The 263,256-nt window shown below is 49.0% G+C and overlaps 6 protein-coding genes, 1 long non-coding RNA gene and 1 pseudogene across 14 annotated transcripts in view; 5 read left to right on the forward strand and 3 right to left on the reverse strand.

The window, feature by feature from the left end:
* The first annotated feature begins 42,100 nt into the window (after positions 1–42,100).
* On the forward strand, positions 42,101–59,855 carry LOC118596899. The gene is made up of 3 exons (XR_004946768.1): positions 42,101–42,412; positions 45,756–45,837; positions 56,353–59,855. It is a non-coding gene; the product is annotated as an uncharacterized LOC118596899 (long non-coding RNA).
* Positions 59,856–98,965: 39,110 nt separating this feature from the next.
* Ppara (peroxisome proliferator activated receptor alpha) lies at positions 98,966–168,113 on the forward strand. Of its 2 annotated transcripts, none has more exons than XM_036207510.1 (8): positions 98,966–99,091; positions 100,258–100,344; positions 145,832–146,078; positions 152,250–152,410; positions 154,273–154,411; positions 155,600–155,802; positions 164,227–164,674; positions 167,377–168,113. In XM_036207510.1, the coding sequence occupies exons 3-8, from the start codon at positions 145,871–145,873 to the stop codon at positions 167,622–167,624; spliced, it is 1,407 nt and encodes a 468-aa protein (XP_036063403.1). In that variant the 5' UTR covers positions 98,966–99,091; positions 100,258–100,344; positions 145,832–145,870; the 3' UTR covers positions 167,625–168,113. The 2 variants fall into 2 exon arrangements, with proteins under 2 accessions (XP_036063403.1, XP_036063402.1); XM_036207509.1 differs by lacking the exon at positions 98,966–99,091 and adding an exon at positions 99,180–99,610.
* Positions 168,114–173,693: 5,580 nt separating this feature from the next.
* On the reverse strand, positions 173,694–202,392 carry Cdpf1 (cysteine rich DPF motif domain containing 1). 7 transcript variants are annotated; one of them, XM_036207962.1, is made up of 5 exons: positions 202,342–202,392; positions 199,790–199,916; positions 176,356–176,468; positions 174,976–175,087; positions 173,694–174,264 (listed from the first exon to the last, which is right to left on the reverse strand). In XM_036207962.1, the coding sequence occupies exons 3-5, from the start codon at positions 176,466–176,468 to the stop codon at positions 174,130–174,132; spliced, it is 360 nt and encodes a 119-aa protein (XP_036063855.1). In that variant the 5' UTR covers positions 199,790–199,916; positions 202,342–202,392; the 3' UTR covers positions 173,694–174,129. The 7 variants fall into 7 exon arrangements, with proteins under 7 accessions (XP_036063855.1, XP_036063854.1, XP_036063850.1 ...); XM_036207961.1 differs by lacking the exon at positions 202,342–202,392 and adding an exon at positions 201,621–201,709; XM_036207957.1 differs by lacking the exons at positions 199,790–199,916; positions 202,342–202,392 and adding an exon at positions 179,278–179,324.
* LOC118596725 (predicted GPI-anchored protein 58) lies at positions 178,711–179,430 on the forward strand. The gene is made up of 2 exons (XM_036207606.1): positions 178,711–178,857; positions 178,948–179,430. Exons 1-2 carry the CDS (start codon positions 178,711–178,713, stop codon positions 179,428–179,430), a joined length of 630 nt encoding a protein of 209 aa, XP_036063499.1.
* Pkdrej (polycystin family receptor for egg jelly) lies at positions 182,364–189,771 on the reverse strand. Its single transcript, XM_036207955.1, has one exon. The coding sequence runs from the start codon at positions 189,578–189,580 to the stop codon at positions 183,170–183,172; it is 6,411 nt and encodes a 2,136-aa protein (XP_036063848.1). The 5' UTR covers positions 189,581–189,771; the 3' UTR covers positions 182,364–183,169.
* Positions 202,393–202,903: 511 nt separating the features above from the next.
* On the reverse strand, positions 202,904–233,787 carry LOC118597498 (tetratricopeptide repeat protein 38). Its single transcript, XM_036209113.1, has 14 exons — positions 233,672–233,787; positions 232,878–232,955; positions 232,289–232,370; positions 230,486–230,657; positions 227,660–227,833; positions 226,329–226,404; positions 215,725–215,844; positions 214,333–214,392; positions 212,962–213,000; positions 209,412–209,493; positions 207,771–207,936; positions 207,003–207,162; positions 206,724–206,797; positions 202,904–204,613 (listed from the first exon to the last, which is right to left on the reverse strand). The coding sequence occupies exons 1-14, from the start codon at positions 233,690–233,692 to the stop codon at positions 204,523–204,525; spliced, it is 1,395 nt and encodes a 464-aa protein (XP_036065006.1). The 5' UTR covers positions 233,693–233,787; the 3' UTR covers positions 202,904–204,522.
* Positions 233,788–238,956: 5,169 nt separating this feature from the next.
* LOC118596726 lies at positions 238,957–240,189 on the forward strand (annotated as a pseudogene).
* An 11,255-nt stretch (positions 240,190–251,444) lies between these two features.
* The window catches only part of LOC118596727 (tetratricopeptide repeat protein 38-like), a 23,184-nt gene continuing 11,372 nt past the window's right edge, over positions 251,445–263,256 (forward strand). The window contains exons 1-8 of the mRNA XM_036207608.1: positions 251,445–251,455; positions 251,911–251,995; positions 252,712–252,789; positions 253,945–254,026; positions 255,456–255,627; positions 257,884–258,057; positions 259,823–259,898; positions 262,578–262,697. Coding sequence (XP_036063501.1) covers positions 251,445–251,455; positions 251,911–251,995; positions 252,712–252,789; positions 253,945–254,026; positions 255,456–255,627; positions 257,884–258,057; positions 259,823–259,898; positions 262,578–262,697 — 798 coding nt within the window. The remainder of the gene's footprint in view (positions 251,456–251,910; positions 251,996–252,711; positions 252,790–253,944; positions 254,027–255,455; positions 255,628–257,883; positions 258,058–259,822; positions 259,899–262,577; positions 262,698–263,256) is intronic.

The following is a 263,256-nucleotide window of genomic DNA, read 5'->3' on the forward strand; positions in this document are numbered from 1 at the left end:
TCTCTATGCCGTGTACACAACCTTGAAAAATCTCCCGAGGTGCTTGGCGTGGGGAGCTCAGAGTGGTTTCCCCTTTTCGTTACCAATGTTTACATACTCCAACTAACTGGTGGTTTGGTCTGGTTTCAGGGAGGAAGGGTAGGAAAGCTTTCAGAAGAAAAATCTAACTTAAATGAAAATCTGAGTCAAGTGAAATCCAGCCCTACAGTCAACAGTGCACAGCGCCACAGTGCACAGCGCCATGCGGGACCAGCCAGGATCCGGTCTTCTGCACGTGAGGAAGGAGCTGGGCCTGGACACGAAGCAAACTCATTCAGGATGCGCCCCGAGGCCCCGCCTCCCGCCCCGCCCCGCCCCGCCCCGCCCCGCCCGCACTCTGATACCCTGTACGCTCCACCAGGTCCCGCCCACACGCCTAGGCCCCGCCCCGTCCACGCAGACCTCGCCCCCGAGCCGCTGTTTTGCCCAGCCCGTGCTTTGCATTTAGAGGAGACCGATCCAGGGCCCGCCCGCTCTATGTCTCATTCCGCTCGCAACGCCCGCGACCCCGGAAATCGGAGACTGTGGCCCAATGGCTCCACCTCCAGCTGTGCAAAGGCCCCGCCTCCAGACAGGGCCCCGCCCCTCAGTTGAGAGCCGCAGCTGCCGGGCCTGCCGCACCCGGGACTTCATTTCCGGCGCAGGCCTCTTAGAAGTCACACCCCAAGGCTCCAGAGGCCCCGCCCTACGCCTCTCGCGAGTCTGCTTCCGGGGTGGGGCGAGAGGCTAACACGTTATGCCTAAGGGCTGTCCCCACTGTAGACGATCTTCATCCTTTTCCGTTCCCTCTGTGCCGTCCCGCCCCCCGTCCCCCCCCCCCCAGGTGTGAGCGTGTTGCCTTCTAGGCCCCTAGAGCAGGCAAGCCAGAACACTGTGATGCCACGGAGTTGTGCCACCCGGAGCCCGAGGCCCCTCCTAGTTTGCGCTGTAGCCTCCTTTTACAAGGAGCGTGGTGGTCCTGCTGGGCTCTGAGCCCAAGTCCGAGAAATGCAGAGCAGAGGCTAGCCCCGCAGTGTGGCCACCCCTTTCGGAGGTCTGCAGGCCCAGGGATGAGAGCAGCAGTTGGTTGACAGCCACTGGCCAGGCAGGCCCGCACGTACCCATGATGTGCTGTAACGGTGCTCCTCCAAGCAAAAGTGGCCCCCACACAGTCCCTCCACAGAGAGCTGGAGCCCTGCTTGGGTGTGAACCACACCCTGGTTTTGAATCTCTGCTTTAACCCGTTTTGTGCCACTGGAGCCTGTAAACGTAATTCCCTTCCTTGGTCACCGCTGGTCGTCAGCTCTGCCCTGTTCATCGCTATTTCATGGGTAGTCGGAAGACCTTCCTCAAGCACCCTGGAGGTGCCTGATGTCCCCACCCACCTATTCACCAAGATCATCAAATATAGATGCTCCTTAACGATGACTCATACCGACAACCCATTGCGGCTTGAAGAGACATCATCGGGTGCTCCTAATCTACTAAAGGTCCTGGCTTATCAACGCAGCACACTGGAGCATGTGGTTTCCCCTGGTGATGGCTGGCGTTGAGAAAGGGTGTTTCTATCGCGTTATCAACAGCAAGAGAAAGATCAAATTCAAAATCCCAAGTCCTGCTTCTGCTAACTCCTGTCCCTTCTGCACCACTGCAAGATCAACCCTGAAATGAACCATTGCTGGTCGTGCATCGTCTGCACACTGTCTCTCTTTGTACAGGATGGGAGTGGGTGGGTTGGGGAAGATGGTCTCTATGAAGCCTTTGAAGAAAGGACATGGAAAAGTAGGTGATTTCCAAACATCCAGTCTGTCGGATCAAGCTTGCCAAGGCCCTCTCACCGACAAAATGTGTATGAGAGATCACTCCTGTGTTCTCATTAGTGTTGAAGAAACCAGCCTTAGTGCATTGAGGATGTTTCTCTCATCTGTACTGCTCTCCCTGGGATATCCTGAGGCATCTTAGGGTCCCATGGTGTCTTTCCAGCTCTATGTACTGAATGTTGGCAGCAGTAGGTACCCAGGATGCCTGGCCATGTCTTGAGGTTTAGTATTTAAAAAAAAAAAAAAAAGGTTGGGAACTAGCCGGGCGGTAGTGGCGCATGTCTTTGATCCCAGCACTCGGGAGGCAGAGCCAGATGGATCTCTGTGAGTTGGAGGCCAGCCTGGTCTACAGAGCAAGATCCAGGACAGGCACCAAAACTACACAGAGAAACCCTGTCTCGAAAAAAAACAAAATGATAAAGGGGGTCTGGAGAGATGGCTTAGCGATTAAGAACACTTAACTGTTTTTCCAGAGGATTTGAATTCAGTTCCCAGCACCCAAATCCAGCTGCTTACCACTGCCTATAACTCCAGCTCCAGGGAATCTAACACCCTCTTCTGACCTTCACAGGTACCTGAATGCACATACACACATACAGTCCCATACACATATACATAATAATATAGCAAATTATTAAAAATAAAGATACAGAGAAGCTCTCTCAGACCTGCATCTAAGCTAATTAATTCTAATTTGGGAGAAAAACCCAAACTTGGTTCCAGTTTTAATTGTGAGTGCTTTATAATGCTGTCCAGGAATTTGCAGAGGAACCCAGGAGCCTCTAGAGTCTAGACACACCTGGACTTCTAGTGACCTCTTTGTCCCTGTCCTTGGCTGGGCTCTGCTAGCCCCACATTAGCTGTGATCATCTCTTTAGATAGAAACAGCCACCTCAGTGACTCATCATCCCTCAGGAAATTCCCAGAAGCCTCATCGATGGATTTTGGGGAGCCACTGAACATTTCTGGGCTGGGTCTACTGAATGGTTTTGCAGCAGCCAAGTCCAGGTCTCCTGTTCCGTGCCAGCCTGTGCTTAAACCGAAAAAGCCAAGCTTCCTCCTGGCTCCTGACTCTAAGGACTGACAGTATGGCCTAGGAGTCTAAACTGGTCACCAGTGATGTTGGTTAGGGTGAGTGCCTGATCGTTCACCCAAAATGCCAAGCTCGGTGGAGGAATCAAGCTGAGGCAGCCCGGTTAACACGAGGCTGCCTTTGTGGCCTGCACAGCTTGATGTTCATAGGATTTTGTCCTTGGAGGTAAAATTTTGGAGCATTTCTGAGCATCTGAGAGGAGGCATCTGTCTGTCCTACTGATGGTTGGATTGTGAGATTCTGAAGCTGGTTTCCTCCCAGTCCATCTTGACTCACTCCAAGGCTCTGGTTCAGCCATGCATCTCTCCAAACCTCAGTTTCCCCATCTCTGATACTCCAGGGAGGAAAGACACAGGCTGATCCCATACTTGTGGGTGACACAGCTCACTTATAAGCTTAAAATTATTCACAAAGTTCTGTTCACAGCAGCTCAAACAAACAAACAAACAAACAAATCGTTAGAAACAACCCAGTGGTTGTCAGTTGACAGATAAGCTTTGGTCAGCATTCCATGGAATATTATAGACTATAGCAGGAATCTTAAAAGTTCTTATTAATAAAAATCAAGCCCGAGGCTAGTTATTGGGGTGAATGCTGGAAGATCAGAGAAGCAGAACAAGCCACAGCTACCTCACATCTCCAGTTCCTCAGCTGATCCTGTTTCCTCAGACTGGAAGCATCTCAGGCCTCATCTAGAATGGATCTCGGCTGAACTGCTGCTCCAGAGCCTAACCAGCCAAATGCTTCTAGTTTCTGGTCCTCACACCTTATATATTTTTCTGTTTTCTACCATCACTTCCTGGGATTAAAGGCTTGGCTGTATCCTTGAACAGATGGATCTCTGCCTCTGGAATGCTAGGATTAAAGGTGTGAGTGCCACCATTTTCTAGCCTCTGTATCTAGTGGCTGTTCTGTTCTCTGACCCCAGATAAGTTTATTAGGGTGCACAATATTTTTCGAAACACAATACCACCATAACAGACTCATGAAAAGCAACAAGCTGTGGTAGACTGAGCAACAGAGGTAAGTGCAAGAGTTCCAGGCAACAGTTTGTACTCTGGTTCCTTTATATTAAGTTGGGGGAAAGTAAAAACACTACACAGTGACAGACTTCAGAGATGTGACTGTGGGGCCTGGGAGCTGTCACCTCCCTACGAGAGGCTCCAGGGAACATTAAGTATGTAAATACAGATATTTTCTTGGTGCAGTGGTGGTGATACAACACTACACCAGAACTCACAACCATGCAAAGCTGACTGTATTTGCTTTGTTATTTATTGAGACAGAGTCTCGTGTATTCCATACTGGCCTCCAACTTACTTTGTAGCTGATGATAACTTTGAACTCTGAATCCTCATGCCTGCATCTTCAAGGTGCTAGGAAAGCAGATTTGTGTTGCCACTGCTCCTGCTGTGTGTGGTACTGGGTGTTGAACCCAGGGCCTTGTGCGTGTTTAGCAAGCATTCCACTAACTTAGCCACACCCCCAGCCTAATAATGCTGATTTTAGAAGTTACTTACCTTTTATTTTTCACATACTATAGAGAATAACATTCAGTGTCGTAAATTTCTACATCATACTGAACAAGAGTTTAAAATAATCTATACTGTGATCTAACTACACGTAGACATATGTAACTTACCATGTAATCTAGTTTCATGCACACACACATATCTATGCTTACATGCACACACATGTACTGTTTGAAATATTCCAGGACTTTGAACAAAATGTACCCAGTTTTCTTTTTTATGCTTTTCTGTATTTCCAGATGTTCCTTAATGAGCACTTTTATATTTATAAACAAATTAAATGAAACCAGGCATATCTCCTATCTCTTTTTCCCCAACTACAGCAGGTCAGGGGACTGGAACGAGACTCGGAGAGCACCCAGTTCCAACAAAGGGCACTGCCCGGTGAGGTGGCTTGCAGGGATGGCTCTGGTCTGGAACACCCAACCATCTGCCCTTGGCTCTGTTTCTGTGCTGGTCACTCTGAAGACCTGTGTGCCTGCTTAGCTCTGCCAAGCTCTGTGGGCAAGGGGAGCCAGGAGAACCCTGTCCCTTGCAGACTTTTCTGATTGGAGGGCTGGCCTGGGGCTATTTGCATCTCTGTGGGTACAGCTGCCTTCTGCCCAGCATAGGGTCTGGGGTTCGGATCCCTGTGCACCCTTGTTGGTCACCCTGCTTCCTCAAGACCTAGTGGAAGTAGCACTAACATAGGTGGGCAGAGCCTGGGTCAGTCACTGAATGTAAACTCATCCACTTGTAACCCTGAAATCTTAGGGCTGTTGTTTGGGGGCAACCCAAGCTTTAAATGACAAGTAACTTGCCCAGAGAACCTTGGCCAGTAGTTAGTTGAGCTTAACCTCTTGCCTGGGCTTCCAGTTCTTATAATTTCAGTTCCCATGAGTCTCTGGACCCAGTAGCTGATGAAGGTGGTGTGGATTTAGGGCCTGGATTCTTTCTAGTTCTGTGGTTAGGCTTTGAAGTTGACTGTGATCATCTCTGGGAACAGGATTCTGCTTTCATCAGAAGCTGCTGGGGCCCAGTGTTCACTACCCTTCTCTCCTGCCTGCTGGTCTCACAAGGGTGTTAAGGGAGACACTCTGGTTCCTTTTCTCTCCCTGATTGATGGAGCAGATTCTGCAGCAGCCTGTGGGTATAAATAAGAGCCCGAGACTGTTAAAAATAATGTTTTAACCAAATCTCAAATGGGAACGCGGAGGCACAGAAGGTTAAGGACTCAGTGTGATGCAGAGCTTGTCAGCAGCAGCAAATGTCAGTGTCTAGTCCTGGAGAACAGCCCGCCACAGAGGCCAGGTTTATGGCTGGTGTGAAGGCAGCCCACAGTGTGGTCAGCTGGGTGTCCCTGCAAGGAGCAGGGAGGACATCGACACTGCTCAGAGTCTTCAGTGAGGTATCACCATGCTTGTGTGCTCTGTGTGTGTGTGTGCTGTGTGTGTGCGTGTGTGTGTGTGTGTGTGTGTGTGTGTGTGTGTGTGTGTGTCTGTCTGTCTGTCTGTCTCTGTCTCTCTCTGTGTCTCTCTGTCTCTCTCACTCCTTCCCTACTCTCCCCTACTCTATGTGTACTAGCTGGCCCACAAACTTCCCAGGATTCTCTGCTTCCTGTCTCCCCACAGGAGCAATGGGATTCCAAACACTTTTATCCTGACAGGTTTTTATGTTGGTTCTGGGGATTTGAATTCAGGTCCTCATACTCATATGGCAAACAAACCCACTGAGTTAGACTCTCATTGGTGTGTGTTTAAGTTAATTAATCCACTCATTAATCCTAAGTCTGTGTATGTGTATAGACACATTCATGTCACACCATTTGTGTGGAGGGCAGACAACAATCTACTGTCAAACCTGCTGGTTCCTAAGAATACCTGCAGGCCGGGAAGCTCTCCCCCTCCCTCGCCTCCACCCCCACCCCCGGTCTGAAGGAAGCAAAGCATCCACATAGGAAAGCCAGAAATGAGCCGGATGGCTTCGGACCCTACAGCCTCATCAAAGTCACAGTTTCTCCCTCTCTGATACACACATAATACATTGCCACTGAAATTTTGGTTTCTTTCCTCACCTATCCAGGATTTGAAATTATTTCTGTAGGCTGAATTCAGTAATAGAATCACCAATGATAAGACACTTATTTTTAATAAGGCATTGTTAACCTATGGCCACAGTCAGGTTTGGCTACTCAGTTCTCAGGGCCCAGAACAAGATGAAAACACAGCTCTGGGATCAAAAATGACTCAGATGCTCAGGCAGGTAACGGCTGACAAGCATGGGGTCCTTGTGTGCGCATGGCCCTGTGGGACCGAGCATGCCACACATCTACGAAGCCAGTCCTGGGTAAATACTGTGAGTTTTACTTTCATCTCTGTGGTCTCTCCCTGACACTACTTTTTTTTTTTTAAATAGGATTATCGGTGTGGACCGCCACTCTGGTCAGTGCTGGGATCGAACCCAGGGCTCCATGAATGCTGAAAAACACTTTACTGAGTACATTCACAGCCCTCTTCATTATTTCTTCTTTCCCCCCATTTCTATGTACCTCCCTTGTTTGTTTTTTAAAGAAGTTTATTTTAATTTTTTTTTTTTTGTGTGTGTGTATATATAGGTGTTTTGCCTGTGTGTATGTCTGTACCGTGTGTGTACAGTACCCATGGAGGCCAGAAGAGGGTGTTGGATCCCCTGGAGCTGGAGTTACAGATGTTTGTGAGTCCCTATGTGTGTGCTGGGAATCAAACCCAGGTCCTCTGCAAAAGCAGCAGCCCAGTGCTCTTAACTGCTAAGCCATCACTCCAGCCTCAACATCTTTATCTTTTTAAAAGACAGTTGTCTTGGCTGGCCTGGAATGTGATATGTAGACCAGGCTGGCCTCAAACTTAGAGATGCACCTGTTTCTGTCTCCTGCGTGCTGGATTAAATGGGACATCATGTCCAACTCTAAAGATTTATTTTTAAGTGTGTGTGTGTGTGTGTGTGTGTGTGTGTGTGTGTGTGTGCAGGTGCGTGATGAGGCCAGAAAAGAATGTCAGGTTCCCTGGAGCTGGAGTTAGAGGCAGTTGTGAGCAGCCTGATGTGATTGCTGGGAACCAAACATGGGTCCTCTCAAAGCGGTACATGCTTTTGACCCATTTATTTCTCCAGTCCCCTTTGATTTTGACGCAGTTTCTCACTATGCAGCCCAGACTGCCTCAAATTCACAATTTCTCTACTTTTGATTCTGAGTGCTGGAATTACAGGTGTGAACCCCACACCCAGCCCGTTGGGACAAACTGAAGCTCTGAAGACAAGGGATGCAGATGCAAAGGAGGCCATGCTCCAGGAAGACAACGTTTTGGATGCAATGAGAATACAAAGTGGGCTTTGCAGACACCGCTGTCCCTGTTGCGCTTGCTGAAGCCGTGGTCAGTCCCACGTGGCCCCTGATGGTGAGCCTTGGGCTGGTCTCCTTCAAGCTATTTGCTGACAAAATTCCAAAGGGAGCAGAAAACTTTGATGATCCGAGCACTGGAGAGACAGGATTTGAATATGAGTTTCCCCTTCCGTAGAATTATTCCAGGATTCAGGTGGCAGGGTAGCTACTTCATACTCTATAACATCCCATAATGGCACTGGCAGCCGGTCCATCTACAGGGAGAAATTTGAGGATGAGAACTTCATCCTGGAGCATTCAGGTCCTGGCATCTTGTCCAAGGCAAACAGAAATAGTTCCCAGTTCTTCATCTGCCCTGCCAGGACTGAGTGGCTGGATGGCAAACGTGGGCTCTGGAAAGGTGAAGGATATCATGGAAGCCATGGAGTGTTTTGGACCCAGGAACAGCCAAGACCAGCGCGAAGATCACCATTGCTTACTATGCACGGCTGTAATTTCTTCTGACATGCTGGCATCTTCCCCACCAGACCATTCCTTCAGTAGCTTAGGAGAGCGACTCTACCCCATCTGCCAGAAAATACTGGGTTCCACATTTTCCTCATTCCCCTCCAAGTCTAGCTGGATTGAATAAAAACTAAATTTAAAAAAAAAGGAAAGAAAACACCAAGCGGAGTTCCTGGTAAGGTCCACAGTGGAGAAAGCAGGCAGGCTCCTCCCCACCCCCCCACCCCCCCTAGAAAATGAGTGTGTGTTTTAGACTGAATTCTTTTGAAGGGACCACCTGCCTTGATGGAATTCCCACCTCTCTGCAGTGGAGTGGTTGAGATGACTGTCACAAGGGCTTGTGGATTTGCTGGTTACTTTGAAAACGCAGTGGGAAGTATATCATCCCACACTCTTAAGGTGGGGTCTCCAGTTCCCCTGGTAGGCAAATCCGCCCCCCTCCCCACCACCAGGAAGCCCGTGGGGGATGCTGGGAACATCCTTGGCAACCTGTGGAGGCCCAGAGTCTGTGGCTCTCAGAATGGGTGCCATGGCCTTCTTAGCTTCTGGCTCCACCCGTCTGTGTCCCTAGCCATGTCATAGAAGTTTCCAGGAAGGTGGACAGTGTCATCATGTGCTCCAACGGCTGAGCTCTTCTCGAGCCCCGTGTGGACGGATTCTAGACAGGACTGAAATGAAGATACTCACTCAGCAGAGAGGTGCCGATCTGTCGCCACCACCCACTTTTGTGGAAGAAAAGAACATATCCTTCCTATCCCATCCTCACCTACTTACTTCCAGACTGGAGTCTGGGCTCTCCTTGTTTCCCTCCTAGGAAAAAGACAAAACAAGTTCTAGGGCTTTCTAAGCTGCCCCTCTCCTTGTTACAGTCTGGGTTTTTTTGTTTTGTTTTGTTTTGTCCTCTCCTGTCTCCCGGGCCGGCCTGCTTTCTGTCTTTGTTGCCAAGCTCAGACGTCGCTCCTGAAACCCAGCCCAGCCTCCGCGAAGTCCGGAAACTTTGAGTTCAGCGGCTGTGCGCGAAGTTGGAGTGGCGAGGCCAGAGAGATGGGCATTAGCACCCGGAGCTGCCTGAGGACGTGACCCGGGCTACGGCAGAGCCTGCTCCTTAGGGACCTCGGACAGTCCCGGCGGTGGCCGTGAACTTGACTCCACGCTTCTCCCCGGCCCCCACCCCGCACCGCCCAGGGCTCGGATTGATCTGGTAAGTGCTCCGCCCTCTGCTCGGTCCAGGCCGGGTCTGAGGTGGTGGTAGCTGCTGAAGCTGGAGGGAATGTCAGGGGCACGCGTGGGGGTCGGCCGCCCTGGGGTGCAGTCTGAGCCCCAGCCGAGAGCCCAGCCTCGCACAAAGGAAGGCTGCAGAGTTAGGCCGGGAATGCTCCGGCTGAAACTGTTTCCTTCCTCAGCCAGAGCTGCAGCAGGGGGCTCTTAAAGGGGGGGGGGGGAAGAGTGTTTCTTGTTGCACATGGCCGGCCCCTTTTGGGGATGAAGGACGAGAAGGATGTGTTAGCCTTCCTAGATTGGGCTGCCCACAGGCAGCACACTCAACCAGGGCTTCACCCTGCTGCAGGAGTGGGGGTGGACAATGTTGCCTGAGGCCAGCCAGGCTGTAAGTGGGCATGGTCAGTGCCAGAGACACAAGGCAGCTGTGGACAGAGGGTCTGGGAGAGAGACAGAGTGGGACCCTGGAAGCCCTGGTTTCTGGGTTCAGATCCTAAGACCATTTGTGTACGCCACTTCTCAGCACCATCTCCCTTTACCTGAAATGAGTACTGGCCTAGAGAATAGCCTGAGTGTGTGTAATCCCCAAGAGGATGAACTCCCCTTCCCACAGGCAGTGGAAACCTCCAAGAGTTCTGCCCTGAGTCAACAAGAGTATAACCAGCCATTACAGGGACCACTGGCTAGCTCCTGCTGCCAATGTTGGTCAGGTCTCCAGCTGTCCTAGCGACCAGCCCTAACCTACATCTCTGTCCCTTGGGACCCCAGAAGTTGTAGGGACTTTGGAGGAGAAACCCAGGTATGAGCTAAAGGTCTGAGTCCTTGGGTCCCAACAGGCTACCTACCCTCAATACCCCAAACCCCCAGCAGGTTCTCAAACAAAGGTCTGGAGAGAAGAATGCCAGACTTCCATAAAATTGAAAGTATTATGGGACAAGGAAACAGGCCCCAGGCTCTTGAAAACTCCCAAGGTTGTGAGCCTCTTGTACACATCAAGTGAATGGGTTTATGTTAAAAGGCAGGCTTCCTAGTGCCTTGGGGACTCAGCCAGAGCCTTGGGGAGGTAGCCACCTGGATTGGAAGACAGATTTCTGTTTTCACTATACCTCATAGAGAAGGTGAGTGGCCCTTTAAAGGCGTATTTGACTGTATGAGATGATACTAAAGTTAAAAATCTCCCCCAAATCAAGATTCCCAGCACTGGAGGGATGGGTCAACAGTTTAGAATGCTTGCTGGCTGGGCATGGTGGCACACAGGGTTCAGGAGGCAGAGGCAAGTGAATCTCTGTGAGTTCAAGGCCAGCCTGATCTATAGTGAGTTCCAGGACAGCCAGGGCTATGTAGAGAGACCCTGCCTCAAAACACCAAAACAGTCCGGCAGTGGTGGCACATGCCTTGTGAGTTCGAGGCCAGCCTGGTCTACAGAATGAGATCCAGGACAGGCACCAAAACTACACAGAGAAACCCTGTCTCGAAAAGCAAAAAACAAACACCAAAATAAACAAACAAAAAGAGGGCTTGTTGCTCTTCCAGAGGAAGAGTGCCAGCTTTTGGTCCTTAGCATCCACTTCTGGTGGCTCGTAACCACCTATAATTCCAGCATGACCTCTTCTGGCCTCCACAGGCACATACCCACTTAAACACACACATGATTGTGCACACACACACACACGTGCGCATGCACACACACACACAAATACCCATAATTTAAAATTTAAAGTAACTATTTTTTCTAGTAAAGATTCCAGATCTGCCTTGGCCCCAGAGCTCTGCGTGGTCAGTTCCCGTGGCGGCCAAATGCCGCAAGGACGACAGGATGCAGGAAGCAGGTCTGTCTGAACTTGAACTCTGGTCATGTCCCAGGTAGTCAGAGGCAGGATGCTGAATGCTGGGACATTTGTGTCCTACTGAGGCAGGGTCAGCTCTGGGCACACAGCGTCTGCCTCTGCATCCTGACCTGCCTGCATCCTGACACGACCCCATCCTAGTGGAATGATGTCCCTTGCTTGAACCTTCGTGTCCTCACTGGTTACAGAGCATAACAAGAGTTCTGACTCAGGCGTCTCTCTGGGCGGGTCAAGAAGATATTTGCAGCATCTCATCAGCTCCTCAATAAGTCCCCTGCTAGCTCACAGTTGGTGGTCCAGAAGCCAGGCTCCTGCTTCTTCTCTCGGGTCATTTGTCTGAAGCAGCTTAGAAAGCCCTTTCCGACATCAAATGCCTTTCCCCTCACTTTTGGTGTTTCTTTTCACTGAGCCCCTCCCCGTGGCGACCTAGAGACAGGAAGAAGCTGCCCTGGGCAATGCCAGTGTCAAGATTAGGTTCTCTAAACCCACATCCCAACCAGAGGCTCTGTTTCCTGCACAGTGCCCAGGCCACGTGTAATCTGTTGAATCCCTGTAGAGAAGGCAGCTGTCTGCTTCTCTGTGGGTGCTGTTGCAGTTGCTGAAGCCTCTGGGCACCCTTCACAATTACTTGAGGGGCACCAAAGGGCAAGTAACAACTCTGTGCCTGGGGCATCTGGTTTTATTAGGGAGAGCACTCCTAAGAAGGTCCTGAGAACATAGACTCCTTTCCATCTCTAGAAAAAAAAAAACAGGGAATGCTTTTTGTTGTAATTATTTACAAACCTGAGCCCAATTTTTGTTTTTGTTTGTTTGTTTTTTTGTTTGTTTTTGTTTTTTGTTTTTGCCAGCATTCTATTTACTAATGCCAGGTCTGTGTTGGTGACCCTTACCTACTTCCTAACAAATATGTCTCTTCCCCGGGGATAGCATTTATATACTTCAGTTTTCTGGGGTTAGAATCCCAATTTTGGAAAATCTGGATGAAACGCGAGAAGGAGTCATTGAGCGGCAGAGCAGCAGATCTGGTAGCTGTATGTAGAGGCGGGACGTTGAGGTCCAGCCCTGTGGGGCCTTCGCGCTCTCCATCTCTGTAGGCCGTGCTGGCCTTGGGATGACGTGTGGCCGTCCTAGTTTAAGAGTGAATTACGAGTTTCACGATGGTGACAGCGGAGGATTGAACAGAATGTAGGGCCCTTCTGAACTCAGGTGCTTGCTGAACACTGGGCCTGTGTGGCCACAGGAGTCCTAAGCCGCTGAGCCAGGGCTGTACCTTGTTCCTGTTCATGCTGAGGCTTGGGAAGGCCATAGGCAGCCACACTGAAGGCTCACCATTCCTCTTCTTCAGTGCGTGCGTGCGTGCGTGCGTGTGTGTGTGTATGTGTGCGTGCGTGCGTGCGTGCGTATGTGTGTGTGTGTGTGTGTGTGTGTGTGTGTGTGTTGTGGGTATTCTGTAGTAAGCTTAGCTCTTCTGGATCCTCCCAAAAGAAGAAAACTATCTTTTAATTACCTTTGAATCCACACTGAGTGCACCCACTGGGAACAGCTCACCCACCTTCCACGACAACAAAACACATTCATGTCTTTGGGTCATGTCACACAGTAGTACCTCATGTATATCTCACTAAGAAACTGATCACAGCTCTTGGCCTATGTCAAATGACATAGGGCTACAAAGTGGTTGTCACGGCTAGCTAAGGGGAGATCCTTGGGTGGACTTCCTCAACCAGTCCCTCATCACTGGATTCTTCCCAAACTCCTTTGCTGTTAACCATAGCACAGAGTGCACACATGTGCATGTCCTGCTTCCCAAGGCTGTGAGCCCATTCAAGAGCCCTGGTCAGTCTGCTAAGGGAGCTCTTTTGCTTTGGGGAGCTTCTTAAGGCTATCTGAAATTTCACCTGGCCCAAGTGTCTCAGCCACCAGACTTTTGTGGGTGACATACTGATGCCATAGCCCTGGCATCTACAGTGGTCTTTTTATCCAAGTTGTCATGGGAATCCCATGCTGACCACAGACTGTTGCTCTTATGGTGGACAGACACGGGAATAATTACAGAGCTGACAGTGGCCCCCGTATCACTAAACTGTGGCGGGAACATGGGAGACCAATGTCGCAAAGTAGACTGCCTGGCCCCCTGGGCTTGTTGGATAGAGGTACAATGAAACAGCATGATGGCCGCTCATAGACAATGCTCGGTAAATGGCCAAGAGGAAGAGGAGGGGTGAAGGAAGAGGGAAGAAGGAGGAATTGAGTAGGTAGAAGAGGAAGGGAGGGAGGAAGTGGGGTGCAACAATCTCATCTCTGGCCGATGAGGGCCACCAGGGAGAGAAGGCTTTGCCAGGCATCCACCCACCTAACCAAAGGCTCCTAAGAACCTGAGCTACACCGACTGTGGGCATCACCAAGCCCAGCCCCACAGCACCGCTGCAGATGAGCTCCGACTGTGGAACGGCCACCCTGTCTGTCTGGGTCTTTGCAATCATGTTCTTCAGCCCCGGGGCCACTGACACTGTAGCCAGAACAAGGCAGATCCATTTTCTTTCTGGACAGAAGGTGAAAAAGCCAGTGGAGATCTCACTGGGCCAAAAGCAGGGTATCAGGGGTGGTTGTTCTGCAAGGGAGAGACAGGGGTTGGAGGGACATTTTTGGAGTGACTACTGTGTGTCACTCCTGCATGGCCCCAACCCCTGAGGGATGGAAAGAGTGGCCCCCTCAGTGAAGCCAGGGCTCTCCCTGTTTTTTGTTTGTTTGTTTTAACTTCTGATGGCTGCCTGCATTTTTTTTTTTCTCCTTGTCCTTCCTCTGACTTCAATGGCGGCGACTCTCTCTGCCTAAAAGGCTGGTGGGTAGTCCAGGCTAGCTTTCTGTTCCAGGTTCTTAACGTCATTGTACCTTCAGTCTACATTGTCTTGAAAGGTGACGACATATCTATAGTCTCTACGGACTGGGATCCAAGCATCTCAGGGCCATTATCCTGCCCAGCAAGGGTGGTTTTCTGGAGCACTAAGGGATGTCCCTCTCCTCCTCTTCCTCTTCTACCCCTCCTCTCCCTCCCTCTGGTCCTTCCCTTTTTCCCTGCTTTGAGTGTGCACTTATATATGATCAGGGAAGCCAGGGACATGGAACATGTCCCTAGTGTAGACACCCTCCCTCCCCACTCTTGATGGCCCACCTGCAGGAACACCAGCTCCAAGGCTTTTTTCCCCTGCACCTTCAGGAGGGATCTGGGGCAGGGGATGTGTATGAAGTTGCTAATGTGAATCAGGTTCCCCTTCATCCCTCCAGCCCCTGTGGGAGTTGAAGATAACCCCCTCAACACCCAGACGAGGAATACAGCCTCTCGGAAAGCAGCAGCTTGTCCACAGAGCAGCCTCATCTCCTGTAGAGGACCCCGATGTGGCTGGGACTGTCCCATGAGCAGGAGGATGAGGGCCACTGAATCCCAGCTGAGCCTGTCTTCTCTTGGATAGCTAAAAAGAAGCCAGAGTCACCTCTCATGGTAACACCCGAGAAACAGGCTCAGAGAGGTGGATTGTTTTCCCCAAAGACACAATCTCCTAGATTGCTCTTCCGCCCAGACCTTCATCTTCCCTTCCCTCCCTGCAGACCCCCGGTCCATGTGCAATCTCTAGCTGTAGGCTCTGGGGGATACATAGTCTAATAGGGGCTGGGTGGTCCCTCTTTGAGGATGCTTTGCTGCCAGTCTTTGAAGGATGCTTCTCTAACATGAATACCTTCTGGACAGGTGCCAGCCCATTGTACGGATTGGGGATTACAAACCAGGGTGTGGGATGGGGCTGCACTGAGTTCAAATCTAGTGTCCTTATTTTGAGGTGATTGATCTATACTTAGTTATACTTCTATACTTAATTAACCTGTCTGCAAATCAGGGATGGTAATAATGCCATAGACCCCAAAAGGACCCCCAGGAGGCCCTTGCTCAAGGACGATCTGTACACACTTAAGGGCAGTGGAATCCCATGGTCACAGGATTCAGGTTGACTTCTCAGCAAACTGACTGCTATGTTGGGCCCACCAGACTTGTTCCTGCTGGAGGCTTCTCTGGCTCCATCATTACTCATCACAAAAACAAATGACCCAAGACCTCAAGCAGGCTCCCTGCTCAGCCAGGAGCTGTACTATCATGTCTCAACCCCACAGGGGCAGATATGGGTGATAGAACCCTTCCCCTTTTACAGATGGGCAGACTGAGTTCAAGGAAGGCCAGATAACTTATTGCTGGCAAGGTCAGAGCTGACTCTTAATGATGGCTGGGTCCCAAAGCCAGGGCTGTGGGCTTCAGGAATACATAGTCCTTCCCTCTCTCACTTAGCCAACTAGACTTTTCCAGAAGGGCCACAGGCCTCCTGTCCCATTGACAGAACAGGCTGCCCGCTCTCATGGCCAGGCTATGGAGCAGCTTCTGGATTCAGGAGGGACTTGTGTGTGTTGGGGGGTTATGGACCTCAGAGCACCATTGTAGCTTGCATGTGAAGGTGGAGATATGTATGAAGAAGGCTTTCTCAGCCTGAAGTGTCCCACTGGGTGCTTTGGGCACAGCACATTTTTGTGTGAGCCATATTGGAACATAAAAGAACCTTTCTGGGCAGCATCTGGAGTCAGGTGGCCCTGGACAGGAAGGTGGCCAGTGTGAGCACTATCAGGGTCTCTTCAAACCATCTACAGCAGTGCCCACCCCCCGTGGGCCTGGCATGGGAGGAGTTAAGCCGCAGTGGGCACCTTGGCACGTAGTACTGGCCAGAATGTCCGGCTCCCCACCCCCACCGCTTTTCTTCCTTTTTGCCTTTTTCCTTCTTAATTAATCATACGCTGCTGCCCAATTTAAATATGGAAATACCCAGGCTGAGGCTTTGCAATTATTCATGAAGCCAGGCCCTGCTGTCCAGGCTCTTGGGCTGCGGGGAGCATCGTGGCTTCGCCTCCTTTCTGTGAAATTATGTGCACAAAGGCGGCTTCTTATCTGGGTGTGTGAACTAAATAAATAAATAAGGGCTTTTGTTTGTTTGCGGGCTCCTGCACATGACTGTTTTGACTAAACCACTCGTGTTGTCTGAGCCTTTATGGGACTCAGGAGACAGGGGGTGGGATGGGGGGGTGGCCAGGGCTGGAGGGGGGTGGTGGCCGCCGGGCACCTGGGGCTCACTCCCTCCCCTGGCACCAGCTTCACTCCAGCAACCCCCTACACACACTCCGCTGGAAAGTTCGCCCTGCCCGGGCTGGGCTCCCAGGCAGCCTGGCACAGTGCCAGGCTCGCCGCAGAGCGCGGGCAGCAGGGTGGGGCGAGCGGCAGAGGCGCGGAGGACGTGGCTGGGCGCCCTGGGCACGAGCAGGACCCGAGGCCGGGGGGCCAGGGGCCCAGAAGGTGAGGGCACTCCGAGTGGGAGCAGGGTGAGCCTTGGGGGTGGGCAGGCAGTGCAGCCTGGCCCGGAGCAGGCCTCGTGGGAAGAGGCTGGATGGCGGAAGAACCAGGCACAAAGCATGGCAGTACCAGGCCGCTAGCATGCACCGTTCGCCCAAGCCCGGGGCTGCAGCCTGGGATCCGGGGTCGGGTGGGGGCCGGGGGGGTGGGATGCGTGTGCATGAGGCCTCCTTAGGAGCAGCAGCCAAGGAGCTGAGCCTCCCGCAGCAGGGCCAGCCCAGGCAGCCCAGCGGAGGAAGGCCAAGCTAGGCAGGCGGGGCCTAGGGCTGTCAAGGAGAAAAACATCCCAAGCCCTGCAAATTGCTGCTCTCAGCTTTTCCCCCCTCCTCCTGCTGGGGGTGAAAAAAAAAAAGCAGTGCTTCCTCTGGAGGCGGATGCAAACGGATGCAGAATTTTAACCATCTCCTGCATCAACCGGGCCTTCCCCTGCAAAGTTTGCCCGGGCTAGGAAGGAGCACCATAGGAAAGGGGATGTTGGAGAGCCCACTTGCCTTTCCTGTGAGATACTAGCAAGCCAAGGCTTCCTCAGCACCCCTTCCAGAACCAGGGCCTGAAGCAGCTGCTGAGGGTGCCAGCTTGGGGCCATAGTGCCTGGTTCTTGCACAGTCCTGGTGCATCATGGGTGGTGGCAGGGTGCCAGTTATTGGTCCTGTTATTGCTGTGCCTGGTCTTTGCTCTTGGGGTTGAAGGTGTTGACCAGGCACTTTTGGCAACCCAGTGGAAACTTCATTGGAATCGGGGGTCTCAGTTCCTACTGACATGAACCCTCAGTGGGATCCTGAGTTTTTCTCCTAGCTGGTTTTTGTGTTTTAAAAATTTTCTAGAATGCTTTCTGGTGACTGGTAGGGGCCTCTTCCACTGTCTGGCTAGGGAGAAAGGGAATAAATTCTAGAGGACAGTGGTTAGAGCAAAGTGGTAGGTATAGTCCCAGAAGGGGAGTCTATGCCTGGCTGGCAACCTGTAAGGACTCCAACTGTAGGTATGGGAGCTTCCAGAATGGCTTGGTTCCCTGTGACAGAGAGCTGCCCCACCAAAGGCCCACAACATATTTTAATTTCGACTCCTTCTATAATTAGAAGAAATAATGAGTATGAAATAATGAACCTGTAATATTGAACCCAGCCAGTGTTATGTCCATCTCTGGTATGTCCATAACATAGAATTCTCAATATTTATGGAGGAGAGGCCTGGACAGGCAACAGTGATTGGATCAGGAAAAACTGAGGTGTCCTGGGCTGGTCTTGTTTTTCCCAGGTCTGAGGGTCTGATGTCTGGCTCTGGGGGTGCCATGGGAGCCATCTGGGCTTCTGTGAATCTGGCTTCTCTGATGGTTGGCAGGACAGGGTGACTCTGTCATGGAGAAGAGCCATGGCCTATTGGCTGTGTGTGCATGCATGTGCGTGTGCGTGTGCGTGTGCGTGTGCGTGTGTGTGTGTGTGTGTGTGTGTGCAGACACATTCCTGTTTACCCATGTGTGTTCCACAAAGGGTTCCCCAACCCCTGAAGGTAATAATCACAATCCTTAATACAGGAAAATACCAAGCTGAAGCAAGGGCCAGTGTGGCCATCTGTGCCTGGTTTTCTTGGATCCTAAGTGAGAAGTCGTTCTGAGCTGGAGAGCCCTTGTTTGTCTTCCTAAGAGAAAGTAGTCTTCAAGGCCTCCTTCTGGACCCCAGGCCCTCTTCTGGCCCAGTCCTATCTAGTAGAAACATAGTGTGAGCCCCAGTCACAGGCCTATCATCAATCCTCACGGGTCCTCACAGCCACAGTTTGAAAAGGCAAAAACAGAAGCAAGAGAAGCCACTCTGACGGTAAAAATCCATTTGCTCTAACATAGATCCCCAATAGTAATCTCAACAATGCAGACAGAATTAATAATGAGAGACGCCTTATGTTCCCGCCACCAAGTCCTCACACTCTAAACATATTTTATGCAAGGGTTCAAACTTGGATTCTTCTATCTCAAGGGCTTGGAGGCCAAGAGCATCGGCAGCCAGCCTGCTGTGCTGGGCAAGGCATGTTGAACTGGTTTCTGTGTCCAGCCTCAGAGCTGTGAGCTTTCTCTTGCCGGTGTCCCTTCCTGGCTAGGGGAGGGGACTCCTCTACTGGATTGTCAGGCCCCCAGCAACCCTGAGAATGGATAACGGGAGACTCGGGCTGCAGGTTTCCAGGGCAAAGGCGAACTGCTGGAAAGGTCTCTTCCACTCTGCTCCCAGACACCAGGGGACCACACAAAAGGCTGGCTTCAAGCTTACAATGGTGGGGCGGTTAGTCACTGTGCCAGGGCAGCAGGCAGGCAGACAGAGCCCCCTGTGTCTGTGCCTGTCAGGCTGGGCCCTACAGCTCCTGATCCCCTGCCTGTGTTCCACCCTATCCCTGTCTGCAGGCTTTGTTTGTACCCCACCCTGCTCCCCAAGTTAACCCTCTGCTACCCACTGCCTACCTGGCAGCCTCTGATAGCACATCCTTGCCAGGCTGTGGCTGCCACTGGCTACCTTGGCCAAATAACACTCCTTCTAGAAGCCGGGATCAGACCTGTAAGATTTCATTGGCCTCTCTGGGGAATGTCACTGTGCATACACTGTCACTGGATTTTCACATTAGAGGATGGCATGTGCAGGGCTCCTGATTCAAAAGATCCCAGCCGAGTTGGAAAGTAGGTATGGTCCAAGCATAAGGAAGGAGGGACGCCAGGGCTGTGGAAGACAAGGGAGTCACCCTGGAGTGGGTGTGTGTTTCAAAGTGAGTAGACTGATGTGAGTATTTTAATCCCGTGTGTAGATAAATGGATAAGATAAAATAAGTTCATTTTGACCTCGCCCTGTCTGGAGACTCCCTAAAGCACTTTTGTTGTTAGCCTCAGCATTGGCCAGTTGGCAGTTACAAGAGAAATCTCCCCTAGGCCTTGGTCCCAAAGCCTCGGATGGAATTGGCATTTTTCTGTGATTTGATAGTTAAATTGCATAAGGTGATCCTCCCCAAAAGGTATAAAGCACACTAATAGCCCCTTCCTGCCTTTTAATTTAAAAATCTTCCCGGCAGAGATTTTTGAATCCTGGCTTTTGTTTGCTAAATTAAAATGGCATGTGTTTTTGTTTTAGAAAGCAGGGTGTTTTTATGCTCAGTGTGAGGAGAGGAAGTAAAATAAGTCTTTTGAAAGTGTGCCCATCCATTCATAGCTTAAAAATTCCAAGTACCAGCTACCCTCCCACCACCACGTGGAGGAACTAGATGTGTGTGATTTGTGCAACTCACCTGTTGATTGTATTTTTGTAGTTATTTATCTTATAATCTAATCGCAACCGAGCACCAAGACTGTCTTGGGCATATAGCAAGGCCAGGGCTACGTGGTCTGTGAGAGGTTGGTGCCCCATAGGTCCTGGCCTGGGTCTGGGTCATCGGCTCCTGGGTCAGCACACATCCATGTGCTGCAGCTCAAACTGCCTTCAGACAGCCAGTGATAGAAGACATATGCTCTGCACACAGCATTTTGTTCTGATTTATTTTAGGCCAGTTAAGATGCTTTTAGCACGAAGAGTGGCGGATCTCACTCACATTCTGAGAACCATTGGATTTTTCAAGCTCAAGTACTTTTTTTTTTTTCAATCCAAATTTAGGAATTGCCTTTTAGAGTAGCAAACAGCACACGGCCACGCCTTTTAACCCACTTTTAAAGAAAGATATTTCAACTATCCTCATTGGATCTGGAGACCCATCCCTTCAGCTGGAGTCTAGAAACAGCCCACTGTTAATAACAAGTAAAAAACAAAGTAGATCACACAGAGGCTAGGGGTCCCAGGGTGGGAGCATCCTCAGACATGTGCTGAGCCCTGGTCCTGTGCACAGTTCTTCCTGCTAAAGCTGTAATGTTATCACGTGGGAGAATCCCCACCCAGCCTAGACACTGTTACGCTCCACAGGGCCACTAGCCAGCGTGACCCACAAGCTGGAGCATGCCCCTCAAGTGATGAAGGGACCCGTGCAAATACCATTACATTAAGGCGAACCTAGACGGTCTTTGTTCATTGTGGTTCTGCCTTAGCTTCGGGCACTCCTTCTGACAATGGGAAAACAGCAGACAGACAAACAGACGGGACCGGGAACACTAGGAAATACATTGGATCTCCAAGGAAAATGGCCTGGAAGCTGCTACAGGGATGCGGGAGAGGAAAGACTTCCTGAAGCCTTGGGGCTCTTCACATAAGGTGTAAGCTGGAGCCTGCTTACCGCTGCAGGACAGTAACACCACCAGCAGTAGCCCGCGTTGGCAGATCCTTACTTTCAGTTTCTATTTGAGAAGGTTTCTTTACGGGGTCCAACACTGGAGATATGTGAATCCCTCTCTGAAAACAAACATTTTTTGGGCAATGTGTGTTAATCGATGTTCATATTAAACTCTTACATAGGAGCAACCACACATTTCATTCTTCATATGAATTGTACTTTTTGATATAACATAGATGACAGACCCCCTGTGATCCTGAATGCATCATAGTCACATTGTAGATAATTTAGAAGACAGAGAAATGGAGGTTGCGGGGGAGATGGTTTGTGCTTTCCATGAGGAGACACGCTCTGCTCACATCTCCCCGGCCTTCCTTCTTGTTGACTCTTGCGGTATCTGTTTTCAGATAGTACCACGCTCCCTTTCTGCTCTGTTTTCCTGGTTTCTTTGCCCTTCTGTTCCAGAGGCAGTTTTTTTTTTTTTTTTTTCTCCTAGGTGAACCGAGCTGTCTCCTCCAACTGGCCAACTCAGGCCCTAGGTGTTCAGGGACAAGGCCGTGGGCTCCCTGGCACCAGCTTTCTCCCCTGTGGTTTTGGGAGCCCAGCTCTGGCAGCTGGACCACAGTCAGTACAGTTACATACAGCCGCACCACAAAGCCAAGGATTTAGGCTAGCTCTGGGTGCATGTGTGCCGAGGGGCCCAGAACCCTGCCACGAAGGTGGGGAAGAGCCGGTGAGGCTTTCCCTGGGGTGGCTGTCAACGGAGGGACCTGCAGTGTAGTGATATGGCAGACAGCGGTATTGGGGTTTGGATCCTGGGCAAAAGAAGACACTTGGGCCAAATGAAACAGGCCTCCTGTTAGATAGGCAGTGTTCATCAGAGCTGTCGAGTTGGTGTTTCCAAGATGTCCACTTTATGGCCTTGACCTAAGTTCACCAAGTGCTGGATGGCTAAGGGTGTCAAGGTGCTCACGAAATAGGAACATACCAGCACCGTTAGTGTAAGGATACAACCTCCAAATGCCACGTCACAACCTGGCAGGCACCTCAGCTGGTCCTACAAATAAGAAAGCAGTCCCACTGAACCAGGCCTCTAGAAGGGGAACCAACCAGACTGGATACACTGGGATTCAAAAGAAATTTCAGAATTGCTAATTTCCAAGTTCCTTGGCGAGGACTAGAGATTGCTTGCTTTCTTTTTTAATTTTAAAAAATATTTATTTTTTTATGTATATGAATGTGCACACCTGTATTCCTAGTGTTCTTGGGGGGTCAGAAGAAGGCATCAGATCTAGAACTGAAGTGAAGATGACTGTGAGCCCCCAGGTGGGTGCTGGGACTCAAACCTGAGTCCTCTGCACGGGCAGCTCATGCTCTGAACCACCGGACCACCACCTCTCTAGCCCTATAGAGATTTCCTAGTAGCTCACACTGCCCACAAACTTTACAGTAAGGGTCATGGGTTGCAGTATGAATTACAGGGGGAAAACAGCAGAAAGATAAAATTTGCAGTATAAAGGACACAGCAGTAAATGATCGCAGGACAAAATAGTGACATAGTGTATCACACTTAAAATGGTGTCAACAGAGTTTGTGGTAGCTTGGGGAAGTACAACATGTGATAGTTCCCTAACAGTAAGCACATATGTAAATCTTGTAATTGTGTGCATGTGCTCACTGAACGCTAGTGGAGGAGGAAGTACCCGGAATATTAGGACCTATACCCGGATTTTCTTTTTCTCTACATATTGTATTTAACTCTGCACATATTTTTTTTTTTTTAACTTTCTACTTAAATTGCCTATGTCTTAACATGTTTATATTTTATTCTGGTTGTTTAGACTTTAAACTTTTCCCTGCATTCCTTAAACACGTGGTATTTTCATAATCAGGTTGATTATTTTTAAAGGCTTAGGAATAGAAATACAGACAATTGACATGTTTTCCTTTAGTTGTTGGGAATAGATGGCAAGCAGCAGAAATATTCGTTAGGCCAACATATACCCTACGGTGAGTAAATATTATTTGTTCTTCTATAAAAGATGCTTACATTGATAAGTTATCAATCAAATACTTCATGGGGTCCCTAGTCAAACACAACTGCTTACATAACCAGAGTGTAAAAAAATCTAAATTAAAATTTTATGTGGACTTAAAGAGAAGTGATTAGGGTCCCCTAAAGTTTAGCATGTAGAAGAAAGGGACGTTTCTTCTTGAGCTCTTGGGATAGCGCTTCGCTGTGGCTCTGTTCTGTGTTTAAAGTCAATTTAAAGGTGCAGAAATTTCAGGGCAGTGGAGAAGTAAATAAATCTTGGCTTCATGATGTCAAATGATAAACGGTGGTCTTTGGGTAGTTTATAATCATCATCGTCGCCTTTAAAAACATATTTTAAGATTATGTTTACAAGAACTTATATATCTCAAAATTTTTCTTTCGCATGTAAGCCCGCTTCGATTCACATCTGGAGCACACGGCTGGTTTCAAGACAAGAGGCCTAAATTGGTTTGGTTTGGTTTGCCAGTAATGTTGCAGAGCTGATTTTTGTGATATGGAGGAAATTTGCCCATGTTTCTCACTAAGAAATTTCTTAGCCTTTAGGCAGGGTCTTCCTTTAAAAAGGGAAAAAAAAAAAAAAAAGCCAAGGTCGTGCAAGATGGAAAAACGGCAGAATTCTGTCATATGCCAAGCCAAGGAAGTATCAGTGTTCCTTGTGCGTTAAAGGCTTGGTGAGGCTCCCTGGCTCCCTGGAGTGACCCCTGAGCAGGAGGGGACACCAGGACTGCGGGCTCGCGACTCTGAGCTCAGAGGGTGCAGCCCCAGCCTCAGTTTACCCGGCTGCGCACAGCAAGCGAGCTGCAGCCAAGAAAAGGCCGGTGCCCCTGGGAGGTCCGGGCCGCGGGTCTGCGCCACCGCCAGGGCGCGACCCTCTAATCCGCTTTAGTCAATATAGAGTGCGCTCTGCTCGGCCGAGCAAACACGGGAACAAAGCAGCGGCCGGCGGCCCGCGACTCCTGACCCCGGGGTCGCGCCCTTTGTTCACCCTCAATGGGGCCGCCCGCCGCCTGGCCCGCGGCTAATTGGGGCGCGTGCGGCCTTCGCTGCCCATGCCCGTACTAGGCTGGCCTGGACCTGAACACCGACGGAGACCCCAACCTGGACATCCACCCTAGGCACAGACAGGCACCCAGCTCCGAGCACCCACGCAGACCCTGGAGCCCGTGCAAAGCGAAGATCAGACCAGGACCGTGGACACTGGACCCTGGGCTCAGACGGGGATCCAGCTCTGGACACTCCTGGACACTGACGCGGACCCCGACCTGGGCCCTGGACCGTATCCAGTGCAAAGATCAGATTTTGGACATTGACACAGACCGAGCCGGGACTGCGGACTCCATCCCCAACACCCACACAAACACTGGATTCAGACCCAGACCCAGACCAGAGCCACAGACTTGGACCTGGTTTCTGTGGGACAGACGCATGCCAGTCCGCTCCCCTGATACGTAGTCCCAGCATCCAAGCAGTCTCCAGCCTGACCGTAGGTTGCACACGGTGCTACCTCGGGATTCAATGCCACAGCTTGAGCCCAGGATCTAGGACCTGGTGCCTTGAGGGCTGGGCTCATGGCTCTGCGAGCCCCGGGGCTGCCTGCAGGAGGCGCGCCGGGCCAAATCCTCTCCACCCAAATGGGTGGGTGCTCCCGCATTCATTCAGCTTAAGGGTCCCAAGCAGTCCTGTGATCCGGTAGGACGTTGGTCCTTTTAAGTTTGTCACTTGCCTAGGTCATTAAGGATCTCAGATGGTTGGGTGCAGAGTCGCTTGTTATTTCTTCTCTGCTGCTTGGGAGTCTGTTCATGTTGTAGGACTCCGTCCAGAAGGGTGGACTCCTCAGACCCTTCTCCGCACAGCCTTTCTTTCCCCTCCAAATGACATCTCCAGGGGAGAGTAATGCCAGGTACACAGCGCTGGATGCCACGCACACAGCAGGCACTGAACTCGGCCCGATCACTCCATACTCTGTCGCCTTTGTTCTTGCCCCCATATTGGACAAGGCTATAATTTTTATCCCAAGAAGCTTTTAAAACTTAACTCCTCCTGTATTGAAAATGGGCTTTATCTATTTTTATAAAAGGCACTTTCTTGTAATTAGGTGCAGAAAGGAAACGAGCAAAGGACTCTTAGAAGCCTTTGCCTTTGAAGATGGCAGAGAGGCCCTTCAGCCCCTGGCCCTTCTGGGCAAGGTTCTCAGCTATTTCATTTTGTTCCTAGCTTTAAATATTGCCAGGCTTTGCCAGGAAGACTTTCAAGGTGTGGGGTTTGTTTCTGAACAACGTGTTGCTTGCAGGGTAGAAACTGCCTCCAGGAAGGCCTGGCACTTCGTAAGGATGGCTTTGGGACAGGGTCCTGCCATGACCAGGAGTGGAGGAGGTAGCGGCGTGGTAACTGTGTGCAATGCACTGCGGCTCGGAAGCACCGTCGTGTGGAGATGGCTCTTGCACCTGGCTCTCCATCAGTTGACTTGGCAAATTATTCTCTTTCTTTAGGTCTTCCCTCGGGCTTTAATTCCCCCGTGACCACAACATCAACCTAGTCCTTCTCTTTTCTGAGACGGTTAGCAATCTGCAGTAGATGGTTGCTGGGCGGGATGCTGAGGATCCTGAATGGCTTCCCAGGAAGGAGGGAACCTTAGGAACGAGTAATCTGTGACCTTGTTGGTCTGAGGAGACCTTCAGATTTTCCCAGGCATTTTCATCAGCTGCTCCACTTTTGATACTGAGACCACGGGGCAAGTGGCTGCTGGAGTCCCAGAGTGACTGTCAGCAGGCATGAGCTTGGGAACCACTCTGGCTAAGAAGGCTACAGTTTCAGTGTGCTGGCCCTCAGAAAATGAGGGCAGAGCCCTGGAGATGTGAACCTTCAGTTCAGGCTAGGTGGCTTTCTTATGAGGATCTGCACAGGTACAGTGGGGAGCATGTGTCTGTGACTTCATACCTCCAGTCTAGTTTTGAAGTGGTGCTCAGGACACACCTTTCAGGGGACAGTGCAAACCTCAGATGACCAAAACTGGTTTCAGGGATCAGAACGAGGAGGTTGCCCAAGCTGAACCAGCTTAAGGAAGTTCTGTCCTGAGATTTACAAGGAGCTCGGTTTACAAGGAGCTCGGTTTTTGTTTGTTTTGTTTTGTTTTGTTTTCGTTTTTCCTGGAGATTGCTTTTACCCGTGAAGTAAGCCTCTCTGGGAAGAAATGAATGGTGATGTTTTCCTTTTTTAAAAAGGGGGAGGGTTGGGGATTTAGCTCAGTGGTAGAGTGCTTGCCTAGCAAGCTCAAGGCCCTGGGTTCGATCCTCAGCTCCACAAAAAAAAAGGGGGTGGGGAGTGCCTGTGTGTGTACAGGGGTTGAAGGCCTGGGTCTGTGTGATATCCAGCCAAGTCACTATTCTCTGCCTGCTGGGAGAGGTGTGATCATTTGCATTGTCCCTCTCAGATTGGGAGGGTCACATGAGATGAGGTGGAAGCATGCTGTGTAAGTTGCAAGGCGTTTGCTGTATACATGTGGGGTTTCTCACATCTGCCCTCCCAAACCCCTCTACAATGAGGCAATCATTTATGATTAAAATGCTTAAGCAGCTCCTATAGTGCCTAAGGGGTATCAGTGCTGTCATGGACTTGAACCATAGCAAACCCCTCTGCGCTGGCCCTAATAAAGATGTGCACTGAACCTGGGACAGATCAAATCTCCACCTCTTCCTTTAAACATGATAACAAGATGGCCCCAATTTGGGAGACTGGAGTTGGTGGGCCTCTGGGTACCAGCTAGCCTATTTGTTTGTCTGGTCTGGCAGAGGGTGTTGTCTTCAACCTGAGCCTCAGCCTGAGCCCTTTGGCTCTACCAACATGGCCTTGGGGCGCTTAAAGCTGTCGGAGTGGCTGGGCCGGAAGCCCTTCTCCCATTCACAAAGCACGGCTTTTATTTCGAGGATAGCTCTACTACATCAGAGATCTGTCTGTTATCTAGGTCGCATTTTTCTGGCTTTTTGGGTGTTGGCACAGGTGTAATGAGAAAGAGTATATAGCTCAGGAGGCTTCAGATAGGGCCTACCCTGCACCTTGCTGAGGGCCCTCCTGATGGACTTCAGATTGGCCCTGTGGGCCACAGAGGGAACAGAACTGTTATTGCTATACACGCACATGCATATGTACTTGTGCACACTCCCCTACACACACACATACACACACACACACACACACACTCACACATACACCCAAGACGTTACCTTCATAAATCTAACACTTCATGTTCTCAGTATTAAAGTTTGAGGCACCAACAGGCTGTTCTCTCTTAGCCTGTCTGCCTTGGAGCAGTTTTATTTATACTTCTTCTTGTCACATCAAAGAACTCTGTGTTTCTTGTAGACTGTTTCTTGGGGCTGCGTGTTTTGGTTTTTGACTGCAGCCGGTTAATTTTTCTGAATCTGTGGCCCCAGGTGTACACCGACAGGCTTTTCCCAGCTCACGACGTTTCCCTGTGAACCTTGGGGTCCTGCCATAAATTCAGTGCTCAACAGAGGGCAATTTCCAAGTTGGAAACGTTGAGAGGGAGAGAAGGAGCCGGCAGTACCTGTGTCCACTGCCTCCCCGAGACAGAAAATATTCTGGGCAGAGTGCACTGGGGAGGCTGAACCTTGTTGCCGAATTTAGAATACCGAGTTGAAAAACTGGTTCATGGGTGAGGCATTCACAAAGGTGAAAATTCTTTTAATGCGAACTTCAGTCCTTGTCTGTACACGAGTGTAGCCGTGAAATGCTTGCTCGTGTTTCTGGTTATTTCAAAATACATTTCCAAAATCTGCATTTGCCATTAAAAATTATATATATATATATATATGTATATATATATATATATATATCACACACACACACACACACACACACAAAATCACACACACTTCTTGTCCAGTGGCCTACATGACCACTTTTGGTTAAAGAAAGCAAACTTCATATTCTTTTGAAAACAGGAATCTCGTCAAAAGTTGCTCTGTGAATAGGAAGGAGCAAAATGAAAGTACTGTTTTCGTTTATTTTTTCCTCCTTTGGAATCTTTCTTTTGCAAGAGTTTAATATTCTCATCCCTGGAGGCAGGAGACTTAGTTAAGGTATTTTCTCACTTCTTGAATGAAGGACATGTGTGAAGAATTGGATTTTTAACTCTGAAGTTAACATTGGATATAATGAGGAAAATGAAGCTGTAGAGTAAACCTCACTCTGTGAAATCATATTTGACTTTTAAAGTCATAACTGTGTTTCAATAAATAAAGCCAGTGGTCAAAAAATCCAAGCACCTTGTAATTAATTCCCTCCCCCCAAATTTCCACGATCAGTAGATAGCTAAGACCTGTCCTACCCTTAAAAAAAAAAAAAAAAAAACCCAAACCCTGTGAAGTCTTGAGTTTTAAAACAGTTCCTGCAATCACTTGCAATTTAACAATGAGCTGTTTGAGTTCTACATCAGCTTCAACCCCCTTTTACTTTAAAATCTTTACCCTGGAGGGCTTCTAGCCTGCCTCAACTGTATAACACAGAAGTGTTACTGAGGTCCTTTCAGCTGTGAGGAAGACCAATTTCCAACTGACTTTATTATCGTGTCAGCATTATTTTAAAATCTGGAGCACAGACATAAACGCTCAGTAGTTTCTGGAGCTGAGCCTCACACAGCTGAATTCTGCTTACATGTGCTGCAGAGAGAACGTGTGGTCAGCAGAGCAGTGGCGTTTGAGGACCTCTGTAAAGGATGACCAAGGTGCAAAGTGCTCCCCAGAAACCGAGCCGCCTCGGTGAAGAAGGAAGGCAGCCCTTTGGCCTTTGGTGGGAGGGAAATACTTTCCAAACTTTTGAATGCATTTTCGTGTTCTTGGAAGTTTGTACCACCTACCAGAATCTGTCAAATGACCAGTTCTAATACATCGTAAATCGCTGATAAAATGCTATGAGGAGCACAGTAAATCCTTTAGAAGGATGTTAGCCTCCTAGTTTATGATGGCTCCATTTTAGAAATTGTAGAATTGAGCAACTAAAATTAACTCAGCACCCACTTCCCCTTGAAAGGTAATTTTTATTTAAAATAATTTTTTTTTTAACTTGAGCTATGCCTTTTCTTATTCCACATATAAAAGCCAAGAACCTAGCCATGGCGTTAATCATCAGGGATAGTGCCTCTTTATCCTACTTCATAATTTTTAATTTTTGTTGCCACTACTTTGGGTTGAAAAAAATATCAATTAGAATTCATCATCTGAACCAAAGCAAAAATCTTCATGCGAGGATGCATATATTACATATAAAAACACATATATTTATGATCAAACACATTTACCACAGATTCCCAGTTGTTATCCTCCCCTTCTATTTGAGAGAGAATAAACACTTAAGGATGTTTTTGGGGTGGCTACACTCTTTGATGACAGTGCACGGTAACTGGAAAAGAGGATGGGTGAGCTTCCAAAGTGCATGAAAGATACTACGTCTTAGCTCCGAGAGGCTCTCTAAGCACAGCCGATTGTATGGATAGAGAGTTAAGCACCCACCAGCTATGGGAGCAGAGGGCTTCCTCACTGTCAGCTGCAGGCTCACTTAAGTGTGGCCTTTATATTAAAAAGAAAGAGGACTGGAAAGGGGATCAGCACGCTGCCCCGGTGGAGGTGGTGGTGGTGCTTGCCCTGCAGTGTACTGCATCTGCTTTTGTCCTCAAACAGGCTTATGCTGCAGCCAGCATTTCATTACTGTTGGTGAGAAACGAATGCCAAGTTTGACATAAAACGGAGGGAAGGGAAGCGACAGATTCTGAAAGTGGCTTCATTATGTCTGGAAGGAGAGAATCCTTTCTCTGGTTGTGAATCAGTGAGCTTCTTTCTCAGTCTCCTTCATAATCAATACATACGCATATCAATATATAAATATACACTCAAGGGACACAGGTGCTGATAGGTTTCGTGCATAAATAACCGAGTAAGAAGCCTTCCCAAGATAGAAGCCTAAGTTCGTATGATACAGGCGTAGTAAAATGGGCTCTCAAACCTGCACTCTACTTCAAGACAAAGACGAAAGAAAAAAAGAGAAAGGAATCCTAAGCCTGGTTTGCCTTTTCACAGAATACTCAAAGCTGGCTCGCAGCTCCTCTGAAGGGCACATTGTCAGCAATGATTGAAGTGCCATCTTACCCAGGAGCGGCTGCAAACACACACTGCCAGGGCTCCCGGGCCAGCTTTCCTAAACACCATTATTCTCGGACATGCGAGTTGTACGATCAGGACCTGAGTGAAAATCTGATTTCCCCCTCACACTCATCTTGTTTTAACTAGATTAAGTGCATCTGTTTACGAAGTCCTCATAATGCCCTGGGTACTGAAATTTTAACACCATGAAACGCGTCTTTGTGGAGAGAAGGGGACTGAAAGTGGAGCCCCACGGCTTTCTGAGACTGGACTGTGGGCCAGGGGCTGAGCAGAGAAAGCCAGGGCTTCAGAAAGGGCATGGCAGGAAGTTGCTGGCTGAATTCCCATCAAGCAGATCTTGGGAGAAATCAGGAAAAAATAACTATATAAGGCCAATATTATAAACATCCTGGTCCGGGGACAGGCTTCCTAAGACTTATTTTCAAACAGCTGACCCCAGGCATGGCCGTGGCCCAGAGGGATAGCCAAGGCTTTCTTACCACAAACTTGTCTAGCAAACGCTCATCAACAATTTAAAATTTTCAGATTCCCTTTTTGATCATTTGAGCATAGTTTACTTTTTTTTTTTTTACTTTGAATAATATAATTTGATAGCCAGTAGACAAAAAAATAAAAACAAAATACACACTCAACAAAACAACAACAACAAAAACCCAAAGCTAGCCAAACTGAATAATGCCCAATAGAATTACCTAAAGGCCATTATTTCCCCTAAATTAGGCAGAATTTGATTTCTGAATATGCAACCAAATTACACATAAATCCTTGCCAAGTACAGGGAGAATTTTTAAAAAAGTATGTGTTCTTGGATATTGCTCTGACTCACCCAATTTCTTGTGTTACCAAATAAAAATTGGGAAGGGGGAGAAGACATTAAATTAATTTATTACTATGTGAGGGTAGGGAAAAAAAGTCAGCTAATAAAAAGAAGGTTAGCAACTTGGAGTGATTACACAATGATTTCAGGTGAAAATTACAAAGGTAATATCCTGGCATTTAGTTGCCGTGCTCCATAATGATACACTTGTCAACTTTGTATTTGTTCCAGTGGGACAAAAACGTGGAAGTGGCATAATGGAAGATAATCTCTTTTTCTCTGTGGCTTTTTAAAAATTCAATGTTCTAATCCACCCATTTAATCACAAAACATATATCACATTACTTATAATATTTATAGTGTTTAGGAGTGTGATTAGAAATAGATTATAGTGTTGTGGTTGGATGCAGGGTTTTTTTTTTTTTTTTTTTTTTTCTCTCCCATGAGCATATCTCAAAGGTATGCAGCCATTTTAGAATTTGCACTTGAGAGCAGTTTTATGTGAATACCAGTTTGGTCGTTCCTGAGCTTGCTCATTATTTTGGAAAAACCAGATTCGGCATTTAGAAGGGCCTGGTGTTTAGGACACCAGGGTCTCTGTGGCCAGCCCAGTCCTAGAGTGCCTGTCCTTCTGGAGCCTCGAAACTTGCTAGACCACAAAATGTCTTCAGTGTTTTCTGAACCATACAGCAAGAAAAGACGAGGTGGTTCTCCTTGTCCAACCGCGGCTGCAGTCAGAGGCCCTCCTAGGGATCTATGTGGTGTGTTAGCGGCTGCTCAGCACAGGATCACCCTGCCCCACACTTCCTGATCAAGGCAGGGAACTTTGATAGGAAGGAGAATTATAAAGGACCGTACAGTGCCAGAAAAGAGAGGTTTCACCTGCCCCGTGGCTGGGACCCGGTATAGCCACACGGGTATAAAGCAGTAGGCCCCTGCCATTCTGGCCCTGGGAACCTATCCCTGGGAAGCTGGGGCCACAGTGCCCCTTCCCCAGGAAGAGTGAGACTCACTGTTTGTGGCTGTCTATCTTCAGTTACTGGCAGTTGTACAAAATGAAAGTTGATGAGGACAGGCCGTGTCCTGGATTTCTTTTCCTTTTCCCTAAACTATATGTTATGGGTTTGCCTGCACGGATGTGTTGTGGCCTTAGCAGTAGCCTAGGCCAGGGTCACGGTGGTCTACAGAACTTATAAAGCCAGTCACTGGTAGTTAAAGGCCCTGGCAGAACTGGCCAACTCAGGCTAGCTTTACCCAGTGTGTCCAGGACCTCCCTCGTGGCAGTCCAGTACAACGTGGAATGAAGTTCCCTGGGAAGCGGGACACACAGGGAACTTTTGAATTTACCAATGGCATTAAAAAATTATATTTTTTATTACAACGGCCAAGTTTCAATTGGTTGACAGAAATGGCGAGATATGACGTCAAAGGACACTGGTTAGAATGCCAAGGCCAATGGGAAGGGGGAGGAGGGAGACAGGCACAGAGACTGTGGGATGGGCCCTGGAGACCTTGTTCTCCCTGGCCCTGGTCGTCAACGGGCTATCATGCACCTCCAGAACCAGCCAGGTCCAAGTGGCTGTGATCCAGAGCATGTCTGGACAGGAGGAGGGAATCCAATCTAGGGACCCTGTGTTCACATGTGTCTCTGAGAGCCTGAGGCCCAGGCCGGCCTCTGTTTGGAAAACGCTTGGGCGCGCCAGTGAAGCGATCTGGAAGACGCTGCGGCCTCCTTGGCATTCTCACCAGTAACCAGGCCCTGCAGCCCAGCCGTCCCATTCCCCCTTTTAGGGGCCCGGTGTGGCCTAGAGCCAGCAGTGTGGCAGTCGGGCTGAGAGCAAAGCCATGGCCTTGAACTACCCCCGCAGCTCCTGTGCCCTAGTCCTGGTAGCAGGAAGTTGTTTCCAGCGGGAAAGGGGCGAGCCCAGAGCTGGGCACCGGCTCTGGGCACCATGCCTGCGCGAATCCCATGCCTCCCCAGGCATCTTGCGCGCCCCCTTTGCATGCTCAGTTCTGTGCATTACGCCCCATACCCACTCGCCAGGTTCAGTGTGCCCTCCCTGCCTCTCCCCGCTGGGCACCGCGCCCCTTGCTCCGTTGGACTGACGGGGTCGGCCATGCGCGCGCCCCTTCTTTCGGGAAGCCACTGCCACTGTCCGGCCCACCACGCTGTCTCAGTACCCAGTCTAGATCTCGGCGACCCTGGCGGCTGTCCTTAGCGTGCACTGGACTGCGGGCGGGCAGAGGGGACTGCTGTCCGCCGAGGGTCCCAGTCGGCTCCGAGAGCGCGCGCGCGCGCGCGCGTCCCGATGCTGCCCGCAATCATGGCAGCCGGCGCCTTGGAGCGCAGCCGCGGAGCGCGCCCCGGCAGCCTCCTTCGTGCCAAGGCGGAGCGGGCAGGGGACGCGCTCCTGTTCAGCCCTCCCCGCTGCGTTGGCCTCGGGGCTCTACGGGTGGGTCTCCGCCGAACGATGCCCACTGGGGTGGGTGTGCGAGGGCGACGGGCGGGGCCGCGGGGCGGGCGCGCGCAGGCGGGGAGCGCCCGGGGCGGCGTGCCCGCGGGGACGCGCACGCGGAGCTGCGGGGCCAGCAGCAGGGCCGGGGCGGCGAATCCGCAGCTCCCGCCGCCCGCCCAGCCCGAGCGCGCCCATCCGGGTGGGGGCTGTCCGGGAGGGGCGGCGCCCAGACGCACCGGCCCGCAGCGGGCACGGCGGCCTCGTTGGTATTCCAGGCGCGTTCGCAGCCCTGACCTCCGCGCGGAGCAGGGGTGCCCGGGTGCTCGGGCACGGCCGCCGCCGCCGCCCCCGGGCGGTCTCCCCAGGACGCGGGGCGCGCGGGCGCCTCGCTTCCCCCCGTCCCCTCCTCCCCGGTCCCCCGTGCCCCCTCCCCCGCCCCGATCCGGCGGCGAAGGGGTGGGCAGGGAAACGCGCTCTCTGGGACAGGTGCCAACTCCGAGACAAAAGACATAAAATAGGCGGCAACGGGGGAAGCGCGGCCAGCGCGCTCGGGCGGGGACCGCGGCGCGGCGGGGGCCGCATCCACGGTGCGGGCCGGGGAAAGTTTGGGAAGTCGGTGCTGCCGCTCTGCAGCGGCGGGGGACGCGCGGCCCAGGCCGCCCTCCGTGCCGCGCTCGTCCTCTCCGCGCCGCTGCTGAATAATTCATAGCGCGCCCGCCGGCCATTAGCATGCACCGGGCGCGCGGTGCGTCTGTGCCAAGCCGCCGCTGCATTCGGAGCCGGGGCAGCGCCAGACCAGTGGCCCGCACTGTCCCGATGCCCTCCGGCCTGCCCCCGTGGCCCGCACAGTGGCCTCGCGCGCACCCTGGCCCGCTGGGTCCCGAGCCCGCCCGACGGCCAGGCTCTCTCTGAGCGTCCGGGCCCGCTGCGCCCGCCTGGCCGCTCCGGGATGCACGTGAACTTGGAGAAAGTCACGGGGCACGCCGGCTGGGTCCTCCGCGGCAGGGCGTGGGCGCACGCGGGCCGGCACGCTTTCGCTTGCGTCCCGGACAAAGGTCTCCAGTGGCGCCAGCCGTGGACGTATGACTCGGTCCCGCTGGCCACTGTTTTGCGTGGTGGGTCGTTGGATGCAGGACTGCAGAAGCCGGGGGAGCAGGAGCGGTGGGTCCGGGGCACGGGGCCTCGCCGTGCGCTCGCCGGCGGCCGTTCCACCCTGCGAAGAGTTGCGGGAGCTGCTCCGCGCTGCCTTCGGCTGTTCCTGAGCGACCAGGAGCCCGACGCAAGTCACCACGGACTCCAGCCAGCGGCCGCGGGCACGCCAGCGCAGCGCTAGCCACGGCCAAGAGGTGGTCTGGCAGGGCGGCGGACCTGTGTGCCACGGACATGATCAAGGTTGGAGAGGTAAGAGCCTTTTTCACTTTAGCTTCTTGGCATTTAAATATTTAATGGACAGATTTCTAAGAGGGGTCCTTCTGCAGGGACTTCCTTTCACAGCCAGGGACGTATCCGAGGTAGGTTGCTCTTGAACCCGAAGCCAGCCAGCTTGCAAAGAACGCCAAGCTGTCCCCTATCCAGAAGTTGGGATTTGTGAAACACAGCTCCTGATCTCAGGTGTTGGGGGTCGCTAGCCATGTAGAAATTTTGTCGAGCATCTAAAATATTGTAGCAGGCGTCTTAAACAATAGAAAAGAGAAAATATCTTTTGGGGGGTGTTTGGAAATGTTATTTGGAAGCTAAAGTCCGTTATTGAAAATTCGTACTGTTTTATTACTAAGCCTTTACTGCTTTAAAAAAATATTATTTAATGCTGGATGGACATTTTCAGAGAGCTGGTTTAAGTGTAGCAGCCAAGATCTAGGGTGCAGTGGAAGGTCCTAGTGTGAATTTCTTGCTTATGGGGCAGCTAAATAAAGCAAAACAAAACAAACAAACAAACAAAAAACCCAGTTCATAACCTCTTGTAATAACTGGATCTATAGGTGCCTTAACACAGCCGAGCTAGCAGGCCTGAGGAGGTTTTTGGGAATCAAAAATAAGGGAGGAGGGGGGTGAAAGAATTTGCCTTTGACATAATTACAGGGTTTTTAGGTAACATTGAAATTACTTTCTTCAGAGTTGGATTTCAAAAGCCTAGGTGGTCTCTCCAAGGCCAGGCCAGCAGGACCTTCATTTTATTTGAGCACGTAGGTTCTGGCTCTCTGGGAAATAAAACTGTGTCTCTGTATGCATGTACCTAGCCTGGGTTAACACTAAACTACTATAGTTGTGCCGCAGGTGTGAATACACTGATCCTCTCTCCACATTTTAGATGTGGTTTGGATGGCCTTGTTGGGGCCATTCACCTCAAATCACACACAGTGGGGGCCATCTATCTCCATAACACCCCAGAGCTGTGAGCTGGCGCTTGAGGCCCTGTTTCCAGGAATGTGGATGAGGCCAGAGGAGTCCAGGCCTGCTTTATGCCTACCTCCCTGGGCTACTTGCTGTGGTTGATCCAGGGTAAGAGCCTCTAAGAGTAGGGAGTCTCTTTTAGCAGAGTCTGAACCAAACACGAACCTTGACCATCTTTCATTTATTTGTTTTTTTGTTTTGTTTTGTTTTGTTTTGTTTTGTTTTGTTTTTTTACTAGTCTGCTTTACGCTGCTCACCAACCCTGTTTTGAGTTTTTGTTTATTACTTAATCAGAAGCATTTAAGCAAACAGAAAACCCTGGGTGAGACATTTGGGAGCCATCTCAGCAGTAGAAGTGTGTCTGTGGAAGGTATGCTGCCCAGAGCTGCTTGGCTTAGCGTTGGCCATGATGAGATCCTTAGCAGAAGCTCACTCTCCTTGTTGGAAAAAAAAATGCTGGCAGTGTTTTTCCTTGTCCACAGAAGATCTATGGCACAGAGTTGGAAGGGTGGAGATGGTGTGGTGGTTACTTGAGGGTCTTCGTCATGCTTGGGACTACAGCAGACCCCCAAACAAGTGTATATCCTACTATTCCCCAGGCCATCGTGTGGAACCCAAGGCGAGCAAGAAAGACCAGAGCATCAGAGGAGGTGGTTCCGGGAACGTGAACCAAGGGCACTTATTTTGACAAGCATCAGGGTCCTATGTATTACCAGAGCATACCCTGGTCCCTGGGAAATAACAGGATTAAGCGTGTTTGTTTCCAGGGAGGCTATCCAGGACATCTTCTCATGCTCAAAAGGCTTGTTTTGGCAACGTTTATTTTTGGGGGGTGGTGGGATACATATACACAAAGGAGGAAACACATACTTGCCTATTTTGCTCCCTGTTGGATTTAATATAAGGAGCAGGTAAGTGAGCTCTGGTGAATGGATGGCTGTGTGGACTCTCTGGGGGCATGAGGCTCTGTTTCTGCTATTAAATGAAGGCTGAGCCCAGGATGGCCACACTAGAGCCTCACCATTCCTCAAAATGTCCTAGGCACAAGTGTGTGGTAACAAGGCAGCATGGTCCAGGCATTGTAGCAGTATGGCTAGCATCTGGCTGGTGGCCTCTGTGTAAACCTGTCTTTCTGCCTCTGTCTAGTCCCCAGCAGGACACATAACCTGCCCCGGCTCATCATAGACAAGGTCCTACTGGAAGGCAGGAGGAGAGGGCTGTGGAGGGCTTTGCCCATCCATGATGGGCACCCTGCCGGGTGGATACTCCTTTCTGTCCAGGAGGACCTCTATGGACCTTGAAAGAGGAACATTGCTCAGGGAAAGGCCAGGCCTTCTGGGCCAGGCGAGCGACATCTACAGCTTCCGTGCTTCGTTTTCATGTGCTTCGGTTGGATTTTCAGGGTTGTCTTCGCATGTGTGGAGTGAAGGGAGAATACTGACACGGAACTCAGGAGGCTGCAATGCCCAAGCTCGCATTAGGGTGTGGAGTTGGAGCATTCCAGGTTCTAATTTGTCCTTGTCTGCTGCTCACTATGTGTCCCAGGCAAGTCCTGTTGCCTCCCCAGGCCTGTACCCTGAGCGTTCCAAAGAGGAATAGAGATGCCCGTCTCGGAGGATGAGGACAACATTGTTATTATTATTATTTTCATAAGACATTATTGCTGGCATGTTGTCAGGGAGCATCCAGTGGCTGTTCTATAGTCATTATTGTAAATGAAATCACTATAGTTATTTATATATTTGTCATTTAATACCTTGTGCACTGAATGCTATGTTATATTCAGGTAGCAGACCCCACTTCTGGTTTATTCAGAAAGGTCACCAAGATGTTGACTCCCCAGCACCGTTGGGTTGGCTGGCGGGAACTTGCAAAGCCAGAACTTTCCATGTCCCAGGGGATTTTGTGTGAATGTAACTACTATATGCATTGTGGATTTTGTATTAGGTATGGGAGATGAGACAGAGGTTCCCTTGGGGACTCGAAATGTGCTACCCCTTCTCAAGGCGAAATGAGGTCTTCCTGGAAAATGACTTCAGGGTGCTGGTCCGGCTCTGAACTTTGTTCCCGATGGTGGTCCAGAATGGCCATGGCAACTTCCAGCATCCTTGCTAGAGATGCGAATTGGGACTTGATAGGAGAGTTTTGCCACTCTGACAAGTGACGGGGACATTTACCAAATAGCTGGTTTTGGAGAAATTTTCTCCTGGCTCTTTGTTCTGAAAGACGCAGCAAGATTTCTCTCTCTCTCTCTCTCTCTCTCTCTCTCTCTCTCTCTCTCAAAGCACCTTGTTGGAACAAAAAGAAACCTTAAGGGCACTAGCCAGACTTTCTGATGTTACAGGGATGATACCTGAGAAAAAGCAACAATTGTCTCCAAACAAAGACAATGGATCTTTTATAGGGGCTATTTATTTGAGGGCTGACCAATGTTCCACTGACTGGGACAGTCATTAGAGTTCAAGCATTTGAGTATTGTGGGCCAGGGCCCCATATTCAAGGGCAGAGGTTTACAGGGGGAAAATGAAAGTCCCCTGAGCTATGGTTCTGGGGAAGTTTCAACGCGTGTGCCCATCTTTCTTTGTGGGGTGCAGTTTAAACTTTGACTCATTTAGTTTTCTCCTTTTGTGATTTATTTTCAAAGGCCACAGGGGGTTCATCTGCAGTCTTTGGAAAGGTGACCAGGTTTTGGATTATGGGCCTGCTGAGGTTTCCCTTAGGCCAAGTCTGGTCAGCCTAGCAGGGTTTCAGAATGGAAGTGAATAAAATGGACTCGAAGAGGCAGAATCACTTCCCTGGGGCTTCATCAGACACTGTGGGCCCATATTTGTAGGTTTCCAATGTCACCTCCTCCTCCTCCTCCTCCTCACATCCTGTTCTCAGATGAACTTGGGAGTGGTCTGTAGGTTGGTGGGAGTCTTAACTGGAGTGGAGAAACCCACACTGGCCCTTCTTTATAATCTAGACTATCGAAAGTATTTTGTGACTCGTGATAAACAAACCCAGTGTGTGGAACCATGAAGATTGTCTTCTAAATTGTAGCCCCGAGGCCTCTACACCAAGGAGAGTATTCCCAGCCTACCCTCCAAGGACTGATCTGGCCCAAGCTATGCCTGGTGGTGGGCCACCTTCCTTAAAAGCAAGGCCAGTAGCTGAGGCTCACTTTGGGGATTCAGAGTAGCCTTGCTGTGGGATTATATAGAGTGCTAGAGAGGGCCAGCATTATGCAATTTTGGGAATCCCAAGGGGGGACCCTTAGTCACAGGACACCTGTTACTTCAAGTGACCCTTAGTCAACACACTTCTGCCAGGGCCAGTGCAGGAAGACAGACAAGGGACAGGCCCTGTCAGGGAACACCTACTCATTACTCAAAAGATTTTTTTTTAAACAATAATATTTGTCTTCTGAGTAAGGTTTTATTTTCAAAAATTGCTTTTGTTGGTTTTGTTTATTTTGAATGCTGGAAGTTCATAGCACCCCACTTTTTATAACAGTCTGTTCCTCCACATGCCAAGCCAAGAAACTTTTAGGGATGTCCAGACGTCCTTTAAGGCTGAAATGATGGGGAAGAATGAAATCTTGTGTCCTGAGCAGAAAACAAAACAAAACCCCTCTAAAAACACGGGTTCTATTCACTTGCTGGAGGAAAGCGGGCACAAAATGTAGTGTAGTCTTGGCATTGGATTTTGGCATCTTCTGGTTGGGAGTCTGGAAATCTTCTTATGATGCAGATGTGTGTGCACAGGTATCTGGAATTGACTGTCCAGGCAGTGGTGGGGAGGGTGTGAGCTGTGACGTCCATCAGGCTTGGGGAGAGTTGAGGGTTAGGACTTGCCATTGTGGTGGTAAAATGTACACACGAGGCATATAGCCTCATGGGATATATTTTGAGGCTGGGTAAGTTTCCCCTTCAGATTAAAGAGGAATGCTGTCTAGGTGCTCTGGCTGTCTGATACCAGGCTGGCTTTTTCTGTGAACCGCTATTCTTTACTATTGGGATTTCTGGCCAGAGTAGCACTCAGCAGAAATATCTTAAATTTAGAATTTCCTTTGATATATTAAAGAAAGGTATTTACATCCAAATCAGGCTTTTATAATTACATCTTAAATTATTATAAACCATACCAGCCCTGCAACCTCCTTTCCCCATACCTTTGGGCAATAAGAAAAACCGTGGCCAATCCTACCCTGGATTACACAGTGTTCGGACCTAACAGGACTGGTTCCGACCTGGTGGGACTCATGAGCATGCCACAGTCCATGCATGCCAACTGCTGAGCCTTCCCACCTAGAGAAATACTTGTTGGTGGGGCCTATGGCATGCGGTTACATCCGGTAAGGACCCACTGACCTCCATGGTGCTCTACTATCTCAAAGCCTCAATGGCCTGCTGTAGCTGTGGTGAGGCTTCTGTCTCCTGGATGGTGAGCTGAGCACAGCAGTAGTCATTTCTGATTGTGGTGACACTGGGTGTCTGGGGAGGGGGGTACCGCCTCTTATGGCCATGTGATCCAGGTTCTGCCTCTTTCCCCCCAAATAGCTACTGGTTGGGGCTTCAGTGGCTTCTCTGCGTTGTAGACTGGCAGAACAGGTCCCCTTTCACACGGCATAGGGACCCTTCTCCTCCCAGGGCCAGGCTCTTGGCAGCCATGCCAAGCCATTGCTGGCATGGATTCCCAGCATTCTTGGTCGAGCGCATGGCATCGGAATGCTACCTGCTTTGTCTCTGGCGTCAGCTGGCAAGCAGTCACGTGGCCGTATGCGTGAGGCCAGAGCTAGAGACCAGAGACTCCTTCCTGGCAGCTTCCTCCTAGCTCACTCTGCCTATCCTCTTCTTGGCCTTCAGCATGACTGTCTGAGCAGCCAGAAAGCAATATAAAACAAGCAGGCAGCCCAGGGGAGGCCAGATCTACATGGTCTGCCTGACCACCCGTTACCTGAATCATCATGGACAGAAAGGCCCTTAACATGTCCCACATGGTGAGGAGTTTGGCCCATGGGCAGTGGTCCCTCTACCATCCTCAGTGGCCGAGCTGGCTCTGGGGTACCTAGTTGTCTGAGGAGGGGTGGCAGATCCCGCTCGTGAGCCCCTTCCCACCTCCAGACTTACTGCGTTTCTATATGAGTACCTCTGATGTCATATAAAGGACCCAAAGTGACATGGGGCTGAGAGAATGGCCAAGCAGATCTAGCTGGGGCAGACACCTGTAGTATAGGGTTGCGGAGTCTGATAAATTTCAGCAAAGTCTGCCCCTATCAGGCAGGCCCTTAGCCCTTCGGGCTGTTTCAGAGGATTGTTTCATAGGATTGTGTCCCCAAGGACACAAGTGACAAGGAGTGGCTTTAGTTCCACTGAGGGATCTGAGAGGACACCCTGGCACACCACCCTGGCACTCCTTCTCCTCGATCTTGGCTGCTTGGTCCCTCTGGGATCCTCCTGGCTCTCCCAGGCATTGGGTACTGAGCACAGTGCTCAGTACCAGGTATGCTTTATGCATCCCCTTAGCTAGGAGACATAACCCTCCCTTGTTAACATAGGTGAGAAAACGGAGACTGGGAACAGTTTTGTGGATGCTTATCTAAATTCAAACCCACAGCCCAGACTCCTGGCTGAGGCAGCTCTAGCCTCCATGATTAGGATGGGTCACTCTAAGAACCCTGGTCAGGGGACAGCTGGAATTGGGAGCCCTGGCTCTCCCAAAGGAGAACAGCCGAGTGCCAGCCACCTCCTGCTACTCTGTAGAACCCCGCATAGGAACAATGCGGCCTCTATCTGGAGCAGTTTGGGCAGCCTGGACTCCAGGCCCCTCCGAACGGCTTGGCTTGCCAGGCAGTCGCAACATGGCGCCAGGGCCACCCTGCCCATCTACAGGGCTGGCTGTCGCCTGGGCAGGGGCTGGGCCGGTGTTGCAGGCGTCCTCAGGCTAGCTGCTGAGTGGCCAGGCACTGTGGTATCCTCCCTCCTCTCCCTGTCGTCCAGCCCCCGCCTTTTTTTTTTTTTTTTTTTTTTTTTTTTTGGTGGTGGGTTTGGGGGCCCGGCCCACCCGCCTCTGCCACGTCTGCCATCCTCCAGGCACCCACGAGCATCTTTCGAAAATTCCCGGTGGGCGGGGCCGAGCTGTAGCGGCCGCCTCTGCCCCCCCCTCCCTAGGAGCCAGTGCCAGATGAGAGAGCAGGAGACAAAAGTAACATTTTCCACGTCCTCCTAGGCTGGCAGCGGGGCCTTCCCCCAGCGCCACTTGCCCCTGGCAGTCCTAACCCTGGGTGCCAGAGTAGCCAAGGCCCAGGCCAGGACCTACAGACTGATGGATGCCAGAGCCCAGGAGGCCCAAGGGCCTGTCCGGCAGAGACTGGCACCTGGGGACAGCCTTTTGGCTGGCGGGAGCCCTCTTACCCAGCCAGGGCAGGGGACATCGTTCTCACTTCCTGGCTTTTGAGAAAGTGACCCTGTCCTTCAGTTCCTTGGTAAGTGACCTTCTCCCCTTCTCCTGCTGGGGGACGAGCAGAGGGCCCTGCCATCTTGTGCTCCGTGCCCATTACGTCTCCTTCCCTCTAATTGGCTTAACCCAAACCCCAAATTCTATTTCAGAGGAGCCCCCCCCCCCCCTTAAGTCTTGAGTGAAGCAGGCACTGCCAAAAAGCTGCAGGGAAGAGACAGAAACCAAGCCGTTTATTTTTAAGATCCAAAGCTATGGCTTTCAAAATGAGAATGAAAACACACGTTCGGTAATTCACAGTGGCTGCGTGTTCGGTTAGGAGCGGATTGAGGGCTGGAGGAGGCATCAGTCGGCAAGCCATCCTTCCTTTCCTGTGTGGCTTTGTTGTTGGAGGGGGTCTTATTATTTCATTACCATTTTTTTTTTTTTTTTAAACTTTGGCAGTACCAGGAATAGCAGAGAGGGGAAAAATCCAGAACCGTCGTAGGGTCCTCCAGCAAAGGCGAAGGCAGGGCCGGCAGCACGCAGGAGGGAGGGCTTTCGTGTTCAGAAACAGAGGTTCCTTTATTCTGTCCCGCATCCCTGATACCACCATTTCCACAGTTTAGGGATTTAGTTCTCTCTGCCTTTCGTTTCATTTTATTTATTTATTTATTTATTTTTAAAAAATAAGAAAGCTTTTCTTGGCTGTCAGCTCAGTGTGGGGAAAATCTGCGGTTTTACACTCTGCTTTTTAAGCACTTGTTTTTAAGGGCTTTTTTTTTTTTTTTTGTTTTTTTGTTTTAATTTTGAGGAGATAATCTGCATCACCGTAATGTGCCCAGCTTGTAACCACCTTGCCAGGGTGGGCGAGAAGTGCCTATGGGCACCAGTCACCAGGCAGACCTTTGAAGAGAACGCCAAGTGGTTCCCAGGCCTGTCTAGACCCTGTCCCATACTGGTTCCTCACCAGCATAGTTGTGCCAGGCCACACAGAGCCTAAACTTTGGCCGATGGGAGCCCCTGAAGACCTTTGTGTAACCCACCATGCCAATGCTGCCCGAGAGCTGAGTTAGTGGCTGTCTGAGTTTAGTCCCAGGCCCCGTCCTTTATAAAAAAAAAAAAAAAAAGGGTGACATTTGCAGAGCTCAGCTGCCTGCTCACTTCCACCCCTCTGGCATGCTGACAAGAGCGCCCCCGACCACAGCCCAGTTCTCTATGTCTGAGGGTAGCTGGGGTCTTGATTTATGGGAACTGGAAAATCCTACACAGAAAGTTCCACTGCACAGGAAGAGGAAAATTCCCAAGTACAGACATCTTTGTCTCCCTAGTGCAGAGGCACATGGACTCTATGTGTCCAGGGACACGGCTACAGCAGCCGCCTGGTGCACACTCCACCAAATCTGAAAACGGAGCCCAGCCCGGCTGCTTTTGTTCTTAGGCTAGGCAGCAGTCGATACTGAAGGGTTTGGGGCTGCGGAGACAGGCATGTATAGCTGAGATAATTAAAACATTTTCACGATTATGACAGCCACATTCTGCTGCTGCAAGCTGGAGGAGTCATTCCACCCAAATATTTAGCAAGCATCGGATAAAACACCAGTGGCAAAATAAAAGTAATAGGGGGAAAAAAAAAACCAGTGTAATATATTTCAAAGGCAAAAGCATGGCAAAGAGGGGATTAGGCAAGGGAGAAAAGGGAAATGAGCAGCTTGAAAGAGTCTGCATTTTAATAGCTGCCCACTCCTCACCTGTTATCTTTAATAGTCAATGTAGGTGAATATAGCTCCGATTTTAAGTTCTGGATGTATGTGTAGTAGCATTTCTTAAGCATTGATTCACCTTTTTGGACAAGATGAGGGAAAGTAGCAGAAAAAAAACTCATATAAATATCTTCGCTGTTAAATTAGTACCTTCCACTCTGAGTAAATTTACCCGTTGCTTTTAGTGTATGTCTGTCATGCTGTCCTTATGAGCCTGGGAAAAAGATGAGTATCCACTTGCCACCTGAAGTTTCAAATTCCACTAGAATCAGACTTCCTGTTCCCCAAATGTAAAAATGTCATACTCTGTTTAAAAAAAAAAATGGGCAAAAAAAAAAAAAAAATCTCAGCTCTTTCCATGGCACCCATTGCTTTTTGACAGTATTTAAAAAAAAAAAAAAAGAAAGAAAGAAAGTACCACGCAAAGCACTTTCCACATCATTGCTTCTATATAAATTCCACTATAGACAGAAATTATACATTCTCGAGGCACAGATGGGCTGGTCTGTCATTACCACTGCCTGGTACTTGTTGGAACACACGGCATATTTTAATTGTGGAGTCAACAATTTCGAAGAACTGAGGTCAAAATAAACAAGCTGCGTTTGTGTCGAGAAGCAAACTTGTTCCATGATCTTCTGGAAGGGCTGATGGAGTACCACCGCTTAAATTTTTGCTCTCTGTATACACATGTATGTGTGCCGTGTGTGTGTGTGTGTGTGTGTGTGTGTGTGTGTGTGTGTGTAGGTGTGTAGGCATGTGCATACCATGGCGCATGTGGAGGTCAGAACACAACTTGCAGATGTCCATCGCGGCTTCCAAGAATTGAATTCAGATTGTCAGGCTTGGCCAGCAGTACCATTATCTCCAGAGCCAGCTCTTCGTTTCTGTCCGCATCTTTTGAGATTCCAAATGCCCTGTGCCAAAGGTCCTTCCGTGTTTTAATTAATTACCAATTTTTATCTCATTTTGCTACGTGAACACTGTAGCACCTACCCTTAAATTCCAACTTGTGGAGCATGGAATTATTAATATATCTTATTAACTATAAGGAGATTCAGCCTTTGGCTATTCTGGGTCACTGTGCATGTAATTATTTTGATACCTGCATTAAAAAAAAACCCAAATAATAAATATTTCAGTGGTTGAAAAGTACATTTAAGTCCAAACTTGAAAAAAATTCAGTGGGTCAATTGCATAAAGTATGTATAAATTACAAAAAATAAAAAGTCTCAGCAAGATAAGGAAATGCAGAATTTATTGGGCTGTATCACCACACTAGAGGCCAGAGCACCTTTATAGCCACAATAATTTGCAGACGATGATAACTGCTTATTTTGGGAATTGTGTACATGTGATGATGTAATCAGCTCCAAGCTGCACTTCGCTCCTTCCCCATGTGTTAAGCACGGACTTCTGTACTTCTGGAGTTGGATGCGGTGTTTCCTGCCTGTAAAGAGCATCTGAGGCTCCTGCACTGGGAGAGAGGAAGGGAAGGGCCTAGCTACACGCACACGTGTACACACACACACACACACACACACACACACATATCCCCATCCCCGGGAGCTCCAGCCCCTGCATCCATTTGTTAACAGAAGTACTTTGTTGTGGCTTGTTTATTTGAAGGCTTGTACCTGTTGGTGGAGATGTCAGAGAAGAACAGTGGCAATGGAACACTGGTGAAATCCTCCCCAGCTGGCTAGGAGTGGTGAGTCCTGAGTGTCTAACCTCTTCATGCTTTTCCCGTGGGTCTGTCCATCTGTCAGCTGCTGCCTCGGAGTCAGGGGAACGTGTGTCCCTGGACTCAGCACTGTGAGGGCGAGGAAAGCGAGAGGGTGGCAACAGTGTTGGGTCAAACACGGGCATGGCCTCAGTACTGTCTGGGTACAGTGGCTCTTCACTCTGGGAAGAGCACATACTCAGGGAGGGAGACAAGTTGGCCTGGCTTTGTATCCTGACTATAAGTCATTTTACTTTCTGAGCCTCTATTTCCTTGTCTATATAACAGGAACAGGAAGCAGAGGCCTAGCCAGCACCAGAAATCTTAGTTAATGGAGCATGCCCTGAACCAGTACTTTGGAGCCTCAAAACATTGCCAAAGCAGGGACTCCCCTCTCCTTTCCACCCAGAGAGGGGGGGAAATCAGAGAGATTCAGCCAGCTGAGCAGTTAGTCAAGAATCAGGCCCCACTGGGCCCAAAGTCCCTACCGGTCAGCTATTGTTTTTCACTGGTGTGTGCCCCGTACATGTTCAAGTCAGAACATGGATGTGCAATGAGGTCTTTGCAGAGAAAGAAACGTGCACACCTTGTGTGTGTGACAGGCACACACATTACATGGGTGTCTGTATTTTCCCAGTGGCTAGCATTCAGACCTGGCCCAGGTACTCGTAATAGATGGACATTTTCCACCAAGGTGGGCAGTGTCTTTTAGATACTGTCTCCTCTTCTTCAAGTCGACCCTGGAGCCCTTTGTACACAATAACAGCAGGAGACAGCCCGGCACTGTCCCTAGGGACCTGAGAGGAGACCCCGTCCCTAGGCTGGGGGAAGTTGAGGTAGAGAGGAGTGGGGTACAGTCAGTCCCAGGGCAGAGGTAGTCAGAGGTAGTCATCAGGCCCAGGCAAGACCCAGGCTGCCTTCTCCTATGTGGATGGACAGTTCCAGGCGCCGGCCATTTGCAGACCTGGAGGAATGAGAGTGAGCCTCTGGGCCCAGCAGAGGAAATGGCGGCCCAGAGCGGAGAATCTAGGAAGGCGGGCCTGAGGGCGAGGGCGGGGAGCTGCCCGGAAGTCCTGCTACTCCTGCTGGTCAGCTGCTAGGGGCCTTCTTCCAAGGAGCCACCCACAGGGCTGGGCCTTCCCAGGCAGGTCTGTGTATGCCTACATGCGTGCTGGGCTCAGGAGAGGCTTGCCCACCAGGCACACTGTACAACTGCAGGGTTGGATGAGATGGGACAGAAGCCCGGTGCACCTTCTACAGGCCTTGGAGCTTGATTTTTAAAAAGAGGGTTACAGCACCAATCTCAGACCCCGGAGGAAGCTCGTGTGAATTCTTTGCTGGGAAGCGCATGAGTTGTTGTCTTTATTAACCTCACTGTGTCCTCCTAAGAAGATCCAGGAAGCCTGAATTTTTAAGTGAGGTACTTATTCACGTCAGCCTCAAGGTCCCCCTCTCTAAACAAGAGGACATCGACAACACGGGTTCTTGTAAAATTAAATCTCTGTGACATGATGGGGCACTGGGCCAGATGCGGGGTTGTTGATGGGTAGCAATTGTGGGTGGACCATGGAAAAGAGTCCTTGGCACTGGGCTTTTTGAGTCTAGGCTTCTGAACTCTGAGTTTGGGTAGGGGATGCAGGCTGGAGCTGGGGTGCTCAGGAGGTAGCCTGGCCACACTAGTTATGTGTGGGAACCTCTGGCCCAGTTTCCTGGGCGCCCAGCCCTGCCTGGGATTCCTGGGGTGGGTGTGCCTAGGCTTCTGGCTCAGGCGAGGGTGAAGGGATCTTGGGATCCTGCCTACTCTCGCCTTGCCAGGGCTCATGGATGAACCTTACCTGGCCCTAGACTTTCAAAGTCCCTGTTAGTAGCCTGTCCCATCTGCCAGGAGCTAGCACATATGACCTTCTAATAGACCCCTTCAGAGTCCAACATGGCTGCTACCAGAGGTCTTAGTGTCAGGGAGACCCACTCCATCCAGCCCGGGCCTTTTCTGTAAACATAGAGGGAGTCTCCCAATGCTAGTACACTGGGAGACTTGGCACCTGAGGGCTGGGGCATGGGGCTCTCAGGCGTGCATCCAGAGTCCTCTAGCACCCTGGGTAAGCTCTGCCCCTGAGATGTGATCACTCTTGAACAGATGACCCTCTGGGCCATCCAGCTGAGGGGCCAATGCCAGGCACCTGAAAGTGGGCAGTCCCAAGGCCAAGCATGCAACTAAGACCCCAGCTAGGTGCCAGGGTAGCAAAGGCATGTTTACGATAGTCAGTGTCCAGCTGCCAAGGGAGGGGATAAGACCAGGTGGGCAGACCCAGGCAGAGACCTCCACAGCTGAAAGCCCCTGCCTTGGCCCAGGTGAGAGTGTGGCTACAGTTGGCTCTGCCCAGAGAGCACCAGTGCCGGGTAGATGTCACAAACATGTCTTACTCTGTGAAACTAGGAGAACTGATTGTGCAGAGCACCTACCAAGTGCTAGGCCCAGGCTGGGACTTCTCATGCATTAAAAAAAAAAAAAAAAAAAAAAAAAAACAAACCCCAAAAACCATGTCCATTTTAAAAACAAAACAAAACAAACAAACAAACAAAAAACCAAAACAGTGTCTGTTTTAAACTTGTATCTATCCAATTCGATTTCATGTCAGCATCTGACCAGAGCCCATGCTGAACTAGTTAGAATGCAGAATAAACAGAACACGGTTCCTGCCTCAGTGGAACAAGTCCTAGTCTAAGGAGAGGTGGATGTCAGCTTTTCTATACAAGAAAATATAGGTGCAGAGAGGCTGGGGAACTTTCCCACAGTCACACAGCTTGGGTACCAGAACCCTAACCGAGATCTTCCCCATGGCTGAGCTGAACAACCTGGCATTGGACCCCTGTTTATTTTCTGCCTGTTGGAGGCTGACCTTGGCTGGTTCTCCTCAGACACCCGACACCAGTAAGGATCTTTCCTTTGGCCTGGTGTACTGCTGCAGAAAGAAGTTGTCCTGGCCATGTAGGTTTGAGGGTGCTGCAGACCTCTCCCTGACAGAACTATCTTTACCCCTACACTGGAGTCTGCAAGTCTGAAAGGGTCTACGACATTGTAGTAGTAACCATAGTTCATGGTCTCCATACCTTCATGGTCTGAGCTGCTGTTGTTCCTCATGGCCCTAAGGCAGGGAGCTGCTTGGGACTGTGGGCCTAGATGCTGTGTCCCAGGTCATGGTGGGCTCGTAAAAGGCCAGTTCTTTATGGTGACTAGGGACTGTGTCCACATAGGGAGCAAGGAAAGCCTTCTAAGAATCCCAGCCAGCCATCAGTTGGTATGACCCATGCTGGGGATTTGAGTCCCCAATCCCACAGAATCTCTTGCATATCAGACTAGTACTGAGCTCCCTCAGTGGTCCCTTCAGGGCCACATTGCACAGGTTTTAGGCCCTGTAGCACACCAGGCCAAGTGTGCCTGTGGGAGGAGACCCACCAGCACCATCTAGAGTACAATAGAGGGGACAGTGTGGTCTCTAGGGGTCTTGCCCTCTCCCTCCCCACCCCCCACCCCCGTTCTACAATTACCAGCAGGCCTGAGGCTCACAGAGCACCAACATGGTTGGCATGGCAAATGCAGATATCATCAGGAGGGCCACGATCTCACTAAGATGCCATGGGCCCAGTCCCTTCTGAGGAGGCTCAGGTTATGGGCTTGGAGCACCCGAGGAATCCAGGAGACTTCCTGGAGGTGGTGGACCCACAAGCCCCAGTCTTTTCCCTAAAGCTGACCGTCAGGGCTATGGCTGCAGGGCCCCGCGCCCAGCCTTACTCCTGCCACGTCCCAGGGCTCCCTGCCAGGCGCCACCCCACCCCCCCCCAGCCCTGTACAGGCCACATCTGCTGCAGCAGCCACGCCAGAGCTCCACCTCCTATCCTGTCCCCATGGAAACCAAGGGGGGGGGGGTTAGCCACTGACTGGTTTCCATTAGAGCAGCCTGCTTTTCTGGAGCCCTGCCCCTGAGCTTCAAGGCCTCCCCAGAGACTTCTTCCTGCATTTGTTGAGCACCACTCAGTCTGTGCCAGGGAGCCCAAGGGTCCCAGCCTTGCCCACGCTGGCCGGCTTACATCGGGGGAGTATCAGGTGGGTCCAGGGCCCTGCCGGACGCTGGGGATGCTTTGGGTCTTGGCAAGTTACAGTATCCATACTTGGTCCTTCCTCACTGAAGACTGTCACTACAGAGATTTTATGGCCCAGAGAACCTGTGTGCCTGAGTCAGTCTTGCCCGGATTCCAGAACTCCCACCCAGCCACAGAACCTACGGGATCTCGGACCCTTTTCCTGTCTCCGGGCCTTGGTTTACCCATCCGCAACATGAGAGAGAGGGTCAACAGCTTTACCTGAGGCCCTTGTAGATGTACTTAAAAAGCAAGGAAAGGGGAGAGGGAGGGGAGAGAAAGAAAAGAGAAAGAAAAGGGATCCACGCCGGCGCTGGCTCCTCTAGGTTCTCAGGCCCGGGTTTTGTTTGCTTTCAGAAAGGGTTTTTAAGGCAGCTTGGTCACGGAATGTCACAGGGACGGTGGCTGGAGAGGCCACAATCCAGCTGGAACCCTCAGCATCTGTTTGGCACCCAGTGACCTGGCTATGAATGCAGCGAAAGGAGGCTTCGGTCCTGCCAGAGGGTTCTGCAAACGACCGGAGAGGTTTCCAGAGATCAGAAACGTAGGCTGAAAATGAGATCCAGCTTTTAAAAACTCAGTGGGTTCATCCCTAGGAAGGTGGGGAGGCCTGCGAAAGGCTTAGCTTTGTAAAGCTCACCCAAGGGCCGTCCGTGTGTGTGTCTGTGGTAGCTCAGCCTGGCCGGCTTTTATCCTGGTGGCATGGTAGCATGCCACCCTCCTTCATGGCATTGGGAAACTGCATTAGAGAGTGTGGGTGTCGTTATTGGCAGGGGCCCTGGGGGGCTGTGGGGGCAGCCTCCACATGGGAAGATTGGCTCCTGGCTGCTTGTGAGGGACCGTCTCAGGTGCTGGTACTACAGAGGCTACTGAGTCGTACCCGCGTTGGTCCAACACTAGGACCAGAGCTGCTGCCGTCAATCAAGGCCATCTAAGCCATCCACGCCACTGGCATTTCCTTCTGTGCCTCAGTGTCTTCATCTACAAAACGGACAATGACTCAGACTCAGTGTGAGAGCTAGATGGGAGGAGGGGTCAGGGCTGGATTAATGGCTGCAGGCAGCATCTAAATGGTATCAGTGCAGGGTCCTTAAGATGAACGAAAGGAACCACATGTTCCAGTTGCTACTGCCCATGTGCTCAGGCACCCTCTCTTGATACTGTCTCTGTTTCATTCCCCATTCAGGTGCCAGCCCAGCCTCACACCCCTAGGCCACCTGGGGTTACCGGCCCATCCCTGTGTCAGGGAAAGTAGCCCATGAGGATGCTGTCTCTCTGCCTCCAAGGGTGGGTGTGATGGCATTTTCAGTCTTCCTGGGCAGGGAGGAAACTTTGATGGGAACGGTGGCCTCTGGTGGCGACCGTCCAGCCTGCAAACATAACAACCTGATAGCTGTGGGTCTAAAGAGCTGGAGCAAGCAGCATGTTGGGCCTGGCCTGGACTGATTTAGACATCCAGGAGACTAGGAAAGCGTAGGAAATGAAGGAAATTTCCCCAGGGAAGGGAGAGACAAGATAGAAGAGCTTAAGTGCCCAGATAATTACGAAGCATGACCCAATGATTTACCGCCAGGCGGGCTGGCTCCTCTGACGGCCTCCACTGCCCGTCCTTCTGGGCCCCCCATGCCCTAGAGACCAGCCATGGGGAAGGCAGCGAGGCAATGGGCACTGCCCCACGCCCAGCCTCCACATTTTCTCCTGGAGTTGCACTCCACATAGGCTTTTGCAGGAGGCACCGTGAAGGGGACCAAGCTTCACTCTGTGCGGGCTCAGACATCTGGTATCCGGGTGGCCTCAGAGAACTCCGACCTGACCCAGCCCCTTTCTATAGACCGAGGAAAAGGGCTGTAAGATCAGGCCCTCACAGACAATACCCTAGCCTGTACCTCTGTTCACAGTTGCAGGGACCTTAGTGGACAGCTAAAAAGCAAGACCACTGCCAGTCCCTCCCACCTGAAAGAGGGCTCCCATCTGTTCTGACTTGAAGGCTAGACTCCTTAGTGGAACGTTTATTGTTGTGGTTTGTTTTGAGACAGGGTCTCGAACTTGCTGTGTAGACCAGATGGGCCTTGCACTCACAGAGATCCACCTGCTTCTGCTCCTGGAGTCCTGGGATTAAAGGCGTGCACCACCATGCTTGGGATCTCTTGACAAGCCTTGTGTCTCCACAACCCTTTTTCATTTTATTAGATGCCGCCTCGCCCTCTGCTCACCATCTATACTGTGGACTTGCAGACCTCGTGGTTCTTTACCCCCGTGTCTACACTGGCAGCTCCTTGGGCAGGATGGCACTAACCACTCATGGCCTTATAGCCTGGCTCGGGTGCAAAGGAACTGAAAGGAAGGTCCCCATGCCTCCACATGCAGCACCTGATTGGGGCTTCTCCCAGGGACTCTCTCCAGTATCATGAAACACAGTGCCCTCTAGGGTTGATCCATGCCTACGGAACTACAGCTCCGTAAAGGTGGTGTTCTAATACTCAGACCGGACTGAGTGTTCCTGCAGAAAGGATGGTCCCACTGCAGCTACCTTGTTCCTCATCTTCCCATTTGTCGTTTACCTCCTGGGGTCTGTGATCAACATGCACAGTATGTCTTTGTCCAGTGAAGTGAGCGTGCTGTAGCCTGGTTATAGCCATATACCAAGTATGCACACAAGCTCATTGTGGGCGAGTGGGCGAGAGCTGTGTATCCAGGGGCCCATTCCTCATCAGCCTTGGGCCACATTTGCCTCACTTTAGCTCTGATACTGGCGGGTAACTGGAAGGTTCTAGTGTCCAGATTTGAGGCAGCTGCCTTGAAAGCATTCCTGGGTTTCAGCCTGGGACCCTGCTTCTGAAGTCTCCCTAGAGATCAGGAGGACTGACCCACAAAGCTGCAGGTGTCTGTTGTGTAGATAAGACACTAGGAGCAACCACCCACTTCCCCAGGCCAGATGCTATGTATTGTCACCAGGTGGGCACTCATGCAGTACCCAGCACAGCACAGCACAGCACAGCCCAGCCCAGCCCACCAGATTCCTGGCACATGGGAACCACTATGGGGGCAGGTGGACACACACACACATACACACACACACACACACACACACACACACACACACACCAGAAGCTGAGTTGTATGCCAGGCTGGACATGGCCTGTGCTTTCTTTTCCCTTTAGGTCCTAGATTCTGGTTCATGAATGCTGTTCCTTTTGCACTGGAAAAAAATATATTGATGTGACAGAATTAACCATCTGTCCAGAGAGAAACTGACCCTGCCTAAGTTACCACTGCATGTACCAAAATGTGTGTGATGTGAAGGCAGTTAGCACCATCCGCCAGCATGCACGAGGCTCTTAACAGAAGCAGACACCATAGGGGCTGTAGAGGCCAGTATCCCCCTTGTCCAGAGAGCTAATGACCACAGCAATGGTACCACTTTAGGGCAGGACCCTTGTGTGCTAGAATGTTCTGAGTCTCTCATCTGAAGACATCTGAAAAGAAGCCAGGACTGGTTTCCCCTGGAACCGAGGCCTGTTAGGTTGGCGTCACAAGCTCTGGCATCATTTGGGAAACTTACCTAAGTATTTCAGGTGGGAGTGCAGATGGCCTTGTGTCTGGCAGTGGCTTGATTTTTAGAATCCACTGGACATGAGTGGGAGCTGGCAGTTGCTAGTGGGAGACTTCACTGAGAGTGCCTGGTAGATGGATAGGAAGCTCACACCTTGCTTGCTCGCTCACCTACGAAATCTGTGTATATAGTAGGTATAAGTAGCTGCTCTCAGATACGAAAGTGTAGCTCAGAAAACAGGTTCCTGGAGGCCATGCAGCCTGGGAGATTCTGCTTGGCTTCTTGGCTTTGGATAGAGCTGAACCTCTCCCAGAGACAACCGTTCTGCCAACCTAGATGGCTATTATGGCCCCACTGGACCCTGCAGATACACCTGATTGAATGTTGTGAATCCAGATAGAAATGAGGCTGGGATAGGGCTGGGCCGGGCCTCCAGAACCTTCTGCCTCGTGTTTGGTCTGACAAATTCACCACTACCTTGATGGGCCATGAACCATGAAAATGGTCTAAGGTGGCCCTGTCACACCAGTAACTATACCACAGAGCATAAGCTGTAAGGGGCAGAGGGCCAGCTTTGGGAGGCTCACCAGCCTGAGAGGGAGCAGTGGTCCCTCTGTGGTTTATTCAGAGGCTCTTTTGGCAGATAATGCAATATGTCACCCTTTGATCCCAGTGGGGTCCCCCTCTCCGGGTCCCTGGAGATAGATCACTCGGCTTTGCTATTTCATTGTTTCCATGGGCAGAGTGGGTAAAAAAAAAAAAAAAAAACAACAGGGCCAATGTCCGAAGTTAAAGGGAACTCAGCAAAGCCCTCCACAGCTGGGCAGCCCCTGGAGCAGAGCCTGCCAGCTACATGCAGCCAGGCGCAGTCCCGTGTTACTAAGGGTGGAACTGGGGCCACTCTTGGGCTGTAGGCAGGAGCTCTGTACAGTCAGCATGGGAATTGTATGACTCCCTGTGTCCAGAGTGGGCCCGAGGTGACTTGTGTAGCCTCGGCCACCGACCCCATAGGGCCATCTATGTTCAGCCCCACCAAGGGTCTACTGAGATGTTTCCCATGGCTGAACTTCTTCATCCTGTGTCAGCTGGCCTTGTACCTGTGACCTTTTTTAGTTAGAGACATGAAGTTGTGCTGTTTAGAAAGCAGGAGGGCTCTTCTGACTCTGTGGGCACCCTGCCATCTTGCTTGTGGAACTCCCCCTCTTTGAGCCCGAGCAAGTGCAAGTATTCCTGGTTTCAATGCCACTAAGGTTCTTTTCCTAGGGAGGCCTTGGAGCCCAAGAGTTGGGTCCTGCCCATGTCCTCCTGGTGAGGTTAACATACAGGATTGCCTATCCAAGCTGCAGTATCAGTGAGCAACGGACAGCTGTTCTGAGATAATGAAATTGTAATCTGTACACCATGGGCTGAGAAGTAGAGGGGTTTTACTTTCGGTCCAGGCTAAAAGAAGAGACGGTAGCGGTCAAGCTGTCAGGGAAGGATTGGAATAGCCACAGGACATTCCCTTCTCAAGAGGTAGGGTCAGAGGCTTGGACTTAGCAGCCCTGTCCCCTGACTCTCCTCTGCCGTCTTGCCCACTAGCTTCTCTGGGACCTTCATAGCCCTGTGTGGATGAAGACCAGCATGAAGTTCTTGTGGGCTCTCAGTTCCACCTGCAGATACTAGCGGCCTCTGGAGATGGAGGGGGACAAGCAGTTCCCAGTGGGCCTCAGGGTCTTGCACATCAGTAAGGAGCTCCCAGCAAGTCCCTCTAGTCTCCAGGTCCTCGAGAGTTCATTGAGAAACCACTCTCTGCAGATAGTGCTGTAAGCAGGGTGATGTGACAATCCTCACTGCTTTTGGCTGGTCCATGGGAGAGTAGCCTCTGGTCCCACGGTGACAAATTCTGGAGAAGGCCACAATCTGAAGAGGATACCTCGAGCCTTCTTACAACCCAGAGCTCATGGAAGTATGAATGCCTGAACCCATGGTGGGCTCAGGAGGGCCGGAAAGAAGCAGGCAATTCTGCCCCAAACACCCAAGAGACATAGGAGGAGGGGAGATTTCAGGAATCATTCGGACCAGGTCTGACCCCTGGTCTTGGTGTCCATTTATCAGTCCTGGCCTGTCCCCCTTCCTGGCTCTTAAAGACTACTGAAGTTACTTCTTGGTAATGCCCCCAAGTCCTGTTTTGTACCTCATAAACCCCAGATACCAAGTGTCATTCCCAGAGTAAGGCAAAAGATGGGACACTTGTGGACTCCAGGCCCAGGGATATATGCTAGTCCACATCATCCTTGTCTCAAAGATCTCAAGTCTACAGGGGAAGTACAGGCAGTGAAGCAGAGGGACTCTCGGGGCCTGGTGCTGTATGATAGTGTCGGCAGGGGTGGTCTATGATGGTAGGAGAACATTCTGGCCATGGGGAATTGTAGCTGCCACATCGGGGCTGGGGCGAAGGGGAGATCTTAGCCAGGCACTGGCAGCTGAGCCCCATGAGCCCTTCCTCTGTAGTCACTCTAGGGTAGGATTAGGTCTTCTCTGTGATTTGGCTGCCTGGGAGCCATGGCAGGGAGTTGGTTTGGAATGTGGTTCCTGGCCGGCTGGAACTGGTTAAAGCCAAGCATGACTTTCTGTGTCGTTCTCTGTCTCTTGTGACCTGAAACTCCAGGCCAAGGCCACAGTGAATGGTGTGTGGGTCTTCTTATCTGGAGATGGCTGTGGGAGGGACCAAGGAAGAGAAGGCCACACTACCTCTGACCCTTCTCTTTGTCTAAGACCCATGGCCTGCCAAGCTGACACCTATGTTTTGATTTCCTTATGTCTTGCAGAACGTGGCTGCTCCAGAAAGCCTCCTAGGAAAGTGAAAGCCTGTCATGTGTATCAGAAGACCCAGTGGGACCTCAAACACAGGTAGCCATCTGCCCCACTTGGGCAGAGTTCTCACTCCATTAGAAACAGTCCTGGATATGATAGTGGACTGGCCGACAAGAATCCACATTTGCTTTTTCAGAGAAGACGGGACTAGTCCTCTCCTCAGAGGCTTTACCTGGTGCCAGGCCTGCCCTGCCCCCAGCCCATCAGGGGCTCAGCCTGGCCTCCAACCAGTGAGAAAGATCCTTGCCCAGGACAGGACAGGGGACAGTGCCAAGGATTCCAGGCCCCTGCCTCAGCCCTGCCTTCTGCCCTGCAGGCCACGATGACCTGACTTGTCCTCTTGAAGCAGATGGAATCCGGCAGGGACAGATTGCCTGTGGTGGAGGGCAGAATTAGCTCCGAGACAGCCTCTTGGAGCCCAGTGACACAGTAGGCACACCCGGCCCTATCCTCCAACCCCCTTGCTGCATGTTGTCATCCAGACGGGCTCCATCAGTGTTTAAGCCTCAGTGTACTGGTCCACAAAATGGGCAGGGATACCCGCTGGTGGAGATCCAGGGCTGTAAGTGACCCCCTGAATACCTGTAGCTCAGAGGAAAGACCCGGGGAGCTATACAGTCTTTGGAAACTGCAGGTTCCCTGAGGTGGCAGACTGTGTTAATTTGCTGGATCCAGAGTGTGGCCCCCTGTCCCAGTTCTCTCTAGCCTCCCCTAAGCCAGCCCCAGCAGGCTCAACATCTGCTCTCTGTTACTCAGAGCCATCCAGTTGGAGTCTGTGCATGCTGGTGGTACTCAGGAGGGTAGGTTGAGAAATTGTGTCTGTCAGTGTCCAGTGGGTGAAGCTGTGATGGCTTCTCTCATGACAGGGTGTGCAAGAGGCCTTGTCACTTGGGATGACCTAGCCACTTGGAGACCTGGACCTGCTATACATCACTTAGGTAGGGCACAGCACCCACTCTACCCTTGGCAGGCTCTGTATGCCACCCACCAGAGGTTCAGTGGCAGCAGTTTGGCCAGAACTCTGAGGTTCTCTGGAATGTCATCAACTCCAGGCACGGCTTCTGTGTGTGGCTCATCCTTGCAGCCTCTGGGTCCTTGGTGACTAGGTCCTTGTAGGAGGGGCAGGTTCAGGACTTTATGAGATTTGAGCCCCAACATTTGGCCATGAGGCCACATGGATAAAATAATCTCCTGGCCTTGAGCTACCCTGAGTTCCAGATGGCTCCTAAGCTGTGCCAAGGCCTTTTGGGGGGCCCTTTCGGGTTGGTGTTCGTAGGAAACTATATAAATGCAAAAAGGGTACTCATGGATGTACCCCAACACCCAACTAGTATCTCTTTGCTTCTAGGCTTCAGCCTCTTCTTGACGGTTTCCCCAGGTGACTCTTGAAGCTCAAGGACCATGTCCAACCCAGGTCAGTGCAGTGTTTTGGTTGTTTATGGAACTCAGGGTCACCTACCCCAACTCTCATGGATGATACTGCTGTGGGTCCATGCAGCCATGCAGACCTGGAGGTCTGCATATGCTGCGTCTTGGCTGGGCAGTCTCAACTCCTGCCTGCCTCTTTCTGGGACTCTAGGATGTCTGGATATATCCAGGGGTACCCAGGACACTAGACTGGGCCATCTTTCTGCCCAACTATCAAGAGGGAGATAGGAGAACAATGAGATGACCCCAGGACATGTGAACTACCTACAGCATCACTCAGGGCTCAGTGGTAAAGGTCCTTGCTTCCTCTGCCACCAATACCTTGCAGTTAGTTATAACTGGGAACCTGTGCACTTTGGGTCTCTTGTGCTCAGAGGTGGCAGCCAGCCTGGAAGCTGTGCTCACACTTGACCCCGCCAGCAAGGAGCCAGATACCAAGTACAGCTTTGGACCCACCTAGATGAATCTAGATCCAAGGCATTGGTGTGGCCATGGTCAGAGGCAGTTTCATCTCTCAGGGTGCCCCACGCCATCTTGTATAAGCCCAAACAACCTGTATTTGGGACCCCTCTGCTGTCTGTGCATTGGTGTGTATGGGCTGACACACACACTACCATGGTCTCTGTGTCTGCACCTGGGGTCGGGGATGCTGGCCAATGCCTGGGAGTAGGGCAAATAGACCTCCAGGCCTCTGTAGATGGGACAGGGCAGAGCGGGAAAGCACAGGCAGAGAAGGAAGAGTGAGCAGAACACCTGGATATACCTCAGGAGAGCAGCTGGCCCAGGAACCCCGGGAGACCTAGGAGCTCTTGGCCAAGGGGCTCTGATTCACAGATCCTGGGCTTTCCTAGGTACCCACCCTCAGCCAGACCTGCCTGTGATACCCCATCTCGCTACAGGCAGCCTCCAGTACACACAATCCCCCAGTGTCTCACGGACATAGATGGGGTGCACCTTTTACAAGGGCTCAGTCCCGGAATGTGCCCCCAAGTCTTTGAGTCCCGAGTGCTAATGTATGTGGGAGACTGTGGGTTTAAAGATTGGAGTCTCAGAGAGGTCCTAGGCCAAGACATATGAGGAAGAGTCCAGAAGAGAAAAGGCTGGGCTGGGCTGGGGAGATTGGCCAGTCCTGGTCCATGACCCAGCCCCGACTTAGCACCAGGCACACAAGATGCACTGGATGTATGCAGTAGGTGCTTACTCAGTGCGAGTGTTAGTGAGGGTTAATTTCAGAGACCCGCCCCCCCCCCATACACAATATGGGGCTTACTATCCCATCCTCCTTTCCAGGGGTCTCTACGGGTAGAGAGAGCTGGCCTCACCTCACCCGTGGCCTGGGGACACTGGGCCATGAGGTCTTTGAGACACCTGCTTAGACTAGGGGGCTATGGCAAGTCTGGGGCTCTAGGGTTCAGTTGGCAAGGTTGGAATCGAACCAGGCTGGATCTGGGCCTGGGAGGTCTGAGCACAGGCAAGCCCCTGGCCTTGTGCTCTCTCCATACTTGTTTAGCCAGCCATGATCCCCACCGTGCTTATAGTGTTAGCCCTGGCAAGTAGCCAAGCACAGCCAACCGCCGGCCTAGCAAGTGGTGGCCACATGGCCTTGTTCAGTCTCTGAGGAAACTGAGGCTTGGGGGCAGTGGGCTGGACAGCCAAGGTAGACTCTAGCACACTAGAAGTCATAGATGGGGCTTCCAGATTCCCAAGGTCTGGCACTCCCAGCCTAGAGACCAGCTGCCCCCAGGGTCCTCTGGAGGGTGAGAAAGGACACAGATTCATGTACTAGCCGGATACTGTTGTGGTTTTTTTAAAAAAATAAGGTCTCTAGCCTAGACTTGAACTCTCGACCCTCTGCCTTCGCCTCTGGAGTGCTTGGATTATAGGTGTGAGTCGCTACTGCCCGTTTGTATAGTGCTGGGGCGTTAAACCTAGGATTTGAGGCTTGCTGGGCAGGCACTCCACTGTCTGAGCTCCAGGTCTAGATCTCGTAAAAAATTTAAAAGGATTTTTTTAGCCAGGGAAAGGTAGCACACGCTTTTAATCCCAGCACTCGAAAGACAGAACACGTGGATCTCTGTAAGTTCGAGGTCGCCCTGGTCTACAAAGTGAGATCCAGGACAGCCGAGGCTACACAGAGAAACCCTGTCTCGGAAAAAAAAAAAAAAAAGGATTTTTAAAAAATCAGTGTGTATCAGCGTTTTGCCTCCATAAGTGTCTGTGTGCCTGGTGCCCGTGGAGCCTAGAGGAGGGCACTGGGTCTCCTGGAGCTGGAGTTCCAGATGGTTGGGAACCACCACGTGATGCTAGGAATCGAACCGGAGACCTCTGGAAGAGCAAAGAGTGTGTTTAACTGCCCAGCCATTGCTCCAGCGCCAGGATACTCTTTATGCAGTCTTACAAATACCATGCATTTGCTCCTTGGCCCCAGCGCAGTCGCTGACCCACACGGACCCAGCCTTGGTCTAGCACCAGCTCTGTCTCCATGTGGCGCTCCAGCCTCCAGCTCCCAAGGACCCCCCCGCCAGCCAGGCTGAGTGAGAATGATTCCGGAGAAATGTTCCTGGGAAGCTAAAGGCCCCGGGGAAGGCACCATTGGCCGCCTGTGATGTGGAGCTTGCTGGAGCTCTCTCGGAGCAGCTCTGGTCCCTCGGAACAACTCTGTGACCCCCTCACATCATCACTGAATTTTGTATTCCCTCGTTCCTAAAACATGGGAGGATGAAAACTCCCGTGCTGCTCTGTGACTGGGGATGGGGGTGAGGATGGAGAGCAAAATCCCAACGTTTCTGGGCTCCACCCTCCAGCCAAGGACCACGCTGTCACAGGGACAAAGTGAACCCTCATTGTGAGCGACTTGCCAGTGCCTGGCACATTGAAGGTACAAAATGCTCACACTTGCTGGGCCTTGAGGCAAAGGCCTGTGATCCTAGTTACTTGGGAAGATGTTGAGGCCAGCCTGAGCTATAGAGAGGGGGTCCAAGGCCAGCCTGGGAAAACCTAGCAAAGCCCTCAAAATAAGATTTTTGAAGGGTTAGAGATGTCACGTAGTGGGAGAGGCCTGGGTCCAGTCCCCAGTACCACCAACCCCCACCCCCCTCAAATTGTGTTCATACCTACGGGTCCTTAGTGTGTACCCAGCACTGACTCATGAGTTTACAGCCCTCTTGAGTGGATGGGGGCTTGAAGCCAGAGCCCTGTGGCTTCCCACTGAGGAGAGGCCCTTAGTGCTTAAAAAAAAAAAAAAAAAAGCCGCTGTGCTATTAATGCTACAGAGTTCTCAGGATTGCTATGGTTGTAAAAGTGATGAGTGGTGGTACTGCCCTCGCCATGTCCCCCTGGCGGTTTTCACCCTGCAAAGATGATGCGGACTCCTCTCAGTTCCACGCCTGTTCTGGTTTGTTTTTGTCTTGTCACAGGCCCCGCCCTGGATTCATGTCCACTGAGCCCCTGGCTGTGTGAATTGTATCTCTTATGACCCACCAGCCTGCAAGGTGGCTTCTATGACTAGTGTCCCTGCCCCCTGGGCCTCAGACTAGCTACCCATCAAGTGGGATTGTACGCCACACAGATTTTTTTTGCTCTGCGTAGGTCAGAAGGAGACAGCCTGAGTGGGACCAGTACCCCCTCGAGCCGTCCTCTCCGCCTCTGGTTTATAACTGGGTTCTGAATAAAACAGAGATGAGGATGGTGAGGGCACGCAAAGGAGCCCCCACAACACCTGGATCCACTCCTCTGTGGGGCTCTGTGGCTGGTCACTGAGTGCCTACTGCCCTCTGCCTAGAGAGGCTTGGAGACCAGCCGTGGTGGCGGGGGCAGTGGGACCCCTGGCCACAGGCCAGAAAGGGGGATGTGAGTAGATGTGGGTCGCTTGTTTAAGAAGCAGCTGGAACAAGACGAGAAAGCAAGGGCTGTCCCTAGCTGGATCCATAGAAAGTGGGGATTAGGGCGTGGCCATATGCTCCTGAAGGAAGTCCCCCTGGCATTCTGTGGATGGCCACTTGGGCAACTGACCCCTTGACCTGTTGGACCCAGATAGGAAGGAGTTATCTAGTTCTTGGAGCACAGGATGGCACTTGAGCCCCCTGGCTTGGGGCCTCCCCAACCTGGGCGGATAGGGACATGTCCTGCAGAGACCCTAGGGCAGAGAATTGTAACCCAGAAGAGCTCAGGCCCGGGAAGCCTCTCAGCTCGTGGGACCAACTGTCACCATAAAGTGGGAGAACCTCAGTGCTCTTTGATGGGCACACCATGGGTCACCTGGAGCCCCTTGAAGGGAAGTACGGAAGTCTCTGGAAGCCCTGAGTATGCTTGGAGCTTGGGTGGGAGGAAGGCTCTGGAAGGAGCATTGTTTCATGAGGTGATTGTTCCTCCTCCCTGCCAGGCATCCACTGGTCCCACCCTCTGGCTTTCACGGCCTTTGTCTTCCAAGGGTGCCGCAAAATGGCCGACACAGCCCTCCGCCATTTTGTAGCTGAAACAAGCAGTAGCCTTGGAGAGGAGGAGACCCCTGCTTCCTGCCTGCCCTGAGTGGCCTGGACGGAGCCCAGGACCAGCCCCCACCCTGCTTGGCTTTGGCCATGGCCGCCCCGGGCTTGGCACAGCCAGCCAGCTGCTTGGCAAGGCAGCCTGGGAGTCCTGGCCTCTTACCCAGCTCCACTGATTCCTTGCTACCCACCAGGCAAACAGAGAAAGAGACTGCACATCAGAATCCGGAAAACCCGCCACTAACACTGTACTTTTAGAGGGAGTCCTTGGCAGGGGTGGGGCCAGCGTGGGTGGTTCTAGAAATGATGTCTGCACCGTGGTACCGGGTTCCTGAGTGGAGCCATCAACAAGCATAGGTTTGAGTTAGGTCCCCCAGAGAGGAAAGCCCCCTGCCTCCAAATGCCCTTCATATCCCTGACCTGCCCAGGAACCTTGGGACTCCCTGGCTGAGCATGGTATAGAATGCCAGGGTTTCACAATGGCCAGACCATCTCCTGGCCTGGGTCGCCTATGATGTTAAGTAATCCAGGTGCTTGCTAGAGGAGGCTGCTTTGCTCCAAGACCAAGGCCACCCACCAGACCGCCGAGGCTCTGAGGTACATGAAGCTTTTCCCCCGATCAACACTGTTCCTGTGTCTTCCCAGAGATCAGAAGCAGCACATCCCAGAGTAATTCAGGCCCACGGCACCCCCAGCAGCCCTGGGTCATCATTATGCTGACAGTACATTCCAGCTTTCCAAGGTAGAACAAACAGGGCAAGCTCTGGGAGCTGAGAGTGTCCAGACAGCCCCGCCACCTCTGTGATGGGGGTCCATAAAAGAAGCTAGAAGGTAGTTTCCCAAGAAGTAGGGAAAAGGGTGTGGGATAAAAATGCCTTTGGATCTTCCTGGGCAACGTGGGGGTTGCTCCATGGCCCTGTCTGGCCCTGTGCTCTCTGCCAGGATAGCAAGAAGCTGTGTGTAGACAGCAGACCTTGCTGTCTCATCTAGGAAGCTAACTGGATGCGGGTCGGCCCCAGACTTCTTTCCCACAGTTCCCAGGAAGAACATTCTGTCACTCTGATGTGAGGCTTGCTCAGGCCATCCCCTTGTTCAAGGGAGATCTGGCAGAATGTCCAAAGCTCACCTGCCCAGACCAGTGCCTTCCCATGTGCCAGGCCACAATAGAATCTCCTGGGGTCCTGGGGTGTAGGCTTCCTAGAACAGGAAAGATTTCCCAAGGGAGGCCAGGCTCAGAGGGAGTTGGTAGAGGGGTGCCATCAGAGAGCAGGCAGAGTACATGCTCCACGATGTGGTACCTGTCATCAGTTCCCACAAATCTTCCTATGACCCGGACAGTGCTTGAGCGGAGAATGCCTGCTGGTCAAAACTGGTGACCTGTAGCCAAAATGTCCAGCCCCAGGCTGAGTCCAGGGAGCAGGAGGCCCCACACGATATCCTTTCCCCCAGTGTACAGCAGGCCATCTGTGCTTTGCCTTAGGCATAAGCCAGTCCTTATGACTCTGGCTACTGTCCATACCAGAGAGCTGTCTCACTGGTTCTCCAGAAAAGGTACAGAGCCAGCTGACCTTTGCCTCGGACCCTGTTTCTAGACGGAGAGAGCTAGGCTCAGATCTGGGCCTCCCCAGCCAGCTCTAAACCCTGAGTCTCCTCTTGTCTCTCGTCAGTTTTCCTGTGAATCACAGTGTTCATCACCTCTGTTCTAGGGGTGGGTGTGCCACCAGGGTACCACAGGTCTCAAGTCTACCCAAAGCCCAATGCAGGTCCAGCTCCATCTTGGGATCAGCATGAGGTGTGTAGGGCTGGAGAGAGTCAGGCCCAAGGCATTTAGATGCTTGGAAGTCCAGGTTTGAACTTGTATCCCTGCGGTACACTTTTGGAAGAGGGTATTCAAGCCTGTGGGGTGCTTCCCCATACACCCGCCAGAGCAGTCCAAACCTGGGTCGTCTTCGCTCAAATATGACCTTGTAATGTCCCAGGGGCATTTGCATTAGTTGTTTCTCTAAACTTCACACAAAAGCGTTACTTGTCTTGGTGACTGAGATTTTGGTCACCCCCAACGTGCCTGTCTTAGCCAGACCCAAGATGGTCCTCAGTGGGCATGGCCTGCCTCTGGGCACACTGACCCAGGCCTAGTCAGTGAGCATTCATCTTGTTAACTTTATGGGCCGTGTTCACAAGGAGACCCGCCCTCTGCCCAGCCGGATGCCACCCTCCCATCGTTCCCAGACTCACTGTTGGCACGGCCTGTTGAGCAGAGACACTGGTCGCTTTATGGGAGAAACCTAATCAGAGAGGCCAGGATGGGGGGCAGGGGCTGCCATGAAGGGGGGGGGGTCTGGCTCTTGGTGGCCCTAAGCCAAGCCTGAGGTGACTTCAGGGTGACACCGTCTGTCTGCCTTTCTCTCTCCAGACATCCGCCTGCCCTGAAAGGGCCACCTGCCTGCCTAGGTCTTCAGCGCACCTGTCCTGGCCAGCCTGGCCCCTCCTCCAGGCACCCTGCCCGTGGGCAGACACTGCCGGACCGGGGCAAAGCTGAGAGCTGGCAGCTGGCAGATGGCAGGGTGTCTGCTGACTGCTCACTCCCTGGTGACCTGTTCAGGATCGCCATTCATGTGCACTGCCCGCCCTGTCACTGGCCCTCCCCCAGCCTCGCCCCACTGGGTCCCTCTGGTTTGTTTCAGGACACTTTCCCTGTTACCCCTTGAGAAAGGAGGCATTTATGTGGGTCCCAACCCCCCAGGGCTGAGGCCAGGGGTCAAGGCCTAGCTGTTGTACAGGTAAGCCTGGCACATCTAAACACTCCACAAGTATAGAACTGGACCTTTTCCTCACTCACTCACAAATGGCTCTGGAGTCCAGACCAAGAAAGGGCGACCCTTCCTGAAGTCTTGTGGAAGCAGTGTAAGCCCCCTGTGTAGGGCAGAGCTGCCTAAGAACTGAGGAGACCATGGTAACCATGCCTGCCATCAGAGTATGGAAAGACACCTGGGAGAAATGGATCCAAGACAGGCACCTGTGGGTCAGCCTCACTAGACTGGAGCCCTGGGCAGAGTGAGGCCCCCTGGAGAGCAGGGGCCTTGTGGAAAGAAACAGGAAGAACAGGTCAGTGGTTCCTGGCAGAGGGACAGACCAGGGCAAAAGGCAGGAGGTGGGGAGGGCCTGGGAGATGGCCAAGGAGGGCAGAGGAGGCTTGCCCAGGGCATTTTGCTGCTTTGTGGGTTGGGGGCGGGGCTGATGGACCCAGTGGAAAGGATCAGAGAAAGACTGCCTGTGTGATGGATAGCTTGGCTGTCTTGGGGGTGCAGGCAAGGCTGGTTAGTCAGGGAGAGGGCTTTCCCCCCCTTGTGTCCTCACCAGACCCTCAGTAGCCAATGGCCTCATCTTCCTTTCCTTGAGCTGTGTGGGAATAACAAGGCTTGTAACAAACCACCCTGGCTTGATGGACAGAACCGGGCAGATCCCAAGCAAGGCTTGTCTCTCTATTCCGCACCCTAGGCTCTGCTCCAGAGCCCTGCGGCCGGCCAAGCTGCTTCTCACTGCCACCATGTCCCTGCTTGGCCCTCCATCTTCCTGCTGGCTCTGCCATGATGCCTTGGCCAGAGTGGGTCCAAAGGAGGTAAGATAGTGACTTGATCCATGGAGCAAGCCTGTGTGGTCCAGTGAGCCCTTCACTGGGTCTCTGCTCTCGGGGGAGAGAGGCATTGCTTGCCCTATGTCCTAGGGAAGCCGCATCTCAATTACAACCTCGGAAAGGTTACCTCTCCTTCCCAGGGTCCAGTTAACTACCACAGTGTCCATGAGGGTGAGTATGAGCCTGTCCCCTCATGGTGCTTTCTCCCTCCCTCCCAGGAAGGCCACTGGCCACCCACATAGACATACTCGGCCACCACGGATGAAGTTTGAGTCATAGTCTCTGACTAGCATGTCCAGTGCACAGGGCTGGTTTTAGAAGCCTTTCCATCCAAGGCTTTGCATGCAGAGTGTCACCAGGCAGCAGACAGGACTGGATGAAAATGTCATTGTGCTGTGGGCTATCAGGGTGCAGCCAGGGCGGGCATCCGGGGGCCAGGCTTTCCCCCTTCAGAGGCTGATGATCATTGCTTTTGTTTCTAAACCCAGGCAGGTCAGGAAGTGGTACCAAGCAGGAGCTTCTGCGTGCAGCTGACTCCCCTGTGGTGAGTGGGACCCCACTGTCCTTCCTTGGAAAGCGGGGGGGGGCACAGGAGGCCCCAGAGTGAGAAAGGATAGGGTCAGAACCACATCGCTGCCACTACTACAGCACCTCAGCTTAGATGCCTTTGTTTGGAGGCCTGTACTCCCCCCACCCCCAGCCCCCAGGACTGTGCCTCCCACCAGCAGACTGCCCTAAGGTGATTCATCTCATCTACCCATAATGCACTGTGATATGATGCCCTTTGACCCCCTATCAGCCTACCCAGGCTGGACATGGTTTAACAGAACTGCAGTCTCCATTCATTACTGGCTCTGAGGGGAAGAAGAGCAGCCTCCCTTACCCTGAAGATACACTGTCTGCAGGCCCACACCCCTCAGGTCACCCAGCCTTGAGAGCGTTCTGGGGACTTCAAAGGCAGATCTTTTCTCTCTGTCCCCCACCACCGCCATCACGCAGTCTTCTAGTGTGATGCTAATACCCCCCCCCCCATGCCACCCAGCATTGGTGAGGAGTAAGAAGAAAGGCCAGACGAGGGGAACAGAATCACTTCTGTTCTCAGGTTGGGCTGAGGCACAGGGTGGGGTGGGGGTGGTCATGGTCACGAAGGGATCGGGATGCTTGTCCCCCCATTATTTCTCTCCCACAGCTTGGGCTCTGCACGGCTTGGGTTACAGTGAAAGCCCAAAAGCTCGGGGAGGGTAGGCAGGGACAGGTGCAGGACAGGCCCTTTGGGGGCTGTCACAATGGCACACCAGCCGCCTGCTGATTGCCAACTTGACTGGCCAAGGAGCTGCTGAGAATCCCCAAGGGCCAGCTAAAGGGACCCCACGGATATGCAAGGTGTGCGTAGGATCCCCCAGTGAAGAGACGGCCAAGACCTTCCAGGGAGTCCTGCTCACCATCCTGTGTCCTGCCGGCTAGGGGCAGAACCTCAAGTGTTGAGAGGCCCCTGTCAAGGTGTGCCTTCTTCAAGGTGCTTCTGAGGGGCTCAGATGGGGATGGCCAAAGTGGCCTTTAGTCATTCTCCCACATCCAGGTGCCACCTGGGAACTGACGGCTAACTGAGGCCAGGCAGTGACACTCCTCCACCTTCCCACCCGGTCCATTCAGCATAGATGGGAACATGAGGCGGGTGCCTGAACCACACTCTCTTCCCATAGGCCTCCCTTGCCTTGCTGGCTTTGCTTGGCCCATCCTTGGGGATATTCGACCTGTCTGTTAGTGAAAGGGTCCAGGCTCGCGGCAGGAGATGGCACACCCGTGGCTCACATGGATGCCTTTCTGGGGCTGGACAGTGCCTGCCCGCCGAGGGCCGGGCCACACTAACACTCTGGGGCCTTGTCCCCAAGACACTCTGTCTCCTAGACTCCAGATCTGGGTACACAGTGTGGACTTGAACCTCATGGCTCCATTTTGAGCCAGGGTCCTCGGACGTGCTCCTGTGACCCTTGCCAGGGAGGGAGGGACGTGTGGCATCAAGCAAAGAGCAAAAGCTGCCAGGCTTCCTGGAACCAGGAACCAAGCACAGAGCTTCCCTCTGCATTGCCGGGCAAACCCGTCTGAGGCCCGTAAGCAGAGCCACCTGGGACTAGAAACTGGGCCTTCAGAGCCTCAGTTTCTTCAGTGCCCCCACCTCACAGCTGGAGGATTAGATGACTCTGCCCAGCCTAGTTCCTGCCTAGGTAAACTGTGGAAGGAGGCCTGTAGTGGAGTCTCCAAGTCTGTGTTGTTACCGGAGAGCAGAGAGCTCCAGAACCATCTTACAAGGTGGGAAGAATGTTCCAGGACACTGTTACTGCTCAGCTGGGGAGGCTGGAAGCCTTGGTTATAAGATGGCCTTAAACACACAGGCTCAAGGTTCCCCCAGCAAGCTCGTGGCTGTGAGCAGTGTGTACAGGCTGATTGTTGCCCCAGAGTGGATCTTGCCTGTCCCACTGCACAGTTGAGCAGTACGATCCACACCAGGCTGCCTGGCCTTACCAGGGCATCTTCCCTGCTGGGCTCTGTCCAAGGCTCTGGGAGCCCCAAACTCAGAGCCAAGCACGGAGCCCCTGCTGGCTTCAGGAAGTGCTAGTCGCCAAGGACAGACTGGCCATCAGTGTCCAGCCAGGGTCTGCACTTCCGCCCAGCTGGCCGCCACAGGGAGCTAGGCTGCCTCCCACAAGGGAAAAAAAATGGTTTTGAGCGTTCTGCAGCAAGGTCACTTGAGGCCACCCTGAGCGGGGAGGCAGGGACAGACCCAGAGCCCTCCAGGAGGGGCTCTTCCTGTGTAAGAGGAGGAGAGGGTACATGCCCAAGGCCTCTTCCTAGCTGGAGTTCTGGTGCCTTCCAACTCTGTACTACAGCTGAGTGTACAGAGGCTGGGTCTCAGCCAGGTGGACACTGGAAGCCCCCTGGACCTGGCTGGCCTTTGACAAGTGACCCCTCTTCTCCTGCTGTGGCCATTCCTACCTAGTAACTGGTCAACTTTTCCTCTCTCCTTCCCTACCCCGCCTCCTCACTTCCTTCATTCTCTCTGCTTGGTGATTTTGTGTAAGTGTCCTGGCTTACTTTGTGGGGAAAATCCCAGTCTGCCGCTGGCTGATACCCTTAGCAACAAGCTGGCCATGTTGGGCCCCTCACCATATTCCCAGCTCTCCTTCTTCCTCCAGGAGGCATCTCAAGAAGCCGTAACATCCAGCTCTACACCAAGACTGACTGACGGCCTTTGGGGTGAGGTAGTAGGTTGTATGGTTTTGGGCTCTGCCCCGCTCTGCGGTAACTATACAATCTACTGTCTTTCCTGAAGTGGCCGCAATATCTGCAGTGGACACGCCAGCCCTGGCTTGGGAGACTGAGGGAGGTACAGGGGTGGTAGCTGCCATGCACAAAGAAAGTCCAACAGGGACCTTGGACAATCCCTTGACCTCTGGTCTGTTACTCATCTGCAAGGGTTGGGGCGTGGGGGTGAAAGCAGGCATGTAGCACCTCCTCTCCCTTGACCACACCGAAGGGCTTTCCTTCCCCTGACCTCATCATATTAGGCCTGGGCTCACAGCCCTCCCTGAGGAAAGGGTCTGGGCTGGACCTTCACCTCTGTTCCAGAGTTGCTACACACTCCACACTTGGCATATGCCCAGTCTTTCCAGCTCAGGGTCAGGTCTCCGAGACATAGAGACAGGGCATCTTTTCCATGAAGGAAATGAGAGGGGGGTTCTTAGCATGGCTGGGTACCCTGTGAGCACAATGATGTAACTGGACTGGATAGGCCCCTGCCCCTGGAGTGATGGGTTCAGACACTGGAGGCCTCCCTCATCTGTCTGGTGGGTACAGGTCTTTCTGAGCCACTGTCTTCACCACCACCCCCCGCCCTGTGCCAGCTGTGCCCTACAGCTCTGGTGGCCTGTGGCCAGGGTGGGTGGGGAGGAGCTGGGCCTCCTCCAGAACATGGACCCCACAGGGTGAGGTAGTAGGTTGTGTGGTTTCAGGGCAGTGATGTTGCCCCTTAGAAGATAACTATACAACCTACTGCCTTCCCTGAGGAGCCCAGGGACACATCCGCATGGAGGCCCCTGCTCAGCAAGACACATGGAGAGCCTGTGCCACCGATTGGGTGGGGGCTGGGTAAAAATAAAGGCTGTTGTGACATGAATTTACACCTGGTCCTTGGTCATTGTGGACATACGGCGACTGGGGGCAGAGGGCATGAAATATGGCGACCACAGCGTTGGGACAAAGCACTGCCAGAGCCGCTCAGGGGAGCGACTGTTCCCTATCTCTCACATTGCATTTGCCCCTCTGGGACCCGAGCCCTGGAGAGGGCATTTGGCCTCTCTCTACACCAGTGGAGCGACAGATCCTGTGACTCCACGTCAGTGTTCACAGCACACCCCAGGCTGGCTCCCAGGGTCCCTCAGCCCATGGTCCCGACCAGATCCAAGAAATTCCTGTCCTGTCCTGCCTCCCTCCCTTGGGACAGTATTGGGGTGACCCTGAATGTAACTTTCCATCCTTAGGCCAAATGTCATTTACCTTCTACCAGGGACCCTAAGCCTTCATTCAGGCAGCTGTTGGGGGAGGGGACAGCCCTCAGCTAGGGTTAGCTTAGGAATGTGGAGTCCTGTTCTTTTCTTACCTGACCAGATGCCAAGGGCCCTTTCGCTTGTGGGTGTTGGCATGGCTGGGTCGATTCCTTGGCCCTGGTGTCCTGGCCTTCTCCCCATATTGAATGCTCTTAGTCTCAGTTCCCATCCTGGGTCCCAACCCGCCTCAGCTCTGAGCACCCACACACCTGCCTGGGCATGCCTAGGCAGACCAGCAACCTTAGTGCCCATCCACATCCATCCTCGGCTACCAGGCCTCTCAAACACAGCCTACCACTCCTGAAGATCTAACGCTGTGCTAGGCCCCGGGCTGAGAGTACCCAGAGGAGTCTACGCAACAGGGAGGACTTCCCAAATTAGGGGCTATCTGAGCTGGGGTTTGATGGCTATGTGGGAGTTGGCAGCTAGACACTCAGGTATTCAGTGGAGTGTCCTGTCTCTTCCTTGCCATCTTTTTGGCCATGGTGGATGATAAACTGTCACCTTTTTGCCTTTCTTCATCCTGTGGTTGGTTAGTCAGTCACATCTGTCAGCTCTTGTCCTCTGGAATGTCATTTCTGTCCATCCACCATTGCCAGGCCTCAGGACCTAGAGGGGAGTCCTTCCTGCCCTTCCCTGAGCACAGCCATGTCCAATATCTTCACCATCCCTTGACCACCCCCCATATTCCTGCTCAGCTCGGCACTCCACCCCTTTATCCTCACACAGACCCAACCTCTGGTTACCACAGCCAGCTGTGTCTGTGAGCAGACTGACATGTGGGCAAGTCACGTCCACCTCCTGACTCCTACACTGCAGTGGGAGATGGCCTGTGCCCTGCAGAGCTCAAGACCTCGGCACGGATGAGGACACACAGCGGCCACCTGTGGAAGCAGCCGGGGGGGAGGGGGGAAGGTTGGGGGAGCACATCTGAGAGCCCCCCCCCCAGGAGCTCTGCAGTCAGGGTAGTTTCCTGGGAGATGACATCTGCCCTGTCCCATGTCCCCTCTACATTCTATTGGTTCTTCTCTGTCAACTGGCTGTCACTAGAGATAGGGGTGTATGTGGGGGTCCGGGTGGCTACCCAGCACTCTGTAGAGTGGAAGATCTAGGGGCTTCGACCCAGGGAGACCCTGTACTCCCCCACATCCACATCCTATTGAGGGAGCAAAACAGTCCCACTTGAGAGGGTGGAATTGGTATTCCAGAACACCCCAGATGACAGGGTCTCAGGGAGAGTGCACAGGAAGGGTCTTGGTCCCTGGCTGGACACCTGATGCCACCTGCCGGCCAATCTAAGAAGTGGATCCTGGGGTGGCTCTTGTACCAGGGTATGATGAAGGGAGGAGAGGGGGGCTGCTGTTCAAGGTCCGAGAGGATTGAGCAGTCTGGAAGTCCTAGGATACACCCATCCAGGCAAGCTGGCACTATAATCAGAACGTACATAAGAGACCTTGACGACAAGCTGGTTCAAGACCAGGAAGGAGAGCAGATTGGAACTCTGGTGGCCTCAATGCAAGGAAGCCAGGCAGCATGGAGAAGTGTAGCTGAGTCACGCGAGAACAAGACCTTCACATCCTTGCTCCTCTTGGGATGACTCACCAGAGATGGGGAGGGAGGTAGGGGTCACCTGGGTGTGACAGGTGTAGCAGTGACAGAGGAGCCATCAGTCCTGGGGGGCTCAGGAGTCCCAGAGCCACAGGCTAGGGCCTTGTGAGACCCACAAGGCTGTTAGTGCTCCCCAAAAAGTTCTTAAAAAATGAACAAGAAATATCGGATATAGAATAAATAATGTTGCCTATAGTATCGTGATTCAGGAGATACTACATAGCAGAATGAATATAAGCCTCCATTCACCATTTTACAAAAGAAAGACCCAGCATGGGGCCATCTGGGGTTATACATCTGTCTACACCACTCCTGACAGGCATGTATGGGGGGACTCTTTGTGTGTGTGTGCGCGCGCGCGCTATAGGAAGGTCAGGTGCTTAGGCCCCGGGGGATAGTTGTGGGGTCTGTTCTGGAAAGGGAGTCCTGTTCGGGTCTCTGCCATCCACCCTTTCTGAGCAGCCAGAGAGAGGCGCTGATCCACCTCCTCCGCTGGGTGGTGTGCTTCCCAGCAGCGACACCGTGTGGCCGTGGGAGACTATGGCAGCTGTGAACTGAGATCAAGCTCCGCCCACCCTCAGCTCCATTGAGGTGGTGATATGGGGGCGGGAATGGCGGTGGGGATGCTGTTCTGGGCTGTGCTGACACTGGCTGGGTTCAAAGATAATTCAGGGAAGGTCTGCATGGAGATGGAGCAGTTCCTGATGTCCCCGAGCATGCTTTACCTGGTACCTTGTTCCACCTGTCTCGACTCAGCTCTCAGCTCCTTGTATGATACAGCTATGTTTTGGGCTGCCCGGGAGTCCTTCTGAGTCACAGGGGAGAGCAGTGAGCCCAGGGCACAGCTTGGCAGCACCCTGGTCAGGTCTGGTTTGCTCCCTATGAGTCAGTAGCACTATTCAAACACGCTTCCAGTGGGCATCACAGATCCTCCCTAAAAGGGAAGGGGGCCATCCTAAGACTAGGGTGATGTCGGGGAGGAGATGCCTGAGTCTTTTGAGACCTGAAGATGGGGTGGCCTAGGCAAGGGAGGAGGCTGAGGGGAGGCCCCAGCTTGGGAGGTAGCTCTTATGGCTGGGCCTTGGGTGTTGGCACATGCACGTGTGCTCATGACCCTCTGGCAGATGCATACCTGTCCTGTGACCTTCGGTGGGCATGTGTCTCTGGTGTCACCTGCTGAGATGCACTGTGGCACTGGAGAAGTCCCTATGCCAGCTGGTGAATGCAGTGGAGGAGTGGAAACAGCTAAACTGTACAAACTGCCGGAGAACTGGGATAGGCCAGGAAGCAGAGTGTCTTTGGGTCTGGCTTGCTCATGGGCCCAAACCTCAGTACAAAGGCAGGTGGGACTGCCAGTCACCCCATGCTCCCCCTCACTTGTTGCATCCGGATGCCCAAGTTCATTATGCACACCCTTGCTAGCACCAGCCTCTTCCTGCCCAACCAGGATCCGGCCTAGAACCCCAACTGTCTGTGGTCCAAAGCGGGAAGCCAGGTTGCTCTATTCTGTAGGGGTGGCTCCCTGGGGGTGGGGGTGGGAGGCACAGGGTACTGGTGTAAACACAGGGGTGCTGGTGGCACACCTCAGGATGTCTCGTTCCAGTCTCTAACACAAGCCCTAGAGGCTGTCTTCCCGAGCCAGCTTCATAGACACGGAGACCGAGGAACAGAGAGATGGAGCGACTTTCTCAAGACTGCACAGGCGGCTAAGTAGAGTGGTTGTAGGAGACCATGACTATCCACCCGTGACTTTAGCTGTCCTGCCTTCCCAGCCCCTGGGGGCTGTGAAAGGGGCGGGCAGGGGGAGGGACTAAGGATTCTGCACAGAGTCCTTTCTGTTCTGCCCACAGCTGCCCTCGTTGGCAAGAGGACCGTGGCCAGTGCTCACCAGTCTGGCTTCCCAAGAAAGAAGCAACTGCCCTGGGTTTGAACTGGGATGAGGAGGTGGCCTGTCTTGGAGGCTCTGGCACCCCAGCCCTCTGACCCTCCGCATCAGACAAGCCTCTAGCATGACCACGTTGGTGGTGTGCCATAACCTGTCAGCGTGAGGGGAGGCACTGCCTTCTTGTGGTCTCTGGAAGTTGAAGGGAAGTATACCCTGCCTTCCCCTTGTTCTCTCCTCTCCCTCCCCTCCTCTCCCTCCCCTCCTCTCCCTCCCCGTCCTCTCCTCTCCTCCTCTCTCCCCTCTCCTCTCCTCTTCTCCTCTGCCCTCTCCTCCCATCCTCCCATCCTCCCCTCCTTCCCTCTCCTTCCTTCCCTTCCTACCAACCCCTCTCCTTCCCTCCTCCCCCCTCCTCTCCTCCCCTCCACATTTCTACCCTCACCCTGGGCATCCTGTCTCTTGGTTCTGTCTTCTGCTCATTCCCTGGGGCAGCTCGGCCCGAGTTCAGTGTCACAGCAAGAACTGGGCCTTCTAAGGAGACACTGCTTTCTTCTGTGTGTGATAAACCACAGCTGAGCAGGACTGTGGGGTATGAAGATGTTGGAGGTTGGGGAGGGGGAGACTGGGGAATGTGTGAGGCCCTGAAACCTGGGAAGGGCCCTCACAGGAGGAAGGAATGAGGTCATGTGGGTTTGAAGACAGGAACAGCCCCAGAGGCCCCAGGAAGAGGACATTGGAGAGTACTGGGTGGAGGCCAGGCTGGTGTGGGGAGGAGACCCCAAGGGAGGCGCCCAGCGAATGTGGAGGAACCTTTGAGGAATCAGATGAAGTTGACAGAGCCCCTGTCCCATGGACTGGATATACTCTGAGCCTATGGTATTGGCAAAGTCCTCTAACTTAGGAACCCAAACGGTCCCGTGGGAGTATCAGAAAAGCAGGTATGGAAGGAGTCTGAAGAAGGAGGGTTCTGCTCAGAGCAGCCCCTTGGGAGGTGGGCTACAAGGGGTCCGCTGCCTAGGGTGAGGCCAGAGATGTGATGGTAAAGCAGTCGTGGTCATCCTGCTAGCAGCTCAGGAGTGGGGGAGCATTCCAAGGCATGGACATTGTTCATGATGCCATCTGTGTTCATGCCGAACTTGTGGGTATTATCTTGTCCTGTCTCATTGAGGTCTCAGGAAAGCCTTGCCTGAGACTGCTAGGGTTTTAGGTGGACACACAGGCTAGCCTATTGTCCAGCCACACCCAGCTGCCTTGACACCTCCTCTTTCTCAGTCCTCCTATGCCCACTGTACCCCTGGTATGTGCTCCCCTCCAATAGTCCCCTAGAGCTCCAGGGTCTCTCACACCTGTCCCACTGCTTGGCATTCAGAGTGTATTATTAAGTAAATGAGTGACCATTTTTGTCAACTTGATACAAAATAGTCACCTGGGAAGAAGGAACCTCAACTGAGAAAATGCCTGTGGGCAAACATGTGGGGGCATTTCCTTGGTTAGTGATGATAGGAGAAGACCCAGCCTGCGGAGGGTAGTGCCACCCGTTGGACAGTTGGGCCTGGGTTGTGTAAGAAGACAGGCTGAAGAAGCCATGGAAAGCAAACTAGTAGAGTGTCTTCCATGGTCTCAGCTTCAGTTCCTCCTTCCAGATTCCTGCCTTGAGCTCCTGCCCTGGCTTCTCCTAATGATGGACTCTAACCTGTTAAGATAAAAACAAGCTTTATCCATAGTTGTTTGTTTGTTTTATGTTTTGTTTTGTTTTGTCTTACTCTTACCTCTTTGAGGGCCTACCACCCAGCTCCCAAATAATCCTATGGAAACTTGTTCTTTCTTATGCATGCCCAGCCTTAGCTTGGTTTATTTCTAGCCAGCTTTTCTTAACTTATCCCATCTGCTTTTTGCCTCTGGGCTTTTATCTTTCTCTGTTCCATATACCTTTCTTCCCTCCTTACTCCATAGCTGGCAGTGTAGCTGACCCCTGGGGACCTCCCCCTTGTTCTTTGCTCTCTTCCCCAGATTTCTCGTATTTATTCTCTTTGCCCATCAGCCCTGTCTGTCCCTCTCTCCTGCCTAGCTATTGGCCATTCAGCTCTTTATTAGAGCAGTCGGGTGTTTTAGGCAGGCAAAGTAACAGAGCTTCACAGAGTTAAACAAATGCAACATAAAAGAACGCAACACATCTTTGCATCATTAAACATATTCCACAGCATAAACGAATGTAACACGTCTTCAACTAATATTCCACAACATTTATCCTCTTCAAGTGAGCTGTGGTTGGTGTTTGCAGCAAGAAACCCAACTAGAGCAGCATGTAAATTAAAGGGAATGTGCCAGGGGTCAAATGAGGCCAGAGCCATGGGAGAACACGGGAGAGGCTGCTGCATGTTAGTGGGAACCTGGGACAGGATGAGGAGGTGACTGCTGCCTCCTGTAATGGCCTGTGGCGTGCTCTTGTATTGTGAGGACTCCTGGTGGTGCAGGGGAGTAGAAAGGCCTTCCTAAGGTCCACAGCTCTGCCCCCGTGTCCTCTCTTGAAGTCATGCAGTGGTGACTCACTGGAGGCTCTGACAAGGTCTGTAAAGGAGGAAGCGGGCCCACATGGTTGGGTTCCCTCATGTTAGTGGCTGTCCCACAGAGCAGGAGCCATGTCAGGGGCTTGAGTCAACACAAGTCTCAAGCGCGCAGAAAGTCTTGGGAGGTGGTAGCCATTGGGCCTCAGACCAAAGTAGACCCACGCAAAGCATGGCAGAGTGGCCCGCCAGTGAGAAGCTGGATGTGATCAGTAGGGCCACAGCCCTCACCCTTCCCACCCTCCTTGGCCATCCAGGGAGAATCTCAAGCTGCCTGGCCCTACATGGCAACCTCTCCTGTAGGAATCCAGTCTCGGGCAAGCTCAGGAGTAGCAGAGGGAAGAGCATCTGGATGCATGTACACCTGGGCCCACAGAACACTGGGATGGGCTCAGAGCCAGGGGGGCACTAAGTGTCCTAAGTTAGGCCCCAAGGCCGGAACGAGACAGGAACTCCAGAGACAGAAGGTGAGGTATGGTCCTAGACACTTCCAGTTTCAGGCAAGGTCCTTGACCATCAGTGCTGCCCTATTTCCCTGTACATGAGACTTTGAGGGTGCAGAGCCTGGCTACTGAGTATGAGGCCCAGGTGTGGCCCATCTGCCCCTGGTCCTGGCTACCTTTGCTAAGGATGCTGGGAATAGTGTGTTTCTCAGCTACAGTTTGGTCCGGAATGGGAGCCAAGACTATGTGGGCCAGAGATGGGGGTCTGCAGCCCTTGTATGGTTGGGCCAGTGGTCCTTTTATCCTCAAGCCACTTTTGCCTGGTCGCCCAGCCAAGCTGGAGGGACATCATGAGCTTAGGGAGTTCGGAAAGCTCCCAGCCCTTCTAACGGCTTCAGTCTCCCTACATGGACAACCAGGAGACGTGGAGTTGTTCTCTATTGCTGTGATCAACACCATGACCAAAAGCATGGCGAGGGAGAGGGTTTCTTTTATCTTTTTGCTTCCAGGTAACGGTCCATCACATAGGGAGGAACCTGGAGGCAGGAAATAAAGCAGAGATCATGTATGACTTGCTCAGCCCACTTTGCTTATACAACCCAGAACCACCTGCCCCGAGGTGGCATTATTCATAGTGAGCCGGGCCCTCCAACACTAATTACTAATCAAGAAAATGCCCTGCAGACTTGGGTACAGGCCAGCCTGATGGAGGCATTTTCTCAATCCAAGTTCCCTCTTGCCAGATGAATAGAATCTGCAGCTCCCGTTTGGCAGTTTCTAGCCTGTCCACCAGGTGGCGCCCTGCACTGGCAAATATACCCATAGTGAAAGTGTGGGAGGAGACCTAATGGGTCTTGTAAGGTCTCCAGGTGTGGCAGCCTCTGACAAGAGTATGGAGATGGAGGCTTGGGCAGAATAGCCTCAGTGCCAGCTTGGCCTGAGGGAAAACCTCAGTCTCCAACCCACATGGACCCCTGCCTCCAAATCTCTTTTGTAGGTTCCCAGGACTCCGACCCCACGTCCACCTGTGCTCTGCCTCTCTGAATCTCAGTTTCCCCGCCTGTAAATAGATATCCCGACTCCTCCCTGGTTCAATAAGACTGGCCATCGCTCCAAAGAAAGCCTGCCTGTCCCCTCCAGCCAGCACCATTTCCTCCCCTACTCTCCCGTGTCCTGCAAAGTGGAGGGCGCTGCTGCCAGGGTTAGGCTGTCTACAGGTCATGTGGCCCGAGGTCACACTCAACAGGAGGTGATACAGTAAGGGAAGGGAGGACCCTGTTGACTACTGGTCCCAATAGTGCAATAGTTCTCAACCTGTAGTTTGCGTGCCCCACCCCCCGAAGATTGAACAATCTTTCATGGGGGGGGGTCACCTAAGACCATCTGAAAACACAGGTATTTACATTATGATTCATAACAGTAGCAGAATTACAGTTATAAAGTAGCAATGGAATAATTTTATGGTTGGGGATCACCACAACATGAGGGACTGTATTAAAGGGTCGCAGCATTGGGAAGGTCAAGAGTCACTGCGGTAATGGGTGGGAGTTGGTCCTAGCACAGACTTAGAGGCCAACTCTCATCTGCTTCCCCCAGATCAGGCCATCAAGCCAGAGAAGCCAACGCCACTTTCAGAGTCACACAGAGGCGTTCCTTCAACGATCTCTGATCTTGAGCCTGATTGTGGAAGTTGTAGCTGTCAAAGTGACTGGTCACCCTGGGTAACCCCAGATCTGTCATCGTGAGAGCCTCAGGGGTACTGATCCCCAGGAGCGTCACCAGGCCCCAACGCAGGTTCCAAAGTGATGGACCCACAGGGATGTTGTAGTAGGGAGGGGAGTCAATTCAGGGTCAGCCATGTGACCCAGACAGGAGGTCCCGGCACCTTACGCAACCTGGCTGTCCCATGTCCCACTGAGGAGCTGGTGGCCAGCAGGTAAATTCTCCCCATAGGCATGGGCAAAGGCAGCTGCTGGCCCAGCACTGAAGGAACCTGGTGGGTACAGGCAAGACCCTTGTGGCTGGGGTTAATTTTAGACAGGGTGCCTTGTCCAGGGGTGATGGGCAGTGCCATTTACTGTTCTGAAGGAGGCAGGGTCTGATGCCCAGGGAGACAGCTAGGGCTGGAGAGAGTAACAACATTGTGTGTCCCCACCCCCTTCCTGGCTGTGGATTTATGCCTCAACTCAATCTCCCACTCCTGGGGCCAGCGGGACCTCCTCTCTCCAGCCTTCCCAGCCACCAGGGGCTGCTTGCCTCTAAGGGCACGAGTGTTCAGCCTCAGCTCACACCAGGCCCTTCTCTGGCCAGCTTTACCTGGCCCTCCACCCCCAGCATTTGTGAGCACTAACCACCTGCCTGTTGGGGAGCTCTTGGGAATGGCATCTGTTTCCACATCCTGGTGGTAACTCTCTTCCAGCTTAAAGGTGAAAACCCTGGGGTGCTGAGGGGTGTGGGTAAGACCTTCTCAAGTTCTAGAGGCTAGAAAACTCCCATCAAAAGCACTTGTGACCTCATGTTACATAAACCCTGACTTTGTCGCCACCTGCCCTGGGTGACTTCTCATCTCCAGGGAGCTTTTCTGGACTCCATCTCTCCTCTCTGCCCCAGCTCTTATACCCAGATGTCCACAAGCCCTGGCACCTAGGATGCTTGTGGGTTACTGGGACAGAGGGGAGCCAGTCACCGACAGGCGACGTATCTGTAACCCACAGGGCGAGGGTGCAGCCATATGCCCTCGCCACCACCCCAGAAGAAAGGTGATGGTAGCCCCTACCCAGGGAGGCCAGAACCTGGCACCGAGAGCCCCTAACTGCTCCAGATATCCCCTCCTCCACCTTCTGAGTGGATCCAGTGTTGTCATGTGCCATGCAGTCTCAGAGGAGGCCTGTTTGGACAGTGAGACCCACAAGGACATAGGTGGCAAAGGCCAAGGAGAGACCCAGGCTGTGGGGGAGGTGCCTGCGGTAGGGGCTGGCTGCCACTCTTCCTTTATGCTCCCCCCAACTCCACCCCCCCACCCCCCCACCCCCCCCCCCACTCCACCCCCCACCCCCCCACCCCCCCCCACCTGCTTCTGTGCTCCAGCCCCCACTTAGCATAGAGTTGACACTAAGTGAACTTGGGAAGCAAGGTACATCTTAGTCTGGGCTCTAAGGGATGAATAAGAGTTCGTGGAGGAGAGAGGCGTGTCTTGTGCAAAGGGCACAGGAAGAAGAAGAAGAAGGTCTGAGTGAGGGTAGGAATTCTGTTTGAGTAGGTAACAAGGACACATAGGATGGGTAGAGGGATTGAGGCTGCTCTATCAGGAAGGGGAAACGGATCCTGGTCTGTCCATACCCCGTCCCTGCTCCAACTTCAGTAGTCTGCTCCTGTCTCCCTCAGCCTCTGTAACACTTCCCATCCCCTTCCCACTTCTCCTCCCCTCAGCCAGCCGGACAGCGCTTATTAGACAGAAAAGGATACCGAGGCCCGGCAAGATGCCAAAGTGATGCAGCCAACTCCCAACTCCCACCCCAGGCAAACCTGGGACGGGTCAGGTGGGAATTCCCCCCTTCTCTGCCCTGAGGCCAACGTTGAGATGGAGACCAGGGGTCCTTACACTGAATACTTGCACAGTCAGGGCTGCCGTTGCATGGGTAAGGTCCATCCCACCCACCCCCAGCCCAGCAGCCCCACTCATCTCCTAACAGGGTCCTTTGTAAGGAGAAACCGGCCACTCTGTCCACGGCACTTCTGTCACTGCTTCTGTGAGGGGCCCTGCTGAGTTACCACCCCACCCCACCTTCATCCCTCCGAGCCTTGGCCACATCTGGCCACTGGCATTGTCCAGTACCCCTGTTGTGGGATATTGGTACACTGTGTGAAAATGTATTGCTGTGATTGGTGTAATAAAAAGCTGAACGGCCAATGACTAGGCAGGAGGTATAGGCGGGACTTCTGGGCAGAGAGAGAACTCTGGGAAGAAGAAGAAGGCAGAGTCACCAGCCAGATGTGGAAAGAAGCAGCATGGGCAGTATGGAGAGATAGAACACAGATTAAAATAAGTGGGTTAATTTAAGTTATAAGAGCTACGGCTGAGCTTTCATAATTACTAATAAGTCCCTGTGTTGTAATTTATGAGCTGGTGGCCCAAAGAAAAATCCAACTATATTCCCCAGAGCGTCCCGTGCCTCCATGACCTAGCCCTGTCACCCTTCCTCAGGGTGCTCTGGCCCTAGTCACCAAGCTTCCCTTCCTCCCCACACCCTGCACCTCCCTCCAACTGACCCCTCCCTCCACCTGTCCCTCTTCTTGTTTGGAGCCTGAGCACTTGGCCATTTCCCCACCATCACCCACCCTAGTAGGATGCAATCCGTTCCCTCTGGCCTCTGGCCTCCATCCTTCTCCCTAACAGACCTGGGCAGCTTCTCGAGAACAGGCCATTGGAACTTAGATGTGCATAGGACTGGGCTCAAGACAGGCATTAGTAGCAGGACACCCAACTGCCCAGCTTTCTAGTAATGACCTGCTATTTTATGTGCCCACCAAGGACCGCTCAGGAGTACCCTTACCCATCCCTACCACTCTGGTCAGGCAGAGATACTGACCATGGCCTTGGGTGGCTGTGCTCTGTGGGCAGCTCCCCTTGAAGCCCCCACTGGCTTCCCTGGTGGCAAGCTCAAGTGGATGTGTAACAGGAATCTTACAAGTTCTTATTAATAAAATCAAACCTGAGGCCAGTTATTGGGGTGGATGCTGGAAGATCAGAGAAGTAGAACAAGCCACAGCTTCCTCACATCGCCAGTTCCTCAGCTGGTCCTGTTTCCTCAGACTGCAAGCTTCTGTGTCCTCATCCCAATGGCTCTCAGCTGAACTGCTGCTCCAAAGCCTGAATGCTTATCCAGCCAAATGCTTAACCAGCCAAATGCTTCGTTTCTGGTCTTCACGCCTTATATATCTTTCTACTTTCTGCCATCATTCCCTGAGATTAAAGGCGTGAGTCACCGTGCCTGGCTGTATCCTTGAACAGAGATCCCGATAAATCTCTGCCTCTGGAATGCTAGGATTAAAGGCATGTTCTACCACTGCCTATCCTCCTGTTCAATATTGTGGCCGTCCTGTTCTCTGACCCCAGATAAGTTTATTAGCCTGAACAATATTTTGGGGAACACAATACCACCACATCAGTGTGATGGGACAGGGAACATACACAGGTTCTCAGTGGCCAGCTTCTTGCTGTGTTCAGTTAGGGCTACACACTTATGGAGATTCAGGACTACAGACTGAGGGGAGGAACCTTCCCCTGTCCCCTGTCCCCCTTCTTCTTCTTCTTCTTCTTTTTTTTTTTTTTTTTGAGACAGGGTTTCTCTGTGTAGCTTTGAGCCTTTCCTGGAACTCACTTTGGAGACCAGGCTGGCCTTGAACTCACAAAGATCCGCCTGCCTCTGCCTCCCAAGTGCTGGGATTAAAGGTGTGCACCACCACCGCCCAGTCCTCTGGCCCCCTTCTAATGAGGGCCAGTGTCAGGCCATTGCAGAAGTGCCCTGCCATAAATCCACACACAGGTGTCATACCTCCCAAGAGCCTCTGCGCCCAGAGCAGGCTGTGAGACGTGGGTGAACAGCTCTTGAGGCTATGAGACCAGTAGGCCATTCAAGCTGGGACATGTACACACACACACACACACACACACACACACACACACACACACACACTCAGAGATGCTGACTGCAGTGAGCAGCTAAATACTGCAGAGATGCCAAAGCTCAGCAGAGCTTGTCACCTTGTCTCCAAGTCCCCTCCTCTAGAACTGACTCTAGTTTCCAGTCTCTAGAGCACATCAAGGACTTTGTTACCCTAGCAGGAGTCAGCCTGTTCTGGCATCTGATGGCGTCCTTAGAATATGGCTGAGGCCAGGGCCTGGTGCAGTGCTTGACCTGGGAGTAGTTTGGTGGACACAATACTGACTGTGGAGAGGGTCTGGTGGAACAGGCCCAGGGAGTGATATGCCTGGTATAGGCAGGAGCTGACTGGGCTGTACAGGGACTCCCCCCCACCCCCCACCCCTGGAATCCTTCATTTACAAGCTATGGCTTGGCCAAGGGCTCTTGGGAGCATTTGGCAGTGTCCTCTGCTGGGGTCAGGGGTGAAGGTCAGGACAGAACCTTCTGCTGATGTCAAGGATGAGGATCAGGGCAGGGTCCACAAGTGGATCTGAGGACTGGGACAGGGAGCTACGTTTAATATGGACTCCCAGCTCATTGTCAGCACCCACATTTGCTGTGTCAGTCCTGACCCCAGGTCCCAGTAGATAGTAAGATTGCATGTCCTCATGCTGGCCTTTTGGTCATCAGGTCACCTATCGGACTGTGTACAGGGGTCTAGTGTTCTCTGATGCCTTCCAGTCAGATTCAGCTGAAATGGCCATTAATACTGTCTGTGTGCCCTGCCTGGTGGGCAGTGTGATGCCACCAGCCATCTATCTGCTGTACCTGGGAGGGTGCTCTTGGCGTATGGAAGCCCTAGGAGTGGAAAGCCACTGTGGGCTACACAGCCATGGGTACAATCACCCTGGCTGGATACTGGCCCTCTGCCTTGCAGCACTGGCTAGCTCTTCCCTTTGGTGGTCTGGGGATACTGGGGGTAAGCAATGACAAGGAATGTGAGGTGATAAGCATGGGTGTCCTGGGAGCCACTAGGTGGAAGGGCCTTGTGGTGGTTTGAAAGAAAATGCCCCCCAAAGGAAGTGGCACTATTAGGAGGTGTGGCCTTGTTGGAGGAAACATGTCACTGTAGGAATGGGCTTTGAGGTCTCCTATGCTCAAGCCATGCCCAGTGTTACAGTTCATTTCCTGCTGCCTGTGGATCAAGATGTAGAACTCTCAGCTCCTTCTCCAGCACCGTGTCTGCCTGCATGCTGCTATGTTCCACTGTGATGATAATGGACTGAACCTCTGAAACTGTAAGCCAGCCCCAATTAAATGCTTTCCTTTATAAGAGTTGCTATGGTCATGGTGTCTCTTTACAGCAATAGAAACCCTAAGACAGGCCTCCTCCCTCAGTGTCTGTGTGTGTACTTTGTGGTTTTATGTGTCAACTTGACACAAGACAGAGTCATCAGGGGAAGGAGCCTCAGCTAAGGAAATGCCTCCATGAAATCAGCTGTAAGGCATTTTCTTACTTAGTGATCAATGAGGGAGGGCCTAGCCCATAGTGGGTGGTACCATCGCTAAGCAGATGGTCCTGGGTTCTATAAGAGAGCAGGCTGAGCAAGGTATGAGAAGCAAGGCAGTAAGCAGCACCCTTCCTCTGCATCAGCTTCTGCCTCCAGGATCCTGTCCTGCTTGAGTTCCTGTCCTGACTTCCTTCTGTGATGAACAGCAGTACTGAAGTGTAAGCCAAATAAACTCTTTCCTCTCCAGCTTGCTTTTTGGTCATGGTGTTTCATTGCAGCAGTAGAAACCTTAACACAGTGTGACATACCATGGCCAGGCATCCAAGATGGCGGTCAGGTCTTCAGCTCCCAGGTTGAGCTCTTTTCTCTGTGGTACTCAGGACAGGGATGAACGGGCAATGATTTCCTCCCATCCTTGAGTAAGACAGTTACAGGATATATCAACCCTGGGCCCAGAATCTAGTGGGATCTGGAATTATAGAGAGGTGACCTGGGGCTTCTGGTAAGCCTGCTGACACTGTCAGCTCTTAAGGGGGCATGACTTGGGATAAGTGGCCATCCTGTTGTGGGCACCCCCTGTCTTTGCTCTTTCTAGTGGAATGGGCCTTACAGATCTGCTTGGGAGCTAGCCAAGGTGTCTGATTGCCTGGTCTTTGGGAAGGCATGATTCGCACTTAGCAGTCTGTTTAGGCTTCCTGCCCCAAAGGCAGTATGGCCACATGAGTCCATATCACATGAACCCCAATGCCAAAGAGGGTCCTTGGGGGTTCTGGGGCCTCTGTGAGCACCAGTTTGGCTTCTGCCTCCCTCCCTCTCCTTATGGTTGGACCTCTGCTAATATGTTCACCCCAGATCTCTGTCCTCATCCTTATTCCAGGGCAAAGATCCCATGAGTCACTCAAGGCCAAGACCCTGGCCCAGCTTGGACATCTCTGTACCTCTGTTTACCTGTGCCCTTTCTACCCCTCTCCTGGTTCTGCCCCATATCAGCCAGGTCACAGGAATAGTTCAATCCCTAACCTGGCTCGTTGACCTCTGGGCCTCTGAATTTTATCTTCAGAACAGAGAACATTTTACCATGCCAGAGGACCAGCATGGAGATTAAAGATGTTTGTTCTCACCAATCCTGAACACGGGGCACTCTCTATCTCTGCTCTCATCTGACTTGAGAGAGTCACGGCCCTCCTGGCCTTTGCTAGATATGACCCTTGCCTGAGATGGAGGACCACCTGTCAGTCCCAGGACTCTAAACCTGCCCCCTACAACCTTCATCTCAAATATCTAAAACCCAAGTCCTCCTAGCCACACCCTGTTCAGTGCTCCCTCTCTCCTTGCCTCCTCCCCACCCCACTTCCTCCCTCTCATAGCTGCCTGCTGGCTTTGTGGATGCTGTGAACGTCTGCAGAGTGGTCCATATGGTAGAAGCCTCCTCCATGGACCCTGGCCTGGCTCCACACTCTGCCCTGGACCTGAAGTCCTTGGTTTCTGCTTCAGTTGTCTCTGCCCCATAATTCTTCTCTATCGCCATCCCTGTCGCCTGGAGAGCAGCTGGCCTCCTACCTGGGAGGGACCCTGGGGCGGTGACTGTAGGTATGCCAGTTGTAGAGGCCCCCTGCATCTCCACCCAGGACAAACCCAGCTCTGAGCGGTCCTGGTGCCAGCCCTCTCTGAAGTCAGTCCTCTTATCTTCGTTCATGATGTAAGAGGAACCCTTCCAGAATCTAAGACATGGCTTCTGGAGAGATGGAATCTGTGGCTCCAGTCTGTATGAACTATACTCCTCCTCCCAAACACGGGGCAGGTAGGATGAGCCATGTCTGGAGCACAGGACTCTGGGAGAAACCCTCAGCAGAGGGGGATACCATCCAGGGGCAGAAAAGAATGGGGTACACAGTGCCCCTGAGTGCAGCAATCTTATCCCCTACAAGTCACTGGACCATCTTAGACAGCAGTGATGAGATGAAGCATTCTAGGTGTCAGCTTCAGAGGGAAGTGTGCCAGAGGAAATGCTGGTTCCTAGGGATGGAAGGCCCTAGGGAAGAACGCAGGGAGGGTGGGGGCAAGAGAGCAGAGTCCAGGAACACCAGCGTGGAGCCTGGAGTTAGGAGGGCTGGAGGTCCTGGTGTGGGGTAGGGGGAGGTTAAGATTGTTCTCAGCAGCCCAGAGGCGGTGGTGCACACTTTTAATCCCAGCACTCGGGAGGCAGAGACAGGCAGATCTCTTGAGTTCGAGGCCAGCCTGGTCTACAGAGTGAGTTCCAGGACAGCTGGGGCTACACAGAAAAACCTTGCCTCCAAAAAAGAAAAAAAAAAGATAGTTCCAAAACACACACATGGGCCAAATGCAGGACAAACTAGACACCCCTGGGGTGCTCTGTTCAGACGGCTATCCATACTGCCTGCCCCACTTCCTGAAGCTAAGTCTAAATTCCCAGGCTCAAATCAGGAAAGAAAGAAATAAATTCTTTGTAGCCCTTTCCCATACGCTATTACAATTCTATCTTTGTTCCTCTAATGAAGCAAATGCCGGAGAAACGGACGGCCCTTCAGTGGAGCCTTAAATAGAAAGTCCAGGGCAGGCTGTACCCCCACTATTACAGGGGGACCAGTTGAAAGGGGGGGCAACTACAAGGGCATCTCAGCTGAGTGACCTTCAATCAGAAGATGCTACTTGCTGTGGAGCGGGAGAAATTGGGAAACAGGCAATGGAGAAGGTCAATACCAAAGCTGCCGTCAACATCATCCAAAGAAGCAGCATGCCCCTACCTACCGACCTTGAATTTATGAGTTCAAGGTCTCAAGGCCTTCCTGGCTGTGGGTCATGAGACTAAGTTGAGGACACTCGCTGTTCTCAGTTGTCTGTCTCCTTTACTCCTAATTACTCAAGACAGCAAACAGCAAGCTTAAGTGTGCGCCCACATCCAAACACAAGCTCACACAGATGCACCCACCCGGATAAGAGCACGCTGACAAAGCTGCACATGTCCATAAAAGCACAAATGCATACTCACACATACATGTACAAGCAAAGTCTTTTCTATCTGGAACAGCACCTCTGCCCATGTGTGTGGTTATTCCATGCCCCTGGTGACTTGAGGAAAACAACCCACTGATTTGGTAGGACGTCTGTCATAAGACCCAAGCTACCCACTCCCTAGCAGGAGAGCCACAGGAATTTGTGTCTTTTCCATGTGTCCCAATCCGGGGGCAGTGTGGGGTCCCATCCCTGGAGAAGTGTGGAGTCAACCGAATACTCTCAAAGTTATTATTTTCCTTTTGTGCTTGCCTTGTTACATTTCATAACTACGCATCCTTGTGTCCTCCTGAGGAGAGACTTTGAGACCATAAACACTGGGTTAAAATTTCACCTACTTATTCTAGCATTATTGCTGATTTTTTTTTGCCCGATTCCATTATCATAATGGTTAAATGATTTTTTTCATTCCATTTTATTATTTTTTTTATTATTAATCTCAGAAGAAATACTAATTTCCAAGGTGTTTCCAATCTAGTGAGAAAGATAGCTAGGATGCAGACAATACAGTACAGTGGTTAACAGTGGATGGCATGGGAATGGAGGCAGGACACAGGGAGGCCTTCCTGGAGGAGCTGGTACCTGAATTAAGACTTCAAAGCAGAAGCAGAAGTGAGCAGCAGACAATGCCCCAACAGAAGGAAAAACAGGGAGCAGCACAACCTGAGTCCAATGACAGGAGAGAGGTGAGATGTGGCGGGTGCTAATTCCTGGTGCTGGCTTGCACAGCGAAAGGGTGTGGACAGAGAGGGGGCTATGCAGCTGGTCAGAGAATCAGTCAGGTGGGACATGAGCAGACAGGGTCACAAGGTGGAGGGAGAGTCTCCACGCTTGCCCTTCCTCACTCTGCCCTCCCAAAGCCCCTCTAAGGGCCTGAAAACCAAGTTCCGCTTTAATCCCAGCACTCAGGATGCAGAGGCAAGCAATGCTCTGTGAGTTCAAGGCCAGCTTGGTCTACAGAGTGAGTTCCAGGACAGCCAGGGCTACACAGAGAAACTTTATCTCGAAGAAAAAAAAAAAAAAACCAATAACAACAAGAAAACCAAACCAAACCAAAGCAAAAACCAGATTCCAAAGAGGTGAGGCCAAAGTCATCCTGAGGAGCAAGCGTGGATTAGTGCTCAGACTCAGAACATTGGGTTTTGGAGAGAGAGAGAGAGAGAGAGAGAGAGAGAGAGAGAGAGAGAGAGAGAGAGAGAGAGAGAGAGAGAGAGAGAGAGAGAGCGCCTTCCTTCCGTGGAGGAGCCTTCCTCCTGGAGCCTGCACCTCCCCCAGACCCAGAGAATACTCCATGGGACCCACCCACCCAGTTTAGAGCATTCTTGGTGACCTTGGGGCCTGCCAGCTCTATCCTAGCCAACATGTTGGGCTTCCTCCCAAAAGAGGCAAGGGTGACCAGGCAGAGAGGTGAAGCTCTGGCCTTTACTTCCCTCAGCTTGAGGACTGAGCATCCCCGTCCTGGACTGAGGAGCCATGCATGCATGCATGGGAGTCAGGCTCTGGGTCTGCTATTTTGAGAATTTGCTGGGGGCAAGCTCCCCTGGCTTTCTTTCCTGCTCCTAGCAAGATGTGTCCCTGTTCATTTACAGACCAAAGCCACAGCATGGGACAGTGGCAAGGCTCAGAGAGGGGCAGGGATACCAGCTGTTCACCAGGTAGAAACACAGATCATTCCTGCCCCAGGATGGACTTAGGTGGTGACCTTCAGAGGGCCTCCTCTGGCCTTGCTGGATTCACTGAAAGGAATCAAGTCCCCAGGGCCATGGGTTTGGGGCTAATTCTTGGCCTGGACTAGTCCTGAATGCATTTCCAAAGCACAGAGCACGAGACACCCAACGGAATTCACTATGAGGCTCAGTCTGGAAGGTCACGTGGTTGCCTCCCCGACCCCCCCAGTCAGGACACACCTCCCTGGCACTCTCCTTCTGGGGCCTGTCACAATCACACCTCCAGATACTATGCAGGATCCCAGGCTGGCAGGGGCGTTCCTGTCGGGCTAACTTAGCCTCTCATCTTACAGCTAGCAATGGGCTGCCAGGAGGCCAAGGTCACAGAGCCCAGAAGGGAGCATGGAGAACAGTGGAATAAATGAGGACATGTGAGCAGGGCCTCTCCATGCATCTGGGTCAAATCTGAACTTCCTATCAGCCTCCCTGCCTCAATGGAAGCAGGCAGAGGAGCAGCTGCAGGAGGCCCCCTCAAGATGATCAGTACCTTGAGGTATCATCAGTTTCCTCTCTAAGCAGTGAAGCTGGAGAGTTAGCTCTGGGCTGTTTGACTCTCTTTCCTCTGGATTAGTGACATCCTTCAGAATTGTGGTCAAAATCTCTGCCTAGTGACTGCCTTCCTGTACTAGGGAAGTCATGGATCACAGGTACAAGGGCAGGTGCCATCTCCAGTTAACATCTGGTTCCTGAAGTCAGTGACATTCATGGCTTACATAAGGGCTCCAGGGACTGGGGGATATCTCAGTCAGTAGAATAGCCACTTCACAAGCATGACGACCTGAATTTGGAACTCCAACACCCACACCAAAGTTAGGTAGGGCTACACAAGGCTGTGACCTCAGTCCTAGTGGAGAAGTGGAGAAAGGTCCCGGTGCTTGCCAGCCAGCCAGCCAGCCAGCCAGCCAGCCAGCCAGCCTACCTAAATCGATGAGCTCCAGACAATGAAAGACCTTGTCTCAAAAACTAAGATGGAGAGCAACAGAGTGTCTACTAACTTCAACTTCTGGCCTCCTCATGAACACACATGCAAGCACATGCGTGCCACACTGCTACACAGACAACACAATAAAATAAAAGCTCCAGGCATGTGTGCAGTAACAGCATGCTAGGTGCTCAGATCAACCCCTGCTCTGGTAATTGGGAATATAGAAGCTGTGAGTAAAATAATCTTCAAAATGATGTTGAAAGCATGGAAAAGGTGCCAGGACCAAGGGAAATCCATGTCCTGAATGGAGCAAAAAGACCCAGATGAGAATGTCACAGCCCTCTGCTCTGAGGCTGTGGAGGCCCAAATTACTCAGGGTCAGAGAATGTGAGCTTGCTTTACCTAGCAGAGCTGCATAAGGAGATGATTTGATCACAGGCGTGTATGGCAGGTGTTTGGAAGGGTCTACACTTGGCTGTATGGTGTGCTTTGATCTTGCAAGGGGGAGATCTTTTGCCCCTCCCCTTGGAATATTATAAAAGGTCATTTTGAATAAACTCTGAGGCTGTTGGGTATTGACCCAGGCCCTCCCAAAGCTACCCAGTGTTTCTGTCTGTCTTCTCGTTGGCTAGGTCTCTCTATCTACCTAATATTTCTTAGTCCTCTCTTCTCCTAAGAACCCTAGAAAAGGTGGGGAAGGTAGGAGCTGGGCTCTCACAGTCTCCCAACATGAGGCATCTACCAGTCTGGAGAAGCCAGGCTTTCACCTTGGAGTGGGTTTGCAGACAGAGGTCAAGGGCCCCCTTCAGCAGGGGTCCCTATCAGCCTCCCTCTCCGGTAAGAGTGGAGAGGAAGTAACTGGACTTCCATTTCAACTTCTGCTAGCAATCCCAAAGGAAGACTTGCTTAGCATCCAAAGGAAGAAAAAGGGATAATAGACAATCATAAAGTCTGTGGCCTGCAGGCTTGGCATCATGAGTCTTATCAGTAGGTGGCCCAGAGGACTTCAGGACATTTGGTTTTAAATGATCTGGGGTGGTAGATGTGTAAGTAAACAGAAATCGTTAGAAGGAACCTCCACCTTAAGTCCCATATAAACCCAGTGAAGACTGGTTTAAAGGCCCACAGATGTACTGGGAGACACACACCAAAAAATGTAACCAAGATGCTACCGAAAGAACCCACAGATAGAAGCCAGGCATAACAGTGTACGCCTGTAATCCTGGCACTTGGGAGGCTGAGACAAGGAGCATTATTATGAGTTCTAGGCCAGTCTGAGCTGTAGAGCAAGACTCAGCCTCAACCCAAGAGCTGTAGACTGAGCAGGGGCCGCCTGCATGGTCTCGGAGTGCCATGCTCTCCAGGCTCTACCAGAAATCACACTTTAACCATGACAGAGAGATGATCACATCCGGGCCCAGCACATGCATGGTACACCTCAGCTTCCCTCAAGAATCTCACAGAGGACTGTCCTGTCCTGGGAGTCACAGATGCGCAGGTGGCTGTGGGCAGGTAGCTAGGGTAGAAGCAGGGAGAGGGTATGTCCTGACTTTCTTGCACACTTGTCACAGCACTCTGTCTTCAACCTCAATGTACGGCCGGCAGGAAGAAACAGATTTGCTCTTCATAAATTAAGTATAAACAAGGGGCTGAAGAGATGGTTCAGAAGATAAAGGCGCTGGCTCTCAAGCTGGATGACCTGACTTCGATCCTTGGAACCTATGTGGTAGAAGGAAGAGAGACCCACCTCTCAGAGGTTTTCCTTTGTCCTCCACATGTGGACCATGGTGTGCACCTCCCCCAAATAAATTTTTAAAAATGCAAATGAATTTTTTTAAGTGTAAGCAAGTATGGGGGATAGTTCAGTCAGTAATGCCTTGTAAGCATGAGGACTGAGTTCAAGCCCCAGGGGCCATGTTTTTTAAAAAGGCAGTATAGTACACACTTGCAATCTCAGTGCCAGGGAGGTAGAGACAGGCTGATCCTGGAGCTCACTGGCCAGCCAGCCAGCCTAGCCTGCTTGACAAGTTCCAGGCCAGTGAGAGACTGTCTCAACAGGAAAAAGTGGATGGTGCTTGAGGAACAATACCCAGGACTGTCCACCTGCACACATCCATTTGCACCCATGCCCACAGGAACACACATACAATGGAAACAGCTCTATTCAAGGGCCGCTTCTGTGTATGTGTAGGGTGAGGCAAAGTCCCTGCTCTGAACAAACTGGCTGTTTTTCAGGATCATTTTCTGTCTAATTTCACTTGTACCTACCCGAGAAACGCTAATGAGCTTGGAATTCAAATCTCCAAAGTCATTTAAGTCACCCCTGTAAGCAACATGCTTACTACTGAATTTGAGCATCCACCACTTAGCTCTGCCTGCTTCTGTTAATGGCAGCACCGACCCCCTCCCCCTCACACCCCCAAAACAGCTGCTTTTCTGTGTCATGACCAAAGAACCTCTGGCCAGCTCAACATCAGAGTGCCACTGTTCCTGGTACGTGCCATCTAAGCATATTGACCTCTACTCCTTCTCCTGGGCCTGGGGCAGGTTAGGACAAGTAGGCAGGGAAGTCCCTGTGTCGGCATCTATGGCTGCTTGGCATCCCTCTTGACTGCCATTGCCTGTAAGACCAAGCCCCCCTTTTGCCTACATTCCAAGACTCTGTGTCTTGGCAGGATGATTTTGCCGTCATACCTCTGGACTGCATGGCTAGAGAGTTGGTTCTTCTTCCAGGTGGACAGCATGTGGCTATCACCAGCCCATCTCACAGCAAGAGAGACCCCCGAGTCAGCCCTCAGTCTTTTATGGGAGCCCTCTGGGTGCCAAGGCCGCACAGCTAGTGAAGGCTGACTCTTCCCCATCTAAGGAGGGATGCAAGCCAGCAAATGACCCAGTAAGCAGTAGACTGAGGTTTTCCCAAGGCACTAGGGGGACTGTGAAGGCAGGTGCCAGAGACAGTAATTAGGCTAGGCAGTGCATGGCCAGCCTAGGACATTGTAGCCCAAGATAACGAGGGAGTGCCGAGATGTGGTTCAGCAACTGGGTGAGATCCCAGAGCCCAGCTTGCTGTCTGTCAGCGCTGTGGTTGCTGGGCAGGAAGATGGAAATCGTGCTTGGAAAGCACCACCTCAGCCCTTGGCTCCCACTTAGCACTGCCACATAGGTTTAGGATTGTTTTATAAGTGAAACTACGCACTAGTACTTGACAAGAGACCCCCCCCCCCCATTCATGCCAGTGCTCCCACCCAGGGAATGTGAGGATGGGGGCTTCAGTTCCCAGGCTGACCTCCCACCAGCTAGCTGCTTTTTACTAAGAGCAAATCCATCTTTCCCGTGGGGCCTGGCCCCATGTCCTTCACTGCCCCAGGCCTTTTCCAGAGAAATGAGCTGCCTCTTAGACCACAAAGGCATGAAGCTCTCTTCCCTGCCTCTAGCTGCCCCTCCAAGGGACCCTCCGAGGCTCCCAGACAGAGGGAATATACCTCTCCAATCTGAGCCCTGGGAGGACGCCCAGTGCCTTGTGCCAGAGCCCCATGTGTGTGCAAAACTCCTGCAGGCTGTGCCGCCCACACCCTGCTCCTTGGCCTCCTGCAAGATCAGAATCAAGCCCTCTCATAGAATCTTGTGTTTCACGCTGCAAGTCTCAACATAAGCCAGTGTGTTGACTTGAAAAATAAATATCACAAATAAAGCCAGGGGAAAGGGCTGGGCGCGGAAAGTCCAGAACCATATCAAGAAGCCTGTGCTGATCACCTTGTGTGGATCTGTAAACAGAGCCCTTCAGGCCAGAGGCTGGAGGCTGAAGCAGGGGCCTGGGTTCTCACCCACTTGGAGACCCACCATGGGGTTGCAAGCACTTGGTGAGGCCAAGTCAGAACAACTTCATCCCTTTCTGATAACACTAGCATATTACTTGGGGAGTTTTCATTAAGAAAGGTTATTTTCAGCCATAATAGCTTATAAAGGACACTCAGGGAAGAAAAGTACATTTCTTTAAATCAACTAGTAAAGGCTAAAAAAAAAAAAAAAAAAAAAAAAAAAAAAAAAGCTTTGTTCTCACTTCTAGGGAACCAGGTACAGGGCACAGTCCACATTTTGGTAAAACTCAGGGCCACCCAGCTGGTCTTATCTACAAGGGCATCCTTCCTGGGCTCGTAGGACATGCTGCAGGGTGCCGCAGCCCCTTCTACAGAGTGCTCTGGGCCCCGGGGCCTGCAGGCTTCTCTGGACAGGAGAGTCTCTTCTATAGAAGGCAACAGAGTGGAGGGGAGGGGAGCAGGAGGAGGCATGCAGCCATGGTGTTGTCAGCAGGAGTGAGGGCTATGATAGTCACAAAAGGGCAACCAGAACCTGCCAGATAGTGAGGGACTGAGCTAGCTGCATGGTATATGGAAAGAGAGGCTGTAACGGAGGGCAGCTCGGCCATGAGTTGGATGCCAAGACGCTTTTAGAGGAAGTACAACCCTCAGACTAGCAGTCACTGCATTAAGACTGTGACCTGCCTTTCAGAGGAGTCATACAAGCACCTTCCTCATCCTCGTACTGAGACCCCGGGGAAGACACAATGGCCCTGCTTGCTAGATGGGGAGGCTCTTGTGAGAGACAAGTCCAATGCCAAGAGTTACAGAGTGACTAATATGTGGAGTGGACTCTGCACTAAGGGGACTGGGGGGAGAGCATCCCCAGCAGAGGTGATATGTGTACTCCCAAGCCTCCAGGAGATGCTGAAACTCAGTACCAGAACCTAGGGAGAAAAACCTAAGAAACCTGAGATTTCTCTAATCATCCTGGCCCAGGATAAAGTTTAATTTCTATAGCAGGTACAATAAGAGATTCGCAAACAGAATAGCTAATAATACACTATAATAAACGTTATTTAAAATATGTGAAATGTTTGTTTCCATTTAGTATTTTCAGACTGAATTTGACCACAGGTTCTTCGAAACAAAGAAAGCACGTTTTGTTTGTTTGTTTGAAACTGGGTCTCTTTTATTATGCAGCCCTGGCTGTCCTGGAAATTGCTCATGGACCAGGCTAGCCTCAGACTCATAGAAATCCACCTTTCTCTACCTGCCAAGTGCTGGGGTCAATGGCATAGGCTACCACACCTGGCATGCATTTGTGACTAGCACACTATGCTTTATCTCTACTCTCCTGACCTTTGCCCACTCACAGCAATGTAGCTCATGGTTCCACCTCCTGTCCTATCCTTTGGGAAGTGAATCTGTCTACTTGACTCGACAATGAGACTCTCACAGTACACAGTGGGTCAGTCTTCGAGTCTGTGCTCCAAGCTGGATAAAAGGCACCCATGACCCAGTGCCCCAAGACAGAGCCCACTGGGGATGCAGTCACATGTGTCCACAAGGGGAGTATCTCTGTGCACTGGGAGGGAGAGGGGCAAAGAGCAGAATTTCTGTGGGCATGCTTTGACCTTCCGAGACTTACAAAGACAGACATCTGACCCATGGTGAGCAAAGGCAGTCTGTAAACTTAGGCTGGTGATGGGTTAATTATCAAAAAGGGTAGAGTGTCCATGATACAGCAGTTTCTGGGCGGAAGATTCCAGATGCTCAGACCTCTGGTGAGCTTCTAGCTTTACCGACCTTCATTGCCTGGGTAACCACCAGTAGATGACATTAGCTCTCTTCTCATCTGGGATTGCAGCCTTGCTTAAAACCATCCACAGCAGGCTTCCCACAGACCTTAGGACAAATGCCAGACCTCCATAACCCCCTCATCCTCCCCAGCTACCAGGCCCTTCCTGGATAGGGTCCCATCCCCTCTGCCCCCCTTAGATCACTTCCACACTCTCCCTCCTTGAACCCATCTCCCCTTCTTGTCATGGGTTTGGAATTGTCTGATGCCATCCCCAAGAGTCTTGGGGCCAGGACTGTGTGTCCAGAGTACCAGGCACCAATGTCTGCCAGAGCCTGAGGTGTCAAAACCAGCAGGTGGCCTCTGTACCAGATAAGTGCAGATCGCAGACTGGATATGAGGTCTGGGAGCATCCCCACTCCCTCTAGGTGGCTTTTGCCCTTGATTTCCTCATCTGTCAAGTGGGAGTAGGTGAAACTACCTTCCAGGGCTACTGTGAGTCTTGTGTCTAAGGTGAACATACTTTGTTTCCTGTAATGGTGAGTGCTGGTCCTAGGGTGGCATCCAAGGACATACCAGGGTAGGCCTTCACTGAAGTCCACCTCTGACCACCAGTGGTTTCCTATTTTCCATCAGCAAATACCTACTTCTCCTGCCCTGTTGGACTTCCACCACCTGATTGAAGGCAGGCTTCCAGGAGATCAGAGGCCATTGTCCTGGCAGATGACATATGATAGGAAGGCTTTGCAGATCAGCAGAGGGCAAGGCAGTGACCCTCGGAGGCCTTGGGTAGTTCCTGGAAAGGACTTACATAAGTTGCAAGGTAAATACAGGTGGGCCTGGACCCCAGACCCATGGGAGAATCTCCAACTGCTGGCGTGGGACAGGTAGTGGGACTCCTATGCTTCCTGCACTGGGCTCTAACCTACTGTCCACAGGAAACTCCCTGCAGGTATATCTTCTATCCACCTTCAGGTGGGTGTGTGCTACAGGAGCATCACAGACTGGCTTTCTCTTCTGGACCTGCAACTGGTCAGGAAATATGGACTTGGAAGGTACAAGTGTGTCTAACCTGCATCCCGTAGGCCACATATGTCCCAGGATAGCTATAAATGTGGCCCAACACATTTGCAGGTGACATCATCATGCAATCTCAAAAGACATCCCAGAGTGAACTAAGACGCATGCCCAGAAACTCCCAATGGAGTTACTAATGTGGGAAGTAGGGGACACAAGAGCACTGATGAGTCTCCAGAATTACAGGGGCCCACTGAGCCCTGTACAGGGCTCTGCTCTGTGTGTCTACACACCCGTCAACACCTTAGGAAGCAAGGTGAGAGGATGCAGAGGCATCCCGGAGCCAAGTGTGCACCCTCCGAGACAGCTTCCTTCATGGTGGGTGTAAGACAAGCCCTTGCATCTCTCTCCTCTGAAAGCAGTCTCCTCTGGGGCAAGTGACAGAGGGCCATTTGAGGAAGAGATGTTCAAGATGTCTAAGGGAGGCCTTTGTTCAAAAGTGATTCCTCTGGACATGTAGTTAAAAAACAAGTTTTCTTTTCTTAAAACCAAGAACTCCAACTATTGCGTGTCTCTGTTCTCTGGGCTGGCCCCTCACACATCCTTAGTTCTCACTCCTAACCTCTCTTTCCAGATCTTTCCAAACGCCTGGTAGAACTAGATTTATGGCAGAACATTCTGGGAAAAAAAAAAAAAGCACCATCCCTGCGTGCGTCCTTGGAGCTTGGAACCCGCTGTACACCTGGTAACCAAGATCTCTCTTTCCAGTGGCCACTCTGGCCAGGCCACCTGGTGTGCTAGGAAGGATGTCCTTCAGAGATGCAGCTCTGTCTATAAGCAGCCTCCGGCCATCCTTGCTCACTGTTATAAACATGCCACCTAGCACAACGCTGCCTCTGGTAGAACAATGGCTTAATGCTGTCCCCTGGGTCATTCCGGAAATCATAATTATATAGACAGGTCACTTTGCAAGCTCTTTTAATATTTTCCATTTATTTATTGTATGTAGCAGGGTGGCTGGTGTGTGAGTGTGAGTGTGTGTGTGTGTGTGTGTGTGTGTGTGTATGTGTGTGTGTGTGTGTAGTTCAGAGGGCAACTTTCAGGAGTTGGTTCTTTCCTTCCACCATGTGGGTCCCCAGGTTCAAACTCAAGTCATCAGGATTGGTGGCAAGCACCTTTACCCACTCAACCATCTCCAGGGTCCCAGTTTTGCAAGCTTTGAAGCATTATACAAATAGCAGCTATTTCCTGGCCAGCGTGAGCCAGAAAAGGAGGGTTTGCCAATAGACAAGTAGGGAATGCTCTGTGGGTGTCTGGAGGGTGGGGCAAAGTTCACCACAGGTATGAGGCTAATCAGCAAGGGTGGGTTTAAAAGAAGTTCCTGAATGTGACAGTTTGGTCGGGTTCCCCGAGTGAAGAGATGTGCGCTTAAAGTTTCCTTTCCCGGGTAGGTTCTCCCGGGCGCTCATCGCCACAAATAGCATAGTGGCAGGCGCAGCGTGAGGACAGAGAGGAGAGCTGGCATAGCACACATTTCGTTCCCAAAAGAGAGGTATCCTGATGCCTTGGCACCCGGGGGACCCTGTGCATTCCGTGAGCGGAGATCCAGGGGCGACGCAAACAAAGCTGCTGCGCCGGGCCGCAGCCTCTACCCCATTCCCGCTCTTCCCCACCTCCCCTGTGCTGGCCGTTGGCAGAGGCCCAGCACCTCAGCTGGGTACGGTCAACCCCTCAACCTCCCAGCATACGCAGAGTGGGCACAGCGCAGGGCGGGGCGGGGGTGGAGGGTCGGAGCGGCGGCGGCGCCTCCCTGCGACCGTCCCCGATGCCCTTCAGCCTCCTAGTTCCCCGCCCGCCACACCCACCCTGGCACCTCGGCCACCTGTTGCCGCGTGCCCCGGCTCGCTCTTCCTTTCTCCCCATTTCGCATCCTGGGGCCTTGAAGATCAGATCCCTCCCGCCAGCTACCCGCCACGAACTCCCTGGACTCTGGGGGTGCGCTCGGCGGCCTAGACCAGCACACCGAGGGCACACGGCGGGAAGCTGTACCCCACTCGCAGCCTTGAACTTCAGTCCCGGCTGGTGCGCAGGGCAGGGAGCTGGAGCGCGCTCGCATCCGAGTGTACCCTTTCCGCGGGGCTTTCTCGCCCGTCGGGTGACTTTGGGCAGTCCCTACACCTGGTCAGCCTCAGTTTACCAACGGATGCGGGGTGGGGGGCTCCCCCAGTCACTAAATGGGCGCCAGGGAGAGCGCCCCGGGCCTCTTCGGCCCCGCCCCGCCCCGCAGCAGCCAATCAGGCGCTGCTGTCTGGGGGGTGTGTCTGGTCCTGAGCCGTGGCCCGGGCCTAGGGGGCGGGGTTTCCGGGGCGGTCACCTCGCAGCGGGACCCCGCAGGGGACGTCCGAGGGGCGGTGCGTGTCTTGGGGGTGCGGTTGGCACGGGCGCACGGAGGCGGTGCCGGGCCGGGACCCGGGACGCCGCGGCCCCACGACAGGGGTGGCGGGGGCGGAGGCAGCCGCTCGCGCCCCGCCTGGCGCCGCCTCCCCCGGCGCGCTGGCCCCGCGGACCCGCAGGCGGAGCGCAGCCTCAGGTGCCCGGGGGCGGGAGAGCACGCGCGGGGGCGGGGGCCAGGCGTCCCCTGTCCCGGGACGGTGAAGTGGGTGGACAGGGAGAGGAGGGGCTCGGTGGCGCATGCGCGCGGACCAGGGGCGCGGGTCTGGAGACCCACAGGCACCGGCGAGGGCACAGGCTGGGAACGCGTGCGACTCTCGGGGCCCGCGGAACTGTCGGCTACTTCGGGTCCCCGCGAGTGCCGAGCGCCGGCTTCGAACTCTAGTGTTCGCAGCTGGTAGTGGGGCTAGGGGCTTCTGGGAGTCCTTGAATTGGAGCGACGCTGGGTCCTCTGGTTGTCCCCTGGAGGGGAGGGCCCACGGGCGGGGACATCGGGGCGCGCCCTTCCCACGGCGCGGTGCTTTTGGGCGTTACCCACCGAGGGGCGTTTCCTGAGACCCTCAAGGATCTCAGAGGCGAGGTAACGTGAAGACCGGACAGACAGATCCTGGGATCACTGAGCCCGGCCACTCCTGTGGATCTGGAGAAACGCCCTTGGGTTCGTGTCACCAGCAGGCGACCCCCTTTGAGCACCAGTTCCCACACTGCGCCTGACCGTAGTGGGGAGATAGAGACTCTGCCAAAGCCACCCTATGTCTCTGCCTGTCCAGAGCCCAGTGCCACAGTGGGTCCTGTGTGAGGGCAACTTAAATCTCCTCTGCCTCTGACTGCGAGGCCAGCCTGCAAGGGATGAAGGGAGCTGGGAGTGCCCGTGGGCTAGTTGGGAGGGTGACTCTGCCCAGTGCCCACTCCAACTAGCCTGGAACAACTGCATCCCTCCTTTTCCCAAACTTTTTTTTTTCTTTTTTAATTTAAAGGAAAGAAGTGTTTCTCCGAAGTTAAGATTCTTTCTAAGAAAATCCATGGTGTTATGATGTCTTAGTCTTTGAGGGGCACTCTACCACACACAGTTGGGGTTGCTCACCCACGCCAACCCCAGCCCACGCCTTTCCCCTAAGGAAACCAGAACGGCCCCTCCCCTCCTAGCACTTGGGGGAGGAACTCAGAACTTTGTTGGGCGACCCTGGAACACTGTAGTTAGTGGCTTACAGGCAGCAGGGTCACAGTGACTTTCCCAAGGTGGTGGAGAGTTGGGGGGGATCCAGAGAACATATCGTAACTGGTTCCTTTCTTAATGTCCTACAGCCGAGGCTGAAGTTCAAGGCCCTGTCTTCCCGGTGGAACTGACATTTGTGGCAAGTTCAGCACAGGAACAAGACGTCGTCGTCACAGGTAAAGAGGGTTCATGGAGCTTCCAGACGGGAATATTGTAAATGCTGTCTTGGGTTGTGCTTCAGACTAGCAGGAGAGTTTGGGGGGCGGGGGAGTCCGGTGGATTATTTTGTAGGGAAATAGTAAATGCATTTTCAGGGCCTGTAAGGCCAGGCAAATGGATGGAGCCATGTTTCATTTCTGAGTGTGTGTTTGTTTTCCTGGGAACTTCATTTCTTTATGGCAGGCTGCTTTGGCGCTGTTTGAAAGGAGGCGGGTATTGCGTTAGGAATGGTCTTACTGACTGGTTATAAACTGACTAGTAAGACTGACCTGCTGTCTGCTAGCTGTTTTCAGATGAATTTGACTACGTGGTAGGCGAGTTTCATCATTAGCCATGACAGGGATGGCCCTAAGAAACAGTCTGGTGACCATTCCCTAGCGGTCATATGAAAGTCCAGAGACAGTGGGCCTGGTAAGTAATGAAATGAGTGCAGAAGGCAAAGTGTTTCTTCTCCCACATAGTAAACATGTACGGAAACACACCAGACTCAGTGTTGGTTAGCAGGGCAGGATCCTGCTATGTAGTCCATGCTTGCTTGGATCTTGCTGTGTAACAGAGGCTATCCTTGAATTCTTTATTTTCCTGCCTCAGTCTCCTAAGTACTGAAAGCCGAAGTTGTTCTTTTTAAGTTATTTATTATAAACAGAGTCCTAGAGATTGTGTGTGTGTGTGTGTGTGTGTGTGTGTGTGTGTGTGTGTGTGTGTGGTGGAAAGAGAATGAGAGAAGAGAAAACATGTTTCTTCTACCTAGACTTTTTTATAATTTGCTTTATTTACTATTAGGTTGAGAAAAAAAAGTATTTCCATGTGAATGAAATGTATCTTTGCTTCATTTAAAGTGTATAATATCTCACTAGGTTTAGATACAGTATTTATAGCCAATGCATATATTAACGTGAGCATATAATTCATTCATTTCATTCATGCTTACCGTGTCATTCATGAGCAAGACAGCCATGGATTTGCTTATGAAATTGATCTTCATGTCGGACTATGAGAAACACGACAGCCGGAGCTGGAGCTCGGTTGGTGTAGTGCTTGCCTAGCTAGCACACACAAGACCCTTGGCTTGATCCGCGGCACCACGTAAACCAGATGTGGTGGCACATGCTTGTAATCCCAGCACTGAGGAGATAGAGGCAGGAGAATCAAAAATATGTGATAAGTTTGAGACTAGCCTGGGCTACATGGGACCTTGTCTCAAAAACAAATAAAATAGTCAGACATGGTGACATATCCCTTTAATCCCTGTACTCAGGAGGCAAAAGCAGGAGGATCTCTGTGAGTTCAAGACCAGCTTGATCTACACACAGAGTTTGAGACCAGCCAGTGCTACACAGTAAGATCCTCTCTTAAAAAATAAGCAAACAATGATAACAAAGTTAACAAGCAGATAAACAACAAAAAAGAAATTTTTAACTGTCCTCATAATGGTTAAAAGACGAAGAAGCTGGAATGGAGTGAGAGAATAGAGATCATCGCCTTTTGTGCCTAGGAACCCGTGTGCCTTTTTTTTTTTTTTTTGTGGCTTTATAATATTGTTTGAAAACATTTTATTAAAACATCAATTAAAATGTCTCTTTGCTTGAGATAAATATATTTTAACTACAACGAATTCTTTTTCCCATGTTTACTCTTGTGGCCTATGTGGGATGGTGATATTCTTGGTGGCCGATGTTTGTCCTAACTTTGTGGCATTGCAGCTAAGGTTGTGGCCTGTTGAATTTCTGTTTTTGGTGACAGAAGGAAGAGGGCCTCTGTTTTTATTTCTGATTTGGGGGAGTTTAATAGGTACTGTTTTAAAGGATACAGTTTCAATGGGCGTGGTGTAATGTGATTAAATCGCTATCAATCCACGAAATCAGCTTAATGATCAAAGGAATTTATTTGGGGGTATACTCATAACCACAGGCGATTTATCATAGGATGGGGAAAGCCGAGCTATGTCCCACGCTGAACGGCTTGGTCCAAGATCTCAGCATCCAAACCATGAGGCAGCCAAGAGAGAGCAGATTATGTGCATCCCAGGTCTGAAAGTTACCCTTCAACCACGCCCCAGGGGCAGGTACCTCAAGGTCATAGGCAGGTGTAACAGCTACAACTGTCTCCCTAGGGGCATGGCTCAAACAGCCACCTACTACGTCTCCCCCTTTAGTCTAAATAAGAAAGTTCTAATACAAAACTATATGAAATAGGATGATTATGAAGGAGAAATAAAGGGCAATGACATAAACAAATGGAACTACAACCAACAAGAACAACATCAAACAGGAGACATACTAACATCCAGAGAAGTCTGGAGTACCGGTAAATGGCACGTACAGAGATCATTCCAAAAACTGTCCTGTCCTGAAGAATCTGAATCTAGTACTTAGTGTGTTCTGGCTAAGATACGAGAAGATTGCAACTGTGACTGTTAGTCTTCAACCTCTTCAAAGACCTCAGAAGGAATAATAATACCTGAGAAAACAGGAGAAGCACGCAAGCAACTTTCAGGAATCTTGTGAGAGCAGACAGAGACAGCTAGCAGTCTGGACAGTCACCTAAATTTTCTCAGCATCACTGGTGCATCTATTTTGGCTGCCAGCCTAGCGTATCTGTCAGACCATTTTCAGAAGCAGGAATTCTGAAAGACCATCTTACCCTGTCTTGGCAGAGTTCAGCAATCACTTTTCCTTGTGTCTCGCTCATCCAGAAAGGACAGCATTCGTACTGTCCAGGGGCAGTTCTTTGCCCAGCAGGCTGTTATGCGCCAGAAAGAAGACAAACTTCCAAATGGAGTGTTTTAAAAGCCCAACGTTCTCTCAGGGTCAGATCAGTGCTGCCAGGAGTAATCATGTCTCCCGTCAACAGAATTCTAAGTTATCTAAATGTCATATTATCTAGGTCTATGAAGCGTTTGAAGATTACCTGTCCATCTGACCTATGTATCTGTAAATCTGGATGACCTAAATAATGTAACTATAGAAATGACAAGCATGGGTGACTATAAATCTGTAAGTTTTATCTACCTGAATAACCTAAGGACTAAGACTTCATATAAACAGGGTAAACAGTCTGTAAACAGATGTACAGTAAAAGGACAATGACCTCAAAATTGTGACAATGCACAAAATATCTTAAACAGAGGTAGAAATGTATAGTGCAGTATGCAATATGACAGCAATATGCATCAATATACGAAATATCCTAAACAGAGGTAGAACATACATACACAGTATGACAAATATAATTTTACATTTGTATCAGTATACAAAATATTTCAGATAGGAGTAGAAATATATGTATATTACAACAAATATAGTTCTGTATCTGTATCAATATACAAATTATCTTAAACAGGAATATAAAAATAGTTTACATTTGTATCAATATACAAGAATCCATAACAGTGCAAATTATCTAAGGCTGATACTTAACTAAATTAGTTTACTAGTGTATACAATAATCTGCCTTAATACTCTATACCTATCCTCTTTATTTTTTTATACCTATCCTTAGTTGCATGGGCCAGGAATCAAACCCAGACCTCCTGTGTGGCAGGTGAGAATTCTACCACTGAACTACCATGCTGCATGGTGAATGGAGGTCTCACACACAATAGGTGTGCTCAGTGGTGTGTATGGGACCCGGTAGGGGCATGTGTAAGCTGTGGCTAGTTCTAGTTCGAATGGGCCATGGGGGCAGCGAGTAAGGGCTGGTACCCATACAATAGCTCAAATTAAGGAACAGATGCAAGTCTGCCATGACATGCAGGACAAAGACGCAGCAACTTGGGAGGGGTGCACTCGTGGTTAGAATGCAGAAATCTGTGCTGCCACTGGTACTGGCAGATCACATTGGATGTGGGTGCAATCCGTGGAAGCTATCTGGGTGGGTAAAAGGCCAGGAATGACCAACCCACGCTCCTGTGAGTCTGAGTTGGGCACCAGATAATGTGATTAAATCACTAGCAATCCACAGAATCAGCTTAATGATCAAAGGTATTTATTTGGGGGCAAACTCACAACCACGGGTGATTTATCATTGGGTCCAGGAAAGCTGAGCTATGTCCCACACTGAACGGCTTGGTCCAAGATCTCAGCATCCGAACCACAAGGTAGCCAAGAGAGAGCCGCTTATGTGCATCCCAGGTCTTAAAGGTCCCCTTTGGCCACACCCCAGGGGCAGGTACCTCAAGGTCATGAGCAGTAACAGCTACCGCTACCGCTGACTCACTAGGGCAGTGCTTCAGGGCATGGCTTAAACAGCCACCCACTACAGTGGTGGTGCATGCCTTTGATCCCAGCCCGTGAGTATCATTGGCAGACAGATCTCTGTGAGTTCCAGGGCCTGGGCTACATAGTGAGTTCCAGGCTAACCTGGGCTACACAGAGAGAGACCCTGTCTTGAAAATAAAGAAAGAAATTAAACAATAAGCCATAGTTTCTGTGTATGGGACAATCATTTGCTATGTCTGTGGCTTTAACCTTTTTAATGCACAAAATAAGCTAGATCATCTAGGGTCATGGGCTTAGAGAAAATTAGGCATGTGCTGTTTCACAGAGCTCGCTTTTCCCTTGAGGGCATTTCTGTTTTGTATGTTCATCGGGCTTCCCAAGGAAAATAACACTGTGCGTGTGGCTTTCTAGACTGTTCTATAGATATACTTATTCTTCAAGTGTGTGTGTGTGTGTGTGTGTGTGTCTGTGTGTCTGTCTGTCTGTCTGCCTGCCTGCCTGCCTGTGTTTGTGTCTGCAGCCTTCAATGGCTGAGCATCAAGAGGTGATGACTTTGGTGTCCTGGAAGAGTTTGTGCATGCCACTTGGTGAAGCCCATGCTCTTGGATGAAGTCTTCCTAGTTGACTGAGCTGGTTTGGAGGTCTGCACAGTATAAAGGAAAGGGCATTGGGGAGTTTGCCTTGGAGAAGCACCCGGAGATGGCAGGAAAGGTGTGAGGTCATTCATTATGACCCTTGGGTCCCCTCCTCCTCTCAGCCGCCACCTGCTAGGCCACAGACTTCTGTCCACCTCCCTGAGCTGCTGTTTCTCAATAGAAAATGAAGTTCTTCTCTAGATCACTTTGAAGGGGTGGGACACTGAGAAACAGCAGCCAAAAACAACTGTGCCCATCTGAGTGGCTGTCAGGGCAGGGCAGGCTCTGGGCCACCTGTGTTTCTCACCTACCCCGAGCCAACTTGTTGCTGTCACAGCTTTTTGAACCCTCAGAGACTTTGAGAAAAGATTTTCTGACTACCCTCCTATTGGTGAAATTATTAAGGCCACTCCACGTAGTTAAAAGGGGGGTTTATTTTGTGGGGTAACTTACAAATGAAGGGATAGGTTGAAGGGTCTGGGAAAGGTATGGTGCAATCTGGCAGTGTTCTCTGGAGAACTCTGCTCGGTCTACCTCCAGCATCCAGGGTCCAGAACCAAGAGAAGCCTCTCCTCTGGATCCTGGGTCTTCAGCGTCCTCTCTCAGCCCCGCCTTGTAGGCGTGACCATTAATAAAGCCCCAGTGGGGGTTGGAACCTCCAGGCCAAGGCTGGAATGGCTACCCAATACACCCTCCCATACTCTCCAATCAGATTTCAGTTTGAAACAGGCAAAGGAGAGGGCGGAGGGCTCTGTCTGTAAGAACACAGTCATCTTAGGTGGTTCCTGTTAGCTTAGAATGTGAACGTGACTCTAGGTCTTGGTGGTGACAGACAATCCCGCGTGTGTCCTTCCTCTGGTGCATCTCCGGAGGTGTCTGTCCTATGGCCAGCAGGCTGTGTGGCCCAGGATAGCTACAAGTGTGACCGAGTGCATTTGTAGGTGATAGAACAGTGCGATGTCAAAAGGTCAGCTGCTCATTAGACCACACCATACTGGGGGACCTACTAAAGGGCAGCCTCCTGCAGCTTACTGGGACTCATGTCTAGGTATTGCCTGGCACCATGGTTCTGGAGAGTCTGCCCCTCCCACTGAGTCTGGATCACTGAGACCTGAGGATGGGGGTGGGGACGAGGTGTTGGGGATGGAGGGTTGGGGGTTTTGATTGGTTTTATAGGAACTTGTAGAATCTCATTTTTGAATATGTAAATGATTGGCAGAATTGAGATAAGCAAGAACTCACTGCTGTATACCCTTGTGCATAGGAGCACTTATGTGGAAGGGCAGGTATCTCTGAGCTGGCAAGTGCTATACCTCATCTCCACGGTGGGACACCTCTTGGCTGTTGGCAGCTCTCCTCATGCCCAGGATGTAGTTTCTGTGGCAGTGGGGTTAAGATGTGGTTATTGCAGTCAAAACAGTGTGTTTGTTAATTAACTAAACAATAAGCCATAGTTTCTGTGTATGGAACAATCATTTGCTACGTCTGTGGCTTTAACCTTTTAAAAACACAAAATAAGCTAGATCATCTAGGGTCATGGGCTTAGAGAAAATTAGGCACAGAATTTAAGTCTCCTACTTGGTGATAAGAGACATCAAGTCCAGGGTGGCAGGTTTACAGCACATGCTATGCTGAAGTACGCCCCCAGCTGTGGTCAGGTTTTCAATCGAAGTTATCACTAGATTTGGGAGCTAGTGTGTGTGAAATAGACTTAAAAAAAAATACTACAAAGCCTGAAGATCTGTTTAAACAAAATGCAATTTTTTTTCTGCAAGACCTTGGACTCAAAGGACAAATACCTGGCTGAGAGAGTTGGGACATGTAGCATTAATTTTTACATTTTTTTAATGTATGAGTGATTTTTTTTTCATGCGTGATGCCCATGGAGGCCAGAAAAGAACATTGGATCTCCTGGAACTAATTAGAGATGGTTGTGAGCCACCATGTAGGTGCTGGGAATAAGTCCCCTGGAAGAACAGCCAGTTCCTTAACCACCAAGCTCTCTCCCAAGCCCTGAAGCATGTTTAATGGGCTAAGGGTCTTATGTGGGATGTATGTTCTTAGGAGAAATTGGAGAAATTAAATGGCCTTGCAGGTAGCACCCCTCAGGCTGCTTTTATTCTGCTGGATTGTAAGAGATTTGGAAACAAAAGAGGAGTGAGCATTTCTAATTGGACCCACTTACTTGACACTTTCTGCTGGGGAACACAAGGAAGCCTTTGAAAAAGCATCATTCTGAATCCTAAGAGTCAGGGGTAGAGTACAGAATGGTTAATTGTCCCAAAGGTCACTGAAACTTGTGAACAATTCAAGATTAGGATAGGATCAAGAGTGAGCCCCCCTCCCCCGACTCTCCCCGGGCTCTGGACAGCCATTTATAACTGAACAAGTCTGCAGTTACGTGATAACTACTCTGTAAGTATCAGGGGGAGAGACGTCGTAATTAGAGGTGGATGGGTGGATGTGTCCGATTCTGAAGCACACCAAGACCTTAGCAGGCAGCTTTACATGAGCATTCACAGTGAAACAAGATAGCTTGTAAAAATGCAGGATTAAGTCGCACAGCAAGGGACATGTCTTAGTGGCCCCACAGCAGGTGTTTCTGTGTTCCCTCCATGCTAAATGCAGACGGTTTTTACTGGAAGAAGTTTTGGCTACGTTTTTTTCCAGGTGACTTTTCTGATTGGTCAAAGTAATATCTAATGGTTTGCCAACAGCAGAGCCCTGCTCTCTTGTGTCTAGAATCTCAAGCTGAATCATGAGCCAAACCGCTCTGATGCATTCCAGGCTCCCATCACAGACCAGCCTGCTTCGTGGCATAGTTTGGTAACTGGGGGAGGGTTTTATTCACCATCTAATCTCTTTCTATTCTCTTTCTATTCCTGTGCATAAAGAGTGATGCTATAAAGAAAAACCTGTTCTGGGCACTTTGAACTTTGGCAGCCATGGGGTCATGCATGTCTGAGTAAGTGAAACTTATTGACCATGGACATCAGCCGGGCAGTGTGTGATTGCAGTGCCCTTGGTCTTCACAGTTTGGGGAAGCCTTTTGTACAAGTGTTCTCATTGCCTCGTTTGTCACTTCGAAAAACTCTGCAGATGTTGCCAGCTGCAGGCAGGGGAAGCCTGGCTCACCTTTCCTGCCTGCTGCTTCGTGAGCAGGAGCCTAAAGTACTTGAAATTTCAGAGTGTGACCTCCACGATCTCTCTCCTTCAGAAGTCACTTTGTCCAATGTGTTTTCCATTAGGAAAGACATTCTGTTGCTGTTGTTTTGAAATCGTATTGACATGGGAAAGTCACTTTTTTAAAAAGAGTTCAGGTGTGCAAAGATGTGTAGGTGTACACAACACAGAAAGTGACGTGTGAGGAAGGAGGCTTTAAAAGTAAGTGTGCAGCCAAGAATGGGGTCTTAGTGTCTGAATGTCCCCCGAGCCGATGCTCTTTGAAATACAGAATTAGGAGGGCTCGTGTGACAGTGGGATGAAGCCGTGTATGGTGGCACAAGCCTGTAATCAGCACTTGGGAATCTAAGGCAGGACACTGGCCACCAGTTCTAGAATAGCCTGGGCTAAACAACCACCACCAAGGGCACACGGGGTGGCAAGGTTAGCACCTGGTGCCTTTACCTGAAGCAGAGAGGACTTTATGCATGAAGGCATTATGAAAAAACTGGGAACATTCAAAAGTAGCATAGGGTGGACAGTGACTAGAGGAAGCATGGATGGCGCGGGCAAAGGGCACCCACCCTGGCCACTGAACCTCGAACCCTGACGGGACCCTGAGAGAGGAGTGGGCAGTGTGCACCTGGGCTGGTATATAGAGGCCAATGGGAAAGTGGGAGTTCTCTGCCAAGAGGAAAGCAGTGGGGAGGGAGGAAGCCTCGTGTGCACAGCTCCCCTCTAGGACCAGTGAAGGCTCCTTGCAGGGTCTGGGGATTATAGGTAGAGAGCAGCGGGGAACTTAGCAGGATTCAGAAGGAAGAGTAATGTTTGAGCAACTTTCTTTCCTCGGGGGACCAAACGTTATCGACTTTTTCCTTGCCCTGTTCTCTACTTGGATGAATCTACTAAAAGGAGCTTTTAATGTCTAGGGCAGAAGTCTAAGGGAGGTGAATGTTTAACCACACTCAAGGGCAGCTGATAATCTCAATAGCAGTAGAGGCACAGGCTTGGAGAAATGGGAGCCTGGGGGAAGACTTCAGCCAGGACTTCCTTGACTAAGAGAGCACAACCCTACAATGAACTGTGACCCTTTGGGGAAATGGATGAATTTAGAAGGGGCTTTCCTGGTGGGAGAAAGCATTTTCTAGTAGTTATGTTCTGTTTATTTTGTTTTTTGAGACAGGGTTTCTCTGTGTAACAGCCCTAGCTGTCTTGGAACTCGGTTTGTAGACCAGGCTCATCTCACAGAGACCAGAGATGACCTCATAGAGATCTGCCTGCCTCTGCCTCCAGAGTGCTGAGATTAAAGATGCATGCCACTGTTGGGGTCCACAGAGGTTTCCTAGTGAGATCTGAGCTTGCTTTACCCAGCAGGGCTGCATAAGGGGATGGATTGACCACATGCGTGGTTACCGGGTGTTTGGAAGGGTCTGCACTTGGCTGTGTAAGGGGGAGGTCTTTGGCTCCACCCCTTGGCATTCCTTTAAATGCCCTTTAGCAAAGCCAGAAGGGGCTGGTGGGTTTTGACCCGGGCCCACCCGAGGCTATCCTGTGTTTCTATCTGTCTCTCCCCACTATATTTCTGTCTAAATCTCTTATCCCTCACTCCTCAAGAGTACCCTGGCAAGGGGGTGGGGGTGGGAGCTGGTCTCCCACGTGCCACCATGCCCAGCCCCTAGTAGGTATTTTAAAACACTACCTGCCCGTGTTTGAAAGGAGGTTTAGTGGAGACTCTTCTAAGAATGAAGCCTCAGCTCAGTCATTGAAAACTAGACCTCAAGAGATGGCAATGTGTACTGTAGCATAAAGTGAACACATCTACACCCCGGTTATTTTAAGAGCGTTGTATTTAGACACACAAAGGCAAATTATCAAAGGACCAGATAACATGGACTTCCTGATTCTCAGAATCCTCAGGGCCAGTCCCCTGGACCCAACCAACCCCTCCACCGCCTGCCCGGCCCCTGCATTTTGCCATCTCTCTCCAAACTCCAAGTCCAGACATCACCTGTGACCTTGCCGCGACTCTCAAGCTCTGTGTGTCTTATTCTGAGCCACACGGCACTGTCCCCTGTCCTTGATCCCCATCTCACTCACTGGCCCCCACCTGGACTGGACAAGGGGAAGCTTGGAGCAGGACAGCTACTGGGTGCTTTCCCATCACTTAGCAGCCCTCAGACTCACGTTTTTACCTGGCCCGTACTTCAGTTTCCTTGCCCGTACGTGGGATGGATGCCAATGCTTTTCATAGACAGTCCTGCCTGGCAGGCTGTAAGAACTCTGTAGATGTTTGCTTGCCCCATTAACCCTTTCCCACTATTCATCAGCTCATACGTCAGACTGTCATGAGTTTCAGTGGTGACCAGAAAGGCACAGCCCCACTCCCCAGGGCTGACAATTTCCACTCCGACACTTTATAGTTCTTTTCCTACTCTTCGCTTCTTCCACAGACGAAGATGACATGCACCTTGCTCCTGGCCCAGCTCTTCTCTTGTCCCATAGCCCTTTCCCTTCAGTTCTCAACTGAAGACTTCCTTCTTAGGTTCCTCCCCGAGCCTCCCTTGGTTGGAGCTTGCTGACATGGGTGCCTTCCTGTCAGAGCACGTGTGTGTATGTGAGAGATGTCTGTTCACATATGATTTGGCGAAAGTGACTTTTCCTGAAAGTGTTGGCCCTGAGACCCAACAGCTGCAAGAAGCCTTGTACCTCCTTGCTCACACTCCACTCACAGCTTGGTGGCAGCAGGCACACTCTCTGTGACTTCTTCAAGTTGCATCCAATGCCACTTCCTCCGTGATTCTTTCCAGAACAGGGTGCAAGCGTGTGTGTGGGGGTGTTGTATGCTTGCATGTATGCACGTGTGTGTGTGTGTGTGTGTGTGTGTGTGTGTGTGTGTGTGTGTGTATGTGTGTGTGTATGCATATGGAAGCCAGCGTTCAACTCTAGTGTCTTTTACTATTGCTTAGCACCTTATTCTTGTCTTTCTTTTTTTTTTAATTTTTAAAGATTTGTTTATTTATTTATTTATTATGTATATAGTATATATGCCTACAGGCCAGAAGAGGGCCACCAGTCTGATTATAGATGGTTGTGAGCCACTGTGTGGTTGCTGGGAATTGAACTCAGGACCTCTGGAAGAGCAGTCAGTGCTCTTAACCTCTGAGCCACCTCTCCAGCCCTATTCTTTTCTTTATAAGGATTTATTTTGCTTTTGTGTGTGTGTGTGTGTGTGTGTGTGTGTGTGTGTGTGTGTGTGCCATCCATGTGTAGGTATATCCAGAGGCCAGAGGCATTGAATTCCCTGGAGCTAGTTATGAGCAGTTAGTTGCAAGCTGCCTAATGTGGGTGCTGGGAAACACTAAACTGCCAAGCTATCTCTCTAGCCTTCTCTACCTTGCTTTTTGAGACCAGGTTTCTCTCAGAACCTAGAGCTTATTGATTTGGCAAGGCTCACTGACCAATGAGCTTGAGGAATCTACCCATGTCTGCTCCCCGTGCTAGGCTGCAGATACACGCAACTGTGCCTAGATTTTATGTGTATCCAGAGCTGGGCATCCAAATTTCAGTCCTCGTTCCTATGTGACAGACACTTTGCTGCCCAAGCCTCCTCCTCAGCTCTGGATATGAGACTTTTGCTTGTCACATACCTGGACACAGTTTGAATCTCTGTTTCTACTCATTCTGCCTTCTCTTGGGGTCTACCAGCCACTTGTCCCTAGGCGCATTTATTCAACAGATGTTTATTGCATCCCAGTGCCAGCCTCTGTCCTGAGTGTGGAGCAAGCAGTGAGAAAGCCCAGGGACCACCCTTCCCTTCCATGGCTTCAGGCAGTCTCTCTCCCAGGCTACAAGGAGGGGCCGATGGGTAACGAAGCATGCATGACCTGTGGTATGGAAGGACCCTGCAGAGAGGGACCGAGCGGCCTTCCAAGGATGCATGCACAGGGCTTAACAGTGACTCCAGCGTGCATCTCAGAGCATGTTTGTTCTAAGGATTTGGAATTTCCCTTTGCTAAAGGAAAGAAATTGAAGGAAAGGTAAGACTCGCTAAAATTTGTGAATTCACAGAACCCTTTCTGTTCTTTCATTGTGATCTTGAGGCATTAAGTGCTGAGTTAAACTCCTCTTGACCCACATCGGCCAGCAGGATCTAATCTTAGGTGATTATTAACTCTAATCAGGAATTTAATGACCGATATTCAGGAAGCATTGCCCATTTAATCACCACACCTGCCTGTCCCCTTCCTGTCTCGGATGGGTCCAGCGGCCTTGGAGTAGTGACAGTCTACACCTGGCCAGCAGGTCAATGGCTTCCTGAGATGGAGCCTGGGAGGGTAAGCGGGCGCCAAACCATTCAGCTTGATTGGCCTGCATGAGGTAAGTTGTTCCCTAGACAAATATAAGTCTCTCATCCAGGCCTGTTTGCTAGAAGAATCTAAAATGAGTGTGAGCCCAGGCTACTCCTTGTTTTGCCTGGTGGGTTTGAGGAATGGAGAGCGCACTGGGGGCCATGAGCCTGTTAGATAAGATGGGAGCCAAGCTGGCCCCTGATGCTTCTGGGCAGGGTACCCTGGCTGCTCTCCCTTGTGCATGGGAACCCAGGTAGTTAGAGAGAGGAGTTTGAGGGTTTTAGTTTTTTTTTTTTTTTTTTTAAGCAGGCTGTTTAAATTACTGTATGTCCTCAGGAGGCAGAGGCAGGCGGAGCTCTGTGAGTTCGAGGCCAGCCTGGTCTACAGAGCGAGCTCCAGGACAGCCAAGATTGTTCTATAGAGAAACCCTGTCTCAAAAAAAAAGTTAATGTATGCCATTTACAAACAGTGAAATCCATCTGTCCTCAGTCTATAGTCCTGTGAGGCTTGAGAAACCCATCGGATCCCCATTTTCTTGCTAGATGTTAGCTAAGGTTTGTGTTAGCTGTTCCTAGTTATCTGTTCCTAGTGGTCCCTCTGTCGTCATTGACATCAACCCCTCTCTCTCTGTGTGCTCTTTCTCTCTCACATCACCTGTTTCTGGCACGCCTCTGTCTTCACGTCACTCGCCTCTTCTACAGCATCTCTGATTCCAGTCAGAGCCCCTGTAGTACTTTCCTAAAGTGCTAGAACTAAGTGCCAAGGATAGGCATTTCTCCTGGCTTTGGAGCCTGAAGTCTGTATCAGCCAGCTGAGCTGCATGCCTGTGAAGGTTCTGGGCAGGATCCGTCCTTGTCTTTCTAGTGTCTACGATGGCCACAGCCCATCAGTGTGGCCCTGCTGTGTCTTCTTTCACTTCTGAGCACATCTTCTCTCATATCTGTCTGTGGTCACATTTCCGCTTTGGTGTTATTTAGTGTGTGTGCATGTTCATGCATGTGCACATTTGTAGCTCGAATTCTAATCGGCTTTAATAATAAAAACCCGGAGTGAGACATCAGGGAGAAAGCTGCAAGGTCAGAGAAGCCGAGAAGCCAGCCACTAGAAAGACTTCTTACCTCTTGGAGTCCTCAGACTGAAAGGGGCCAAGCTCCTGTCTCCTCTCCGCCTTATCATTTCCTTTCTCTGCCCAGCTTTACCACTTCTGTTTCCTCCTCCCAAGTGCTGGGATTAAAGGTGTGTGTGCCTCCCAAGTACTGGTATCAAAGGCATGAGATCTCAAGTGCTAGGATTAAAGGTGTGTGCTTGCCACCACTGCCTGACCTCTAGTAGCTAGCTCTGCATGCTGATCTCCAGGCAGGCTTTATTTGTTAGAGCATAAACAAAATATCACCACACACATTAGTGCATTTGAGGATGCATATGTTGGAGGTCAGAGGACAACTTTCTGGGAATTAGTTCTAGCCTTCCACTTTGTGAAGACAGGGTTTCCCTTGTTGGTGCCTCTATACTCTATACTCCAAACTAGCTGGCCCGAAAACTAGCCGGAGTCTCAGGTCTCTACCTCTGTCACCATGGGAGTGCTGGCCTTAACATGCCCCACTGCATCCAGCTTTTTTATGAAGGTTCTGAGGATTGCACTTTGGGTCATCAGGCTTGTGCAGCTAGCCTGTCTATGTGCTGAGCTGTCTTTCCAGACCCATGTTTCCCCCTTTTAATGAAGATATCTGTCACTTTGCCTTAGGCCTAACCTACACCACTGTAAATTTACTTTGACTTTATCGTTGGTGACTCATTTGCAAATAACCTCTATCTCGGAGGTATGGTGAGTTGAAATAGAAAATTCTCGGAAGGAGCTAATTCTCAGATCAGCTAATCATAAGACCTCCCAAGCTCACGGCAGAACCCTTTGTCATGTGAGAGAACAGGCCGCAAAACCTGGGCTCGGGATGCAGGCAGCTCTGGAACCATCATTCCACGGACACTCATGGCTCCTGCCTTCAAGCCCACAGTGTGTCAGAGGTGTGGAACGTTGAGGCCTCTCAATTGTTCGTTCTTAAGTGTGGACCTGGCTGGAGGAGCTAGTGTTGGCCAAGGTGAAAGGCTGTGACTGGTCGTGCTGTGGGTTAGAAGCTGATGCAGTTCTGGTCACAGTAGCCTTGCACAGGACAGGGATGAGAGGTTCAAGGTTGATATGATAGCCCAGTGTGAGGGCAAAGCTAGCACCCTGTTCACTTAGGGTGTGAATGAGTGGAGAAGGCATGGCTCACACAGAGGCAGGGGGTCTTTTGGGGATGTCACAGCTCCTGGGCCCTAAAGAGAGCAAAGAGAGATAGTATGGTCATGTTCATGATTCCTGCCCAGTTTCAAAGTCATCCTGTGATTGGGTCTGGGCCCCTCTCCTTGAGACCATGCACAAACAGCAAACGTTCAGCTGCATGGTCTCCTCATGTCCCAGTGATAAATGCACATGATGCTTTATAAAACTGGGACAGTGAAAGAGGAACAGGCCGTAAATATACAAAACCTGCCCACCATCCTTAGCCATCAGGGAAACGTACATCATAATTGCGCTGTGTTTCCGTCTTGTCCCAGTCAGAGTGGCTTCAGGGAGAAAGCCAACAGCTGTAAGTGCTGACGAGGTCCTGAGGAGAGAGCAGGTCATATGCTGTTGATGGAAATGTAGACTGTTCAGCCATCGAGGGAACCAGCTCGGAGGTGTCTCCAAAGCTAAAAGTAGACGTACTGCATGGTCCAGTATACGCCGGAAGGACTCTCAGGCAATATACCTCAGAGACACTAGGGCAGCCATGTTTGTTTTGGCGCCATTTACAGCAGCCGAGATGAGGAATCACCATATCAGCCTGTCAGCAGATGAGTGGAGAAAGAAATGTGGGGCAAAGGAGTTTTATTTAGTCACAGAGAGGAGTGGAATCTTGCCATGAGGGGTCTAGACTTAAAAGCGAATGTGTGGACATGACATGGAAGTTGGGGGAGACCCTGAGGGAGAGGATGAGGTTGAGAGGGAGTGGTAAAAGCAAGAGAAGTTAATGGGCGGGCTAGAAAGACAAAATGGCCCAGGCTTCCCCTCACAGGAGGAGTCGGGATTTAAGCACATACATGACATGAAACAGGAAGGAACGTTTGGGATGGGAGGTAAGTGAGCGAGGGAAGTGTAGGGAGATGAAGATAAGCAAAGTATAATTATGTCTGGGTGAAAAGTGCTAATGAGGCCCGGCATTTTGTACACTGACTAAGACATAATAATAAACAACAGAGGAGCTGCCCCATAGGAAGATGTATGTGCCGCAAGTGAATGAGAAGAGAAGAAGCCAGCGGGGACGCCAGAGAGGACCGTGGGAGGGACAGTGGAAGAACGGCCAGCTGTAGCTACAGTTTTTCTCTCCGGGTCCCGCCAAGCCCCGGTAGTCCCATAGCCCACCTATAAAATAAACATACAGACACATATTATTTAAACTGCCCGGCCATTAGCTCAGGCCTGCCATTGCCTAGCTCTTACTCTTATACTCAGCCCAATTCTGTTCATCTATATGTCGCTACATGTCCTGTGGCTTTACCTGCTGCCTTTACATGATGCTCCCTGGACAGCAGGCTGGCGCCTTCCTGTTTTCTCAATTCTCCTGTCTGCTAGTCCCGCCTGTGCTTCTTGCCTGGCTACTGACCAATCAGTGTTTTATTTATCAATCAATCATCCACAGCACTGTGCCGCTGAAGATGTGCTGAGGTCCCGATCTCGCATACACTGAGAAAGTGACCGTGATGCAAAGCAACTTCCACATGTTAAAGGGATTCCCAGAGCTATTCATGACCTCCAGAGAGCACAGGGTAGAGGCTGAGGAGATGCCCAGTGGTTAAAGTACGTGGCCTGCAAATATGAGGCCTGGAGTGCTGGCCCCTGAGTCCACATCAGTGCCCAGTGTGTGAGGCAGCCCACCTCCCATTCTAGCCTCAGAAAGTGGAGAGTAAGCCAGCTAGTGAGACTCACCAGATCGGTGAGCTCTGGGTTTGACTGAGAGGCCCTGCTTCCATGAATTAGGTGGAGGAGCAATTAAGGATGATTTCAACAGCGATGTTGGGCTTCCATGTGCATGCACACATATGCACCCATACACATGCAAAAACATACGTACACACATATGTGTGCACACATAGGCAAATGCACATCACACACACATGAAAGTAGAAAGGGGGGTAGTGCAAAGGATCATATATTGGTTACAAGTCCAGACATCAAAGTGAATCTGATGGCTTGTGTGGCCCCGGGGGGGGGGGGGGGGGGGGGTGGGGGTGGGGGAACCTCACCCAGTGAGGAGAAGGCAGCTACTTCACACTTTCAATTACCGGGTTTAAAAAAGAAGAAGAGTGGGGCTGGAGAGACAAATCAGTGGTTACAAGCATTGGCTGTTCTTCCAGAAGACTCAGGTTCTGTTCCCAGTACCCACAACTCTCTTTGAACTCCAGTTCTGGATGACCCAGTTCCCTCCTCTGGCCTGTGTGGGTACTGCATGCACATGGTGCACAGACATACAGGCAGGCAAAATGCCCAGACACATAGTAAATAATAAAATAAAATAAAATATTTTTAAAAAGGAAATAAAGAAGAGTAAGGGGGTAAAAATTATATCAAAATATTACCAAAGTAAATGTAGTAGTATGCAGAAATGCAATCTGTTTTATACACATGGCCAGGGAACTAATAAGAATGCAAGTTGACTGATCAGATATTTGGAAAATATTTGAAAAAAAATCAAGTAACAAAATTGACCTATGAATTTCACAGAATTGATGGAATGAAGGAGAAAGATCAGTGTGATTCATAATATTGATAAGGAAAAAAGCTGTAATGCACTTAAAACATTGAACAAAATTCCAAAGAGAAAAATGCAAAGAGAAAGGATCTGTGAAATACCTCCCACCTAACAGCGACTGCTCAAAGCTCTTTAGAATTAGCCACAGGTTTATTACCTAGTTGTCTTCAGCTTTGTGATCTAAGCATTAGACAATGTAATAGGACAGGAAAAATAAAAGTTATACATGCTGGGAAAATATTGTCAACTTTTGCTTGCCAAAGGACACTTAAGAAAATGAAAAGTAAAGCCTCAGGCTTGGAGAAGAAAATTATAAAGTATGTATGAGAAAAAGAGTTACCAAAGAGCTCTTACATCCAGCAAGAGAAAAGTCCAATTTTAAATGGGGAAAGAGTTGTCTAACTCATGAACAGAGGGCATGGTCTTAAATGGATGGAAAGAAAGCCCATGGGAGGTGTCTCGCATCCTTAGCCTGTTAGGAAAAGCAAGTGAGTGGTACCAGCTCTCACCAAGTAGAGAGGGGCTGTGACTCTCCTATTGGATCAGGTGGCGTGAGGCAGACTGGCCACATGTGTGTGGGGCTGGGGACGGGAATCTCAGACATTACTGGTGTCAATTGAAGAGGACAGTCCCTTCAGACAGCACGGTGGCCAGTGGCACCCGTTAAGACTACAGTCACATATGTGGTATCCCTGAACTGGTGGCGTACTGTATGATTACAATGGCATGATGGAAAAGTCAGGATTATGGAGCCAGTAAAAAGAGCAGTGGCCTGAGAGAGGGGGGAAGGAGTGGGTCAGTAAACATGGATGGGACACTTTGGGGACAGCGAGATGGCTCTGTGTTATACTGTAATGCTGATGCTATTCCAACATGGTTGTCACAAGCCACAAAATACATTTAGTCCTACAGAGAGTGATTGCCAATGGGAACCAGGGACTTCAGTCAGTAGTATGCCGATACTAGCTCATCAGTGAGGTAATTGATCTGTCTCCCCAGTGCAAGACCTTAGTGATAGGGGAGCTGGTGAGGGCTGAAGTGGTGTCTGGAAAACACGTTTGCTCAAATTTTCTATAAACCTTAAAACACATTGCAATAATGGATTAAAAACTAAATGCATCTATTGAATGCTTAGGAATGAATCTGAGAAAGACATCTGAGGCCTCTGCTAAGCAACTTGATGATATTATTGGAAGAAATTAAGCATGCTTTGTCCTGGTCAATTTTCACTCTCAACTTGATACAATTCAAAGTCACTTGGGAAGAGGGGAACTTCATTGAACAATTTGCCTCGAGTTGCACTGTAGGCATGTCTGAGAGATTGTCTTGGTTAATGACTGATGTGGAAGGGTCCAGCTCACTGTGGGTGGCACCATCCCTAGGCAGATGGGTCTGGGATATATAAGAAAGCTAGCGGGGCAGGCCAGAGAGAGAACCAACAAGCAGCATTCTGTAGATGGACCAATCTCTCCCGCCCACATCTTCCACAGCCGCTTATAAAATAATCACTCAGAGGCTTATATTAATTACAAACTGTTTGGTCTATGGCTCAGGCTTACTGCTAACTAGCTCTTTTAAATTAACCCATTTCAATTAATCTAGGTATCACCACATGTCTTGTGGCTTTAACTGTGTTTCCCTTACATCTTGCTCCCCTGGCAGCGCTCAGTGTCTCCCTGACTCTGCCTTCCTTCTGCCTGTATCTTTGCTTGGATTTCCCACCTGGCTAAAACCCATGTTGCCATAGGCCAGAGCATCTTCGTTATTAACCAACGGTAGCAATACATATTCACAGTGTACAGAAAGACCACCCCACAGAAGCATTCCTCCATGGTTGCTGTTTCAGTTCCTGCCCTGATTTCCCTCATGATGGACTGTATGACTTGGAATAAGTGATGAAATAAACCCTTTTTTTTCCCAAGTTGCTTTTGGCTGTGATGTGTATCACAGCAACAGAAAAGCAAACCATATCATAAACCAAGTAAATAGATGGGTGGACTATGTTCATGGATAGGGACCACTGGGTTTTGTAAAGATGTCATTCCCCTTAAGAAAAGCCCTGTGTGGTATACTGGGATACTGACGTCAAACACCAACCACATCCTTGTTTAGTTGAGTAGTGTGGATCCTACACAACTGGTTGTTGATGTTTTCAGTGGCCTGGGGCACCTTCAGCATATCTCTTTCCAGGAGGTTCCAGGATGCCTAGGATGGCTATTCTTGGTGGTCAACTGACTGCCTCTGGAATCAACTAAAACCCAAGCCTCTGGGCACACCAGGTGTGAGGTATTTTCTTGATTGGATTATTTGAAGCCGGAAGACCCGCTCTAAATTTGGGTCATGCCTTCTAATGGCAGCCCCCCCGCCACACACACACACAAAGCACATGGAAGAAGGAGGCCTTTGATTTTTACCTGCTTAGTCTCTGGTCTACTTTGGAATCCTGAAGAAGCAAAGGAATGCCTTAGTAACAGGATAGATGAGCTTGCCAGCCAGAGTGAAGACTAAGCTCTCTAGGAAATCCCTCAGACTCCAGCATCGTATTGGTACTGTGAGACACCCAGTCTCATAGATTAAACAACAACAGAATCCTGGCCTTTCTGTCTGGAGACCACCTTGCTGAACTACTCAGACCATGCATGCCTGTAAGCCACTCTCATAAGTCCCCTTTAAGATAGGTAGGTGGGTAGGTAGGTAGACATAGAGATAGATTGATAGGTAGATAGATGATAGATAGATAGATAGATAGATAGATAGATAGATAGATAGATAGATGTGTATAATTATATAGATATTAAGATAATGATACGCAGATAGATATAGAGTCATTCATTCATTCTATCAATTGTTCTTTTAGAGAACACTGATTAATATAGCACCTATCAAGAATTTGATAGCAGAAAGTATCATTGTGCTTTTCTTTGCTTAGACAGGGTCTCACTATGTAGCCCTGGCTAGCCTGGAACTTGCTACATAGCCTCATACTCATGAGATCTGCCTCCTGAGTACTGGGATCAAAGGCATCCACCACCATGCTCCAGTTTATGCTTTTCTTAAGCAGCTGCTTCTGTTCCTGTATATTCTCATCACTTTAGGTGACAGTCACCCTGTTTCTTTAAGCAAGGCCTTGCCTTGAAGTCAGCTCTGTCCTTTCAACATTTGGCCAGGCCCCTCCCTAAGGCTCACTGCTTAGCAAGTCAGGGAGCATTGTTCAGACATTAGCCCCAGTGGGGAAGTCATTTCACAGCTATTGATGAAACGGTTTTGTGTAGGAGTGAGAGGAGGCAGACGAAGTGAAAATTCTGCTTAACGAGCTGCTACTGCTCATGTGGGCAGGTCGTAGGTAGGTCATCCCTCAGGACCTCAGATCGGAGCTCTGGTGACTCAGGGAGCGGCTCTTCCACCCTGGACCTTGTCGGGAGGCTTTGGAGAGGAGAGATATTTTTGAATGTCCTCAAATGTATAAGAATGGGTGATGTTCCAGGTCAAAGGAATCGGGACAAGTGTGGAGGCTGAGAGCAAATGGTGGGCCTGGCCAGCTCTGAGTGGCTTACATTGGCCAGCGGATTGGATTTGCAAAGGAAAAGGGGGGGGGGAGATGCCTTCAAATATTCATCGAGTTCCTCTGTGTCAGACATCTTCCTGTACATCAGTAAGCCACAAATACAAGATCCCATCTCTAATGCAAGGGGAGTGGGATTGTGGGCACAGTGACTGAGTTTTGGACCTGGGAAGGTCCAAAGAGGGCAGATACAGTGGGAAGAGCAAGCTTAGATTGGGTGGGCTGTGTCTGGAACATTGTGCAATAGCCCTGTTTGGCCTGGAGAGAAGGAAGTATGGTGGGGGAGGCTGTACTCAGGTGAGAACCTGCTGAGCAGACTGGATCAGGGATTGTCCCGGCAGTGCAGGCAGCCAGCTAGGCTCATGCAAAGAGCAACAAGGCAGTGTGATTGGGATGTCCCAGAGAGGAGGAGGTGAGGTCTCAGGAGAGTGGTGGGAGCTGTTCACCATGATTGACCATCATGAGGCCTGCTTGGCACTCTGTGTGAGTGGCATGGGGGGCTTCTGAGTGAGGCTGGGATAGGCTCTGATTCAGCTGTTGAGAGGCCTCCTCAGCTGGTGTCAGGCTGAGGGCAGAGCTGACAGTAGCTAAGCATGATTACAGAGGGCCTGGGCAGGCGTAACCCTGATGAGCAAGGGGCTATGTGGGAAGGCACTGCACCACGTGGGGTCAAGGAGACCTTGACTTGGATCCAAGAGCTAGCAAGCTTCCAGGCAGCTACATGACCTTCAATTGAGACCAAGCCTTGCTCTGGCTCCCCAGCTGCAAACCCGGGTAGTTGGGAGCCATGCTGTCCTCAGCAGGAGTAGAATAGTCAGGATTTACCCCCATGACCATGAGCCCAGCCCCACTGCATGTGACCCTTGTGGTGTGGAGTAGATGGAGCACCATGGGCAGAGTTTGGAGACGAGGGGATGATGCTACCGAGGAGGATGGGGATGAGGGGTTGGTTGAAAACCAGTTGAAGGGAAAAAATAGTCTTTCAAAGCAAACAGCATGGAAGCAAGGCAGACAGATCAGAGGCTACCAGCTGTAACTGTGTCGCTAGTGACAACGCAAGGTCACATGGGGCACGCTGGGTTCGAGGCTTGTGGACAGCTCTTGCTGGTCAAGTTGCGGCACAGAATTCTGCAGAAGCATCATGACTTCACAAACTGCTCAGCATGCTCCTGCATTGGGCTCTGGACAATTCCATGATGATCTACCCCAGACACACACCTGTCCCCTTGAGGTCTCATTAATAACCCGTAGTGGGTTTCTTGTCATTGTGTGTGTGTGTGTGTGTGTTCATGTGTATGTGATAGCCATGTCTGTGTATGCATATGTGTGGGTCAATGTCCGTTGTCTTCCTCTGTTACTCTTCCACCTTATTTTTTGAGACTGGGTCTCTCACAGAGCCTGGACCTCACTAATTCAGTTAGGATGGCTGACCAGCAAGTCCAGAGACCCTCCTCCTACCTCTGCCTCCCAAGTGTTGGGGATTACAGGTGCATGCCACCACACCCATTTTTTTTATGTTTCCTGACTCTTAATTTTATTCAGAATTTTAAAGCAGAAAATTCCGTTCCCCTCTGAAATGGATTGCCTTCTGGCCCGTTCGTGTTTGTGCTGCTTTAAATCATTTTTGTCCTTATTTCCCTTCAGCCAGTTATTACAGGAGGTGCCTGACTTATAAGTCTTCCTGTCTACTAAGAATTGAAGTCCCTGAAATAGATTCAGATCGGTGTCAGGGGGTGGCCACTGGGGCCCTCTACTCTCTCGCTTGGAGGTGGACAGATTAATTATGCTTCCAGGTTTCTTTTATTGGTTGTGCTGAATAAGAATGGAAGCTATGTAGCTCTGGGACCTCTCGTTCCAAACAGGAAAGCCTTGTACACGCTTCCAGCTGGCAGAGGGACGAGACCGAGGGCATGCAAGTGGAGAGAGGCCTGGAGCCTATTTAAGAACCAGCTTGCGAATGAGACACAGGAGAGCTTGGGCTAGAAATTCTCAATCTGTGCAGACCCAGCTGTGCAGACAGCTCCCAGGAGGACTCCCGAGAGGTACTAACGCAGTTTCTACATTCTGTTTAAAAAGAGGAGAGCTGCCCGTGGTACCCCTTGAAAGTGTTATCATTAGCACAGTCGGCAAAGAAAAGCCACAGGCAGGTTTCACATGCAGGGAGAGAGGGCAACAGAATGCAAGGGCCGACCCTAAACTGGTTCCTGTACTGCAGAGAGCTAGATTGCCTCACAAGGGGTGAATGTGAATCTTAGGTTACAGAATTGTGTCTCTGTTAGAATTCGCTGAAAGCAGTAAGTGTGCCCTAGTGTGTGGAGAACACAACTGTTCATAGCAAACATGCAGTTGAGTACTTGGGGCATGGGGCCATGACTCATCCTCAGATCATATGGACATGCACACACACACACACACACACACACACACACACACACACACACCTGTGTTCATGTGCATACCCATAGTGACAAATGGTAATTGCACTGAGAAAGAACTTACTGTGGACCTGACACCCAGTGTGCCCCCTTAGGCATGGCTTTTTTCACCCTGTGTGATTCCTTAAGAGGCATCTGCATTGTTGGGCTCCTTAGTAGATCCCTACTGTTTGTTCCTGAGTCCCACTCTGCATTGCATTGTGGGTAAACCACGGTGTGCAAAGCTATTTACCCACAGAAACACATCTAGGCTGCTTCCAGCTTGGGATTACTACTGGTAGAGATGCTTCAACATTTGTGTCGCCCCCTCCACTTAAATATGTATTTATTTATTCTGTGTGTGTTATATGTGTGTGCCTGCTTGAGTGTATGTACATTATGTGTGTGCGGTGCCTGTGAAGGCCATAAGAGGGCATCAGATCCCCTAAAACTAGAGTTGCAGGCATTGTGAGCTGCCCAGTGTGGATGCTGGGAACCTGGGTCCGCTGCAAGAACAGTACTTGCTGTTAACTGCTGAGCCACCTCTCCAGCCCCTCCTTTTCTTTTTTATTTAAAGGCTCTGTTGAAATGCAGTTCACACTGGTTCACAGTGTGTCATTCCAGGATACTGAGTTGATGCACTCAGCGGTGTAACTCTTACACAATTAGCAGTTGCCGCCCATTGTCTCCAGGTATCCCAGCTCCTCCCTTGACAGCCACTAATCTGCATCCTAGTGGCCTCTTCTGGAAGCAGAAAGTCTCTGTGATAACTTTCCCCGGGTAGGAAGTCCGCTGGAACATAGGCCCATGCCTCTGACTGCCAAAATGTCCCCTTGTGTGGACAGACTGCATTTTATTTAACTATTTATAGTTTGGCAGACGTTTGGTATCTGAGCTTTTGCTACTGTGAGTAGGGTTGCTATGGTCATCTCTTTACATGTCCTTTTTAAAAGTTATGCACCTGTTTGTGTATAGCGTATGTGCAGCCGTGCAGAGGCCACAACTCACACACGGAGGTCAGGAGACAGCGTTTGGTAGTCTGTCCTCTCAATCACTGTGAGTCCCGGCGATTGAACTCGGGCTATGAGGCTTGCACAGCAGGTGCTCTTACCCACTGAGCTGTCTCACTGGCCTCTTTGTTCTCTTAGCCTGGTGGGTATGATGTGGCATCTCTCCTTGGTTTTGATTTGCATTTCCCTCCCACCTTCCAAGTGCCTGCTGGTCATTTGGCTGTCTCCTTTGGGAAAATGGCATGAAAATGGTGTGCACACTTTTTTTTTTTCTTTTGTGTTTTTGTTTTGTATTTTTTTGTATATGGTGTTCGTGTAAGCACATACATGTGGAGGCCGGAGGACACTGTCAGGTCTCTTTCTACTTTATTTTGTAAGACAGTCTCTCACCGAACCTGGAGCTCATTAATTCAGCATGATTCCTAGCCTCAGGGCTCCAGGAATCCACACGTCTCAGACTCTGCCCCTGTGCCAGGGTTACAGATGCATGTTGTTGTGCCCAGTTTATAGATGGGTGCTAGGGATGAAACTCAGGTCCCAATGTTTGCATGGTAACCCTCTTTCCTGGTTTTTCAAGACATATGCACCTGTACACACACAAAAAAAATGGAAAAAGAAAAACATTATCATGAGCTGAGTTATACATAAACAGTGTGAGTTCATGTCTCACAGGCTGGAAGGCCGGGATTCCAGGCTCAAGCTCTGTGGCCAATAAATTATTTCCTGTTGCAGAGACATCTATCTCTTTGCTTAGTCTTTACCTGGTAGAGAGAAGAGGTGTCTCGCTGGCCTCTGCCCTAAACGCTCTATTCCCATCCACCCTCTTGAGCTGAACACCCACCGAGGACCCATTTCCTTATACTGTTGCCTTGGGGTGAGAATTTCAGCTTGTGAGCTGTGGGAGGGACACAGACCATGGAACTACCCGACCACCACAGGTGGAGTATGTTCTACTTATTTGTTTAGAACCAGGTGATTAAATTATGTTCCCCAGGTCTTCCATAACCAAACTTACTTTCCTGTCCTACTAACTTTATTGGTCCCTAAGTGGAAGATGCTGAAGTCTTCAGCCATGACCGTGGACTTGTCCTGTCTTCCTTTCAGCTCTGCCAGCTTTTGCTTCATGTGTTTGGAGGCTCTCTGTTTGCTGATCACTTCTTCCTGGTAGCTGAATCCCTTGACAGTAGTTTATCCTCTCCGTATAATGCTTTTAAAAAGACTCCCCATGATAGCCTAGTAATGTTCTTTTTTCCCGTTTTATTGAGACCTCTTTAATCCTAATGTGCCTACATCAAGGATGAACAATGATATGTTATCTGATGATTTTACAGTTTCATATTTTCCAAGGCTTGAAATGAAATCTAAGTGTGGATTTGGGGGATGGATCTAATTGTTGCATTTAAGCAACGTATGAAGAAAGCAATCTATCAGATTGTTGGGTGTATACACAAGGACTATATATCCATATATCAAGTAGACACCCAAAGAGCTACGTAAAACCTCAGGGGCAGGGGCTGGAGAGATTGCTCCATGATTAGGACCACTTGCATCTCTAACAGTAAACCGGGGTTGGGGTCCCAGCACCCATATGGTAGCTCACAACAATATGTAACCCCAGGTCCATGGGATGCATTGGCCTCTTCTGGACTCTGTGGCCACAAGTCACGCATGTGGTACATATATACACACACATGCAGATATGACACTCATACATACAAACATTTTAAAAATTAAACAAGAATCTCAGGTGTATACCCAAGGAGTGTACTAGGATCTTTAAGTATAATGGTCAATTTTACTTTGAAATTATGTAAACAATATTAGCAAATAGGAGAGGCTTCTCTTCGGGAGAGAGGGTGGATTTTAAAACACTGAAGGGGCTAAGAACATGGCCTAGCAGTCTAAGTACACTTGCCATGTAGTAAGCGAACCTGAGTTCAAATGCCAAGCACTCGACCTGAAAGCTGGATATGGCCGGGCATGCCTGGAACCCCAGAGTGGGTTGACAGACAGGAGGATCCTGGATGCTTGCTGGCCAGTGAGCCTAGCTCACGCAGGGAGCTTCCGGCTCAGTGAGAGACAGTCTCAGAAGTGATCAAGAAAGACACCAGTGTCCTGCTCTGGCCTCTAGATGTGCATGCAGGAACACAGATACTCACTCACACATACACATAAACACACACACGTGATTTTTAAAAACATTAATAAAGTATTGAGAAATACCAACCAAATGGCCTTGTTATAGCCAACTTATTTTATATGTGTGAAAATGATTGGCCCCTTATCAAGGTAAGATAATAGCCAGCTTGTACCAAAAAAAAAAACCCCAGACAAACAAACTGAACTCTGCTTTCAGAGATGCCGGATGTCAGATAGTGCAGTGTGGGTGGTTCTGAGATGAGAGCATGTACGTGAGACATGCTGAACTGAGGATGGCCAGGCTGCCCCCTAGGGAGGAGACCCAGGCAGAGCTCGAGAACTCCTTAAGTCAAGGGACTGTGAGTGGGAGGGGTAGTGTCCATAGCCCCCAGGCAGGTGAGGAGAGGAGAAAGATCTCTGGTTCCCAGACATCTGTCAGTGAGCTTCTGGGTGCATATCTGAGGACTAAACTACTTAAGGCCAGCAAAAAGAACCGTTGGAGAAGTTTAGGAGAAACAATGCCCTGGGCTCACAGAGGGCCAGGAACTGTGCCAACTCCCACTGCCAACCTGGAAACCTTCATGCTTCAGGGGGGAACCTAATAGGAGATCCCTCCTCAGTAGTGGGGAGCAATTATCTGGCATAATGCATTGGTGTGTTCCTGCTTAGCAAATCACAAGGACCAGGTATGGAAGGACCAGAATTGTCCAAGTAGTTTAGCTGCATCCCAGAACAGAGGTCAAGAATATATCTAGGGACCACAAAGCTGTCCCACAGCAAGCCAGGAAAGATCACAAACCAGGCATCTAACCGAACATTACTAGGCGTGAAAAGATGCAGGAAGAGAGGGCCTGTAATCAGGGATAAAAATCAATGCTTTGAAATGTAGCTGGAATGGCCATGAACCTTAGATTTAGCAGCCGAGTACGTTAAAGTCATTATGATTGGATCTCAGAGGTTCAGCAAGTCAACTGGAGACATGGATGGTATTATAGCAAAAATTGGAGGTCTCAGTGGAGATTGCAGGAGCCGAGAGATAAAACACACTGAGTGGGGTTGGTGGCAGATCAGACATTGCAGAAGAAAAGCAGGTGAGGTTGAGCCTAGTCAAAAGTGCCATTTAAAATGAGACACAGAGAGAAAAGACATCTTTTTAAAAATGGAGTGGGCGTCAGTGACAGTGGTGTGACTTTAAGCATCTGATGTGTGTACAACTGGAAACCCCAGGGAATAAAAGAGGAACAGGGTTCGAACTCCCTTTCTTTTGCTTTGACCAGCTCTAGGACCAAAATCAACTTAGGGGAAGGAAAGATTTATCTGGCTTACACTTCTGGATCACAATCCATCACTGAGGGAGGGTAGGGCAGGAACTCCAGGAGATCAAAGCAAAGGCCATAGAGGGAACTTTCCTTTCTGGTTTGCTTGTAGGCTCATGCTTAACTAGGTTTTCTTTCCCTACAATCTAAGACCACCTGCCCAGGGAATGGTGTTGCCCACGGTGGGCTGGGCCCTCCTGCATCAGTTAATAATCAAGACACCCCCACCACAGACATGCCCACAGGCCAATCTGATCCGGGCAATTCCTCCATTGAGACTCCCTTCTCAAGTGGCTCTATGCTGTGTCAAGTAGACAACTAGGAGAGACGGAGAAATAGTTTTAGAGGAAATAATAGGGTTGATTAATTGGGAAGAGTTAATTATCCTAAAAGTTTTTTCATCTAATAACAAAGCTTTAAAATATACAAAGTATGCTGGGCGGTGGTTGCTCATTCCTTTAATCCCAGCACTCGGGAGGCAGAGGCAAGCGGATCTCTGTGAGTTTGAAGCCAGCCTGGTCTACAGAGTGAGTTCTATGGCAGCCAGGACTATACAGAGAAACCCTGTATCAAAAAACAAATAACTGCTAAACAAAACAAAAAACCACACAAAGCGAAGAATGATATCACTGAAGGAGAAATGCCCAAGTACACAATAATAATCAGACGTAGAGGACAAATTACAGACCACCAGCACTGAACAACGTTGCCGACCAACTTGATGTAACTGACATTTGTGTAAACTACTCCCCCACCAACAGCAGGACATACAGTACTTGTTAAATTGCCTCCTTCACTAGTACAAACCATGTCTTGGTTATACAACAATTCTCCATAAATTCAAAGTGATGCAAGTCATGGAAGGTAAGAATTAGCAATCAGTCACACACACAAAAAACATGACTGGGAAATCAGCAAACATTGAGAAACGAAATGACAAACTAGGCCAATGAGGAAATACCAAATGAAATTATGAAGTGTTTGGACCAGATGGAAACTTACAGCTTAGGTGGAAATTTATAGCACCAAAAACATGTATTGGGAGGAAAGAGAACTCCCATAAGTGACCTTAAACCAGAATAAAGGTCCAGGAAGTTGGCTCATTTGGTAAAGTACTCGCCATATAAACACAAGGATCTGAGTTCAGATCCCTAGCATCCATGTAAAAAGCTGGGTATGGCAACAGGCACCTGTAATCCTAGTGCTTGAGAGACAGAAACAACTCAGTCTCTGGACTTTGGTAGCCACTCGGTGTAGCCAATCAGTGAGCTCTAGATCCCATGAGTATTGGTCTCAAAATATAAACCGGCCCAAGGACCATAGTGAAGTGGTGGGTGGTGAGTGGAAGGTTTGTAAGGCCAGAGGTTGGGAACAACTGGGTTTGGGGACAACTGGACCGCTGTACTCATGAAACCACAGCAGCCGTGGTTGCCTGTGCAGATCAAGCGGGTCAGCATTCCAGCGAGGAGTGGGGAGAGCTTCATGAGCTCCCACCCCTAACTGATGTGCTAAAGATAGTCAATGGCTTCCTGGAGAGGGAGAATCAGTTTTCTTTAAATGGCCCTTGGTAGGTTGACCATGATTCAGTGGATGGCCACACACCCAGGAGTATATGGACAATAGAATTTGAGCTAATGGATTGTTGGTTTAGAGAAAGAGAGAGAAAGAGAGAGAGAGAGAGAGAGAGAGAGAGAGAGAGAGAGAGAGAGAGAGAGAGAGAACATAAAGTTACAGGGATAATGGGATGGGATGTATTTGAGAGGAGTTAAGTGGAGAAATTAGGGTGGAGAAAAAAATGATCAAAACACAACATGAAATTCTCAAATAGTTAAAGATATTTGTTAAGAAAAATAATGAGGAAGCCACCTGACATTTGTACATATACACAAACACACACAATAACAATAAAGTTTAAAGAAACTAGAAAAGGATAAACAAATTAAATCTAATGTAAAGCAGAAGAAAAGAGGGATCAGGGTGGGAAGGAATTGTTAGAATACCAGGTGGGGAGAGAGAAAAGTCAATGAACAATTAGGCCTATTCTTTGAGAAGGTAAAGAAATTTGAGAAACCTCTAGCCTGGCTGATTGGGGGGTGGGGGATCAAGTCACCAACATCTGGCACGAATGGAGACATCACGAGTTCTACAGACATAAACAGGCAATAAAGGAGTATTAGGAACACATTTACATCAATAAATTTGACAGTGCAGATGAAAAGGACAAATTACTTGAACTACATGGCCTTTCAAAACCCATTTCCAGAAGAAATACATCACCCAGCTAGCCCTAAGTCTATTAAATAGAGATTTTTGCTAAAAGCCTTCTCCCAGAGAATTTCAAGATCAAATGACTCCACAGGATTTGACCAGAAAGAAATAATATTGGCTGTATACATCCTTTCAGAAAATCAAGGAGGTAGAAACAGTTCCCAGTTCATTCTGTGAATTCAGCATTAATCTAATAATAAGATTTGAAAAAGGAAAGACCAACAGACAAAACTAAAGATCAATGTCCCTGGTGAACATAGAAGCGAAAATTCTACTAAAAATTTTAGGATGTAGAATTCAAGAGTCAATAAAAAAGAACAAGATAAAGAACATGATCTCAGCAATGCAAGGATGGCTTGACAGCTTAAAAACAACAACAACAAAAGATGAGTCACTATCTCAACAGGATGCAGGACACTGAATGATCATCTCACTAGACCCAGAAAAAACATTTGAAAAAAATTTTGTTTATAGTTTAAAAAATTTTTTTCTTGACAAAGATGGAGAAAAGGGAACTCTTTTCAACACACGGTGCCATGCTTGTGTGCTTGATAACTGGGTACATGAATGTCAGGCTACACCTCATACCAGATAACCCAAAGTAACCCAGGATAGATCGTAGGTTCAAATACAAAGTCTCAAGCAGTAGAACTGGAGGAGAAATCAGGGGAGGAAAGCTCCGTGACTTCGTTTTAGCAAAGCCTACAAAGCTTGACAGCAGCCGCCTCATTCATAAAATCAATAAACAAAAATGGAGTTTACCAAAACCAAGACTCGCTCTTCCAAAAATAGTACTAGGAGAGGATAGACGCAAGTTGTGGAGCAGGCGGGACCCTCCACGAGGCATGTGCTTGGCGAAGGGTTATATCCATTATACAAAAAGAGCTCTCAAAATCACCTGGAGGGGGTTGGGGTTAGCTCAGTGATAGAGCGCTTGCCTAGCAAGCGCAAGGCCCTGGGTTCGGTCCTCAGCTAAAAAAAAAAAAAAAAAAAATCACCCGGAGAACAAAGATCTAAGCTTTAAAACTGGCAGAAGATTTGAACGACGGAACACCAAAGAAGATGTAGGTGTAGTAAATGACCTATGAAAAAAACTGCCAACATCGGTAGCCATCGGAGGAGTCACCTGGTGCCTAAATCTCGTGCTCCCATCCCAGGGTCTCTGCAGCCTCAGTGTAGCACCGCATGCCTGTGGAGTGTCCGGATTCAGACAGCCAGACACACCAAACACCAAAGCAGGCCTTGCACACCCTGATGGCGGGAAAGGAAAGTGATGCAAACACTTTGGAAAACGTCAGTGGTTTCTTTAGAAGCCCAACGAAGGGCTGGAGAGAGGACTCAGCACAGCACTGGTTGCTGTTGCAGAGGGCCTGGGTTCAGTTCCCAGCACCTACAGTTCAGCTGGCAATTGCCTGGAAATCCATTTCCAGGGGATCAGACACCTCTTCTAGCCTCCATAGACACCAGGCATGTACACAGTGTACATGCCTGCATGCCGGTACTCATTACATGCATACCCTAATAAATAATAAATCTTTTTAAAAAACATTGAACAAATAATGCACCACCATCCAGCATTCCCAGCCCTGGGTTTTTCAGCGAATAGAAAAGAAATTCACATGTTTTCATGTCTACCCTGGCTTCCAAATGCCTCTCACTGGTTTGCTGGTAGTAGCAACAGCATGGAGACTGCTCAAATGTCCCTCGGCAGGTGAATGGATGGCGGCATGCTTGGCACAAGGGTGTGGGGGACCTCTCAGAGGTGATGGACATGCGGTCAGCTTGGTGACAGTGCTGTCATAGGTGTGTGTGTGTGTGTGTGTGTGACATCGTAGCCTGTCACCTTTGCACACTATCAATGTGGAGACAGTCACATATCCGTGAAACTTCCTTTTCCTTAATCTTTATTTTTATTGTGGATTGTGTGGATGTGTGGATGTCTGTGTTTAGGTATGAGCATGTGAGTGCAGTTGCCTAAGGACACCAGAGGTGTCAGCTCCCCTGGAACTGCTAGAGTTACAGGAGGTTCTGAGCTATCTGACAAGGATGCTGGGAGTAAAACTGGGTTCTTCTGGAAGAGCAGTACATACTCTTAAGCACTGACTCATCTCTCCAGCCCCTGAAGCTGCTTTTTTAAGTGGAAAGGAAAAGTAGTTGGAGCATCAATATGGGCTGGAACTGAGACCTTGGCTTAGGTCTCATCTGAGACCCAGACTCAGGTGACCCTATATAGTGATACCTGCAGTGTCTCCAATTGCTGGGTGAGTAGGCGAATAGATGTGCATAACCACCCAGCGTTCAGCAGCATGAGCCTTTTCCTGAGAGTCAAGTAACCTCACATTCTTCACCAAAGTCTATCCTGGATGTCAACACAGAATTAGACCACTCAGCCATGTATGGTAGTGCACACCTTTAATCCCAGCACTCAGGAGGCAGGGCAGGTGGGTCTCTGTGAGATCAAGGCCAGTTTGGTCTATGTAGCAAGTTCCAGGCAAGCCATGGCTACATAAAGAGACCCTATTTCCCCCAACACACATACACACACCAAACAAACTAACAAAAAACCCACACATAGAACTATACCACTCAATGGAACATGCACTGTTGTGTGTGCATGCACACACATCTTCATGCACAGGAGTGGATGTGGATATGGTTGCCAGAGGTCAACCTCAGGTGCCATTCCTCAGCTGCTCTTCACCTTTTTTTATTTTTTGAGACATCTTCTCTCACTGACCTGGGGGGGCGGGTTCTCCAATTTGGAGCAAGCCCCAGGGATCCAACTGTCTATACATCCCCAGTACTGGAATTGCAAACACATGCCACCACACACAGTTCGTTGAGTGCTTTCTGGGGATCGAACTCAGTTTCTCATGCTTGCAAGGCCAATATTTACTAACTGAACTGTCTCTGTAGTCTTTGTACTCTAGAGATATGCAAACCAGGAAAGAAACTGTAAGCACTGGCTGGGAGTCACGGTGGGGAATGAGAAGCGGAGGTTGGCAGCCTGGGTTTACTACAGTTCGTAGGCTGTGCCCCTCGGCATGTTCCTGAGCCTCTCTGTACTTTAGTTTCCTTATCTGTAAAGTGAATGCAATAACAGCGCCTATCTCATGGGGCTGGGTAAGGATGACAGGAGCTGGTATCTTAGATGTTAGGTACTTTAGGACTCATTGCGTGGCTCACGATAAGCCCTCAGGAGTGTTAGCCCTGCTGCCATCACTGTCACCGCCAATATAATCGGCCACATCTCTGATTTACAACAGTGTTGTGTCTGACAGACAAACACCTAATCATGACTACTTCCTCGACGATGGGCTTAAAAGTCCGTAAGGCTATAAAAAAAAAAATGCATTAGGCGGAGATATAGGAACTTTGCACTCCACTGCAAATTGGTTATCTAGAAGAGGGTGCATGCCGTTAAGTACCACCCACGAAAACCATATTCACCAAAAAGAGGTGGGTACCGAGTATTGGTGAAGAAGGCTTTCTAGAACCTTGGAGAGAGAGTGAACAGGGTGAGCAGGAGCTCTGCACCCTTCCCACCCTTTGAATAGCTTTCTGAACTTGTGGTTACCAGCCAGAAACGCTTTTCCTTTGGCGTTTTGATGGTATCAACTCCTTTCTGCCTCTTCCCGTGGTTGCTGTTGAGAAACTCAACATTTCTCATCCTTGACCCCTTGCCAGTGATGCCATGTGCCTCTTCTGCCTTCTGGAGAAAGTCACTCAGTCCCCAGTGTGCTCTGGAACTTTCCAGCAACTGGCCTTACTGTGTATCTTTCCTCAGCCTATCTGGACCCCATTGGACCCTGGCACTTGTGAACTCATTCATGGCTTTCCTTTCTGAGGGATTTTCTTGAATGCACGGGGAATGTTCCCTCTGCTCTGTTCCCAGCATCTTCCTCCGGCTGCTGTTGGTGGGTTTCATCTCCTGGTCCATCCTCTACTTTCTTCCTTTACTGCTCTCTCTGCCTTAATTTTGGAGACAGCCTCTCACTGAACCTAGCACTCACTGACTAGCAGCTAGACTGGCTGGTCAGCGAACCTCTGGGATCCTCTCACCTCTGCTCCCAGCACTGAAGGTACAAGAGACGACTGCCACCATGCTGGCTTTCCCATGGGTTCCGGGGACTCAGACTCAGGTCCTCCTGCTTGCACATCAAGCCCTTGACCGCTGTGCCTCCGCAGCCCTTCTCCTGTTCTTCCCACGTTGTGCTTATCTTGTCCCTCTGCTCTCAGTGAGCTTCCAGCCTTCGTCTTCCTTCTGTTAAGTCCGTGAGACAGATTTTATTGTTCAGCAGGCTTTTGTCCTGAATGGGTACTGTAGTTTTTCTGCCTGGTCCAGTCAGGACAAATCTCTCTTACCCGCCAGTCCCACGGTCGCTCAGACCCAAACAAGAAAGCACACAGAAACTTACATTGTTTACAAACTGTATGGCTGTGGCAGGCTTTTAGTTATCTGTTTCTTCTATCTTAAATTAACCCATTTCTGTTAGTCTATACTTTGCCACATGGCTTGTGGCTTACCAGTGTCTTTACATGTTGCTTTTCATGGCGGCGGCTGGCAGTGTCTCCCCCAGCCTTCTACTTCCCAGAATTCACTTCTCTCTTGTCCCGCCTATACTTCCTGCCTGGCCACTGGCCAATCAGAACTTTATTTACCCAGAACGATATCCACAGCACTTCCCCTTTTCTTTTTTCTTTTTTTTTTTTTTTTAAGGACGGTTTTAACTTTTACATAGTAAAATTACATATAACAAAACAATTATCAAGCAAGAATTACAGGTACAATATTAAAGAAGATATCCTATCTATCTTATATTTGTGAGTCTAAGGTTTTATATCTAACTTATCTTGTATCATAACTGAGGAAATTATAACTATCTAGTCTTCAACCACATCAAAGACCTCAGAAGGATATATTATTACCTGAGAAATGGGAGAAGGATGCAAGCAACTTTCGGGAGTCTTGTAGGGTAGACAGAGACAGCTGGCAGCCTGGACAGTCACCTAATGTTCCTTTGTAAAGTTGGGGCATCTGTCTTTAACTCACAGGGCTAGAGTCTCTCAATCACTTTTCTCAGTGTCCTGTAGAATGTCTGGCAGTTTTCTCTGCGAAGCAGGAACCTGAAGGACCATTTTGTCAAGCAAAGTTCAGTGGTCACCTTCCTATGGGTCCTGCATGTCCAGTTGATCGAGCAGTCCAGGCAAGAACAGTTTCTTGCCCAAATGGCTATTTTTGCCAAGGTGAAGATAAACTCCATATGAAGTGTCTTCAATGCCCATCCTCCTCTCTGAAGTAAATCGGTGCTGCCAGGAGCAGACATGTCTCACTGTCCAGAAAGTCTAAATTTTAAAAGTATTTTAAATGCCATATTCTGTAGACCTTTGAAGTGTTTGAAGATTACCTGTCTATCTGAAATATCTCTGTGTATACCTAGAAGACTTAACTAACATGGCTATGAGTATGATTATCACAGATGATTAATTATTAATCTATTTTAAATTATCCATTACAATTTTAAATGAGCTGTACAAACATAATACCTTAAACAAGAGTAGAAATATACACACAATATAACAAAATTAACTAAGTTTGTATCAATGGACTAAAATCTAAACCAATGTAAAACATTTTAAACAAGTTGTTCTTTAGAAGTAAGTTCCCTAATCTACCCTTTCATCCTATTATATCTATATCATATCCCCCTTTCTTCTTTAGAAAGAGATCTCATTTATAATCAACCTGCTTTAAAGAAAAATATTGGTATTTCTCTGTCCTACACCAGAGGGCTCTTCTGATTTGGGACACAAGAATCTCTTAACCTTTTTTTCTAGCAATATGTCTCTGGGTTTAGAGAAGGAGTGAGCCAATTCCATCTCCAAAGCCAGCTTGATAATTTTGGGAAATTGGGCGTAGTTTTTCTCACTACTTCCTGCTGGAGGGGGGCGCTGTATCTTATGGGAACACAAAGAAAATTTTAGGATTATGGAGTAGTCTGTGAGGGTAAACCTCTGAGCCAGTTGCCTTGAAACCATTTTGGATGTTGGATCATCTGGGCCATGGTATCATCAGAGACCTTTCAGGTGGTCTTGGCTGATCAAACCTGATGTATCTTAATCTGGAACAAATCCACAGCCTCTGGCTTTCTGTGGAAACAAAAGCAGAGACTCTTTTCCAAAGCAACATATCCTTATATCCAAATTTTGAAGTCAAGGTACCTTTAAAATTTACATATTTGTTTAACTTAATAGTTTTTATGATCATATCTTTTTCTGTAGTTAAAAATCCCAAAGACAAGACAAACCAGATTCTCTGTGTAATATCCATCTTTGTAAGACTGAAATGCCTCTGTGGCTGCTGGCTCCACCCACCTCAGCTTCCCAACATGGCGGCGGCGGTACAGTTTACCGCCAGCTTTTGGTCAGGAGCCATGTGTACCATCAACAATCAGAAGCAGTTCTATCAAAGCAGCGCATAGCCCAGAAACTTTTTTTTTTTTTAAAAAAACTGGCAAAGGCTAAATCTACCACACAGCAGAGTAAAATGCCACTTGTACACTCCTCATTCCTGCCACACTGCAGGTCAGACGCACACGCCAGGAACCCGCCATAGTAGCTCAAACCGGCAGGCTGCCGTTAACTTGAGAGAGATAATTAGGAAGCTGTTTTTAGCTCCGTCTTAGAATCTTTTTTTTCATGTTTTAGGTGGAAACTCTTGCCCCACGTTGGGCGCCATTTGTAGTTTTTCTGCCTGGTCCAGTCAGGACAAATCTCTCTTACCCGCCAGTCTCACGGTCGCTCAGACCCAACCAAGAAAGGGTACCCCCAGGCTGCCACTTTCAGAGCCTTTCTGGTGTCGGCCTAGAGCTGAGAGGTCCGCCTTAGGACTCACCTGTCGGCCTCTCCTCCCTCACCTTCAGAGCACACCTGCTCTAGCAAAATATGGTTCCCCTGGCTCCGTGTGAAAAACTGAAGGCAAAGGTTCAGGGAAATGTGCTCAAAGTAGACACATCTTTCTGTCCACTTCCAGAAGCCACAAAATTAAAGTCACCATGTGGAATCTAGGACTGTTCCCCGGGTGATTGCCTTTCTATACCTGTAGCTCTCAACCTGTGGGTCACGACCCCCTGGAAGGTCAAACAACCCTTTCGCAGGGGTCACCTATTAGATAGCCTGCATGTCAAATATCTACATCACAATTCATAACAGTAGCAAAATTGCAGTTATGAAGTAGCAGCGAAAATAATATTATGGTTGGGGGTCACCACCACAAGGAAGGTTGAGAACCACGGGTCTATGCAATCAGTTTGGTCTTGAAAAAAGTTGATCTTCCACTGAGTTGACCCCTAGACACAAGAAAAAGGCTTTTATTTTTCCTCCACGATGCACATTGCACCCTACTCTGTGAATGTGTACCACAGGGTTGGCCACACAGCCTCACCTCTGTGGGCTGTACGCTTGCACTGTCTTCTTAAAGCATTTGCCTCAGGTCATATCACTCTGTTTAGGCAACTGAAGAGCTTCTATGTCTCTGATGTTTGACTTGGTCTTCTGCAGATATAGTTCCTTTCCCTCCATCCACTCAGTGTGTCCAGACATGTTTCACTCAAGGATGTATCGTGTTATAGTTTCAGTAAGGCTGAGTCCTACCTTGTCAGATAGTATACTTGGGGAAGACCCGCTAGGCAGGGAGGAGATCATGGTTAAAAGGTGGAGTGTGGAAATGAGTTGGTGGAAGAAATGGTACTCACTGGGTGTCAGTTGGTCCATGTGCACTCAGAACAACCTCCCCATGTGGCTGCCATTAACCCCAACTGCATTGGTTGAGACTGAGATTCCAGAAGTGTAGACAGGTTTATAGTGTCCCAGTGTTCCCTGCCCCAAGGATGAGACCTGTACCCCCACAGACACTGAGAACCCAGTGGAGAGCACCATCACCCTTGTTGTTGTTTCTCAGAAGTATGCAGGGGGCCTGGTCTTCATCTCCTTCATAGGCCTTAAAAACAACACCTCCCTTCCCCACCTCCCACGCTCTACAATCCCAAACACTCTTTCTCTTTATATTCATAGATGACACCACATCTGCCAGTTAGCTAAGACAGGGCCCTTGTCAGTCTCAGGCTCTACTCCAAATGCCTGATGCAGCCATCTTCTGCCTTTGGCCCCCCTGCCTCCCATCCCAGCTCTCTGAGGTAGCCTCCAGATGTGGAGGAACAGGATGACAGCCTCATGAGGGCTTGTGTTGCTCCTGCTGTTATTCTGTGAGTGCAGATCCTACCCTGCTGCCAGAGCAGTCCACATGTAGCTCTGGATATCTGGAGTTCCTGCTACACAGCCTACCCCTTGTTGCTTTGAGGGTGACATCCAAACTCCTAAACATGGTGAGTCCTGAGGCACCATAACAGGCCCGACAACTTCTCCTACATGTGCTGGGTCATCTCTTCCCACTTCTCCAACACGAGGAGCCATAAGTGGTCACAAATCTTTCATGGTTTCTTTCATCCAAGGTAGGGTTTATTTCTCCACCTTGGGTTGGGGTTGGCCTTGCAACTTGATCTGAAACACAGAATGTGCCTGGAGAGATGCTGCTCAACTTAGAAGGGAGAGCTGGCCTAACCCAAGAGGTTTCACCCTCTCAAGATGGTGCTGCCCTCTGAGGAAGCCCAGCAGCTCCCGGCCCCAGTGAAGATGGAAAGGGACCAACCAGAAGTTAGAACCAATTGCTGGGTATGTGATTGAGGCTATGTTGAACCTACCAGCCATGAGTGAGTCTTCCAAGAACTGTGGCTCAATGGCAGAGTGAGTGACAGAGCTTTTCTGACCAACAGAAAAACCTGCCTTGCTGAGCCCAGCTCTATTTGCTGACTCAGACTTGGGAACAGAGTAATGGTGGTGGTGGTCTTTTGAGACAGGGTTTCTCTGTGTAGTTTGGGTGCCTGTCCTGGATCTTGCTCTGTAGATCAGGCTGGCCTTGAACTCAGAGATCCACCTGTCTATGCCTCCTGAGTGCAGGGATTAAAGGTGTGCACCACCACCACCTGACAAGTAATGGTGTTTTAAAGCCATTATGTTTAGAGCTATTTGTTACGCAGTCACATGTAGTTGATACAACTCTCTTGGCATAGCATGCCTGGCCTTTGTTGGTTATATTTTCAGTAATGTCTTAGGACGTTCATGTAGGTGTGCTGCACCCTTCTTTGTGAGAGGCCCTTTGTCCTTTTCTGTTGAATTTCTGGTCATCGTTTAAGCTTCATGTTTGATGTTCCTGATCTCTGATCTGCCCTGGTTCCCACACAGCACCTTGCATCTCCAACTGTTTGCTGATGTGTGCCTCTTTTGTACTAGTTGGACAAATGACTTTGCTCTCTGATCCTTTTTCTATTTCTGTGAGTGGGATCCATAACTCCCACTCTGTCTTGGTACTGGGAGAATTAAAGTCAATTTTAGTGAGGACCTGACACAATGGGTTGCTTAGTAAATGTTTATTTTCCCCTTGTCCCTGCTTTCTGCCTAATCCCCCACTCCTCATTCCAGTGCCCTGGCTCATGGGCTCCTCCAAGACTGTGGTTTCTAGTGCTGAGCACAAGCATTAGCTTCAGTGGATACTTGTATGTGTCCGATGGAATTCATAAAACATGGTCTCTCTTCCCAAAGGGACCATCAGGGTTGGTCTAGAAGACACCTCCTTGGGAGTCTTCACTTACTGGATTTTTGTGCCGACTGCCCGTGGCCTTCCCTCATTCTGGAGTGCTGGGATTGCCCTGCGGCACAGTCCACTTTACACGTGGCAGGGCTATCGATCCATGGCTTCTGTAACCTGCCGACTAAACATCACGGCATTGTCCCCATGGCTGTACGTTCTGTCTGTACAGGATGGAAGCTTCTGAGTGACAAATACGGATGCCATGTTCGTTGACTTTTGATTCTTAGGACAAACTTCTGGGCTCGCTCACTCGCTCGCACACCTTCGATTGCAACAGACACAGAATGTGTTCAAGCTTGTGGCTTTTCTTTTGTTCTTTTGACGTCATTATCCACAGGGGTAAGATTGCATCAAAACATTTTCAGAAAATTTAAAAAGGCACGTTGCATTTCAATCGGAAGTAAGAAGCCCCATCATGTAGTGGGGCCTGTCCCTTAGAATCAGCTGAGAGCATTCATCTTATGCTCTCAGAGACGGGCTGGGGAGGTCTTGTGCCGCATCGGGCTTGCCATCTTCTCATGCCAACCGTTTCTTCTGATCACAGGGTTTCAAGTTCTTGCCTTTAGCATTGTTGGGCAAGATTTAGGTGATGAGGAAATGATTGGGGCTGTGTTGGACTTGATTTGTTAAAGTACGCCCCATGTTTCTTTACCACTGCTATGTGCTAACCTTGGCCTTGGGTTTCCCGTATGTTTTGTGGACATTGTCTACACTGACCATTGGCAGGATGATCTCTCTGTGTGGCTGGTAATGATTAACCTATTTTGTTAAACCCCTGGGTCATAGGTGAAGGTACAGAGAGGATTTCTATGGCTTTCTGTTTGTTTATTCTGAAATGTTATTTTAGGCCTTTGCCCAGCAAACTGAACCTGGAGACTTGTAAATATGACTATGTTATGTAAAAGGAATCCACAGAGTATGACAGCTTGTGAACTAGACTTGGTGGGGAGAAAGTCTCCATCTGGGAGCTGCCTGCAGCATCAATGGCCGCTTGATAAGACTTCCTCTTTGGCCTTTCGACCGCTTCCTTCAGCCTAACCATGCTTCCTCTAGCAGTGGAAGGGTTAAACCGGTTTCTATAGGTTTGTAGTGTGGAACACTGGGAGGCAATGTGTTTCCTGTGAGCTGGGGTGTCCTGTGATACAGTAAACCAGGGAGCACATATAGAAGGCAGAGTGGGGAAGCCAGAGTCCATGACTGTCTGGATGCTTTTGTGACAAATGTTCCGGTCGAGGTTTGTTGGGTCATAGAGAGTAGCAAACTGTTTCCATAGCTGGGACGGTGTCATATGCCCTGCTATGTAATAAGTAATTCCAGAAGATATTTAGGCAGTGACTTGTCAAGCCAAGAAACCTCTGTTAATAATACAGAGATATAAGCCAGGTGGTAGTGGTGCACGCCTTTAATCCCAGCACTCGGGAGGCAGAGGCAGGCGGATCTCTGTGAGTTCAAGGCCAGCTTGGTCTACAAAGTGAGTTCCAGGAAAGGTGTAAAACTACACAGAGAAACCCTATCTCAAAAAACAACAACAAAAAAAAATTACAGAGATATGATGATGGGTCAGGGCAGCGGGTACTCTTTTCTTTGTTTAGTTCTGGGGGTGTTGAACCAAGCTAGGCCACACTGAGCCACATCCTGGCCCCTGTGTTTTATTCCATCCAAAGGATGAAATCCCTTCCTTCTCTCCCTTCTCCTTCCTTCATCCCTCCCTCTAGCCCTTCCTCTTTCTCTTCCTTCCTTAACAAGGTCTTTCTATGTGGCCCAGGCTAGCCTAGAACTCACAATCCTCCTGCCAGGATTCCAGGTGAATATCACTTCACTGTTTTGTGGGGGGGTATGTTTTTGGGGGGTTTTTGTTTGTTCTGAGACTGAGTCTCACCATGCAACTCTGGCTAGCCTGGAACTCACTGTGTAGATCAAGCTGGTCACAACTCACAGAGATCTCCCTGCCTCTACCTTCCAAGCTGTGGAATGAAGGGTGTACTTCACCACACCCAGCTCCTTTGCTGGGGGATGAACTTCTGGACTCTCCCTTGGCACACTTTGTCACAGAACATATCCAAAGTTCACCATTTGTAGTTCTAAGGGGAAAGTCGGAATGATGAGCTTTGGCCTCTTCATGTTTACTGTCTGCTGGTGACTGGTTCTCACCCCCAAGCCAGTGAATGTGCTGAACCAGCCTGGCCAAGTCCTTTGCTTTCAACTGAGGCATTGATGCCCGTCATCCCTCTTTCCCTCAGCTCTCGCTTTATGACTGGGAACCTCTCTATTCATTATTCTGCTGAGATGATTTTTCCCTTCCCATAAACTTTTCAGTCCCTATAATTATACTTCACTCTGAAAACTGCTGGTCACATACCCAGTACAGAATTCCCCGTGACTTCTGTCCCCTGTATTTGCTGCACAGATGATGTCTTTGGTTGCTGTGTGCACTTTCCAAGTGATACCTGCGGTAGCTGCTCATACAGAGCCAAGGTGAACTCTCGCAGAGGCCCACCTGGCACAGGCAATGGCATGAGCACTTGTTCTGTGCCAAGTGGTAGAAATGGCTTTTGAACACCCGCTCCCTGGTAGAGATCGTTTTTGGGTGTAAGCATGCAAACACCAGGCAAATACACCCCTTGCCCTAGCAAGACATACAAATCTAATAGGAGGGACGGGCATACGCAGTTACACGACCATGTGAACACAGGGCATGCTAGAATTAGGTGGACCTTAAAGGCGAATGAGCTGAGCCCCACTTGGCTTCACACAGTACGTGTGCATTGTGCGATTAGCAAGTATTGCTAGCCTAATCACCCAGTGTCATAGAGTGGCAACATGCAAGATGCTTCAGCATCAAAGGTTGTCGATGGATAATACCCAAATTCTCATGTGCCTTGTTCTGTCCCGACATGAAACTGTCTCTTTCCTTTCCTTTTTATTGAATGTTCTAGATAGAGTTTTCAAATAGTCAATTTCCTAATTCCCAAAGGAATATTTTTGTTACTTAATTCAATTACTAACCCTGAAAAAAAAAAAAAAAACAGTCTTCAAGCTGTGTGGGCACTACTGAGATTGGGGGTTGCTTTTCATTCTTCTATCCTTCTGGGACATCTGGGGCACAGGGCACAGTCACTGGCTGGCCTGGCTGCTCCTCAGTGAACCGTCGATGGCAGTGAACTGTGGGTGTTGGACACAGTGGTAGGACTGCCCCGGATGTTTTTGCTCCTAACCAGAGTCTTGCTGGGAACCTCAGGACAAGCATGTTGGGGTGTGTCCATATGACCTCTGTTATCTATCTGGGGGACTCACTGAAAGGGAAAGGCTCTTATCTGCCCTGGTTGGAATCAAGAAGGACCGATGTGTTCTGTGCAGTGCCAGACCCAGTGGCCAGAGTTCACATCAGGATTGCCCCACTCTTGAAGATGTATTTATCTGGTCTCTCTCCTGAATGGCAAGATCAATGTTCCTCTAGGTGAATCTGGTTATTCTTTAAAAGCAACCAAAGAGTCGAATGACGTGATTCCCAAACACTGGGGCTTCCTGAAGGCCACGACAAGGAAACCAGCTCATGGGCTTATCCCAGTGTTCTTGTTTTGGGGGAACAAAGGCTGCTGCCAATGGCAGAGACAGAAAAAGGAGAAGACCCAGCCCTTCCTTAGCACAGACTCTGCTCAGCTCTGGCCTTTTTATGGGGATAAACTTTACGTCTGATCTCAGGATTGCGGCTTTTGGACTGTTTGTTAATGATGAAAAGTAACTTATGTAATGCTTATCACTCTGCTATCTGGCTTGCCAATTGGAGAACTAGCCCTTTCAATACAATGCAGAATACAGTGTATAGATGGGCTTGGGTGGTAGGTAGCTCATTGGTGGAGTGTGCTGAGCGTGCATGAGCCCTGGGTTCCATCTCCAGCACAGCCCCTCCAGATAAAAAGGGAGGCACAGATTTGTGGCATAGCATACACAAACATACAATAGAAGGTTGTCTTAGGTTAATGAGTGTGTGCGTGTGTCTGCGTGTGTCTGTGTGGTGGGGGCGGTCAACATGAGTTGTCTTCCTGACATTGTTCTCTTTATCTTTTGAGACAGAGTCTCACTGAACTTGGATTCAGCTAGGATTAGATGGCCAGCGAGCCCCAGGAATCCTCCTGCCTCATGCCCATTCAGTGCTGGGATTGTAGGTGCACACTGCCATACCGGACTTTGTATGTCAGTGATGGGGAGTGAACCCGGGTCCTCACACTCTCTCAGCAAAGTGCTTTTCCAATCAAGCCATCTTCCCAACCCAGTGACAATGACTCTTGACTGTTTCCCTATGGATAGTGATCACCTGTGATTACCTGTCAGGATTCCAAGCCTGAGATGTGAATTTTTCACAAAAATATGTAATTGTACCCATTTTCTTGTTTGTTTCTTGAGGAAGCCAAAACACCCCTTCCTCTTTGCACTTGAAAAGTTTGTTGACATTTGGCAAATGGGAGAATGTAGAGCTGTCAGCACACGTGTGTTCATTCAGTGCTCTGGGGAATGTTCTTCAGAAGGCACCGGCTCTCTATGGCCATGGCATGACAGGAGCTGCATCATTTGGAACCCACAGCCCAGCTAGTACACAGTGACTCTGTCCTTCTCTGTGATGTGAGCTGTGGCTTTCTCTGTGACTACTAGATGGGAAAACAGTTCTGGAAGCTAGAGGTCATCTAGTCAGTCTGGCTGGGTGCTTGGTGACCCTGTGAGGCTTAGGGAGGTGGGCTGGGAGCAGGACCTACTGAAGGAAGCAGTGGGACAGTCCAGGTGAAGTAGCCAGGAAGGCAGCCTCGTGTGCTGTATTCCCGTGGGCTGCATTGACATGCTAAGGAGATTGGACTTTGGACTGGAGATCATAGGAAGTCATTTAAGATTATGGAGGGAGAGTGTACTTTCCCATATAAACACTGTTTTTGCTTGTAGGAGTTTGGCGTTGCCTAGGACTTACCTACTTCAGTTATTTTAAGAACCCCACAAAGCGTGTGTTACTGTATCATTTTTCTAATACTGTCCCTAATAGGCTGACCTTCCTGTGTACAGAGCACACCCAAGAGCAAACACCACACAACACTCTTGCTGACTGCTTGGCCCCTCCCTCCAGGTGCCCCTCAACTAAGCCCCATGGCCTCCCTGCTGATCCTAGAATGTGCTGGCATGCACCAGCACTTGGTGTTCTTTTTGCTGGAACATTCTTCTCCAGAACAGCCCATCCTTCTGGGGCTTCCCCGTGCGAGGCATCTGTTCTTCATCTGTTCTTGCTGTGTCTTCCCACCCCCACCAGATATCCCCTTCAGTTGGCCCCACCTGTGTCCCCACTGGAAGTCATATTCTAGGGAACGAGGACTTTGTTTTTGTCCATGGCTGGAAAGCTGAGCTCATGTGTAGTGAACAGTCAGTAAGCAGTGAAGCGTTGCCTGCTGCACAGTTCAACTCCTTCTGTGTTTTGTTGTTTAGAGATTTAAATATATATATTTATTTTATGCATTTGAGAATTTAGCCTGGGTCTGTGTATTTGCACCCAACAGGTACCTGATGCCCATAGAGGTCAGAGACCCCTGGAACCAGTGTTACAGATGGTTGTGAGCTGCCATGTGGATGCTGGGAATTGAACCCAGATCCTCTGCAAAAGCAGCAAGTGCTCCAACTGCTGAGCCATCTCTCCAGATCCTGTGGAGAGAATTTTCGTACTGTGTTTTCCACTGTCAAGGGTGGAGAGTCAAAGCGGTCCCTGTTGAGATTTGGACTTAGATAGCTCTTCAAGGATACGTGATGTTTTCATTTCAGAACAGAAAGTGAATGCTCTTCTGGCTGTTTTCATCCCACAGGTTGGCGCTCTGTGGCCTGCCTGGCCACTTCCAGTCAACATGGTGGACACAGAGAGCCCCATCTGTCCCCTCTCCCCACTTGAGGCTGACGACCTGGAGAGTCCCTTATCGGAAGAATTCTTACAAGAAATGGGGAACATTCAAGAGATTTCTCAGTCCCTTGGGGAGGAGAGCTCTGGGAGCTTTAGTTTCACGGACTACCAGTATTTAGGAAGCTGTCCAGGCTCCGAGGGCTCTGTCGTCACAGGTAAGTGCTGCTTTCTAGAAAGATCTTCCTAGATGGGTATTTTCCTCAGAGAATATAAGACTTTTTTAAAAATACTGTCTCTGTTTCTCTCTCTCTCTCTCTCTCTCTCTCTCTCTCTCTCTCTCTCTCTCTCTCTCTCTCTCTCTCAAGCCATCATTATAATCAACATGATGACCACACCCATCAAATTGCTTGGTGCTCCCCTGCGATGCCTGCCTTCCTCTTCACCTCATGACTTCTGATATGTTTTCTAGCATTGCAGGATTTGTGTGTGTGTGTGTGTGTTCTGTGTTGGCTCATTTGCGTTTCCTGGAACTTTCTGTAAATGGCATGATTCTAGACAGGCTTCCACACTCCTTGGGATCTGTCTATGATGCCCCTGCATGGTGGTGTGTGATCTGTAGGCCACTCCCTGCTGTGTGCAGCCAGACTTACCATTGTTTCTGGCTCCATGCATCTGCCTGTGAACACTGGAGCTGTGGGCAGTCCCCAGTTATTGCCTATAGAACTGATATGAATATTTACACGCAAGGCTTTGTCCAGACATCTGTGTTCTTCCCCTGGGTAGATACATAGGAAGGGCTGGGCCAGTGGGGCAGAGGTTGGTGTGAGTGTTCAGGAAATGCCAAAACCCTTTCCAAAGTGCTTTCCTCGCCTTCAGTGTGGGGCTTCAGCTCCTCCCAAGCTTGTCTGCTGAAGGTATAACCAATCTTTCACATCTTAGCCATTCTTGTGGGTGAGCCGTGGTGCTCCGTGGGGTGGTTTTAGTTTGCACGTCTCTGATGCTGAATCTTTTTGTGTGATAATTTGCCCTATAACTTTTGGGGTGAAGTTTCTGCTGAAATCATTTATCCACTTTTTGTTTGGGTTGTGTGTTTTCTTACCACTGATGATAGAAACTTCTGTATGTCTTCTGTATACAGGGACTTCATCAGATAAATGATTTACAAATGCTTCCTCTCGGCCTGTAGTTTGTCTTCTTCATTAGCTGTGAAAAACAGTTCCTAACTGACAAAGTCCAGTTTACCAGTGTCCTTTCTTTGGTAAACTATGCTTTTTGTATCTATATTTAAGAGATCTTTGCTTGAACATCGTCTAAAGGTTTAGGTTTTACAGTGAAGTCCAGTATTCATTGACTTGATTTTTACACACACACATCAAAATTTCTCTCCCTCTTTCTCTTTCATTTTCAGATGTTTAGGCACAGCTTACTGACATGACCACCCCATTGTCTTTGTGTCTCTGAAATCAGTGGACATTGTAGGTCTATAACTAGGCATTTGCTCAGCTCTATCTGTCTGTTTCTTTCATTGAGTACCAACCGCGTGGTGTTGGCGTTTCCGGAAAACTCACACAGACATCTGCTCCATGCCCCAGCCCTTCCACTCCTATGTATTTACCCAAGAGAAGAATGCAGATGTCTGGATAGAGCCTTATAGATCTGACAGTAGATCTATGTGCAATGCCTAGTGTGCCCTAGACAAGGTCTCCGATGATATTCTTTCAGATAGCCTAGGTCTTTCCTACTTTATGTACTTTGTATGTACTTTAGAATCAGTTTAGTACTCGTGTGTGTGTGTGTGTGTGTGTGTGTGTGTGTGTGTGTGTGTGTATCTACTTGTGAGTGCAGGTGCTTGTAGAGGCCAGAGGTATCATCTTCCCCTGGGGCTGGAGTTAGAGAAAGATGTCAGCTATCTGAAATATGGCCTGGGAACCAAACTCAGGTCCTCCGGAAGAACAGCAAGTGCTCTGCTCACTGAGCCTTCTCTCTAGCCCTAGTTGGTCAATTAAAAAATAAATAAATAAATAAATAAATAAATAAATAAATAAATAAAGACAGCGGAGCTTTTGGAGTTACGTATATAGTCAGTTTGAGGTGAAGTACATCACACTGATCCGAGTTTCCCAAATGATCCCTGACGGTTGTGTTTCTCCTGTGTCTGGGTTCTCTTTGAGTTCTTGGCACGTGTTTTATTCTGTGCAGACTTTTCACATTTTGTGCCAGATTTATATGGAAGCATTTTATACTCTTAACATGATTATAAATGGTATTGATTATTTTGCATTTAAATTTCTAGTTATTCAGTGTTACGTATATAGAAGTATGATCAGTTTTTGAATGCTAATTCCTAACCTTGATTAGTTCTGGTGACATTTTTTTTTATAGATTCTTTAAGATGTCCATGTAAATAATAATGTCATCTGCCACAAAAACAGTTTCACTTCTTCCTTTTCAAGATGGGTCTCTCTAATTTTCTTTTTTTATGTTTGTTACACTGGTTAGAGCTTCCAGTACAATGTTAGGTGGGAATGGTGATGCCTCCTCTTATTACTGGTCCATGGAAAAACCACCTAGTGTACTGGTTACAGTTTCTCTTAGATGCCCTCTAACAGCATTCCTGTGGGGCTGATGGAGTCACCTTCTTGTCCCAGCTTGCTGTGAATTTTTATTAGGCATTGGTGTTATGTTTGGGGACATTATTTTTATGCATCTAGGACGATGATCAAAAAGCTTCCTTTTAGTTAATTTGTTTGAGTTATTTATTTATTTATTTAGAGGCAAAGTTTTTCTTTGTAGCCCTGGCTATCCTGAAACTCAGTCTATAGGCCAGGCTGGCCTTGAACTCACAGAAATCTGCCTGCCTCTGCCTCCCAAGTGCTTGGACTAAAGGTATGCACGACCACTGCCCTACCCCTTTTAGTTTATTAACATGGTGGATTGCACATGTCGAAGGTTAAGCTAACCTTACATTCCAGTAAAAAAGATGGTAGTTTGTCCTAATGTCTCACCTTCTTGGTATATAGTTTAAGTGTCTCAACTATTAGTAAGGGGATGTTAGTTTTTGTTTTTAGAATATCCCTATCTGGCTTTGGTCTTAGATTGGCTCTTACCTTGAGTTTCCTTGAATGCTTGGTAGATTTCATAGATGAGGTCATCTGGGCCTGGAGTTTTCTTTTTTTTTTTTAGCTGAGGATCGAACCCAGGGCCTTGTGCTTGCTAGGCGAGTGCTCTACCACTGAGCTAAATCCCCAACCCGGAGTTTTCTTAACTAACAGCTTCGCTCTTTCTTCCCACAGTTAATGCTAAATTGTTGTGTGTTCTCTTTGTGTCCCTCTATGTCTCTGTCTCTGTCTGTCTGTCTCTCTCTCTCTCTCTCTCTCGTGTGTGTGTGTGTGTGTGTGTGTGTGTGTGTGTGTGTGTGTGTTTCAATTTGGATAGTTTCCATTGCTATGTTTTCCAGTTTGCCGATCTTTCCTTTTACAGTGTCTAATCTTCTTACTTTATTGTCCACACCAGATATGGTAGTTTTCATAACCAGCACCAGAGTCCATTCCTTGCACCCTCACTTCCAGCATACCCAGTCTTCTCTCTTGCTTTTTAGGGCATGGTCAGAATAACTTTTCAATGTCTTGGCTACAAATTCGATCACCTGTGTCATCCCTGGGTCTCTTTCATTCATTTCTCTTCTCATCGTGAGCCAAAATTTCTGCTTGTATGCCTTGTAACTTTTTAATTGATTGGCACACATCGAGAGCTCTGTGGTGTGGTGGAGTCTGCATTCCAATAAACGTGCCCAGGCCTTGTTCAGAGATGCAGTTAAGTGACTGAAATGTTTGATCCTTCCAGGTCTTGCTTGTAGCTTTGTTAGATGGAAACATATAGCTTTGACTTGACAGGTGATTTCCTCACTGCCAAAGCAGTAAGTACCCTCTGAGTGCTGCACTTGATGCTCCACACAGTCACAGGCATCCACTGTGCAGGGTGAGAACAGGAATGTATGTGCCTGGCACTGCCAGGGCAGTTCCCTGGGATCATCACTGATGGGATGTCTTTTTATAGTTGTTTTGTTGTGGTTCTTAATTGTGTGTGTGTGTGTGTGTGTGTGTGTGTGTGTGTGTGTGTATTGAGGACAGAGGACAACCTTCATGTGTTAGTTCTCTTTCTCCCTGTGGGCTCCTGGGATGGAATGCAGGACCTTAGGCTTTCCTAAACTGAGCCCTCCCACCAACTCTGTTTTCTGTTGGTTTCTTTATCTAGGGTCTCACCTGTAGCCCGGGCTGGCCTGGAACTCACTGTATAGTTCAGGCTGGCCTCAAACTCTCACACGTTAATCTTGGCTACTGCCAATTCCTAGCAATTAAGTGCAAAGTTACTGTGTCTGGGGAGATGGTTCCCTGGGGATGGGGAGTGTTTGCCATGTAAGCATGAGCACCTGAGTTCAAAACCTAAAAACAGAGCTGGGCAGTGGTGGCGCATGCGTTTAACCCCAGCACTTGGGAGGCAGAGCCAGGCGGATCTCTGTGAGTTCGAGGCCAGCCTGGTCTACAGAGTGAGATCCAGGAAAGGCACAAAGCTACACAGAGAAACCCTGTCTCGAAAACAAACAAACAAACAAACAAACAAATAAATAAATAAATAAATAAAACATATGTTTGAGAAAATAGAAGCCAAATGCAGTAGCTTGGGTCCACAATCCCAGAATTGCATGGAGCAAAGGCGGGCAGAGACAAGAGCCTCCCCCAGAAGCTCACAAGCCAGCTCCCCTGGTGTACAAAGAGGTGAACGGCAGAAAAGAGGCTCGGTCTCAAACAGAGTGGAAGGTGATGACTGGCACCCAAGTTGTCCTCTGACCCCCGACCTGCGTGCCATAGCATGCACATGGCAGTGATCACACACAAAACAATGCACACAGGCTTACACATCATACACAAGTGGTTAAAAAAACAAAACAAAAACAGCTGCTATTGTTGGTTTCTGTGTGGACCAGTCTGGGTAAGTAACCAAAGATGCTTACCAGGTTTTTCTCAACGACAACTGTTTTGCTTTAAAAGTGGCTGTCCCTTGCTTTCTCCGTGTGCTCTGGCCATGAGTGACAGCGGCCACCCCACAGCCCTGCCAGCACTTCAGGTGCCAGTTTCGAAGCAGTTTGGTTGAATAGGTGTGCAGCGATAGTCACCGTGGTTTTAACTCAGTCCGCCAATGACAGGGACTCTGTGTGTGTTTCCATCAGCTCACTCCCCATCCGTCTGTCTTCTTGGGTGTCTGTCTTCTTCAGGTCTATGGATGCTTTTTATATGTGTTGTTTTCTATTGTTTGGTTTGAAGACTTCTTTGTGTCGTTTGAACATAAGACTTTTTGGTTTTTCGAGACAGGGTTTCTCTGTGTAGCTTTGGTGCCTGTCCTGGATCTCGCTCTGTAGACCAGGCTGGCCTCGAACTCACAGAGATGGCGCCTGTCTGCCTCCTGAGAGCAGGGATTAAGGGCATGTGCCACCGACACCTGGCTGGACATAAGACTTTTATTGAGTGGGTTTTTAGAAGTATTTTCTCCCAGGCTCTGCTTTATTTCTTCATTCCTCTGTCCTCCCTCTCTGCCCTCTCTCCTCTCTTCTCTCTCAATTCTTTTTCTCTGCCTTGTTCTCGGCACATTCTTTTCTCCTCTCTCCACGCTCTCTCCCAGCTTTCCCTCACTTCCCCCTCCTCTTCCTCTCCACATGATCTCGTCCCTCTTCTGTCGTCTCTGCCTCACTATGTAGCCTGTGCTAGTGTTGGACCCACAATCCTCTTGCCGTAGCTTCTGAGTTTTCTGGGTTAGAAACATGTGTCCCTACACCTGACCCACATGAAGAATCAGGCCATATTGTGATACTACCGAGTAACAGTGACAACAGGACTGGAAGGCAGCCAGCTCTACGTCAGGCATGTGGCATGGGAGGCTGGGGCCCACATGGAGGTCTCGTAACATGGCCTCTGAAGAGCTGGAGGTAGGGTCCGAGTAAGGAAGGAGGCAGGCTAGTGCATATGAGCTTCAAGAATGGCGGCATAAAGCCGGGCGGTGGTGGCGCACGCCTGTAATCCCAGCACTCGGGAGGCAGAGCCAGGCGGATCTTTGTGAGTTCGAGGTCAGCCTGGGCTACAGCGCGAGATCCAGGAAAGGCGCAAAGCTACACAGAGAAACCCTGTCTCCAAAAGCAGAAACAAAAACAAAAACAAAAGAATGGCGGCATCGTGGTAACTATGGGCAGTGTGTGGCCAGGGGCAGGGCTGATTCAAGATGGGCACCTGATCACATCCCAGGTCCTTCTGCTCTGCCAAGTCATCTTCCCAGGGATCTGGCTCTGACGTGGGTGGTCGCCCCTCAGGTTTCACACACTTTCCTCTTCTCTGTAGACACCCTCTCTCCAGCTTCCAGCCCCTCCTCAGTCAGCTGCCCTGTGATCCCTGCCAGCACAGAGGAGTCCTCTGGTAGTGCACTGAACATCGAGTGTCGGATATGTGGGGACAAGGCCTCAGGCTACCACTACGGAGTCCACGCGTGTGAAGGCTGCAAGGTACCGAGGCCCTGGGTGGAGGGTGAGGTGGCCACATGGATGGATGGCTTTGCTCCTCTACAAGATGTCCACTGCTCCGAGACCTACAGAAAGAGCAGAGAACTGGCCTCGGTGGCAGCTTGACTCTTCTTTTGAGAATCTAGGGCAGGTTGCTTTGCTGTACTTTGTAAATACGCTAGAGGAGCGCATCCTTTTAAAACAAAACCAAAAAGGAAGCAAAATGCAGTTGCTTTTAAAATGACTTTAAAAGCGTAGACTGCTTACTTTACCTCAGGACCACCCCAGAAGCCAGCTAGAGCAGAGATGACCATGCAGGGGAGTGTGTTTACCTATGACCTCAGGACCTCTCCAGAGGCCAGCTAGGACAGAGGTCACCATGCATTGAGCAAGGGGCTGGCCATCAGACGTGTCCTGCCCTTGCTCAGAGTCCACAGTACCTGCTATTGTAACTGACCCCCACTGGTCACTTCTGGCACATACTCCCATCCTCCTAGGCACCTGCACCCTCCTGAGTATCTCCATCCTCTTGAGAGTCAACCTGACCTCTAGACAGGCAGGCCCCAGGCCCCATGTATATGAAGTGAGCCCCCTTCTGCTGAGTTCACATTCCCAAGTTTGTCACTCCATGGACACCCTATGTGGAAAATTGAGAGATGCACATGTTTGCTTAAAATCCAAAGGCTCCCCTCCTTCTGGAAGTCTGCAGGCTCTGAGGGACTATCACAGACCTTCCTGTGCCATCATTCTTGACTCACTGTCATCCATCTTCAGGTGGGCCTGGACTTAGAGGCCTAGTGCATGGGAACAGTGAAACCAGATCCAGGGTCTGTCTCCTGGTCCCTGGCATGCACAGTCCTTGCTCCTCACCCTTCCTCTCCATCCTACACATCCTTCCGTCATCCTGCCTCCTGGATGAGGAACCTACTCCTTCCTTCCAATCCCCCAGTCTCCAATAAAGGCCTGATCGCTTCTGCATGGGCCATGAGAACCCACCGTGTGAGGCCAGTGGAGGGGGCACTCAAAAGCAGAGGACCCGAGGCCAAAATAAAGCCCTTCCTGGGTTTTCCATCTGTATCCCTTTAGAAGCTCGGCTTGTGGTGGGGCTTTCTGTCAAGGTCATGTCCAATCAAGCTGTTTTCTTCATGGGTGAAGCCTCAGTGTTGCTAGAAAGCAAGAGTGTTGCTTTCAAATAGCTGGTTTCCTTTTAGTGTCTTCTCTTCAGGAGTTGGTATTGTGACCCAAGAAACTACCATTCCCTCTTCCTCTACCAGGGAGAGTCTTTCTACAATTGCTTTGAACTCAACCTCAGCATATCATTTTCCATTTTCAATGCAATGAGATATACATTTTTTTTTTTTCTGAGACAAGGTTTCTCTGTAGCTTTGCGCCTTTCCTGGATCTCTCGCTGCAGACCAGGCTGGCCTGGCCTCGAACTCACAAAGATCCACCTGGCTCTGCCTCCCGAGTGCTGGGATGAAAGGCATGCTCCACCACCGCCCGGCTGAGATAGGCATTTTGTATTTGCCCCAGTGACATGAGACTCTCTAGAACTTCAACGCGAGGTTTCTTTGGAAAGAGACAATAAGGCTGGGGGCAGAGCTCAGTGGGTAGAGTACTTGCCTAGCATGCATGGAGCCCTGGGTTGGATCCCCAGCACCCCATAAAGCTAGACATGATGGTGCTCAGCCATGTGGTCCCAGCACTTGGGAGGTGGAAGCAGGAAGATCAAGAGTTCAAGGTTATCCCTGGACTGCATGAGATCCTGTCCCCAAACAAATCAGTCAATCAAATGCACAAGAAAGCTGAGTGACGCCAGTCTGGTGACTTAGTGCCCGTGTTTAAATTTTGTGTCGATGCCACAGGGCTTCTTTCGGCGAACTATTCGGCTAAAGCTGGTGTATGACAAATGTGATCGGAGCTGCAAGATTCAGAAAAAGAACAGGAATAAGTGCCAGTACTGCCGCTTCCACAAGTGCCTGTCTGTTGGGATGTCACACAATGGTGGGTAAGGCTGCCGGGCACACTGTGCCAGCCCATGACTGGGTTTATCCTCCTTGTCAGAATAACAATGTTTTGAATGGGTGTGCTGTAACATGTAAATCTCTCCAGCAGCTGGTATTTGGCAAAGCACTCGAAAATATTGTGGTAAGACTTTGCTGTCAACTTGGAGGTGGGGGGGGTGTCACTGGGGTGGCAAGGTGTCACATCACTTCTGTTAAATGTGTGTTGGTTCCAATGCTGTACCACACTATGAGTTTTGTTTTCTCAGCCATAATCTAATTTAGAACACGGTTCCTAGTGAGTGTAAATCAATCAATCAATTTATTTATTTACTTACTTATTTTTAAGATGGGGGTCTCACTACCCAGCCTTGACTACTATGGAAATCGCTGTGTAAATCAGGCTAGCCTTGAACTCACAGAGATCCACCTGCCTCTGCCTCCAAGGAATATTGGGATCACAGACATAGTGGTACATGCCTGTAATCCCATCACTCAGAAGGTTGGGGCAAGAAGAGTTTCGTCACTTCATGGCCAACATGGGCTACATAGAAAGACCCTGTCTCTAAAACTACAAAATAGGGCTAGAGATACACCTCAACCAGTAGAGTGCTTTGGCATGCATGAGGCACTGGGTTCCCAGCACCAATGTAGACCTGGCCTGTAATCTGAGCACTTGAGGGGTGGAGGCAAGAATCTCAGGTGTTTAATATCATCCTCAGCTATATAGTTAGTGGAGGCCAGCGGGAGACACTACTTGAGACCCTGTCTCAAAAAGAAGATAGATAGATAGATAGATAGATAGATAGATAGATAGATAGATAGATAGATAGATAGATAGATGATTAATGGGCAGATGATAGGCAGACAGATAGATGATTAAAAGACAGATGTTGTATAAATGGACAGATGATTGATAGTCAGATGCTAGACAGATGATAGATGGTAGTAGGTAGATAGATAGTTCACTTTCATCCCCTTCATCTTGGCCAATGGCCTACCTGAGGACAGTAAGCCACTCCATTTATCAGCTGTGTGTTTGGTTTTCAGTCTGCCTGGTAGAAAGTTCAGTCATAATAAGGAATTGGGTTTAGCTCGCCATTCCTGGTGTGAACTTTGCATTCTGCCTTTCGCCTCTGCCTTGGTCATCAAGTGCCTTGTCCCATCCCCACCCCAACCCCAACTCCAGCAATTCGCTTTGGACGAATGCCAAGATCTGAGAAAGCAAAACTGAAAGCAGAAATTCTCACGTGTGAACATGATCTAGAAGATTCGGAGACTGCAGACCTCAAATCTCTGGCCAAAAGAATCCACGAGGCCTACCTGAAGAACTTCAACATGAACAAGGTCAAAGCCCAGGTCATCCTCGCAGGAAAGACCAGCAATAACCCGGTAGGTGCTCCTGCTGCCCTTGGGACTTTGTGAAGCATCCCTTGGCGACATGTGAGCTGGAGTCACAGGAAATGACTGAGAGCGTTGTCCAATGTAGAAAATAGAATTTATCCCAAAGTCCAAGGAAGGACCATGGAAATATACGGGGTCATTCTGAGACTCTAAGATGTAGCTTGACACCAACAGCTGTCTTCCTGCCTGGGCTCGCCTCAGCTCCTAGCGACCAAGGCATTATAAAAGCTGTGTAATTGATACGCCAAAAAGAATCTAGCTAATACCTTACCTAGTATCGGGGTGTTTCTTAAGTGCATTTTAATCCCCATTTTAAGGCCAGAAATGAAACCTGTTTCTTCCCCCACTCAAAACACTCCCATTCTTCCTGCTAAAGTGATCCCCACCTTCCTTGTCCTCTTCTTGCTTCCTTCACTGTGATTGGCTGAGGTCTTGGGGAGGGTCTTTTGTTGACAGGACACACCTCGTATATTTCAGCTTGCCCCTGTGTCTGCAACTCCTAGACACTTGGCCTGGCTCCTGACCCCCTGTTCCCACAGGTGGATAAGCCTATGCGCACTGCGGAAGGGTGTCTGTCAAGGGCCGTTTCCACAGAGGGACCAGCCCTCACTTGGCACATAAGGACTCCTGCCTTTTTCCTGTGTGCCTGGTATGACAGGTTTCCTGTGTGCTAATGTTTGGCTTGGAGCCTTCCTCCTTGGGAATTACAAGCTAGAATTTTCAGTCACAGGAAAATGAAGGATTTCATAAGCTACACACTTTAATGAACAAGCTCGACCTCGCTTTTCCTGAATCTTTTAATTCTTTTGTGAATTATCCAATGAAGTGAGCTGAAGCATTTTAGAAGGTTCCAGCCAACGCCACACCAGGTGGCCCCAGAGGCCCTTTCCAATTAGACCAATGCATCATTCTCAACCTTCCAAAGGCTGCAATCCTTTAATACAATTCCTCATGTTGTGATGACCTCCAACCATAAAATTATTTTGCTGCTACTTTATAACTGTAATTTTGCTACTGTTATGAATCGTAATGTAAATATCTGATATGCAGGATACATGATACGTGACCGGGAGGGGGGTCGTGACCCATAGGTTGAGAACCACTGGATTCAACCCTTTCTGGATCACAAAGTAAAGTTTGCATTTCTGTGATAATGACCCCTAAATAAGAGAAATCAGCATTTCCATTTGAGGCCTTCTGTTTCTCCCTCAAACTTTGAGATTTAGAGCAAACTTGAGTCAACTTTATTCATACCCAAATGCTCTGCTTGAACATTGATTTGATCGCTACCGAGTAACCTCTGTCTTCTTCGCCAAGATACACAAGGTTCTTAGGAGGGTCGCACCATCCTCTGTCTTGAGGAAATCAAGACTCATGTGGCAATGAACGATAAAGTAATGGCCCAGTGCTGGAGGCGGCTCCATTAGAAAGACAGAATGGGAGGAGGGGTTTGGGAGCTGGCTCAGAGAGTTCAGTGCCTAAGGACCTGATTTTGGATCCCCAGCTCATACATAAAAAGCCAGAAGTGAGCCAGGCAGTGGTGGCACCTGCCTTTAATCCCAGCACTTGGAAGGCAGAGGCAGGCGGTTCTCTGTGAGTTTGAGGCCAGCCTGGGCTACAGAGTGAGATCCAGGACAACTAGGACTGTTAACACAGAGAAACCTTGTCTCAAAAAAAAAAAAAAAAAAGAAAGAAAGAAAGAAAGAAAGAAAGAAAGAAAGAAAGAAAGAAAGAAAGCCAGATGTGGTCATGCGTATCTGTAATAATCCCAGCACTGTGGAGGCAGAGACAAGAGGATCCTGGAACTTTCTGGACAGCAGGCTTAGCTACATCCATGAGCTCCAGGTTCAGTGAGTGACCTTCTGTCAAAAAATTAGAGACTGAATGAGGAAGACAACCAATGTCCAACTTTGGCCGCCACCTACACCCTCATGCACTAATGCACCATACAAACATGTACACACACATATAGACCACACCAATGCACCATACAAACATGTACACACACATATAGACCACACCAATGCACCATACAAACATGTACACACACATATAGACCATACCAATGCACGATACAAACATGTACACACACATATAGGCCACACCAATGCACCATACAAACATGTACACACACATATAGGCCACACCAATGCACCATACAAACATGTACACACACATATAGGCCACACCAATGCACCATACAATCATGTACACACACATGTAGACCACACATCACACACACACACACACACACACACACATGCACACACATACGTGTGCACACACAGCTTCAGCCTGCTACTGCCTGCTTCAGCCACAAATCTTTGTGCAAGGACCAGCTTTAGAAGCAATATCCAACTGTTCTGGACCACACTGCTAACCAGAGGCACCTCCCACCTCCAGGTCTCATGGCATTTTCAGAGGCCGGGCCTTCTCTTCCTGCCCAGCCTGCTGGCCAGCTTCCCAGAACTTGCTGGTCCAGTGTGAGACCCCATCTTTCCTCTTCCATCTGTGCCCAGCCTGGGAAATGTCCAGGTGGCAGGGTGCCTGCCACCAGCGTCACTGAGCTAGCATCTCTGCAGAACTCTGGTCTTGCTGCCACAGTGGCATCGAGAGACTGTAGGCTGTGTGTTTTATAAGATTTTAAGTATTTGTTTTGTGTGTGTGTGTGTGTGTGCATATGTGAGTGTGTGTGTGTGTGTGTGTGTGTGCGTGTACCTGTGGAAGTCATTGGATCTCTTGGTACTGGAGTTACAGGTGGTTATGAACCACTGTGTGGGGGCTGGGAACTGAACCCCAGTCTTAAAGAGTGGCAAATGCTCTTAACCTCTGAGCCATCTTTCCAGCCCCATGTTTTATGATATTTAGAAAGCAAGCACCTTTAAAGGCGGGAGTTCCTTTAGAGAGATCAGGTGGTAGCCCTGATGCACTCAGCTTGACCTGTGTCCCGTGGCACAATACTTCGTGACTGTCAGGTTCTAGGCTGGGATGACAGCCCCAGCAAGGCCCCAGTAGAACATCAACTGGGTTTCAGCTGGTAAACAGTTTAAGGTGCATGGATGTGGTGACCATGAACTTGTCAGGTGGGGAGATGGGCATTCACGCCTACAGTGCCCAGCAGTCTTGCTGTCCTGCAGGCTGACTAGGGCAGGAGCAGTCACAGACTCCACACAACATACTGGGGAACAGGAAAGCTTGTCTGGCGGTATGTCCAAGCAGTCTCTAGTTTGCTACAAGTAGAGGTCAAGTCCCTCCTTGTAAAAGACCCACCAGAAGAAGTGGAGGCCCAGAGACATCCTAGAACTGGTTGGGGCATGGGGACCTGGAGGTAGGATTTTGTTAAGGTCTGAAGGCAACTGTGGGGGAAAGGTGAGTTTAGCTGGGAGAAGGGCTGAGGAGACAGATGAGACCATTGGTTTCCTTCGGGACCCTGGGTCTGATTTGAGCCCCTGGAATTTCAGACACATGAGCCAGAAAATGGCCAGGACCCCTGGTGATGGCCCTAAAACACTTCTTGGGACTTATTCCCTCTTGATTTGAAAGTGGCAGAATTGGAAACAGTTATTCCTCCTGAACCTGGCTTCCAAAGAGGCCTTTTGATAGCTTCTTAGATGTCTAGAAGTTAGGGCCAGAGATATGGCTCTTTAGCTTGTAACTGCCTATAACCCCAGCTACAGAGGGTCTGCTAGCCTTTTGCAGCCTACTTGGGCACCTGCATGCACATGGTTTACTTAAACTCTCTGTCTCTGTCTGTCTTGCTCTCTTTCACACACACACACACACACACACACACACACACACACACACACACACTAAATCCATAATTAAGTAAATCTTAAAAAATAAAAAGTCTCATCACCATATCGACCTGTCCTCTGGGCTTCACTGTGTAGCTTTGGCTGGCATGGAACTTGCTATGTAGACCAGCATAGCCTTGAACTCACAGAGACCCTCTTACCTCCCTAGTGCTGCAATTAAGGGCCTGTGCCACTGTGCCTAACTTTTTTGTGTGTGTGAGAGACAATGTCTCACTAGCCCAGGTTGCTTTTAAACTCATGGGACCCTCCTACCTCCGCCTTCTGAATACTAGAATAACAGGTATGTGCCTTCATGCCCAACCAACTTAGAATTTTTAAAGAGTAATTGTGTTTTTAATCATGTGTAGATGGGTGTGTGTGCGTGCACATGAGTGGAGGTGCCCACAGAGGCCAGAAGAGGGCACTAGAGCTGGAGTTACAGATGTTGTGAGCTGCCCAATGTGGTGCTGGGAACTGTCCTCAGGTTCTCTATAAGAACAGTGCTCGAGCCAGGCAGCTATGGCACACGCCTTTAATCCCAGCACTCGGGAGGCAGAGGCAGGGAGATCTCTGTGAGTTCGAGGCCAGCCTTGTTTACAGAGCAAGATCCAGGACAGTCACCAAAACTACACAGAGAAACCCTGTCTCGAAAACAAAACAACAACAACAACAACAAAAAGAACAGTGCTTGCTTTTTAACTACTGAGCCATCTCTCCAGCCCTGTAACTCAGAATTCTTAATTGTCTTTTAGCAAGAAGGCAACTGTTCATTCTGCTTCACCCTGTGAGCTGTGTAGCTGAGGCTGCCCTAGTCCTTGGAGATGCCCTCCAGTGATAATCAAGTCCCCTGGAACCCACCACTCCCCACAGGCCCCTTCTGGAAGAGTTCCAGTGTACATTTGCCATGTCAAAGACTCCGGGAGGTCCCAGCCCTACCCACTGTGTTTCTCTGTCTTGACTACGTATTTGCTCGCTTTCCACTTTCATCTCTGCTGCGTGAACGTTAGGAAAGGACAGTGTAGGACGCAGGTAACGACACCGTCTCAGTCAGTGTTCTGTTGCTGTGAAGAGGCTCCATGTCCACGGCAACGGTTCTGAAGGAAAGCGTTTAACTCTAGGCCTAGGGGACCTGAACTCTTCTATCTCCAAGGACATTGCATACATGTGGTGCAAAGATGTACATGCAGGCAAAAATGCCCATACACATAAAATAATCTTAAAAAATGACTCATGAACATTGTATGGGCCAAAGTCAGAGCCAAGCTGCCAAGTATCTTGCTTACAGATTCATGCTCAAGACCCTTTATAAAAAAAAAAAAAAAAAAGATTTATTTATTTCATCTAAATGAGTGCTCCATCTGCACGTACTCCTTTATTCCAGAAGAGGGTATCAGTTCCCTCTACAGATGGTTGTGAGCCACAATGAGGTTGCTGGGAATTGAACTCAGGACCTCTGGAAGAACAGACAGTGCTCTTAACCACTGAGCTATCTCTCCAGCCCTCAAGACCCCTTTTTAAGATACCACAGCAATCACAGAGAATCACGCGCATGTCCTCTCTAAACTCTTAACTCACTGGGATGCCTTGTAACACCTGACAGAATGTGAACGCTATGGAAATGATCATTATGCTGGAGTGTTTGGGCAATAATGACAAGGGGGGAAAAAGTCCCAGGGCTGAGAGTCTGACTCTGTGGTAGAGAAGCGTTCCCAGCATACACAATCTCCAGAATTGCAAACAATCTTTAAAATCGGTACTCACTCAGTATGGACATTTAATTTTAATTATTGAAAATTGTATTAAATTTACTCTGTATATGTGTAGGCATGTGTGTGGAGGTCAGAAGACAACCTACAGAATCAGTCTTCATCTATTATGTGGGTCCCAGGGACTGAACTCAGGTTTTAAGGCTTGGAGACAGATACTTACCTGCCAAGCTATTCCACCTGCCCTAAAAATGTCCACCAGACCTACCGTATTTCTGTAGTCCCTTTAAGCCAGATGTTCTCTGTTGTTTTTTTTCTGAAGCGTAACTGTCCCCAAATTATTCCCCAAAAGTGGTTATCAGACCTGTTGTTAAGACTTTGAGAGGAACTCTTTTTTTTTTTGTCTACCTTGTTCTGACTTGAGATTATTGTTATTATTATTATTATTATTATTATTATTATTATTATTATTTTATGTTTATGGGCATGTAGCTAGAGTTTTCCTGCCTGGCCCATAGTCAGGACAAATCTCTCTCACCCGTCAGGCCCATAGACGCTCAGACCCAACAAGTAAATACACAGAAACTTACATTGTTTACAAACTGTATGGCTGTGGCAGGCTTTTGGCTATCTAGTTTCTATATCTTAAATTAACCCGTTTCTGTTAGTCTATAAGTTGTCATGTGGCTCGTGGCTTACCAGTCCCTTACATCTCGCTTGTCATGGCGGCAGCTGGCAGTGTCTCTCTCACCCAGCCTTCCACTTCCTACAATTTTCTTCTCTCTTAGCCCCGCCTATACTTCCTGCCTGGCTACTGACCAATCAGTGTTTTATTTATATAGAATGATATCCACAACATGGGCACTTTTGCCTGCATGCACATCTTTGCACCGTGTGTGTGCAGTGAGTGCCCTTGGAGGCAGAAGAGTAGTCCGGGTCCCCTAGGACTAGAGTTACAGATTGTTGTAAGCCACCGTGTGGGTGCTCCGTGGAACCAGGTACTCTGGAAGGCAGGCAGTGCACTTAACCACTGAGCCATCCCTCTAGTCCCACAGTGAGTCGTTTTTAATACATCTATCTCCTTCCGTCAACATGGAGGAATCAGTTTTGGTCCAGCACTATATTTCAAGACCAGGTGTGCTGCTTGAACACCTCATAGACAATTGCTTCTTCTCCACACTTCTTCCTGCCTCTGTACCAGGCACATCCCAGGTGCCTTGACTGCGCATCTAGTCTGTGGTTCCTGAAGGTGCTCTTGACAGCTGAGCATGGGGGTGGGGGCAGTGCCAGGAACCTCCTAGGTAGCTGGAATGCCCCTGCTCTGCGCTCAGATACACCAGGAGGGATTGAAGAAATACCTGGCCACCTCATTGGTGACCTGTGCTCGCTCCCTTAGTATAGACATTACATTCTGTGTGTGTGTGTGTGTGTGTGTGTGTGTGTGTGTGTGTGTGTGTGTTATAGATGGTTACAAAATTCAGATCCTTTAATGCTGTCACTTCCGCTTGACAAACAGGAATTCTGGCCAGTGGTAGGGTAAACGCTGGCCTTCTCAGAGTCCCTGACATTTAATCCCGCTGAGCACAGTGACTGCAAGCAATTGTTTGTTCCAGCAACGAGCTGTTTTTTTAAACAGTTTATATTTTTAAATTGTACACATTTGTGGAATATAGTTTGAAAATTAGATGCAAGGACAAAATGCATGCTGATAAAATCAGAGCACTATGTCCCCCTCTTTAAATATTTTGTCAGCGTCATGTGTCCAGAAATTTCAAACTCCCTTTAAACTCCTTATGAAAAATGTAATATATCTGGAGTCAATGGCATTACCAGACCCCTCTCTATGCCCTTTATAGGCAGTAGCTATAAAGATTCGGCATCTCTGAGCTAATTTCCTTTGGTCCTTTTATTTGTTGCTTGTCCAGTCGCTCTGACAAAGTACCTGACGAACATAAATTAATGCTGGGTTGACTTTAGTTCACAGTTTGAGGTCTGGTCCATCGTGATAGGGAAGGCATGGTGGAGCATGAGGCAGCCAGTCACGTTGTGGCCACAGTCAGGAAGCAGAGATGAACGGGGCTGACTCTCCTTAAATTCAGTCTGGCACTCCAGCCTAGGGAATGGTGTTGCCCACAGTCAGGGTGGGTCTTCCGCCTCAGGTAAACCTCTCTAGAAATGTCCTTACAGTTCCTCTCATCGGTGATGCTGAATCCCACCAATTTGACAATCCAGAGTAACCGTCACATGCTTACACAGTAGTGACAAAGCTGGGCTGTCCACTAGATTTTCTAAAGAGGCAGGACCTGCACGTGTGGATGCCATGCTGCTGCGGCATCGAGGGAGGCAGGCTGGGATTTGGCCCTCATTCCAGGATAGGCCACAGACATGAGGCTGTCTTCTGCCCTGAAAGGCACACCGGGAGCTGTTCCCACTCCCACTCTACGGAGCTGAACAAGGCCTGTTTATTTCTACACAAAGCCAGTCACGTTTAGCATATATTTGCATGCCTGCATTTATATCTGTGCACATCCTTCCTGCCTGGTGCTGCATGGGTCAGAGGAAGGCATTAGATTCTCTGGAACTGGGGAACAGGTGTGAGCTGGAAATCAAACCGTTGTCCTCTGCAAGAGCAGCAAGTGCTCTTACCCACCAACTCATCTTCCCAGCCCTGACAACTGTTATTATCTTACCGACTGCTTTGTTAGTTTTCTGCCAAGTCTTAGGTTGTCTGGTTTTGAAGTTGCCCAGTTACAGGACTGCACTCACTGCACATGTATTTTGAATCAACCAGGCACCAAGCTTGGAGATTCGGCCGCAGTAGCTTATCGTGAGTTTGCTGATATTTAAGGGGACTGCATAGTTTATCCTAGAGGCATCACTTGATTGATTCCAGCACCCTTCCTTTGTAGCCTTTCGTCATACACGACATGGAGACCTTGTGTATGGCTGAGAAGACGCTTGTGGCCAAGATGGTGGCCAATGGCATCCAAAATAAGGAGGCAGGAGTCCGAATCTTCCACTGCTGCCAGTGCATGTCCGTGGAGACCGTCACCGAGCTCACAGAATTTGCCAAGGCCATCCCAGGCTTCGCGAACTTGGACTTGAATGACCAAGTTACCTTGCTAAAGTATGGTGTGTACGAAGCCATATTCACAATGCTGTCCTCCATGATGAACAAAGACGGGATGCTGGTAGCCTACGGCAACGGCTTCATCACGCGAGAGTTCCTCAAGAACCTGAGGAAACCATTCTGTGACATCCTGGAACCCAAGTTTGATTTTGCGATGAAGTTCAACGCCCTAGAACTGGATGACAGTGACATTTCCCTTTTTGTGGCTGCTATAATTTGCTGTGGAGGTAAGTTGATATGCCACTGTTGAGTACTTACAGGCTTTCCCTCTGGAGGAACTCAATGGTTGTCAATACGGTGCCAGTCTGGGCTCTGATACAGTGAAGTGGGCACTGGCAGGGTGGGATGGTTTCTGAGCCCGAGTCACTACCGAATAGAATTGAGAATATACCTATTATATGTTGTGGTTGCATTCTTATTATAGTATCCACTAATGCATATTGGTCTATTATATGCCCAAATTAAATATATGCTCCACTGATCATACAATTATACCAAATGTAAGTGTCTTAGATACACATAATATATGGTGATAATTTGTACTATTAATATTATAATTATTGTAGTAAATAATAGTACAGAAAGTACAGTGCAGGTGTAGGTACAGCACTGTTGCTGTTAATGCTGATGTTAATTCATGCTGAAAACAATCATGCTAACCGGAGGCAGCTGCCAGGTCTGCTTTGCCAGAAGGAATGATCCCAGTGAAGGAAGATCTGGGCCTCTCTGGGGAAGCTGGCCCTGTGGTCCCTGATATTTGGCTCAGCATTGCACTTCTTTAAATAGCCCTTCTCTCTAGTCTGGGAAGGTCATCCACCTACTGTAAGCCCGGCTGACCTTGCCTGGCCTTGGCATAGGTCTATGGGTGACCATTCTTCCCAACTGCCAGAAGCCATCCTGCCCTTCACAGTCACTGGCTGGCTGGTGGCTAGGTGAACGGAAGAATGTCCTTACCCCTGCAAAGCAGAAAAACACCACAGCTCTATAGAGTTTGTCGGGGTCCTTTGTGTGATGGGGTATGGCGGGAAGGGTAGGAAGACCATGCAGAGGTACACACACACACAGCCCAGTCCTGCACTGATCCTGTGGATGTGGAGACTGCTCCATATGGAAAATAGGAAACTTGTCATGGTGAAGTTAAAACTATAAAGAGTGGATCCTTCTACCTTTGTAAAAGTTAGCCGTGGGGTTGGGAAGATGGCTGTCAGGAAATTGCTTGCCACACAAGCGTGAGTGCTTGAGTTCAAACTCAGAACCCACATTTAAAAAAAAAAAAAAAGCTGGGTGTGTGGGCATGCTCTTGTAATCACAGTGCTATGGAGGCAGAGACACACAGATCCTTGGGGCTGGCTGGACAGGCAGACTTGCCTACTTGGTGAAGAGTTCTAGGCCAGTGAGAAACCCTGTCTCAACAACAAGGTGGATGGCACCTGAGGAATGTCATCTGACCTCCACACATGTGGCTCCCTTCAAATACATACATACATGAAAACCTTAGTTATTACATTTATTTTACTACTAAAACAATGAAGATTAAAAATGGGGTAGAGCGTTTGCCTAGCAAGCACAGGGCCCTGGGTTCGGTCCTCAGCTCCGGAGAGATGGCTTCAGTGGTTAAGAGTATGTGCTATTTTTGCAGAGAACCTGAGTTCAGTTCCCAGAACCCATGTCAGACAGTTCACAGTTGCCCAGACCTCCAGCTCCAGAGGATCCCATGCCCACTTCTGGCCTTCTGGAGAGCTGTACTCACGGGCATCCCCCACCCTCCCAACACACATGTTGTATACACATAATTAAAATAAATATATAAAAATAAGATCACTTTTAAAAACAAGATAAATTTATAAAAGGACACATTTTAAATTTCGATCAGATTATCAAACGAAAATACCATAACTGTATATTCTCTACATTTTGATTACCATGGTGTCTGCTTTGCTTTTAAATATTAAGATTAAATTTCTGAACTTTCTGTAAAGGCAAAACTGATACAAATGACATAATAATTGATAATATGGCTTAGAGCTGTCACTATACTCTGGAAATGGAAAGAAAATAGATAAGATAAGCATATGTTATCAGTAAGATGTTCCAAATATAAATAAGAACCAATGAGCTGGGCCAGTGGGCAAAGCTCTTGTAAGCCTGGGTGCTTCTGTTTGATCTCTGGAGCCAAATAAAAGTAGAAAGAGAAAACCAGCTCCCAATAGCAAACATGAATAATGAAATAAATAATTCTATATTGTAAATAAAATGTTGTCTTCTATCCCCATACATATGCCAAAAAGAAAAGATAAACATTACATCCTTAGCATCTTTTAAGCCCTAGTCATGGATGGATGAGGCTTAAAAAAGCACAGTTGTCTGGATGGGCTAGGATCTGAGACTGTACCAGGAAGGTCACCTGGTGTGAGCATTGGTACTTCCTGCTGGGTCCTCTCCCAACTCCAGGAGCTCCTTGGCAGACTGTCCAGCCATGATCCTTCCCATCCCTCATCACTTCTCAGTCTGCTCTCCACCTGGGACTCACCAGAGATAATCAATAACGTTGCTTTAAGGCAGAGCCTGATCCTGTCACACTCCTTAGGTGCTGAGCTTTCATCCGGGAGGAAGTACTTCATTTCCTACACTACACAAAGATGTGGCATGGTTTGGGGCTTGTCAGGCAAATCCAAAAGTAGGAACTGCACCATAAGGGGGAACCAGCCCCATGTGCCAGTCCTGTAAATGACTAGGCTTGTTAGTCGTCTGTCCCCGTCAAAGCCAGTGACTGTGGAAAAGTCTGTCTGACCTCTGGTCAGGTTGCCAAGTGGAGGTCACTCAGCGCCTTCTCCAAGGGGCCACATGAAGCAGCAACACTTGGCTCCTCCACAGACCAGTGGCTCTTGGATGGTCACACTCAGACGTCTCTTTCTTCTTTTGAGCGTAGATCGGCCTGGCCTTCTAAACATAGGATACATTGAGAAGATGCAGGAGGGTATCGTGCATGTGCTCAAGCTCCACCTGCAGAGCAACCATCCGGATGATACCTTTCTCTTCCCCAAACTTCTTCAAAAAATGGTGGACCTTCGGCAGCTGGTCACGGAGCATGCGCAGCTCGTGCAGGTCATCAAGAAGACTGAGTCTGACGCAGCATTGCACCCGCTACTGCAGGAGATCTACAGGGACATGTACTGATTTTTCTTGAGATGATGGCCATTGCCACTGTCCAGGGACCTCTGAGGTCTGCACCCCACACAGGAGAGCAGGGATTTGCACAGATGGCCACCCTCCTACCCTTGGAGATGAAGAGGGCTGAGCCTAGGTAATGCAGGCTCTTCCCACATCTTTCCTTGCTGAACGGGCACATCTAAGAATGCCTGTTACTCAAATGCTGGTGATCGGAGGCTGCTAGGATTCAGACAATCACAGAGAATGGCAATCCCAGTCTGATCTCTTAACTGGTCCAATGTTAATCAATGCACTTCTCTGCATCACACTGATAATTTGCCATTAATTAACATGTAACCTCCCAAGTCTGAGTGTTCTTTTCTCTGCTTACCGTCCTTCTGGCTGTGTGTGCCCTTGTAAATCCCGAAAACTAATCTGCACTTTTTAATCTTTAAAACCTACAAGTCAAGATGTGACCCAAGGTTAGCCATTTAAACATGGCACAAATATATATATATATATATATATATATATATATATATATATATATATATATATATATATATGGAAGGCTTCACTTCCGTTTCCTGGCTCTCAGAAAGAGAGCTTCTGAGAACATTCAAGAATGGTTAGAATGCAGCCCCATCACTTTCTTTGTTGATTCACTGTTTTGGAGGGTGTAACTAATGTGTGGAAACAACAACAACAAGCACTTCCGGGTTTTGCGTAGAAGTGCCTGGAAAGCTACAATCTCAAGAGCCTCAGGAGGCTTGAGCTAATGTCTGATATACAAAGACAGGATGAGCCCTGAGTGACTAGTTCTGCAATCCCGTTCACGTTAAACCCACAGCGTGTGAGCATGACAGCAATTCCAGAGATGGGTTGACAGATCTGTAAACGCTCTTCCAGGGCCCCTCTGGCAGCTCCTTTAATATGACACTTTATGGCTTTTTTTTTTTTTTTTAAACTCTTGGTGGCGAGATACTCCCTGGAGTAGAGAAGGCAAAAGTGACTTTGCTACCCAAGCTGGGGGGATCTGGTCACCCTGGAGAGCAGGAGGCAGGACTGTGATGCCCGTCCTTCTATTTGTACCCAATTGAAGATCTCGAAATACCTGATTGGTCTGTTGTTGTTGTTGTTTCAAAGAATTATATAGTAAAGTCCCTTTTCCTCGGTCCCATTGGGAAGGCAGTGCTGACTACCTTCAAGAGAAACAGTTTGCACAAAGAATTCTCAGACCTGACTGACCTGCCAGTACCTGCCCTCCAAGAGGATGGCTGCGTATTTCAGATCAGGTTGTATCTTTTATATCCCTGCCCCATCTTTAGAAAATTTTGGCTCTTCTGATGTCACCATCATTTGTTATTAAAGAATGACCAAGATCGATACTGCCAAGGAGTTGAGGATGTAGCTCACAGTTGGTAGTGGGCTTCCCCAAATCCCTAGTGCTGCTCTATGCCGGGCATGGTGGTACGTGCCTCTAACCTCAGCAGACATTTAAGGTCGCCTTCGGATACATAGTTAAGTTTGATGCCAGTCTGTGCTGCACAAGACCCTGTTTTGTTTTGAAAGATTGATGCTGATAAAAATGTTCAAGATCAGTATTACGAAAACAGTAGAAAGAGTAATATGGCCATGACATTTCAAGGAGGAAAAAGGGAAAATTAGGATCAAGACATGCTTTAAGATTTGCACACTTATGGTCAGGGGATGGTGGTGCACATCTTTAATCCCAGCACTCACGAGGCAGAGGCAGGTGGACCTCTGTGGGTTTGGGGCCAGCCAGGACTACTGAGCTAGTTCTAGGGCAGCCAGGACTACACCAAGAAACCCTGTCTCAAAAAACAAAACAACAACAAAAACAAAAACCACTAAGATTTGCACACTTACTGGCTTCCTCCCTTCCTCTCCCTGTAATGAGTCTTTTTCTGTCCCACCAGCCAGCTCCCAAATAATGACACAGAGACTTCTTATTAATTATGAAAGCTCAACCTATAGCCTAGACTTGCTCCTAACTAGTTCTTATAACTTAAATTAACCCATTTATATTAACTGTGGTCAATCACATGGTGTTACCTCTCTTCCATCTTGCACCTCCTGTGTCTTCATGTCTCCTGGAGTCTTCTGCATACTTAGATTCCTCCCCCTCTCCCTTTCTCTCCCCGGAAATCCCACCTATACCTCCTGCCTAGCTATTGGCCATTCAGCTTTTTTATTACACCAATCACAGCAATACATCTTCACACAGTGTACAAATATCCCACAACATCCTCCTCTCTCTGCCCAGGCTCTTTGAGAATCAGAGGCAAAGCAAATCATTTCCATATATGATCCCAGTGAGGGTTGAGCTCCTTCAGGAAGAAGCCAGCCTTTGTGGCACATGGCCTATCCAGTCATTGACCCTTCCTGCAGGGCCAGAGCTGGTCCTAGGTTTAGAGGGTTAAAGGTTGGATTCCAGTTCCAAGTCTCTTCTGTGCCCCATCCCCCACCAGGGTAGGCTCCCATTCTTATGGGCCTTAGGCAAATGCCACTCCAGTGTAGGTGACCTTGGAAAGTGAGTTTTGAGTCATGGGTGTTTTTTCTATTTGAACTTTCATAAAACTTATGAAAAGTAGCCCCTTGCTGTATGCTTTCAGCATGGACCACAGAGCTGATTGACAAGTTCTGTGTCGGTTTGCATCTTAGCTGATGCTCAATGGTGTTCATGAAGCTTTGGTTCTCTTAGAGCACCAGTAAGTTATCTTCAGTGAAGCCAGGAGGGACCACAGTGGCCTTGGCTTGAAAGTCACTGACTTTGTGCACTCTCATTAATGAGAAGGATGTTCACGATGTGGCCATATAGTGCTAGTATCTTCCAGGTCACTAGTCGAGATTTATCAAGGTGACAGTAACCCAAGACACGCCAGGTCAGAAAGTGGGCAGCTATGGTCTGCAAGGTGTCAGTGGCATCAGCCAACAGCCCAATAAGAGATGCCACCTTGCTGGAGCCCTACAGCAGGGGTATGGAGCCACTTCCCGGCACTGATGGCAAAACTCCCCTAGTGCCAGACTCCTTGGAGACCGATGGGGACCAAGTAGCCTTGCTGTCCCTCCTCAACTACTGGTGTGTTCAGGAGGCAGTGTGAAGAAAGATTTGCTGTTAAAGGGAGCATGTGCAGAAATTGCTGTCACTACTGACCTGAGGTCCATTATGACTTCCTCTATGATTTGTCTACAGCCCCTCCCTCTGCACCACCTCTTTCCAATAGTCTTACAGGCCCTTCCCCAGCAGAGGTTCCTTGAAGCAGACCTTTCAGGAAAACATGGGCCTTGCATCTGTCTGATTCCAAACATATCTCACGTTAAGCCTTTATCTAACACACCATGACGTGGAATCTGTTGGACACTGATGCATGGTGGAGAGGGATTTCTGTCCTGCCTCACTGGCCATGCATTTTGAACATGTCTTGCTGAACTTCAGCTGAAAGTTTTTCTGTTGCCCCGAGATTGACCAGCCTTTGGCCCAAGGCCTCCTACAACTGGAAAGCCTACCACCTTCACAAAATCTCTCTTTAACCTGTGTGGCCTTTCAAGATGAAGAGTCCACTGGGAAAATGCAGCAACTGCTCACCCAGCATGCAGAGTAGGTCCCGGTGTCCCCCGCACAGCCTCTGGAGGGCTGAGAACAGGAACCTAAACCGACCTTTAAGTAGACACCACCAGCCCAACGGCTGGAGGACCAACCTGGTTGGTTTCCCACCAGGCTCCACTCTGTCCCCAGTATACATTTGTATGACTGACACCCTTGCACAGAGTAAGACAAGAATATTAGAGTAACAGCCTGAACTGAGGACAGAGATGACCTTTGTCTTTCTCTGAAAACACAGCACACACTAAAATCTGCATCAGGACAGGTTTGGATTTAAATAAGTGGATCATGCTCTTCACTGAGCCTCCTCTGAGGAATGTGTTGGCATCTCTGGTTGCACCTCAGTGGAGTGGACTTCAGGCTCATCAGGAAAAGATGTGTGACCCCTTATCAGGACAGAGTGGGAGAGGCTGCTGCCACCAGGCCTGTCACCCACCGTCCTGGGACCCCAAGGACATCTTCTCAGCATCAGACTCCAACCGCTGTCTCATCCGCTTCGCAGAATCTCATGGGAGACATGAGAAACACAGCCTGTTGCTTTGCTCCCCCAAGAGAATTCATTTTGTCAGGGAGAGTGGTTGTATAGTGAGGCTCACCTCTGGGGAGTCCTGTGCCAACCAGAACTGACCAAACTGCATCCATGGTCAGGGCCATGTCTTGACCAAGCAGCTGACAGCACCCAACACCTTAGTGGCTGCCAGGTGCCATTCTTGGCTAAAGGAAATGAGAAACATCAAGTTTTATGTCATAGACAGTGACCAGGTTCCATTTCATATTCTTTTTTTATTTAAGTTTGCCAGTTGGGGTCAAATAGGAAAACCCTGAAGTTCTCTGTAGAGAGGGGAAATAATGATCTCCTCTTTTCTTTCCCCTGTACCCAGCTTCCAGTTCATTTATTCAGTGAAACATGCTTCATCCCCAGGGCACAGGTCACCCTGACAGTGGTGAGGCCATAGCAGAGGCAGGTGGATCTCTGGGCTCCCTGGCCTGCAGGGGGCACTTGGGCATGTTCCCCAGGCCCCTGGGACTTGTCCAGTCACATAGAGCCTGGATGCAGGCCCTGAAGACCAGTGAGTTGCTGACCTAGTGAAGTTGTCACTGTGGGAAAAAGCCAGCTCTTTTGTCAGGCCTGAAACTAAGTGTACCTCACAACAAATGAATGCCACTTGGCACCTTTCTAGGAAGGTGTCAGTATTATCCATGTTAACTGTCACTGTGTTTTCTGCACTGAATGAAAAAGAATTATCTTCATAGCTGTATCTTAAATACTCTGATTACTGTTTTTGTTTTTTAAACACTTTGATACAAGTAGTTGAGTAGCTTGTGCTCGTGTGTCTAATCGCCAACACCTGGGATCTTCTAAGTCAGGGTTCAGTGCGGTTTATGTTCAAAGCCTGGCTCTTGAACCTGCTCGACACACTGCAGCCCATGAGTGTACACCCCATACCTGAGCTGTGCACCATCTCTCCCCAATGTGTGAATCTGCTCCTTCAGTCAATTCTTTTTCTTCCCCCCTTGCAACAAGTGTAAACCAATCTGTTTGTATCCATCTCTGCCAGCCAGGTCTTCTTGAACCTTGTCTGGAAGTTACCAACCTTATATCAGTGCTTCTACCAAGCCCTCTGAGTAGGCTTGTCGGGTTAAAAGCTGTCTGCTATTCAGGGAATTGTGACCTATGAATTACCAAAGAACTGTGGCAATCTGAGCTGTTCCACTGCGTCCCCATGTCATTTCCAGTGCCCTGGCCACATTTCTTCATGGTGTGTCTTTGTAACACCCTCCAAGTTCCACAGTCCCATCACACTAGAGCCCAAGTAGAGGGGTCTGATGGACACACACGAGGACATGATCATTTCCAAAGCAAGGTCTGAGCCTGGCTTTCTGCCACCTGCTCATGACTGTCCTTTGTGCCCGACTTGGGGGCTTGCAGCCCTTCACTTCTGCGATAAGAACAGTCCTGAATGGGGATTATTGAGCCGGTGCCAATGGCCTCTCACACCTCCCAGCTGTTTGTGGACACAGGGCTACCCAGGACATCAGGAATCCAGGGTGAACACAGAAGGGCAAATAGAATTTTCTAGTCATATGAACTGATTGGTTCCAGGCAATTAGAAAATGGCTATAACTTAACCTTAATTAAAAAAAAAATATCGAGTCGTCTTCATTTTCTCCATAGGAGATTGAACTGACTGTATGCATTGATTTATATTCTGAATATATGGGAACCTGTATGTTTGGAATGTCCTACTGTAAGACTGATGAATGTAAAGAGTTAATTTCAGGGTACAGTTTTGCCTTAATGGTTTAAAAAAAAAAATAAACTATTTTTAAAAATTAGTTGGTTCATTTTGAATGATGCTGGGATGGGGGGCTGGTTTGCACAGACCAACCAAGCCTCACAGACTGGCCCCGATGGGATGCACAGAGTGTCCAAGTGGGTCCGAGAAAAGGTTACTTAAACCATTAGCTTATTCTTCAGGTTTTTAATTATAAACATGCTACAGGGTCAAGGTTTAAACCATTCCTCAGGCATTGCACAGGATGTAGATCCTCCTCTGGCCTTGCCACTGGCCCTCAGAGGCTGATTTCCCTACAGGCAGATGACATCATGGTACTTGGAAGTCCTGGAGAGAAGTGAGGTGTCTCCACAGGTACATCTACAGGAAATGTCTACCAGCTGTCCACTGAAGGAGGCTCCCTCTCCCTCACTCCTGACCTCCACCAGAGGCCAGCCCTGGGGCTGCAGCTGGATCTACTCTTGCTGTCTGTCCTCAGTCTTGGCCGGCTCCTCGGTTCCGAGGGCTGCGGGTACGTCACAGTTCAGAGAAGGCCAGATACACAGCTCCCAGCCGGAACCTTGGCCAAGCCAACACAACAATGCACAGGAGGCTGTGTGCCTGCCAGTCAGGGATGGCTGGAAGGTCTCTTGGAGACGCCTTTTCTCTTCTCCACATCCTGCCGGATTTCCTGAGGGAAAGCACTGATATTCTCCTGAACACAGGGGAGGCAGACCCTCTTGGAGTAGAACAGGCTGCAGTCCTGTGAGAGGGAACAGGGCTAGAACACTGGGGGACACAGTGTCGCCACTCCCTGGCCAGCCCCCATGTGAGGCACAGGGAGATGCAGCAACCTGAGCAACAATAACAACAAAAAGCACCAAGGGCTGGCAGGGTGGCCATCCTGCTTGAAGTTCTAAGAACAATCCCTTGCAATGGAGATCACCTTAATAACACAAAGTATTGTTTAATCCAAAAAAGGGGGAGATGCGTGGCATTCTGGAGGCAACCCCCACGTCTGCTTGCCAAGTACAGCCCGGATCCAAGGAGTGGCACTTGAGGCTCCTCAGAGGCTGGCCCCAGCCCACTCTTCCAGTCTGTTGACCTCAAACGCTCCCTCCAGCCCCCCTCCCAGTGGTACAACCTGCCACCGTCCCATACTTCCACCGGACAGCAAAGAAAAGGGACAGTTGTTGGGCATGACCTTGGCAAGGCTCCTGGTGTGCACTGACCCTGCAGCAGCTGCCCAGGGCTCTCACACTACTACAAGGCCAACTGCTAAGAATTCTTCTTCTCACCCCAGGCTGAGACACTCTACCTGCCCTCCCTGGCCTCTTCCCTCTGCCCTGGTGACCCAAAGGATGGGCTAGTTGTCATTTAAGAATCCCCAACCTTTCTCCAGCTGGTGATCAGGAGGTCCCTAGATCTAGGGGGAGGAGGGAGCCAAACACGGGAAGTCCCCAGGTGTACCTACCGGGCCCACACACACCAGCCTGCCGCACACACTGCACCGCGCGCCGAGGACCAGAAACCTGGCCTTGTCTGAGGAGAAGGGATCCTTCATGATGTAGCTCTCCTCCAGGAGGCTGTGGGAAAGAGACATTCTGCTGTGAGCCATGGCAGAGCTGTACAGCAGCAGCAGGGGCCTCAGCAGGAGGAACTAGTTTACCTATGCAGTGGGGAAATGGTAGACAGCCTGGCGGCTGGTGGACAGGTGGGAACTGAGGTGTGACCCAGCCTCAGCTCCGCAAGGTACAGTGGAAGCCTCTCAATGCACCTCAGAGCAAGTAGGATTCACTAGGTAGGTTCATGAGGTCAGCAAGGGGCACATTCTTCTCCGTCCCACACATCAGGATGAGAACAACCGAGTGGCATGATAATTCAGGGAAGACAAGAAAATGAGCCTGATGTAACATAAATCTTAAAGGTACTTGTTAATAAAAACAAACCTGAGGCCAGTTAATGGGGTGAATGCTGGAAGATCAGAGAAGTAGAACAAGCCACAGCTTCCTCACCTCACCAATTCCTTAGCTGATCCTGTTTCCTCAGACTGGAAGCCTCTGAGTTCTCATCCTAATGGATCTCAGCTGAACTGCTGCTCAAAAGCCTGAAAGCTTAACCAGCCAAATGCTTCTAGTTTCTGGCCCTCACGCCTTATATACCTTTCTGCCTTCTACCATCACTCCCTGGGATTAAAGGTGTGAGTCACCATGCTTGGCTGTATCCTTGAACAGATGGATCTCTGCCTCTGGAATGCTAGGATTAAAGGCATGTGCTACCACTGCCTATCCTCATGTTTAATATTGTGGCTGTTCTGTCTCTGACCCCAGATAAGTTTATTAGGGTACACAATATTTCAGGGAATACAATACCACCACAACCTAGTCCCCTGCCACTTTCTCACATGATGCTTGAAGGATGAGACACACAAATCCACAAGCTCAGGACCATCTCTGCTCCCAGCCTGCACGAAGCAGACCTTCAGGAAGCTGGTTCTTAGGAACACAGCCCAGATACCACCAGTAGGGACAGCACAGGGCACAGCCCTACATGAAAAAGCCACCATGCTCCTCCATTGCTGTTTGGCCTGGGCCACAAGGCTTCCACCTCATAGACAGATCGAGTGCCTAACTGTCAGCAGCATCTACAGCGAGGGCAGGGAGTCCTTACAGAGTTTTTTAAAAAGCTTTGCAGCCTTGCCTGGGGCTTCCTCGGGCTATGCCTGGAGCATTCAGAACAAGGGCAAGGACTGATCTAGAGTATAACACCCAAGCCAGGTGTCATACTCCACACAGCACCTGCCAAGCAATACTGGACAGAACTTCTTGAGCACTGGCCCAGAGTGCATACTCACACAACAGCTTGGGTGTCTGGGGGCTTCTGCCCCACGTAGCTGTAAGGAGCTGTCAAGGCACAGAGCTGGCACTCAAACATGCCCAGGGGGCGGGACTCTGCCTCGGATGCCATCTGTAAGACCAAGAGATGGGGCATCACCATCAGAACCAAGAACCATCACACTTCAAATCTGCTCTGCCTGCTATACATATCTCATCCACAAAATGCAATCCTCCTTAACATCCTCCTTAACAAATAAGCTAAAATTCAGAGCAAGTAACACCTGCTCAACATCATCCAGGCTTGTCAAGTGTATAAGATTGACTGTGCCTACTGGGCGGCGGTGGTGGCACACTCCTTTAATCCCAGCACTCAGGAGGCAGAGCCAGGATGATCTCTGTGAGTTTGAGGCCAGCTGAACGAGATCCAGGAAAGGCACCAAACTACAAGGAGAAACCCTGTCCTGAAAATCCAAAAACAAAACAAAACAAAAAACATTGACTGTACCCAGCCTGGGCTACCAAACAAAGTGAAATCAGAGAGTATGGTTTCCATTCCCACATACTTCAACTGGATAATTATTTACATTGGTTTATTTGGGGAGAGACTGTGCATCCATGGAATTCATGAAGAGGTCGGAGGGCAACTTGCAGTAATTCTTTCCTGCAGTATAAGTCCTGGGGGCTGATCTCGGGCCATCAGCCTTGGCAGCAAATGTCTTCAACTCCTGAGCCATCTCACCAGCCATAATTTTTAATTATATTTTCATTGACTGATTTTATTTAGGCATGCATGTGTGTATTAGTCAGTCAAGGTTCTCTAGATTCACAAGACTTATGGGATGAATCTCTTTATATATATATATATATATATGAATTTACTGGAATGACTTACAGGCTACAGTCCAACAATGGCTAGCTATGAATGGAAAGTCCAAGAATCTAGTAGTTGCTCCCACAAGGCTGGGTGTCTCAGCTGGTCTTCTGTATATTCTAGAATCCTAAAGTAGGCTCCAAGGCCAGTGAAGGAATGGACGAAGCTTGGGCAAGCAGGTGAAGAATGAATGAAGCCTTCCTTCTTCCACTGTCCTTATACAGACCTCCAGCAAAAGGTGTGGCCCAGATTAAAGGTGTGCCTTCCCGCCTCAAGATCTGGATCAAAGGCAGGTTGTCTTCCTGCCTCAAGATCCAGATCACAAGTGTGCCCTCCATTTCTGGGTTGTAGTTCATTCCGGATATAGTCAAGCTGACAACCAAGGAGAGCCACCACAATGTGCCACAGAACCAACATGGAGTCAGTTCCCACCTTTCCCCATGTGGGATCTAGAGATTAAATTCAGGTCAGGCTTGGCCGCAAGGCACCTTTATCTGCCGAGCCAATGATCTCACCAGCCCCGATCTGGATGGTGTTTATAGACTTGCTGAAAGTTCACCCGGCAATTCACATCAACCGATAGGGCCCTTGCAGACATTCTTCCTCTCTTTTTCACTACCAACTCCTCCTCCGCTGAAATCCCCATCGGTGTATGCATGTTATGGATCTTTTCCACTGGCACGATCAGTACATTAACCATGCTTTTTAAAAACCTCCCATCTGATAGTTCTAACATCTGAGCAATGTCTGCGTCTGCTCCTGGTGATTATTTTGCTCCTTGGCAGCAAGGCTGTTCCTTGTTTTCTTGTGTCTCAATCTGGGTTATTAGTGGGACTTGTCTGTAAGGTGTTTAGGGCCCCGAGTGGGCATGTATGCCAGCCAGGCCTGTGCTATTTGATGCTGACTTAATCCAGTGAGTGACTGAGGTGAGGTTGGCTTTCCTGGTTGTCCTTCTGCACGGGCTTCAAATTTCTCAAGCATTACTTGTGCTTAGAGATTTATTGTGTGAGATTTATTGGCCTCTCAGATACTATTTAAGGACAGATTCGTGTGCCTCCTGCACCTTCCCTTCACTGGATGCAAGAATCTTCACGTGCCCTACAGCATACTTTCCTGCCCTACCCAAGTAGTCTCAAACTTTTGTTCCCTTGGAAGATCTAGGCAGATAAATTTACAGCAACCAGAGCCTTCTCCAGGTAGGCTTTTAGACTTCCTACTCTGCCCCCAGTCTTTCCCACCAGCACTGGGTGCTGGCGAAAAGCCCAGGGTGGGTGCGAGGTCCCTTTTTTTCGTGACTCCCCGGGGACGAATCCTGGTCCACTTGGTGTGGTTGCATTCTTACCTGTTTGGATGGCATTCCTATTCTCATGTGTATCTAAGGTCTTGGAGGCCCTGCCTCTATAGATTGCTGGCTAAAAGTGTTCCGCCCACAACATTTGTCTGATGAGTTGAAGAAAACAAAATTCATAGATTTATTTATTTATTTTTTTTACAGCGCTGTATGTATAGGAATTCCTCCCTCGACTTTCAAAGTTCCCACACAACCCATAAGCAGCCCCTGACCCCAGCTGTGCCCTCCTCTACCCCTTCGGGTCCTGCAGCACGGGGGTTTGGCGCCAGAAGGAACAAGCCTTGGAAACTGGCCGGGGTTCCGAATGACGTCTAAAAATGAAAGTCCTATTTTGGGTGTGCGCGAACCTAGCTAGTTCTGTTTGGTATCTTAACTCGCACGTCGCAGGCCCCCGCCGAGGCTGCTGGGCGCGCTGCCCTCGCAGCAGGTGACAGTCAGGAGACAGTCCCAGGACACCGTGACTCCGCCAGAGCCTCCGCCTCCTGTTCAGTCTACCCGGGTCAGCAGCAGGGCTCCGCCTGGCGACCAGAGACACCTACGGCTCGGATCACACCCACCAGCCATCCGCGCGAGGCCTCCCGGAGCCCTGAGCCGGGTGTGTTAGGTCTAACGCCTCCCTCTCAGCTTCCAGAAGCGCCGAGGCTAGACCCAGCCGTGGAGAAAGAACGGTGCGGCTCACCACGCGCGTCCCCGCCACCCATGACCGCGCGCACTCACCACCTCCCCGCCGCAAGTCCCACGGCGCCTGCGTGGCCCGCCCACAACACTAGCTCCGCCCCAAGGCGCCTGCGCGGCCCCGCCCTAGATCCGCCGAGGCCCCGCCCTCGGCCTATAGGGTCTGCGCAGTCCCGCCCCGCAGAGCGGGTGTGAGCCTGCTGAGGCCTCACCCTCTGCACTACCCTAAACCCGGGCTCGCCTCAGGGCGCCTACCCGACTCCACCCAGTCCCGGCCTCCGAACTCAAGATTAGTCTTGGAGCGTCCTTGTCCGGGTAGAGCTTCACCCGGCGCTTCCGTTTCCGCTGCAGATGTCTATAGAGGTTGTGGATCGCTGCTTGAGGGCTGTCTGGGCTTCTTCGGGACAAAGCGTGCTGAAGACGGACAAAAATAAACAAAAACCGATCCTCCCCAAGTGTTGCTTGGTGAACCAGTGAATTTATTGGGGTTGTTTACAGGGCTAATGGTGGCTCAACATTGAAAAGCCTACCCAATGGGGGTGATGACTTGCCGGCACGACTTTTCACCTGTCTCTCGCAGCAGTTGCTAACTTTAACTTTGGGAAGGGGCTTTGAGGGTACTCTTTGTTTGTTTTGGGTTTGGTTTTGGTATTTCGAGACAGGGTTTCTCTGTATCACAGAGCCCTGGCTGTCCTGGAACTCCTGGTTTTGTAAACCAGGCTGGCCTCGAACTCACAGAGATCGCCTGCCTCTGTCTCTCGAGTCCTGGGATTAAAGGCATGCGCCACCAACGCCCAGCATGGATATTTTTAAAGTAAAAGTTTGGTGAGTTTTCTGATTCTTGTACATCCTCCTCTGCCTCCGGGAGAGAATGCTTCCATCTCCAGGAAGGGACTGTGTAACTTCTTTCTGTGACTCTTATTTCTCCACTTTGTGGGTAATGCCCCCGGAACCTTGGAAGGGGTTACATAGAAGTCTCCTAACTTTCTTGCATTTACGATTGGGCATTGGACGGCTATGGCGCAGGAATAGGTATTTATTTCCAGTTGTTTGACTGGTTTTGAGTAACTCCTCAGTAACTACCACTGCAAAAAGAACAGCAGCAGTCATCTATGGGTTAAGAAACACAAGCGTTGGGGTTAGCTCAGTGGTAGAGCGCTTGCCTAGCAAGCGCAAGGCCCTGGGTTCGGTCCTCAGCCCTGGGGGGGAGGGGGGAACAAGCCTTTAGAAGGCAGGTTCACAGGCATGTCTGTTCACTTAACAAAACAATAGTAGCACTCTCCCCACCGGAGCCTACGACCACCAGCCACAAGTTTTTGCCCAGGTTTATGGAGCCAAACATGGGTTTCCTCCTGGGGAGCCTTAAATCCCATCAGAAAGTGTTGTCCACATCCATACCAGTTTACCACTTGTGCACCAGCAGACATACCTTGCCTGGCATGGTCATGTAATGGAATCCACAACCAAACAGGACTACTGGCAATAATTCCTCCTCAGCAATTTAGCTCCCCTTCAGCTTTAGCCCGATCACTCCGTGTCCTGCAGTATGTGAGTGTTTTCCTCTAATTTTAACATGCAACCGCCATTAGTGGAAATTGCCTTTCTGGTTTCTGGGACGTCAAGGATTTCTTTGGCTAGCAACTTGTAGAGCCATAACCTGCTCTATCGACCATCTTACCGCGCTGGGAATGTTTCTCTACCCGTGCGTGCAAGGTGCTTTCTTTACAGTTGTTTTATTGTTCTTCCAGATGTGTCTCCAAGGCACTCGATGGCTAGCAGGACATCATAGATGTAATAAAACCCTCTTACAGGGGTTGGGGATTTAGCTCAGTGGTAGAGAGCTTGCCTAGCAAGCACAAGGCCCTGGGTTTGGTCCTCAGCTCCAGGAAAACAAAACAACAACAACAACAACAAAACCCCTCTTACAGAAGATGGGCAGAATCTCTTGAGTACCTGCCATTCCAAGCAAGTACCAGTTGAGCTTGAGATTAAGCAGCAGAAGGAAGTCTATAACAAAGCCATTGGCAACGTACAGTACAACACAAAACAACTGAACTATTGAGTGCTCAGCCCCAATGGGACACCTGTATCGCTCCCACCCCCAACAAGGCTCAGCGAACATCTCAGAAGAGGGGTCAGGCGGATGGTGGTGGCGCAAGCCTTTAATCCCAGCACTCAGGAGACAGAAGCAGGCGGATCTCTGTGAGTTCGAGACTAGCCTGGTCTCCAAAGCGAGTTCCAAGAAAGGCACAAAGCTACACAGAGAAACCCTGTCTGGAAAAAAAAACAAAAAAAAAAAAAAAAAAAAAAGAAGAGGGGTCAGAGACAGCATAAGAGCAGAGGGACATTGTGAAAGCCTGTCTTTGGAGCATGACATTGCTTTTGGTCTCATGAGTTCACAGCAGGTCACCTGTACAAACCTACATAATAAGACCAAGCCAGTCAACATTCCAGCATGGATGGGGGAGGGACTCAGGTGGCACCACCTTATCTGAGCAGTTACTGGCCACTGACGGCTATTGGGGAAAGAGGAGTCATGTTTCTTTGGGGGGGGGGGTGGCCACTTATAGGTTGCTCATGATCCTAAACCCATCCAGAGTAGGCAGGATTCTGGAAGATGATGATGATGATGGTGATGGTGGTGGTGGTGGCGCCATGGAGGTTGGAAGATGAAGTGTTGGGTGAGTACAGAGGGAGTGGAAGGGATTGGTGGAGTGGATAGATTCAAGGTGTATTTTATCCTTGTATGCAGTTGACCTAGAACAAATTCTAAAATAAAGCTGAATATGGTAATACAAGCCTTTCATCCCAGCACCGGGGAAGCAGAGGCAGGCAGATCTCTGTGAGTTCCAATGTCACCCTGGTCTAAATAGTGAGTTCATGACAGCCAGTGCTATGTAGTGAGGTCCTGTCTCCAAAAAAAGTATAGAGTTCTGTCCAGGTGAGTCTTAAAAGTCACAGGATGCTGATGTGAGTCTAATGTGGCCATAGCCTCATTTATGTGTTTTCCTTTTCTGGCCCTTACCTTTGAAGGCAGCCACATAGATGCCTTGATCCCTTACACAGAAATCACTGCACAGGTCACAGAAGAAATCTCGAATTTAATTCATATAAAACTTAAAGTGGTGTCAGCATAAAGGCACATGCTTCTGAGTAACAATATAACAGCTGTTAGCCCTTGTTCTCCTTGAACAGGAAACCTCATTTCCTTACTCCTAAATCATCCACCAAGTCATAAATATAATAACCAAATGCCCAAGTCATCAGACACATACTGTTATATTCAGTACATAGAATGTCTACCATACTTCCACATGGACCTTTGTGCACCTTTGTTGGAAATGGTTGTGTCTCTTGGTCAGGGAATGTTACCAGGTGCACCAGAAATGCTTAGCCTGAGGGAATTAAGTGGGAAGCTTCAGATCCCTGTCCCCTGCTCTCATCTCTACATTCTCAAACTCTAAAGTCAGTCCTGGAACTCTCCTGCAGGACCCCTCTATCCCTGGCCTGCAGGAAAGCTGGAGGAGAGAGACTTCCCAGGCATGGTCTGCAAAGGAGACTCTCAGGAAGGCTGGCCAATTTGTTTCTGCTTAGAGGTGGCTGGCCTGAGGCTAAATCCACACCGGGACCTGGCCACCTCTTTCCCTTGAAGGTGGGTCTCAAAATCAGTGGCTGTCACTCCTCCACACTGCTGCAGGCTCCCAGGAAAGGAGTCACTGAATCCCATCCAGAGGCAATCCCACCTTGCCATCCTCTTCGCTCCCCAATATTCCCCTGTTCATATATTCTTATTCCCAGGAGCAGTGCCCAGAGTGGGGATACTTCAGAAGTGGAGACGTGCATGACTGAACCATCCAACATTCTCCAGACCCCTTAACAAACATACTTAATGTTTGGAGACACTCTTGCTTGTGGCCCTTCCAATCCTCACCAGTCAGACAACAAGGTAAACCATTTTCTTCCCATTGATGTTCCTGGTCTTCAGCCCCAGGAACCTGCGACTGTTCTTCTCTGGCTGCCCATACATCATGTCGACAAAGAATTCGGATTGGTCTTTGTTCCTAGATCGGGAGGTGAGAAAGTCAAACCCAGATCTTAGCTTATTACACAGATAGGTTATTGCCTCTGCCTCATCTGATGGCTCCTCATACACAGGCTGCTTCATCTCATCGTAGGCAGACAGAATCACTGCCTGAAACAAGTTGATGAAAATACAAATCATCACCAACATAAAAGATGACAGAAACAGGACCCCAAGAACCCTGTTGCTGGAAAATTCTGTGTTCTGAAAGGCTGACACGCAGTAGGAGAAGATGGTTTGGGTGGCGTGGATCATGTTGCTATAACTCCATTCATGCTGACCGAACACCAGGTACCCAAAAGCTACGTACATGAAGGAATACATAGATACCATCAAGGCCATGTGGCAGATGCCGGGAAGGGCAGCCATGATGGTCTTCTGAGCCAGGCGCACATTATAGAAGAATCTAGAATACCTGAGTGTCTTCAGGATAGTTAGAAATAGCAAGAAAGCCAAGATGATCCTCATGAGTTGGTCAACTCGAGAAACAGCATGGAAGGGGATGAAGGCTTCGGGGTCACTCAGGTAAAGCCGGACCATGCTGGTAGCCAGGAAGTGCTTCTGGAGGAAGAGCACTATCAGCAGAGTAAACATGCACTTCAGAGCCAAGTTGAGCAGGTTGTATACACTTCTTAAGTAGGAAGCTCTTTCTTGCGTGATGACATAGACCTCGTCCACAACATAGGCGCAGAAGAAGATGAGTATGGCTATGTACAGGTAGATTTCTGCCGAAGTTTCTCTGTTGAAATCAGCCAGTGAGAAGGAGTACACAGAGAGGCTGGAGTTGATGATACCTAAGGGAGAGACTTCAAATACAACTGAAATGCTACACATCAGACTGGCATCTGGATTCAGGGTGGTTAATTCCACAATCACTGCCCATGTCATCTCATCAAGCCAATTCTTCCCCTCGAGTTCCTTGAGCCTCAGTGTGGAATTAAACATCTGCTGTTCTGGAAAGAAATAGAATGTGTAGCCTCCAGATCCATAGGTGTTTAACACACCATAGGAATGATACACCCATTTCTTCCCGGGAGGCTTGTAAGTAAACCCATTGCTGCTTTGGTCTGTGGACCGCTTGCCAGCCTTATTCCAAACACTGGAATAGTGTTTCGTGTCTTCTGGGTCAATGCCAAACTGTGGGTGACAATGGATTTCTCCTGCAATGCTTCTCTGCACAAACTTCTTGGCCAACAGACACGTTTTGTTGCTAGGCTTGGCCCTCACTTGCCTCATGAGTGGAAGGCCAAGGATTTTGGATGAGCTGTCTGGAAGGAATGTTGGGTTCAGGTCATTGTGTAACAAAGGCAGGAGCACTCTGTTGAGCCATGTGTAGATATCTCCCAGCTTCATCACAGTGGCAAGATCCACGGAGAACTGATGGCGAATGAACTGGTTATAATAGAAGCTGTCATTATGGCGCAATGAGACAATGAGCAGTAGGAGAAGGGTCAGGAATATGAAGTGAGTCGCAAGGTAGCTCAGGAACAAAAGGGACCTCCTCTTGATCCTCTTCCTCCTCCTGAGTATTTGTATTTTGTCCTCGGTGATGGGCTGGTATATGCTCGAGCCTCGGAGGTAGTCCATGCCCTCATGGAGCTGCTGCACCTCCTCTGGCGACATCTTTGTCTCCTGCAGTCTGATTTCTGTGTAATGGTACTTGCTGGACCACGAGATGTTTTTGCAGTACTTGGGATTTTTTGTCCTGGTGCCTGACATCAATAGAATCTTGCCTGGTTGGACAAGGAACACAGACTGGCAGAAAGAGCAGAAAGATGCAAAGAGCCATTCTATTGACTTGTTATAGCCGTAAGTCAGGCCGTAAAACACAATAAAGAATGATGATATGCCAGAAGTGGTAAACACCAAAAACCAGGCTACATAAACACACCATCGGGGCAGGATAATCTGGGGCTTGTTTTTAACAGGCTCGGTAGTTTCCAGTTCGGTAGAGGAAGCTTTTGAAGAGGCATCTTCACTGCCTTCTATGTTGTTGTTACTGAAGTTCCTATTGGACTTTTGGGTGTCTGGGGCCATGCTGTCTGCTTCTTTATTCTTCTGGGAGGTTTTAGGGGCCCTCTTTGAAGATTTTGCAGAGGCGGACTTGGCAGCTTTGTTGGAGAGAGCCTCTATTTCATACTTATGCCATTTGTCCAATCGCTCTTTCCAGAAGAGACCTTCCTCTGACATCAGGGGGTGCTTCTGAGGTGCCACCTTGTCTGGATTCACTCGAGGTTTCTTCTGGGAATAGGTGAAGAAAAAGGTTATCAATAATTGCACGGGGATTGTGATTAAGACACTTTCGATTCCTATCATCATGGACCTGATGATACGCCCCTCTCTGGATTCAGTTTGCCCTTTTCTGTTCAGATTAAAAAACATGATATTACAAACGAGAGAGCTTAGCAACATGGCCAAGCAACAGGACAGTCTCTGGAGCCTGTTGAACGGTCTGGGGACGACATCGGTGAAAACAGAGAACCACATGTGGTTTTTCCCCAGCTTATGGCTCAGGTCAATCAGGAAGAAGTCTGTCCTTCTCAGAGGCTCATCCGGGTTGGTGACAGAAAATGTTGCATCCAAGGTGGTGTCCACAGAGAGCCACTTTCGGCACACAAACAGCCAAATTTGTCTGCTGAAGAGATTTTCTACTTTGATTCGACTTAGGTACCAGCTAGGCGCTTTCCCTTCATTGTCATGCCACACTCGGATGGAATGGATGTCCCCCAAGTCATTTTTTGTTGTCAGGAGGAACGTGTTGATGCTTCCTCGGTAAAGAGTTCTAAAATATGGATGGCTTAAACAGTGTACATCACTGGTACTCTCTGTTCCCATAAGCTGGATAAAGACATTGGCTCTGGTTCCAGACCCCAAGCGACTCCCAGTAAAGATGGTAACCAGGTAGCATATGTTATCAAAAGGATCGTTATCGGGCAGTACCACCACATGGTCCCGAAGATACTGGTCCATCACATCCCTGTGCAAGGCCCAGAAAGCCAGAATAACATACAGGATCATAATAAAGATCACAGCCAGGAAGGTGGCAGGGTTTTGGTTAAGGTTTCTAATGACCTTTAGCTGCAGATCCACGGGGTTAGGGACCACGATCACCTTAGCAGTCACAAAGTGGGTGTGCAAATGAAGGTAAGCCAGCCTGATAGAGGCCAGCTGCCGCCGGCTCCGCCCCACATTCCTGCAGACACAGTGTACTTTTCTCCATGTGGTCTTCTCGCCCAGCACACAGGTACCTTCTCGCCAGTCACTCTGAATCCCGTACATGTCCAGACAGTGAACCATGAAGAGAGCGATTCTCACTAGCTTGTTAGTGGGCTTAAAGACAAAGCGAGGTGCCTGCAGGACCATGGAAATGTTATACCTGAATGAATGGTGGCGCTCAGCTATGATTCGGAGCAGGGATGAGGGCAGACAAACCACACGGGCCTCCTTGATTGGACAGCTTGAGTCAAACCAGCCGCTCCACTTGACAATGGGAGGGATGTCATGAGGTACAAGGAAAGTGCCAACCAGATTGGTGGGGGTGACCTGACTGCCTGCATATATCAAGGCCTTGAACAACACCGTCACTTTTGTGACAATGTGGATCAGTACCTCTCCAGTTCCTCTGCTGTCCACCTCAAAGCTAATTCCACCTGTTGTTATCTTTGAGAACCCAGCACTGTCAATGCCTGGTCCCACCATAAGGTTAAAACTCGCAAAGGTCAAATCTTTTCTGACAACGTACACTTCTGCTACATCGGGTGTGATCTCTATGACACTACCGTTATCTGTGGCTCCTGTCACTCTGAATCCTACCACATCTGCAGAAATGTTTTCTGGGAAAGTTAACCAAGGAAAGGGGTCATCGGTGAACTCACAATACATCATCGAAACTGGAGCGTTTGAAGGCAGACTGGGAACCCTGCTTGCATTCAGTGTTGCATGCAGGCAGTTTGGGCAACGTGTCTCATTTCTGAAGACCTTAGCAACATGGGACTTTTCAGCTTTCTCCACATACATGTTGAAGTTGCTGGTCCTCATTACAGTGGTTTCGCTCCCTGGCACCTTGTTAGCCAGTATTGTGTCTGATAGGGCTTCGACCACATAGAAAGGATCATGGAACACGTAGTAGGGATTAATCAGCTTAAGAATGTTAGACAGACTGGCTAGGATGCCAGTGCCCACAATTTCAATGTGCCGGGAGTGAGAATATTTGTTCCTGTGTTGGTACACTTGCAGGGCTTGGTTTGCTTGCCACAGTCGTAATGTGGCGCCCTCTGAAACTGCTTGACTAGAGCCAGAGGCTTCCTGGGTTAATTTGGTAATCACCATCACCACCTGGCAGATCTCATCTAGGGTGCTGATGGCAGGCACAAAAGACTGATTGACAAGGTGTTCCAGGAGATGGGCTCTATCACTTTGGAGTTCCAACTCCCATTTTATATTATTCAAGACAGAAGCCACCACATATATTAAGTAGCTTGCGGGTAGCCAGTCCTGCTTTTGAAACAAAGTAGAGAGTGGTGACTTTGGTTCTGTGGTGAAATTGAACAGCTGTTGTAAAATGGTCTTTGAGGAGTCCCTGACAGTAGGCACCTGTACAGTGGCATGCAAAGTCACCTGAGAAAAGGTCCCTAGTGAGTCATAGACCTGAGCATACAGCTTCAAACTGTAGTGATTTGACATCACACCCACAGGAAGAAAAAAGGCGGGCGTTGTGGACTGTGTCCCTAAATACGCGATGGTCCCTAGTGTCTTCTCTTCTACTGAACTGATTTCGCCAATGCTGTCCATCTCAGCTACTATTATTTTATACACAAGGGGGAGGTTCTTATCCTTAAAGTCGCTACATTCAACAACAAATTTAGTAACCATTGAAATCCCTTTAACTGGATCGATCTTGCACTTGCCAACTTGAGGGCCATGGTTAACGAGAAAGGGATGTCTCAAATTCAAGGTTGTCCCACTCCAAGATAACAGATACAGAGAAACCCAAAACCCGTTTTCCAAAAAATTCCTGAAGGCGAATGCTTTTATAGATAAATAAGCCCCATTCCTCCCAGTGACAGCTTGCCCTGCCCAGTCAAATATCACTTCGTGGCCTGATCGAGACAAAATGGACCACCTATAGAGATCCTGGCTGGTACAACCTGTGCAATCCAGAAACAGAGAGAATCTGTCTGACACGACTAACGAGGGGCCACAATTTTCAATGCATGAAATGTGCGCCTTGGGTGGAAGTCCTCTGAGTACCTGTACAGTCTTATCAGAAAATGCGGTTCTGTTTTGTTTCCGGACTACCATTCTGAAGTAATACACACCGTTGCCCCTGAGAGTTTCTGGCGGAATGGTTAATACAGGGCCCACTGCCCAAGGCCAGTTCAATGTATCCTGCTCTGGGTGACAGACATCCTGGGTGGTCACTGCTATGTAGTTGCCACCATAGTATCTAGGATTTGTGGTACAGTACCAAAAAAAATGGAGTCCCGCCGTGGGGATGTCTGCCTCTGGGTCAGAGGACATGGTTCCGTTCAGAATTAGTTCATCGGAGAAATTCACAATCATGTTGGTGGCGCTGGGAAGAAGAACCGCCTTCAGGGGACGTTTTTTAACCCAAATGTAGATAATATCCGAGTCTGTCAGCGGAGGCAAGGTGGGATCCCACCTGATGATGGACAGCGTGAAGTTAAACACATACACCCCGTAAGGCAGGGCTGATTTGGGGATGTGGATGGAGGAAAACTTCATCACCCGCACACGTGGCAGGTGCACAGGTTGGTTCCAGTCAGGTGTGTCGTTCACAGAGGCCACCACAAAGTACAGCCAGCTCTTGCGAATGACCATGGCTTCAGGGCAGTCCCAAGACATGGTGACGTTGAGGGTGACTTCCTCTTTCCTGCTCAGGATAAGGGGAGCGTGCTTGCTTTTCCTGTTGATCTTCACCGGCTGCATGGCACAGGGGGCCCTCTGGCAGGACACCGTTGCCTTGGAGGCTGCAGGGTCCGAGGAGTTGGCTTTCAGGAGGACGCGTGCAGCTGCGCCCGAGGGACACCTACGGGGCAGCGTAGGGCGGGCGCCGCGCGGGGCGGTGCGCGGGGACAGGCCACCGGTGCCACCGCCCCGGACGCTGCTCTCCGCGCCCTGCCCCAGCCCCGGGGCTCCCTTGAGCATGCCCGGCCGTCCGCGAGGGCCAGGGGATGGCCGCAGGCGACCCAGACCTAGGCCCAGGCCCAGGCCCAGGAGAAGCAGCACGGGGCCCGGCCACATGGCTCCCCCCCAGGAGCTGCGGGGCCGCGGGGGCGCAACGGCCGTGACGCTGGGCTGGGCCGCCCGCGAGCGCACCGGGAGGGGCTGGGCGCGCAGCCGGCCGCGGGGGCAGCTCCGCCGCTCTGGAATAAGACGGTCCACCAAGCGTCTGGGACTCGACACCACAAGGCAGTGAGTTTCCAGGGGCAGTGGATGCTCAGGAACTGTGGGTTTTCAAGACAGTGGATTTCCAGGGCTTAGTGAGTTTCAGGGACAGTGGGTCCCCAGGGGCGATGGGTCCCAAAGGGCAGTGGGTTCCCAGGAACAGTGGGGTCTCAAGACCATCAAAGGTCTCAGGACCAAGGAGAACCACAGAACAACTGCGGAGCCGTGGGAAGTCACAGAGCAGTGTGTTTCCAGGGGAAGAGGATCTCGGGGAGTCTCAGGACCAAGGAGGATCACAGGGCACTGGGGCGTTAAGGACAGTGGCATTTCCAGAAAGGCAGAGGCATAGGTCACTATGAGCTGGGCAGCAGCCTGGCCCAAGACCGCTTCCTGCTGCCTCTTTTCTTCTCACACTGGTGTAGGCTCCAGGATCAGGGCTTGCTAAATGAGGTTAATCCCCGCTCCCCACCCCCACCTCTTTTCTTTTTAAAACTGAACACACCAAAAAAAAAAAAAAAAAGCTTCTTAGCAGAAATTCCGCTCCCACGGGAAAACCAGTTCCAAAATACTGTAATCAGAAGGGCCTTGCCAGCGCCTCAGCCTACTCTGGGGGACATTTGACACCTGCTTTTGTTTTGATTTGTTTCTTTCCTCCACTTTTAAATGTATTGTTTATTCACTTGTTTGCTTGTTTGTTTTAGACAGCGTCTTCCCAAGAACCAACTGGCGATCCTCCTGCCTCAGCCTCCTCAGTGCTAGGATCACAGGAGTTTACCATCAAACCTAGCTAAAAATAACTATGTGATTTAGGAGGGGGAAGGTTATTGGCGATAAAACTTAGGGTCTCCAGGAATGGTAGTTAAGGGCTGTATTCCTCCTTCCTTCCTCCCTTCCTTCTTTCCTTCCTTCCTTCCTTCCTTCCTTCCTTCCTCCCTTCCTTCCTCCTCCTCCCCACTCCCCCTCCTTCCCCTCCCCCACTCCTTCACCTCTTCCTTCTCCTCCTCCAAATAAAACCAGTGCTTGGGCCTTGCAGTAAGTAGCATTTGTTCCAGCTGCATTGTTACAACTCTGTCATCCCTCTCCTCTAGGAACTCAAGGCCTTTCTGCTACTGGACTTGACAACATCGTTTCCTCTGCCTGGAATGTTCTCTTTGTGTTATCTAGTGGCTGCTCCTTATTGGGCTTCTGATCTCAGCTCAGCATTGTTGTTTGGAGCAATTATTCTGGCCAAAAGAACCATGCCATCTGTGATTGCTAATCTTTGTTGTCAACTTGACTCATGTGGGAGAGGGAAGCTCAACTGAGGAATAGCTTCCATCAGACTGCTCTATGGGGCATTTTCTCCATTGCTAATGGATGTAGTAAAGGGCCCAGCACTGTACTTGGGCAGACAGGCCAGGAAGGAACACTCCTCTGTGGTCTTTGCCCGAGTTCCTGCTCTGACTTTCCTCAGTGATGGACTGGGATGTGGGAGTGTCAACCAAATAACCTGCCTCTGTCCTGGTGTTTATCACAGCAACAGAAGTGTCTCCAATGTTCTTCTCCTGCTGTGAAGCTCCTTGACCAAGGCGACTTGGAGAAAAGCACTTACTGGGGGCTTCCTGTTTCAAAGAGTCCATGGCCACCATGGCGGGAAGCATTGCAGCAGGAAGTCAAGCATGGTGCTGGAGCAGTAGCTGAGAGATTATATCTGAACCATGAGCATGAGGCAGAGAGAGAGTTAACTGGGAATGGAATGGGCTTCTGAAACCTCAAAGCTCACCCTCCAGTGACACACCTCTTCCAACAAGGCCACACTCCCTAATCCTTCCCAAACAGTTCTACCAACTGGGAACCAAGTATTCAAATAGATGCGCCTATGGCGGCCATCCTCATTCAACAACCACACCTAAGCACTCATTGACTATGTCAGCAGACTGTCTTGTTCCACTGCACTGAAGATCTGAAAGGACACTTCCTTGATAGGAGCCAAGTCTTCTATTAAATGTAAACTTGAGCTAGAGAGATGGCTCAGCAGTTAAAAGCACTAGCTGTTCTTCCAGAGGACCCAGGTTTGATTCCCAGCACCCACATGGCAGCTAGCAGTTGTCTATAATTCTAGTTCCTGGGGGTCTAAAACTCCTCTTCTGGACTCTACACAAGGCATGCTATATACTAGGTATACACATTTACACTCAGGTGAAACCATCACACACATAAAGTTACTCAGCAGGCCACAATCTGGATTTTGTTCTGTTTGGAGACAGGGTCTCACTGTGTAGCCCATGCTAGCCTAAACTTGTCATCTCCTGCCTGAGCCTCCCTCATGCTGGGATCACAGGCAGAAGCCACTACGTCTGACTTTTTCACTTTTCCCTTCCCTGTTTCTTCTCCTTCCTCCTCCTCTTCCTTCTGCTGTGTTTATTGTTTTTGTTTTGTTTTGAGGTAGGGATTGCAGCTTTAGTTATCCTGGAACTCTTGGCCCTGAACTCAGAGATCCACCTTCTTCTGCCTCCCCTATTTCTGCTGAACTTTCCATTAGTAAATGTAAATGACAAATGGGGGGCCGAGACCAGCCAGCTATGAGCCAACAGAGCGTCTGGTGGGGCCACTGCCTGACCTCCACAGGCCAAGCAAGGAGAAAGACTCCCACGCTGACCATCTGTCAAACCTTACTGCTCCATGCTCAGGGCTTCCTTTGCTCTCTGGAGACTGAAAGGTTCCACCCACCCCACCAGGGACAACCCTTCCCAATGCTTTCCTTCTGTTGCTGATTCTATTTATTTATTTATTTATTTATTTATTTATTTATTTATTTATTTATTTACAATGCCTTTCTTCTGTTGCTGATTCTATTTATTTATTTATTTATTTATTTATTTATTTATTTATTTATTTATTTATTAGACAGGATCTTACTGTGTAGTCCTGGCTCATCTGGAATTTGCTTTGTAGACAAGGCTGGCCTTGAACTCAGATATGCTTGCCCCTGGCTCCTGAGTGTTATGAACCTGTTCCTGTAAGTTGTACTCTGAGCTCCAGGTGTGTCATGGTGCACGTACACCACAGGTAATAAAAATTTTTCAAAATTCTTTTGATTTAGAGATTTCTGTTTATATTTGTATGTGGAGGTGGGGACTGAATCCAGGGCCTCAAATATTAGGAAAGGAGTCTGCCACTGAGCTACAGTCCAAGCTTTAAGATGTGCTTTAAATGGGAAAAGACAATACAGAATTTTTTTTTTTTTTTTTGGTTTTGGTTTTGGTTTTTCAAGACAGTTTCTCTGTGTTGTCCTGGCTGTCCTGGAACTCACTCTGCAGACCAGGCTGGTCTTGAACTCACAGAGATCTATTGGTGAAATTATAAAGGTCACTCCAACGTAGTTAAAAGGTAGATTTATTTTGTGGGGCAACTTACAAGTGAAGGGATAGGTCCAGGAACTAAGAGAGCCCGAGCATCCAGATCTTGGGTCTTCAGGTTCCTCTTTTGGCCGCTCCTTATAGGCATGACAGTTACCGAAGCCTCAATGGGGGCTGGAACTTCAAGATCAAAGCTGGAATGGCTACCCACTACAGAGATCTACCTGATTCTTCCTCTATAGTGTTGGAATTAAAGGCATGAACCACCATCATCTGGCCATTTTGTTAAATATTGTCTCACTGTGTGGTCATGGGAGGCCCATAACTCATTTTGTAATGTAGTAGGACAGGCCCATAGGAGAACGTAGCTGCCAGTTTGGGCCCCGCAAAATCTGAAAAGGAGAATGTTACTGTCAGTTTGGGTCCTGCCAAATCTGTCAGAGAGGAGGCAGCTGTCATGAAGTCATGTGCTGCCACCCCCTCCGCTCCACCACCACCACTGGCAGCTACCCCTCCACTGCAGTATTCTTGCGGCAATTTACCCCAATACCAGCCTGCCTCAGGAGGTGGCTACTCTCCCAGGGTGACAGGTGTCTTGCAACACTCACAGCCTGTGCCACAGTCAGTCCGTAGGCCCATAGAAGCGTTCCTAGTCAATAAGGGCCCAAATGCCGATGCCCGGCCCTGGATTCCCACACTCATAGCTGATCTCCCCATTATCTGGAATGCAGCCAATGAGTCAGACTCAGATTTCCCCCACTTACAACTGGTCTTGCTCAATGGTCGATGCAGTTACAAACATATTTCCATTGGTACCATTTGCTTAAAGCTGTGTTGGAGCCTGCAGTCTTTCTCAGTTGGAGATTAGTCTATGATGATTCTGTGATGATCAGGCAGAATCCCAGGCCTGGACAAATATCTTGCTTAACGTCCCAGTGACCTATGATATGCTCACAGGGCATGGGGAATATGTCCACCCTGTGCACCAGGCACAGACAGTTTTGAATGCCTATTTTCAACAAGTCTGAGACCTGGCCCTCAAGGCCCTACAAGCCTGGCCTAAAAGCACTAGGTGTCTCTACCAAGGAACATGCCCCTGCCCCTGGTGAGATGGAGAGATCCTATCTCCTTCCAATGGCAACCCGTGGAAGAGGGTATGCTTGTGTTTTTCCTCAAGAGTGCCACTGTGCCAATATGAGTCCCAGGAAGAGATGTGTGCTTGGCCATAGATCAGCCTGCTTCCACCAAGGAGAAAATCACCCAGGATGGGTGATGTATATACTCCCCTTTGTTGCTCTCGTTGCCCCTCTAAAGGCTGGAGACTTGTGGAGCCTTGATTTTCCTCATTTTGTAATGACACATTTGAAATGAGGAACATTAGTTTATCAGGCCTGGAGCTAGCTAAATACATTAAGGGCCCATGGTCAGCTAAGTTTCTATATTATCCATTACAGCTAACACATGACATTTTCCAATTAAATCACACAAGAGCACAGGTTATGGCCTTTGACTCTTTATTTTTTAAAGGTTTGGCATGATATAAAGAGACTGTTTGATCCCTCCTGGATTTCACTTATTTGACTGGCAGGCTGGTACTTTTGATCTTCTCCTTTTTAAGTGTCTCCTACAGCACATCCAATAAAAACAGGTGGCCAATAAGATGACGCTATAGGTGTTAATGGCTCTTAGACATCCAACTCATAGCCCTCCACAGGAGGTTATGCGTGCCTGGCTTTCTGAAATTCAAAAGGCTACTGCCTGACATTCCCCACCCAGGGTGACTCCCCAGGGATGGACTCTCTTCGAGGGCTGGCAATCAAAGAAGGGTAAGAGCTTGTTTGGCAAGCCATCCTAAGACAGGCACAGTCCTGCTGCTGAGCAACCCCCCCCCCCCAAAGAACTCCAACTCCCACTGAGTTGTAATAAAATAAAAGGGTGGATATGTAGTAGGACAGGCCAAAAGGGTGAAGGAAATCGGCTCAGATCAATTGCCAAGGCATGCAATTAACATACTCCTTACCAGCCAACCTGGAGTCTGCCTGAGGGCTTAGCAACAGGAGCTGTCAGAGTTCCTAGTGGCTGTCAGAGTTCCTGATCATGTGGAGTCTGCCTGAGAGCCTAGCAACAGTCACTGTCAGAGTTCCTGATTAATGTCAGAGTTTCTGATTATGCCAGCCAATGAGGGACGGGAGGAGGGTATATAAGGCCTTCCCTGTTATTGAATAAATGAGTTTGTTATTTGCATTCAATGAACTCCTGGTGTTTGTGTCTTTGATGCTGTGCCTTCTTACCCCCTCACCAGAGGGAGCCGGTAGAATCCAAGCAACAATGTAAAACAAGCTGGTCTTGACAAAACAGGGCAGGACACTCTTAGTGGCTGGAGCAGACAATGGCTTGAGTCAGGAGGACTAAGGGACGAGAACGTGAGAGCCAGAGAACTGGAGAAAAGTCACACACACAAAGAACTCTGGAAAATTCTGTGGAATCTCAATAGGCAGCTATACAGCAGCAGCACACCGTGCAGGGTGAGAAGCCTGAGGTCAAGAGAAGCAACTGTTGTGGAATATTAGTTGAAGGTGTGTTACTGTGCCTATCTAATACACCTGATTGGTCTAATAAAGAGCTAAATGGCCGGTAGCTAGGCAGGAGAGAGACATAGGCAGGGCTGCCAGGCAGAGAGAAGAAATAGAAGAATGTGGGAGGAGGGGCAAGGAAAAGAGGAGAGGAGAACGCCAGGGGCCAGCTACACAGTGACACAGCCAGACAGAGTAAACTAAGAAAAAGATAAGTGGTTGGGGATTTAGCTCAGTGGTAGAGCACTTGCCTAGCAAGCGCAAGGCCCTGGGTTCAGTCCTCAGCTCTGAAAAAAAGAAAAGATAAAGATATACAGAAATAGAGAAAGGTTGAAAACCCAGAAGCAAAAGGTAGATGGGATAACTTTTTTAAGATGGGATAATTTAAGTTAAGAAAAGCTGGATAGAAATAAGCCAAGCTAATGCAAAGCATTCATAAAAAAGAATTAAGTCTCTACATGTGTGTTTATTGAAGAGATGGGTGGCAGGCCCCCAAAGAGAAAAGAGTTTATATAAAAAAAAAAAAAACCTACAAGAAATTAGTGGGGAACAAGGGCTGGGAAAGCCCATTCCACCCAGCTTGAGTGAATGGAACAAACTAACAGGATGCTTAGAAGAAAGCTACCTGGGCAAACCCCACACCAGTGACGGGGCTAGGCCATTCCAGACAACACCCTTCTAGACCATCAGTCAGAGGTGAAAAAGGCCAGCATGGAGCAGGCTGGTCTGCACATTCACTGGTTGCCAAGCTCAGCCCCTTAAGGAAAACACAATCCAGATGGTTACAAACAAGGACCCACAGAAGTAGAACCACCAATACCATCCCAACAGACCCACAAAGCTCTAACCACCCAGGCGACAAATTAAAAGCCACAGCTCCAGACGTAATGACACTGAAGACAACAGGGAGCAAGAAGCAACCCAGGAGTGATGTCGACCCTCAAGAAGATGGACACACCAAGTGGGCAGCTGGGCTCACCACAAGAAGAATGGACACACCAAGTGGGCAGCTGTGGCTCACCACAAGAAGAATGGACACACCAAGTGGGCAGTTATGTCTCACCACAAGAAGAATGGACACACCAAGTGGGCAGGACAGTACGCCTTGGACAGAATGTCAGAGCTCAGTGAAAACAGCGCCAGCTACACTGGTTACCTCCCCAAATCTTAAAAACCACCAAACGTATCTAGGACTTACCAACAGAAAACTGGGGGACTTTAAATGGGTTTGGAGGGGTAGACGCAGCCTCTGGCTTGCGGTTCAGATTCGAGTCCCGCCGTTTTACACTGCCAGTTTTATTCAACTGAGACGATGCCAGGGTGTCAGGGTCCAGTCTCGGTCCTCTCTGTTCTGGAGTCTGGGGTGGTTGGCTGACCGGATTCAGGAAGGAGGCCTTGGGCTGCTCTGCCATTGTCTGGGCAGCATTAGCCCTTCTGGCTTGTCTGAAAGACCCCCTGGCAGGGGCTGTTGGCGGAGCCTGGTGCAGAGTGGCGGGGCCTATTTTGCCCGGTTTGCTGGTGTTGGGCAGAGGCCGAGAGCTGCTAGCGGGAATGTTTGAATGACACTTTAACACACCACACACACACACACACACACACACACACAAGGTTTGACACCTCTAGACTATCTACTTAACATCAGACACTGACATGGGGATGCCTGCCAGGGAAGAACCTCAGCAGTTGCAGGGGTCTGAAGGACAGGCTACCTGGAAGGCACAGTAACGACTCAGAGACAATGTTTGTACAAGCTGACAGGTCACTTCGGGCTTCTGCAGTTGCTAAGTAGCTTCTGCTACAGCTTCTGCATTTACCCTGGTAACCTCAGACTTTTATTACCATAAGCAAGGGGAAACAAAAAAGGGGGGGGGGGAGGAATCACCCAATACAAAATATTCTCATGATTCCAAAGGTTATTCTTAAAAAATCACCAATACATTCTTCATCATCTTTAATTAAACACAGGAACTATCCCAGACTTATCACCAAAGCAAGCACAATCTATTTTTATTATTAATGATTATCCAATCTTCTGAGCACTTGACTTACAAGCTAGCAGCATGCAATTTTGCAAAAAAAGGTAAAAATGAGAACAGTGGTCAATGTACCAGACAGTCATTTCCCTCTCACACAGCCTGCTCTGACCTCAAGACCCCCACAGCCACCTAAGTTCCTCCTCGGCCCTCTGCAAACACCAAGCCCTGTGACTGGTGGGCTACAATGATCTCAGATAAGAAGTCTGTCCCTGCAAGTCAGCAACTTCTGTCCTTCTTATCCCAACAATTCCAAGGAAGACCTGATCCAATTCTCAGAGCTTCCAGGAGAGGAAGCTCACCTTTCCTGGCAGCTCTTTTCAATCTAGGAACCCAGTGAAACTTGCAGCAGTCACACCAGCCACTGCCACATTGTCTCCACACTCCTTCAGGAGGAGTAAAAAATATCTGGATTAAAGTTGCCATCTCCCTATCTTGGTGCAGGCCACCATTTTCCTCCTATTCTATGTTCCCACACTTCCAGTTTGTCACCCAAGCTACATGTTACTCCATCCACAGTCTTCAGCCAATACCCTTTAGGGTCTCAAGTTTTACACAATGCCCTTGGAATATCCTCAGAAACTGAATTATTCATCATGGCCAATTTAAGTCCAGTGTGTTGATACACATCATACCATGTGCTATAGTTGACCACACATTCAGTACAGTTTATTCAAGCCTGAAAAGCTTCCCCAGGCTTCATTCAGGTTCTCTCCCATGACCTGCATAACTGCCTTGACCCCAGCCTGGGTGAACATCTCTGTATAATTTCCTGTGAAATTTATTTCATTCCTTTCCTGTATCACAGAAATCACCATTGATCTAGGACCACAGAATATGAAGATCAGATAGAAGAAAAAGACTAGCATTATAAAAAGTAATTCTATGGGGGAGAACATGACATGTGCATGCCATAAAGCATGACCTTGGGACACGTAGGCATTTCTGCCTTGGCCCTCTAGAGGCATGCTAAGCAGAAGATACAGAAGGGAATGCACGGTGGGTTGATGATCCACAATCTCGGGTCCCTCATCTCCAATCACTGCTGGCAGCATGTCAGGCATCTTATATGCCATCCCTGGCAGATGCCCATTAAGTGACCATCAAAGTCAGGACCAGCAGGACACCTAACCTGAGCTGAGTGCTGTCCAATGCTCAGCAGTTACTAAAATGTGTGTGTCCATTCACAAGGTTAAGCTCTCCTTTCTTCACTTCCTTGCTGAGCATACAAAGTGGACAGTCTAGTCACATGTCCTGCGCCACCCTCACGGTAGACGGGAACTCAAGGTGGGAAAATTTAGGACTAGGTTTGGAAACAGAGCAGGGTGTGTGGATAGTAAGGGTAACATCTGCTCAACTAGGAATGGACCCACTGTGTGAGTTAACACAGTGAAGGCTCAAAGTGAAACTTTAGGGAATAATGCTGTAGCCACGTGCATACTGTGTGTTGGCCCCACCAAGGCCCTTCCCACAATCTCCAGAATCTGACCCTATGACTCTACCATATACAACACATGGGGCCAAAGTCCTGTAGCCGCAAGATCCACCCCACAACAACTGGGCAGTAGCAGGTACTTTCCTGATCATGGGCTCATGGCCACAGAGGGGCCCAGGAACACTCCCAGACTCAGAGGAACTTTGCAAGGTCAATAATATCATTTGATTTAAAGGTAAGGAAACAGACTTCTGTTAACCACTGAGTAGCAGTCAGGACTCTAGATCAGGCTGATTCTAGAGCTCAGACTTCTCACATCTGTTCTCACATCTCACCATGCTGGCTACAATGGACATGGCCAGACTCCACAGGCAAACTCCAGAGACACATGCATTCCCTGGCCCCTATACCACTTCACCACTAGATGGCAGCCTTGTCTCGGCAGGCTGAACCCAAGGGCACATGCCAGATGACCCAGGCTGGGCAGGCCTGTTTTAGCACCTGTGGTCCAATGATGTGGATTTATGAGTTGTGTGCCTCCAACCAAAACCACTACCTCCTTACTGAAGGAAGTATTCAGGGGCAGAGGAACAATGAGTCTCTTCCTGCCTAGCCCTCAGCCCTGAGCTATAATTCCATACCACATATGGTGCCCCAGGGTTCGCCTGACTAGTTGACCTGCTCACCTTTGCTTCCTGCTGGAGACACACAGGCACCAGACATGATACTTGAAGCAGACCCTGAGGCAGAGGATGTCCTTGTGAGACTGCCAGTACAGCCTGGTGGTTTTAACAAGGTCTTCTTCAGGCCCAACTGAGAGAAAAGTTGAAAAAAAAAAAAAATCAGCAAGGATTTTGTTACCTCCATACACACACTTAACTCTGCAAAGGTAGGATTTAAAATAATCTTTAGAGACTAGAGAGATGGCTCAGCAGGAAATAGCACTTGTTGCTGTAGCAGAGGACCTGGGTTCCATTCTCAGCACCCTCATGGTGGATCACAACCATCTATCACTCCAGTTTCAGGGGATCTGAGCCCCTCTTCTGACCTCTTTGGGTCCTGGGAACACACATGGTACATAAACATACACTCAGGCAAAACACTCATGCACATAAAATAAAATTTAAAAGTCTTTAAAAATACATATATAATCTTCAGTAACAATTACCTTTACAGAAGAGTTAAGTAGCACAGTTATCCCTCCGTCTCCGAGGAGCACAGCTTTGAGGACCCTGTGGATGCTAGCCTACAAGGGTCCTCCAAATGTAATAGTGTGATAGTTGCCTGGCACCTACACAGACCCACCCAGACTTTAAATCACCTCAGGATGACTCTAATGTTGATGTAAGTCTGGGGAAGCCATGCACTCTCTCAGACAACACTGACCAGGAAAAGCAGTGTGTGCAGTACAGAGGAACTTCCCTTGAACAGTTTCAATCTGACTGGATGAATCCACAGAGGAGGAGCCTATGGACCTGGAAGGGTGACTGTGTCTAGAACATGATGTCAAACCTCTGCTAAGGAATGAGCAGGAGAGCTAGCAGCCATCAAGACTGGGGGGTTCAACCTAGACCCCAAACCAGATGCTGTAGGCGTAGCTTTTGGCGACTCTAACAAATGTTTTGTTTTTTGTTTTTTTTTTTGAGACAGCATTTCTTTGTGTAATTTTGTTGCCTGTCCTGGTTCTCACTCTTTAGACCAGGCTGGCCTCAAACTCACAGAGATCCACCTGGCTCTGTCTCCCGAGTGCTGGGATTAGAGGTATGCACCACCACTGCTCGGCATGATTTCTAATAGGTAGCTCAGAGACCAGAAAGGTGACAACCTCTATGTGAGCTCAGACTATAAAACACAAGACCTCAAGTCTCCCTTAGAGGTTATGAGGGATCAGTGAAAACCAGTTACTGGGAACCAAGTGCTAGCTAGACTCTTATCAACCCTCACAGCCCAAGTGACAAGGCCAGTTCACAGTGAACACTGTCAGGCCTCTCTTTTTGCAACCTAGCCACCTCTTGTGGATTGTTTCCAACTTTCCTTAACTGGTGTGTGTGCACACATGCACAGGAAGACCGGAGGACAACTCCACTTTTATTTAGTTTGGATACAGGGTGTCACTGAGTAGCCCTAGTTGGCCTAGAACCCACTATACAGATCAGCTGCAGAGAACCACCTGCTTCTGCCTCCAAGTGCTTAGGATTAAAGGCATGCAACACTGCCAGGCCCAGACACCTTTTTCTTTTAAGGACAGGGTCTCTCGCTGGCCTGGCACTCACCAAGTAGGCTAGGCTGGCTGACCAGCAATTAAGTCCAATGTATCCAACTGTCTCTGTCTCCCCAGGGCTGAGATTACAAGTGCACACCACCACACGAGGCTTTTAAATGCGAGTCCTAGGATCTAACTTATGTCCACGCAAGCACTCATCAAATGAACTATCACCCCACCAACCTAATCTAATCAAAATACACAAAACTGGCACCTTGTTCCCATGCAGGAAAAGTGGGCAGCCCTGCATTCACCTTGTTAGGAACGGGGAGGGATCGCTTGCCTTCGTCTGGCGACCTAGTAACGGATTCCTGACTCTGAGCTGCAGAGAGGTCTGGCAGCCTGTCCTCGGACTCTGCGGCGCGAGGCCCGGTCCCCCACTCTCTTATACACCCCTGACCACACATTATCCCCAGCTTTTCACTTAAACCTAGCTGGTATCCCACCACGTGTTAAAACGCGGCGCCGGCCCTCGCCGGCCGCTGATTGGCCGGTTTGTACAGGGAGATGCTCTCGGTGCACCTTGGGAATTGTAGTCAGAGTGCTGATGTGAGAAACCAATGCGCACTCACAGGGACTTCACGCCACCGTTTGGGTCTGCTCGGCGCCCGAAACTCCTACCGGAAGTTCCCGTAAGTCTCCTCCCTCCACACACCGGGAGTGCATTTGCGTTCCGGCTGTGGTTATGCTAAGCAACCGGGCCGAGGGGGTGAGGGTGGGATATGGAGGATGGTCAGGCAGCTAGGAAGGAGTTCGTCCGACCTCTACTCTCTTCAGTGCCTGTATTAGCATCCCTGATTTCTCTTGCTTCCGGGCACTCTCTCTGCAGCCTGAGGCCTCGCTCCTGTACTAAGATGTGCTGGCCCTCTCTGCTCCTCCCACCCCCACCCACAACCTTAGATCCTCTGATCTTGGGCTCCCTGTTTCATTAAAGTGGAAAAAGGTGACAATGACAGAGCCAGCCACAGCACTTACGAGCAGTATCAGGAATCTTTGGATAGCAATTAACAGAAAGCTGGCTTCAAGGTCATCTGCTCAAGGAAGTCTAGGGGTGGCCTGGACAGAGAGGCGCAAGGACACTATCAAGTTTGGTTGTCTCCTCTGCAGGTTTTGCTTACCAGTAGGCAAGCTGGCTCTGTTGGGCCCAAATTTTCCCACCCACCAGGGACGGTGACCAGTTCCATGTGACCTGCACTATATTTGGAACTGTAAGGGCCAGACTCTCCTGACTCATACACAATAAGAAAGGTAGAACCACGGTGGCAAGTGACCCATGGTTCAAGCCCCACTCCTTCTGTTAGGTCCCAGCATCTGCAAGTTCACCAACACTTCTCTTTGTATCATATCAATTCATAGTAGAGGATCAGTAAAGTATACCCATAAATTTATAATTCACCATTTACATTTCCTCTAGGCTTTTAAAATATACTTTTATTCCATTTTTCTTGATGTGAATATGTACAGGTATGCGGGTCCTACAGTGGCCAGAAGAGGGTGTCAGATCCCCAGAGGCTGGAGTTACAGGCAGTTGTGAGCTGCCACATGGGTGCTGGGAACTGAACTCTTGTCCTCTAGAAGAGCAGCAATTGCTTTTCACCATGAAGCCTTCTCTTTACACAAGACACACACACACACACACACACACACACACACACACACACACACACACTTTCTCTTTAAATCAGTGACTGTCCTTGGTAGATTCATTCCCTCCTTTATTAAAGCCTATACACTAGTTTTTACAGGCAGCTATTCAGTGGAAGCCATTGAGTAGCTGGGGGATACAGAGCTTACACTTCCTGACCAGAGAGAAATCAGAGCAGAAAGTGGTGTAATAGGTGCTGAGGGCTGTCAGGCAAAGAGAAGGCTTTGTCGCCAGCCCACAGCCAGGGTGAAAGGCTTCTGAAAGAGGGAGGGAGGCTTCTGCTTCCTGGGTAAATCATTATTAATTGAAATCAGGTAATAAAAATAACATGAGGAGCCTCCTCCCTTGGCACCTGTCCCAGACTCCTGGGTAGAGAGACAGTACCACTTAAAATCCTACAGCAATTATACATTTTCTTGACTTGCTGCCCACTCCATTGAAAATTGAAGGAGTAACACATCTCCCAAGGACCCAACCCAAACCTGGCACCTAGGAGATAGACACTCGCAGGTGCCCATTGGAGTGAGTAGTCATAGCAAAGAATTAAATTATTTAAATGCCCAGAATTTTTCCAGGCCTGGGCAGACTGAGCAAAGCTTGGGGGGTTTGGAGACCTCAGTGTCCCCAGGGAGACCTGCCCATCAGTCCATATTGAGTGGGAACTGAAGGGACCTGAGGAACATCTTTGCATTTGCACCTGCCCTTCTGGAGGACAGCATCAAGCCTGCACCAGCCCCTCCAGGAGGATGTCCCTGTCACAGCAGCAGCAGGAGATGGGTTGAAGTCTTGTGGCAGCCATGTCAGGGTTCTGGTTATTTGCCACAGCAGAGCAGCTCTGGGCTCAGGTCTCAGACCTACTCATGCTAGCAGAATCAGAGGTCTGCCAAGGAAGCCACACCCCTCAAGATTCACTTCCATGTGCAGTTTAAGAGAAGCTCCAGTTGGCACCCCCAAATCCCCCCAGGGAGACAGAAGCCATCCTCGCCCTCATCTTTGGGGATGCTGGCAAGTGCAGCAGTCTGGGGCTGACAACCAAAGCCAATGAAGCAGAGTCCCCTCCCCCACTCAAAAGGAAAATCTTCTGCTAGCTGGGACCCCAGGCAGCTCAGTGCCATCCTCCCCAAGGAAATGTGACAGCAGGACCTGAGTAGAATGTAAGAAAAAGTAATGAAAAGCTTTCGCTAGTACCAGGTATATGTGGGAGGCATTTCTGCACCTCTCACCTGAGCTGGCCACAGCTCTGCTCTGCCTGCCAGCCTCAGAACAAGAAAATAAAAAGTCTAAGGCATTTGCAAATAATAGCACTGCTTGGGTTCCAGAGGCTTACAAATGCATGTTGGCCCTGAGAGGAATTCTGAATATCATTCAAAGTAATTTGTGCCCCATATTTCTACCAAACTACTGATTTGGAGGATTCTGCTCAGGACTGAACCTTATCCTCTATTTCCTAACCCTAACCCAACCATATAAGTCAACCTAATGCCAGGAGGTCAAGGACTTGGCCTGGGTCACTACATAAGATGGACAGTAGCTGCCTTGCGGATGAGCCTCTCAGTCAGGGGTGAGTTGGGTTTCAAGGCATCACGCTCCAACAGAAGGCTCCTGTGGAAACACACAGAGTTTTTGTTATAGAACATTCTAGACAAAGTGGGAGCATGACTGGCAGGAACAAATGGATACAGTCAGCTGGGGAGAAAACACTAGAGATAAGGACTCCAGTGTGGGACTATCACTGAGGCTTTGCCTGTTGTGGGGAAGCCATGGCTGAAGTCCTCATAGACAGGCTCCTGTCACAGTCTAAGGCTGAGGACCAGAGGGACAGGTGACATGGTGTCTGGCAGGAAGCCACATGTGAGACTGGTCCAGGAAAAGCAAGTGAAAGAATAGGTAAGTGTAGGGAAGCCTTGATTTAAAGAAAGGAAGATGGGATCAATCAGAGGTAAAGCCCCTGCTGGCTGAATCTTGATACCCTGGACACCCTGGTCATCAGCATGACTTAGTGGGTAGGACCCTTACAGTGGGATAAGTGTCCCAGTGAGAAACTTAGGAGCCTGCTCTCGAAGTGCTCAGAGAAGGAAGACATAGCAAGAAGCTTTGAAGCCAGGAAGAGGAGCACACTAGAAACTGACCCTGCTGGACCCTGATCCAGGACATTTCAGCTTTCAGAACTACAAGATGAGATGAGTCTGGTGGGTGAACAAGCCATCATGTCTGTGTTTGGGTCGTTTTGGTAACACGCCAAGGAGATTAAGATAGAGATAAGTTAACAATGGTGGGTCTGTGGGAGGGAGGGAGATTAAGGGACTGGGGCTTGGTACACAGGTCGGGGACAACACCACAGCCAGGGTAGAAATGTATCAGCCTACTGCCTGCTGCTATAACAAAATATCCGAGGCTGGGCACATTGTAAAATTAAAGGTTTCACTTGGCGAGGTTTCAGAGACTGGAAGTACAAGACCTAGGCCCTTATCTGACTCCAGATAAGGCTGTTTGGTGGGTTAACAAGGAAGAGAGGCAGAAAGGCCAAGGGCAGTATGCAGAAGAGGCGAAGCAAACCCAGAGGCTTCACTCTGTAACATTCTCCTGTGGAGAGTACTAGTTAAAGATCCTTGAGAACTACTTTAATAGCTTCCCAGGCAGCTTGCCGCCTCTCTCCCCTGTACTACCTCACCTCTCCTGGGCAGGACCAGATGCATGGCATCTACTCCAGTGTGGGCCACACTGCACCCTAGAATCTGCCTCAGCTGAACCCTCAGCCTGCGCCTCTGTGCACACAGCCCACATCCCTCTTCTGTGACGACAGGCCCCACCTCTTACCAACAGCAGGTTCCCCAGGGGGCTCAGCCCCTAGAGCATCATGTGTGGCTTTTGCATGTGGACATGGATGACATAAACAGGACATGTGTCCATGGCATTTCTGAGTTCAGAGTAGTTCAAATGTTCCCAGCCATCACCTGCACTGCTGCGATCTGGCTCAATGGACAGGGCACCTGCCTAGACTTCTCACAGGAAAGGGACCCAGGGGCCCTCTCCCTGGCAGGGTGGGGGGTGAGGCAGAGAGAGGAAGGATAATGGTTAGGGCTGTAGGAGTTCCTTTACTGGGACACCCCTAGCTTCTAGGTCTATGGCTTTCTCTCCTAACCAGGCCCACTGGCTAAGTGCACTGGGCATTTAATCTCCCTCCACACCTCTACAGGACACCCATATGCTCCCCATCCCTTCACCAGATCCACCCTCATCCTCTGCTCCTGACCACAGTTATGTGACTGTCCAGATGAACTGGTGATGAACTGGTTTTTCTTATAGGATCCACACATCCACCTACTCAGTACTGCATCCCATACCCAGCCCAGGATGTAAAAGAATACAAGCTGAGGCCCAAAGAAGCAGACAAAAAAAAAAAAAAAAGGTGGGGCAGGGTGTCCCAGGCAGAGGGCCCAGTGCATGCAAGGACCTAAGAGCAGGCGTACTGGCTATCTGTGTAGTTCAGCATGGCTAAACTGGAAAGTAGGCTGGGGTGGCTGGGCAAAAGGGTGGCACTGGCTGTCTCCTTTGTCAAGTTCAGCCTTCTAATGAAAGAGAACAAAACCCCAGGTTGCCGCCTGCTTTCTGAACCCCTAAATCAGAAGCACACATGCCAAGGCAGGTGCATGCATAGGGAGATCATGGGGGATCAGACCATGCCTGGAAGTAGGGAGGGCAAAGTGCTCACCGGGCCACATTCTTATGGGCGCTGGAGGTGCAGTTGATGGCCGCATGAATCAGCAGCTGGTTGAAGATGTCTCTCTAATGAAGTCAATTAGGCAAGTTAAGCACCTGCAATGGGGACCAGGAATGGACCCCCAACCCAAAGGAACCACAGAGATGAACACCACCCTCAACAGCATACCGTGGTGTCAGTGTGAAACAATGGTTCCTACCCCACGCGGACCCACAACACATGAGACACCTGGTACTCCAACCTCTGGTGCCCTGTTTACAGATGGCTCACCTGAGCATTGCTGCCCCCAATCTGGACAATTCGGTAGCGGATTGGCAGGAGAAGTTCTAGGACTCGGTCAGGGTTCCCGTTCTCAGCCTCCACAAAGGCCTGGCACAGGGGCAGCCCCACATCTTGTGCCAACTGGTACTGGCAGTTCTCCCCAGGGGACCTGTCACCAAGACCAAAGTTAAGTGTCCACCTCTACAAAGTCCCTCCCAGGCAAGGGACGCAAAAATTAGGCCCTTCCCCAGCTGCCTGATGGCATCTGATGGGAGCAGTTAGCATCTGCCCAATGTAGGGAGAGGACAGGGCTCCCTGTTTCCAGCCTCAGTTTGCCCATCTGGAAAGTGGTGTAATGCACAGCCCTTGTGGAGAGATCAGACTGCAGACATTGTAGGCAAAGCCTGGACACCAACAGCCACCACTACCATGGTTACCAATGAATGTGTCTGTGGAAACCTGTCCCCCAGGCCGCCCTTGTCAGTTCAGAAGACACCATTTCCAACAGATAAAGAACTGAGGCTCAGAGTAAAGAGGATACCAGCTGGACCCCTGGAAGTCAGACCCCTATGAAATACATGCCTGCGTGGCCCGCCCACCCAGGGGATACCCACCTAGAAGCATTGGTATCTCCAAAGCCTTCCTTGCTCACCAGCAAGACCTCACTCTAAGGTTTCCCCCAAGAAGGCAGGGTGACCCCTAGCAGGCCTTGGCCCAACCCTTGCAATCCTTCACCCTCTCAGTTGGCAGGCTTCTCGGTCTCAGGGCCTCACATACTTGCTGGCCTCCTGCAGGGTGGTCAGCAGCTCCTCTGTGATCTGGAGGTCCTGTGCACCCAGGGAGGCCATCAGGAAGTGAGCGTCATTGAACAGAAGGATGTGGTCTCGGGTATGCTTCTTAGTCACTGGTAGGACAGCCTGCCACCGCTGGCCAAGGGGCACCCCTGGGGACAAAAAGAGGAGCCAAGGGCTTGGTGTGAGACAGCAGACATGTTCTGCACCCACGTCCCTCAGAAGCCCATCCAATCTTGTCCCTGTGAGAGGTCCCGAGGTGAGTGGGGCCACCAAGTCCTGTGCTTTCCTTGTTTTCCTAGAAAAGCAACAAACCCACGGGGTAAATGCAAATTTGAGAAATTGTCACAAGTTATCAAACTATCCTTAGCCCCCTTTCAGACTCCGAAAAAACATGTTTTAAAATTTCCCTATGTAATCCCAAGTCTAGTGCCTGTGGAGAGATGGCTCAGTGGTTAAGAGCACTGGCTGCTCTTCCAGAGGACCTGAGGTCGGTTCCCAGTACCAGCCAGGTGGCTGACAGTGTTTTATAACTCCATTTCCAGGGAACTCAGCGCCCTCTTCTGACCTCCATAGGCACCAGGCACACAAATAGGCCACAGACATACATGCAGGCCAAATACTCACATACAAAAAAATAAATAAATAAGAATTTTAAGTCTAGTACCATGGGCATTCAATAAAACAAGTGGCATCAGTAACACCTTTCTCCTTAAGTTTGAATTTTCTGGCTCTAGAAGTCCTTACCTCTCTGCCCCAGACTCCAACCTCCACCTCTTTTCTTCCCTCTCAGTCCAGGAATGCTAGACTCAACTTTCTTCTCTAGAGCATCTCCAGCCACCCAGAGAGCCCTGGACATCTATTTCTCAGCTTATCAAAATGAACTGTGAGGGCAGGCGGTGGAGGCACATGCCTTTAATCCCAGAATTTGGGAGGTAGAGGCAGATGGATCTCTGTGAGTTCAAGGTCAGCATGGTCTACAGCATGAGTTCTAGGACAGCCAGGGCTGCACAGAGAAACTCTGTCTCAATCAAACCACCCCCCTTCAAAAAAAAAAAAAAAAATTCAACATAGAACCTTGCTTCAAAACAGTGAGGAAGTAAGAGGCCCTTCCCAGTCTGCCAGCCACTCAACACCTACATCACCCCTCACACTGGGATTCGAGAGCTCTGGCCTTCCTCAGCGTCTTTCTGTGTGGGGTGTCATCTGGCCCTCCAGGCATGGGCAGGAAGCAGGCCCGTCAGGGCAACTGGGAAGCCTAGGGTGACAGGCTGAGAAGCTTCTGCAACGTCAGAGTTGGGAAATTATCACCTCCTGTGATCTAGGAAAAGAGGCATCAGCCAGTAGCCAGGTGGCACCTGTGCCCCAAAGGCCTATCAGGCAGGCTATGAGAATGGCAAGGTTCTGAGTCTAAGGCCACTACACCAAGGAGCAGTGGAGAATAGAATAAAGGGCAGCTGCGGCCAGGTGAGTTGTCTTAGACTGTCATGGAGACAGCTGCGTAAGCTCGCATGCAAAGCTACAGCCAGGCTTATTCATCCGAAGGCCAGTGGTTCAGGCACTGGCCCTCAGGATGGGCAATCACACTGTCTCTCATTGTATAGTGAGAGGGGAGAGACTCAGCTACCTTCCATCTGAAGACGGTAGAGCATGGAGCAGCTGTCCACCATATCCAGCATGGTACCACTGGCCTGCAGGCTGGGGAGGATCTGGAAGACAAGGGTGATGGGAGGCCAGGCTCAGAGAGCCAAATAACAGGGACATGGATACAGCTAGAGCTGCCGTCCTAGCCATGAGTGTGGCCTGAGAAAGCTCTCAGCAAACAAAAGCTATAAGCATCATCCCCAGCATCCCAGCCATCAGGAGCATCATCTTCATCATTTCTCAGCCTTCGGGCTAAGATCAAGTATAGGACCACAGCTCCCACCAGAAGATTAAGTGCAATGGGGGCCAGAATGTATGAGGGGCACATATACACACACAGGAGTTCACTGTCCTGTGTACCCATGATTAGCGCAAGGCCCTGACAAATGCTACCCCCAGCCTGTGCCTAAGGCTGCTCTGGCAGGAGACACCTATCTTGCCTGGTCATGTGTCGAGATTCAACTTGGCTTACTAGGAAACCTGTCTACATCTCAGAGAACACAGTGCACATCACCTCCATGTCTTTCTAAGATGCTGATCATGACAGAGGAACTCCTCCTAGGGACCCTTGTCTGGCAGGCATTTTTCTGGTATTCAGCCCCTCACATCATGAGTGTGCCAAACTGTTATTACTGAGTACTCACTTTGGAGTTTTTCCTTTCAAAGCATGCCCAAGGGCTGAGAGTCTGAGGAACAAGCAGACGCCATAACAGACTGCTCAGTCTTCTCTCAGAGATTAGGCCTCAGTTTCAGTTTCAGTTTCCTGAGACTGAACAAGCAGTTTTAGAGGGACCCACAAACAAAGGGCAATTAATCAACACCCCCACACACACACCCACAGCAAGGATGAGAAGGACTAGTACAAGGAGTACCAGGCAAGGCCAGGCCTGAGCCACCACAGTCAGCAAGCTCAAGGTGATAACCAAATAAGGACAAAGCCTGGGACTTTTCCAGGCATGCCCAAAAATGAAAAACTGTAGCCATGACCAGCCCTTGACTAGTCCTGGCCAATTAGAATGTACTAATATGATTGCTACTTGCTTCGGCCAATCATACCTAAAGTGGCCTAACCGCCCTAGGAACGCCCCTTGGCTATGCTTACAAGGAGCTCTGTGAGCTCCTTCAGGGTCATCAGCATCTTGCCTTTGTGTAGAATGGCTGGTCCCAGTATGCTAGAATCTTTCTCAAGATAATAAACACTCTTGCTGACTGCATACGTGGACGGTGGTCTTTGTGGGACTTACACAGGACCCTACCAAAAGGAGAATTTGAGTTTGGGGAGATGGCAAGGTTTGTGAGGTGGCAGGTAGCATGGGGCCCAGTAAGGTCAATAGCTAGTACTGCAGTGCTACACAATTTATCATCATCATCATTATCATTTTATGTTTATGAGTGTTTTGTCAGCATGTGTGTATGTGTACCACATGTGTGCCAGATGCCCACAGAGGCCAGAAGTGGGCATATGGTATCCTGAAATTGGACTTACAGATAATTATGTGCTCCTGTGTGGGTGCTGGGAATTGAACCTGGGCCCTTTGGAACAAGAGTCGGTACTTTCTTTTTTTGGATTTTTGAGACAGGGTTTCTCTGTAGCTTTGGAGCCTGTCCTGGACTAGCTCTGTAGACCAGGCTGGCCTCAAACTCACAGAGATCCACCAACCTCTGCCTCCCCAGTGCTGGGATTACAGGCGTGCGCCACCACCGCCCAGCTAAGAGTCGGTACTCTTAAACATTGGCCCATCTCTCTAGCCCCACAACTCCTCTTTTTCTTCCTTTTTTTTTAAAATGTAACACTGGGGGTTGAACCTAGGATCCCAAGCATGCTGAGCAAGTGCTCTAACAATGATAGGCTCAGGCTTCTTTTTAGAACTTTTCATTCTGAGACAGTCTCACTAAGTTACCCAGGCCAGCCTTGAACTCACTTGGTATCCCAGACAGACCTTGAGTTTGCAATCTTACTGACTGCCCCAGCCTCCTGATTGCAGATCTGTTCCACCATGACTAGATTAATTTCTGTAACATAGATTTTAAAACAGTAAAAACAGACAGGGGTCTGGAGCGATAGCTCAATGGTTAAGAGCACTGACCGCTCTTCCAGAGGATCTGGGTTCATTCCCCAGCACTCACATGTGTGGTAGTTTGAATAGGTATGGCCGCATAGAATCATGAGTTTGAATGATTAACCCATAGGGAGTTTACTGTTAGGAGGTACGGCCTTGCTGGAGGAAGTGCATCACTGTAGGGGCCGGCTTTGAGGTCTTACATGCTCAAGCTAGGCCTAATGGGGCAGTCCTCTCCTGTCTTCAGATCCAGATGTAGAACTCTCAGCTACCTCTATGGCACCATGTCTGCCTGCATGCTGCCATGTTCCCCACAATGGCAATAATGGACTAAACCTCTGACTGTAGGCCAGTCCAAATTGGATATTTTCCATTATAAAAGTTGCCATGGTCATGGTGTCTCTTCACAAAAACAGAAACCCAAACTAAGACAACATGGTAGCTCACAAACCATCTATAACTCCAGGTTTGGGGGATCTGGTCCCCTCATATAATCTCTGTGCAATATATACATGCAGACAAAAAAAATACAATGAACAAATTCTTTAAAAAATTAAAACACACACTGATAGGTACACACAAGTGCTCATATGGCTCAGTAAAGGCACTTGTTAGCCAAGCCTGATTTGATGCCTGGAACTCACATAAACTGACTTCTGTAAGTTGTTCTCTGAATTTCACGGACAAGTCATGGCATGCATACACATACAAAATAAATAAATGTGATTTTTTTAAAAGATAGAGTCTCACTATGTAGCTCTGGCTGTTCTAGAACTAACTATGTAGACCAGGCTGGCCTGAAACTCACAGAGACCACTCTGCCTCTGCCTCCTGAGTGCTGGGATCAAAAGGCATGTGCCATTCACCCTGGCTCTGATTTTTTTTTTTCTTTTTGGAACTGAGGATTGAACCCAGGGCCTTGTGCTAGCTAGGCAAGCCCTCTACCACTGAGCTAAATTCCCCAACCTGATGTTTTTTGTTTTTTTAAATTAAAAATAAGTGAACAAGCCTAGCAGTGGTGGTGCACACCTTTAATCCCAGCACTCAGGAGGCAGAGGCAGGTAGATCTCTGTGAGTTCGAGGCCAGCCTGGTCTACAGTGTGATCCAGAACAGGCTAGAAAGCTACAAAGAGGAACCAGGCCTCAAAAGAAGAAGAAAGAAGAGGAAGAAGAGGAGGAGGAGGAGGAGGAGGAGGAGGAGGAGGAGGAGGAGGAGGAGGGGGAGGACCCATCTAAAAGGACAGTGATAGTCAAAGACTTCCTTAAACACGTCAGTCTCCAAACACCATGGGTGAACATCAGCAGAGACTCCATGGTACAGAGTCAGGACACGGCTCTGACAATAGCTATCCCACGAAGTCTGGGCCCTTCTCCCACCATTTCCTCTGGCTGGGACACGCAAACAGGCCTAGAGGCCACGAGAGACAAAAGCCAACTGCAGCAACAAACCATAGACGACGTGAGTGCACTTACATGGCTGTCATAGATGGTTAGTGCAGCCTCATAGTCTCCCTGCAAGGTGAAATTGCTGTGGTTAACATCTGGAGAAGTCAAAACACAATGCTTGGAAATATACTAGGAATAGCTGACCAAGGACCCCACTAAGAGAGATGAGCAGGGCTCAATGGCAGCTCAGTGTGGAGAAGGGAGGAGGTTAAACCAACCCTTGGTCATGAGGGCCTCACCTTGCATACATGCTTCTCTCTGGGCATCTTAGGAGCCTCCAGGTCTTTCTCTACAGTAACAGTGCTGCAAGAAGCACCCTGACAAACGGCCACTGCCCATCTCCATCATCTGTCCCACCCCCTCTCCTGGAATTATTTCTGGTCCCATAGGTCCAATCTGAGACCCTCCCTGTATCCCAAATGTAAAGAAGCAGTTGGTTCCAAACCACCTGTGATGGTGTAAAGGGTCCCCCATAGGCTCAGATGTTTGAATACTTGGTCCCCAGTTGGTGGCACTGTATGTGCAAGCTTTGGAGGTATGGCCTTGCTGGAGGAAGTGTATCACTAAGGTTAGGCTTTGAGAGCTTAAGGCCTCACCCTATTCTCAGTCCATGCTGCTTTGTGCCTGAATGATGTGAGCTCTCAGCATCCAGTTCCTGCACCCGTGTTTGCAGCTTGCTGCCAGCTTCCTCGCCATGACGGAGGCTCCACTGCCTCTGAAACCTTTAGCCAACTAAACCCTTCCCTCTACTACGAGTCGCCTTGGTCACAGTGTCGTCGTATCTCAGCAACAGGAAAGTAACTAGTAAGCCACAGGAGTCCCAGTTCCCAAGGGTGGAAAATGTCTTGGAGGAGCTCAGCCTGCAAAGCTCTCGGAACGTGAATGCAGTATTGCTTCAGATATCATCTGTGCTGGACAGTTTTATGTCAACTTGACACAAGCTAGAATCATCTGAGGAACCTCAATTGAGAAAGTGTCTCCATAAGACTGGGCTCTAAGCAAGCCTGTAGGGTGTTTTCTTAATAGATAGGGGATGGACATTGTGTATGGTACCATCCCTGGGCTTATGGTCCAGGGTTCTTTAAGAAAGCAGGCTGAGCAAGCCATGATGAGCAAGCCAGTAAGCAGCACCCCTCCATGGCCTCTACATCAGCTTCTGTCTCCAGGTTCCTTTCTGCCTTGTCTTCCTTTAGTGATGGATAAAGTAAAGCAAATAAATCCGTTCCTCCCCAACTTGCTTTTGGTCATGGCATTTCATCACAGCAATAGAAACCTAAGACACCATCTTTTGTACCAACACACAAAAGTGCTGCACAGAAGTCAGACACACAGCAGGGGCTAGGGCTTTTCTCTGAACATCTGCAGTGAGTGAGATAACCAAAGAGAAAAGCATCCTACCTTTTCAATCAAGTACAGGGCCCAGTGCCAATAATTATGGCAAGCGAGCATATCACAATCCTGCAAAAAGAATGAGAAAAAGTCTGAGCGCCTGTGGGCTGGGCCTAAGAGTTCAGTGGGTATCATACATGAACCCCTGAGTTCAATCCCCAACATGGAATAAACTGGGTATGGTGGACCATACCTGTGATTTCAGCACACATTGTGATCCCAGGGAGTAGAAACAGAGGATTTGAAGTTCTAGTTTGGGCTGGGGAGATGCTCACTTGGTACAATGTTTGCTGTGTAAGCACTGAAGAGCTGAGTTTGACTCCTCACACCTACTTGAAAGCTGGACATGATGGTATATGCCTGTACTCAGAGGAAGTCTGGAGGTTTTCTAGTCAGACAGTCTTGCCTAATCAGTAAGCTCCAGGGAAATCCCAGGAAAAAGTGGCGTCTATGGCTTTAGGTACCTGAAATTTTCCAGACTCAAGAGTCTGGGTATCTTTAGAATGGGGTATGTTCATAAACCTCCCTGTAAGCCAGCTAAACCTAGACCCATGCCTGGACATGCTGGGAATTGGTCTGGCTGTCAATCACAGTCCTATTCAAGAGAATGCTCAAGAGGGATGCTGGTGTCCACAGAATCCTGCCTGGTCTCTGAAGTATTGAACATCTACTACTCAGTGTCAGGTTGGGAGGGACTTGTTTCCCCAGCTGATGGTGCCCTTGGTGCCTGCTGCAGCAGAGAAAGACAGGGCAGCAAAGGCACCTGGAGAGGTGGCCCGGTCAGGTACCAGAGGCAAGTCCAGAGGAAACAGACACACACGGGGAAGGAGGAAATGGCCCCAGATGGTGCACCAGATGATGTCAGGAGCAGGGATGAGTAAAGTTGGGAATAGGGAATATGGACAATAAGGCCACCTTGTGTTCAGGCCATGGAAAGGATCAGGCTAGGCACTAGGAGTCTGAACCACCCTTACCCCCATATGCCAGCTCTACATCAGTGGACCATCACCCCACTGGCCTGCCTCTCTCCCACCCACTGCATCATGTGGTCCAGAACGACACTCCATCAGCCCAGGTGGAGCCTGCTGGCAGCAGCAGAGGCACATACAACTCAGGGCCCTACACAGGTCCACCCTTGCTGGGCTCTTATTTCCCCAGGACCCTTTGGGTCCATTCCTTTCATAGCAAAACACCTCAGGCAGACCCCAATTGCACAATCACTTATAAGATGCTGGCAGATGTTGGGATGTTGTGGAGCTCCCAGAGGATGCTTGGCTGTCAGGGAGGCCTCCAAGCTGAACCTGAGCTCCTGAGGAACTAAGCCACATCTGTAAGCCCTACCCAGCAAGGCTTGGTGGGATTCCGGGTATCAGACTAGCTCATCCAAGTCTCAACTCCTACCTTCCAGTGGCCTTCGGTGTTCTTCATGAACTCCAGCCCGTCCTTGATCTCTGCTCTCATCTCGTGTATGTGGGCAACGGTGTGCACTGACCATGCATCTGTTGGCTCAACAGATAAAGCCTGCATGAGGTAGGAGATGGAGGACAAAGAAAATGGGTGTTAGCCTGGATACCTGGGCCCCAGAAAAGGAAGGGTGAGACTGGGCTCTAATTCAGAGTAAATACAAGCCCAACACCAGCCCCCGTGTCCTACTGCTGAGGAGGGCGTCACTGACAGCCTCAGATGAAGAAGCTGGGACTCCAGGATGCCAGCACTTGCTTCCTGAGTACACCTGCATCATCTGCAAGATTCTACCCAGGATATTATGCCTCTGTTTCCTATGCTGGCTTCTAGGGCTACCTTTCTCTCAGAGTTATCAGAATAGTGTAGACTGTCACATCCTCTGCTGGCAAAGGACAAGAGCCTGCTCCTTCCACTTACACTCAGGAGATGGTTACATAGACGGATTCCTGAGTTAGAAGCAACTGGATTGAGCAACACTGTTGTTAACAACCAAATCTACATGACCCCTGAGCTCCACGGTGAGGCTGAGAGACACATGAACTGGCTCTTACCCCCTTGTCCATCTACACACAAGGCCAGTTCATGTTTATTGAGCACCTCCCAAATGCTGGACATGAATCAGTAAACTGGGGCTCACTGCAACCCCATCACTGGCTTGTCCTTAGGGCCCCACATCAAATCATGGGTCTCTTAGGCCCGCTTTCCCTGATGTCTCCACGCTGGCATGGCACCTGCTGCAAGGCTTTTAGCAACATGTCCCCAGCAGTCTCTGGCCCCTGCTCCTGCCCCTCAGCTTTCACAGCCTTGTCCACTCCCTGTGGGAAGACAGGGTCACACAGCATGTCTGAGAGTCCTTGGGGCAGAGGGCCTGAGTACCAGGGGAACTGGGAACATGGCAGGGTGCATCCTGAGCATGCTTGGCACTGGCACCCCTTTAAGGAACCTCTCCAAGCATTCTGCTTTCCCACAGGACAGTTGAGAAATAGGACTCAGCCCTGTTCTTTGTGACCAGCATCCTCACTCAACTGGAGTCCTTACAGGGTTCCCTGGGAGACTCCAACTCTCTGCCTGCCCCTCACACCAGAGGTTGACCTGCTGGGCTTGCTGTCACCTTGTAAGGTCACTGTAGTTCAGTGGACCTGGTGCTGTCCACTCTTGCCTTGTGGAAACCTGGGAAACATCGTCATAGCCTTGTCTTCTTGTCTACCAGCTGTCTGGGGGGTCTGGGGCTAAGGTCAGTGTGGCCATAGCACCAGGAGAGCTGGAGCAAGGGCAGGAAAGAGCAATGAGTGGGGACACTTGTGGGAGCCCATTTTCGGGTTCCTCCTGGCTTTACCCAGCAGGTCGGCATAGAGAGGATGATTAGGAGCACTGGCCTAAGTGTCCGTGTCTGAGATGGTCTGCACTTGGCTCTGCTGGGGGAGGAAGTCTTTTGCTCCACCCCTTGGCGTCTCTATAAACACCCTGGGGCAGAGACAGTCAGCCCGTTGGAAAAGGTTCCAGGCCCTTTCGAGGCTATCCTGTATTTTCTGTCTGTTTATCTTCGCACTATAAATCTTTCTATCTAATATTTCCTGCTGCTCATACTCAAGAAAACTCTGGGGAGCTGTGGGGTTGGTGGGTAAACGCCCCACAGAATGGCTCCATGAACAGGGACTAAAGGAAAAGAAAAGAGGGGACTAAAGACAAAGTATTAGGGACTCACCTCCCGAGTGCTGGGATTAAAGGCGTGTGCTACCACCGCCCGGAAAAAGGAAAATAATAGTTTTATTACAGAGTTTTTGGTGAAAGTGTGAGTAAGCCCTGCCAGTGGAAAGTGCCATGCCAGTGTTATGTAACATATATATGGAGAGAGAGAGAGAGAGAGAGAGAGAGAGAGAGAGAGAGAGAGAGAGAGAGGGAGAGAGAGGATGGGGGCAGGGGTTCTATCCTTGAGAGAAAAGGAAAACGGACTTGGAAGGATGTCCGATGCTGCAGCGCAAAATTCTCTTCTGTGAAAATTTTCTATCTTCTATCCCTTTCTCAATTTCTATCTGTGAAAAATAAGTAGAAGGTCTAGCATAGTAATACAGTGTAGGAAAAACTTAGATGTGTAAGATCGTGTAGAAAAAAAAAATTAGTAAGGCAACTAGACAGAAAAACTCTTCAATTTTCTAACTTGGGGGCTATGAATGCAAACTGGGGAAGAAAACAATCTTTCTTTGAGCTTTACGGGTAGTAAAAAGGCTCTTCTTTGAGCTTATGGGGAAGAAAAAGTTTCCTATAGAAGCTTTTGACATGGGGACAGCTGAAATGCTAAATCCAGGCAGCAGGAGAAAGTGATTTCTCCCTGAGGCAAAAATGCTGATGTAAGAAAGGTTAAAGCTGAAAAGTTTTGGGAAAAGTTGGTCTTTCTCTTTTGGGGAAAAAAATAATCTTTCTCTTAAACTAAAGCTTTTCTTGAAAAATTTCGTGGAAAATATCTCTCTAAAAAGCCTTAATCTTTCTCAGAAGCTCTTTAAAAACTAAAGCCTTTAACTTTCCCTCTCAGAAGGAAAATCCAAAGCCTTTCAGAACTCTCAGAAGGACAAATTAGAATCACCTGTGATTCATTCTGAGGGAAAACAACAAACCTCTTAAGACAGCAAAGCCTCTCTAAGTTCTCTTTCAAGCTTTAAAAATCCTCCCTGAAATGCAGGAGGCAGGGATGGAGTTCCTACAAACCTCTCTTCTAAGCTCTGTCTCTTCAAGCTAGTAAAAGACAGTGGGTCAGAGTCCCCTGAGGGAAATGCTGGGAGTGTGGGTGAAAAGCTACAGAGAGCCCAATAGGGCAGGAAACTGTTTACTTGGAAAAGCAAAAAAGCCAAGCTTTTCAGTTACAGCTGAGCTAATGCATCAAGGGTTTTGTTTCTGAGTGAACTATGAAAAGGTGCTCCTAATCGTCCTAACACAAAGATCCCCTGAAGTGATACAAACTGTTAGCATGGTATCCTCGCTCGCTACTGAGCAAAAACCCAGAGGCGACTGGCCAGTGTCTCTGAGTTGGAGTGCATTTTGGGGATACTAGGGTTCCTGCAGTTGCAAACTTCCTGGAGCACAGAGCTGAGGCAGGAAGGTGCAGGACCCAGGGGAAGATTGCAAATGAACAAACAAAGCTAAAGCCGGTGGGAACAGCACAGTTGTCCGTTTTCCTACAAGTCCCGGGTTGATAGGTCCACAGCTGCAAAAAGAAATCTGAGAAAAGCTTTCCCATCAGAGAAAGGACCTTTCTGGGAAAACTGTGAAGCTGAACTGTGTCTGAAGCAGTTGGTCTGCTGAGTCAGAACGCTGTCTGGGGAAAGAGCCCAGCCAGGGCAGAACAGAACTATCCAGGAGTAAAGCTTTCTTTTCTGTCAGAGAAAGCTTCTCTTTGAGAAAGCTTTGTTTCAACTGCCTCCCAGTGAGATAAGGGAGTGTAGCCTTAAAGGGTGATTGCCTCAGGCATAAGCTCTGTCCTTGAGCACCCAGACAAGCAAATGCAACCCACTGGGGCCAGGTGAAGGCCTGAGGGAAAAACACCTGTCCTAATGTGAGCTTAGATATGGCAAAAACCTCCCTTGCTAACCTTTATTTATGAACACAAACCTCAGACCCCCAAAACAGAAATGGGCTAAAGCCCCTACCTTCAGAAGCAAAAGAGATGTCACTGTGGCATTGGGAAATGTTTCTGGGGTAGAAGGGATAAATTGAGACCAAACTGGGAATGTCTGGGGAAAAGACTCTGAAGAAACAGAGAAGGGCAGATTCCTCCCCAGAAAATGCATGACCTGTGAAAGCTGCTAAGAATTTGAGGCAGATTGTGGGGAAGAAAGCCCCTACCTCCAAAGGCAGCCAGCAGGGGAACAGAGCAGCCTGAGATATCTGAAGCTCTGCATCTGGGAGGGGGAAAGGAACAAGCAAAATGAGAATAAAATCAGTGGGAGAAATCTCTCCGAAGGCGCTATGGAAAGGCTCTGTTGTAAATGTTTGGTTTTTTTACTGACAGCTAAGGCAAACACAAGCCCTGAGGAAAGTTGCTATCAGAAATTGCCCACCTCAAGGCACGCTAAGAGGCAGGTGCAGTTCTAATTCGGGGAAATGAAGGAGAGACATTTGTTGAAGCCAGCTCAGAACAGAAATCTCCCGATGTCTCGTAATTGAAAACTTAAAACGCTTGGTTCAAATCTCTTGTTGCAAAAGCAAAAACTTCATAAGCAAGATTGGTAAAAGTACCAAAAGTTGACTCCCAGACCCAAAAAGAACTATGGGAAATGAAGTCCGAAAGCTAGCTCGTAAAGTGAGCTGATGAAGAGAAATGTATTCTGGGAAATGTAGTATTTCAGCTAAAGATGGTGATACTGTCCAAAATCTTTTCAGCTCAAAATGAAGTTTCTTCTCACAGCAATACTAGAAAGCTTAATCTTACCTCTTGAGAACTCAGATCAGACAAAAAGCTATGTATAAGAGCAAACAAGCCACTTTAAAATCCTTAAAACAAGGGAAAGCAGTTTATACACTGAATGTTGTCTTAGATATGAAGAAACTTATGTTGAAATTTAAAAAGTTCTTTGCCTCTTGAACAAACTGCCTGCAATGAGTAATTCCTTTGCAAATCTAATAAGGAGACAAAGGAAACAGGCATTCCAAAAAAAATGACTGCTTATAGACTGGAAACAAACTTCAGAAGAGCTTTCTTAAAAAAAATAGTTGCTTCACTTGAAAGTTCCTTATAAGAAATCAATGCTAAATATTACAGCTGCTAATAATAACATCAGGAGTTAAAGCTAATGAAGTGAAAATACTAAATCCTGAAAGTGCTTTTTCTCAGAGTAAGCTAATGAAGAATACGTTTCATAAAAGAACATCTATTCTTGACTCCTTTGAATAGTAACAGTTTTGGTAAAAATATTGGAACTAACAACAATTGAGTCAAAAAGTTTCAACAAATTCAAGACCCTATTCCACAAAAGAAAGCTGCCATGCTTTGAGGGCCATATTAGAGCTCACTCCAATCTTCCTGGTCCTTTAGCTGAGGGTAATGCAATGGCTGATTAGTTAACAAAGATAGTAGCATTATCCCAAGTGGAAATGGCTCAACAGTCACATGCTTTTCATCAAAATAGCAAAAGCTTAAGAAAGCTATTCAATCTTACCAAAGAAGCAGCTCGTCAAATAGTTAAACGATGTGGGATATGTCCAAAATATTTTCCTGTCCCTCACCTAGGGGTAAACCCTCGAGGTCTTCTTCCTAACCATCCATGGCAAATGGATGTTATTCATATTGCAGAATTTGGCAAATTAAAATATGTACATGTGACCATTGACACTTATTCAGGATTTTTAATGGCTAGGGAACATCCTGGGGAAGCTACAAAACATGTAATTATGCACTGCTTGAAGTGTTTTTCATATATGTGTATACCAAAATTATTAAAACTGATAATGGTTCTGGATATAGTAGTAAGGCATTTCAACAATTTCGTACCCAATGGGAAATTGTACATAAAACAGGTATTCCTTATAATCCTCAGGGACAAGGTATTGTAGAAAGGGCTCATAGCAGTCTTAAAATACAACTTCAAAAAATAAATCATGCTCTTCTTGTTCTGAACTTTTTGAATATGGATGTCTGTGAGCAGTCTGCCACAGATAGATTTTGGCACAGTGGCATCCAAGCGACTTTTGCTCAAGTGAAATGGAAAGATCCCTGCTTGGGATTATGGAAGGGTCCCGATCCTTTGTTAATATGGGGTCGAGGACATGCTTGTGGTTTTTTTCACAAGAGGAGAATGAAGCTCGGTGGTTACTGAGCATGTGGTAAGGAGCACAGAACTAAGAAAGGTCAGCTCCAATGATGTTCCTATAAAGGAACCAGAATGAAAGTGGCTCCATTAGTGTTTCTGAGGTTTTGTCACTGGTTAATGCAAACAGTGAGGAAATAGAGTTTGGAGCAGTGCCGCTTTTGGCTTTACTAGCTCTTTTAGAAAAATACTTTATATCACCTAATAGCTGTGCAGTATTTTGCAAAGAGCTTTACAGAAGCTAAATACGGTAATTTTACCCTCAGGGTGAAGTGAAGTTTTTCAGTAGAACAAACCAAAAGTACTGCTGCAGTAGAAACATTCGTTTGAATTGAAGCACTTAGGGGAGCTATTATGAATTTGGGTGAAGGGACAGCCTCTAGTTAAAAACCATTTACCGCTGACAGTGCATCTCTGCCAGTTCTAGAATGGCTGAGAGAACCCCACAACTTTGGGGTGTGGCTTTGTCCCCAGAAGGTTACAGTCTCCTAGCAACTAGAATCACAACTCTATAATGACAACACTCACTAAATTCCCAATGTTGTATAGCAAAGCTGACTATAAACTCTAAACTTTAGAAATAATATACATACTTCCTGTCTAGTTAAGAGAATCTTTCTAATAGAGATAGTGATGATAATTAAGAGTAAGAAGTAGAAAAAGATGAAAATAGGATATGTGAGTTTGTAGAAATTATTCTGTTTTTGTTAGATCTGTGTTAAGAAATCTTTAGGTGTTTGCTAAGTTAGATATATGCTAATGGTAGTCCTATATAAGTTTGTAAAATAGATCTATAGAGTTCCTTTAAGAATATAAGCTTGCAAGAAGGATCTAAGGTAGTCTTAATAAGCTTGTAAGAAGTAAAGATGCTAGTTGTAAATGTAAGTTTAAATAAGAAATAAGAAGATGGAATGAATATACGTATATAAGAAGTAAATAAGAAATATATTTGCTAAAGTAGTTCTATAGTTTACTTAGTGAGTATAAATAAGCAGATGTTAACGTTACATGTGAGTCTGTAAAAAAGTGTAAATGTTGAATGTGAGTCTAAATGTTTTGCAAGACAAAATATGTTATATGTGAGTTTGTAAAAAAGTGTAACTATTGAGTGTGACTCTATACTTAATGTACATGGTGAAAGAACCTGAGACACAGAAGGTAGTGTCCCAGTAGACTGCAAAGCAGGCAGTCTGAATGGTTTCAAAGGCTCCAGAAGCCACTAAGAAGCTAAGAATGGTGGACGCCAGAACCAGCACAAGAGGGCATCCGCAGCTGAGATCCATGGAAAATCAACACAGAGAAACCTCAGCTAACATCAAAAAACGGTGCAGTTTAAAATACCTACTGTAGGGGTAGGGGATTTAGCTCAGTGGTAGAGCACTTGCCTAGCAAGCGCAAGGCCCTGTGTTTGATCCTCAGCTCTGTGGGGGAAAAACCTACTGTAACTAAAAAGATCTCTGTCTGTGAGAACAAACATTGCAGAGACACTTGTTTGAACTAAAATTGTTAACTGCAAAAGTTTTGGTTGTAAAATGTCTCCTCATATTTGGGAGTGAAAGCCTGATACCAGAATTTACTTTTTTGAACTTTTTGAACTTAAAATGAGATAAAACTACAAAAAGATTTTGGTTATGGATTTCTTCATATTTGGAAGGCTAGTACCAGGATTTATCATTTGAATTTTGGGACTTAAGAAATGAAATGAACAATAGTGATTTCATTGCAATGGGATAGTTGAATTTACTTATAGTAATGACCTAGGAACTAATTTCTAGAGTTATTTGTGTTAAAAATGGAACTGTTTGCCGGGCGGTGGTGGCGCATGCCTATAATCCCAGCACTCGGGAGGCAGAGGCAGGCGGATCTCTGTGAGTTCGAGGCCAGCCTGGTCTACAAAGATAGTCCAGGACAGGCTCCAAAGCTACAGAGAAACCCTGTCTCGAAAAACCAAAAAAAAAAAAAAAAGGAACTGTTTAAATGAAACTTATTGTTTCTACCTAGAGTCAAGATGCAATTTTGTGTATGCATATATGCTTTATTAACTGGTGATTCATGAATTATTTTATGCAACTGTTTATGTAAAAATTGAATTACTTTTGGAACTATTTAAATGGAAAAGTTTGGGTTTTCTTTTCTAACTAGGCTTGAGACTTTGCTTAAAAAGCATTATAAAGAAAAAGGAGAATTAATATTCCTTAGTCTATTTAATTTAAAAAATATTTTCTTTTTTGAGTGGATTAATGTCATGTTTTGTTAGTAAGAAATGCAAATAGGATATATTAAGAGACTACTTTTAAAGTGTAAAGAGTTTTATTAAGAAACTGCTTTTGGATGTTTTGCTCAAAGTTTTCAAAGTTAATGGTTAGATTGAGAATATTGCTTTTCAATATGGGTTTGTAGGAATTGTATACGTTTGGGTTTTTTTCTAACCAGGTATGAGATTTTGTTTAAAAAATTGTAAGAAAAGGAGGAGTTATGAGTGAATTAAGGTTGAATTACATTTGCAGAAATTATGTTTAACCTATTGGTATTAATGCACCCTGGTTTTGTGAGTTAAGGAAATATTTAAGTTTGATGTGAATACATCAGAAGTTTTTCCTATGTTCTGTTAGCAAGAAAATTGAAATGGTTAAGAGTTAAAGTTGTAAGACTGAGAAAATTGTTAACTATCTATAGCACCATACACGCTAATTCAAATGGTTCTGTTAAGAGTTTGCTATGAGTTGTAAGATTGGGAGAATTGTGACTATGTATAACAATATTTATGTTAATCTGTTAATGGTAATGATGAAGCTAGGGGATTCTTTAAGTTTGCGATTGCATTAAGTTTTTGGTTTAAAAAGGGCTCGAGGCAGCTAAGACTGCTGTAGTCACCTTGGACCTAATCCAAAGAAGAAATGCCATCTTTATCATCCTCTACTCCCATACTGGAAGGTATAACAGCTATGGAGATAACTCTAAGCTATTAATAACAAGTTATTTTTTATATATTAAGAAATGGGGGGGGGGCTGTGGGAGCCAGTTTTCAGGTTCCTTGTGGCTTTACCCAGCAGGTCTGCATAGAGGATGATTAGGACCACTGGCCTGAGTGGAAGGAGTCTGAGATGGTCTGCACTTGGCTGTGCTGGGGGGAGGTCTTTGGCTCCACCCCTTGGCGTCTCCATAAATACCCTGGGGCAGAGACAGTTGGGCCCATTGGAAAAGGTTCCAGGTCCTCTTGAGGCTATCCTGTATTTTCTATCTCTTTATCTTGGAAATATAAATCCTTCTATCTAATATTTCCTGCTGCTCACACTCAAGAAAACTCTGGAAGCTATGGGGTTGATGGGTCAACACCCCATAGACACTATTCTGCCACATCCTGTTTCTTCTCAGACTTGAGTCTGCATCCTTGGCCATCTCTCTTTGGAATCAGCTTGTCAGAATGCCACTCAGAGTTCCTTCAACTGCCCTGCTCTCCTCCAGATGCATAGGTGGTTCCCCCAACCAGAGGAGCCTTCCTGTGGCTTAACCACAGATGCAGGATCTGGCTACCGTGATCATAGAGCTTAGATGGCCAAGAAGTTAGCTGGAGCCCTCAAGGCTGACTCAGAGCTAAAGAAAACAAAAACAAAACCAGCCAAACAAAAAACCTTTGCCTGATTCCTGATTCTGCATTGTGTCTGATTCAGGCAAAGGTCAGACACCCTGAGGATGCTGTCCTGACAAGTGGACACTTCAGGCCAACTGAGGCAATGCCTGGGTCAGGAGCCACAGCAGGGATGCAAGGAAGCTAAGATCTAGTCCAGGCTGCTTTAAAGAAAGTCATCTCCTCAGATGGCCTAGGTGACAATCAGACCCCTAAGTTTTATCAGCACGGAGGGCTCTGCCTAGCCTCTATCTGAGCGGCGGCTCTCTTGTCTGGACACCAAGGTGTTTAACAGTGTAGGCAGAGACCATTGGCAGGAGCAGGCTTGCACAAGGACAGGTGTGACACGGGACCAAGAGCATATGTCACTCTCTGTACATGGCAATGCCTCCTTGCACAGTACTTTCTACTCTTGCAAGGACAAGAGAGGCAGAGAAGGACTTCCAGAGCCTGAGCTACCTTGTACCCAAGCCCGTCACTTGACCCAGATTTCAGGCCCACAGGGGAGTCTCCAGAGCTGCAGATCAGCCAGCACATGCCAGCAGAATACAGAGAACAGTGCCCGAGGCTGAAGGCTCTAGCAGGCTCCACATTGCTCCACCCTCCCACTGGCAAGCACCCTGAGTCATGAGTGATGGCTTTTTAGATCCAGTGCAGGCAGGACAAAGAAACTCTGCCTCCCTACTCAGGGAGGATGAACATAACAAGATCTGGCCATGACTTTTGAAATCTCCACCCACCTTAAGCCTCGTGGGTCATGGTTAGACCCAGTGGAAAGGTGAAATTCAAGGAGGGAGAACCAGGGTTTGCATGCTCTCCTGTACTGCTCCAGTCCCAACTGGCCCTGTGGCTCTAGAGCCAAGTGGAACTCACAGAAGCACAGAGACACCACTCGGGTAACCCTGGGTGACAGAGCCACCACCTCCCTGAGTGACACTGCCTCATCTGCTCTAGGGACTTCGGGGAGGCTCTAGAGCAGTCCTGAACAGGTAGCTGTTTGCCCTAACATCAGCTCCTCCCAAGAGGACACTCCCAGGTGGAGAGGAGGGCTGCTTGGTCCTTACCTGAGAGGCCATACTGTGAAGAGCCTCACACCATAAGAAGGGCCCACTCACCTCTTTGGCAAGCTTTAGTGCCTGATCATAGAAGTTGGTTTCCATCAGTCCAAAAGAATAGATGCCTTTCACGTAGCTGAAAACAGAGAAAAGGACTTCAGTTCCCAGGAAGCCGAACAGGAGCAGGTGGGATGGAGTCCTCCAGCAGGAGCAGCTGGAAACCACACACCCAGGGCTTGTATGTGACTGTGTTTGGACACGGGGGCTTTCCAGAAGGAACTGAGGTGAGATTCGATGAGAAGCAGATGTTAAGATACTGGTAAACCACAAGCCATGTGGCAACTTATAGATTAATAGAAATGTGTTAATTTAAGATATAAAAACTAGATAGCAAAAAGAATGAGCCACACAGCCATACAGTTTATAAATAATATAACCATCTGTGTGTTTATTTGGGTCCGAGTACCTGAAGGATTCCCGGCTGAGAGAGATTTGTCCTCACCGTGGGCCAAGCAGGACAAGGAGACAACCCCAGCTACAGTCAGGTACTACTAGCTCGCAAGTGTTATATCTTCAATTTGGCTGAGCCATGGTACCTGGGCCTGTGGTCAGGGACCATTCTAACAGTCAGCACAAAGGCATTTGTATTAGAAGACAGTACTTTTAAATCAGCAGGCTCAAACACCAACAAGATACTCAATAATGTGAATAGGTCTTGTCCAATCAGGTGACAGTCATAGAGAAAAAGTCCCAGGAAGAAAAAGACACTAGGCCTTCCGGGTTTCTTTAGATACAAAGAGGAAGTTGACTTTGTGGGAATTTCTAGCCTGTCACCCTGCCCTACAGGTTCTTAATCTGCCAGATGCTACCTAAACAGCCCTCTGGAGAACACCCCTTTCCCTTGTAGCAACTGGTGTATCCACAGGTCATTGCTCTAACTGTCTTGAAAACAGACAAGGATGTGGCCACAGAACCCTGGGCCCCGGACAGATGATAGGAAATAGCCAGGCATGGTGGTTCATTACCTGTAATCCCAATACCTAAGAGGATGAGGCATAAGATTGCCATGAATTTGAGGTCAACCTGGGTTACAGAATCAGATCCTATCTTTAAAAAACAAAACTAATGATGACATGAAGTATGAGCATTAGATTTTGGATAATATTATCTTGGGGATGTTTGTCACTACACAAAATAATCCTTTCTGACTGATACATGATGGTGCGACCTCATTCACAAGGTGGGATGAAGATCAAATGAAGAGGAAGAAGCCTTTTAGATGAGCAGCAGGTGTCTCATTATCTCTAGGCTGGGGACAGTAGAGTTTCTGGGCCTTTAGGTCAGAGGACAGAAGGAAGAATGAGATGATGTGGCTTCTTATCTGCATGTACCTGTTAAGAGGGACATCACGTTTCCAAAAGGGGTAAACTCGAGCCACAGAATCCCGCATCTGCTCCTGGTGGCCCAGGTAAAAGTAGGCATCATGGGAAAACTTGAGGGCCAACATGTCGGTTGGGTGGTCCCGAAGGATCTGTTCCCAGAGATCACAAGCCTTGGGGAAGTTCCTGCAAGACAAGAACACACTGAGCATGAAGTCCACATCCACGGGGCTGGCCGTGATGGAAAGCCATCCTATGTCACTATCTGCCTGGGCTGGTTTAAGCAGTTATATCTGGGGCTGGGGAGATAGCACAGTGGGTAAGAGTGCTTGCTGCACAAAGATCAGGACCTGGGTTCAAATTCCCAGCAGCAGAGTAACATTCAGGCATGGCCATCTCCCTGTAACCCCAGGGGTGGAAAAAGAAGGGTGTCTGGGACTTGCTGGCCACCAGTCCAGCTGAAAACCATGAGCTCTAGATTCAGTGAGAGACCCTGTCTCAAGGGACTAAGATGGAGAGCCATAAGATGGGACACTTGACATCCTCCTCTGGCCTCTGAGCACAGGGCACATGCATACCTCACCAACACAGATGTGTGCACACACCATAACACACCCTCTGCGCACAAAAATCAATACAATAATATATATAGATAAATTATAGCTTTGCATGTGTGTCATGAAACTAAAGGGGGGGGCGATCTGAAGGGGAGGAAGTAGAAAAGGCAATGGACTATGTCTGACATGAAAACAGAGGGTCATTCTTGGGGGGAAGAAGAAAATAAGCCAGAGTGGGGCAGGGACTTGAGGACAGACAGTAGGGGTGCTGGTAAAGGAGAGCAAGGTAGGATAGCATCCATTGTTTGTATACTAGTAGTAATTCATAAAAAGAGAAAATGTTTCCAATTAAGAAAAAAATTTCATCAAGAGCTAGCATTGTCATTGGAACTTGCTTAGCAGGCAGGGCTCTGGAGTCCATACCCAACACTGCACAGAAAAAAATGGTATAGACACATATATGCACACATTTTCTACATTAGGTTGTACCTCATAAAATTCAAAATCCAGTAGGATCTGGAGAGATGGCTCTGTGGTTAACAGCACTTGCTGATCTTGGAGAGGACCCAGGCTCACTTCCTGGCTCCCCTAGTGCAGCTAAAACCATCTCTAACTCCAGGTATGGGAGTTCTAGTGCCTTCTACAGGTCTGCCAGGTCACCAGGCACATACGTGATACAGATATACATATAAGGAAAACACTCAAGACACATGATATAAAAATAAATAGATCTTCAAAGAAGAAGAAAAGGAAAAACAGGTGTGTGTGTGTGTGTGTGTGTGTGTGTGTGTGTGCAGGCCAGAGGTCAATATCAGGTGTCCCCTTCAAGTGATCAAGTGATCTCCCTTTATTTCCATAGTATCTCACTGAACCTGGACCTTACCAATTCAGCCAGACTGGTAGGCCAATAAGTGCCAGGGATCTGCCCGTCTCCACCTCCCCAAGGCTACAGTACACATCACCATGCCTGGCTTATTGCGTTGGTGCTGGGCATCTGAACTCAGATGCTTGAACCTGTGTTGCAAGCACCCTAACAGTTCAGCCAACTCTTCAGCCCAAGGAGACTTAACCAATTGCCAAGGACAATTTGCCCCAATACCACAAGGCACTCAGAGAACCCCACATCTACACTGAGTCACTAGAAATATGATGGGTGATACTGTTCTGAATGCTGTGAATATGTTGCTCTGATTAGATGATAAATAAAACGCTGATTGGCCAGAGGCCAGGCAGGAACTATATGTGGGATAAACAGACAAGGAGAATTCTGGGAAGTGGAAGTCTGAGTCAGGAGATGCCAGCCTACCGTCCAGGGAGCAACATGTAATGGCAGACAGGTAAAGCCACAGAACACATGGCTACATATAGATTAACAGAAATGGGCTGAATTTAAATGTAAGAGCTAGTCAGTAGTAAGCCTGAGCTAGTGGCAGAGCAGTTTAATTAATATAAGCTTCTGAGTGATTATTTTATAAGCAGCTGCAGGGTCCAAAGGGCCTAGGCAGGACCAGAGAAAACATCTGCTACCTAAACTGGTGGTACTTTCTTGGTCTAAGCCCAAGAGTCCTTACAATAAGCAATGAGATATCTGTTCTAAGGGACTTCTCACCTGTCCAAGCAGAGGGACTGCCCTGGGGGACTGTGGGAATGGAGACAGGGAACGATCTGGAAGGTAGAGAGCTGGCACACAAGTGTTGGAATCCTGAACAAACCCTAAAGACCTGTATGTTGTGAGCTGGGTATCTCAGCCTGTGGTGCTTTTGGGAAGTAGGGCACCCTTCTAGAGTTTGGGCCCACTGATATTCAATTAGGTCCCTGGAATCATGCCCTTGGAGGGAACATCAGGACCTCAGTTGACTTCACTGGTTGCTATGAGGTGAGCAGTCTCCTCTACTACCTATTACTACCAAGAAGTAAGACCAGTAGGGTAAGTGTCCTAGGACTGAAGCCTCTGAAGCCATATGCCAAAATAAACCTTTCTTCCTGATAAATGTATTGTCTCAGATATTTTGTTACAACAACAGAAAGCTGACAAATGCAGCCTTCAGGGCAAGAAGCAAAAGGGTCAATTGCTTCCTTCTCTCTCCTAGATGTGGTGATCAAAGTAATAATCATGGGAGTGAACCACAGCTCTTCCTAACCCTAAACTGGAAACCCTGGCTAAATACTTCATTCAGCTTTCAATTTGGGGCAGAGCAGGCTGGTGAGACTCTCAACCTCTGAGGCATCACCTTGCACGAGCATGGAGTCCCAACCCCTGCATCCCAGGGAGGCCTCTCACCCCTTGGCAAACGTCTCCACTGCAGACACATGCAGCTGCTCCCGAGGCGTCAGAGTCTGGGTTTGGGAGACCTCCACCATCATCTTCACAGCCTGGGCCATGTCCTTGTCCAGCTTCATGGAACTTCCCGTGCCAATGAGCACAAGGCCGTTAGAGATGACATGACCCATGGCTGACAGAAAATTGGAAAACAGCTGGTCACTCAGCCTAGCCCAGCCTCACAGTCTACCAGGTGTGAGCCACGCTGGCTACAGGTTCGCTGTGTGTGAGACCCCTATCAAAAGCTGGATCTCAGCTCTGGCTTCAGCAGGCAGAGGGGGCAGCGGCACCTTCCAAGTACCCGAGGTTATTTCTTTACCTAGGCTTTCTATTGAACCCCGATTGTCTGAAGTACTTCCCTCTGCCCTCATGAGCCTGGCAGAAGCTCCGAACCAGCTCACTGGCTGGTATTATTGCTACAACCAGTTCAGACCTCCTGGGATACTCAGTAGATGCTATTCAGGAGCTGAATCAACAAGGCCCTGGGGCAGAGACTGTTCCCGTTTCGGTGCCCTCACTCATGATGATGGGATGTGTGGTCCTAACTGAAGGTGTGAGGTCCAGGCCAACCCATGTTTTCCAGCCCCTTCTTCAGAAAGGCAGGGTGTCCCCTGATTGGCAGAACTCAATCAAGGACACTGGCCTGGAACAAAGAACCATAGTACTAGGACACCCCCAGCCCAGCTATTGGACCCTGCTTATAGCCTGAGTCCCTCTGACCACTAGCTGTCCCTAGTGCTGCATTTGGAACGCCCTGCTTTTCTCTGGATCTCCTAATTCTGTCCCTGCCAGGTTAATAGGGCCCTTGGCTTTAGCTAGGCTGCTGCATGTATTAAAATTGTCTCTGGGCTGGAGAGATAGCTTAGAGGTTAAGAGCACTGGCTGCTCTTCCAGAGGTCTTGAGTTCAGTTCCTAGCAACCATATGTATACAATGTATACATAATTAATAATAATAAACATAATAAATAAATCTTAAAAAAAAAAAAAAAGAATTTCCCTAACATCCATCTTCTTTCTTTCTTTCTTTCTTATTTATTTATTTGTGGTTTTTCGAGCCAGGGTTTCTCTGTGTAGCTTTGCGCCTTTCCTGGAACTCACTCTGTAGACCAGGCTGGCCTTGAACTCACAGAGATCTGCCTGCCTCTGCCTCCCGAATGCTGGGATTACAGGCATTTGCTGCTGCTGCGGCTGACGCCAACTCCCCCCTCCCCCACCCCATCCCACCCTCCACCCCCCACCCCTCACCTGGCTCCTCTTCATTTTGTAAGTCTTCTCAAATACCAGGAACCTCACCCCACACTTGGGCTACCCATCTTGGATTCTGAAATCTTCTGGACTGACCTCCCCCAGCCCACTACACACAAGGCTTGCCCATGAGCCAGGCTCTACTCTGTCTTCCATCTCCACCCAGCTCTAGTGGCTCTGGAGATGTCCCGAGATCCCTGACAAAGGTTTCGGGAGCCATCTCTTGTGTTCCAGGATTCTGGGCTTGCCAGCCAGCTAGACTCAGGTTGCTGTCTCTCTTGCACTGAGCCCTAGTTTCCCCATCTCAGAAGTGGGGTGTCTTATGTCCACTGATGATAGTTAGGGATGATCTGGAGCTCTGAGGAAATGGCATCCTCCTGGGAGCAGCCATCCTTCCAAACACAGAAGCTGTCACCATCGATTCTCTGTGCAAGTGTCAGCCTAGTCACGGTCCCTCTAAACCAGTGAGTCCCTAGAGTCAGGGCGTGTGAACAGCGCCTAGGGAGAGCTTTACTCACCAAAGGTTGGATCTGCTGCCTTGAGCTTCGACAGGCAGCCCTCGATGCCACCAAGACTCTTGTCATTGGTCCACTTGACATACTGGAGTGAGAAACACAAAACAAGTCTGTCCTCCTGGAGCCCTGGACCGTATCCATGAAGGGGTGTATCTAAACTCTGATTGTTTTCTGACAGGGGTGCTGAAATTCAAACTTGGGATCTCAATAATCCCCCAAGTCCGTGAACTACAGGATTCTTCCCTGCTGTGGAAGTGCCTGGGAATGGGTGGAAGGTCTTGATCCAGCTAATTGGACATGAGCCTCAGGACCGGACTCCATGCCTTCATGGCAGAGCTCACAACAAACCCCAGCAGGCCACAGTGGGACACCTGTGGAGGCTTAATATTTTTAGACCCCTGGGGTCATCCATTGCTATCTACCCTGGAACTGGGGATCTTGGGAAAAGGGCAACTGGAGCTGGCTGAGACACTTCCCATGTTGTTGTGGCAAAGTGCAGTTCTTTACTGTGATGGGATTTGCAGACCATTTGACAATTGAAACTCCTCCTCAGCACCCTTCAAGGAGGACACGAGTCTCTTGGTGGGTATACCTGGGTCAGGGTGGCATCAAACAGCTTGCAGGCTTCATTGCTTGTGGTTGAGAGCGGGAGACCAGCATCCTTCCACGCCTACACAATAGGGAAGGAACAGCGCGGGGAGGGGGGGGGGTTTACTGGAATGAGCCCCCCAAACCTTGGTTAACCCTCTGTAAAATATCTAAGAGGACCCAGTGAGTCCAAAGTGTCGGCCAGGAAATGGGAGACAGTCAGTGGGAGTCTCATATCCAGGACTGATGGGAGGCTGGGCCCTGGGTGTGCATCTGGAAGGATGTCTGGTTTGTCACCTGCCTAGCAAGGTGTGTTCTCCCTGCCAACATCTAACAGTTCTCTCCCACCGTGTGGGAGGAATCTGACCAGTTGGAAATCCTTCAGATTATCATAGCGGCCCTGGTGACCTGACCTTCAGGGTGCACAAGGCCAGTGTCTCCCTAGGGCGTGGGACATGACCTTTAGTCCTGGCCAGTGAAGGGCTGCACCTCCATGGACTTGGAAATTGGGTGGCTGTGCTGCTCCCACCTTCATCTTCCCTCGTCTAAAAACTGGGCTCAAGGTCCCGGTCCTGGGTGGCTTCATAGGAAACGCTTCCTGGAGCCAAGCCCAATGCATGAGCTTTCCCTGGTGCCCTGCCTGGGAACCACTAGGTGGTCCCCCCCAACTCTCAGCTGCAGAGACACAGCATGCTCAGGACTAGGTCCCCAGCCGGCCTGACCGGGGTGACCAGCAGCGGGTTTGCTCCCGACTGTTCGGCCGGACCCAGGAGGACGCAGCCGAGGGGGTGCGCATACCTGGCAGTCACGCAGTGACATGGTTGTGGTTTTGGTCTGCAGAGTAAGGGCCACTGGGTCAAAGCTTTCGGAAGTCCCTGAGGCCTTCCGGGGAGGTGAGGGTGTTATTGCTGGGGAACGGGGGCGGGGCGAAGGCGGCCGCCCTCCCCTCCCCCCGCGATCGCTCACTGGTGGCTTTGGAAGCACGTGTCCAGCTCGGGGCCCAGACCTGCCCGCCCCCTAAAACCCCAGGGTAGGTGTGCGAGATGTGGGTGTAGGTGTGGATATGGGTAAGGAAGTCGGGGGGAAAAGGTAGATGATTAGGAGAACACACCTGGGCGCCCTGGCCCTATTTCCCAGCTGGGGTGCTCAGAACTAGTCTGGTGGCTGCTGCCCCTGCTATCAAACCCCACCTGGCTAGAGGTGCCCAGCTCAGGTTTGAGCTTGAATGCCCACCTTGCCATCTTATGACGTGGGTGCCCACGGTCCAGCCTCTCCCAGCCTGAGCCTCCTTCACTAGGCCAGAAGGCCCTCAGGAGGCACGGGAGCCCTGGGCCAGTGCCTGGAGCCTTGGGCACCTTAGTCAAGCGCTGTACCACTGAGATATTACCCTTCCCCCATCTTTTTTCCCCCCAGTTTTGAGTTAGGATCTCACTAAATTGCCACAGCTTGTCTGAGATCAGCTTCGTAGCTTAGGTGGACTTTGAACTTGCGATCCTCTCGCCTAGAGCTGTTTCATTACTTGCTTATAATGCCTAACAGCATTACAGACCTGCCCCTAGCAAGTTCTAGGTAGCCCTCCTCAGGCAGTTCCAGCCTCAGGCACTCACTGCTCAGTTTTTGGATAATTTCTCACTGACAAGCTTCATCCATCACTCCTCTGCTGCCCTGAGACAGCCCTGCTCCCCTCTCTGGGGCTTGGAGTATAGTACAGTTCCCCCTCTTCTCTGAAAAAGTTTCTAGCCAGTGTGTTTGAGTCAAGTGAGCAGGAAGGGTGGAGAGGCACATACCATCTTTGTTTAAAATGTTGGGTTTTGTTTTGTTTTTTTGTCACAGATTTTTTTGTTACTTTTCACTTTCAGAAATAAATTACTGTCTTATATAAGTGCTGAAGAGATCACTTTTTTTTCTAAAAGACGGTCTCACCATGTAGACCAGTCAAGGCTTGAACTCACAGAGATCTGCCTCTCTCTCTGCATCCAGAGTGCTGGGATTTAAGGCACGTGCCCCCCCCCCCAAGCTGGCATCAATATCATTCTTTTTTAACTTTATGAATTATGTATTTATTATGTATACAGTGTTCTGCCAGCATGTATGCCTGCAGGCCAGAAGAGGGCACCAGATCTCACTGTAGATGGCTATGAACTACCATGTGATTGCTGGGAATTGAACTCAGGACCTCTGGAAGAGCAGTCAGTGCTCTTAACCTCTGAGCCATCTCTCCAGCCCCCAAAATATCATTTTTTTTTTTCGGTTTTTCGAGACAGAGTTTCTCCATGTAGCTTTGGAACCTGTCCTGGAACTCACTCTATAGCCCAGGCTTGCCTCTGCCTCCTGAGTGCTGAGATTAAAGGCATGCTCCACCACCGCCGGGCTCAATATCATTCTTAAGAGCAAATATGGTTAGAGGTAATTCTAAAGTCTTTGGATTTGATGGTGGATTCCTAGATACACCACTATCCACCACTAACAAAACAGATCAGTAGATTGTCACTACATTAGCATATTTTCTGAATCAAAGGGCACTGTCAGGAAACAAAGGATAAAATGTAGAAGGGGAGAAAGTGCTTGCAAATCGTGTGTTAGATAAGGGCCTAGTATCCAGAATATATAAAGAAATCTTAGGACTGGAGAGATGGCTCAGGTGAACAGGACTTGCTATTCCTGCAGGGGACCCAGATTTGGTTCCCAGCACCTACACAAAGTTGCTCAACTGTCTGTGACTCTAACCTGTGGATCCAATCACCTTTGGCCTCTTTGGGCACCTGCATGCATGTGGTGCACATGAACTCATATGGGTACACACACATGCACATAAATATAACAAAGGTTTTTTAAAAATTATTACAACTGAACAGGAAAACTTTGAACAGCCAAGTTAGAAAATGATAAAGGAAGAAAAAAGAAAACAAAAAACCAAGCAGAGGATTTGAAAGGACAGTTCCCCAAAGAAGACACAAACTTGGTTAGTGGAGAGGTTGGAAGGTTCACAGTGCTGTAGCTAAGTGAAAGAAATCAGGTACAAAAAGAAATACATCACCACCACTACCATCACCAACACCACGACCTTCATCATCATCATAATTATCATCAGGTATATGTCAATCATCCAGAATAGCAGATTGGTAGAAACAGAAGGCAAACTGCTGGAAGCCAGGGCAGGGAAGGATAAGAGACAAGTGCCAGGGGTGGCAGGGTTTTTTTGGTGGTACAAAACCTTGAATATTACTTAACACCATGTTCTTTACCCTTCTGAATGGGTCACTTCATGTGATTATCACTTCGATAAAGATCCTGTCTTGATGAATGAGGTTTGTGCTGCATACCCTTGAATCTTGCCCCTGAGTTGGGTTCTTGTTCCTCATTATCCACAGCCTGGTGTCAACCCGATCATCACTTTAGAGGAGAACCTGGAGACAGCTGGCCTCCAGTGAAGCTGGAGTGTCCCAGGACCCAGATCACCAGCATTCCATCCCTGCACAACCAGAAGGTGCCAAAATACCACCAACAAACCAACAGAGTGAGAGAGGGGCTCAGTGGTAGGGTGCTTGCTGTCAGGCCAGATAAACTGAAACTAATTCTTAGAATTCAACCCCAGCAAGTTGTCCTCTGACCTACACACATGCATGTATTTGCTTCTTGCCCTCCCAACAAACAAACAAATAAACGTTAAAAAAAAAAAAGGGTGTTGTTTTTAACTAAATCTCAATCCTTCCAATTGTACCAATAAAGACACCAAAAAAGGGAGCCAAATGCTATAGTGAAGCCTGCTAGCTCAGGGGGGCAGAGACAGCACTCAGCAGGCCTTCCTCCTCAACCAATGTCCCTGAGAAAACTCCCTCTCTCCTCTGCTTCCCTGTCAAACTAAAACCCTCAAACTGAATGTCTCTCCCTTCTACTTCCTATCCATCTCTCCATCGGTCCTCCAGACTCCCTCTTACTCTCTATGGTTTTTTTCCCCTATGTTCACTTCCTGTCAACTCATTCCTTACTACACCTCATGACCTATGTATGGTTGATTTTGTTGAATCATGCTGACCATACTCAAGCAGAAAGCACTTAGATTAAAAGTGTGTGCAAGGGTTAGCCACACCACAACTAGAACAGGTTTTTCCAGTAAATAATGCGATCTTGAGGTTCACAGTGTGATCAACATCCTGCAACCTAAGAGTTTCAAGGAAGCCTCTACAGAGGCCACTCGGGGCCTGGCTCTGTCTCCTTGCTTGCTTCAGGCACAGAAGCTGAAGAGGCAGCAGAGGGTGCCTTTGAGACCACTGGAAATGCCAGCAGGATGTGCTATCCCCATTTCCCCATGCCCACTGAATAGCAGGAACCTCCTAAAGCCCTCTGGCCTACACCTCTGGGCCCACTAGCTGGTGCTTCTGTGGCAGCAGCCCTAAGGTATGAGCAGGAGCAGGGCTGTGCTCTCCCAGTAGGGCAGAGTACACAGGGTGTTCATGTTTACTCTAGCCTTGATACACCCTTGACCATGAGGGTAGGCTGGTCCAAACTCTACAAACCTAGGCCTGAAGAATGTTCTGGGAAGTCCTGGTTAATTGAGGGGCCCCAGGTGAGAAGGAGACCCTTGGAAAGACCACACATCAAGACCTCAGGGAAGACCCAGGGGCAGGGTGTGCAGCCCAAAGCCATCAGTGACACAGTCATACTCCTGACTCACTTCCACTTTGGTGGACAGAGGTGACTTGAGGAACCAGTAAAGGCAAGAACAGGGACAGAGAGAAGTTACTGTACTTATTAAAGTCAGAGTTTTACTATTTGTTACATGTCAATTACTGGGGGGAAAAATGCCAAGCACTTTTAATCTAGAGCTCAAAGTTTTGTGACTCACATTCTGAAATGTAGGAGACACAGCGTGGTCCTGGTCTTGGTGAGGACCAACATCTAAGTTTGCAGATGACCACAGAGAATGAAGCAGGGAGAATCTTTTTAACACCACAACCTCATCATGAGGGCCCTGCATGTTCATTAAAACATGCAGCTCTCACTTCAAAGGAAATAAGAGTTTATTCTTGAGCCAAGCATGTGTGATCAGGACCAAATACTCAGAATTCAGGTTGTCCCGAAAACATGTTCTTCTGTGGATATGTGTGGTGGTTTGAAAGAAAATGGCCCCCACAGGGAGTGGAACTATTAGGAGGTGTGGCTTTGTTGGAGTAGGTGTGGCTTTGTTGGAGTAGGTGTGGCCTTTGTATAGGAAACCCTAAGACAGATGTTGGTAACAGGGACCAGGGGATTGCTGTGTCATTTGCCTGCCAATGTTTTTGCTTAGAGGAATTTGGACTTTTGTACTTTGGGTTAGGATAGCAGTGGAATCCTTTAAGCACTGTTTAATGGGCAATACCTATAGGAGCATGGGAGACATTGGTGCTGAGTGTGATTTGGACTGTGAGGTTCAAAAAGGTTCAGAGGAGAAGCATGTTAGTATATGGCCTAGAGACTGGCCTTGTGATTCTTTGGTGAAGAATGTGACTGCTTTTGGCCCTTGTCCAAACAGTATGCCTGAGGCTAAAGTGATGAGTTTTGGATTAATTCCATTGGCAGAGGAAATCTCTTTGTATAGACTCTTTTTTGTGGTGACTAGTGTTAGCTCTGATGACGATTCATAATGAAAAGGAACAAGCTGAGCAAATAAAAATACAAAAAGTACAGATTCAGAAAAGGGACAGCAAAAGTGTAATAGAGATAATTCTTGGTACAAGGAGATAAAGATATTAAGAAATGGAATTATGGTAGTGGTGACTTCAGGGCAGGATTCCACCCAGTGAAGTTTCCAACTAGTGAAAAGGAACTAAAGAAAAGCTTAGAGAGGGGTGTGGTGGGGCACGCCTTTAATCCCAGCACTGGAAAGGCAGAGGATGGTGGATCTCTGAGTTTGAGGCCAGCCTGGTCTCCATACAATGCAAGTTCCAAGATAGAAAGCTCAGGTAGTGAAGGTAACCATTAAAAAAATCGGAAGCTGGGATAATCAGAGACCTGGAGCCTGGAGTAAGTGCCTGGCTCTGCTGGGAAAAAGAGACTGTTGTCAGTGCTCAGAACTGTAGACTTCTGACTGAATACCATTGGTGATGAGTGTTCAGAACCCACCCACAGTCACAAACCTGCCAAGGCAGGCTCTGCTAAGAAATGAGGCCATGGCCATCTCTGCTCTGGAGGGACTGGCTATGAAGCTCTTCCCAGTACTGTTGAAGGACACCACACTAGGATTTTGAAGGCAATGGTGGCAGCCTGGCCTTTTCCCTGCCTCCATGTGGGGACAATGATGAAGACCCCCCCAACTTGGAAACCTTCCAGGCTGTGCTAGATGGAGCAGACATTGACCTCTACCTCAGGCTCCCTCTGTATGAAGAGCAAGCATACTTCTTGCAGTGGGACCAGCAGAGAAAAGGCTCCCTATAGCTCTGCCATACCAAGATGAAGATCTGTGCTCTGCCAGTATGTACTATCAAAGAGGTCTTGAATATTTTCCATCCAGGACACACTGAGGAGCTGGAGTTGAACATGGGGTGTAATATGTTCACACTGGCACATTTTGCTCCCTGCCTTGGAGAGGTCTTCGCAAATTCTCCCTGGCACATATCTACAAGAACACTTTCAGGATTGGCAACAGGACAGCAGAGATAGAAGTGTGTCGGCAAGGTCGTTGCTAAGTTCTCCAAAGCTAACCATCTGCAGCACTTCTCCATGAATTGCATCTACTTTATCAAAGACCACATGGCACAGGTACTCAGGTGCCTGATGACACCCTTGGAGACTCTCTCCATCACACACTGCCATCTGTCACCATCCGACTTGAATTATTTCCCCTGGAGCCACAGCCTGTGTATGCTAAAACATCTGGACTTGAGAGGAATCATGTTATTCACTTCATATCTCAAGCCTCTTGGAGTTCTGCTAGAGAATGTAGCAGACATTCTGGAGTCTCTGGACTTGCAGGGTTGTAGGATCAAGGACCCTCAGCTCACTGACCTCATCCCTGCCCACAGCAAGTATTTATTCCCAGCTCGCCAAGGCTAACTTCTGGGACAATGTCTTCTCCATGCCCATCCTGAAGGACCTTTTGCATCACACAGCCAATTTGACCAAGATGAATGTAGAGCAGTTCCCTGCCCCTATTCAGTGCTGTTTCGGTTTGGGTTACATCTCTGTATGGAAATTTGCCCAATTTTGTCTCGAGCTCATGGATACACTCAGAGCCAGAAGGCAGCCCAAGAGGATCTTGTTTTCCACAGGTACCTGCCCTGAATGTGGTGAGCACTGTGTCTATCCTAGGGCCCAGACTTTGTCCTTGCTGGCAGTAAATAGGGAGTGAACATGACTTCTGGATTTGGGTGCTCTTCCTCTGGGGTCTTTCTTAGTCATTAGCCTCCCTGCTAGGTTCAGGGTCTGGAAAGTCTCTCAACTGGCTTCAAGCATCTACAGAGCCAAAGAACTGTATTTGAAGTCTTCCATTATGATCTCTTTATTGCATTTTTTAAAAGTCCCTATGCCACCAGATGGTGGTGGCGCACATCTTTGATCCCAGCACTCAGGAGGCAGAGCCAGGCGGATCTCTGTGAGTTCAAGGCCAGCCTAGTCTACAGAGCGAGATCTAGAACAGCCTCCAAAGCTACACAGAGAAACCCTGTCTTGGAAAACCAAAAAACAAACAAACAAAAAGTCCCTATGCCTACCCATTACATTCTCCTTTTTCAGTATAATCAGGGAGCAATAAAATAATTCAGTATCAAAAAAATAGAAAGCTGATGAAGATGTAGTTGAATGAGGGGCCACATTCCAGTCCCAGCAAGCAGCAGAACTTAGCAGCTTCAGCCATGTGCTTCTGGCTTTAGAATCAAGAATAAAAGAAAGGAGTCATGGAATCTGCCTCTGCATGTAAGAAAAGCTGCTGAGGCCAGCATGTGTCAGGGGTTTCCCTGAATAGAGGCCTAGAGAGGCCATTTCATGAAGCTGAGAAGGTGAAACCTGGGTTGCCTTGCAGAACCCAAGATGTTGGAGATGCCAGAGCCATGGATACCTGCCAAGGACAGCTGATAACAGGGAGTGGAACCTGCCCAAGAGAAAGAAGTGTGCTGCAGTCAACTAAGCTGAAAGGAGCTGGAAACATGAAGAGCATTTTGACCTCAGACATGGAGATGCAGACTTTGGTTTAGCCCAACTGGTTTGGGGTCTGGTTTTAGTCCAGTATTTCCTCACTATGTATGCTCCCTTCCCTGTGTTTTGGGATGACAATAGATATCCTGTGCCATTATATGTTGAAAGTATGTGATCTGTTTTTTGATTTTGATTTTATAGGGAATTACAATTAGGAGATTGCAGAAATCTCAAAAGAGACTTTGAACTTTGGACTTTTAAATGTTGTTGAGACTGTGTTAGACAATGTGAACTTTTAAGGTTGGACTAAATTCATTTTCCATTTTGATATGGCTACAACTTTTGGGCTTCAGTGGGTGGAATGTGGTAGTATGAATTTAATTGGACACCATAAACACATAGGGAGTAGCTGATTCTACAGCAGCAGTTCTCAACCTGTGGGTCTCTATCCCTTTGGGGTCACATTTCAGATATCCTGCACATCAGATAGTTACATTATGATTCATAACAGTAGCAAAATTAGAGTTAGGAAGAAGCAATGACATAATTTCACGGTTGGGAGTCACCACAGCATGAGGAACTGTATTCAAGTGTCACAGCTTTAGGAAGGTTGAGATCCACTGCTCTACAGTCTGCAGCTTTCCTGTTTTATTAGAAAATTAGTTTGCAACAATCAAGACCTAACTACCTTCTAAATATCATGACACTGGTATGATTAGGGATGGACATATAGACATTTTATGGCTTGGCTATAGCACAAACTGTACTTGAGATTTACAAACATTTTTCTAAGTTTACTCATTTTCCTTTATGTGTGAGTGTTCTGTCTGCATGTGTGCTTAGTTAAGCCTATGGAGGCCAGAGAGAGGATTAGATCCTCTGGAACTGGAGTTACAGATGGCTGTGAATCATGATGTGGGTGCTAGGGATCAAAGTTGGGTCCTCTGCAAGAGTAACACGTGTTCTTAACTGCTGAGTCATCTCTCTGGCACCTGTAGTTTGGATTTTTTTTAAGAGAGTGTACATGTGTATGCATGTATATGTGCATGTGTGCATATGTGAGTGTCTTAGGATTTCTATTGCTGTGCAGTGTTAGGGACCAAGATGTCAGGAACCAAACATGAACCATAGAAAGTACTAGCTAGACCAGAGAACAAGTCATAAGCCCCTTCCCAGAGCAGTATGGCCGGGGCAGTGCAGAGTCACCATGACCACGGAAACTCTTAAAGGAAAACATAATTGGGGCTGGCTCAGAGGTCAGAGGTTTAGTCCATTATCACCATAGTGGAACTTGGTGGTGTGCAGGCAGACATGGTACTGGAGAAGGAGCTGAGAGTTCTTCATCTTGATCTGCAGGCAACAGAAGTAGACTGTGACACTGGACTTAGCTTGAGCATAGAGGATCTCAAAGCTCACCCCCACAGTGACATGCTTCCTCAGACAACACTTACTCCTACCAGGCCACACCTCCTAATAGTTCCACTCCCTCTGAGTTTATGGGGCCCAATTACATTCATACTACCAAATTGCACTTCCTAATCCTCCAAAGTGTGTAGCCATATCATAATGCATTTATTCCAACCTCAAAAGTTCACATAGTCTATCACGGTCTCAACAATGTTTAAAAGTCTAAAGTTCAAAGTCTCTTTTGAGATTTCTGCAATCTCCTAACTGTAATTCCCTATAAAATCAAAATCAAAAACAGATCACATACTTCCACCATATAATGGCACAGGATATCTATTGTCATCCCAAAACATAGGGAAGGGAGCATACATAGTGAGGAAATACTGGACTAAAACCAGACCCCAAACCAGCTGGGCTAGACCAAACTCTGCATCTCCATGTCTGAGGTCAAAATGCTCTTCATGTTTCCAGCTCCTTTCAGCTTAGTTGACTGCAGCACACTTCTTTCTCTTGGGCAGGTTCCACTCCCTGTTATCAGCTGTCCTTGGCAGGTATCCATGGCTCTGGCATCTCCAACATCTTTGGTTCTCTAAGCAATCCTGGCTTCATCTTCACAGCTTCATGAAATAGCCTCCCTAGGTCTCCATTCAGGGACACCACTGACACATGCCTGGCTTCACCTGCTTTTCTTAGATGTACAGGAAGATTCCATAAACCCTATCTTCTTTCCTTGACTCTAAAGCAAGAAGCACGTGGCTGAAGCTGCTAAGTTCTGCTGCTTGCTGCGCCTGGAACATGACCTCCTCATTCAATTACATCTTCATCAGCTTTCTATTTTTGATTTTTACCTTCACTGCTTAAGCTTGGCTGTCTAGGAACTTGCATTGTGTATAGACCAGGCTGGCCTCAAACTCAGAGATCCACTATCCTCTGCCTTTCCAGTGCTGGGATTAAAGGTGTGCACCATCACACCTCTCTCTATGCTTTTCTTTAGTTTCTTTTCACTAGTTGGAAACTTCGCTGGGTGGAATCCTGCCCTGAAGTCACCACTACCATTATTCCATTTCTTAGTCTGTTTATCTCCTGGTACACAGAATTATCTCTATCCCACTTCCTGGTGCCCCTTTTCTCAATTTCTACACTTTGTATTTTATTTTGCTCAGCTTGTTCCTTTTCATTATGAATCTTCATCAGAGTTAACACTAGTCACCACAAAAAAGAGTCTATACAAGGCTGTTTTGAGATTTCCTCTGCCAATGGAATTAATCCAAAACTTATCACTTTAGCCTAAGGCAGATTGTATGGACAAGGACCAAAAGCAGTCACATTCTTCACCAAAGAATCACAAGGCCAGCCTGTAGGCCATATACTAACATGCTTCTCCTCTGAACCCTCTTGATCCCCACAGTCCAAATCACACTCATCACCATTGTCTTTCATGCTCTTATTAGTAAGGCCCATTAAGCAGTGCTTAAAGCATCCCACTGCTATTCTAACCCAGTGTACATAAGTCCAAAATCCGCCAAGCAAACACATGGCCAGGCCTGTCACAGCAATCCCCTGTTCCCTGGTACCAACTTCTGTCTTAGGGTTTCCTATACAAAGGCCACACCTACTCCAACAAAGCCACACCTCCTAATAGTGCCACTCCCTGTGGGGGCCATTTTCTTTCAAACCACCACACATATCCACAGAAGAACATGTCTTTGGGGACAACCTGAATTCTGAGTATTTGGTCCTGATCACACATGCTTGGCTCAAGAATAAACTCTTATTTCCTTTGAAGTGAGAGCTGCATGTTTTAATGAACATGCAGGGCCCTCATGATGAGGTTGTGGTATTAAAAAAGATTCTCCCTGCTTCACTCTCTGTGGTCATCTGCAAACTTAGATGTCGGTCCTCACCAAGACCAGGACCACGCTGTGTCTCCTACATTTCAGAATGTGAGTCACAAAACTTTGAGCTCTAGATTAAAAGTGCTTGGTATTTTTTCCCCCAGTAATTGACAGGTAACAAACAGTAAAACTCTGACTTTAATAAGTACAGTAACTTCTCTCTGTCCCTGTTCTTGCCTTTACTGGTTCCTCAAGTCACCTCTGTCCACCAAAGTGGAAGTGAGTCAGGAGTATGACTGTATCACTGATGGCATTGGGCTGCACACCCTGCCCCTGGTTCTTCCCTGAGGACTTGGTGTGTGGTCTTTCCAAGGGTCTCCTTCTCACCTGGGGTCCCTCAATTAACCAGGACTTCCCAGAACATTCTTCAGGCCTAGGTTTGTAGAGTTTGGACCAGCCTACCCTCATGGTCAAGGGTGTATCAAGGCTAGAGTAAACATGAACACCCTGTGTACTCTGCCCTACTGGGAGAGCACAGCCCTGCTCCTGCTCATACCTTAGGGCTGCTGCCACAGAAGCACCAGCTAGTGGGCCCAGAGGTGTAGGCCAGAGGGCTTTAGGAGGTTCCTGCTACTCAGTGGGCATGGGGAAATGGGGATAGCGCATCTTGCTGGCATTTCCAGTGGTCTCAAAGGCACCCTCTGCTGCCTCTTCAGCCTCTGGGCCTAAAGCAAGCAAGGAGACAGAGCCAGGCCCCCAGTGGCCTCTGTAGAGGCTTCCTTGAAACTCTTAGGTTGCAGGATGTTGATCACACTGTGAACCTCAAGATCGCATTATTTACTGGAAAAACCTGTTCTAGTTGTGGTGTGGCTAACCCTTGCACACACTTTTAATCTAAGTGCTTTCTGCTTGAGTATGGTCAGCATGATTCAACAAAATCAACCATACATAGGTCATGAGGTGTAGTAAGGAATGAGTTGACAGGAAGTGAACATAGGGGAAAAAAACCATAGAGAGTAAGAGGGAGTCTGGAGGACCGATGGAGAGATGGATAGGAAGTAGAAGGGAGAGACATTCAGTTTGAGGGTTTTAGTTTGACAGGGAAGCAGAGGAGAGAGGGAGTTTTCTCAGGGACATTGGTTGAGGAGGAAGGCCTGCTGAGTGCTGTCTCTGCCCCCCTGAGCTAGCAGGCTTCACTATAGCATTTGGCTCCCTTTTTTGGTGTCTTTATTGGTACAATTGGAAGGATTGAGATTTAGTTAAAAACAACACCCTTTTTTTTTTTTAACGTTTATTTGTTTGTTGGGAGGGCAAGAAGCAAATACATGCATGTGTGTAGGTCAGAGGACAACTTGCTGGGGTTGAATTCTAAGAATTAGTTTCAGTTTATCTGGCCTGACAGCAAGCACCCTACCACTGAGCCCCTCTCTCACTCTGTTGGTTTGTTGGTGGTATTTTGGCACCTTCTGGTTGTGCAGGGATGGAATGCTGGTGATCTGGGTCCTGGGACACTCCAGCTTCACTGGAGGCCAGCAGTCTCCAGGTTCTCCTCTAAAGTGATGATTGGGTTGACACCAGGCTGTGGATAATGAGGAACAAGAACCCAACTCAGGGGCTAGATTCAAGGGTGTGCAGCAAAACCTCATTCATCAAGACAGGATCTTTATCGAAGTGATAATCACATGAAGTGACCCATTCGGAAGGGTAAAGAACATGGTGTTAAGTAATATTCAAGGTTTTGTACCACCAAAAAAACCCTGCCACCCCTGGCACTTGTCTCTTATCCTTCCCTGCCCTGGCTTCCAGCAGTTTGCCTTCTGTTTCTACCAATCTGCTATTCTGGATGATTGACATATACCTAATGAATGTGGCGGCGGCGGTGGTGGTGGTGGTGATGTGTTTCTTTTTGTACCTGACTTCTTTCACTTAGCTTCAGTACTGTGAAACTTCCAACTCTCAGCTTCTTCTCCTGTACCAGGTCTGCCTTCACATCACCATGTCCCACCATGGTGACACCGGAGTAAAGCTCTGTAAGCCACTCCAATGAAATGTTTTCCTTTATAAGAGTTGCTGTGGTCACCAGGCAGAGGTGGGCCCATGCCTTGAATCCCAGAACTCTGGTAGGCAGAGGCAGGTGGATCTCAGAGCTCCAGGCCAGTCTGGTCTACAAAATGAGTTCCAGGATAGCTAGGGCTACTCAGAAAAGCCTGACTAGGTAAACAAAACAAAGAGTTGCAGTGGTCACAGTGTCTCTTCTCAGCCTTAGAAACCCTAACTAAGACAGAAGTTGTACCAGCAACTGGAATATTGTTGCCATAGGCCTGATCATGCTTTTGTTTGGAGGAATTAGGACTTTGGGGGTTTGGGTTAGTTCTAGATCTAAGAACTGCTTAATAGGCTATACTAGTAGCAACATGGAAGAGACGGGGACTGAGGGTTATGTGAACTGTGGGGGCTGGCTAAAGAGGTTTCAGAGGAGAATACTCATATTTGTCCTAGAGGTTGTTCTTGTGATATTTTGCTGAAGAACATGGCTGCTTTTTGCTTTTTTCCAAAGAGTCTGCCTGAGGTTAAACTAATTAATTCCATTTTAGAGGAAATCTCAAGACAGCCTAGTAGGGACTCTGTTGTGTGATTATTACTGGTCGTTTCTATACAGATCTATAATGCAAAGGAGCAAGCTGAGCAAATAAAAATATAAAATGTATTAAGACATTATATAAAGGGGATGGTGACCTCAAGGCAAGATCACACCCAGTTGAAGTTCCAACTTGTGAAATGAATTAAGGAAAAGTTTAGAGCTGGGTGTGGTAGTGCATGCCTTTAATCCCAGCAACTAGGAATTGCAGAAATCTCAAAAGAGACTTTCAACTTTGGAGTTTTAAACGTTGTTGAGACTGTGATAGACTATGTGGACTTTTGAGGTTGGACTAAATGCACTTTCCTTTATGATATAACTACAGGTTTTTGGGGATCAGGGAGTGGAATGTATGAATGTAATTGGACCCCATAAACTCATAGGGAGTAGCAGATTCTACAGTAGCAGTTCTCAACCTGTGGGTCTCTATCCCTTTGGGGTCACATTTTAGATATCCTGCACATCAGATAGTTACATTATGATTCATAACATTAGCAACATTAGAGTTAGGAAGAAGCAATGACATAATTTCACGGTTGGGAGTCACCACAGCATGAGGAACTATATTCAAGTGTCACAGCTTTAGGAAGGTTGAGATCCACTGCTCTACAGTCTGCAGCTTTCCTGTTTTATTAGAAAATTAGTTTGCAACAATCAAGACCTAACTACCTTCTAAATATCATGACACTGGTATGATTAGGGATGGACATATAGACATTTTATGGCTTGGCTATAGCACAAACTGTACTTGAGATTTACAAACATTTTTCTAAGTTTACTCATTTTCCTTTATGTGTGAGTGTTCTGTCTGCATGTGTGCTTAGTTAAGCCTATGGAGGCCAGAGAGAGGATTAGATCCTCTGGAACTGGAGTTACAGATGGCTGTGAATCATGATGTGGGTGCTAGGGATCAAAGTTGGGTCCTCTGCAAGAGTAACACGTGTTCTTAACTGCTGAGTCATCTCTCTGGCACCTGTAGTTTGGATTTTTTTTAAGAGAGTGTACATGTGTATGCATGTATATGTGCATGTGTGCATATGTTAGTGTCTTAGGATTTCTATTGCTGTGCAGTGTTAGGGACCAAGATGTCAGGAACCAAACATGAACCATAGAAAGTACTAGCTAGACCAGAGAACAAGTCATAAGCCCCTTCCCAGAGCAGTATGGCCGGGGCAGTGCAGAGTCACCATGACCACGGAAACTCTTAAAGGAAAACATAATTGGGGCTGGCTCAGAGGTCAGAGGTTTAGTCCATTATCACCATAGTGGAACTTGGTGGTGTGCAGGCAGACATGGTGCTGGAGAAGGAGCTGAGAGTTCTTCATCTTGATCTGCAGGCAACAGAAGTAGACTGTGACACTGGACTTAGCTTGAGCATAGAGGATCTCAAAGCTCACCCCCACAGTGACATGCTTCCTCAGACAACACTTACTCCTACCAGGCCACACCACCTAATAGTTCCACTCCCTCTGAGTTTATGGGGCCCAATTACATTCATACTACCAAATTGCACTTCCTAATCCTCCAAAGTGTGTAGCTATGTCATAATGCATTTATTCCAACCTCAAAAGTTCACATAGTCTATCACAGTCTCAACAATGTTTAAAAGTCTAAAGTTCAAAGTCTCTTTTGAGATTTCTGCAATCTCCTAACTGTAATTCCCTATAAAATCAAAATCAAAAACAGATCACATTCTTTCAACATATAATGGCACAGGATATCTATTGTCATCCCAAAACACAGGGAAGGGAACATACATAGTGAGGAAATACTGGACCAAAGCCAGACCCCAAACCAGCTGGGCTAAACCAAACTCTGCATCTCCATGTCTGAGGTCAAAATGCTCTTCATGTTTCCAGCTCCTTTCAGCTTAGTTGACTGCAGCACACTTCTTTCTCTTGGGCAGGTTCCACTCCCTGTTATCAGCTGTCCTTGGCAGGTATCCATGGCTCTGGCATCTCCAACATCTTTGGTTCTCCAAGCAATCCAGGCTTTACCTTCACAGCTTCATGAAATAGCCTCCCTAGGTCTCCATTCAGGGACACCACTGACACATGCCTGGCTTCACCTGCTTTTCTTAGATGTACAGGAAGATTCCATAAACCCTATCTTCTTTCCTTGACTCTAAAGCAAGAAGCACGTGGCTGAAGCTGCTAAGTTCTGCTGCTTGCTGCGCCTGGAACATGACCTCCTCATTCAATTACATCTTCATCAGCTTTCTATTTTTGATTTTTACCTTCACTGTTTAAGCTTGGCTGTCTAGGAACTTGCATTGCATATAGACCAGGCTGGCCTCAAACTCAGAGATCCACCATCCTCTGCCTTTCCAGTGCTGGGATTAAAGGTGTGCACCATCACACCTCTCTCTATGCTTTTCTTTAGTTTCTTTTCACTAGTTGGAAACTTCACTGGGTGGAATCCTGCCCTGAAGTCACCACTACCATTATTCCATTTCTTAGTCTGTTTATCTCCTTGTACACAGGATTACCTCTATTCCACTTTTGCTGTCCCTTTTCTCAATCTGTACATTTTGTATTTTTATTTGCTCAGCTTGTTCCTTTTCATTATGAATCTTTATCAGAATTAACACTAGTCACCACAAATAAAGAGTGTATACAAGGCTGTTTTGAGATTTCCTCTGCCAATGGAATTAATCCAAAACTCATCACATTAGCCTCAGGCAGACTGTTTGGACAAGGGCCAAAAGCAGTCACATTCTTCAAATATCACAAGACCAGTCTCTAGGTCTTATACTAAAGTTCTTCTCCTCTGAACCCTCCTGATCCCCACAGTCCAAATCACACTCAGCACCATTGTCTTTCATGCTCTTATTAGTAAGGTCCATTAAGCAGTGCTTAAAGCATTCCACTACTATCCGAACTCAAAGTATATAAATTTCTCCAAGCAAACACATGGCCAGGCCAATCACAGCAATCCCCTGGTCCCTGATACCAACTTCTGTCTTAGGGTTTCCTATACAAAGGCCACACCTACTCCAACAAAGCCACACCTCCTAATAGTGCCACTAAAGAAAATGGCGTCCATTTTCTTTCAAACCACCACACATATGCACAGAAGAACATGTCTTTGGGGACAACCTGAAATCTGTGTATTAGGTCCTGATCACACATAGTGTGCTCAAAAAACAAACTCTTATTTCTTTTGAAATGAAAGCTGCATGTTTTAATGAACATGAGGGATTATTAGTGATCATTTCTATATAGATCTCTTATGAAAAGGAGCAAGCTGAGCATATAAAAATATAAAATGTATTAAGAAATGAAATAAAGGGAGTGGTGACCTCAGGGCAAGATCCCACCCAGTTGAATTACAACTTGTAAAGTGAATTAAAGAAAAGCTTAGAGGTGGGTGTGGTAGTGCATGCCTTTAATCTCAGCACTCCAGAGTCAGAGGAAGGCAGATCTCTGAGTCTGAGGCCAGCCTGGTCTGTAGATCTGGTTTCAGGACAGCCAAGCTTAGGCAGTGAAGGTAAAAATCAAAAGCAGAAAGCTGGTGAAGATTGAATTGAAGGAGGGGACCATATTCCAACCCAAGCAAGCAGCAGAACTTGGCAGCTTCAGCCCTGTGCTTCTAGCTTTAGAGTCAAGGATAAAAGAAAGGGTTCATGGAGTTTGCCTCTGCCTGTAAGGAAAGCTGGTCCAATGTAAGAGCAGCAAGTCCTGTTAACTACTGAGTCATCTCTTCCGTCCTAAGATTTCTTTATAGATCCTGGATACTAGGCCCTTATCTAATGCATGATTTGCAACCATTTTCTCCCCTTCTACACAGTTTATCTTTTCTTTCCCTGTCAGTGCCCGTTGATTCAGAAAATATGCTAATCTAGTGACAATCTACTGATCCATTTTGTTAGTGGTGGATATTTCAGTGCTGTATCTAGGAATCCACCATCAAATCCAAAGACTTTAGAATTACCTCCAACCATGTTTGCGGTTAAGAATGATATTAATACTAGCTGGGAGGCACATGTCTTTAATCCCAAAACTCTGAATGCAGAGAGAGGTGAATCTCTGTGAGTTCAAGGCTAGCCTGGTCTACGTGGTGAGACTGTCTTTAAGGGGAAAAAAAAAGGTTGTCTCTTCAGCACTTATATAAGACAGTAATTTAATTTATTTCTGAAAGTGAAAAGTAACAGAAAATCTGTGACAAAATACCAGCATTTTAAACAAAGAAGGATCTGCCTCTGCACCCTTCCTGATCCCTTGACTCAAACACACTGGCTAGAAACTTTTTCAGAGAAGAGGGGGAACTGTACTATACTCCAAGCCCCAGAGAGGGGAGCAGGGCTGTCTCAGGGCAGCAGAGGAGTGATGGATGAAGCTTGTCAGTGAGAAATTATCCAAAAACTGAGCAGTGAGTGCCTGAGGCTGGAACTGCCTGAGGAGGGCTACCTAGAACTTGCTAGGGGCAGGTCTGTAATGCTGTTAGGCATTATAAGCAAGTAATGAAACAGCTCTAGGCGAGAGGATCGCAAGTTCAAAGTCCACCTAAGCTACGAAGCTGATCTCAGACAAGCTGTGGCAATTTAGTGAGACCCTAACTCAAAACTGGGTGGGGGTGAAAGATGGGGGAAGGGTAATATCTCAGTGTTACAGCTCTTGACTAAGGTTTTGAGGCTCCAGGGCTCCCATGCTTCCTGAGGCTCAGTGAAGGAGGCTCAGGCTGGGAGAGGCTGGACCCCCGGCACCCTCATCATCAGATGGCAAGGTGGACATTGAAGTTCAACCTGAGCTGGGCACCTCTAGCCAGGTGGGGTTTGATAGCAGGGGCAGCAGCCACCAGACTGGTTCTGAGCACCCCAGATGAGTAATATGACCAGGGGCCCAGTGTGTCCTCCCATCCCCCTACCTCCTCCACTTTCCCTACCCATACCTACACCCACACCTCCACACCCACCCTGTGATTTAGGGGGCAGGCAGGTCTGGGCCCTGAGCTGGACAGGAGCCTCCAAAGCCACCAGTGAGCAGTCAGGAGAGCCGCCCACGCCCCGCCCCCTTTCTCCAGCAATAAGACCTACACCTCCCTGGAAGGCTTCAGTTAACTCCAGAGAGCCTTGAGCCTGTGGCCTTTACTCTGCAGACCAAAACCACAACCATGTCACTTCGAGACTGCCAGGTAAGCGCACCCCCTCGGCTGGGTCCTCCTGGGTCCGGGAGTTGGTCCAGGGCCCTGCAGTCAGGAGCAAACCCGCTGCTGGTCACCCCGGTCAGGCCGGCTGGGGACCTAATCCTGAGCATGCTGTGTCTATGCAGCTGAGAGTTGGGGGGGACCACCTAGTGGTTCCCAGGCAGGGCACCAGGGAAAGCTCATGCATTGGGCTTGGCTCCAGGAAGCGTTTCCTATGAAGCCACCCAGGACCGGGACCTTGAGCCCAGTTTTTAGACAGGGAAGATGAAGGTGGGAGCAGCACAGCCACCCAATTTCCAAGTCCATGGAGGTGCAGCCCTTCACTGGCCAGGACTAAAGGTCATGTCCCACGCCCTAGGAGACACTGGCCTTGTGCACCCTGAAGGTCAGGTCACCAGGGCCTCTATGATAATCTGAAGGATTTCCAATTGGTCAGACTCCTCCCACACGGTGGGAGAGAACTGTTAGATGTTGGCAGGGAGAACACACCTTGCTAGGCAGGTGACAAACCAGACATCCTTCCAGATGCACACCCAGGGCCCAGCCTCCCATCAGTCCTGGATATGAGACTCCCACTGACTCTCTCCTATTTCCTGGCTGACACTTTGGACTCACTGGGTCCTCTTAGATATTTTACAGAGGGTTAACCAAGGGTTTGGGGGCTCATCCCAGTAAACCCCTGCTGTTCCTTCCCTATTGTGTAGGCGTGGAAGGATGCTGGTCTCCTGCTCTCAACCACAAGCAATGAAGCCTGCAAGCTGTTTGATGCCACCCTGACCCAGGTATACCCACCAAGAGACTCGTGTCCTCCTTGAAGGGTGCTGAGGAGGAGTTTCAATTGTCAAATGGTCTGCAAATCCCATCACAGTAAAGATCTGCACTTTGGCACAACAACATGGGAAGTGTCTCAGCCAGCTCCAGTTGCCCTTTTCCCAAGATCCCCAGTTCCAGGGTAGATAGCAATGGATGACCCCAGGGGTCTGAAAATATTAAGCCTCCACAGGTGTCCCACTGTGGCCTGCTGGGGTTTGTTGTGAGCTCTGCCATGAAGGCATGGGGTCCTATCCTGAGGCTCCTCTTGGGTTAGCTGGATGAAGACATTTCACCCATTCCCAGGCACTTCCACAGCAGGGAAAAATCCTGTAGTTCAGGGACTTGGGGGCTTATGGGAGAGGGGACAAGGTTTCAGAAGGAAGGTCAAGTAGCTTTTTTATTTTTTAGGTGAGATAATGGAGGCTCAGAGAATTGAGCTGCCTTGAGTTACTCAGTGTATCGGAGGCAGAGCCAGGGTGCACCTGAGTCTGCAGACAGATCGAAACAAAAGTTGCCTTTCCATGTCTGGCCTTTCTGTCTCTAACTGTAATGAACACAGCCTCGGTCGGTCTTTTTGTGTGTTTGGGTCTCACACTGTAGCCCAGACTGGCCTGGATATCACAGCAAGCTTCCTGACTCAGTCCCCCTGTTGTTGGCATTATGAATGTGAGCTGCCATGCCTGGCTTACTGTGGTTATTTTCGAGAGAAATGACTCAGGAATTGTGTAAGTGACTCCAGGACTCTTCTTGGTGCGGAAGAAAGGGGCATGCTCTACCTCATTTCTTGGAAAGGATCTGCTTTTCTACAGTTCTTTTCTGGCAGTGGGCATCCCAGGCCTAGGAGGTGTCTCCTAATCCTGTGTATTTAATCTCATCCTAGAAGGCCAATTAAGCTATACCTTCTTTGAATTAGAGTGCAAAAAATGCTCAGTGCTCTAGAAAGAAAAATAATTCAGTTTTGGGACTCCTGTATCTGTAGAGCTTACATAAGATTCTGAATTTGAATTTCAGCACCCCCGCCCCCCCCCCCGTCAGAAAAAAACAATCAGAGTTTAGATATACCCCTTCATGGATACGGTCCAGGGCTCCAGGAGGACAGACTTGTTTTGTGTTTCTCACTCCAGTATGTCAAGTGGACCAATGACAAGAGTCTTGGTGGCATCGAGGGCTGCCTGTCGAAGCTCAAGGCAGCAGATCCAACCTTTGGTGAGTAAAGCTCTCCCTAGGCGCTGTTCACACGCCCTGACTCTAGGGACTCACTGGTTTGGAGGGACCGTGACTAGGCTGACACTTGCACAGAGAATCAATGGTGACAGCTACTGTGTTTGGAACGACGGCTGCTCCCAGGAGGATGCCATTTCCTCAGAGCTCCAGATCTTCTCTAACTATCATCAGTGGACATAAGACACCCCACTTCTGAGATGGGGAAACTAGGGCTCAGTGCAAGAGAGACAGCAACCTGAGTCTAGCTGGCTGGCAAGCCCAGAATCCTGGAACACAAGAGATGGCTCCCGAAACCTTTGTCAGGGATCTCGGGACATCTCCAGAGCCACTAGAGCTGGGTGGAGATGGAAGACAGAGTAGAGCCTGGCTCATGGGCAAGCCTTGTGTGTAGTGGGCTGGGGGAGGTCAGTCCAGAACATTTCAGAATCCAAGAAGGGTAGCCCAAGTGTGGGGTGACGTTCCTGGTATTTGAGAAGACTTACAAAATGAAGATGAAGCTGGATCTTAGGGACACTTTTTTTTCTTTTTAAAGATTTATTATGTACAGTGTTCTGTCTGCATGTACTTCTGTCTGCCAGAAGAGGGCACCAGATCTCATTATAGATGGTTGTGAGATACCATGTGGTTGTCAGGAACTGAACTCAAGACCTCAGGAAGAGCAGCCAGTGCTCTTAACCTCTAAGCTATCTCTCCAGCCCAGAGACATTCTTAATACATACAGCAGCCTAGCTAAAGCCAAGGGCCCTATTAACCTGGCAGGGACAGAATTAGGAGACCCAGAGAAAAGCAGGGCGTTCCAAATGCAGCGCTAGGGACAGCTAGTGGTCAGAGGGACTCAGGCTATAAGCAGGGTCCAATAGCTGGGCTGGGGGTGTCCTAGTACTATGGTTCTTTGTTCCAGGCCAGTGTCCTTGATTGAGTTCTGCCAATCAGGGGACACCCTGCCTTTCTGAAGAAGGGGCTGGAAAACATGGGTTGACCTGGACCTCACACCTTCAGTTAGGACCACACATCCCATCATCATGAGTGAGGGCACCAAAATGGGAACAGTCTCTGCCCCAGGGCCTTGTTGATTCAGCTCCTGAATAGCATCTACTGAGTATCCCAGGAGGTCTGAACTGGTTGTAGCAATAATACCAGCCAGTGAGCTGGTTCGGAGCTTCTGCCAGGCTCATGAGGGCAGAGGGAAGTACTTCAGACAATCGGGGTTCAATAGAAAGCCTAGGTAAAGAAATAACCTCGGGTACTTGGAAGGTGCCGCTGCCCCCTCTGCCTGCTGAAGCCAGAGCTGAGATCCAGCTTTTGATAGGGGTCTCACACACAGCGAACCTGTAGCCAGCGTGGCTCACACCTGGTAGACTGTGAGGCTGGGCTAGGCTGAGTGACCAGCTGTTTTCCAATTTTCTGTCAGCCATGGGTCATGTCATCTCTAACGGCCTTGTGCTCATTGGCACGGGAAGTTCCATGAAGCTGGACAAGGACCTGGCCCAGGCTGTGAAGACGATGGTGGAGGTCTCCCAAACCCAGACTCTGACGCCTCGGGAGCAGCTGCATGTGTCTGCAGTGGAGACGTTTGCCAAGGGGTGAGAGGCCTCCCTGGGATGCAGGGGTTGGGACTCCATGCTCTTGCAAGGTGATGCCTCAGAGGTTGAGAGTCTCACCAGCCTGCTCTGCCCCAAATTGAAAGCTGAATGAAGTATTTAGCCAGGGTTTCCAGTTTAGGGTTAGGAAGAGCTGTGGTTCACTCCCATGATTATTACTTTGATCACCACATCTAGGAGAGAGAAGGAAGCAATTGACCCTTTTGCTTCTTGCCCTGAAGGCTGCATTTGTCAGCTTTCTGTTGTTGTAACAAAATATCTGAGACAATACATTTATCAGGAAGAAAGGTTTATTTTGGCATATGGCTTCAGAGGCTTCAGTCCTAGGACACTTACCCTACTGGTCTTACTTCTTGGTAGTAATAGGTAGTAGAGGAGGCTGCTCACCTCATAGCAACCAGTGAAGTCAACTGAGGTCCTGATGTTCCCTCCAAGGGCATGATTCCAGGGACCTAATTGAATATCAGTGGGCCCAAATTCTAGAAGGGTGCCCTACTTCCCAAAAGCACCACAGGCTGAGACACCCAGCTCACAACAGGTCTTTAGGGTTTGTTCAGGATTCCAACACTTGTGTGCCAGCTCTCTACCTTCAAGATCGTTCCCTGTCTCCATTCCCACAGTCCTCCAGGGCAGTCCCTGTGCTTGGACAGGGAAGATATACTTTAGAACAGATACCTCAAGCTGATTGTGAGGATCTCAGGGGCTTAGTCTAAGGAAGTCCCACCAGTTTCTAGCGGCTCAGTGTTGATGTGGGGTTCTCTGAGTTCCTTGTATTGTTGGTGCAAATTGTCCTTTGCAACTGGTTAAGACTCCTTGGGCTGAACGATGGCTCATCTGTTAGTGTCCTTGCAACACAGGTTCAAGGATCTGAGTTCAGATGCCCAGTACCAAGGCAATAAGCTAGGCATGGCGATGTGTACGGTAACTTTGGGGAGGTGGAGACAGGCAGATCCCGGGCACTTATTGACCTACCAGTGTGGCTGAATTGGTAAGGTTCAGGTTCAGTGAGACACTATGGAAATGAGGGGAGATCACTTGAAGGGGACACCTGATCACCTCTGGCCTGTGGGCGCGCACACACACACACACACACACACATCTGTTTTTCTCTTTCTTCTTTGAAGATTTATTTATTTTTATATCATGTGTCTTCAGTTTTTCCTTGTATGCATGTCTGTGTATCACATGTGTGCCTGGTGCCCTAGCATTCCTGGAGAAGGCATCAGAACTGCAACTGCAGTTAGAGATGGTTTTAAGCTGCACTAGGGGAGCCCAGTACTGAACCTGGGGCCTCTGCAAGAGAGCAAGTGCTGTTAACCACAGAGCCATCTCTCCAGATCCTACTGGATTTTGAATTTTATGAGGTACAACCTAATGTAGAAAATGTGTACGTATATGTGTCTATACCATTTTTTTCTGTGCAGTGTTGGGTATGGACTCCAGAGCCCTCCCTGCTAAGCAAGTTCCAATGACAACCCTAGCTCTTGATGGAATTTTTTTCTTAATTGGAAACATTTTCTCTTTTTATGAATTACTACTAGTATACAAAGCAATGGATGCTATCCTGCCTTGCTCTCCTTCACCAGCACCCCTACTGTCTGTCCTCAAGTCCCTGCCCCACTCTGGCTTATTTTCTTCCTCCCCCCAAGAATGTCCCTCTGTTTTCATGTCAGACATAGTCCATTGCCTTTTCTACTTCCTCCCCTTCAGATCGCCCCCCCCTTTAGTTTCATGGCCCCTGCATGACACACATGCACAGCTATAATTTATCTATATATATTATTGTATTGATTTTTGTGCGCAGAGGGTGTGTTATGGTGTGTGTGCACACATCTGTGTTGGTGAGGTATGCATGTGCCCTGTGCTCAGAGGCCAGAGGAGGATGTCAAGTGTCCCATCTTATGGCTCTCCATCTTAGTCCCTTGAGACAGGGTCTCTCACTGAATCTAGAGCTCATGGTCTTCAGCTGGACTGGTGGCCAGCAAGTCCCAGACACCCTTCTTTTTCCACCCCTGGGGTTACAGGGACATGGCCATGCCTGAATGTTACTCTGCTGCTGGGGATTTGAACCCAGGTCCTGATCTTTGTGCAGCAAGCACTTTTACCCACTGTGCCATCTCCCCAGCCCCAGATATAACTGCTTAAACCAGCCCAGGCAGATAGTGACATAGGATGGCTTTCCATCACGCTCAGCCCCATGGATGTGGACTTCATGCTCAGTGTGTTCTTGTCTTGTAGGAACTTCTCCAAAGCTTGTGATCTCTGGGAACAGATCCTTCGGGACCACCCAACAGACATATTGGCCCTGAGGTTTTCCCATGATGCCTACTTTTACCTGGGCCACCAGGAGCAGATGCGGGATTCTGTGGCTCGAGTTTACCCCTTTTGGAAACGTGATGTCCCTCTTAACAGGTACATGCAGACAAGAAGCCACATCATCTCATTCTCCTTTTCTCTGCCCTAAAGACTCAGAAACACTATTGTTCCAGCCTAGAGATAATGAGACACCTGCTGCTCATCTAAAAGGCTTCTTTCTCTTTATGTGATCTTCATCCCATCCTGTGAACGAGGTAGCATCATTGTGTATCAGTCAGATAGGATTTTTATTTTTGTAGTAACAAGCATCCCCAAGATTATACTCTCCGAAGTGTAACACCCACACTTCATGTGCATCGATAGTTTTATTTTTTAAAGATAGGATCTGATTCTGTAACTCAGGTTGGCCTCAAATTCATGGCAATCTTATGCCTCATCCTCTTAGGTATTGGGATTACAGGTAATGAACTACCATGCCTGGCTATTTCCTATCATCTGTCCGGGGCCAAGGGCTCTGTGGCCACATCCTTGTCTGTTTTCAAGACAGTTAGAGCAATGACCTGTGGATACACCAGTTGCTACAATGGAAAGGGGTGTTCTCCAGAGGGCTGTTTAGGTAGCATCTGGTAGATTTAGAACCTGTAGGGCAGGGTGACAGGCTAGAAATTCCCACAAAGTCAACTTCCTCTTTGTATCTAAAGGAACCCGGAAGGCCTAGTGTCTTTTTCTTTCTGGGACTTTTCTCTATGACTGTCACCTGATTGGACGTGACGAACTGCCATTATTGAGAATATTGTTTGTGTATGATCCTGCTGATTTAAAAGTACTCATATCTAACACTTTTATGCTGACCCTTTGAATGGTGCCTGACCACAGGCCCAGGTTCCGTAGTTCAGCCTGGTAGAAAATTAAACAACTCTCGAGCTAATTAGTACCTGACCTGCAGTAATCCCTTGGTAATTTTTTGTTTGTTTGTTCGTTTGTTTTTTCGAGACAGGATTTCCATGTGTAGCCCTGGCTGGCCTGGAACTAGCTCTGTAGACCAGGCTGGCCTTGAATTCACAGAGATCAGCTTGCCTCTGCTTCCTGAGTAGTAAATATTTTTTAAAGTCACCTAATAGCCACTGTTCTCCAGTAAAAGGTGCTGTTTGCCCCTGTGCTGGACAGTAAAAGTGATACCTGAGACTTAGACAGTAGCTTCTGTCTTTGCTCACACAGGATAGAGCCCCTCTGTCACCTGTGACCAACAGTCTTGAGGCTCAGTGCCTCGGTGACTGATAAGAAATGCAAGTATGTGGGACAGAATGGAGGGTGAGCTAGACCAACAGGGCACTGGGATCAGTTCTGGGGATTGGCAGGCTGGTCAGTGGGTGCTCACAGGCTGGGTGCAGGACAGTGCAACAGAGGCCTGAATGGAGTTACCCATAGTGCCAAGCTCCCAGGGAAGTGTCCCTAGACCTTGTCATCCTCTGTGAAGAGACTCTGCATTCATGTCTGAGGAAATGGATCTTGCTGAGGAGTGGGTGAGCCATGTGGACAGCACAGGGTTCTGGGACAGTTACCATCAATTTGAATTTCACTTTGTCTCGCACTAAAGGAAGTTCAAAAGGATGACTCCTGAGCTCAGCTCCTCTCTGGGTTGAGTCTGCCAGCTCCACACGGCCTTCTTACAAAGTGGATAACAGCAAAAAGATTGCCACCCACTGCATCTCACCTCAGTTCCTTCTGGGAAGCCCCCGTGTCCAAACATAGTCACATACAAGCCCTGGGTGTGTGGTCTCCAGCGCTCCTGCTGAGGGACTCCATCCCACCTGCTCCTGTTCGGCTTCCTGGGAACTGAAGTCCTTTTCTCTGTTTTCAGCTACGTGAAAGGCGTCTATGCTTTCGGACTGATGGAAACCAACTTCTATGATCAGGCACTAAAGCTTGCCAAAGAGGTGAGTGGGCCCTTCTCAGGGTGTGAGGCTCTTCATGGTACGGCCCCTCATATAAGGACCAAGCAGCCCTCCTCCCCTCCTGGGAGTGTCCTCTTGGGAGGGGCTGATGTTAGGGCAAACAGCTACCTGTTCAGGACTGCTCTAGAGCCTCCTGAGGTCCCTAGAGCAGATGAGGCAGTGTCACTCAGGGAGGTGGTGGCTCTGTCACCCAGGGTTACCCGAGTGGTGTCTCTGTGCTTCTGTGAGTTCCAGTCGGCTCTAGAGCCACAGGGCCAGTTGGGACTGGAGCAGTACAGGAGAGCATGCAAACCCTGGTTCTCCCTCCTTGAATTTCACCTTTTCACTGGGTCTAACCATGACCCATGAGGCTTGAGGTGGGTGGAGATTTCAAAGGTCATGGCCAGATCTTGTTATGTTCATCCTCCCTGAGTAGGGAGGCAGAGTGTCTTTGTCCTGCCTACTGGATCTAAAAAGCCATCACTCATGACTCAAGGTGCTTGCCAGTGGGAGCGTGGAGCGATGTGGAGCCTGCTAGAGCCTTCAGCCTCGGGCACTGTTCTCTGTATTCTGCTGGCATGTGCTGGCTGATCTGCAGCTCTGGAGACTCCCTGTGGGCCTGAAATCTGGGTCAAGTGACAGGTCTGGGTACAAGGTAGCTCAGGCTCTGGAAGTCCTTCTCTGCCTCTCTTGTCCTTGCAAGAGTAGAAAGTACTGTGCAAGGAGGCATTGCCATGTACAGAGAGTGACACATGCTCTTGGTTCCGGGTCACACCTGTCCTTGTGCAAGCCTGCTCTTGCCAATGGTCTCTGCCTACACTGTTAAACACCTTGGTGTCCAGACAAGAGAGCCGCCGCTCAGATAGAGGCTAGGCAGAGCCCTCTGTGCTGATAAAACTTAGGGGTCTGATTGTCACCTAGGCCATCTGAGGAGATGACTTTCTTTAAAGCAGCCTGGACTAGATCTTAGCTTCCTTGCATCCCTGCTGTGGCTCCTGACCCAGGCATTGCCTCAGTTGGCCTGAAGTGTCCACTTGTCAGGACAGCATCCTCAGGGTGTCTGACCTTTGCCTGAATCAGACACAATGCAGAATCAGGAATCAGGCGAAGGTTTTTTGTTTGGCTGGTTTTGGGTTTTGTTTTCTTTAGCTCTGAGTCAGCCCTGAGGGCTCCAGCTAACTTCTTGGCCATCTAAGCTCTATGATCACGGTAGCCAGATCCTGCATCTGTGGTTAAGCCACAGGAAGGCACCTCTGGTTGGGGGAACCACCTATGCATCTGGAGGAGAGCAGGGCAGTTGAAGGAACTCTGAGTGGCATTCTGACAAGCTGATTCCAAAGAGAGATGGCCAAGGATGCAGACTCAAGTCTGAGAAGAAACAGGATGTGGCAGAATAGTGTCCCCACTCATTGCTCTTTCCTGCCCTTCTCCAGCTCTCCTGGTGCTATGGCCACACTGACCTTAGCCCCAGACCCCCCAGACAGCTGGTAGACAAGAAGACAAGGCTATGATGATGTTTCCCAGGTTTCCACAAGGCAAGAGTGGACAGCACCAGGTCCACTGAACTACAGTGACCTTACAAGGTGACAGCAAGCCCAGCAGGTCAACCTCTGGTGTGAGGGGCAGGCAGAGAGTTGGAGTCTCCCAGGGAACCCTGTAAGGACTCCAGTTGAGTGAGGATGCTGGTCACAAAGAACAGGGCTGAGTCTTATTTCTCAACTGTCCTGTGGGAAAGCAGAATGCTTGGAGAGGTTCCTTAAAGGGGTGCCAGTGCCAAGCATGCTCAGCATGTACCCTGCCATGTTACCAGCTCCCCTGGTACTCAGGCCCTCTGCCCCAAGGATTCTCAGACATGCTGTGTGACCCTGTCTTCCCACAGGGAGTGGACAAGGCTGTGAAAGCTGAGGGGCAGGAGCAGGGGCCAGAGACTGCTGGGGACATGTTGCTAAAAGCCTTGCAGCAGGTGCCACGCCAGTGTGGAGACATCAGGGAAAGCAGGCCTAAGAGCCCCATGATTTGATGTGGGGCCCTGAGGACAAGCCAGTGATGGGGTTGCAGTGAGCCCCAGTTCACTGATTCATGTCCAGCATTTGGGAGGTGCTCAATAAACGTGAACTGGCCTTGTGTGTAGATGGACAAGGGGGTAAGAGCCAGTTCATGTGTCTCTCAGCCTCACCGTGGAGCTCAGGGGTCATGTAGATTTGGTCGTTAACAACAGTGTTGCTAAATCCAGTTGCTTCTAACTCGGGAATCCGTCTATGTAACCATCTCCTGAGTGTAAGTGGAAGGGGCAGCCTCTTGTCCTTCGCCAGCAGAGGATGTGACAGTCTACACTATTCTGATAGCCCTGAGAGGAAGGTAGCCCTAGAAACCATCATGGGAAACTGAGGCACGATATCCTGGGTAGCATCTTACAGATGATGAGGGTGTACCCAGGAAGCAAGTACTGGCCTCCTGGAACCCCAGCTTCCTCATCTGTGAGGCTGCCAGTGACGCCCTCCTCAGCAGCTGCTGTGGCGGGTAAGGCACACACTGTTACATCCCAGGCACATAGGACACGGGGCTGGTGTCGGGCTTGTATTTACTCTGAATTAGAGCCCAGTCTCACCCTTCCTCTTCTGGGGCCCACATATCCAGGCTAACACCCATTTTCTTTGTCCTCCCATCTCCTACCTCATGCAGGCTTTATCTGCTGAGCCAACAGATGCATGGTCAGTGCACACCGTTGCCCACATACACGAGATGAGAGCAGAGATCAAGGACGGGCTGGAGTTCATGAAGAACACCGAAGGCCACTGGAAGGTAGGAGTTGAGACTTGGATGAGCTAGTCTGATACCCGGAATCCCACCAAGCCTTGCTGGGTAGGGCTTACAGATGTGGCTTAGTTCCTCAGGAGCTCAGGTTCAGCTTGGAGGCCTCCCTGACAGCCAAGCATCCTCTGGGAGTTCCACAACATCCCAACATCTGCCAGCATCTTATAAGTGATTGTGCAATTGGGGTCTGCCTGAGGTGTTTTGCTATGAAAGGAATGGACCCAAAGGGTCCTGGGGAAATAAGAGCCCAGCAAGGGTGGACCTGTGTAGGGCCCTGAGTTGTATGTGCCTCTGCTGCTGCCAGCAGGCTCCACCTGGGCTGATGGAGTGTCGTTCTGGACCACATGATGCAGTGGGTGGGAGAGAGGCAGGCCAATGGTCCACTGATGAAAAGTTGGCATATGGGGATTAGGGTGGTTCAGACTCCTAGTGCATAGTCTGACCTTTCCCGTGGCCTGAACACTAGGTGGCCTTATTTGTCCCTATTCGCTATTCCCAACTTTACTCATTCCTGCTTCCGACAGGCTGGTGCACCATCTGGGGCCAT

The sequence above is a fragment of the Onychomys torridus genome, chromosome 16 (assembly GCF_903995425.1).
Source record: "Onychomys torridus chromosome 16, mOncTor1.1, whole genome shotgun sequence".
NCBI lineage: Eukaryota > Metazoa > Chordata > Mammalia > Rodentia > Cricetidae > Onychomys > Onychomys torridus.

Coding starts and splice junctions, on each gene's coding strand:
- Ppara (XM_036207510.1), top strand. CDS start 145,871: ATGGTGGACACAGAGAGCCCCATCTGTCCCCTCTCCCCACTTGAGGCT. Junction 155,803..164,226: donor GAAAGACCAGCAATAACCCG/GTAGGTGCTCCT, acceptor CTTCCTTTGTAG/CCTTTCGTCATACACGACAT. Junction 164,675..167,376: donor TGCTATAATTTGCTGTGGAG/GTAAGTTGATAT, acceptor TTTTGAGCGTAG/ATCGGCCTGGCCTTCTAAAC.
- Cdpf1 (XM_036207962.1), bottom strand. CDS start 176,468: ATGGCATCCGAGGCAGAGTCCCGCCCCCTGGGCATGTTTGAGTGCCAG. Junction 175,088..176,355: donor CCAGACACCCAAGCTGTTGT/GTGAGTATGCAC, acceptor TCTTTCCCACAG/CCTCCTGGAGGAGAGCTACA. Junction 174,265..174,975: donor GGCTGGTGTGTGTGGGCCCG/GTAGGTACACCT, acceptor TCCCTCTCACAG/GACTGCAGCCTGTTCTACTC.
- LOC118596725 (XM_036207606.1), top strand. CDS start 178,711: ATGTATAGGAATTCCTCCCTCGACTTTCAAAGTTCCCACACAACCCAT. Junction 178,858..178,947: donor AGCCTTGGAAACTGGCCGGG/GTTCCGAATGAC, acceptor CGCACGTCGCAG/GCCCCCGCCGAGGCTGCTGG.
- Pkdrej (XM_036207955.1), bottom strand. CDS start 189,580: ATGTGGCCGGGCCCCGTGCTGCTTCTCCTGGGCCTGGGCCTGGGCCTA.
- LOC118597498 (XM_036209113.1), bottom strand. CDS start 233,692: ATGTCACTGCGTGACTGCCAG. Junction 230,658..232,288: donor GGCAGCAGATCCAACCTTTG/GTGAGTAAAGCT, acceptor ATTTTCTGTCAG/CCATGGGTCATGTCATCTCT. Junction 209,494..212,961: donor TAACCATCTATGACAGCCAT/GTAAGTGCACTC, acceptor CTTGTCTTCCAG/ATCCTCCCCAGCCTGCAGGC.